The 288358-nt window shown below is 38.2% G+C and overlaps 2 protein-coding genes and 2 long non-coding RNA genes across 6 annotated transcripts; 1 reads left to right on the top strand and 3 right to left on the bottom strand.

Annotated features, from left to right (window-relative positions):
* The first annotated feature begins 49034 nt into the window (after positions 1-49034).
* LOC102970913 (cytochrome P450 7B1) lies at positions 49035-221458 on the top strand. Its single transcript, XM_042973284.1, has 6 exons — positions 49035-49195; positions 190190-190326; positions 198370-198957; positions 199420-199626; positions 211416-211591; positions 218573-221458. The coding sequence occupies exons 1-6, from the start codon at positions 49083-49085 to the stop codon at positions 218858-218860; spliced, it is 1509 nt and encodes a 502-aa protein (XP_042829218.1). The 5' UTR covers positions 49035-49082; the 3' UTR covers positions 218861-221458.
* On the bottom strand, positions 126296-148370 carry LOC122235000. The gene is made up of 3 exons (XR_006213039.1): positions 148246-148370; positions 127017-127109; positions 126296-126568 (listed from the first exon to the last, which is right to left on the bottom strand). It is a non-coding gene; the product is annotated as an uncharacterized LOC122235000 (long non-coding RNA).
* LOC122234999 lies at positions 157441-166947 on the bottom strand. 3 transcript variants are annotated; one of them, XR_006213036.1, is made up of 5 exons: positions 166836-166947; positions 164148-164267; positions 162016-162228; positions 161812-161930; positions 161279-161577 (listed from the first exon to the last, which is right to left on the bottom strand). It is a non-coding gene; the product is annotated as an uncharacterized LOC122234999 (long non-coding RNA). The 3 variants fall into 3 exon arrangements; XR_006213038.1 differs by lacking the exons at positions 161279-161577; positions 161812-161930; positions 162016-162228 and adding exons at positions 157441-157622; positions 157955-157978; XR_006213037.1 differs by lacking the exons at positions 161812-161930; positions 162016-162228.
* Positions 221459-233102: 11644 nt separating the features above from the next.
* BHLHE22 (basic helix-loop-helix family member e22) lies at positions 233103-234236 on the bottom strand. Its single transcript, XM_042973649.1, has one exon. It carries the CDS (start codon positions 234234-234236, stop codon positions 233103-233105), a length of 1134 nt encoding a protein of 377 aa, XP_042829583.1.
* Positions 234237-288358: the final 54122 nt, after the last annotated feature.

Genomic DNA, 288358 nt, shown 5'->3' with positions numbered 1-288358 from the left:
AGGGTGGCTGTAAGTCTGAAACGGTATTAAACTTCAAACACTGTTGTATCTTTTTCCTGGGTGCAGTGGGGTTTACAGGGCAGTGGTTGCCTTCCACCACAATAGCTGGTTAGAGATTACCCCTTTTCCTATCACAGATACTCTTTGACGAAGGCCATTTATACAGTGACATATTAATACACCTTCCCTAAAATGCTGAAACTGCTGCGTATCTCTTCTGACAGCTCATGTCCAATGTCCCTCGAACGCTTCCATCTGCGAGGGCATTATTGTGTGGTCATTGGTCATTTGCCATTAAGCTGATGTTCAACACCAGTTCAGTGAGGGTGTTGATCAGCTTTTTTCTTAAGTCCGTGAAACCAGTTCCTACAAAGCAGCATAGGAAAAGGGAAGGAAAAATAAAATAAGATAAAAACAGAGAGGGAGGCAAACCATAAGAGACTCTTAAATATAGAGAACAAACTGAGGGTTGATGGAGGGGAGGTGGGTGGATGGGCTCAATGAGTGATGGGTATTAAGGAGGGCACTTGGGATGAGCACTGGGTGTTGTATGCAAATGATGAATCACTAAATTCTACTCCTGAAACCAATACTACACTATATGTTAACTAACTTGAATCTAAATAATAAAAAATTCAAAGCAACCACCTCACTTTAAAAACAAAACAAACAAACAAAAAAGCATCAGAGATAAGTGATAACCGTGTACCAGACTAAATGTTTGGTTTAGGTTTTTTGTGTTTTTTTTTTTCTTAATGCTAGTTATTGATTTCTCTTGGTGGCACAAGGGCCAATTATACATGATACATATAGATGATTATAAGAGTGGATTAATATTCCTGAATTAACTCTGAGAGTACAGTCATCATTTTTTCTTGCTTCCTCTGTTCATACCAGATGTTTAATATAGAGTAAAATATGACTGTAACATTATCTGTTGTACATGTGGTTAGAAAACACAAAAAGTACATGCTATCATTGTGAATATAAAGACATATAAAACATATAAGACAAACCATGTCTTCTTCAAGATTTTCAAAGTGCAGAGGAGTTCATTCACTTTGCTGATCTGTAAACCTCCTTTCCTCACTCACAGACCATTTACTCTTATGCAGCACTTGATTTTAGCAAGTTCTTTGTATTGTTTAAAAGTCCACTTCATTTAAAGTAGGTGAATTCCCCGTAGAAAGTATGGGTAAAAGGGAATTTTCTATGACAAATTGGATTGCATTTCATTTCTTGGATAATAAAATGTGTCACTTTTGTTAATTGGTATTATTAGTTGCAGAGGTGACAGGATGTGATGTATCAGACTGCCCACATAAACAGAAATTTCAGTTGGTACCAACCCTGATTAGTGAAATTTCTTGATGATAATAGTCAAATAATACATAAAATATGGTAAGTATACTACATTATTATTTAGCTCTTAAAATACACTCAGTATTACTACATGTATCAACTTAATCTTCATAATACCTCTGTGAGGTGGGAACTATCATTGTCCTCCTATTACAGCTAAAGAATAGTATGAGCAGGTTGAGCAAGTTGTCCAGGATCATACAGATGTTAAGTGGCAGAACTGAGATTTGAACCCAGGGGATCTGGTTTCTGGGGCAGCTGGTGGCTCAGTTGGCTAAGCATCTGACTTTTGCTCAGGTTATGATCTCATAGTTTCTAAGTTTGAGCCCCACACTGTGCTCACTGCTATCAGCTCAGAGCCCACTTCAGATCCTCTGTACCCCTCTCTCTGCCCCTCCTCTTCTCTCTCTCTCTCTATCACAGGAGTACATTTTTGTACACTCTAATTCTTTAACAATGGTTTATTCTTCCATGCATAAATGAGCTCTTTCTGGTAAAACAGGATCTCTTATTTACCAGGCCACTCAATTCTACCATCATTCATAAGCTAGAAGCTTACTTACTCAACCATCAAATTTCAATTTTAAAAGAACCTGAGCAATCATGGAAACAGAAAACACTGAGATCAGAGATATCTGTAACTGGTGCCAGGTCATAGTAGTTAGTCTTACACAAATGGCAACAGTGATTGTATCAAAATTTGTTTACCTTGAAATAAAAAACTATAAAATTCCAAAGACTTCTAGGTTGTTTATATAGAAGGTGGTCAAATTCCACATTTGTTTGGGTTTTTTTGCCACTTATTATTCTAGTTTCAAATTCTGAAAGGTATTTTTAGACAGAGAAGATTTTGTCTTAGCAAAAAAATTTTTAATGTTTATTTATTTATTTTGAGAGAAAGAAAGAGAGCAGGGGAGGGGCAGAGAGAGAGGGAAAATCCCAAGCAGGCTCTGTGCTGTCAGCCCAGAGTCCAACACAGGGCTCTATTTCAAGAACTACAAGATCATGACCTGAGTCCAAACCAACTGTCAGACACGTAACCAACTGAGCCACCAAGATGCCCCACAACAAAATATTTTAAAGAGAATAATTGTTTGATACCTATAAGGGGATAATAATTCTTCCTCAAATTTATTTTTATGTAGTTTATATTCTTACAGCAACTGTCATCAGATTTTTTTTTTTTTTTTTTTTTTTTTTTTTTAGGAATAGAAATGTCCTTCCAAACAAAGACATTCTTTATGGGGGAAGTGAGTGGTAAATTACCAAAAGGAAGGAAAGGAGTGATACTCCTTGCTCTCTCCTTTTGTTACCAAAATGGTCAGTAAGGTATACACTCCATGCAAGGGATTGTAGTGAATGTGAGCACTAAAGAAAGACTGAATTTCAGGTCACAATCCACATAGTTCAGGCAGAGGCCACAGAAGCCAAGAAGCTGAAGAGCCTAGAAGAATGAATGCATCTGAGAATTTGCAGAAAACTTGAAGGTGGCTTTGGATTATACAGGCCAGGCAATTGAGATGTTGGAGGTATTCCTCCAGCTAGATGGAGTCTGGGTCCCATTATTCACATTTGGAAGATATTGCACTTTGCATGGATAGGAGTTTTTAGATTTGGAAGTTTTAGGGCATCCTGAGGAAAAAAACAAGAAAAGCAAACAAATTATTAAAGTTTTATGAAGAGGGGTACCTGGGTGGCTCAGCCAATTAAGCATCCAGCTTCAGCTCAGGTCATGATCTCACGGTTCGTGAGATCGAGCCCAGAGTTGAACTCTGTTGTCAGCGCAGATCCTCTGTCCCCCTCTCTCTCTGCCCCTTCCCTGTTTGCACTCTCTCTCTCTCTCTCTCTCAAAAAATAAACATTAAAAAAATTAAAGTTTTATGCAGAAAGACAAAGAAGTAAAAACTAGGGATATTTGAGAATTACCTCTCTGTGAGAACCATTTTATTTCCAATATTTCTAATAACATAGTACACTGGGCAGCAAACACTGGATTTGGGGAGTGGTATTTTGGAATTCAATAGAGTAGTGGTTCTCAGTCCTGGTAGAACTTTATATCCACCTACAGCACTTAAAAAAAAAACAAACCAATTTTGGAATCAGAATTTCAAGGACTAGGGTCTGAACATTAGTATTCTTTGTGCTATATTCCAAGCATTGAATACCCCTAATGTTAGTATTGAGAACAGTTCTCTGTCAGTACCACATGTTTCAGTGAAGCATATTAATTAGGCTTTCTACTGATCATACTCTAGTAGTTTGAGCATTAATTATTCTTTATTGATTATGTGTAATTGTAGTCTGGAGAACTAAAAAACTTACTTAGATTGAGAAAATAATTTAGGAAATCCAAACAAACCTTGGTTGGCTGAAATGTTGCTTGCAACAACTTGAACATTATTTTAATTACCCTTATTGTATAAAAAAGGGAAGGTATATTATATAACAGAAGTTTGTGCATTTGGTTCTTTAATAAAGTAAAGATTTTTCCTGCTAATACAAGTGTTATCTTGTAAATTCAGATGTTTAAGTCTCTGGTAAAGCTAAAGGAGAGTATAATTGGAAATTTGCACAAATGAAAAACACAGTTTGAAAGTGGATACTTTCTAGAAGCTGATTGTACCAGTCATAGAATTTGCAAAAATTTCCTTAAGTTTTCTTTAGAGAATGTTTTCTTCAGTTAGAAAAAAATTAAATTATAATTTCTCCATATTTTATAAACTTTATTACCTAGTGCATTATCTTATCAGTTGACAACTTTGACAGAAGGTAAATTATTTAGATATTTAATCTGTTCTTTTATCTAAGGATATTCAAGCATGTTGTGACCTGGTTATATTATGTTGAAGTGTAGAGTTGGGTAGGATGAGGTGTATGCAGTGTACTGAAAGTGAATAAAAGGTACTCTCAATACTTGTGGATAAAATTGTTCTCAAACAAGATAAACTAATAAAAGCTTGGTTATTTAGAAAAATATCTTACAAATCAAAGTCCCAGAAAATCTTGTTAACTTTATCTTAAAAATGTATCCAGAATTGACCATTTCTCACCTCAACCTGCCTGGCAACCCATCTGAGAGTCTCTGTATAACTTACCTAGTCTGCCAAGAATGTAAGGCCCTGAGCACTCCTCACTAGAGTCATTTTTTAGGGTTGTATTTGGAGTGAGCAACCTAAAGGGAAGGGACAGTGTCACCCTCCAGGACAAAGAGCAGGTTTGCTTACTGCCTACTAGTATAAAAGATACGGATTTCCTAAGCTCAATGGTTCTCAGCTGCAACACATGCCCACCAATTATGTAGCATTCATCTGGGCCCATCCATAATGCCTTCAAGGGACTTGGCAGGACAAGGCAAACCAACACAAACATGAAGCTCATGCTGCTTGTTATGCCATGAGTAATAAAGTCCTTTGTCTCTGACCCAAGAGTCTCATGTCTTCTGCCAGGATCTATGAAACAGTTGCAGTTTAGTATATTTCTGTATAAGTAGTGTAAAATCAAATCCCAGGCCCCTAACATTCATCAAATACCTAACCCAAGACACCATCAGCTCTTACCTGGATGATTGCAAGAGTTTCCTCATTGGTCTCCCTGCTTGTGCCCTTTTGTTGTCTATTCTCAACACAATACTCAGAATGATTCTATTAACCATAATTCTAACTATGTCATTCCTCCATGTAAAACTCTTCAGTGGATTCTTATCTCACTCAGAATGAAAGGCAAAATCTTTCTATGAGCCAAAAGGCCCAACATTAGCTCTCCCTTGACTTCATCTCTTTTTAATTTCATCTGTGTTCTAGAGTTTTAAAACTGACTGAGCCACCCAGGTGCCCCTTAAGTATCATTTTTCTTATAAAGCAGAGGAAAATTCTATGGAAAACTGCCCATTTAAACTACCAAAAAATCTTACTGCTCTAAGTTGTCTATTCAATATAGGATGTAGTCATTGTCTCCTTATATTCCACATACTGGTATGGATTTGATTTATTTATTTGATTTATTTGATTTATTAAAAATTTACATTTATTGAGTTCTTACTGTTGCTAGGCATTGTGTTAAATGCTTCATATGCATATTTCACAAGTACATGGGTTCTATTATTTTCAATCTTTTACAGATAAAAAACCAAAACTATAGAAAACCTGAAGAACTTGTTATAAGCTATTTGGCTGGTGGTAGATGCTAAGTGGCCCTATTTATTTAATTATTTCTCCACAGACTACCACATTTTATATTTTTTCTTATTTGCAAACCATATGCACATCTTAAGAAAATAAGAATTTTTCTACAAAATTATTTTATGTCTACAGTGCCAATGTCAGCATTTAGTGTGGTTTCTATTTTATATGCATATTAAATGTAACTACATAATTTATATATAAATATATATTCTGCATACCATATTATATAGAAAATATTTAATGACTTACAAAGAACCTATAAATCATAATATATTTGAAAACTTAAAAAGAGTCTGTAAAACCCCAAAGTAAATTTAGCTAATTAGAAATTTAGCTTTATTTGTTGATGTTTACAAAAAAAGATTGAAAACAAAAATTCTGTTATCCCTTCATCAGAGGTAACCTATGGTCTTAGGAAGGTTAGACTCCTTAATATAATGATTTATGTCATGCTAATTTGAGAAGAAAAAGCAGCCATTTTATAGCAGTTCAATTTAGCAGAACATCTGATTAAACTAGTTACTTCTTCATAGTAAATAAATAAAATCTATTGGAAATAATGTTCTCAGTGCTCTTATAAATCTTAACCTCTACATGTTTGAATGAAACCTGAGAAGCAGATCTGTCTGATATTTGTAAGTTCTTAGAATTCTTCACTTGGTCAAGATGGTTGGAATTAGGTTGATATTAGTTTGGTGGAAGGTAGGGGATATCCCTGGGTCTAATGTACCCAATAATAAAAAATTCATTATTCATAATCTATTCAGGGTTATGTCTTTCTTTTTAAAAAAAATGAAAATTTTAGCAAGTTACTACAATGTCAATGTGCAGTGACACAACTTTCATTAAAACTAAGTAGAAAATCACAAGAAATCCTAATGATATGCTGAAGATCTACACAGTTATCTCCTACTGCCAATTCTTTGTTGGGCATCTCACTTAAACTTATAGGAACACTCTAGTTGCCCATTTTACCTCTCAATTTTGAATGAGGCTCATTATTTCTGATGCATTTCCATAGATAAAACTGCTTGAAACAGAATTGTTTTAGTAGGATTTCTGCCTCCATATGGCTGAGATTCAAAATGAATACAACTACACATCTGTCAGATGCAACTCATTTTTTAATGAGGCCTCAGAATGTTAAGTTACATTTCTGTTTGCTTGGTTTTGCGTATGTCATCACTTCTCATATGGGTTCAGTAAACTGACCATTTTTTATTATTCTTCCTTATTTTCTTTCATTTTTTTCCATTAATCTGTCAAAAATCTAATACATTCTTCATGTCCTGAGGCATGTGACGTGTATAAATGCACATCGTCATTTGCCACCTTTCCCCTTTCCATTCCCTGAAAGTAACCACTGCTTATAAAAACTGACCACTTTTCACTTATTAGGTGAAAAATTTATTTGAAGATGCTTATAAGACAAATATAAAAATAAGAATCCTTATATCTCAGTGTATTTCATTTTATCTACAAATGTACAAAGTATGTATAAACAACAAGTGATTCTATAAGCAGTTTAAATACGCAGTACATAAAGGCATGTAAAAACATCACATTTGATCAAATCTATATAGAATGAGTGTGATTCAAAAATCATGTTGGAAAGGATTTAAATTTCTTTGTTCAAAAATGTCTTCCTCTACTGATTATCCAGTGCTTTGTGGAAATCCAAGAAAACCCAAGGAAGAAATACATGAAAAATCACATGAAGTCTTTGAATGATCATCAACAGCATGATATAAACAAACAGTCTTCATATCTTCCTCTCCTCAATATTACCTGGCAGGGATCTACATTCTAATTGATGAAGCTGAAAGAAATATGCTCATTTTATTCCCCCAATGACCACCACTGCAGACTTGTTTGGAGATGACTTTTATCACTTTCATGATTGCTAGTCATGCCCTAGAAGACTGAAAGAATGACTGTTTTGAGAATTCATAAAAGATGTGCTATGTGATGTTTATTTAAATTCAGGTAACTTCCCATGTTCCAGAGAATTTACTGTGGCTCTTTTACCTCACCATTTTAGGTCAGGGGCAATCTTCTCCTTAGTCACACTGACCATGCTCCTTGCTTCTTAACTTCTTACCGTGTTTAATTTGTAAATTTACTTTATCACAAATAGCAAGAGAAGGCGTCAGAGTTATCCTAATAATTTTTCTTAGTGAATTCTCTTGAATTTTGGTGCTTCATATACATATCAGCAAAATTTGGGGCAGAGCAGAAAGATTTTAGTTGTTTTTTTGTGGCAGAGACAGAGCCACACAGAGCCCCACCCAGAGCATCCCTTCAAGGAGCATCCGGTGCCTAGCTGTGGGGAATGTGGTCGGTGACAGCCTCCAGGTCTCAGCTGCCTTAAGGTCTGTCTCAGCTTCAGAGAGGGTCTTACCAAAGAGCACACTTTTGGCAACTTCCACAGTTGTTCACACTCAGTGACTATGTGAAATAGGGATATAAAGGCCTGGATAATTTGACCCAACAAGGGACACACTGATTGGCGATTTGTAATTCACAGTTCCCAGTGGGATGACCAAGACTCTGTTGGTCTTACATTGCAGTTGGACTTCTGCCCAAATTTGCTCCCTCCCCCTTTCTTTCATAGATGTTGATCTCTAATAAATATCTTGTATCCCAAACTGTATCCCAGCATCTGCTTCTAGAGAGCTCAACCTATCACAATTATTTTAGCTCTTTCTGTCATTGTAACAGGACGTCGAGGGGACTTTTCCTGTGACCCTGAGACTGGGGATTGGCAACCAAAGCTGAAGGCAAAGATCTCAACCCAATTATCAAAGAATTGGGGGCCTAGGCTTCCTTCTTCACAGTCTTGCTTGAAGTGACTAAACTGGCTTTGTTATACTTATCTATGTTACCCCAGGACTCACTCTTCACGCAGCTTTATAAGCTGAAGGCCAACAAGACAGGGAGGAAGTATTTGGCAAGACTGCTTCTTTGTTTCCATTCCCAGTATTGTGGGACAGTGCAGGGAAATGTGACCCCTTACCCCAAAACAAGACACCAAAAAATCAATCATGGAAATATGTGATACTTGCAAAAAAAAAAAAAAGAGTCATAGTTCATGCCCAACTGATCTGCTTTTGTGCTTTTTCCAGAGGACAGGGACATGGGAAGACAGAGAACTGGAAACTGAGCAAGATGAAACAGGCTGCACTAACATCTTTGTGTGACAAGGGTATATGAGTTTCTTGTTAGTTAAATGGACACAGCTCAGGTGTCATGCTTGGGCCATCTTACGAGTCCTCTATTCCATCTAAGAGGGCCAGTCACCCAGAGAAGACCTACAGGAGCAAAATCTGTGAGGTAGACTACTAGAAAAGGGGTCAGAGAGGCCAGAGGTCTTTTTAGAATATATTTCCTGCCCCAGGAGCTAAGCGGAAGGGAGACCTTGGCCACCTGCCCTCCTCCCCCCACCCCCATAGAGAGACACACATAAGAACCCCACAGAAGGAACAGATCAGCACTGTTTTCCACATAGAGGGTACTGATGGCACTTCTATGCCATGCTTAATTGAATGCAAGCGTATAATACCAGAGTCTCATGATACTTGTGTGCTTTCCACTGGTTCTGCCCTTTTCCTGCCTAAACATGAGGGAGAAGTAAGGAACTTGGTGGGGAGGGGTAGGAGAAAAGAAGAGGTGTTTCAGGAGCAGAGCTTGCCCATCGTGCTGATTTCCCTCAGTGGAAGTGTAGTGGGCCCTGGGGAGAGGGGAGGAAGGGAGCATAAAATTGAATATAAGACCAAAGGTTTAAACTGGATTAAACTGGTTTAGAACTTTTATGCTTTAAAGTGACACACAAACTATAAAATTTGTGTCAGATGCCATTAAAAGACCTGAAAGAGTTTCACAACAGCACTACTGAAGGCAGTGATTGGAGAAAAATGAAACCATTTACTGTTTGCACCTCATTGAGTTACCACTCTTCAATAAGCTGGGTATATTTGCTTCCAAATGGCTATTTCAGATATTTGCATGCCAGATGGAGATAAGTTGTCTTTATACCAATCTACTTTCAAAGGATTGGATTTCCTATCTTATTCTTATAACCTCCCTATTATATGAAGATAGGCAATGGTGAGAAATGAGAAGAAATACCTTGGGACAAAATCACAATACACTCTAGGCATTAGAGTCATTGAAATAATTTCATGCAACTGACTAAGAACTGTGCAAAAGCTGTCATCACAAATTGGCTAAAATCAAATGGAATTATCTTTCAATATATGGATTATCACCCATGGATTCTGTTTCCCAGCAGCCTCGAACGTCAGAACTCTGGCAGCCTTCATTACTCTTTCACACAACTTTCCCCCCCATTGGCCACACCTGCCACCTGAATATCACTCAAACTACTTAACCTTTGAGAACTCAAATTTGTAAAGTATCTTCTCTGTTTATTCCTTCTTTGCCCACCACCTTCCAGACCCTCATTTCTTTTCTACCTATTCTTCACAAGGGTTCGAATCTCCCAACATCCCTTCTTCTGGCTCAAAAGTCTTCCTGACCAGCTTGAACTTGAGGGCCATTTCAGTAACTGCCCAGGTTCATGTGTGAAGGCAATGACAGAATGGAGACTAAAATGCAGCTGTCTTGATTAACAAATGTAATACCCTAAAGGAAATCCAGATGTGGTTAAGGTCTGACTCTTCAAGTATGAGTCTCCCCCAAGAAATTCAGCTGTTATGTCAGGAGGAAAGGAAGGTCCAAGATGAATAAGACACACCTACACAGAGCATCAGTTCTACTCTAAAGGGCAGATGGGGACAAACAATCATATGGGCTAAGATAGTCAAAACATTATTTACATATAATATTAAATTTTTTCTGGACTTTGAAGTTAAAGCATGAAAAAGAGCTATCATTGTTTCAGCAGGGAGGTTCAGGGCCAGCAGCAGACTACAAACATAGTAAACTTTCTTTTCTGTGTTAGGTACAGGTGCTTTGGTAGGAAAGGCTATGAATCATATGTTAGAGAGAAGACAAGGACAGATCATGTGTAGAAGAGAGAAGAGAAGAGGAACTTGTGCATGGAGGATCCATAGGGCAGTGTAGGAAGCATTCCCCCTGGAATCTGGGTCTAAGGAATTTGGATCTAAGGTAAACAGAATCTGTGATCAAGAGAAAAGAAGAAAAGCTACAGAGTGAATGACACAGCCCTTATCAGTTTCCTATTCCTGCTTTAACCAAGGAACACAAATTCAATGACTTAAAACAATACAAGTATATTATCCTACCCGTATCTCACTGAGCACAATCAGGCTCTCAGCAGCACAGAGCTCCTTCTGGAGACTCTCCAAGAGAATGTATTCTTTATCTTTTCCAGCTTCTAGAGGCTGCTACTTTCCTTGGCTTGCAGCCCTCTTCCATTTTCAAATCCAGTAATGACATTACCCTGACCTAGGCTTCCATTGTCACGTCTCTTCTCTGACTCTCCTGTGCCCCTCCTTCCCTTATAAGGATCTTTGTGGTTACATTGGGCCTATCTGAATAATGCAGGATAATCTCTCATTCTCAAGATTCTTAATTTAATTGCATCTTCAAGGTCTCTTTTGCCATGTAAGAACATATTCACAGGTTACAGGGAATAGGATATGGACATCTTTGGGCCATTTTTTGGTCTACCACATACAGGAAGTTGGAAGGTGGTCTGAAAATACATGAGCAGCTCCCCTTCAACTCAATTTATATATGTAAATAATCTATAATTGAACAGCTCGTTCCCAGAGGAATGTAGAATGCACCATCTCATGCAACCTTCAGAATAATCCAGTAAGGTAAACATCATTAGTTCCACTGTATAGGTGGGAAAACAGCCTCTGCATGGCTCCTGACTAGCCCAAGATGAAACATCTGGGAAGTAACAGAGGTGAATTAAACAGCAGGTTTTTTTTCTTGCTTTCCCACAATTGGTTAATCCTGTAAGTTTTCATAGCATCTCAAATTAGGAAAACAATTTTTGAGATTTAGAATTAAAGTATATGGAAATGCACACAAGGCAAGAAAAAGAAATAATCAAATTTGTGGGTAATGATTCTGGAGGAACTCTTTTTGTTGCCATATCAAAAACTCCAACAAAACCACACATACACCAAAAACAACATATATTTCCTCATGTTCCAAGCCTTCTAGTTCAAATATGTAGATAAATGTGATGTGACACAGAATATTAAGACAGATTTATACATATTAATTTGATGTGACTGGCAAAGTTCTTCAAAGAACAGTTATGAAATCCTAATTGCTATATTTCCATAGCAGTTAAAACAGAAAGGAAAAGTTTGGAGAGAAGGCATTGCCATAGACAATACTTAAATACACACACACACACACACACTCATACATTTATACCCACTAAGGATATTATTTTTTATATTTTAATGCAAAGAAAGGTAGACAAAATAGCTTTTTCTTTGAAAGGACTATAGAAACTGGAGAAGGTCAAACTTGGAGAAGTCATTTTGAGATCATATATGAGGAGAAAAATCGTGGAAGGGATAGTAAGTGGTTAATTTAGGAGCCAACATGAGGATATTGGCTCCAACATTCTAAATAACTGGCTAAAAAAGGAAAAGACTCTGGTACATTCGTAAAGTGACAGTTGGCATATGAGTTAGCTTTTTGTCCCCTTCATCATTGGAACAAGATTATTAAAGAAGATTGTGACAGTTTGTATAAACACTGAGCAAACAGTGATCCCTCTCACTTCCCATTGTGTGTGAGGTACACCTCTCTGTCTCAGTGGTACTGAACTTGGCAAATGGAATGTTAGTAAACAACACGCAAGCAGAGGCTTTGAATGTCTTATGGGGTTTGGTGACCCAGTGATCCCCCATGAAAAGAATGTGCCTAAGATAGTTCCTGTCGTCTCAGCCTGAACTTTAGAATGAGAAACATGAGCAATTCACATGCCCTAGGAGCTGCTGGTTCAAGGAGGATGAGAGACGCATGCGTCTGGCAGGAAAACAAAGAGCAGCCTGGGACCCGAAATCTGGAGCCAGCCCAGCCCACTTGCAGCCCACCTGAAGATCTATGAACATGAGAATGTTTTAAGTCACTAAATTTTGGGGTGGAGTTTTTATGTAGTATTATGGTAGCAAAGCAAATTAAGATATAATTGAATAGGTGTTTCATTTATTAAAGAATACTTGCACACATTCAGTAATCTATCATTATATATGTGTTGAAGCAAGTTTGATGCAATGTATTGATGCATTTTTAAGAAGTCTATAGGGTTGGTATGTTTTGAAGGACTTATCTTTAACAAGAAAAATATGAAGAAAAGTAAGTGTGTTTTATAAAGTAAAAAACAAAAATACAAACAACAAAAAATACCCCCAAACAATATATTCAAAGACTTCCACTTGCAGAAAGATGGAGTAGACATACTTTTTCCTCTTCCTATTTCTATGTACAAGGAAGGTAAAAGAAAGTAGCCTGGCTAAGCACTCAAAGAACAACATAGTGATGAATTTCCTAAGTTTTCTTCTTGAGAGCAATCTGGAAATGTCAATAGGCACAGACCAAAAAAAAAAAACACCAAAATAAATCTGCTCTTTCTAGCCAAGGGACCAGGAAAGGGGCAGTCTAGCAAGACAGAACAATTTAACACAATAACTATTCTATTATAGGCAAGTAACACAGGAAAAATGATAGCTCTACTACATCCATGTCACTAAAGGTTGAGTTAAAAGCCAGGATTTAAACCTTTTCCAGGTTCCCGTGAGGTACCTCAATGTTATCACCAGGATAGTGCCAAAAAATTGAGTAGGTGCACAGGATTTCCCCCTCCATTAGGGAATGGAATCAGGAGATAACACTGAGAATCAGGAGATACCACTGAGTATCCTAGACTTCTGTTTCCCCTTCTTATTAGGATAGTGTCAGTAGATATCTTGGGGCACCTGGGTGGCTCAGTCGGTTGAGCATCCGACTTTGGCTCAGGTCATGATCTCACGTTCCTGAGTTCGAGCCCCGTGTCGGGCTCTGTGCTGACAGCTCAGAGCCTGGAGCCTGTTTCAGATTCTGTGTCCCCCTCTCTCTCCGCCCCATCCCTGCTTGTGCTCTGTCTCTCTCTGTCTTTCAAAAATGAATAAACATTAAAAAAATTAAAAAAACATGTATTATCAAAAGCAAAACTACTTATATAAAAAAAAAAAGAAGACTTGGAGGAAGCAGTAACAAAACACTCCTACTCCTTCTAGTCAGGAAGTTTTCAGTACAAGGGAACCAGTACTCTCATCCCAGACCAGAAGTAATAAGAAGCCATTACTCCTCAAGTGTCAATGGAGGCCAGGTAGGAAATTTGAACTTCTGGTCTCAAGTGGCAGTAATAAAGCAGAACCTTCTTCTTCCTCCACAGGAGCAGTGAGAAAGGAAACAAGCTAAAACAGAAAGTTTAAATGAAATCCAGAGTCTCATAGCATAATACCCCAAATGACCAGGCATCCATTGGAAATAAATAATTATAACAAGATCCAAGATGATCTTAAACTAAATAAAAAACACAGTCAATAAATACCAACATCAACATGACAGAGGTGTTAGAATTATCAGCCATCATGTAAATATATCAAGTACTTAAAAACACACTTGAAATAAATGAAAAAAACAGAATCTCAGCAAAGAAACTGAAGATTTAAAGGAGAACCAAATGAAAATTTTAGAATTGAAAAACACAATGGCAAAAATTTAAAAAACCTAGTGGATGGGCTCAACAGCAAATTAGAGGAAAAAGAGAAATTTAGAGAACTGGAAGCAAAAACTATAGAAATTATCCAATTTGAACAACAGAGGGGGAGAAAAGATAGAAGGAATAAATAAGCATTACTTACTAAACCTGTGAGCCTATAACAAAAGATCTAACGTTCATGTCACCAAATCCCCAGGAGAGAGGAAAGAGTGTGGAACTGAAAAATACTTGAAGAAATCATGCCTGAAAACTTTCCAAGTTTGGCAAGAGACATAAACCTAGAGATTCAAGAAGCTGAATGACACTCACAGAGTGAACCTAAAGAAATTCACACTAGGCAAATATCACATCAAAGCGATACATCTGAAAAACTAAAAAATAAAGAAAAAAATTTTAAATGCGTCAAGAGAGAAAAGACACTTTCTTATAAGGGAAAACAATTTGATGGCAGGTTTCTCATTAGAAAATATGGAGATGAAAAGGAAGTGGCAAACATTTTTAAAATATTGAAAGAACTTTTAGAGTTAGCATGATAGCAAGAGTTTTCTGCTATCTTTTATCAAAGAACACTGATATTGGCAATCATCCACAAACAAGAGTGACTTTGTAGACATCTAGGAGTCCAGCAGAGAAGTGCCAGCACACTCTTGGAACAATATCTGAGAGCAGATGCACTGAAGAGGGTAGAAGGAATAATTTCATTTACCTGCATTACTCCTCCTTCAAGGCAGCACAGCTCAGTGTGAAGAGACATTCTTAGCCCCTGATTTCTTCCATACAGGATAGTGAGTGGGTGAATGCCCAGCTGCTCCAGCTGTGCAGAATACTGCCACAGAGGCCCACTTCTTTCTCACCCTATTCAGAATACTGAGCTGTGCTGCATGACTGGGGGGTAGGAACGAGCTGGAAAAACACTACCAGGGTTCTTGGATGATCAAATGTACGGGGATTCTAATGACTTCACAGACTCCATCAGGAAGCCCAACCACGAGCCAGTGGGGGTACCTTGCCTGCAGGTCCCCAAAACTGGCCCATAGTCACCCCCCAATAATCTGTGTGCCTTAGCCAGTCAACACCCCCACCACATACACACACACCATAGCTGGCTAGCTCCCTGTATATGCCCTTGAAGGCGCCGGTATGATGAACATTTGCAGATGATTAGTAAGCTCATGCAGAAACTTGGCCTGTCTATGCAGGATTGGGAGAAAGCACACAAACTTGAGCATTCAGCATTACCCTGGGAAAGCAAATGGGAAGTGGTCAGCACCTGTCCTGGATTTGCAGGATCAAAAGAAGCCATACCATCTTAAGAATTCCCTCCCAAGACAGAACAAGAAGTATGGAGCAGCCACATCCTTAGAAAAAGTTTAAGAAGGTTAAATGGAATCACATAGTATGTAATCTTTTGGAATTGGCTTTTTATACGCAGCCTAATTCTCCAGAGTTCATTCAGATCATGTATATTGAGTTCATTCATTTTTATTGCTGAATAGTTTTTCATAGTATGGTTGTACCAGTTTGCTTATCTGTTCAGCCATTAAAAGGCATCTGAATTGTTTCCAGTTTAGGGATCTGTACAAACTTTTGTGTGAACTTAAGTTTTAATTTTTCTATGAAAAATGCTCAGGAGCACAATTTCTGAGTCATAAGGTAGTTACATTTTTTTTTAAAGAAAGTGCCAAACTGTTTTCCAGGTTGGCTATACCATTTTACATTCCCACAAGAAATATGAGTGTTCCATTTATTCCATATCTTTGTTAGCATTTGGCTTTGTCCCTATTTTTTATTTTATTCATTCTGATAAGTGTGCAATGATATCTTACTGTAGTTTTAATGTATGTTTCCCTGAGAGCTAGTGAAGTTGAACCTCTTTTCATGTGCTTATTTGTTTTCTGCATGTCTATTTTGGCGAAATAAGCCCCAACCTTAAAAAGGTCTTGAGAAAGCTAGATTTTCTCTGCTTTCAGATTAATGGTTGTTCAGAATTAGGAAAGGTAGGGGCTCCTGGGTGGCTCAGTTGGTTAAGCGTCCGACTTCAGCTCAGGTCGTGGTCTCGCGGTCTGTGGGTTCGAGCCCCTGTCGAGTTCTGTGCTGACAGCTCAGAGCCTGGAGCCTGTTTCAGATTCTGTGTCTCCCTCTCTCTGACCCTCCCCTGTTCATGCTCTGTCTCTCTCTGTCTCAAAAATAAATAAACGTTAAAAAAAATTAAAAAAAAAAGAATTAGGAAACGTTGGGGGTAGGAGGGAAGTGGGTAAGGCTATAAAAGGGTGACAGATCCTTGTGGCAATGTAATTGTTCTATATCTTGACTGTATCAATGCCAAAGTCTTGGCTGTAATACTGTACTATGGTATGCAATACGTTATCATTGAGAGAACTGGGTAAAGGATATAGAGGATCTCTTTATACTATTTTTCATAACTCCATGTGAAATGATAATTATCACAAAATAAAAAGGTTAACTTTTGAAAAATCCTTGAATTTATTTAGCTAGTTTTAGTCATATTTGGAACAAGTATTTCAGAGCCTCAAAATAGCTTCTGTTTATTTCTGCTGCTGTCCATAATGAATTAATGAGAGACAGCATCAAATACTTATCTTATACCAACTATGTGCCAAGAATTGTCTTAAGCAACATCAGAATTCTTCCTTTTACATAAGTATATACACACATACTCACAAATATAAACAAACCTTTCACTTTATGTTTATGTTTATTTAAAATGTATATACAATTGTTTTCAAAATAATCTTCCTCAAATACACTAGTGTTGTTAATTTACTCATAAATTAAGTTGGAGCTTTTTACATTTTCAAGCTATATGTTTGAGTTGATGCTTTAAAAGCTGAAGACAAAGTCAGTGACCTTGAAAATACATAAAAAGTAAGACTTTAGCTTCTAAGGAGACTAAAAAGTCATCACAAAGAGCATTAGCATGGCAAGCCTTTTAGCTGCCACAGTAGTCGCCAAATTTTATAGTTGACATGATAGGATTCTAGAGCCATTACTGCTCAGGGCCATTAGGTACTATACTGGTAAGGAATTTTGTGCAAAAGACTCAGGAAGATAAATGAAGATGGAGAAAAGTGAATGTTAAAATTAATAAAAATATACACTCCACCTACTTCAAATCTATTATTTAATATTTGAGATGTCTGTTTTATTTTATAAAACATAAGCATGTCTTAAACTTTTTATAAGTAATAGATTAAAAACCTTGTATTTTCTTATTTAAACAATTAAATCTTGGAAAAAGATACAGTCAATTGCTCATGTGATTAAAAAACAGCACGGCGATAAGTAAAATTCCTACAACAAAAACATTAAATAGAGAAAAAATCAGCAAAAATTAAGTGTTATTTATTCAGAAATAATACAAACTTTCAGAAAACAAAGGAAAATTCCTACAATTACTAGCTCCTAATCAGAACATTAACTCTATGAAGGAATAAATCAAATATATGAAATGATAAAATAGCACATTGACGCAAAATGAAATTCCAGAGCTAAATAAACATAAAGAATTAAGAACCAAAACACAATAAAACCTTGGATTGCAAGTAACTTGTTCTGCAAGTGTTCCACAAGACGAGCAAACATATCTAATAAATTTTAACTTGATAAGCAAGCGATGTCTTGCAATAAGAGAAGTACATGATCCCGAATGTCACATGATCACCACTGAGCCAATGGTTCTCTCTCTCTCTCTCTCTCTCTGTATGTGTGTGTGTGTGTGTGTGTGTGTGTGTGTGTGTGTATGTCACTGTGGGATTGTGGATGATGGTCTCCCATGCTTAGATACTTGGTCTTAGGCCACAGTGTTTGGCAGAAATCAGTGATTTTTCAGAACACTGGAAGGTGCCCACAGCTGGCACTAGTGTATGTTTTGTCACTTCACACCTGTGGACAGTCCTTTGATTTTCCATACAAGAGTAAGCTTAGGAATACTCTGCTTCATTCTAGGCCAGGCTGCCTGCAGATATAGACCCTTTCCCCTGCTGCCTTATTGCCAGTTACGTTAAATACAGTATATGACAAGAATTTATTAATACTGTACTGTAGTCAACATTCATGAGAGCATATACAATGGCTCCCATGCAAAAACAAGGTTGAAAAGAAAGGTGGTAAGAAGGAGATGATTACAGTGTAAGTTAAGAAGGAAATCATTGAGAAGTACGAAAGAGGGATGTGAGTGGCTGAAATTGCAAGATTTTGTAAGAAATCTAAGTCTGCATCTCATCTGCAGAGGAGGAGGAGGAAAAGGCGGAGGAATCCCTGCCTTCAAACGCGATGGGGAGATGTGTAAAAAGTGGGAAACAGTGCAGAATTTTGTAGAAAAGCACCACCTGAATAAAGTTGTAGTAGTGTGAGTGATGAATCTGTTTAATGACAATGCAATGTCACATTTCTTCAAAAGCCTCAAAAGAAGGCAAAAGCAAGAGTCATTGGAGAGGTTCCTTGTTAGAGCTGCAGAAAAGAAAAAGATTCCATTGAGCCAAAAGATAACAGCGATTCCTTTAGTGATAGTGAAAATCGTCCTACACAATAACCCTCCTCTCTCTTATCTCCCTCACACTAGCCACATAGGTTTTCAAAGGTAAGTTCAGGTTAAATGTATTTTTCTTTATATTTTGTATTTTCTTTATTATTTTGTATTATATTAAAGAATTGTAATAATTTTATATGAATATTTTTGGGTTGTAGAATGAAATCATCTGAGTTTCCGTTATTTCCTATGGGGAAATTCACTTTGACATATAAGTGCTTTGGATTACAAGCATATTTTTGGAACAAATTATGCTTACAAACCAAGGTTTACTGTATCTCCATTTGAAACTAAAATATTATCAAATAAAACTAAAATAGTAACAAAAAAGAAGAAAATAGATGGCTAAAAATTTCATTAGTGCTATAGTGAAAGGCTTGAGAGCATCTTAGTGAACCCAGGTGCTGCTGATTGGGAGGAGGGTTGGCAAACAAGAGACTGAGGTATACAGAAATGGAGGACAATGATGGACCAAGGGGTAATTGGCACCTCAAGAACAAAAAACCAACAAATAGAAAAATAAAGGAGGACCAAATAAAGGCATATTCTGTTCCAATAAACGTTGTATGTGGAACAATAGGAATTAAAAAAAAAAAAACCTTGAAATCTCTAAGGGATAAAAAAAGAATGTTTAACCTTAACATAATAGGAAAAAATCATCACCATTTACCATCTGGATATGACTGGCCCTTTTTATATATAATTTACAAAAGTAAGAATAAAGGGCTAGTGAAAAACAACTTTATTTGAAATTTTAATAATAATTTAAACATAGCAGCTCCAAATATTCCATTTTATCTTAGTTTTAAAGGAATATAAATATACCATGTATTGTGTGTATGTGTGTGTGTGTGTATATATATATATGTATATGTGTATATATATATATGTATATATATATACACATATACATATATATACATATACATATATATATATACGTATATGTATATATATATATATTGCTACATCAGTAAGCACAGAAAGAGTTAGTCATTAGGAGGTAAAGAAAAACACCATCAATGAGTTAAAAAAGATCTGTAAGATGAAAGTTAGTTATCTGGAGTCCTTTTCCAATCATGAATAAACTTCCCAATTAACAATTAATCACTTAGGCAATAGATGTAATGGGCTCTTGGATGCATCGCTTATCTTATAGGATGTTAGAAGAGGTCTGTGGACCTCCTGTGTCCAGCAAACAAGGGAAAAATGGGAACGGAGTCAAGCAGAAAGGGGGCAGCACCTGGTGTAGAGATCCTATGCTTCTACTTTCTAGAGCCAACAGGAATGAAAGGGCCCCTCTAGAACACTAGGAAGAAACTGTGACCATCACAAGCAGTCTCAAAGAAGTGAAGAGCAAAGTCATAGAGGCAAGGAGCCAGGGCAGAGAAACCAAAGGTCAAAGCAGTTGGGAGTAAGAGTGACAGAGAAATCACCTAGACCTGTGGGCAGCAGAAGGAGTAGTGTTGACCTGAAGTCACAGTATTGGCAACCCAAGATCTTTGAAACAGCAACAGTCTGGGACTCTTTTCTGAGAGAGCTAAGTGTTTCTAGGATGGGGGCTGTACCAGTCTGTCTTTGAAGAAAAGCCTCCCACGTTGGGACTATTGGACTACCAGAAATTAAAAGCAAATATGACCTCATAAACAAAATTTGCCAAACACATGAACAGGCAAGTTATGAATCGCAGTCAAGAAAAAACAAGAAACAACAATTTCAGACACAAGGACAACAGATGTGGAGATTGTCATGTGCAACACGTAATTAAAACCAGATGAATAATAAATCAAAGACAATGGAATAATATCTACAATGTGTTGAGAGAAAACAACTATTGATCTAGAATTGTATACTCAGCAAAAGTGTGATTTAAAATAAGGTAACAAATATAAGGGTAGAAATAACAAAAAATGCTAAAAGAAATGCATGATGAAATTGCAAAGATGAGTTTACATACCCCAGGGAAAAACCTGAAAAAGTGAACAGACATTTAAAGAAATGGAATATTTGGAAATGAAAAATAATCATTGAAAGAAATAACTTAATGCTTGGTTAAATAGTAGATCAGACTTAATTGAAAAGAAAATTAATGAACTGTAAAATATATCTGAAAAATTTATCCAGAGTGTAGGTAAGATAATTAAGGTGATGAAAAATATAAAAGGAAAGTGAGACATACATTAGACAGAATAGAAAAACTAATACCTACCTACTCAAAGTCTCAGAAGGATAAAACCTGGAGAACAGAGGAGAAAATATATTTAAATAAAATTTTCCAAAATGAAATAAACATGATTCCAGATACCAACAGGTTAAGTAAAAAGAAACTCACATCTTTATGTATCCCACTGAAACCCTAGAACATCAAAGATTAAAAGAAGATCTTTTAAGCTGCCTGAAAGCAAAGATAGATTATAAAAACTACAATAGTTAAATGACCTCAAACTTTTTAACACCACTGGAAACTGGAAGACAGTAAAGTGTAACTACAAACTTTTGAGAGAAAACCATTGTCAATCTATCGTGTACCTAGCAAGATTATTGCTCAAAAATCAGATAATCATCATAAGGGCAAAATTTTAAAGAAATTAGATATGTACAAAACTGAAGCATTTTTCCACCAAGAAACCTGCTCTAGGTAAACTGTGAAAGAATCTGCTTTACAAAAATAATCATGCTAGAAGTATGGTCTGCAACTTAAGAAGTGATGGTAAAAATAGAATGATAAACATGTATGTAAATTCAAATAAACATTTCTAATACAAAACAATAATGTCTAATGTATGGGGTTAAACAAAAAACAAATGAAATATTCAACCAGGTATAATATAATATAATATAATATAATATAATATAATATAATATAATATAATAACAATATTATATAAGACCTAAGGGGGAAGATGTAAACTAAATATTCCCCATGGGGACAGCTTGGACACAGAGTGTTAAAACCCTAGGGAAATGAAGTGTGTAACCAAATGAAGCATTGGAGACAGGAGGGCTCCTACTCTGTAGCGTGGTCCTGCAGGTGGTGTCTAGAGCATGAACAAAGGGAGAAAGGTGTTGTCGTGGGGCAATATAGTAGCTCGACACAGGAAGCTCAGGTGGTGGCAAAGAAAACATCTGTGGATGTTGTGGCAGCAGCAATGAGAAATTGGTTGCACGCAGGAGAATTGATCAAATAAGTAAACATATTAAGGATAATGGGAGCCATGTTCCTCAGAGTTCCAAGATGGGGATAGAAATATAGAAAGGCAGAAAGGTCGACAGAATTCTGCAGTACTGGATTGGAATGATATTGGTGTGAACTCAAGGTGTTCAATATTCATACCTAGTGCGGTTCTTTCAGATGTTCTGAGAACAGCAACTTCCCAACAGCAATGGGCCCTTAGCAATCACAATTTGGCTCCCAAATACTATCCTCCCCTCAAAAGAGACTATAGCTTCTTGGAGGACTGAGGCAGAGAATGGCCTGGAACGAGATAGGCCTGGAACATCTTGTGTGCTAGAAAGCAAAGAAATGTTCAAAAAATGATAAGAAGCTATCAAAAGAACAAGGGATCCATCATGATTTAGCTTCCACTGGCCAAATATTGGATAATTTGGGGATCAAAACAAAGAATGCTAGTAATGGAGTGTACCTTCCAACAAAATAGAAATCATGAGTCTACACTGATATAAATAAATGAATGAATAGATGAAAACATGATATTTACATGATTTTCAAGTTCCTCTCAGCAATGTACTCCTTATTACAAAACTAAAAGGATTACTTTTACAGAGAGAAGCCTGTATTAATCAACTGAACGTTATAAATACCATCTGTAAAATGAACACTAACTGGAAAACAACATCTAAAAAATAATAAAAATCATGCACCACCCGAGAGGATGCAATGAGAATAGTGCAGCATCATTTCTGCAATATTCCTGCCAAAGAATAACCTGAATCTAATCACAAGACTGTCAGTAATGTATCAATGTTAATTTCCTAATTTCAATACTTGTATGAGATTACATGGGAAAATGTTATTGTTGGAGATAGACACTCAAGGTTTGGGTATGATGAAACATAAAGTTTTAAAGTTTTTCTCAAATTATTCAGGAACAAAACATGTTTTTTTGTAGTGTACTTGCAATTTTCTATAAATTTGAGATTGTTTTAAAAATACTATATATATAAATATGTATATATATACATATGTGTGTATACACACACATATATATATACACACATATGCATACACATACATATACATACACACATACACACACACAAACATCAGGAAATAAAGCATTAAGATTGCCAGGGTGCTTCTAAAAGAAAAGACTATACTCACCTGCTAGGTAACAGGAGATATTATGCAGCAGTAGAAATTAGTACACTTTATAGTAGCTCAGGGATAGACATACTAACCAATGAAATAGAAATGAGTGCCCAGAAAAGGACCTTTGCATATATGGAACTTTGATATGTGGCAGAATTGCCTAACAGATCATAGGGGAAGGAAGGTTTATTCAATAAATGGTGCTGGGACAATTGGACGTTCAGGTAGGAACTCTGGAAATGTTCCTCTGGTCTTCAAATCATCCTCTCAATTCCTCAACCAGTCCAGGTGCTTAACTCCAGGGTTGGGAACACCTGCATGTGACCTTTCCAGAATTCCCAGCCAAGTGTTTTTTGACTTCATTTTTTAAATTTTTTCCATTTTTAATTGTTTCCCAAAATTCAAATATAAGATGATGTGACATAAAACTCTAGATGGCCACTTGTTTTCTTGAAAAATCTGCAATAAAAATGAGCCTGCACTCTCACATGGTGATAATAATTTACAGCTCAGCAGTGCTGCCCCCATTTACAGGGCACATACCCCAGTTCACCACAGAACTTCTACACACAGTTACACTGCTTGCCGGGGCTATCTAGCCCCTGGAGTTTTCCATCACAGGTCTAGTCAAGAGTGTTCCGTTGCCCCACATGGCAACTACCATGTCCTTCTCCGCTTTGCCAGGGTGGGTGGAAGTCAAGTGTCAGTCATCACTGCTTTCTAGTTAGTTTCAACTTTGCCCCTTGAGGAGTCTCCTTTCTGTCTTCTAATCAGATGATCAAATTGCTTTGTTTCCTGAACTCTGGTATTAATTTATTTATTCTTCATTAAAACTTAAAATGACTGCTTGCATCATTTTGGAGGGAGAAGGGAAGGACATTTTTAATAACAGTTTCACTCAGGCTTAACTCATACATCAAAAATTCACCCTTACAATTCAGTGGTTTTTAGTATACTCACAGTGTTGTGCAAACACCACCACTATCTAATTTTAGGACATTTGTGTCACCCCAAAAAGAAACTTCATACCCCTTAGCAGTCACTCCTCATTCCTTGCTTTTATCTTTAAAGGCATTACTTCTACTGAAGGTATTTTACTTTGGTTAAGTATTAAAGTCAATTCAATGGTCAGACAACAGAATCTAAAGGATTTTAAAGGGGAAGGTGTTTGTTTATTTGGACTCTCTTGGTATTTCTGAAATAAGACCCTATACACTCACACAATATTATCTATTGTGTCCCCAAGTTTGTATCACCTGGCAAATTAACTATAAAATCAGTGAGGTTTGTTTCTTTGTGCCCTCTTCATTCTACAAATCTTTTGTACTTTCTCAGGCTTTCCTCTTCACTTCTAGGCGCCCACAGCACAATCACAAACCCCCAGCCACCCAGCAGGGCTCCATTCAGATTTAGCTTCCTCCATTGGAATATTCCACGTTCCAGAATGATCATACCGTCCCCAGCCCATACCCATGTCACTAGTGTTTCGGTGAACTGAAATAATTTAAGTGGTAGGAGAAAAGCAACAATGATTAGCCATATTCAGATAAAGAAATGACAGCTAGTTGCATTTTTAAAGTAACAGTTTGAAATGTGAGATTGCAGGCTGTAGGGGCAGAATTTTATTTCCAGTGAAAGAGGCATGAATAGGCAGGTTGGCAAGTGACTTGACACAAGTGGTTTTTCTACATTCTTAAGTACCGTCTGTAAAGCTAAAAATTTTTCTGCATTTTGCTCTAGTATAGCAACACGGTTTAGTGAGAGTGCCAAGCTTTTTATTTATTTCTGTGGTGCAAACAGGAAGGCATCATAGGGTTGATGAAAGCAGAACTGAAGACCTATGGAATGCAGACGGTCCTCAGTGGTGCTTTAAGGACCTCTTTCTCTAATATAAAAGTATTACATGCTAACGAGAAATTTTGGAGAATACAGACAAGTATAAAAAACATTTTAACCACTTTAAACGCCACTAGTCACTGTTCATCTTTTGTATATTTTTTTCTAATCTTTCTTACTCTGAATATGCTAATTCCTAAAATATTTTCTCCTCCTTAACTCATATGAGTTAAATTAAGCTATTAACCCTTGACATATAGACCACTAACCTTAGAAATTATTATCTTAATTTTTAAATTACTTTTTTATGACTTAAAAAAATTCAAACTCATTGAGGACATTTACAAAATGCAAAAAAATTATAAAGAAGAAAATAATAGTCACTTTTAATTCTACTCTCAAGTAATAACTACCAACTCTCATAATTTAAATAAGTTTAGCAAAGAAAACTAGTCACCACACTGTTGCCTAAAACAATGTAGGTTACTGACGCTAGTATTCTGGCTGGACTGCTATGTCAGCCTGTCCTAGATCATATGTGATGAGGGCCACTCCACCCACCCAAGCTACTGATAAGCTCCTACCAATTACTTTTCTCTTAACAGAATATTGGTAAATTTCCTCAAAGGCTCTAACAAAAGAGTAAAGGGAAAAATGAAGGCACACAGAAGGCAAACGAAATACCTTCCTGACAACAAGAAAGCCATAGTCACAATGAATGAGACTTACTTCGTGAATTCATCTTGCAGGTTGCATAATGGTATCCTATCAGTAATTCTTTAAAATAACATCTCTTAAATCAATTAGAGTCTATGAATATGACACTGTGAGAACCAATGATCTGGAGACAACAGTTACATGTCATGTTTACCTTTTATTTATTTATATTTAATTGGCAGTGCAGAATTTCACAAAAAATGAGGGAAAAAAGCAAAACATCCTTTAAGAATGACTGTTTTTACAAAGTCTTTAAAAAAAGTTGGCGCTATATGCAGAAAAGCCAAGCCATTTCCTTGGCATATCTCACTTTTCACACTCCTTTCCACAGTAATCAAGCATTCCCTCCGTTGTGCTGTGCTCTTAAAACAGAATAACTTCCAAGTATTCCTTTGTCACTCTAACCATATTAACAGTTTTGCTCTAAACCTGTAGGTACCCTGGGCTCCTCTGGGAATGTTGGGTAATAGAGAGTTGGGGAGAGAAGCCAGCTTTACCAAGGAAATATCCAGCAACACACTATCAGTTCCCGTGTACAGAGAACTCATCGTGGATTTCAGCAAGAAACTGGTTTTGTCTTCTGTGTCATCAGTGCGGTGTTAATTTCTATAAATAAATGTGCTGTTTGACTCTTTTAAACCATATCCTACAAAAATAAATAGATGGATTTTTCACCAGACTTTGAGAATATGTTTGGAATCGTTCTGATTTAAAATATAGACTATATACTATGCACAATTATGCAACTTACATATGGGGGGTAAGAGCATAATTTTAAAGACTTCAATTAGCTACATACTCTATATTTTGAAAAAAATGCTTTACATTATAAATGCAGAGGGCTTCAAATGTTCTTTAATTTGCTAATATGATTAATTTCAATGTTCCTTTGGCCACAGCCATGAGAAATTATACCAAACAAAAGGCAACCTCAAAAATTAGCAAATCTTAGTTTCACATCATCAAAAGGCTAGAAACAAAAAATGAGAATTTTAAGTGAGTCCAAAGGTTGCCTGAAAAGGATAACCTCTTGAGGACACCCAGAGGAGGCATGTTCTGTCAAGGACACCTGAGACTGATGCACAATGTGAGGAATGGCTGACAACCAACAAACAGGCATCTATTCTAGAACAGCTGAAACTGAGGCATGACCAGATGCCCATGTGACTGCAAATCCGGACAGGCTTGCCACCGATAGTTAAAAGTCCAGCCTGAGGGAAATTTGGCCGCCACTCAGGAGAAACATGCCATGCATATTAAGATCCCATGGACAGAGAAAACAAACAATGGTTTTAAATGTGAGCCTAAAACCAAGGAATGTAATATCTAATCAATATCCAAAATTCATCATTATGGGTAAACAGTAAAAGTAAAAGATCGGTGAAAGGCTCCAAGTTAAGGTCAATTAATTAGCCTCCATAGCCACTGGAATGGTTATTAACAGGGCACAATCAAAATCCACCAAAATTTTTTTTATGACATCGAGGTAAAAAAAATACTTTATGGCCACAGGGTGCAGTGAAAGGAAACTAGTATTTTGCATGAGGGATCCCACTCCTTCCCTTGGACCATCCTCATGTTTTTAAACCTCTACAGTTCCCATGGAGCATTTCTTTCACCGTAGACATTAACAGGCCACAAGTGTACATGTTACAAAGTGCAGGCACTGGTTGGTGATTGAGCTGCTTCTCTATGTAATGTACTTCACAAAGAGAATCACATTCATATGTGCATTGTACAGCAAATGTATGTGCATCGATGAAAAAGATTTTTTTACAAAGCTGTAAATTATTATAACTCTATTTTATTATAGTTGTAGACAAATACTACAATCTTGACTTTTAAATAAGATTTATAAAAAGGTAAAGCTCTAAGGAAAGCTGGACAATATGGCTATATAAAGACAGAAACAGAAAGAAACAGGAGAGAAGAAAAGAAGAGGAAGGGGGAGGGGAGAAGAACAGCACTGTAGATGCTGAATCAGATTTTAAGATTTTAAGCTAATAGAAACTAATAAGGTGACTTTTATAAAGGAAGATTAATCAGATTTTGGTTCATGATGGAAAACTGGAGTGGACATTCCTACCTTCAATGTACTTTCTCCCTCTCCTGGTAGACCCCAAACATTTCCTTTTTTTTTTTTTTTTACGGTTTTTACTTATTTATTCTTTTAGGTTTATTTATTTATTTTGAGAGAGAGAACAAGCAGAGGAGGGGCATAAAGAGAGAGAGAGAGAGAGAGAGAGAGAGAGAGAGAGAGAATCCCAAGCAGGTTCCATGTCGTCAGCATGGAGGATGATCTCATGAACCATGAGATCACGACGTGAGCTGAAACTGAAAGTCAGATACTTAACTGACTGAGCCACCCAGGTACTCCTCTATTTGTTTGTTTTGAGAGAGAGAGAGAGAGAGAGAGAGAAAGCACATGCATGTATGCAAGCAGAGAAGGGGCACAGAAAGGGAAAAAGAGAATCCCAAGCAGGCTCCATACTGTCATACTGTCAGCATGGAGCCTGACTTGGGGCTAGAACCCACAAATTGAACTGTGAGATCATGACCTAAGCCAAAATCAAGAGTCAGTAGCTTACCCGACTGAGCCACCCTGGTACCCTCCCCCCCATTATTTTTTAACCTTTAAGAAACTTCATTCTTTGTGATTATGGCATAGCTACCAATTACAGTTACACAACTATTCCCAGAAGTGGAAACTGCAAGCTACGTCAACCAACCATATTCACCTCCTGAGGGATTTAAATTAGAGCAAAGATCTACAGGTGCAGATGTTTATGGCTGGATGATTCAATGGAGTCATCTCAAAAAGAGGGCTCTCAAGTTCCTGGAGCTGAAACCCACAGAGAAACTCTAGATCCCATCTTCTATTTTGGCAAGTTAATGTATATTCTGCAGAAAGATCTATGGTTGCTTTTGCTTTAGTCAAAGGGTTTTAGACTATATTTCCATGGATACAGGGGCCATATCTAATGTCACTAATTATTACATGTTCTGTGCTTGGCTCTGCATTGAGTTCTTGGTAGGCATTTAACTACTCGCTAAATGTTGAAACAGCATAAGTGAATAAGCATATCTCAACTCCTAAAAATACTTCCTGCTTTTAAAATTTAAAGAGTAATTTACATTTTAAATATAAATAGTTGAGATAATTTTCATTAAATATCCCAAATAGTAACAGAAATGAGCAGAGTATTAATATAAAAAGTTGAATTTTAAAAGGCAAAAATATTAGACAAAAATTTTAAAAAATGACTTTTGCAGTTTCCATTACATGTTCTATTTTATATAAGTGTAATTTATGCCCAATTCCTACTTATTCGCATTGATGAATAACATTGTAACACACTTTTCATCCTCACCTGTGCACATTATTAGATTATTTGCATGACTTATTTTGTTTTCACAAAGCCATCAATTCTCTAAAATTAACTGCTACTTTAAATTTTTTTCAGTACTGTTGTGAACTGAATGTTTGATTCCGCCCCCCCCCCATTCATATGTTGAAATCAAATTCCCAATATGATAGTATTTGGAAGTGGGGCATTTGGGAGGTAATTAGGTCATGAGAACACAGCCTTAATGAATGGGATTTGTGCTTTTATAAGAAGAGGACAGAGAACCTCTTTTCCATCACATGAGAATACAGCAAAGTTTGGCAGTCTGTGACATCAGAATCCAACAACACTGGCACCCTGATCTTGGACTTTCAGCCTCCAGAACTGTGATATATACATTTTGGTTGTTTAAAAGCTACCCAGACTGTTGTACTTTGTTACAACAACCCAAACTAAGGCAAAATATATATGTCTCTCAGGATCCACGAAGTTTTTCCAAGAACTTTGTAGGCAGTGAAAACTTAAGAAAATCTATTTTCATATTCTCAACTTCTGCTTTTTGCTAAAATTGATCTGCCTGAGAATAGGGCTGTGGTCAAGGCATCAATTTAGTTTATATTTTCCATCTTCCCTTTTCACAAACTTCCTTCATATTACAATAGAAACATTCCAACTCTTATCAAAAAGTGTCTGAAATCTTTTTTAACCAAGTCACCATCAGCTTTTGATAAGGTGTTTTTTTCTCATTTTTCTGTTCTAGACAAAGTGGGGCATTAGAAATGGGGTATTTTGCCTGTATTGGAATATTCTAATATTAGATATATCTGTAGAGTTAGGTTAAATATTCTAATATCAGATATATTTGTAGAGTTGGTTAAAGTGACCATTTTCTTCCAAATATCTATCTTCTTCTGTCTCCCTAATTCTGTCTCCTTAATTCTTGCCAAAAAAATTGTTGATGCTGAGGAAAATGCTGAGAAAAAGGCAACAAAATTGTGTCACTGGTAAATATTGAAAGGCATTGTAGGTTATTTCACCTAGGTGAAAAGCTCATAGACAGACTGTCCTTCCTATCTATCTATCTATCTATCTACCCATCATCTATCATCTCAGAATAAAAAGATTTGTAAAAATGCAACCTCTCTTTCCCTACCCTATCTTTCCTTTCAGAATGATTTAGTACAAAAACCCATAGGTATGACAGAGCAAAATAACACAAATAGGGCAAGTAGGAGTACCATCCCAGCAATGAGTGTCCAAGCAAGGTAAAGAAGTCATCTGTGCAATGGCCATGTGTGGGTTGTCAGAGCTAAGAGGTATGTGAGAAGGTTGTGGGAGTGGGGCAATGTTGCTGTTGGTAATTGGAGTTTATTTGCATATAGGTGGGATCGATCAAAGGAGTAAATAGATTGAGGATGATGGTATCCAAGTTTCTCATTATCAGACTTATATATGCATATACATTCATATGTATTATACATATTAAAATGTGCATTTCTAATTAAACTTTACTTTTTAGGTTTCACTATCAATTTCTATAATATGTTTACGTTTATTTGAACAATGATCCAATAATAATTGTAATGATAACTTAATCCAGATGAAGGGAAAATAACACTTAAGTCTTCTGGTCACAGAGAACATAAAAAATTATTTTAAATTTATATACATATTTTTATAGCAGAAAGATATAAATTGTGATCAATAAAAGACCTCCAAGCATAAAAATATATTATGTTAGGATAAAATTCTGTGGGAGAAATGGAATGGAAATATGAGTTCAAGGAGAAAATGGAACCATGTAAAATTTCTGGTTGTTAAAGAAAAGCTTATTCATGGATTTTTAAAAATTGATGATGGTGGGTATAAAGTATACTATTTAAATTATATTGGAGAGATATACTATATCACTACAGTACTTAAATTATATTGAATAGATATGTTGAAAAGAATATTACAATTTTTGTATCAAATGTCAATAATTAAGGTATGCCAAAAGTCACATATTTTGAAATTAATTTAACTTATGATGAAAAAAATTTCACTGTCATTTTAAAAATGGACAAGAAAGCAAAACTAGTTTCCAAAAAATGCTAGAGGCATGTAAACAATCCCTAAAGGTAAATATTTCATATATGCTTACAACTAGAAAAACAGAAATTCACAAAAATTAATTAATGTTAACAAGGTCACAATAGTAAGTGATTAAACCAGAAGGGTCTGTGACTCTGATCCTCTAAATTTCTCACTGCACCTTCACTTTCCCAGATTTTCCTCACTCCACTTCACTTCTTGTCCAGCTCACTGGCTGGACTGATCCACAAGGGCCTCAAGATCACCACAAGCTGCTTGGCTACCGATTCACAAAGGCAATAACTACAGAGAGGCCACAGCTTCCCATATACTTCTGCATTAACTCTCCCTTCTCAGTCCATTTCGTTACATGTGTGTGGCTTCGTGATTTCTCTGCAAGCTCCAACATGTCCACCTGCCACAGTGTTTCAGGAGGGGGGTTAGTGCTTCCTTCTCTGGTCCTCCAAATTTCCTTCTGTACTTTCACTTCCCTACCTCTTCCCACAATTGTGTAAAGTTTAATACCTATAATAAATCTTTTATTCTTGTAATATGCATGATGGCTCTGCTTCTTAACTGACACAATTATTGTCAGCACTGCTGATCTTCCTTAGGACCAACTCCCATTACCTCTCATTACTTCGAGTTCTATAAACAGATTCAAATTCCCAAGTGGCTCCAAGGGTCCACCTACAAAGTATGACCCATGAGGATGAACCATACACACCAAGGGATGTCAGAGAGAATTAAGATTATTTTATTATAAACCATGTACACTACTTTTGAAGTGGTATAGTGTTACTTGAATGTAGACTTGAATTGTTGTAAATGTATATCGCAAATTCTAGGGTAACTGCTGAATAAAGTAAGAAAAGAGGTATAACTGCTATGTTAAGAGAGAAGAGAAAAATGGGATCATATAAAATGCTCAACTAAAACCTCAAAATGTGGACAGAGAATGGAGAACAAAACAGCATCAAGGAACAAAGGCAACAAATAGAAAACAGTGAAAAATATGGTAGAAATTCATCCATCTATGTAAATAATCACTTTAGACAATTATAAATAATTATCTAAACACACCAATTGAAAGACAGATATTGTCAGGGTGGATCAGAAAACAAGACTCAAATGTATGTTGGTTATGACAAACTCACTTTAAATACAAAGACACATATTAATTAAAAGTGATATAATTAAAATATACCTTAACAATTAAAAAATATTAAGAAATATTACAATGTCAGCACTCAGATCACAGTGGAATTAAACTAGACCAATAACAGAATGATAGCTGGAAAATGCCCAAATATTTGGAGATTAAACAAAACACTTCTAAATAACACATGGTTCAAAAAAGAAATCTCAAGAGAAATTTTAAAATATTTTGAAGTAAATGAAAATGGAAACACAGATATCAAAATTGCATGATGTGGCAAAAACATTGTTTAGAGGGGAACTTACAGAATTGAATGCATATATTAGAAAAGAAGAAAGATCTAAAATCAATAATCTAAGCTTCCACCTTAGGAAAGTAGACAAAGAAGAGCAAATTAAATCCAAAGTAAGCAGAAGAAATTAAGTAAAATTTAGAGTAGAAATTAATGAAATTGAAAATAGAAAATCAATAGAGAAAATCAATGAAATCACATCTGGTGCTTTGAAGAAATCAATAAAATTGATAAGCCTCTAGCCAGGTTAACTAAATCAAAAAGAAAGAGGATAAAAATTACTAATACCAAAAGTGACAGAGAAGACATTAATACAGACCTCATGAATTTAACTCTATGCCCACAATTTCAATAACCTTAATGGAACGTACCAAATCTTTGCAGGACAGAATCTATCAAAACTTAAACAGATGAAACAGAAAATCTGAGAGGCCTATACCAATTAAAGAAATTGAATCAATAATTAATAATCTTCCAAAACAGATAGCACCAGGCCCTGATGGGTTTATTGGTGAAGTCTCTGAAACATTTAAGGAAGAAATTATGCCAATTTTCTATAATTTCTTTTAAAATATAGCAGAGGGAATGCTTTCTAATTCATTCTATGAAGTCAGAATTATCCTAATATCAAACCAGAATATTTTAATGCACAGAGATCTTTGGTGTCAGGTAAGTACTTATGGTATTCCTACAAAATATAGATGGGTAACCTATTAAAAGTCTTAGTTGATTTTTGTAAGCAGAAAAGTTCTAAATCTAAAAGTTTCACTTGATTCACCACAAATTATGTTTCCTCAACCAATTATTTTACTTGAACCAGTTCACAGATCCAAACCCATTTAATGATGAATAGGCCAAATCCCCTGAAGGAAAGGCCTTGTACACTGCCAAAAGTTTATATTTTAAATCTTCTTCCAAGCCTTTTTTCAAAAAGACATACAGCCATTGTGCTTGGTGAGAAAGAAATTACTAGACAATCACAGAAATCAAAAGATTAATGAAGTTTTGGCTTAGATCCCTAAATAAATGAACCCAGTGGTTGTTTCCTCACTTACCGAATGCACAATTAGAATAAACATATTCAGTAATTGGCAGAATACTACACATTGTCTCCTTGATCTGGAGACTGAGGGTTATTATGGTAGGAAAGGTTAAATGAAAATTTCTAGCACTGCCTCTATCTAACAACTACTGCCACATTTATAGGGGAATGTTAGCAGATATTAATACTTAATCAAGAAAATAAGAAATGCAAGAGTACGGTGTTCCTACAATAACTCCATTTAATTTGCCTATACGGACTGTGCAGAGGGCAGATAAATATTAAAGAACAAAAAATACGTATTGCAAGCTTAATTCGGTGATGATTTAAATTACAGCTGTTGTTCTACATGTGGTTTAATTATTGCAGCACATCAACACATCCCCTGGCACAGTAGCTATTAATCTGACAAATGCAGTTTGCTTTCACCTAGAAGGGCCAGCAATAAATATTAACTGTATTAGCTATACCAAATCTCCAGCCCTTGTCATAATCATAATCCAGTCAAAGAGACCTTCACTGTTTCTTCATTCATAAGATAACATATTGGTCCACTACAATGATGTTACCATGCTGACTGAATCTTGTAAAGAGGAAATAAAGCCTCTCTAGACATCATTAGACACATGTATACCACCTTGATGGAATTTTTAGGGGTCTGCCTCCTCCCACCTTTTGGGCCTTTTTGGCTCACTCTTTATCCATTTCACCTACCTCCTACCCATGCCTCTGCAACCACCAATCTGTTCTTACCAATATGTTTTTTGTATCTATGAGCTTGGTTTCGTTTTTATTTTTTTTAAGATTCCACATATTAGTGAGATTATATTGTACCTATCTTTCTCTGTCTGACTTACTTCACTTAGCGTAATGTCCTCAAGGTCCATCCACATTGTCACAAATGACAAGATTTTATTGTGCATGTATATGATTTTCTTTTCTTTTCTCTCTCTCTCTCTTTTTTTTGGGGGGGGGGGGAGAGAAAGAGAAAGAGAGAGAGAGAGAGAGAGAGAGAGAGAGAGAGAATCTTAAGCAGGCTCCATACCCATTACAGAGCCTGACGTGGGGCTCAATCTCATGAGCATGAGATCATGACCTGAGCTAAAATCAAGAGTAGGATGCTTAACTGACTGAGCCACCCAGGTGCCCCTGTATATACAATTTTCTATTGTATATATATGATACATTTTCTTTATCCATTCATCCATTGATGGACACTTGTTGTTTTTATATCTTGGCTATTGTAAATAACAATTAAATGAACATGGGAGTGCATATGTCTTTTCAAACTAGTATTTTCATTTTCTTCAGATAAATGCCCAGAAGTGGAATTGCTGAATCATATGGTAGATCGACTGATTGATTTTAGAGGAACCCCTATACTGTCTTCCACAGTGGCCCCACCAGTTCACATTCCCACCAGTAGTACACAGAGCTTCCCTTTTACCCACTTCCTTGCCAACATTTGTCTGATAATAGCCATTCTGACAGGTATAAGCTAGTATCTCCTTGTGGTTTTGATTTACATTGCACTGATGATTAGTGATGTTGAATATCTTTTTAGGTACCTATTGGCCATCTGTCTGTCTTCCTTGAAAAAATGTTTATTAAGATCTTTTGCTGATTTTTAAATTGGATTGTGTGTTTGTTTTGTTATTAAATTGTATGAGTTTTTATATATGGATATTAACTCCTTATCAGATAGGCAAATATTTTTACCATTCAGTTAGTAGGTTGCCTTTTCATTTTGTTAATGGTTTCCTTTGCTGTGCAGAACCTTTTTAGTTTGATGTGGCCCCACTTGTTTATTTTTGTTTTTCTTGCCTTTGCTTTTGATGTCAGATCCAAAAAAACATCACTAAGACTAATGTCAAGGAGTTTATCACCTATGTTTTCTTCCAGGGGTTTAATGGTTTCGGGTCTTACGTTCAAGTCTTTAATCCATTTTGAGTTTATTTTTGTGTATGGTATAATATAATGGTACAGTTTCATTCTTTTACATATAACTCTTTTCCTAATATTTATTGAAGAAACTATCCATTTCCCATTCTACATTTTTGGTTCCTTTATCATAAATTAATTGGTCACATATGTGCGGCTTTATTTCTGAGCTTTATTCTGTTCAGTTGATCTCTGCATCTGTTTTTATGGTAATATCATACTATTTTTTTTAAGGAACAATGTAAAATGTTTTACTAGAAAAGCTTTTTAGCAAATGGATTGTGGTGGATATCAAATCACTGTGGTATTTAAATTCCACTAGATACACTTTAAAGTGAAAGAACAGTTTCATGTTTAAAGTTATATGTTTATAATATATACTTACAGTTATCTTTTTGCAACCACTTAAGTTAGTAATACAAAACCTTAATTTTCAACTTAAAAATTCTTTACAAATATCAAATCATTATGTTGTACACCTGAAACTAATATTGTATATCAATTATATCTCATAATAAAGTTCTTTTTTCTTCCAAGATTTTATTTAAATTCATTTGTTAATATACAGTGTAGTATTAGTTTCAGGAGTAGAATTTAGGGATTCATCACATACATATAACTCCCGGTGCTCATCACAAGTGCCCTCCTTAATGCCCATCACACTTTTAACCAATCCCCTCCTACCTCTCCTCCAACAACCCTCACTTTGCTCTTCTCTATAGTTATAGTCTCTTATGGTTCACCTCCCTCTCTGTTTTTATCTTATTTTATTTTTCCTTCTCTCACTTATGTTCATTTGTTTTGTTTATTTTTCTTTTCTTTTTTTTAAAGAGAGAAACAGAGGGAGAGCACAAGCGGGGAAGAGGGAGAGAGAGGAGAGAGAGAGAGAGAGAGAGAGAGAGAGAGAGAGAGAGAGAGAGAGAGAATGGGAGGGAGTCTTAAGCAGGCTCCATGCTCAGTGTGGAGAGCAATGTGGGTCTTGATCCCAAGACTCTGGGATCATGACCTGAGCTGAAATCAAGAGTTGGACACTCAACTGATTGAGCCACCCAGGAGCCCTTGTTTTGTTTCTTAAATTCCACATATGAGTGAAATCATATGGTATTTGTCTTTCTCTGACTGACTTATTTTGCTTAGCATAATACACTCTAGTTTCATCCATGTCATTGCAAATGGCAAGATTTCATTTTTTGATGGCTGAGTTATATTCCTGAGTGTGTGTGTGTGTGTGTGTGTGTGTGTGTGTGTGTGTTTGTGTATACCACATCTTCTTGATCCATTCATCAGTTTTTGGACATTTGGGCTCTTTCCATAATTTGGTTATAAACATTGGGGTGCATGTACCCCTTTGAATCAATATTTTTGTATCTTTGGATAAATACCTATTCATGCAATTAATGGGTCACACAGTAGTTCTATCTTTAAATTTGAAGAAACTCCATACTGTTTTCCAGAGTAGCTGCAACCAGTTTGCATTCCCACCAAAGTGTTTCCCTTTCTCCACATCCTCACCAACATCTGCTGTTTCTTGGGTTGTTAATTTTAGCCATTCTGATTGGTGTGAGATAGTATCTCATTGTGGTTTTGATTTGTACTTCCCTGATCTTTCCTGATCAGAGCAAATATTTGAGCCGACCTCCTAGAGGCTTTCCTTGTTGCAACATTGTACTAAAACTGTCTCATAAATAGCATACAGGTTTTTTTTTCAAGATTAGAATCATTTAATAAACATGGTTGCTGTAGCATCTCAGAAGCTGAGAGGCTGGTTCTGCTAGTAAAAAAGAAACAACTCCAAAATGAATGAATCCAGGAATGATCACCATCTATGTGCTATCTGCCCCTGAAATATTTCTTTCTTTTTAAAGATTTTATTTTTAAGTAATCTCTACACCCAGTGTGGGGCTCTAACTCACACCCCTAAGATCAAGAGTAGAGTGCTCTACCAACTGAGCCCATTAGGCACCCTTGCCCCTGATATATTTCTGTGGCACCATAGTAGACTCTGTGTATTTAGTGGGCACTGTGTTGTATTGCTCAGGTTCTCTGTCAGTGTGACAAGAGCTGTGCTCCCAGCCTTCTGGGAGTGTGTCACCAGCTGCTTCAGAAACTGTCTTCAGCTAAAGAGAACAACACCCTTGTCTAAGGTCACTCTTCCCACCTTCCTGAGGGCAGTCCACAAGCAATGGCATGTTGCAATTGTGCTCTAAAGTTCTAAACCTTCACATAATTTTGGGACAGTTCTGAAGGGCCATCTGGGTTCTAGATATCCTTAGGGGCTGAGTCTTGTTGAAACTGTATTCCAGCCCAAACTCTCCTTCTGTCTACATATTTGCTTCACTCTCCCACTTCCCATGATGATTCTGAGAGCCTGCCCTAATAAACTCCTGCACTGGCCTCCTTCTCTGTCTGTTTCCCAGGACCTCTCTTGTAACAGGTAGAAATAGTAGAACCTGGTAGGAGAGAGGTAGCATGGGTAGATTTTATTTCATACCAGGACTCTTTGTTGCTTCTCCAAGAACTAAACTGGCTCAATCCCTGCCACCACCACCCCCTGCCACCAAGAAACAAAGTTTTTGAATCTATAAAACTTTCCATTAGTAAACAGAGCTCTGTAGTTGGGGAGTGAGGGCAGGGGGTATGGTTCTTGTGTAAAGGAATGCTCAGAGACATCCTTATGCTTTTTTTTCCGCAGGAATCGGATTTCAAGGGCTAATTGGGAAACAAAATGTTGGAAAAGCCAGTAAGTGAGTCAGAGACCGAGAGACAATGAGTCTTAAATCCTGGCACAGGAGGTAGGGTCAGATCATGAGAATGAACTAAAGTTTAACATGGGATTATGAATTTGTAAGCCAGAATATTCAAAGCTCAAGTGTATAAAAGTAATGCCAAGACTATTAAACAAGAAATGATGAAACTATCGAATCTATTCCTTGCCTCTTGGAGATAATCAGAGCCATCTGCTCCACCATTTTTAAAGCTGTTTCAAAATAATTACATTTAGGTCTTACCTAAAATTGTACTTTATAAGAAAGTTTTCAGTGTGATAACACTGTCTATGGTTGGGTCACTCTGTTCACTCAAATAGCATTTTATTTAATAACATTTTTTCCTGCCATGCCTACATGTGCAACCTGAGTGCTAGGTTAACTCTATAAACTGGCTTTTCAGGAGAAAGGAAAACTAAAGAGAAAATAAATGCAATTGTTTAAATTGTAAAGAAAGCCAGAATAAGAGGAAGGAGTTGTAATTGAAGATGTTTGTAGTCAGGTCAGGACTGGTATCTAAGTTGCCTCACTATTTACAATGTGCCAATTAAACAATAACTTTCAGGCTTATAGCTGTTTCAGGTCTCAGTGTATACCATTATTGCTATCTCAGCCACAATCAGAATAGCCACATTAAGGAAACAGGAAAGTGGCACATTTTATATTCCAATTGGGCAGAGGTTATATAGCAACAAGCTAACACCTCAGCTGGGCTGAATTTGCCTAACAGACTCATTTCTACTTAAACCCTATGTCAGTGGAGCAGAAGGTGCTCAAATGTAAAAAAGGGAGAAGCCCCAGGCATTTCTATTGTCATATATTTAGTCCTCATAATTTAAGCCTCATAAACATATAGGAAAGGTAGTCTTGTATCATTTTACAGATGGGAAAACTGAGGTTAGCTTCAGAGCTAAACAAGGGCTGCAGGAGGCCAAGGTACAAAGCAGAGGCCCGTTTGTCGCAATGGGCCATCTTGGTTACGGGCAGCTTGAGGTAAAAACAGGATCCATAAAAACGGAGGCAAGGACGACTGAACAGATATGGTAAAAAGTTTGTGAAAGAAAACTCTAAGGAAGGCAAGATGATACAGCGACAGGAAGGGCAACTTCACAGTGGAACGAAGGAGCAGAGTAATCACAGATGCTCTGAAACTCTTTGAGTCTTGTCTTTATGTTATGTAAAAGGAAATAATACCTGTATCTGAGATTGGTTTTGAAGATTAGATGAAACAATGCATGTAGAACCTTGAAGCAGTACCTGGAACACGGCAGGCCTTCTCAATCCATGTTCCTTTCTTCTTCCCTTTTCTTTCCTTCCTTTGCTTCACTATTTTGCCCAGAGTTGGTCTTAATTCTACAGAAGGGGATAGGAAATCAAAGTCAAGACAAAGAAGGGGGAAAAAAATAACCACAGTCATTATTTAGTTATAGATATGACTCAAAACCCAATCTATGTTTTATGTCAAAAGTTGACAGGACTTTTCAAGCTTGAGTAATCAAATAGATTTTAGGAGCTTTCTGATATTGGGGGGGAAATATGTGGATACCACTTTGACATTTTCACAGTGGTACTTTCAAATGTTTCCCAACAACTGAAGCCAGAACGTAATTTACTCTTTCCCTAGCACATTATTTGCCTCCCAGGAATTCACAAAATTGAAGCCATATGAGTGCGTGTGCTTAAATCTCCCTATTGTCACTCCACAATCTTATGTGGACTGGCCTTTTTTTTGTTCTCCTTTCTGATGTCAATCCTTTTTGATCTCTTAGTCCCAGCTCTTTGAAGGAAGGGTCATGTCATTCATTTTGTAGCTACAGCAGACTAAGCATAGAGCCATGGACAAAATTTGCACTTAACAAAAAGTTGTTGACTAAGTAGGAGGACTTGGAGGTCTCTATCCAGTGTATTAGTATTATCAAAGTCAGAGCAGGAGAATGTATTGAAAGCAGAGAGATATATCAAAATTCAAGTTTTGCTGACTTCCAACAGGCTCTTTAAAATGAAAAAAGTCGTCAAGGGAAATAGATTAGATTAGAAAGAGAACAGAAAAAGAGGCTGGCAGCTCTGACCACCAGGAAATGAGGGTCACCCAGGCAGGTGGGGGGAAATTTTGGAGGATGACCCTTCATCTCAATTTTCATGGCTCTTACTTTAAAGACTCAAATGTATCACCTTCTCCCTTTTCTCCCTCTGTTTTTTCCCTTGTATTTCTCTCTCCATGTGTCTGGCAATGAATTATTGTCTGAAGAAAGATGACAAGGCCAGATGTTCTCTATACTTAACATACTTCCACATCTGCATATCTCAAAGGCTAAGGGCCACCCCATGACTCTTTTAGATCTGTTAACCCTGGTCTACTTAGCGCAGCCATGGTACACAAGACACTAACGTTGGTAACCAATGTTGAAGGAACAATTTGTGGCTGGTTTCCAAAGGGGACTGCCGGGCAGACAGAACTTTACAGTTGCCTCTCCTATATACCTTATGACAACGTACTTTGGAATTAAGCTACTTACCAGATTTAGTAATAAAAACATAGGATCCCCAGTTAAATTTGAATTTCATATAAGCAACAAATAATATTGAATGCAGTATTTGGAACATGCTTATATGTGCTATGATGGCTGCTTGAATTCCAGCCATAGTATCCACGTTCAAACCAGTGTAAAAGCGAAGGAGGGAAGCAACAGGGTCTGTCCATGCCTGTTAAGGGCACTTTCCTGAACTAATACCTTATAGCTTAGTCGTGAGAATTTAGTCACATGTCACATCTAACTACAAGAAAAACTGGGAAAGCAGTCTTTTAAATGGACACTTCAGTTAAAAATTGGACATGTTCATCATAACAAGCTATTAAAAGACATAAGGTACAGGAATCTAGCCAATATTATGAAATGGAAGAATTCTCCTCAAAAGAAGTTCCAGAAAGAAATGACAGCTAGAGAATTGCAAAAAACAGGTATAAAAAATATAACTGAGCAAGAATTTAGAATAATCATCATAAGATTAATAGCTAGGCTTGAAAAAAGCATAGAAGACAGCAGAGAATCTATTGCTGGAGAGATCAAGGAACTAAGAAACAGTCACGACAAATTAAGAAATGCTGTAAATGAGATGCAAAATAAACTAGATGCAGTGACAGCAAAGATGGAGGAGACAAAGAAGAGATTAAGTGAAATAAAAGATAAAATTATGGAAAATGATGAGGCTGAGAAAAAGAGAGACAAGAAAATACTAGACCACGAGGGGAGAATTAGAGAACTAAGTGATTCAATGAAACATAATATCTGTATTATAGGAGTTCCAAAAGAAGAAGAGAGAGAGAAAGGGGGCAGAAGGTTTACTTGAACAAATTACAGCTGAGAACTTCCCTAATCTGGGAAGAAAACAGACATCCAAATACAGGAGGCACAGAGAACTCCCTTCAGATTTAATAAGAATAGATATTCTTCACGACACATCATAGTGAAACTGGCAAAATACAAAGATAAAGAGAGAATTCTGAAAGCTACTAGGGACAAATGGGCCTTAACCTACAAGGACAGACACATAAAAGTAGTAGAAGACCTGTCCACTGAAACTTGGCAAGCCAGAAGGGAGCAGCAGGAAATATTCAATGTGTTGAATAGGAAAAATATGCAGCCAAGAATCCTTTATCCAGCCAGGCTCTCACTGAGAATAGAAGGAGAGATAAAGGCTTTCCCAAACAAAAACTGAAGGAGTTCATGACCACTAAACCAGCCCAGCAAGAGATCCTAAGGGGGACTTTGTGAGTGGAATGCTGCAAAGACTACAAAGGACCAGAGACATCACCACAAGCATGAAACCTCCAGATAACACAATGACACTAAATCTATATCTAATGACTCTGAAGGTAAATGTACTAAATGCTCCAATCAAAAGACATAGGGTATCAGAACAATAAAAACACAAGATTCATCTATATGCTATCTACAAGAGACCCATTTTAGACCTGAGGACACTTTCAGATTGAAAGTGAGGGGATGGAGAACCATCTATCATGTTACTGGAAGTCAAAAGAATGCTGGAGTAAAGATACTTATATAAGACAAACTAGATTTTAAGCTAAAGGCTGTAACAAGATATGAAGAAGGGCATTATATCATAATTACGGGGTCTATACCTCAAGAAGAGCTAACAATTATAAATGTTTATGCTCCCAACTTGTAGCGCCCAAATATATAAATCAATTAATCACAAACATAAGCAATCTTATTGATAGGAATAGTGTAATTACAGGGGACTTAAATACCCCACTTATAGCAATGGACAGATCATCTAGGCAAAAAAATCAATAAAGAAACAATGGCCTTGAATGATACACTGGACTAGATGGACTTGACAGATCTATTCAGAACTTTTCATCCAAAAGCAGCAGAATACACATACTTTTTGAGCACACATGAAACATTCTCTGAGATCACATACTGGGTCACCAAACAGCCCTCAATAATTATAAAAGAATTGAGATCATACCATGCATATTTTTGTGATCACAATGCTATGAAACTTGAACTGCAAGAAAATGTTTGGAAAACCTCCAAATACATGAAGGTTAAAGAACATCCTACTAAGGAATGAATGGGTCAACCAGGCAATTAAGGAAGAAATTAAAAAATATATGGAAGCAAATTAAAATGAAAACATGACTGTCCAAACCCTTTGGGATACAGCAAAGGCAGACCCTAAGAGGAAAATACATTGCAATCCAGGCCTATCTCAAAAAACAAGAAAAATCCCAAAAGAAAACCTAACAGTACACCTGAAGAAACTAGAAGCAGAACAGCAAAGAAACCCCAAAGCCAGTAGAAGAGAAATAATAAAGATTAGAGCAGAAACAAACAATATAGAATCCAAAAAAAAAGTAGAACAGATCAAATGAATCTAAGAGCTGGTTTTTTGAAAAAATAAGCAAAATTGATAACCTCCTAGCCAGACTTCTCAAGAGGAAAAGAGATAAGACCTAAATAGATAAAATCACAAATGGAAGAGGACAGATCACAACCAATACCACAGAAATACAATTATCAGAGAATACTATGAAAAATTATACGCCAACAAACTGGACAACCTGGAAGAAATGGACAAATTCCTAGACACCCACACATTACCAAAACTCAAACGGGAAAAAATAGAAAATTTGAGCAGACCCATAACCAGCGAAGAAAATCCATTTTCAAAAATCTCCCAATAAATCAGAGTTCTGGGCCAGATGGCTTCCCAGGGGAATTCTACTAGACATTTAAAGCAGAGTTAATACCTATCCTTCTCAAGCTGTTCCAAAAAATAGAAACAGAAGGAAAGCTTCTGGACTGATTCTATGAAGCCAGCATTACCTTGATCCCAAACCAGACAGAGACCCCATTAAAAAGGAGAATTACAGGCCAAAATCTCTGATAAACATGGATGCAAAAAATTCTCAACAAGATACTAGCAAATCGAATTCAATAGTATATCAAAAGAATTATTCACCACAATCAAGTGGGATTCATTCCTGAGCTTCAGGGCTGGTTCAATACTTGAAAATCAATCAATGTAAAAAAATCACATTAATAGAATAAAGGATAAGAACCATATGATCCTGTCAATAGATGCAGAAAAAGCATTTGACAAAATACAGCATCCTTTCTTAATAAAATCCCTCAAGAAAGTTGGGAAAGAGGGAACATAGCTTAATATCATAAAAGCCATTTATGAAAAGCCCACAGCTAATATCATCCTCAATGTAGAAAAACTGAGAGCTTTCCCCCTAAGGTCAGGAACACTACAGGGATTTCCACTTTCACCACTGTTGTTCAACATAGTATTGAAATTTTAGTCTCAGCACTCAAACAACAAAATGAAATAAAAAGCATCCACATCAGCAAGAAAGAAGTCAAACTTTCACTCCTCACGGCCCACATGATACTGTATGTGGAGAACATGAAAGACTCCACCAAAAAATTACTAGAACTAATATATGAATTCAGCAAAGTTATTGTTACAGAAATGTACAGAAATATGTTGCATTTTTATACACCAATAATGAAGCACCAGAAAGAGAAATCAAGAAATCGATCCTATTTACAATTGCACCCAAAACCGTGAGATACCTAGAAATAAACCTAACCAAAGAGGTAAAAGATCTGTACACTGAAAACTCCAGAAAGCTTATGAAAGAAATTGAAGTCACAAAGAAATGGAAAAACATTCCAGGCTCATGGATTGGACAAATAAATACTGTTAAAATGTCTATACTACCCAAAGTAATCTACACATTCAAAGCAATCCCTATCAAAATAACATGTGCATTTTTTACAGAGATCAAACAAACAATTCTAAAATTTGTATAGAACCAGGAAAGATCCCAGATAACCAAAGTAATGTTGAAAAAGAAAAACAAAGTTGGAGGCATCACAGTTCCAGACTTCAAGCTGTAATACAAAGTTGTAGTCATCAAGACAGTATAGTACTGGCACAAAAACAGATACATAGATAAATGGAACAGAATAGAGAACCCAGAAATAGACCCACAGCTGTATGGTCAGCTCATCTTTGACAAAGCAGGGAAGAATAGCCAATGGAAAAAAGATAGTCTCTTTAGTAAGTGGTGCTGGGAGAACTGGACAGCAGCATGCAGAAGAATGAAACTGGACCACTTTCTTACACCATACACATTCACACACACACACACACACACACACACACACACACACACACACACACTTAAAATGAATGAAAGACCGGGGCGCCTGGGTGGCACAGTCGGTTAAGCGTCCGACTTCAGCCAGGTCACGATCTCACGGTCCGTGAGTTCGAGCCCCGCGTCAGGCTCTGGGCTGATGGCTCGGAACCTGGAGCCTGTTTCCGATTCTGTGTCTCCTTCTCTCTCTGCCCCTCCCCCGTTCATGCTCTGTCTCTCTCTGTCCCAAAAATAAAAAAAAATAAAAAAAATAAAATGAATGAAAGACCTAAATGTGAGACAGGAAACCACCAAAACCCTAGAGGAGAACACAGGCAATAACCTCTTTAACCTCAGCCGCAGCAATTTCTTGCTCGACATGTCTCCAAAGGCAAGGGAAATAAAAGCAAAAATGAACTATTGGGAGCTCATCAAGATAAAAAGCTTCTGCACTGCAAAGGAAACAATAAACAAAACTAAAAGGCAACTGATGGAATGGGAGAAGATATTTGCAAATGACATATCAGATAAAGGGTTAGTATCCAAAATCTATAAAGAACTTACCAAACTCAACATCAGAAAAAAAAATAATACAGTGAAAAAATGAGCAGAAGACATGAATAGACACTTTTCCAAAGAAGACATCCAGATGGCCAACAGACACATGAAAAGATATTCATCATCAGGGAAATAGAAATCAGAACCACATTGAGATGCCACCTCACACCAGTCAGAGTGGCTCCAATTAACTCAAGAAACAACAGATGTTGGCGAGGATGTAGAGAAATGGGAACCCTCTTGCACTGCTGGTGGGAATGCAAACTGGTGCAGTCACTCTGGAACACAGTGTGGATATTCTTCAAAAAATTAAAAATAGAACTACCCCACGACCCAGCAGTTCTACTAGGAATTTATCCAAAGGATACAGGAGTACTGATTCACAGGGGCACATGAACCCCAATGTTTACAGCAGCTCTTTCAACAATAGCCAAATTATGGAAAAAGCCCAAATGTCCATCAACTGATAAATGGATAAAGAAGATGTGGTTTATATATACAATGGAATACTGCTTAGCAATGAGAATGAATGAAATCCTACCATTTGCAACAGCGTGGATGGAACTGGAGGGTATTATGCTAAGTGAAATAAGTCAGTCAGAGAAAGACAGATAGTATATGTTTTTACTTATATGTGGAACTTGAGAAACTTAACAGAAGACCATGAGGGAAGGGGAAAAATAGTTTTAAACAGAGAGGGAGACAAACCATAAGAGACTCTTAAATACAGAGAATAAACTGAGGATTTATGGTGGGGGCAGGAGAAGGGGGAAATGGTGATGAGCATTGAGGAAGGCACTTGTTGGGATGAGCACTGGGTGTTGTATGTAAGTGATGAATCACGGGGATCTTTCCCCAAAACCAAGAGCACACTGTATACCCTGTATGTTAGCTAACTTGATAATAAATTATATATATATATATGGTTTTTTAAAAAATTGGACACGTTCAGTTAAAAATCAAGGACTGTTACTGAGGAACAAGAGGAAAGTTGATATAGAGTGTCAACTTGTCATCTCTGTTAGAGAAGTGATTGGGATACAGGCATATTTTGGAGGTAAAATAACTTGAACTAGAGTGAATATAATGATGCTGATGATGGGTTACAAAGCAAAAGAATAAAAAAAATGTCTTTCAATTTTATTTCAAGCAGGTCAGTTTATAGAATAGAGGTCCTTTTTAACACCAATGGAAAACACAAGAGAAACATACACTCTAAATTTATTAAGTGTACACCATAAAGTGTTCTAAGTAAAATACTATACAGATACCACAGGAATATGACACAATTGCTAAACAAATCTAGGAGGTGACAATGCAGTCTTCTTTCTTTCACTTCCCTAAGACAGTGTGATTAACTGCAGGTGCTTGCTATTACTGTTATGAAATAAAATGTTTAGCATGGTGCCTGGTACATAGTGAATGTTCAATAGATTGATTAATGCTTAATATTTTTACTTATATTTTCAAACAGAAGAGTCATCCAGGAGATCAAATGGAAAATGAAGGTATAAAAGTAGAGAATGCTTGTGAAAATTAGTGAGAGGGGCTTTCTGTAGCGTTTATAGAAATGCACAGCATGGATACTGCCCTGTAAACTGGCTCTGTTGGCCAGGCAGGGATGGAAACCAATTTGTTTTCCCTTAGAGGAGACAGAGTAGCTATTGGCTCACTGTATCCTATTGGATTTCCTAGAAATTTGAATTTACAATAGAAGGAAGGAGAGGCAGTAGTAAGACCCTGGAATAAAAGTCAAAGCTGAAGATATTCAAAAGCATTGGAGTTCTAATACTAGCCCAGCCATTTACAGCTTCAAGGTCAAGGACAACAACACAGTAGTAATTCAGTAACAGAGCACCAAGAGCCAGGCACCTGCAAAGTACTTACAGCTATGTTATCTCAACTCTGGGTGGGGGATCAGTAGGTGGGGCTAGAGAGGGTGAAGACAAGGTTGTCTGAGAGATGGTTACCCACCTTCTATAGCAGGAAAGACAGACTTAGAAAGAACTTAGATATGGTAGAAAACGTAATGAGGTGGAAAATTGAGATAGTGTTGAAAGTATGGAGGACCAAGAGGTTAATTACAAAAGAAGAGGTAGGGATAATTTCTAGAAGGAAGTAGGATTTGAGCTGGGCCTTGAAAGGTAGGTAGAATTTTAGCATCTAGGGGAGAGAGGAAAACTTCAGGCAGAGCAAATATCATAGACAAAGGTGTTAAAGGTCTGACTGTGAGGGAAGCAGTGGCTCCAGACTTAGTTATACGGAACTGTACCAGCTGTCCTAGTAATACAATGGAGACAAACCCAGAAGGGCATCTCCCTGGAGGTCCAAGATTTATGACTTTATCAGAAAGGCAATCAGTAAGAGTTCTGAAAAAGCAGGATAGGTCTGTGTAGTAGGGAGGTGCCATGGTTGGGGGAAGGGCTGGAAAGGTCAAAGGTCAGAGGCCTGGGGATCAGTTCCTAAGCTGTTGTAGTAGTCCAAAGAACTGTGGAAATAAAAATCTTGCATAACGTAAAGAACACCGTGGTCTTGCACTAGTTAGGCTAATAGTTACTAAAATGGTTAACAGTTACTTAACTGAGCAGGGAGGGTAAATTACTTAACCTGAGTTTCGTTATATGTTCTCCAAAATACCGCTAAAAATTACATCTCAAGTTTGGTGTGGAGAGTAAATAAATACATGTGAAGTCCCTGGTGAATGGACCTCACTCAGGGAAAGACGTTTAAAAAACTTCTCCCTTATCTTTTGTTAAGACCACCTGTGGGGCTTGTACCGTTTCTATTTCGGCCCTCAGCGTTGTTCTGCAATAGACTAGTCTCTTCTCTCTTCCTGGATCGTGTGCCTCAACGGCCCTGGTCTCTCGGACAAGCCTTCGCACACAGTAGGCTCTCAACAAAAGCGTGTAAGCAAACAGGATGTGCAGGGCCAAAGAGGCTGCAAGGACCAGGTCGGAGGCGGCGCGCAGCACGGGTATCTGTCGCTCGCCAGGTTCTCTGGGTCGTGCCTAAGAGATCAGCGGTGCCGCTGAGCAGCGGGCACAGTCCCAGCCCTTTTCAGGGGCACGCAGGGTCCCTCTGCTTGAGAGGCGCGGGCTACGGAATGAGGAACCCAAGCGACTCACTTCCAGAACTGAACAGAAATCTCCCTCCTCCAGGCCTTCAGAGGTTCCTCGCCAGGAAATCCTAACCCCTTCCCCCTCTTCTCTGGCCCTCCTTCCGGCCCCTAGGAACCCGGGCGCCGTTTTCCAGAAGCCACCGGGCCGGAGGCGGTCGCGGAGCTGGGCGGTACGCGTGGGTGGGGGCTGGGCCGGGGGAGGGGAGTGCAGGAACTTTGAAACTCAGCCTCGGGGGCCCGCGGTGACATTCCTGGCAGCGCCGCGAGCAGGCCAGCCTCTGGCGGCCGGACCGAGGGAGAGCCGCGCAGAGACGCCGCGGGAGGCAGCAGTGTCGCCGTCCCGAGAGAGACCCCTGGCTGGCCGCTGCGGCGCGCGGGAACCAGACGGCGGAAGACTTGTCCTCGGGCATGGGCCTCTTCTCGCTGGAGCCCTTGCTGCCGCAGCTACTCAGCTTCCAGGGCCTGGCCCTCGCCGCGGCCCTGCTGCTCGGGGTCTTGTGCCTGAGCGCCAGGCGCACCAGGTAAGCGCCCCCGCGACCTCACCGAGCGGCCGGGCAGCCAGGGCCACGCATGCGCTCTGGGCCCCGCGGACCGCGCGCGACCCGGACTGTGGAGTGCCCCGCGATTTCAAGTGCGGAGAGTCACAAGTTGTTGCGGGCGGCGGCGCCTTGGGGTATTGTGTGTACTGACAAAGGCTTCTTCTGCCTCTTCCCCATACATACGCATACGTATTAAAGCGTTGGGACTGAATTCGATTTGCTGCTCCTGTATAGGTTGTAATAAGCCCTGGATTTGCATTATTCATTATGCATCACGCATGGCTTCCAAACAGACACATTTTGGTGCCGACTTACAATGAGTTGATGCTTTATGACCTAGAATTCGTAGAGCATTTCGGGAGGGGAATTTTCTTACATTACATTAAGTTAAAAGTGAAATGTTTCAGGAGAATGTCAGTGTCTAGTATGAAGAATAACTCTGGGTGCTTCTCTGTGCCTCAGTTTACTACCCTGTACCTCATGCGGAAAAACGCAGTAATAACACCTCATGGGAGTTTGCTGAATACGAAATAAGTTTACAGTGTGTATTTTGTGCATTTACTGTATTATTTTTATTAGAAAAAAACCAATAACACAATACCTAGAAGTGTGTCACTTCTTTATCTGATTTGAAATGTGAAAGTAGAAACAGATTCAAAATAAAAGCATTCACTCGAAATCACTCTATTTTCTCTTTGTGATTAGATCTCACATACACACGTGTGATATATATATATATATATATATATATATATATACATACCTACACACGTGTGAGATCTAATAGATATTAGATCTCTATTAGATCTCTATTATATATCTATATATACAGATATCTATTATGTATCTACCGATCTATCTATATAGATAGATGGATGGATTGATATACCTACACATAGATATGTTTATAGGGGTGTGTGTGTGTGTGTGTGTGTGTGTGTGTGTGTGTGTGTGATATAGGTTGTTTCTCAGTAGTTTTGGGAAAATGGCACCATTGTACCACATTCAAATACCTGTGGACATTTCTAGAATGCACATGGGTGAATACTCTAGAAGGGAACTTTCGCTTTTTTCCCCAGGCAGGTTTTCAGTGATCGTCCTGGAATGTGTCATGCCCTCTCCCAGGCTGCCTTTTCCAATGGCTGTGCTTTAGAGCCCCAAATGAGGACTTAGGATGCTTTAATTTCAGTGTTATGTGATTCTGTGTAGATTCAGTGTCAGTCAATGCCACATTTGAAATAAAACTGAGAAATTCAAGATATGCTTTGGATGGTGCTAGGAAACAGTTTATTTCCAGAAAGTCATTAATATGATATAAATTTTTGTCCAACAATTTTATATATATATATATGTGTGTGTGTGTGTGTGTGTGTGTGTGTGTGTGTTTAAAAATCACCATCTTTTACTAATAATAGACTTGAACATAGATATGGGCTTTCTAAATTATTACCAAGACAACATATAAAAACAGAGTGTGTGTAGCAAGGCAGACATGAAAGCAAACATGTCTCTATTATTCTTTCTCTACCTCCTATTCCCTGCAAAAATGATGAAGGTTAGTCTGACCAAAACAATAAAAAATAAATATAAAATGGTTAAATTCTTCTAAGTGAAATACAGAGTGGCACTAAATTATGTATGTGTTAAAGGGGACACTTAGAATGGAAACATTTATAATAATGAATATGGGAAAGTGTTCACAGAAAATATGGTAGGGAAGAGGCAGTAACACAGATTTTTAAATGTTGCAGTTCTGGACAGCAGAAGTCTGAAACAGGCCTTACTGGCCTCAATCAAGGTGTTGGCAGGGCTGCGTTCCTTTTGATGGAACCAGGGGAGAATCCATTTCCTTGTTTCTTCCACTTTCTGAAGGTCACTAGAATTCAGATTTCTTTTTCATACTCTGATACTCCTACCTCTAGCTTATAAGGATCCTAGTGATTGTGTTGAACTCACCCAAATAATCCAGGATAATCTTCCCATCTCAAAGTCCTTAATTTAGTCACATCTGTAAAGTCCTTTTTGTAATGTAAGGTAACACATTCACACATTTGGGAAACATCTTCCTACCACAGTACTCCCTCTGACCTCCAAAGATTTCTGTCCATCTTACATGCAAAATATATTCACTCATCCCAACATTCACAAAAATCTCAACCTAGTAGAATACCAACACAAAGTCCAAGATCTCATATAAATCTCATTGAGCTCAAAAGTCCCAAATCTCACCATTTAAATCATCTAAATCAAGTGTAGGAATCTGGGTATGATTGATCCTGGGACAAAAATTCCCAAGAACATCATGGGACTTCCATGCATGTCACAGGGATTGACTCCATCAATAAGAGGCTCCTCCACAGATTTTTCCTGGATCATTCCCTTTACATTCCAGGCTTCTTTTGACAGGGCTGAGGGGAACATTAGTCACATGCCTAATCTTTTCAGTGTTCACTAATACTTTGATCATGAATGTGTATGACTGAACTGTCAAAAGTTCAAAATAGCCAACGTGAAACCAATGAATCACTGAAGTAGTAATTAGTAAGAAATTATTGTGCATATACCAAAAAGATAGTTCGCAAACCAGGAGTGCTCAAACCAGAACATGGGATGAGTTTCAGTGGTATATTTTTATAAAGCAGCTTATATTAAGGTGAGAAATCAGTGACTGTTTATTCCTCACAGTGATGGGTTACATTATTACAATTTTCAGTGGTTACCTCATATAAACCTTGAGAAACAGTTCAAGTTGTTTTTTTTTTTGTTGTTTTTTTTTTTTTTTGGCATTTCCAGAGTTACAGGTAAGAAATGATCCAGATCAAGTTAACCTTGCAAAATAAGCTAAATCAAGCTTTACCTGAATGACTAAACTGGTTCTGTCTGCTGAGGGAACCTCAAGGCTGTCTCCATCTATCCTTGAATTTAACAGAATACTCCAACCTTTTGATTTTCCCAGGCACTAGCAAAATTTGTTCAGCCACATCTTTGGCTTTCTTTCCAGAGCACTCTTTCTTGACAGTGAATCTCCTAGTTTTACAGCCTGAATAGGCTGAGAACTTCCCAAAGTATCAGTTCCTGGTTCCTCTAGGCCCAAGGATTCTTCCCTTCATATCTTTCCTCTCACATTTTGCTATAAGCAGCAAGTCAAACTGGGCTACCCCTTCAACACTTTGCTTAGAAATCTCCTTGGGTAAATACCCATGTTCATCCTGTACAAATTCAGCTTTCCACATTATGGCAGGACACAACGTAGCTGAGCTTTCTGTAACTGTGGGATAAAGATCTCTTTTGTCCAGTTTCCAGTGGCATACTTCTCATTTAATCTGAGCCCTCACCAGCAGTACCTTTAATGTTAATATTTTTACTTATCGTCTCTTTAGGATGGTGTAAATATTCTTTAAGATGATATGTATGTTCTCTCCTGTAGCCTTCACTTTCTTCTGAGTCCTCAGTAGGGGTGTTGTTAACATCTGTATTTCTACTAACCATATGTCCAAGGCAATCTGGATTTTTTTTCAATCATCTTCCTCAGAATTCATCAGCCATTGCCCAGTCAAGTCATGTCTACATTTTTACGTATTTGTCACAGCAGCATTACACTTCCAGGGACCAGAATTGTGCTAGTTTCCTACTGCTTCTTTAACGAATTATTACAGATTCACTGGTGTTAAACAACAGACACTTATTCTTTTACATTTCTAGAGGTCACAGTCTTACTGGTCTAGTATTAAGGTTTTGACAGAGCTGAGACCCTTCTGAAGGTGTTAATAGGTTCTGAGAACATCACTGAACTTGCACTATATGAGGAAAGTCATCAACTAGAAAAACACCTGAAAGATTGAGCCCAGAGAAGGTCGCTTCACCAAGTGACATTTTCCAGACTGCCTCAGAGAGAATCCCGTTCCTCAGCAGGAGATTCAAAGGGTCCATGAACTCCGTGACCATTGACTTTGACTAACTTGAATCATCTTCCTTAACTAGAAAGTGGAAATAACAGTTGCCACACAAGGTAGATGTGAGAAGCAAAGTGGTGAGAAGTGATTTGTTTTTGATTTTTTTTAAATAAATTTTTTTAACGTTTATTTATTTTTGAGACAGAGAGAGACAGAGCATGAATGGGGGAGGGGCAGAGAGAGAGGGAGACACAGAGTGGGAAGCAGGCTCCAGCCTCTGAGCCATCAGCCCAGAGCCCGACGCGGGGCTCGAACTCACGGACCACGAGATCGTGACCTGAGCTGAAGTTGGCCGCTTAACCGACTGAGCCACCCAGGCGCCCCTCTTTTTGATTTTTAAGATGTCAAGGTTATGTAGATAATGAGTTATTTTGAAATGTTGATGTGTTAGCCAAAGCATAAGAGACTGTTAAAAACTGAGAACAAACTGAGGGTTGATGGGGTGTGGGAGGGAGGGGAAAGTGGGTGATGGGCATCGAGGAGGGCACCTTTTGGGATGAGCACTGGGTGTTGTATGGAAACCAATTTGACAATAAATTTCATATATTGAAAAAAAAAAAGAAATGTTGATGTGTTGACATCACTGCATCACATAAGTCCATTATTTCCTCTTTCTAATTGATTAATTACTCCCAAACAAGACCCATGGTGCTCTAGATCCCTCACATTGTTACCACTGCCTAGACAATGAGAAGAGCTAGGTTATTATAGTAGATTTGTTTCTCGTTTCTTCTTCTTTATAGGAAAAGGATGTGGGTAGCTGAAAGCAAAGTAATTTTCTTCTCAAGAGTATGCCGAATTTAACAGGCTGATTTTTATGTTTTACATAGGAGGTGCTAGAGAGATCTCCAGGCACATTTCTGGCAACAAGTAATCAGTTACTCCATGGTACTGCACTTTCCCTTATTAAACTGCAGAGTTTGAATTAGTCTTGTTACCATTTGAGACAGATTTCAGGCATGCTTTGCTGTTTTATTTTGTAACTTAAAAAAAGAAGATCTCAAAGGTAGAGAATATTCCTATTGTGTAATTAGAGGAACATTTGAGCTCTGAAAACACTTTGCTGTTTATTTGTGTACCCTTCAAAGTGACCATTTGATGGGTTGTGGGAAGTTCAGAATTGTTCATTGGGTCACGATTAAGGGTGATTCAATGCTGTAATCATATTTGCTGATTATCTGTTTGCAGAAGAGAAATAATTTCAGAAGTTACACAAGATCCACATGAATCTTATCTCTATAAGAAAAAAAATCTTGGAGTGCTTACCTTAGAAATGTAGGGCCATTTATATATGTAAAGTCACTCGTGGCTTAGTGTTTCCCAACAATGGGACCTTCTTATAGAAGGCAATGTAGTGTAAGGCAAAGAGCATGGCTGTGAAGCCAGATGGACCTAGATCCAACATCCAGCTCCACCCCACTATGATGCTGAGTTTTGAGAAGAAGGTAAGGGAAGATAGAAATGAACAATGTTGAGGCCCTACTTTATCCACACTTCGTGCTGAGATGTTTTGCGTATATTATCTCATTTAATCTTCACTGTGGTTCATGAGATAACTGTTTTTAAGCTATTTTTCAGAAGAAGAGATTAACACAATAAGTAATTAGCTCATTTGCCTAAGTTTGCAGATTTACTCAGAAGTGGAACTGGGTTTTTGATTCCAGGTCCATAGCTATGGTAGACAGAATAAAACCCCCTTAACCCCAAAGTTGTTCTCACCTCAATTCTCAGAACCTATGAATATGTTAGGTTACTTGGCAAAAAGAAGATTAAGGTTGCAGATGGAATGAAGGTTGTTAATCTGCTAAATTTAAAATGAGGGATTATCCTGTACTATTTGCATGGGCCAAATGTAACCACAAGTAAACCCTGGAAGAAGGAGGTAGGAGAGGAAGTCTACCAACGATTGGTGGCTTTGGAGATGGATTAAGGAGTCCAAATGACATAGAATGCGGGCAGCTTATTGAAGCTGGGAAGACAAGGAAATAGATTCCCCTCTAGAACCTCCAGCAAAGAACCTAGTCCTGCTAACATCTTGATTTTAGCCCAACGAGACCCGCTTTGGACTTCTGGGCCACAGAGCTGTAAGATAATACATTTGTGTTGTATAGGCTACAAATTAGTGGTAATTAGTTATAGCAGCTGTAGAAAACTAACACAGTACCCGTATCTTCCATGCCCTTTACCTTAACTACACTGCCTTTTGTAAGAAGTTTCAAAGAGTGGGAAAGACTGGGCCTTGGGTGACTTTCCTTATTGCCTATGAGAAGCAGGACGGAAAGTAAGCATTTCTAAGTACTCAGTGGCTTCATGACTATACTAATGCTTGACAATTTGAGAATTTTTGGTCCTACACTTCACAGATCATCATAGGCTAGTCATCAGTCTCTCTTCCTTACCTATCAGTATACAAGTAAGTTTTGAATGTTTGTTATGTATCTTGCATCTCTGAATGTTTAAAATCATTTTGAAAATAAGTCATAGACTTGTAGGCATTTAGACCCAGATGTGAACTGGTCAGATTTCTTATTTCTCAGACTTGGTGCATCCCTACATCCTGCTGCCCACAGCCCGGAGGATAAAGCAGGAGAGGACTCTGAGGATTTGAGGGGACCTACGGGGGTGGGATGCTGTACTTTACTGACTTCCAAAAAAGGAGTAGAGCAGAGAGAACCATCAGCTGTAGAGCAAAGATAACAGCCTCTTGTAGGAGAATATTTCTGTATTTTATCCAAAGTAAAATCCCACTGAAACTACTTCAGGTTACTCTTCTGTGAAAGGCAAAGGACAAAATTATAGAAAGCTACTTTGCTGAATAAGAGAAGGTGACATCTATTATATTGTGCATTTTTATAGCCAGAGTGCTCATTTTTATGGCTTTGGCATTTTTTTCGACACAGAAGTATTTGGGATAGGATCTTTTTTTTTTTTTTTTTTTTGTCCATAGGAAAGTGGAAAGGATTAATTAAGTCTATAATTGCTTAACGCAGAAATTAATAGACATTTTAATAAAAGCGCAACCATAACAGGATTTAAATCCATTGTCATTTCTCCTCATAACTTTATCCTAAATAGTTGATAATAATGAAGAAGAAACTGTAGGTGCTTTACTGACTAGTTTCTCAGTGAATATTTGTCATAAGAAATGAAGGGTGAATGAATGAATGAACAGTTTGGTGCATTAATTATCTATTTCTAATCTGAATATTTTAGAGTTGTAGATATTGATATAAAAATATACAAACTTCATACAAAAATTATACATCAAATGTCATACATGTCAAGTTTTCTGCTGCTTTAATTAAAAAGGGAAGATAGCATAAGCAAGTGTTTACCTATCATGAATATTTATAAATGGAGAACATATTAGTGCAATGGTTATTCTTTAGTGTAAACCTAACTGAAAACATAGCAATTGGAGTGCAGTCAATTCCTAAAATTCCTGCTTTTGCAAATTCAGAATTTAAACATAGGTACTGTTAAGTTTCAGTTCTAGGTACTGGATTTTGTAACTGTGCTTATGATTCCCCTCCCTGGCATAGGTGGACAGTGTGTTTTGTTTAACAGATCAGAGCTCCTTTGAGATAGGGCTGAGCCTGGTTTCATTAATAACATAGAATCACACACATTTTGGTCCTTAGTACACTTAAATAATGGTAGGATCATTACTCATAAACTATTTTTTTTTTAACGTTTATTTATTTTTGAGACAGAGAGAGACAGAGCATGAACGGGGGAGGGTCAGAGAGAGGGAGACACAGAATCTGAAACAGGCTCCAGGCTCTGAGCTGTCAGCACAGAGCCCGACGCAGGGCTTGAACTCACGGACCGTGAGATCATGACCTGAGCCGAAGTCGGCTTAACCGACTGAGCCACCCAGGCGCCCCACTCATAAACTATTAACGACACCATAGTTTCTGTCTGAAAATCAGAATCGTCCTGGTGAAAGCATTGTCTGTCTGAAAGTCAAAATCATCCTGGTGAAAGCATTGCTTTATATTATCTATACCTTGGAACTCTGAACGTCCAAACTGCTTTATCTCAGGAAGACAAATGGCTTGTAGCTCAGTCATGTCTAGTGAGGATTTAGTGTCATGATACTGTATTTTGCTGCTTTGGTCCTTTTCAGGCACGATGTGAGGGGATTACCTTCTATGGATGATGGACAATTACCACTTTAGGGGTAGCTACTCCAGTATTGTTGACTCTTATCTATTTTTGTGTATTGAATATATAGTACTATGAAGTTGGTTTTCACTTGTTGTAATAATAACAATGGACACTTTTGAGCATTTCCTATGTGTCTACTAGATAAGAGAGGCAAGTATTTTATATTCATTATTGTTTTAAATTTATTGAATCTTCCCTCACAATGACGTTTTGCATTTTATAGAGATATGAAGTCTCATTTAAATAATGTTCCCAAAGTTATACAACCAGAATGTAGTGCAGTCTAGAATTCAGACCCATGATGTCTGGCTTCAAGTCCAATCATCTAACACTATTTTAACTTTTTTTCTTACTCTTTTAATCTTTGTCATAATTTTCTGACATATACATTTAACCTTTCCTGAAAACTTAAGTATTAAGATCTAATACAACTTTTAAGCATTGCTAGTAGAAATTTAATTAAGATAGGAACATATGCATTAGGACTTTAAAAGAAGAATGTGTTAAATCTTAAAAAAAAAAAAAGCAGATAATGATCATCTGCTATCTCCCTCTTGCACTAGATTGTGTGAAAGTCACATTTGATGGACAATGTTAGAAAATACATCTTTTTCCTTTTCTCATATATTTACTTTTGCATCCATTCATTTAATGACTTAGCAGAGGATTTGAGATTCACTCCATGCCCAGACTGCCCTTTGTTCAGGTACAATAGAAAACAGGACAAACAATAAAGGACCCTGCCCCCCCCCTTTTTTTCCTTTGGACATGCACAAATCTGCACGTAATTAATTTGATGAGTTTGTAGATAAGTATACATCCATGAAACTGTCACCACAATCTGTCATAAACATATCCATCACATGCATCTTTTTTATTTATGATGATGATGATAAGAACACTTGACATAATATCTACCCTCTTAGCAAATTTTGAAGTATACAATACAGTATTTTAACTATAGGCATGGTGCTGTGGCAGATCTCTAGGACTTATTCATCTTGATAACTGAAACTTTGTACCCTTTGACTAATATTTCTCTGATTCCCCCTCCCCACTAGTTTCTGTTATTCATTCTACTCTCTTCTTTGAGTTTGACTATTTTAGATTCCTTAGATAAGTGGTATCATGTAGTATTTGTCCTATGTCTGGCTTATTTTACTTAGCATAATGTCTTTCAGGTTCATCCAAGTTATCACAAATGGTGGGAATTCCTACCTTTTTAAAGGCTTAATAATATTCCACCATATATATATACACCACATTTTCTTTAATCATTTATCTGTAGATGGATATTTAGGTTACTTAGGATATCTTGGCTATTGTGAATAATGCTTTAATGGACATGGGAGTGTAGATCATGATTTCGATTTCAATTTTTTTTTGTATATATACCCAGAAGGGTGATTGCTGGATTATTCAGTAGTTAAATTTTTAATTTTTTGAAGAAATGCTGTACTGATTTCTGTACTGGCTACACCAATTTACATTCCCACCAATAGTGTACCAGGGTTCCATTTTCTCCACATATTTTCCAACACTTGTTATCTTTTGTTTTTTTGATAATAGCCATCCTGACTGGTGCGAGGTAACATCTTTGTGATTTTTTATTTGCATTTCCCTGATTAGTTTTGTTGAACACCTTTTCGTATACCTATTGTCCATTAATGTCTTCTTTAGAAAAATGTCTGTTTAGTTCCTTTGCCCATTTTTTAAATTAGTTTTATTTTGTTTTGTTTTTTTATAATTGAGTTTTAGGAGTTACCTATAGATTTTGGAGATTAAAGCTTTATCAAATATATGGTTTGTAAATATTTTCTCCCATTCTGTAGGTTGCTTTTTCATTTTATTAATTGTTTCATTTGCTGTGCAGAGGCTTTTTAGTTAGATATAGTCCCACTTGTTTATTTTTGCTTTTGTTTCCTGTGCTTTTGGTGTCATGTCCAAGAAATCATTGTCAAGGAGCTTTTCCCCTTCTAGAGGAACATGCCGCTTGACACAAAGAATAGTAAGCAGGCTGAGAGTTGCACCTTAATCTCTCTGAAAACTTATAAAATTTGATTCCAGACCCCTGTTTTCAAAGGGAAAACAATGTTGAAGAACCCAGAATCAACGGGGAAGGATATTTCACTGTTTGGGAATCAATTAAAGACAGTTCAGTGTGTTTTCCATTTTAACAATCCTTCATAAGCGGATTGTACAAGCTGTTATACGTGTCATTGATGCAGTTACTATTGCGCTTCTAGAAGCAGCATTAAATATTGTGTGAGAAAGTGTTACAGACAGTTCAAATATTACTTGATGTAGCAAAGCGTACTGGTTCTTGATATGTCTCTTGAATGCTCTCAGGTCTATAGTGAACTTTCAGCCTTGCTTTGGATTTTGAATGGTCTTTTTCACATGGACAAAGAATCTCAGTACTATATGCAGAATGTGTAACTTTGCCCTTATATTTCTTTGCAGGCCTACATGCAAATTCTTTCACTATACATTCAGTGTGTGTGTGTGTGTGAATATATAAATGTATAAATATATGTGTGTATATATGTGTATATATTTCAAACTAGTTCTACCCTTTTTGCTTGTCAGTGTGTTGTGCCATATGGTATAGAGCATCATGCCAAAAGATAAAAATATTTCTAGAACATATGAAATCACCAGTCAACTGAAGAAGGGTAAAGACTTTTGACCACAGCATTTGTGACTCTGATGCATTTGTGGGTAATAGTACATAGCTTAATACCCCCATTCTAAAAACAGGACATATTTTGAAGTTAAAATGGCTCTTACTTTTTAGGGGAAGGAATCCAAAAGTAAAGGCTTCGAAAATTTTATTTTTCTAAAGGAATTGATTCAAATTAGTGTTTTCTTTCTATACTGAAATTCTCCATATTTATTTATAGAACTTTCCCCCTCTCATTTTAATCTCAAGAGTTACCATAGAGAGAGGCCTTGAAGATAGAATCCACCCTATTGCAGGTGGATAGAGTCTTTTGGCTTTGGATCACATGGCCACTACACGGTTTTTCTAACTTAATTCCATAGATGGGATGTTTTAACCAAAAAAAGAAAGGTACAGAAAATCAAATCCCACAGCATTCTCAGGGACCATGGAATAAAGTCATAAGAACAGTTTGATTCAAAGGTATTTACTGTCCAACAATAAGCAATAAGTGATCTGCAGGTGGTCTACAATATGTGTTACTGTGCTACTCGGATTTTACTCATTTTAGGCCTCATTTTACTCATTTTAGACGTGGATTCCTTTGTGCCACATTGAATATTGTTTTCAACTACTTAACTAATAAAAACAAGAGGGAAAAAACTTAAGTAGGTGATTTATTACCCAAGGATTGAGTTGAATGCATTTTTTACTAGAGAGAGAAACTGTTACGTAAGTAAGAGTAAGTGCCATTGCCATGACCTTTCTGGGTAACAGTTCTGTAAATAGGACTCATGTTATTTGACAAAGATCCAGTCTTAACTTTTCATCTCTTCACTAATTGATTCTTCTTTTGTATTGATTCACTTATCCTAATTGTCCTCTTTTTCTTTTTTCTTTTCTTTTCTTTTCTTTTCTTTTCTTTTCTTTTCTTTTCTTTTCTTTTCTTTTCTTTTCTTTTCTTTTCTTTCTTTTCTTTTTTAACAAAATGACCCAACTTGGATTTGGTTTTTACAGGATAGATCTGTAATATGATAGTCTTATTAAAGTGTGTCTTAGCAATGCTGCTTCTCCTTTTGTGACTTATGTTTAAACTCTGCTATATTGCAATTTACTTCATAGGCAGTAGTTGCCTTACCTTGACACAAACCTAGATCTCAAAAATATTCAAGTGAAAGCCTTATTCTAGAAGCATCTATATATTTTATTTGTTCTTGTGCTTTTCCCTTCGTTCACTGGAGATCTACTATAGAGAAGTTTCTTTGATTCCAAATATGAATTAATGAAGTTTAGTAGGTACGTAAAAATGTTCTTAATTACACTGCATTGGAAGATATATTCAAATTATGCTTCACTTTATAGGCAACTATAATATTTTTAAAGGGCTAGTCTTTCTTTTTTTAGGAGCCAAAGTGACTGATTCATGTCAGTTTCCTCAATCTGCTTTAGTGGGACTAAGATAACTCACTCCCTCTTTGAAACTCTGTATTTGTACTCTTTTAAAACAGTCATGTTTGAGAAGAAATGCTGGCCAAATAGAACCAAAAACTGAAATAGTGTCTATTTTTGGACTTTAAAAATTGTTCATGTCTTAGAAAAAGGAACACATAACCAAAGAGTCTCAAGCACTGTTTATATGATAGGGTAAGAGGGTCTTTAAGTATTTTAAGATGCCTCAGATTTGTAGAACATCTCATGACCTGTGTAGCAAATTTAGAATAATGCTAGGTTATTTAATCACTTAAAATAGATCAATCTTTATTTGTCAACAACTTTGAACAATGACAGTTTTATTACTGTAGTTATGATATGCATAGATTTATCTTCAAATCCCCCTCCTTTTTTAGAATTTATTTTCAATAAAAGGAAAATAAGGGAAGAAACATGCAGGGACATTGGATATTGTTTCTGTCTGTCACAGGTTGACTTTAGAAACATGTCTAGGGGCACCTGGGTGGCTCAATGAGTTAAGTGTCTGACTTTTGGTTTCAGCTTAGATGGTGATCTTCATGGTTCATGGGATCGAGCCCCGTGTTGGACTCCATGCTGTCAACACAGAGGATTCTATCTCTCTCTCCCTTTCTGCCCCTCCCCCCTCAAAATAAATAAACTTAAAAAAATGTCTAAAATTTTGGCTACATCTAGAGCTTCCTTTTCATAGGTCTCTAAAGCCTTGGTAAGATCAAGTAAAGAAGAATCCACAGCAGTGAGTGCTTTTATTTTCCAATTACTGTCTCCAGGCTTTCATCGGAATGCTACAATTACAATCAGATTAAGAAAATAACTTAGAATACTTATCTTTATTAAAAGAGAACAACTAGGGTCATGATATTTATGAAATCAGAAATAAGGGAACTCCCACAGCAGAGGAAATGGCATGATAATATTTCTTCCTAACTCTCTCTGAGCCTCAGTTCTCTCATGTGTAAATAAGGAAGTCAGACTAGATAATCACTATGTAAATAATTTGATTCTACAGGGACATTGCCATTCTCAAATTAACCCCTCAGACTACACATATTTCAGTTATATAGAATGTACCTGTCCTCAAACACAGTATATATAGTATGTTTCCTGACTCTGCTGCAATACCCTTCTTTCTGCCCTTTTAGATCCAACATAAAAGCTGCAATCCCTATCTCTTAAATCCATTAGTTTTCCCTTTTGTATGTTCTCTTCAATTCAATTCAACAAATATTTATTGGTTACCTACAGAGATGAAAGTCAAGTTGTGTCCTCAAGGAACCAAATCTATACAGCACATAAATAACCAAGCAATTCCATTATGCAGTCTAATAGATGGAGATAAATCACAAAAAAGCAAGTGTTGATGGTGGGGCTAGATTAGAGAAATTCTTAGGAGTAAGAACTACTAGACTTGGCATTGGATTACATGTGAATAGAAGGAAAGGGAAGGGAATGGTGTAAGGATGACTCTTAGGCTTCTGGTCTAAGTGACTGGAACTGAATCTTTTGATAAGATAGAGACTATTTAGGAGGATTGGATTTGGGGCTAAGAGGATGAGTCTACTTTGTTGGATGTCTGTGCAGTGTCTATGGGATGCCTTGTTGTAGTATTATCCTTGTAGAATTATCTTTGCAGTTGTATACATAGATGTTGTTTTTCCTTCAATTCTACCTTCATAGTCTTTATTGGGAAAAGGAAAAGACTGATGCATAGGTTAGTAGAAAGAAATTTGTAGTAACTTGCCAGCTCAGGACAATTCTCCCAGATATCACATCTTCATCAGCATCTTATGTTACGTATTAATGTTATCCACCATCCTTTCACAAGATATGTCTTCTAAGCCAAAGTAATTAAAGAGTAGACATATGATCTGAGTCTTCCACTTGAATTTTTCAAACTGCAGTTGATAGGGAAGATCCCACTCATTTATGGTCCTAGAGTTGTAAAGATGTGAGTCTGGAAATGGCTAGCAGCCATTTGCCCTATCTTGAGAGAAGCAGGTCTACATTAGGAGGAAATTTAGCTAATAAACAAACAAACAAAAACATCAGAGAGGATAGCTGAATATCATCCTTCTTCATTCACTCTACAAATGTTTCTTGGGTGTCAAATATGTGCCAGGCATTGATTTAGATGCTTGGAAAATACCTGTGAACAAAACACACACACACACACACACACACACACACACACACACACACACACACAATCTGCACTTGTGGAACTTGGAGACAGACAGACATTAAATAACAAACATAATAAGTAAGTAAATTATATATCATGTGAATACATTCTATGGAAAAAGGAGAGCAAGAGGAATCTGAAAGTGGGACTAGGTGTAATTTTAATAGGGTCAAAGGTTAGTCATCACGGAGGAGGCAAAGCAAAGAATTGAAGGGCTTGAGGAGAGAAGGAGGCTGTGGACATCAGTGGGAAGAACAGTCCAGTCATAGGCAACAACCAGTGCTAGGATGGTGCAGTGAGGCATGCCTGGTGTCTTTGGGGAATGGTGAGCTGATCAGAATTGTGAGAGGGGAGTGACAGTGCATAATGTTTTTGAAAATTAGGTCAGGGATGCCTGGGTGGCTCAGTAGGTTAAGTGTCCAACTTCGAGTCAAGTCATGACCTCACGGTTCATGAGTTCGAGACCCACACAGGGCTCTGCACTAATGGTATGGAGCCTGCTTGGGATTCTTCTCTCTCTGTATCTGTCTCTCTCTCTGTCTCTCTCTCTGTCTCTCTCTCTCTCTCTCTCAAAATAAATAAGTAAACTTAAAAAAAAAAGAAAGAAAGAAAATCAAGTCAGAGGAGCAACAAATAGGATTGTGAATGGCCTTGAAGATCATTGTAAAGCTTTGGCTTTATTTCCTAGGGAAATGAGGAGCCATTAAAGAATTGGGTAGAGTGGAGTCAGGTAGTCTGATTCATAATTTACAATGATCACTCTGGCTGCAGCATAGAGAGCAGAGTAGAAGCCAGACACCAACAGGAGGTTAAGAAATGACAGTGGCCTGGGTCAGATGGGTGTTGGCAGTGGAAATGGTGAAAATAATCAGAAGCTGAATACATTTTGAAGGCAGAGTTGTCAGGATTTCATGGAAGAGACAAGTTAAGTGAGACTCTAAGATTTCCTGACAACTGAAGGATGGAATTGCCCTGAGTTCATGTGGAAAACTGCAAATCAGGTGCATTTGGGAGGGAAGATCAATAGCTCAGCTTTGGACAGTTAAATGAACATGCCCGAGGAACAGTTGGATATTTGAATCTCAAGGTCAGGAGAGAGGTCTGGATTGGAGATATAAATTTGTGGGTCATTGGTATATAGATAGAGAAGTAAAGCAATGAGAAGAGATAAGGTAAGAGGGTAGTATAGGTGTGAAAGAGCAGAAGGACCAAGGGCTGAGCCTTGCTACACCCACATGCAGAATTTAGACAAAAGAGAACTGGGAAGGAGCAACCAGTGGGGTAGGAGAAAACCCTGAGAGTGTGGTGTCCAAGTGAAGAAAGCATGTCAAGGAAGAGAGATTAATGAACCATATTGAATGCTGCTGTCAGGTCAAGTGAAATGAGGACCAAGTGACTTTTGACTTCAGCGAGATAGAGACCATTGTTGATCTCAAGAGAAGCTTCTGTGGCAGAAGCTGAAAGCCTTTTTGAGGGAGCCTGGAAGAAGAGAGGAGTGATATTGAAGGCAATGACGACAGATAAGTCTTTCAACAAGGACTTGTTCAAAAGTTTTGTTGCAGAGAGAATCAGAGAAATGGGAACAGAAGATGGTGGGGGGCATTTAATGAAGGAAAGGTTTTTATTTTTCTTTAGATATATATAAGAGAAATGAGAGTATATTTGAATGCAAATAGAAAGGATCATATAGAAAGAAAAAATGATGATATAGACCAGAGAGGTAAGAATTTCCAGACAAAATTTCTTGCACTAATGAGGACAGTGTATTAGGGTTCTCCAGAAAAATAGAACCAATAAGGGTGTGTATGTGTGTATGTAATGTATATGTGTATTATAAAGAATTGGCTCACTCACGTGGTTTTGGAGGTTAGCAAGTCCAAAATTTGCAGGGTGGGCCATCAGGCTGAAGAACTAGGAAAGAGCTAATGTTGCAATTCAAGTCCAGAGGCTATCTGCTGCAGAATTGCTTCTTGCTAGTGGGAGGTCAGCCTTTTTGTCCTAGTCAGGCCTTTAACTGACTGACTAAGGCTGCTCTCTTATGGACAGCAATCTGATATATTGAGAATCCACTAATTTAAATGTTAATCTGATCCAAAAGCACCCTCACAGAAATAGCTAGAATAATGTTTGACCACATATCTGGGCACCAAGGCCCAATCAAGTTGACACAAAATTAACCATCCCAAGCAGGATCTCATGTGCAAGAGGAGGGTTGGGTTAGATAGGGGCCTGGATTATTCCTTCATAGAACAAGGTAGGAGGGGAGAGGGTGAAAGCCTGTGAAAGTTCCCTTCAGATTACTTCATTTCTCTTGTAAAGTAGGAAGCAAGATCATTGGAGGAGAGTGAAATGGGGGGCAAGGTGTTGGAAGTTGAGGAACAGAGGAAAAGGAAGCTATGAATTAGTTGTCCAGCAACATAGGAGAGTGACTGGAGTAGGGAAATGTGTCAGGATTGCTAGACAGAATTCAAGGTCACTCAAGACTTGAAGTCATTGATTGATTTTTTAATTTTATTTTATTTTATTTCATTTTTTTAAACGTTTTATTTATTTTTGAGACAGGGAGAGACAGAGCATGAACAGGGGAGGGTCAGAGAGAGGGAGACACAGAATCCAAAACAGGCTCCAGGCTCTGAGCTGTCAGCACAGAGCCTGACGCGGGGCTCGAACTCACCGCGAGATCACGACCTGAGCCAAAGTCGGCCCGCCTAACCGACTGAGCCACCCAGGCGCCCCTGGAATCATTGATTTAAAGTGACCTTTCAACAGGATTGTGTTTTTCCCTGGCCGTGTTTGCTGCACAGGCTACATGAGAAGGCAGAACTTTATGCTAACAGAGTTATGGCTTTGCCTGTGAGCTACCTGTTGTGTGAGAGACATAATAATTGAGGGAGTAAGCCAGGGAGTGACTGAGATGACTGACCATAGAATTGAAGCTGGCAAACAGGCACCAGAGGATATCAAGTGGGAGAGGGACTCAAAAGATGGATGTTCTGAGGGCACTAAGCCCCTGGTGCCTGTCACTCCTGGGGCCAGCTTCACTCCTGACTTTGGTTACTGAGCCGATTTTCTTTTGAGCCTAAGTAGGCTGGGTTTCTGTCACTCAAAGCTGAAAAGATTCTGCTAGTCCGGGCAAGAAATAAAAGAAAAAAAAGAAGGAAGGAAGGAAGGAAGGAAGGAAGGAAGGAAGGAAGAAGGAAGAAAGGAAGGAAGGAAGGAAGGAAGGAAGGAAGGAAGGAAGGAAGGAAGGAAGGGAGGGAGGGAGACAGACCTAACTGACAAAACTTCTGTCTCTATAAACAAGTGGTTCTTAGCTCTCACAGTGTATCACAGTTGAAGTGTGTCATTGAAAAATAAACCGATGCTCAGATCCCACCCCTGAAATTCTGATGCAATTGATGAGGACTGAGGAAATTGTTTTCAAAATTCCCCACATAAACCAGTGTTCACCCTGGGTTCAGAGTGATAGTTCTAAATCCTCTCAACTAAGGTCTTTAGTGACAGCCTCAAATTATTTAGATGCTGCAAATTAATCTTTGAATTAAATGATCAATTAATTTTTGGATTATCTCTGTATGCTACTGGGAGATTTATGGGGGAACGAAAAGGTGTTCAGATTTCCCCTGGATAGTTTTTATAGCTCTAGTGACCAGCCACGTGTAAAGCCTAAGGAGGCCAGTGATGGACTGTGGGTCCATCCACAGCATACATGTGGCCCTGGTGTGCCGGACATCGTGGGAACATAGGCATGGCTGTGCTCTCCAGGAGCTCGCTGGGGGTTTTATTTGTGTTATTGTTTGTTTAATGTTTATTATGGGGAGTATATTGGTTTTAGATTTATGGTTCAGTAGTTTTATTCTTTATGGTAGATGAACACTTAACTGCAAATTAAGCCTCCTTAAATAATCAGTGTGTAAAGTATGCATGCCCCTTTTAATAGGCATTTATAGCAGGGCAGTAGAGTATACTAGAAAGGGCTTTGGTCTGTATGTCATCAGAGCCGTGCTGGAGTTCCATCCCCCTCACCCCACCCCAGCTCTGAAATTCAGGGCAAATTTCTCACTCTCTTTGTGCCTTAGGGTCCCCACCTGTGAAATGAGGGGCTTGTACTGGAGATCTCAGATCCATTTAAGCCCTAAAACACCTATGACTTAAGCCATAGTTTTATTTTCCCCCAAAATTATTTTTGAGATACGAAGGTATTGTTTTTTTTTTGTTTTTGTTTTTTTTTTGGTTTTATGACACACTGTTTGTCTCACCTCTGGTCTATGCGTCACCCCTCATTGTTGGAATAATGCATGGTGCCAGGTGGGAAACATGAATCAAAGTCTGCTTTCCAGTATGGCTTTTAGGGATGCATTGTGGGGAAAGGCAAGGATGTCTATTCACAAAACAGTGTTGTTGAGAATGCTAAGCAATAAAGGTGAGGTAAAGAAGAATGGTAAGAACACTGGTTCTCACTAGACATCAGAAAGGAAGGAGGGAGAGCTGTTCTCGTGTTGTTCCGGGAAGACTTCAGGAAAAAGGTGGAAACGCACCTAGTGTTTGCAGGATGAACAGGATCTCAGTTTTCAGGGAGAAGAAGACTACCCCTTGTGTGAGTGGCTGGGGTGGTAGAATGAAGGTAGGGGCATGGGCCGAGGCCTGCGGAGAGGGCTGGGGGGAAGCAAACATTCTATTTGGAAGATGGAGGGAGCAATCAATTTGCCTTGGAGAAGCAGAAGACTGGAAATACAGAAACGTAGATGTTGAACCGAATACCAGCAGTTGACAGTGCTGAGAAATTTAATGGATAGAGCACATTCAAGTATTCATGTTTAATTCCATTTATTGAAGGTTGAACAAATTTTTTTAAGTTTATTTTGAGGCAGAGAGCATGAGTGGGGAGGGGCAGAGAGAGAGAGGGAGAGAGAGAGAATCCCAAGCAGGCTCCACGGTGCAAGTGCAGAGCCTGATGTGGGGCTGGATCTCACAAACCGTGAGATCATGACCTGAGTGGAAATCAAGAGTCAGACGCTCAACCGACTGAGCCACCCAAGCGACCCTGAAGGTTGAACAGTTAAAATGGGGAAGGGGGATTTAGATAGAGGTAAAAGTATTTAGGAAAGCAGAATACAGAATGAGGTTTGTACATCCTGGGAGGACACAGAGAGGATAATGTGAAGGTAGCTTTGGGCTCTCAACTTTCATATACTTTACAAACTTTTAATCTAACATTGATATGCCCAAGAGCATGCTTGAATGCCAAGGAGACTATTCTACTTCCTCTTTCACAGTCTTCCAGCTCTTATTGAATCATTGTCTCAAAATAGAAAAGTCTCTTGGGTAGGGAAAAAAAGTAAAGATTCAAAGTGTTTGTGTTTGGCAAGACCCATTTAATTAGGGCACTGTACCATCTTTCCCATGCATTTCATTAAAAGATTAGATTCCAACAAATTTTGCTTTTTAGTTTGAGTAATAATGTGTCAAAATGTGTAATACATTTGATATGTTTTGTTCAATTGTGTGCTGCTAATGATTGAAATATTTTAATGATCGTTTAACCCAGAAGAACATTTCTAACAGAGTATGATACCCCATGAGCATTAAAAACAATATTTAATTTTTTTTTAGAATGAGAGAGTGTGCAAGTGGGGTAAAGGGGAAGAGGGAGAGAGAGAGAATCTTAAGCAGGTTCCACTCTCAGTGCAGAGCCTGACATGGGGCTCGATCTCACAACCTGGGATCATAACCTGAGGTGAAATCAAGAGTCAGATGCTCAACCAACTGAGCCACCCGGGTGCCCCACAATATTTTAGTTTTTAATACACATATTTTTTGCAGAGATGTGTAATGGGGTGACCTAAAAAAAAAAAAAAGCTAATGTGTAGCTGATAATCCTGTGCAACTAATCTTATATAGTTTGTAATCTGTTTGAAAATCTGTCATGAATTGGAACCACTCAAAGGTAGGTGATTCTCTTTTTCTAAAGAGATTGGTTTTGATTTGGTTTGGTTTTTCAAATGGCCAACTCAGGCATTTGGTTATCCCTAACATCAAAGAAACCTTTGAAATGAAACATAGCCACCTACCAACTGTATAATCTTAGACAAATTGTTTAACTTCTCTGGCCTCAGTTTTCCCCTAAGTAAATTGGAGATAAAAGACATATCTCATAGTTTTGTTTTGAAGAGTAAATGAGATAGTGATGTGAAGTACTCAGTACAGTTTCAGGTACACGGAAAGCTCTGAGTCAATGGTCTGTCTCTCTCCCTCTCATTATATAGAAATAACTCAAGTTGACTGTAGATCAATCATTAAGTTAAAAAGTAACTTGACTTGCAAAATTATCATAGAAGAAGTGAGTAAATTAGTTTTTTTGAAAAATAAACTAAATATTGGAAAGGCATTAAAAGAGCAAGTTACAAAATAATTGCTCCTTGAAACATGAGTTCATCTCATCCTTTAGATTTTTGTACATTGGTCATGTCTATCTACCTACCTGACTGCCTCCCTACCTGTTTATTAATGCATGAAATATCTGAAAAACATTTGTTATTCACCAGTAGATATAACAATAATAAAATAGGGAGACAACATGTTTGGGGGGGAAGAATACTACAGAGTCTTTTAGTTAATTTTGGTTTATAAGATTAGTGCATATAGCAGTTATCTGAAAGCTGATTGGAGGCATTTGAACTCTTAGGTGAATAATGGCTACCCAAAATGGTTTCTTCTCAAAAAGGATATGAGCTATTAGAACATATCCCTTTAATACTGTGCAAATTTGTGCAATGGCAAACAGTTGGTAGCCTTGACCATTGCATCCTTTAACCAAGGTTTCAATGAATTAGGTAAACTTAGTGAAATAACCTATTTTCTTACCTATTTGTATTATCCTCTCAAACTAATTCCACCCAAGAGTTGATAGTTCATGGTCTTAATTTCCTTGCGTGTAAATTATTACCAGAGATTCTAGATTTGCTGGTTGTTTGGTTAATATTAGTGAAGTTGATCATTAAACCTGTAATTGAAGAGGAGTCCAAAAAGAAAATCAGTGTGATCACTCATGAACAGGTAGGTTTATTCTCATGTCATATCAAAGTAATTTTAATACATCCCCAATGACCCTTTTCAGACTTGTATGTAACTTATATGTAGCTTTACAATCAATTCCTTTAGATAAGATAAAATTGCAACTATAAGATTCTTATTGATGCACTAAAAATATCTACCATAGTAGGTTTTTGAGCTGTAATTAGGGTAACCACCATACTGTGTGACTCTCCATAAGCTGAATGTGTATGTTCTGTGCTATCATTTATAACAGTTTTTGCAAACTAAAGAAATTTTCACATTTGAAAATTTGGAAAGCAATTTCAGAATCTCAACTTTGGAACATGCCTGTCTTTCTCATTTCCTGCCTCTCTCATAATCCCTGCATTTCTCCTCACCATGGAATATGCATAGGAGCGAATGGTTTGAAGACAGTACTGTACACAGTTCACACAAGGTCTTGTTAAGAAGATGGGACTGAATCTTCAACCATATGGAGTGCTGAAATTTTTGGGAACAAACCAAAATGGTAATCCGAAGTCTTATTTAGGAAACAAAACTTGTGTAACTAGAAATAGACCAACTCCTAAATATATTCTGCTTTATGTGCATTCTGGTATAAACCACATGTCACTAAGTAGGGTGTTAGGGGGTCAGTAGAGGGCAGGCATACTTTTTACCTAAAAAAGGTGTTTGCCAGTCCAGGAGCTGATTATATTCTTTTCTAGTTTGATAATTTCAAGTCTTCTCTACCCTACTGACAAATCTATACTTTATGTACAGAATTTTTAATATTGTCAATCCCTTTGAGGAAATGAGTGTTCATTTTAAGACAATTTTGATTATGCATTCTGACTTCAGAAATCTTACATCCACATTTCAATTTTTAAATTATCATATAAAATATTATCTGAAATATTGGTTTTCTTTTGAACTTAAACAACTGAAAATAAAATTGAAAACTCCTCTTAGAATTTTTTTTCTCCAAATCTCTGTTACCTGTGATATGCAGTTATGATAAAGTGGGTTCAAATCGCTAGATTTTGAAGCATCAGTATCTTTCTCACCAATTAGCTACTTTATCTTAATGCAAATGATTTAACCCCGGTGAGCTTCAGTGTGCTTTTTCATAAAATAAAAACTTTTTATTTTATGATCTAAGACCCACTCCAGGCCTCAGTTTTCATTTTCATAGAAATCTAACATCCCATCTTCATAGTTTGATCATTTTCCGTATTTTTTCTTATAAATCATATGCCTATCAGGTTCTTTGTTTGCTAGTTCTCATGATTTGGCATATGGCTATATTCTATGTTGCTGGCTGTTCTTTTCATCTTCTGGTATATTTCTTGTGCGGTTAATAGAGGGGAACCCACCAAAATTCATTGTTGTGAAATAATGGAAGTATAGATATTTAGAGATGTAAGTGATTGTAAACAACATTAAGCCCATCCATTAAAAATGAAAAAAGTTCTGGCAGAATTATTAAAGGACTTGATTTTTGTTTAGAGGATGGATCTATGAACTCAGATTAACACACTGATGACCTTTCATATTTCTTTGAGTATACTCCCTTTTAGCTGTGTTCTCAGCCATAATGTTTCTACCCTGATGTAATCAATGGTTGGTGACATTTATGAATAGATCTTTGGTTCTGGTGAGTTACAACAGTTCCAGATTTCTGTATCCAGGGCTCCAGCTTCTAACCTCCATCATTGAGTTCAGAGCTGACCAGGCTATGAAGGCCACCCTAAGAATTATTTAACTTCCTCTTCCTCCCACTTCCCACAGTATAGCAGGACCCCATGATGCTTGGTGAAGTCCTTGGTCAGCATTTGTTTATTAACAGACTGTCCCTTGGGCTTGTCATCCGGTAGGTGGTGGTTGGGATTGTGTGATACCCCAGATGGGAGAGAGCATTGTGTGATAGAATGAGGAGGAGCTTAAGCTTTGCCCTTAATTAGGTAGGTGACATTGAACTCTTAGCCCCACTGTTTTAAAAAGTAGCTTTTATTATGATTCAGACATAGTGAATAATGCCACATTGGTGGCAGTGCAGAGAGACAACACAGAGAAGCACCAGAACTGGTCAGGTGGCAGAGAGAGCAAGAGAAAAACATGGGGAAGAAACAGGTGAGGCAAGGTGAGCAGGTTTAGGAACTTGGCTCCAGGGCATAGCTGCTATCCCTAGCTTTCTGGTACTTAGCCCAGGGGTATAGTCACTTAAATTGTGAGAGCCCAAGATAAAGGAGGTGGTTGGGCTTTGGGCTCTGGATTGTTTGGTCTGCATATGAAAGATATGCTAGCAGATGAGTCATTTATTATGATTCGGAGTTGTCTAACCCTGGGAGGAGCAGTCCCTTCACTGTCTGCAAGGCTCCAAGATGTGTAAGTGTCAAAAAATATGGAATAAAGAGACATGCTTAATACACTTACAAGGCCTTAGAATTTTTCATTTGAACTTTTTTTTTTTTTGAGAGAGAGAGAGACAGAGGGCGCACGTGAGAGAGGGCCAGAGAGAGAGAGAGAGAGAAAGAAAGAGCGAGAGCGAGAGCGAGAGAGAGAGAGAGAGAGAAGCTGGGCTCACCCGAAGCGGGGCTCGAGCTCACCTCACGTGGGACTTGAACTCCTGAACCGTGAGATCATGACCTGAGCCGAAGTCAGATGCTTAATGACTGAGCCACTCAGGCACCCCTAGAATTTTTCATTTGAAGTAATATAAGTAATTATGTTATTACTAATTTGATATTACTAATAATCTTCATACTATGGCTGAAAACTAAGGTCCATTTCATTTGCTCCCTCACCACAATGAGGGATCAGGTATGAATTATGTACTTTATACAGATGTAAAATATGAAGACAGGGCTTCGCCTGACAATTTTACACAATAAATAACTGGATCGCTCTTGATCTGTTCGTTGCATTGAAACTAAAAAGAAAGGAGAACAGAATTAGATTTATTGAGTATTTCCTATGTGTCTAATATCTTCTTAGGTGCTTTAGCATATTATATTATTAAATATTAAATAATTAAAAATATTTAAATAATATTAAATGTTTCATAACAATATGAAACAGAAATTATGCCCATTTTATAGATGAGAAAAGCAAGTTTCATAAATGAACGTTGTTTTAGGATTACATACCTAGTAAGTGACATAACTGAAATTTGAACCAGCTTGATCTCTGGGACCCAAGATAGCAAATGAATTTCATTTCCAGCATCAGCTTCAGTTAGTTGACAGAGTTGTCTAAAGCAGTGCAGAAAAGGATTCTGGGACTGTCTGGGCTCATTGGAAAAGAATGTCACCATTAGTTGTGACCTTTGTCATAGGAGCAAGAGGAAAGAAGCAGCACCTAGCCATTTATTTCTCATCCTTGAAGTAGACTCTCTTTACTGTCCTTTCCACTCCACAAACCTGTTATTCTAGCTAAGTATCAAAATGAGTAATGACTTGGCCTGCATTTCCATGAGAGCAGAGCATGAGACAGAGACTAGTGTGCAGGTAATTTCTTTGAGAATGTGACCCAGGGAACAGGAGCAAAGGGTGGGGAAGGTGGGAAAGCCAAGGATGTATTATGGAGGTGACCACCACTTGTGCTCAATCTAGTATGACCTCCTGAAGCTTCATGAAATGTATTTGAGAATATCCATGTGGGAGGATCACAGGGGTAAGAACTATTTATGCATAGACTCCTATGCCATATTGGACTAGGGCAGTTCTACGAGTGTTAACTCCTCTATACTGCCAGGTGGCCCATGTGTGAGTATTCAGGAAGGTTTTGGGGTGTCCTTTGCCTATAGAATCAAGGTAGCCCAGGGATAGAAATCAAGAAATGGGCATTGCAGATCAGGGATGTACTGTTAAGTTGCACTAGAGTAAAGCTGATAATGCCTATGCTGAAGTTGGTCAGCTCAGTAGTGGCTGGTGTAGACAGAGGGCTAAGAGGATGTTGAACTAGCGCAAAAGAAGACACCGTCCATTGTTGATCTCTATAACTCCCATAGGCCTGGGAGACTTCTTGACCTTGGAAAGGCTATGTTTATGCTAAGAAAGTACTGACATCTAGTCTTCAGTACTTCTGAACTTTCCCTCTCTTTTTCCGTCTCCTTTTCCTAGCCGATAGACAGTTGAGCTCACAAATATCAGTCTGCTTATAAAAGAGTAAGAATGTTGCACATTAGGGACGCCTGGGTGGCTCAGTCAGTTAGCGTCTGACTTCAGCTCAGGTCATGATCTCATGGTTCGTGAGTTTGAGCCCAGCATTGGGCTCTCTGCTGTCAGCATGGAGCCTGTTTCGGATCCTCTGTCCCCTTCTCTCTCCGCCCCTCTGCTGCTCATGCTCTCTGTCAAAAATAAATAAACATTTAAAACAAACAAACAAACAAACAAAGTGTTGTGCATTTAATAATCCTGTCTTATTAGTATCTATTATGGGCCAATCTCTGTGCTAGACTCCGTAAACTCTTGATCTCACTCAGTCGTAGCCACACTGTTGTGAAGCAGGTATCGTTCCCCTGCCTGGCTTGGGAGGAAACAGTATAGGAGCTGAACAGAATTATGGAATTGGAATTGCATAAGGCCACCCCCACAGAGCATTGAGCTGAAATTCAAACACGCCTCCAGCTGATCCTAAACCCACATTTATTTCACTCTGTAGGTTTACTGATGGGGAAGGCCTTGGCTCTCGTTTAGCCAGCGCTTGAACTCTTACCGTGGGACTCTACAAAATGAACTCACTTCGGGGACTCAGGCTTGTCAGTATTCTGCAAGTGAGTCAACTGGAGACCTGGCCTGTCTCCACTGTAAGTGCTGGAAATCCCCACTGCATCTCTGACTCAGAGATGTGTTTCTTAGCCCATAAATCTTGAAACTGCCTGGGTAAGCATTAACTGAAGTTGAAAGTTCCTAGAAACTGCACCTTTTTTTCCTCCAGAAGTTCTATAAGGTCACATTTTTCTCTAGCACTGAGAAATGTAAATTGAAACAGCACGTCCAAAGTTACAAAGAAAAATTAGCATCAACCTCCTTGAATCTCAGTTTTGCCATTATGAAATGAAAGTGTGTATTTCATGATCTCTAAGCTTCCTTCCAAGCTAAATTTTATGAGACTGGGGCTGAACCAAAACAGATTCCAAGGAGCTGGAGGGCAGGCTAGCTGGAATGTTGAGTGGCTGCAACACCTCTCCTTCCTTGGTATTTAGCACAGAGCAGATTTGCCAGACACAGCGAAATGCAAAACTGACAGGTCCCCTTTCCACATTCCTTTTTCTCCACTCTGGGAATAGTTCTTCATCCTATCCCAGCACCTGTAAATTCTTCCAACACAAACCCTGTACTAAAAAATGGCTGGACCTTAGTGTGAAGGATCTCAAATCAGTGTATTCTCTTCCTCAGGTATATTTGCATATTGAGATTTGTATCTAATTGTGAAATTAAAAGATGTACTCCTCCCCGCCCCCCCCCCCCCAAATTAAAGAAATTTTACACATCAGCCAATTTCACTTTTGAAGGACAGGACTTTTCTGAGGCGCTAAAATCATTCCGTTGGACATAAAACCCAAATTTCCCATTTGGCCCATATTAGATCCTAGTAAAGAGTGCTTTCCATGAAGGACAAGTGAGGGAAAGGAGGAAAAGGAGTGAAGAGTGGGACAGGAAATCGCCGTGGGCATTACTATGGAAACCAGAGTCTCCATTCCTTGTCGTCTGCTGCAGACCCACCGAATATAAAGCATGCAAGGAAGGTGAATGGCATGACTGTTCAAACCGGAGGCCAGCAAACTATGACCCAAGTCCAGCCCAGCCCCTGTGCCTCTTTTTGTACCGTTTGCAAGCTACGAGTTGTTTCTACAATTGTTTTCCAACTGATTTGATGATTGAGAACACTAACTTTGAACTTGAATTGAGTGAAAAGAATTCCATTCCTTTTATTGATAGGCCTATATTATAAAAATCATATTCAATTATAATTATTATATTTTAAATTTCATCAGTGAGAAATAGGAGGAAATTTTTGTCCCCCTCTTGTTATATAAATACCTATATAATATAATTGATTTTGACTCTTGGCCCACAATGCTTGAAATATTTATTATCCAGCTCTTTACAGAAAAAAAATTTGCCAGCCCCCTGTTAAGAGGAAAAGTAACCAGACAATAAAAGTAGAATAGGCTATGGGAGAGGATAAAGGGAACAGAGAGGCAAATGAAATGATGTTACAAAAAAAATGGAAGAAGTGAAATGTTCTTTCCCTAATCATGTGAAGCACTTACACAGGATCTTTAAGGACTGGCTGTCTTCTCCCTACTGCAGCGAAAAATTATCTTCCCTGTTAAAACACACAGATGCACGCGCACACTTCCGGCATACACACGTGCACACACATGCGGGCACGCGCCCACAGTTGGCCTGCTGTGAGGGAAAAGTGATCCTGAACCGAAATCTCAGCTCTGCCATGAACTCGTCATGCGATCTGGGGAGACATTTCCCCTCTGGCCTCACCGCAATTCCCTAAAGTTGCCAGTGGAACTTGTAATCATCAAACAGTGGGTTTTCCCACTTCCTGATCTTAAAACCTCATCCCTGACGCTGCTGTCCCAATCTTTTACTGTTGTTCTCTACACAAATATAGGTCTTGCCCAGATTTGTCCTCAGAACCCTGCCCTCCTTTCTTCACACTTTCCCTCAGAGAGCTCATTCCTTCTTGAGTCGGATTACATCACTCCTTTTCATTACCCCAGCAAAGGTTAGACAGCTGTCTGGTATATGAGGCATTTCCAGCCTCACCTCCATCCCCGCCAACCCTAACAGATGCACACTCTGGCCATGCCTTCTTCCCGCCATGCTTTGGCCTTGCCACACAGCTGGCCTTTGGAGTCTAGGGCTCACCCCTGCTTGCCGACTTTGTCTGTCCAGATCCTCTGCCTGCTTTCCTCTCTCACTTGTGCTAGACCGACTACTAGCCTCAGGTCCCCGCCTGCCTAGACCTTTGCTGTAAGAGAAGTTCCGTTGAGCGTTTAAACGTCATTTTAAATTCAACATATTGGATTGTCTTTTTGACCACTTCCAGTTACTGTCAGGGCACTCACAGCTCCAGCGCTAAAACCTTCTCAGATACGGAGACCTTGCACATCTCAAAAATTAGACTGACCAACGTATTACATCAAGTTTGCACAAATATTCCAGTACTGAAAAAAAAAGACCCTGCACTTTTTGGACAGGCTTTTAAAAACTTCTTCAGATCCTCTGTGCCACCCCTATGCCTCAGACTCTCCACGGCCTCCTGCTCCTCCCAGACTCGGTGGAGAGGGCACATCCCGGCTGAGGTGGCAGGGCCCTGACAGAAGCCCCTCCCATCTTCTGCCCTCCCCTTCCCTCCCTGCACAGGGCACCAGTCACACTGACCTCTTTGTTCCTTGATGTGTCAGACTGTTTCCCCTCTGCACTCCTGCTCTTTTGACTCTAGCTCAGCCCCCACGTTCCCAAGACGGGCTTGAGACTTTCATCTAAAGCACAGCTCAAATGTCATCTTCCCAGAAAGGCTTTTACTTAGCCACCAACTCTAAAAGCTATCCTCTCATTCTGTCAGATGAATCCATTTCATTTTCTTTATAATATTTATCAAGATCTAAAACTATCCCACTCGTGTGTGTGTAGCCTTATTCTTGTCTGTCTGCAGAGACCAGAATGTAAGCTTCATGAGGGGAGGAATCTCATCTGTTTTTTGTTACAAGGCCCCTCAGTTTTCCTGCCACATACTTATTCCTTTAGGATGAACGAGCAAAAGTCAGTCTGAAAAGTCTGACTCATTCTCTGCAAGGAATGGGTTGCTTTTCCTTAAAGTGAATGTTAATCTTTGGGGTGACAGGGTTTGGGTTTCATGGTTGGGTTTCAGAGAAATTTTGTGTGTAGCTAATATATGGAGAGGAACCAGGGATGTTTGCAAAGCAATGGGAGCTGATACAATTGCTAAATGTTTGCATGATACTTCATATTTTAACAAAGCAAAACAAATATTTTGTAGGCTATAAGTAAGTTAAAATCAAGAACAGCTGGATAGTATTTGGCTGGATGTATAGTATTGTTTTTGTTTTGAAAAATTATTATAAAATTTTCACAAGAAATTCCTGTCAGTCTTTCCAAAATCTGAGTCCGTCATCTTCATTTTTAAAAGTGTTAACCCTTTAAAGAGAACCACTGAATTCTGGTACATTCTAAGAAAATGTCTTCTCTTTAAATCTCCAGTGGGAAATAACATTTCATTGAATCATTGAATTCTTGTACATTCTAAGAAAAACTCTTCTCTTTAATTCTTCAGTGAAAAATAACATTTCAAGCACTGGACAATCTTAGTGGTTCATTGACCTTTACTTTTTATACACTCTGTTAACTTTTCCAGATTATTAATCCTGTGTGTGCATGGGAAGGAGGGGTTCTCCCAAATTTCTTCTCACCCTTTTAACATATAACAGGAGTAGTAGCATATGCATAGTGAATTTATTATAGCTATCATAATTCATGACTACAAAACCTAAATGAAGATATTTAATAAGAAGATATAGATAGGTACCATTAAAGTATAGAAATTTCTCATATTTTACTTTCTTCATACAAGAGAAATTGTAATAAAATTATATATATATGTATATATATGGTATATAAATATATAATGTTTGTATATAGGGTCAAAGTTTCAGATATATATATTATATATAAATATGGACTTACATATATAGAAAAAGACATAAGGTTTTGCAGTTTTTCTTCAAATACTGTGGTGTATAATTTCACACAGAGAACATTGGAAAAAAATTATTCTATCCTTGAGTCCCATTCTGTATCCCTTACCACCTACCTCAGCTCTACATAATATCCCATATGTCTTTCCTCATTACTAGCATATTTTAAAGTCATTAGAACTCTGTGGGTGGCAGAGATACATTGGAGAACAGCTCATAATTAATATAAACCTCTTGAGGGAACTTTAGAATTTATCTTGATATATACATATGCATGTACATGTACATATACATATGCAGACACACACACGTACACACACACACACACACACACACACACGTACACACACACACATGCCCAACACCCTATTTTAACAGAAAGTTGGACATGATGTTTAGTTATGAAAATATATTTCAAAGTATATAGCCCTGCTTGTAAGTAAACTTCCTTTACATAATTTTTACATAGTCTCAGCTGTGTACCAATCATGATTTAGTAGAACTCTGATTTGCTTACAGGATCTGGAACCTCACACTAGAGATTTTTTTCTGGTATACATCATGGATCAGGTAGTGGCATCTGCTGGCAATGAGTGATATTGCTTTTTCTAATTCTATAGGTAGCCTGGCTTTTCATCACAATGCATCCTTGGAAAGCAGATCACGGTATTGGTGTTTTTAGAACAAACATACACATGAAAAGATAAATAACAAAACAGAGTGGTGATGATAATTTACATATTGGCTGGTGTGTGACATATGGAAGGAAGAAGTGAACTTTTATTGTGAATTTACTGTGTGTCTATGTGGTGGTGTCTTCTTTCACATTATGTCAGAGAGGTAAGAGATCAGAGAGGTTAAGAAACACTCCAGGTTCACAGGCTAGGGAAGACACACAGCAATGAACACTGTCAGTGGTAGTGTGTACTGTTTTAGTTTCCCTGAAGGATGACTTTTCCATATGCCTTGAAAACCTTAAAAACCTGCGTGCCATTTGACTAAGCAATTCTTATTGTGGTAATTTATCTTCAGCAAGTAATTATAGAGGTGCTTGAATATCTATTAATATATATGATTGTTGCATGCATATGTATGGATACTATATGTTATAGCATTTACTATAATAGTGAAAAATAAATGACCTAAATAGGGGCGCCTGGGTGGCTCAGTCAGTTGAGCAACTGACTTCAGCTCAGGTCATGATCTTACTGTTTGTGGGTTCGAGCCCCGCAAACTGTCTGTGCTGACAGCTCAGAGCCTGGAGCCTGTTTCGGATTCTGTGTCTCCCTCTCTCTCTGTTCCTCCCCTGCTCATTTTCTGTCTCTCTCTGTCTCTCAAAAATAAATAAATATTAAAAATAAATAACTAAATAACTAACTAACTAACTAACTAAATAAATAAATAAATAACTGACCTAAATAATAACCAATAACAAAGTGTTGTTAGCAAAGATTATTGTATATCCCTAAAAGGAATTATATTAATTTATTAAAAATATGTTGTAATAGGAATATTAAGCGACATGAGAAAATGTTTATTCCATGTTATTAAGTAAAAAAAGTAGTCTATGATGTTGTATGATGCCATTTTTTCAAGTAAAGCTCTATATATGTGCATATGAGTTGTGTGGGTTTATGAAGAAGATATGCCCAAATGCCAGCCGTGGTTACCTCTGTTATCTCTGAGATAAGATGATGGATCACATTTATTTTCTTCTTTTCTTCATCTTTATTTTATAAATTTTCTACAGTGGGAACACATCAATTTTTAAAATTTAAAACCTTTTATATTTTAAGAAATGAATTAAGAATATGGTCACAGGAAACCACAAGGGGACCTAGAATACAGAGAGACTCAATAGGGACAGAACTGGGGGATGGGGGGTTGGGATCCTGCAGCAAGAAGTTAATGGGAAGTTGATGCTAAACAGCAGGAAGATCCAGGATAAGGCTGGTATCCTGGCATGTAATCAAGGGCAGAGCAAGAAGAGTATGGGCTCACAGATAGCATCAGAGATGTTTAAATGGCAGCCATGGTGCCTGGAGAGTGGCCCTACGATAGAAATCAGTTTCGTCCTAGAGCAATTGAGGAGAGCAAAAGTTAGGAATTAGGGTTGGCTCTGGGAAGTGGGTGTAAAAGCCAGGGTAGAGGGAGAAACAAGCCCAACTCTGTATTAGATTGAACAACAGTCCCAGGACTCTCTACATTTCCACTTGATAATGTGCCAGACAAGCCTTGCTCCGTCCTTGTCCTCACTGAATATCTAGGGAATGATTTGTCTGCAGAGAAACGAAGCATAACATCTAGTGTACTAAAGGTTGCTGAAGACTATTAGTGTATTTGGAATGAGTTGGGAAACAGAAATAAAACTAAACCAACAGATGGAACCAAAATCTTTTTTCCCCCCACTTAATTTTTCCCTAGGAAGCAAAAGTGATTAAATTCATTTCTTTGACTTGAGACATGCCCTTAGATCATTTGCAACATCTACATGTTTTAAACCTTGTGAAGTTTTCAATTATAAACTTTTGGAGAGAAAAAGACTATCGGACTCGGGTCAGTAGATCTAGAATACTTTGTGCTGCCATGCCTGACTGGGAAAGTCACTTCAACTTTTTAGATCTCAATTCCTTCATCTGTAAAATGAGATCAAGTGAGATAAAGGTGGAGAATCCTTTCAGCCCTGAAGCTTCAGAATTCTCTGGGCCTGAAACTTTGCTCTCATTTTCATATCCATATCTTCTTTCTTACCTACCCACCCCCAGCCCCAAATAAAAGAGCCACAAAAGGGAAAAAATCGCAGAAAGTCAGACTGAAGGGAGGGCTGGCTCTTTTCTCATTTTTTGGACACTCCTTATAGACTAACTGCATTGCTAAAAACCTAGGAACATTTTTGCATTTGTTTATTCATCCACTCATTCATTCAAGAAACATTGGACACTTAGTTTTGTCCCAGATATTGTGCTAGGTCTTAGGTAAACAAAATTTGGAAAGATAGATGGCTTTTCTGCTATCAAGAAACTTTCTACACAGTAGAGGATTTTCAGCTCTCTAACTCTCCATTCCCTTAGAGATTTTGAACTTCCCTCCTCTTCTCCTCCCACTTTTACCCACACTGCTTTTAATGAGAATTGGTATGATGGAAATTGATTGAATATATGGATAGTATGGAGGTAGAAAAATAGTGAAAACACTCTCCTGTGCAAGAGAGGCTTACAAATTGCCATCATACAATCTATAACAGGGTCATATTCTTGGGGTCATCAAAACATAGCCATGTGAACAGACCTGACCCCGTGTTTTCTACCTTGTTTCCAAGAGTTTCTTACATATCCAGATTCAGGGTTCAGTTAACAAGTATTATAAATCTATTTAATAAATTGCTCTAAAATCCATCTATTTCTTTCTGTCTCCACTGCTTCTCCTTTAATACAGTTTTTCATCATAGTTTTCCTAGATTAGCATCTCCTAACTCATCTCCCTACCCGCTTCGAATCCATTTTCCACATTATAGCAAGAGTGATCTTTCTAAAACACAAATTCGATGTCTCTCTCCTGCTGTTAAAGATGTAAAGTCTAAACCCTCAGTGCAAGTTAGGTTAACCTTCTCTGTGCATCTATCTCTGTGCATCCTTCAATATTGTAATTACCTACATAGTTATCTTTTTCCTAGACAGCTACAGAAAGTTCTCTGAAGATGGGGACTAGTTTATTCATCAGCAAATGAATGAACCTTACACTGTGTCTGGCACAGAGTAAGTCCTTACCAGTATTTGTTAGATTAATGTAGGATGCCAGTTTAGGGGTCATATTTAATTGAAGTTATAGGCATAGATAAAATTTGGATATGGGAGGTATGCAGTAAGGGATTTGCTGAAGAAATAGATAGATAATGAAGATTGGTAAACTGAGAACATAGACAGTAGAACCCTGAGGAGCACTAACATTGTACTGGGTAGTAGAGGAAGGTAAATCTGGGAGAGTGATGAAGAAGATGGGGAAAGGTAGGAGAGAATGTGGGAGGTGCCATGAAGCAGAGGATCTCAGTAAATGCTTCTTTGTATCCCCAAGGCCCAGCACAGGGGGCAGGTAAATGAATGAGTTGAATGAATGATGGTCCCAGATTCAGATTCTGCAGCCACAGAGACTAAGAAGTGTCCGTTGGATTTGGCAGTTAGGGGACTTTTGGTAATCAAATGGATAATGACAGTCTTAGTGGAGCATTTGATGCAGAAGTCCAGGGTGGGACTGGAGGCGAGGAAGGAGAGCTGACGAGTGGATGACTCCCAGAAGGAAAGGGAAGGAGGCATACTGGCAATAACAGAAGGGTAACTCTGGAGTAAAGGAGGGGCTACTGTTTGTTTGTATTTAAAGGTGGGAGATCTGTGATGATATATGCACACTGAAGTTGAAATTCCACCTCCTGCCTCATTGCTTACCTGGAGCCATAGCCCCTCAGCAGATGCTGGATGGGTGGATGCGTTGTGAGTTCAGGGGGTGCAGGTGTTTACCAGGCAACACTGAGGAGTGGGGCAGGTTGAAGTGAGAACTGCCTCACAGTGACTGTGCTTGGAAGGTCTGAGAACCATCTCATAGTCTCCATAAGTTGTGGAGGCACTGCTACTTTCAGACCAAAGCACAGAGGGACACAGACCAGGTCATGACCTTAAGTTTTCCCTTTCGAGTGTTCAGCTTTGCCCATTGGGTAATTTGATACTTCTCTCTACTCTATATTTTCTTTATATTTTTCTAGTAATTACAATGATGATGATGGTAATAATAATAATAGCAGTCATAAGCCAGGTACTGTCTTAAGTGCTTTTATAAGAACTAACTAATTTAATCGAGCCAGTAACTCAATGATAAAGATAAAATTATTAGCCCCATTTTACGGAACAGTAAAATTAGTTGAATAATTGAATATTTGCCATTAATTTATAATAAAGTCAATGACAAAACAGAGTTATTTATATAAACTTATCTTGCACTCAAATTGTAGGAATAAAATCTTTCATAAAGTGAGGGTGTATATAGTATAGATTTGTAAATGCTGATTAGGCTAAATATCTTCCACAGAAGGCAGTTGGTGACAACAGTAGGTCAAATGTCCTTTTAATCTCTTTCGTGTCCTTAGAGAGTTATGACATAAACAAATGGTATTTAAAAAAAACAAAGTATTGGGTTAGGTACCTTTTCCAAAATTTTGTATCTTAGGTAATGAAAAAACTTGATTTTAAATTATTATTCTGTTTCTAATAATTTATTTTTGAAATTAAAATATTTCTCCTGGCTAATGGGTAAAAATTGCTTACTATAAAAATGAAGAGGTAAAGTAGTTTAGGGATGAGAGCTTACATATAAAACACAGTTATTGTTTCTTTTAGAGGATCAAAAATTGAATGCACTTAGGATTACTACTTGAGTCCTCATAGCCATTGCAACCAACTGAATACAAAGTATATTTTTAATATATTTTATAAATGAGTGATGATGACACACAGGAATAACAGTGTTTCTTGTATTATTTCCCATACAGTTCTCAGAACTAATTTGTGTGTGTGTGTGTGTGTGTGTGTGTGTGTGTGTGTGTGTGTGTGTGTTAACAGAAAACCAGGGGGAAATGCATTGCTTTTAAAGTAATCCTAAAGACCTGCCTTTAAATAGACAACAGCAGCTAGGAGATCAACGCTGGGAGATCTTGGCTGCATTATTAATCTACCTTTTTGTGTTGCAGAATTACTGCACATAACATACATGAGGGTCTACACTACAGTTTTAACAAAAGATCTTGGCTGTACTGACTTAAGAAAAGGATTTTATTCTCACCTCCTACATACCTACTTCTTTCTTTTTAATTCAGCATAGATTCAGCAGGAGAATTTAAATATCTTTGAAATTTTTAGTGGAGAGAAATACCCCTTAATATGAAATAGATTAAAAAACATGCGTTGAATGGTTGACTCAGGGGCTTTCACTAAACTGGCCATGAATGCTGAAACCATCTGTTTTTCTGGACGTTGTCAGGGTGAGTGTGGCAGAGGCAGCTGTTTGAAAAGGGACGCTTTGGATGATGAACCAGCCCATTGTTTCTAAGCAATTCACGTGCATTCAGAGGCTCTACCCAAGCGTACTATAGAGCAATCAAAATCAAACTATTGTTTGTACCAATCATATTGATCTGAAAAGAACGTGGTGGGATGACCCCATTGTAGATGCAAATAGTTGTTCTGAGCAGCTGTATGCTGGCCAATATGTACCTCGGTAGGAAACAGGCTTGGAAGCTAGAGGGCTCTCTGCACCCTACTGGGGGAGGAAAAAAGATTATACCAGATTGAACTGCAGTTTAAGAGGACTGAAGGGAATGAACAGGTCTGTTGGTATTAGTGGTAATTTTCTCACCCCCCCCCCAAAATTGCCAACTTTAACTCTGTGGTGGTGAAGCTATTTTTGTATTGAAGCTTTCTGCAAACTCGAAATCTAGAATCTCCATAAAATTAGTTAATGACTTAAAACTACAGCACAAAAAGTGATTTGCTTTGGTTGCAAATGTCAAGTCCTAACTAGCTCTGCAAATTAGAAAATGCACAATCTTGCCCTATCTGGAATTATTCATACACTGTTTAAAGTTTTATAATTTATTTACAACTCAGAAAAATGTAGAAACAATCTTGATATTGCAATATTTGCATGACTATTAGAAAGGACATTTTTGTCTGCAGAGAGCAATTGAAAGCACACAAAATGAAAATTATACTGTTTCACTTTTTTTAAATAACCTGAACGCTATCTTTTATCCATTAACATTTAAGCTTTTTGGTTGTCCTTGTCACTTCATTGCATGCATGCTAATATCTTCTCATATAAAATTTAATCTGTTGAACTACATGAAGGAATTAGTATCTGAAAGACATCTTTCATTAAGCAATTAACGAATCTCTCCAACAAATCTACAAAAGCATATGTGTTTATATTTAATAATTATTTGTATGATCAGCCAGTTATAACACATGCATACATTTCATTTTAGTCATGATATTTATTACTACACCTAACGTATTGCCGTTGTACTATAGAGCCCTACTAAAAATGTGGTTAAAACGGGTTATTTGGTAAAGAAGATATACATCTATAGTTTATGGACTTTCAGAATATGCACTGTGTTCAGTGCAGAGCAAAGGCAATTCCCCCAGGAAGAACCGTTTGGCTGTGGATGAAATTTTGCTTTATATGTCAGTGAAAACCAGAAAGAACAGGGTAAAGTCAAAATAATTCATAGATTTGTGGAAAATGTATAAAAGAAGTTTCAATACCAAAGTGCCAACCAAACTTGATTGTCAAATGTAGAGGCCATGATAAGAGTTTAGTCTGAGTCTTCCTTAAGAAAATAAAAGAAACTGTCTTATGAGTTCTCCACAATTTTCATTGCTTAAATAAAATCACCCCTGAGCAGCACTTTACTTAATTACATAATTATTAATTAATTAATTAATTAAATTAGCTACAGCTAATTAGCAGCCTACCCTGCTTCTTCCTGAATATGTTTAGTTGTCTTGGTGTCACTCTATGGCATGGGGTAGAGCCTATGGAATATTATGTCCTGCCAAATTCAGTCCATCACTAAGTTGGTAGGCCTATGTAATGTGAAAGGAAAATACTAAATGCTGTTTTTCAATTAAATATCTGAGTTTTGCTTGAATTGACTTATATGTGTGGATGGAATGGCTGTGACAAACTCCATTGGTTCAAACTTCTTAAATATTTTATGTATACAATCTGTAGACATAGACAGTGTTTCACTATCCTAATACTTGGTTGATTGTGTTTCCCCTCTACTTTTAGGAGAATGAGACCAATTACAATTTTTTAAGCCAGTATAAAGGATTTATTCCAAAAGGCAATTCCCAGGGTGATATTCCTCGTATGAGTAAACATTTGGCCAGATTTCCCATGCCTGTATGTAGAAATAACTATAGCTGTGGTAAGTAATATTTTGAATGATGACCTGAGGTGCCATAATGACATGGCACCAAAGAATAATTAGATAATGTTTATAATACTTTACTTAACAATAGCTACTTATTATTGGATTTTATTATGTGCCTATGGGGAAGTTCAGTTTCGTTAGACGGAAAGAAACTATACACTACTCTAAACTAATAAAATGAAAAATATATTAGTATGTGTTATGGGCTGAATTGCGTTCTCTCCCCAAATTCATATCTTGAAGCCCTTAAGACTAAGTACCTCAGAATGTGATTATATTTGAAGACAGAACCTTTAAAGAGGCAATAAATTTAGATGAGGTCGTATGAGTGAGCCCTAATTCAGTCTGAATGGTGTCCTCATAAGAAAAGGAATTTGGACACACAAAGACACGACGCCAGGGATGCGCATGCACAGAGTAAAATCCAAGTGAAGGCGTAAGGAGAAGCCAGCGATCTGCAGGCCAAGGAGAGAGGCCCCAGAAGAAGCCAAACATGCCAACACCTTTACGGTAGGTTTTGTATTTTGGTATGGATAAGGAAGCAGAGGCTTAAGGAGTTTCAGATTGGCCAAGGGTTCTGCAAGTAGTAACTGGGAAACTTGGTTTTGAACCCATATTTTTGTGACTCCAAAGCCTTTCTCTTGACCACTGCCCTCTGTTTCAAGCAAGTAAAGAAAAGTATCAATGTCTTAGAGAAAGAATTTCAGCAATACATGTAGAACTATAAAGCCTCTCAATATTTTTAACCTTCATTAATAGAACAACTAGCTAACAAAAATGATTGTAATAACGTTACCAAAGTTTTTGTTAATACAGGTCAGTATTACATATTCAATCTCTCTCCTTTGGTAACTTTATTTCTGTTAGTGAATTCATTGAAAAACCTCGGCTTGTGTTGATTCTGTGATACATAATCTTAACAAGACAAAATTTCTCCAGGAGATGCTAACAGAGTTTAGGTTTATGAGAAAAAATGTGTTAGAGATAGAAAGAATATTGTAAAATAAGTAACTTAGGAAATTAGTAACATTTTTTAATGTACCAAATGTGTTCATAAGGAAAGTTTGACTTATTTCTATGGAAAGAAACAATTTACTGCTCCAAGCTAATAAAATGAAAAGTGTGTTAGTATTTGAAGGCCATGTCACTTACTCCATTTTTTTTTTTAATTTCGCTGAACTGTATGATTCAGGGAGTGGCTAGAAGATGAAGCCAAGAAAACAATAAAATAATCTACTCGATATTTGCTCATATATCCTGGGGGTTGGAAGGGGCGTTATAATTTATCAAAAAAGCTATGGACATAATTTTTTTTTGTCTTCTGTCATCACCTGATATCTTAAATACTTGTCAAGAAGAAAAACATTCAGAAAGCCTATAGACCTACTTTTTACTTTTTAAGTATGTAATGAATGCTTACTTTAAAGTTGTTCAAAAGTAGTTTATTAAAGGCTTGAGACAGATCAAGGAAATACGAAAGGCTACACCATGCACTCATCAGCAAATAGGACGTTACGAATAATACTAACAATAGTCCAAAACAAGTAGCCAAAATTGGATTTCCTCATCTGTTCCCATGAAATTCTTATCTCCTTGATAATGGGTTGGCAGTTGGCTGTTATTGAATAGTCTGTTTCTGGACTAAAAGGAGTTCCGGAAATCTAACCCAGTATAGTATATTACGCCAGTTGTCTTGGCTACGTGAACTTGGTAGCCTGAGCCTATATTCTAATAATGGAAATGTCAGTAATTAAGAGTATCTTGTACTTTCCATCATGGTTCGGAGTCTGCCCTTTGTTGAGACACAATTTTGAGTCTGGAGTTTATAGCAGAGCCTTCAGGCACACATGAGAAGAAAACAGAAACCACTTGCTACTGACAGTATTGAATGGCTGTATTAATGATTACAGTAACCAGTATAAGGTTAGGAGATAGGAGAGTAAAATTTTCCATTAAAGTATAAAACATAACTGTTTTACAAGAATTTGATTGTGTTTCTCCTGAGGGAAAAAATAGCGGTAATGACACTGAGAAAAGGTATCCCTGAGATGTATTTATAGTAAGAACATTTTACCATGTAAAATTAACTCATGAAAAGCTGTTTTCCCCTTTGATTTGACTGTTCTTTCCTACAGCTCTTACAACCAAGTAGTCTTGAACCAAATAAGAAATAGAGAGGTGACTAAACAAACCTAATTCTTTCTAGTATCCTTTTTTTTTTTATAAAGTGCAAGAACAAATCTCTGTGACTGGCTAGGAGCCATCTGAAAAACTTCAGAGAGAGTTTAGGTATAAAAAATAAGTTCAAAAAAAGCTTTTTGGTTAATCTCGAGTCTAATCTTGGGAAGGCAGAATCAAGAGTTGTTAGCGGAAATTGGCCAGTTGATTAACAGGATCATAGATGCCTGGGAAGAAGGAGTTGTGTCAGCATGGCTACTTATTAATCAAGGTGGCAATACAATATTTTAAGGTAAACATAGAAGAGGGAAACAGAATTACAATGAGCTTTAGCATTCTTGGAAACGAGAAACATTTTTAATAATCAAGGATATTATGAAGTAAGCAAAAAGCATAGAAAATTATTCTGATGACATATAGGATCCAAAACAAATAACCCTTTGATAGAGTATACTGAACTCTCCAAGACCACCTTGACATTTTAACAGAGAACAAAATTCTAATATTGTATTGTCCACTAAAGTATTCATGAGTTCTTTTTTCTCATGAATAAACCCATCAAAACTGAGAAAGTTTTGCCAAAATTTCAACATATTTCAGTGCTTCTTTTCAGTCTTATTATTTACAGTTATTATCAACGAAGGCAAATGAATTTTGCAAAGTTCCTACAGTTTCCTATGTCCATTCAAATTATGTATTCACTATCTTCTTTTGTACTCTAGAAAAGCCAGATATTTTACTTGAGGGCAAAACTACTCTTTTTCCTTTGATAAACAAAACACATCTCATTACCTTGTACAGACAACCTATTTCTCTGCTACTACTTCTAATGTATTATTTATAGTATATAACTTCTAATTTATTATATATAACTTATAATTAATATAACTCTATTAACTATATAAATTATAAATTTTATCGAAAGTAGCTTCTGTTTTTCAGAATGAATTGAGAGGTAGGTAATAAAGAAAGATATGTTTCATGCACACATTTTAGCAGACTAGCAAAGTTCATGAGCACACACAATATGACCCCTGCAGTCATAAATATTCACTTTACTACTTAAAGTGGTAAATATGAACACATTCACTAATATAACTGAGAGGTAAAACCACTTTATAAATATAAAATAGGAAGCAAAAATATATAATTAAAACCATTAAGGGGCGCCTGGGTGGCTCAGTTGGTTGAGCGTCCGACTTCGGCTCAGGTCATGATCTCACAGTCTGTGGGTTCGAGCCCCGCATCAGGCTCTGTGCTGACAGCTCAGAGCCTGGAGCCTGTTTCGGATTCTGTGTCTCCCTCTTTCTCTGACCCTCCCCTGTTCATGCTCTCTCTCTGTCTCAAAAATAAATAAATGTTAAAACCATTAAAGCTAATGTTTTACAGTATTCTATTGTACTTAAAAATATCTAAGTATTTGGAGGTTATTTATTAACTCAAAGTAATATTTGTCCAGGGATAAGGATATTGGAAATTAGATTTTAATTGATGTAGTATAGAACATAATTTTTGTTGTTATAAAATATTTGTCAGAATTACAATTCAATTTAGTTGAATACATAATTTTCTAGTTCTCATCATCATAGTTCTTACATGGGAATAATGGTCACCTACATGATAAGTAAATCAGTGTTAGAAGTTTAGGGAGTTTATGTTAATTTATCCCTTTGTTGATACCTACAAAATAGATTGCTACGATTTTAAATGGGGCTGAATTGAATCTATACATTAAGTTGGAAAGAATTAATATCTTAACATTGAATCTTCCAATCCATGAACATGGAATATCTCTCCATTTATTAAAATATTTAATTTCTCTTATCACAATGTTATTGTCTACATACATTTTATACATATTTTATTAGATTTACACCTAAATATTTTTTTTTTTTGGTATATGTACTGTTGGAAATGGTCTTATGTTTTTTGTTTTAAATTCCAATTTTCATTGCTGGTGTATAGAAAACGATTTTCTTTTTGCACATTTATCTTGTATCATGTAATCTTTTTCTTAATTATTAGATGAAGGATTTTGTTTGTTTATTTGATTCTCTGGAATTTGTACATAGAAAATCATGTCTTCTACAAGTAAAGACAATTTTAGTTCTTCCTTTTTCTCTGATTCTCCCAATATGTATACTTTTTATTTTCTTTTGTGTTCTTATTATCTTAGCTAAGATTTCCCTCATGATGTTATATAGGAGTGGGGAGAGAGGATCCTTTCCTTGTTCTCTGTCTTAGGGGGAAAGTGTCCAATCTTTCACCATTAAGCATTATGTTTTTTGCCTGTATCCTTCATCAAGTGGAAGAAGTTCCCCTTTATCCCTAGTTTCCTGAGAGTTTTTGTCATGATGGATGTTCGATTTTTGTCAAATGCTTTTCTCCATTATTTAATATTATCAACTAATCAGTTAAAATTATGACTTTTCTTTTTTAGCAGTTGATGTGGTGGATTACATTAACTGATTTCCCAGTGTGAACTAGACTTGCAAATCTGGGATAAATCCTGCTTGGTTATGGCATATAATTCTATCCATACATTGCATACTTGATTTGCTAATATTTTTTTGAGCATTTTTGCATAGATATTCATAAGACATATTGGTCTGTAATTTTTCTTTCTCATAGTGTATTTTCTGATTTTAGTATTAGAGTGAGACTGGCCTTATAGGATGAGTTAGACAGGGTTCTGAAAGGTTTGTAGAGAGTTGGTATCATTTCTTCTTAAAATGTTTGGAAGAATTCACCAATGATACCATCTGGGCCTAGTTCTTTTTTAAAAAATGGTTGTTAATTATTGATTGGATTTCACTAATAGATAATAGGCCTATTCAAATTATCTATTTCTCCTTTTATAAGTTTTGGTAGTATCTGTCTTTCGGCATTGGTCTGTTTCATCTAAGTTATTAAATTTGTGGGCACAGTGCTATTCTTGGTATTCCTATATTATCTTTTTATGTCTGTGGGATCTCTAGTGATGCCTCTTTCATTTCTGATATTGGTAAATTATGTCTTTTCTTTCTCTCTCTCTCTCTCTCTTTTTATAGCTAGCCTGGATAGAAGCTTATATATTTTATGGATATTTTCAATGTACCAGATTTTGGTTTAGTTGATTTTTTTCTCTTTTTTTTTTCTATTTTTAATTTAATTCATTTCTGTGTTATTTTTTAATGCTTGTTTTATGTTGAAATTGCTCTTCTTTCTCTGATTTCTTGAGATAGAATGTTAGATTATTGATCTTTCTACCTTTATGATATGTGCATTTAATGCTATAGATTGCCCTCTCAGCATGACTTTTGCTGCATCCCACAAGTTTTGGTTAGGTGTATTTTCATTTTTACTTAGTTCAAAATATTTGTAATTTATCTCAGGACTTCTTTGATCCGTATGTTATGTATGACCCACGTAGTACAGAGATGTGTTAATTCCCAAACATGTGGGGACTTTCCAGCTATCTTTCTGTTACTCATTTCTTATTTAATTCTACGGTGGTCTGAGAATACACTTTGTATGTTTCTTACCTTTTTGGTAAGGTACGTCTCATGGCCCAGATTGTGGTCTGTGTTGGTGAATATTCTGTCAGCATGAGAAGAATGCTTATTGTGCTGTTGTTCCTTCTCCAATGCTCTTCATTACTTTATGCAGAGCCAAGCTTTTGACCTCTATCATTTTCCTTCTCCCTCAAGAAATTCTTTTAACATTTCTTGAGGGCAGGTATGTTGATGATGAATTCCCTCAATGTTTGTTTCTCTGAGAAAATCTTTATATCTTTTTATTTTATATCTTTATATCTTTTTATTCTCTTTGAAGGAGAATTTTGGTGCAGATGGAATTCTAATTTTTTAAAAGTTCAGCACTAAATTTTTCAACTCACCTTCTTCCTTCTTGAAGAAGTCTGCTGTAGTTCTTACCCTTGTTCCTCTTTAAAAGCAAGAGTTTTTTTCCCCCTTCTGATTTGTTTCCAGACTTTGTCTTTGATTTTCTGCAGTTTGAATATGATATGCCTAGATTTGGATTGTCAGGATAAACTGCTTGATACTCTTTGAGTTTCCTGCATATGTGGTTTGGTGTCTGTCATTAGTTTTGAAAATTATTAGTCATCATTACATCAAATATTTTTCTGTTTGTTCTCTTTTTTCCTCTGGTATTTCAATTATGTATATGTTACATATTTTAAAATTGACCCATAGTTTGTAGATGTTCTGGTTGTGTGTGGCTTTTTAAATTCTTCTTTTCTTTTGCTTTTTTTTTTTTTAATTTTTTTTTAACGTTTATTTATTTTTGAGACAGAGAGAGACAGAGCATGAACGGGGGAGGGGCAGAGAGAGAGGGAGACACAGAATCTGAAACAGGCTCCAGGCTCTGAGCGGTCAGCACAGAGCCCGACGCGGGGCTCAAACTCACGGACCGTGAGATCATGACCTGAGCCGAAGTCGGCCGCTCAACCGACTGAGCCACCCAGGCGCCCCTCTTTTCTTTTGCTTTTTAGTTTGGTAAGTTCCATTTTGAACTATCTTTAAGCTCACTGATTCTTTGGCTGTGTTCAGTCTATAGAGGAGCCCATCAAAAGCACTCTTTGTCTTTTACACTGTATTATTATTCCTAGTATTTCCCTCTGATCCTTTTTTAGAATTTTTATCCCTCTGTCTACATTATGCATCTGTTCTTTCATGTTGTGTACTTTTTCCATTAAAGCCACTAATATATTCATCACAGATATTTTAAATCCTCTGTCTTACAAAACCGCAGTCCATGTTAAATTGGAATCTGGTTCTGGTGATTGCTTTGTCTGTTCAGACTGTTTTTTACCCATTGATTATTAAGATCATTTTGTTCAGTTTCAGCGTACATCGTTAATATTATGGTTCTGCACTGCTGTGCAAAGTCAAGACTGCCTGTGTGTGTGTGTGTGTGTGTGTGTGTGTGTGTATGTGTGTGCATGCACGCACAAGTACTTTGGCCAAGTAATGGAGTACTTAGGGTAAGAAGTCCTGGGCTAATGTTTTCACTTTGCTTTGATATACCAAATAACATAAAACCATCTGAACATATATCTTTACATAAGCTGCTATCTTTTAGTTCCTCTTTGACTTAGTTGTGGAGCTTTCTTTCATCAGTCTCGGGTTGTTATTGAGTAGAAATACTTCTGTGAAATTTTCTTTCTTAACAGATCTTTCTATAATTGCATTATGAAGAACTCAGAAAATAGCAGAAATTCCTTAAACATCTTGAAATTGAATTTCAGTTGTTTTTCTGATTTTTAGAAGCATGTGATAACTCCCTACAGTTTTTCTTAATGATAGTAATAATTATAATAATAGCATCTAACACTTACTGAACGTTTAGCATGTGTCAGCTTCTTTGCAAAGAACTTCATATGTGTTATGAGAGAATATGATGCTTGTATTCTACCCAACAGATATAATAACTTAAAATTTGAATACATCCAGAAAAAAATATTTTACCTATCAGTATCATAGATGTAAATTATACCGTAGACTTTTTCCCACCTGAGTCAGGGGACTGACAGAGTGTGAGGAAGGATCTCTTTAAGATCCAGGCATTTTCTGTTCACTGCATGGGACCACGTGGCTCTAATGGCCTGAGACTTGCCCTCCAGAGAAGGGATGCAGATGCTGGTCACTTAAAGCACCAAGGGGATCTAAATTTTGATTTTATGTTACACTTAGTAACAACATACTTGGTAACTTGGCTGTCTGATATAAAAACTTACACACGGCCTTAGTTTAGAAAAGGAACCAGCCTACTGCCTGGAGATACTGGCAATGCATGATAATTATACTCTCCAAATCCTCCCATAGAAAACTCAATGAGCTGTATTTACTTCTTTCTGGCATTATAAAAATTATGTATCCTTTTATGTGCAGAGACAGTTCCTTGGGGATGAAGAGTTATGCATGCTCATTAACAGAAGAATATGTACCACAGCAGGTACTGCATGCTAAACCCAAGACTTATGACCCTATTGTCCACATGAGTGGCAAGCATAACTTCTCCATTGTGGTGGTGATTGAGAGGATGAAGAGATAATGATGATAATGAAAGAAGATAATTTAAATGTTCTTGCTCCATACTTGGGCTAAATATTCAGATATATTTCAAATGAACCAGGCTTCTTCAAAGGTTGGAACTGCAAGTGTGATTAAAACATGACTTTTTTTTTTGCTTAATTTCCTGGGTTTTGAAATGAAAGATACCTTTAGAATTGGCAAAGCACTTTGCCCTGGCTGTGAACCTCAAGTATTGGTTTTAAGTCTTGCGGTCTGAAAAGATTGTTCTCATTGGTCTCTCTAGACCCACTCTCCCTGACTCAGTTGGCAAGGATATTAGCATAATCTTTCCTTAAAGATTTCTACTTGGTCAACTGTGCCTTATAGTCCTTTTCAGTTTAGAGGAACAAAGTAGTGGGACAGATGCTGTCACTTTGATGTTGGAATCTTCGGGATAATTATTCTTTTCAAGAATTCAGGTTCTTTGTCTCATTTACTATCATCATCAATGTGTATATTGTGTGAAGGCCTGATGCATGACAATTGTGAAAATTGGTTCATTGGTAACATATACATTGAAAAATCTCAAATGAGCAAAAAATAATTTGTGAAGAAAAAATAATTTAAGGAAAGCAATTAATGATCAAAATGATGTCATTATGAAACCTAGTCAGCAAAGAAAAATGATGAGTTATTACACATATTGTTTAAAAGAAATAAGTGGTATGAAAATTTAAGCTCCAAAGTTAAGTAAAATAATTACAGGAGACTTTGTAATAGCGTATTTTATTAGATGGGGTTTTTAGAAGCAGAACTTCTGAGAAGGAGCTCCCAAGGGAAACTGTAGGGGAAACAGAGAACACAGGACAGTAGGGGAGGAAGCCAAGGAAGGGAAGAGGGTTCTCAGGCAGAATCTCCTAGAGGTTGGGCTTCAGCCTCATCCTGCAGAAGTCTGGAATATGAATTGTATTTATATGTATTGAATGAATACATGCGTGAATGTGACCGCATAGTCGCAGGGTGTGGGAAGGTCATAGACCCTCAGGCCCTTCCCACACTGCATCTGTAGCAAAGTGGCCTCAGCAGCCTGAGCATTGTCTCCTGAGGAGTTGCAGGCCTGGCCATTGGAAACCCTAGATTACAAATTCAAGGGGTAAGGTGCATGGTTCTGCATGGCAAAAAAGAATGAGAGGGGGTTCACCGTTGTCTGCTAAACAGATGACCCTAAGTTATATGTCTATATGAAAAAGACATATTCAGTGAGGATAATTCAAATCCATATAATTTCTCAGATTAAGGAAAAATCATCAAGTCAGCCATATCAAGACTCCTAGTTTGTTGCTTTGTTCTTAATCGTATAACAAACAAGCCCTACTATTTATTGAGCACCTACTGTAGGTCAGGAACTCTACCAGGCACTGTAAGCACAGTAACTCTTGGATCCTCAGGGCAGTGAGTGTGGGTGTTATTTCAATCGTTTGGGGAGGGGAGGGACTCTGCCAGATGTGGTGGCATGCCAGAAATGATTGTTGAATGAACAAAGGAATGAATATGCCATGTTGAATCAAGCATAGGTTGGCTATATACTTTTACCATGTTTATCTCATTAAAATATAGCTAGTGAAATATATACATATACAGCTAGTAAGTGGTTCACTCAAGACACATGTGTATGTCTGTCTGATTCTAAAGCTCCAGGTGTAATCTGCCCTTATATACTGCTTTTCCAAAAGAAAATTCTTTTTTAAATACTTTAATCTCTATTTCCCAAATAATAGTAACTTCCTACAGTTGTATAGTGCCACACAGTTCACACAGTTCATTGGACCTTTAAAAGTCCAATATAGCATTCATTATCCCATTCAATCTTCCCCAATATCCAGTAAGGTATAACATCCTCCTTACAAATTAGGCAGCTGATGTTCAGAGAGGTTAGGTAATTTACTGGCGGTCACAGAGCCAGAAAGCAGTAGGGCTAAAGCCAAAAGCCAGTTCTGCAGACACTAAGTCCAATGCTTTTTCCAAAATAGGAAGTTATTTTGATTATGTACTTTTTTTTTAACATTGTGAGTTTCCCCGTGAGATTCAAAGTATTTTGCAGAATTTGTGTCATTATAGGATCATTAGTCAATACATATTTTCTAAGGTGGTTTCTATGAAATTGCATTAAAATGAAGGACTTTCTGATTCCCACCCTCAAGGTATATATTCAGTTTCTTAGATACATGTAGCTTTAGTGGGAATGGCCTATGGTTTATTTTAAATCACTTCTGAAACAATTTTGCCATTTAAAACATGAAAAGCTTAGGGAATAAGGGAAACAATGGAATTTTTTTTCTTTTAAAGGTCAGAGGGCTGAGAAAAGGAGGTTTCTTATCCTACAAACTTGTTCCATAAAAGGGATATATTTTTCCTTTAGTTTCATCTCAAGAAGACAACACCTTAATTAAACTCCAGTGGGCCAGTTTAATTAAAAAATGTCAGTTAGCTCCTCATAAGGGGACCAGATACCCATGAAACACACCGTCTGCTTCCTTTGTGATTACTCAGAAACTCTGACCCCGCGGTAGGCCGAATGCGTGAGTTTCTCCTGCCGAAGGCAGAGCAGGGCTTTGGTGGGCCAGTGAGGCAGTTCAGGACATGATAAAGAACGGATGCCATATAGCTCATTAGGGCCCAGATTTTGGACATTTAGACACTTGTCTATCACTGTAAACTAAGAGATTCATAGGCATATGTTCTTTTCTCATCACCAGGAAGATAAGGAAGGAGATAGCCACTCTCCCATTCCTCCTCAACTTCTTCATCTCTCTCTCTCTCTCCCTGCTTTCCTTTCTCTGATCTGGTAGGCTCGATCCTGTAGTTGGATATATGTGAGAGTCTTTTAGTAGCTACTTCAGCTTGGACCCAGATCCTCCTGTCAGCAAGGATGCCTCCTCTCCAGTCCCTGGGGCAACCATGTAGTGAAGGGTTTCAGAACTGCAATGCACAGAGGGCCTACTGTGGTCACTCCCTCTTGGAGGCTCTTCAAATACATGATTTCATTTTATGCCCTCTTTAGTATGACCTCACCCTACACAGATGTGGAAGATGGAGGCTGAGAGAAATTTTGTGATTTCCCCCAAATTATAAAGCAAGCATATGGAGAAGATAGGAATTGACCTGGAAAGCTACCCATGACCGGAAAAGTTTCCAACCCGACTTGCTTCTTAGCCATCACTTCTTCTTTGTTTAGGAAGGTGGCTTTGTGGTTTTAATCTGATTATACAAACATTACATGCTTATTTTAAAAGTCCAATATAGCAGAATAATAGCTGTTTTTATTGAGGACCTTGAAAAAATAATTCTCTCTGTTAACAGCCAACCTTCCACTCCCTATCTCCTATCTGTTTCCCCCTGCCCTCCTCCAGCACCCTCCACGCTCCTATCAACAACCTGTTACATAGCCTTTCAAACCTTTCTCCAAGAACATATAATCAGAACAAACCATTGTGTGGGCACACACGTGTAAATAGGGATTTTTATGTTGTTAGTTTTTTTTTAAATGTGTTTTTTAAAGATGTGTTCTCTGATTGCTTTTTCTTCAAGAATACAGCATGGGGAAACATTTCTGGCCAACTGGTATAGCTCTAACATATTCTCTGAGAGGTACGTAATGTTCCATAGGATGGAGAGTCCTCTCTACTTTGTTTCAGGTTGTTTTTTTAAATTTGGTTTTCTTTTTTTCCTTCTTTTTTTCTGCCCTAAGAAACAATTCTTTATTAAATATCTTTGATAACATATGATTTCATATTGGTGCTTTTATTCCTTTGGGATAGATTTCCTAGAGGTGAGGTTTTGGGGTTGAAGAGTATATGCATTTTTTATCTTAACAAGTATCTCCAGATTTCCCAAACAATTTCTAGGACATGTGATTATGACTTTTGTGAAAAACCCATCAGACATACAGAAGAATGGATACTTGTGTTCCCAACTAAAATTTGACTTTCATAAACTCTGACTATCCCTTCTCAAATACATTGTAAAAGTTTCAGCTGGGGATTAGGTACAGACCGGAATCCACAGGATCACATTGAAAACAAATTGCCAGAGGTACTATGCTTACTTGGCTACACCCATACTGAATCTCCGCGTTACTTAAAATTCACAAAAGTTCTACAGATTTTACTCACTGGGCATTTGGACAGCACAATCAATTTGGGAATTTATTTATAGAAACTGTCTCTATGAGGTATCACTAGAATCATGTGAATTTGGGGCTAGAACTGTTACATTGACAGTTTCTCCATATCCTGTAGAGAATCTCTGGGACTCACATCTTGATGGCATGCGCCTTTGGAGCATGCTGCAATCTTATCTCATTTAGTGCTTTGCTGAAAGCCTAGTTCCAAAATGTTTCTCAAAATGTTCAAGTTTTTAAAAAGAATGAGACATTTATTTAAATTTACTTTAAAGACCACTGATTCAGGGCTAATGATTGTATAGTTTATTAATCAAATGTATTTAGCAGGAAAAAAAGCCAACTACAATTCACTTACAATTGAGATTTTACTCTATTTTAACGTTATTTTAATGAGCTACAGATTTGAATGTGGGCTTTGTTCATCTGTTGCTTCCGCTCAATTGCAGCTTCACCCTAAGAAGACACAAGACAGATTGATCAGGCTCCCAGTCATTGTGAGGTTTAAATGAAGTGAACAGGGCCTTATGTTTCTAAACCAAATGAGAGGATTAAGGCAAAAAGAAAAAGAAAGCAAAAAAAATTTAAAGCCCTCCCTCCCCCCCGAAAACACTATACATCCTTTAAATCATCCGTTTGCTATTCTTAAATTTGCTACTACAGTATCCCAGTTTTCCTAGCAGAGCATCAAAAAATACCATAAAAATGAAAATCGCAAACATTCCAGGCAACTTAGCACGTGTAAATAAATGTAAGGGGAAAGCCACTATCCCATTTCATTTTTTTGACACACTACGATTTCCACACAAAAGTAACAGCATTTCAATTACGTTAGATTTTCTTTAGTAGATAATGTCCTATGTCCAAATCTTAAAAAGCTGTTTACCACCATAATACTTGGTTAAAAATTATTCCACGTTTAAATGATGTATTTAAATGCAAATAAAATTTCTTTGAATTAAAAATGATTTTTGTGGTAAATATCTAGGCCCATGTTTTCAACACTGGGTATGTTTTGGGGTAACTTTCCTGATGCGCCATGTGAAGTCCAACAAACACACACTGCACAGGTTTTAGCTCTTCTTGTTTTTAATTTGCCTAGGGTGGCCTGGAGAGGCCGTGGCTTCCAACGTGCAGTTTTCCTTTGTATTTATACACTAGCTATGCTGCCGAAGATGAAAAAGGAACTTCACATCCAGAAAGCAGAACTTAACAGAGTAGTCTTAAAGCTGTGGGAAGCTTTATGGCAGTTGTGGCCAACCGCATTAAACAAGAAATCAGTCATAGTTTCTGCAGGTCCACGATTTAACCTTCTGATAAGAAAGCATCGCATTTTATTTTATTTTTAAATTATGAATGGTCTGTACTTAACATGAGTTTCATAAGTTAACTTTTTACTAAAGAGCAGCTTCTTTTTTTTGGAAGAACAGCTTCTAACAAACAATAATCGTATTTTTATGAACTAACATTCTTGGCAGAGTAACCCAGATTCTGTGGATTTATTTGAATAATAATAATAAACAAAAACATTTGCAATAGATGATACAATATAAATATGAAGTATTATCCTGTGTATTAGCTATACTCTAGAACAGTGTGTATGTTTTTAAAACTACAAATTCCAATAGGAGAGCTCCCTACTGAAGATTCTTGTTGCGAATACCTTGCATTACAAGTATGAATCTTTTAATCATCCTTCACCTATGTTTATATGCTGGTTTTGCTTAAAATGAAGCAGACTTATTTTGGTTTTCCCTGACAGTTTGTTGCTTCTTTTAATTTGTTTCTTTCATATTGAGGATAGGGTAGATGTGGTAAGGCCCCAAGCAATATAAAGTAAAATACAGAAAATAAGATATTAAAAAAAGAGTGGAGAAACACTGTATCTATGTGATCCAGGCTGAGCAGAGCCACAGAATTCATTTAGAGCCTTCTAACAAGGCAGATGTTTATCTTTGTACTTCAGCTAGTTTTGCAACTTGGTGAATGACAGAGTTTGTAATTTCAATGAAGATAGATTTTGGTTAGTTAAAACTAATGTTGAAGTTTTAATACATCCTCTACTAAAAATAAAAACAACCACAAAGCAAAAATAGACAAGAAAGTGGAGATTGACTTTACAGGTAAAGAACTAAGTAAGGATCAAGTGTTTTTCTGCAGTTTGTCATTTGTAATTGAGTGTGACTTTGTAATATTTTAGATTTTAATCTTCTGTTTTGCTTTTAATAACAGATTTTTGTCTAAAGAAAAAATGTTTTATTTATATATTTAATTTTGATAAACTTTTGCATGAAGGAAAAACCTATTTGGAAAGTAATTTACAAATAGATTAAATCCAAAATATAATTGAGAGGCTTTTAGCAAACTGTGCTGAAAAATTTTGCTGAGAAATTACATAACACTTCCATTATACAGAGGCCATTATGCTAGTTATTAATTATGATAAAATTTAAAATGAATCTATATATAGTTTTATAATGACACAATTTTAAGGAATATTTTTATCACAGAAGATTTATCTTTGATTAACTAATATGTCTTTTAAAATATGCACATGACATACGTTTTGGCCTCAAAGATGCATGAATTAAAATTCTATAGTGACATACAACCAATCTTAAGAAGCTTAATTGCCTTTTGATGGCACGTGTATACACCATTGTGTAGATGTTTTTGCATTGCTTTGAGCATTAACATTTTTTCTGAATATCCTGTGTATCTAAATAACCATGATTGTGGTCCATTTCACTTAATGGTCATTCACATAAAATTAAAGCTTTGAGAATATTATTATTTGCTTCAGGTAATACCAGTTATATTACTCTTTTATAGGATGGTTGATATTTTCACATAACAGATTTCCCCAGTCCCTTGAGTTTTTCATTTTATTGTGTTGTTCCTTTCACTGAGAAAATACGCTCACAGTAAGTTCAAGGTGAAGTTTTCAGGCTCAAAGCTGAAAGTCAGTTTTCATGTAACATTGGCAACAGTCGTCTTTGACATCATCCTTTTATTCATTCAGCTTTGCATTCTGTTATGTAAATGACCATACCTGTGTGTTTTTAAAAACCACAATTTCTAGTGGACACATTAAAAAATCCTTCGGTATTCAGTGCTTTTCTGCAAATGAATGTAAAGTGGGTATATTGCACCTTAGATTAAAGGCCAGGAAGGCAGACAAAAGGGACACCATTGCAAATTAAACCATAAAAGTCTGAAGTATTATTAAGAAGTTCACAGATACTATGTTCCAATCAGGCTCAATAAGGACTGAATTCCTATTATGTTTCTAAAAGCCTCCAAAAAAACATGGGAAGGGACCCACAGTTAAAGTTGTCAAATAGAAAGCAGTTAGGCCAAGAGCACATGAATGTATGACTGCGTAATGGGCCTTTCATCTTTGAAATAAAAACAGTCCAGTTCAATTGGAACCAAAGTTTCCCTCTTTGAGAAAGTTTATTTTAATGAGTTTCCATTTTATGCGTGGGCTGCTCTTTAATCCAGGCTGTTCCATTGAAGTCTTCCCCAATGAAGACGCAAGACAGATTGTCCTAGCTTGCAGCTATTGTTAGGGGTTGATGAAGTGTATGGGCCCTTATGGTTGATAACAGAAGTAGATGGTCAAAGCCAATAAATAAAACTTTAACTCTGATTGTTGGGTACTTTATGCTGAAAAGGTTTCCATTAGCATGGATCTTTGGTTTTGAAGGACTTGTGAACCCAAAGGCAGCTTGTAGCCCTGTCACACAAACTAAGTCACTTAGACAAGCAGCAATCTGTCCTAGCTGATCAACTCAGTTTGGCTTTTAAAATTCTAGACTTCGTTTTAGAAATCAACACTGTTAATATCTTGACAGACAATTAACTTAGCAATATGTGAATCTGCTGCACTATTGATTTATCACAAAAGTGGTTTAAGGAGGAGGTAGTTTGTGCTTTGCTCCGTGGGATCTTTCTTCATAATGTAAGTTTTAGAGTGAACAATTCAGTATATTTTAACTGGTTGATTTTTGAGTGATATTTTATAACAGTGTCAGTTATGAAACTATCTCAAGTATAGTATATTGATTGGTTGCTCATCCAAACAACATTCATATGCTGTCTCTAAATTTTTATCCTTCTAAATCCCATATAATTTAATTTTTGGGGTGATGGATATGGTCAGTTTTGTATCCATAACTGTCCTAAAACCTACCAAAATCATTTGCCGTGAGTTGAAGTTCCTTAAAAGTTTTCCCCGTAAACTCAAAATTATACAATATCAACTTAGCTCGTTAGAAGCCACTATATCCCATGACTGTTTAAATCGTGGTCGTTGTAGCTCAACAGATGGAGCCTTGAAGACCTTGAAGGAATAAGTTCGCTCATTGTTGCCTTGCCATTGGAATGTTAGTTAGGCCCTTGAGGAAATCTGCCTCCCATTCACCTTTCCAATTACCCTGTGGGAAATCCCCCTCTGATAATTTGAGGCATGGATACAAATAGCAGTCTTTTGCCTGCATTCTGCATCCGCCATTCTACAAGGGACCTGCGTACCTGGAGTGGACCACTTTGCCCACAGGAAGCAACCATCAAATTTTGCCCACTGCAAGCAACTGCCACCTGGAGGCTAACTGCAGACCTGGAGGTGAACATTACTGCATTATGGAAGAATAGAAGCAGGATCTTGGGATTGCTGCTGAATGGGATAATTCTCTTTCCTTCTTTGTATTTTGTAGTAAAATCTGCAAGAGTGAATAAAGTGAGTAGCAAGGATAACTATAAGAGAGATCAGAGCCAGTGAAGAAATGAAATAAGTTGGGTTAGTGAGGAGAGGGCAGTATAAGTGCTGTTTGCTTACTTATGTAAATGATCCAACGGGCGTTGTTTTCCATTTACCTTCCCCTTTGAAGAATACAGCAGATAGTTTATAACCATGTTCACAGTTAGTGATTTCCCACTCTTTCTCAAGAAGACTACAGTTATTTTACAGCCTCTTAACATATTTCAAAGGTGTCAGACTTTTTTAATGTATCATCAAAATTTTCTAGCCTTTTTCTCTTCCAGAAAGGACAATTATGTATTAAGATGCCCACTGTTTTTCAAATAATGGTCTTTGAAAAGTAACAACAGTCCTAATCTCTACCAAATTTCCAGGCAGACATCTTAGAAAGCAACAAAGGTGCTTCCAGAATTCTAGCTTATAATTCATTGCTTGAAAGCCTGGGGAGACTTCAGGGTCTTGGTTCTTTTACCAAAGTCCCCATCGCCCTTATTTGGTTGTTTACTGGTTTGAATTCCCAAACATGGAACACGGCCACCTTTATTCATACATAGGGAGGAAGGATTTTTCATCTTTCTATAAGACACCCCTTCTCTCTGAATAATTAGATTAAATATTTTTTAAAAAAATATGATTAAATGTCGAGTTTATCGTGTTGGTTTTTTTTTAACCTTTAACAATCTCATCATCATTGTACACAGCTATTTATTCTGAGTAGAGTGATGGAGACATCAGTTTTCATACGGTATGTGACACTGAACTAGAAATGGGATGCTGTCATGTCCAGATCTGTCCATCACTGAGGAATGACCTTAGACTTCCTGATCAATTCTGACAAGTCACTGACAGTTTGCAGGGGAACTACATATGTGACAAAGGACAAGCAGAGGCTACATGTGTCAGCAAGAACACTGTGATTCTGAAGAGGAGTCAAGTTGCTGACAGTTCTGGTATTTGGATGCTCTTGGTTTTCTTTTTAAATATGGCTTCAGAAAATTACAGGTGTTCATTCTTCCTGATACACAGAGTTTTCCTGCTGATTTAGTCAATGGCTAAATGGCCACAGGTCCCATTGATTTGAAGCTAACATGTTCTTGGTCTTTTTGCCAGTTTGTTGATAGCTTTGCATACCCTCATTGACTTAATTCTGGATCCTGGGTGGTAGGGAGTAAATTAATGTTATTTATAAAAACTGCAATTGAACTTAATTGTTTTAAAGTCATGTTTCACATAAAAACGGACACTTCTGACTCAAGTTTGAGTCTTAAAGTGTTAATGTCTATCCCTTGCACAGATGAAACAGAAGTTGTATAGCCTAGTGGTTAAGAGCTTGGATGCTGAAGCATTCATTCATGCATTTGAGACGTGGATGAGTGTAAGATTTGGGCTACGTTGAGCACACCACCTAATATTTCTGGGAGTCAGTGTCTTATCTGTAAAGTGGAGATAATGAGCTTCTACCTCCTCAAGTTGTAAGGATTGTGTGGGCTACTATCTCAGAAGCTTTTAAAACAGGCTCTGGCGCATGGTAGGTACCATTATAAGTGTTTGCAATTATTAAACTCTGTTAATGAATTTTTACATATCCAATATGCAATATCTGTGATACAGAATAATATAAAAATAGAGGCTCCATGAATTTATAATTTTGATCAAACTTGAAAAATTTGGGCTATTACTCTTTGGAAATGTTCTTGTCTTCCCCCTCTCTTCTCTCCTTCTAGAATTCCAAGTGGTCCTAATGCTTAGATTGCTTTATATTGTCCCACAGGTCATTACAACTCTTATTTCTTCTGTCATTTCTCTTATTTTCTTTCTTTTGGATAGTTTCTATTGCCATATCTTCAGGCTGACTGATCTTTTCTTTTACAGTATCTAATCTAATCTGTTGTTGATCTCATCCAATGTAGTTTCATTTCAGATATTTCATTTTTCATCTCTAAAATTTCCTTTTTCATATCTCTCATTTCTTTTTATTCGAGTTCATGTTTTCTTCTACAGTCTTGAAGAAATGGAACATGTTGATATTTTCTATTTTTACATCCTTGTCTGCCAGTTTTATCCTTTTTCCCTCTCTTTCACTTTTGGAGGCAGCTTTTAATTGATTGATTTTATTTTCTGTATTTTCCTGCCTCTTTGCATGCCTGATGGCTTTTATTGCATACCAAACATTGAAGATTTTGTTTTGGGATGCTGAATTTTGTTGTATTTCTTCTAACAGTGTTGGGCTTTGTTCTGGCATGCATTTGAGCTTCTTTGTATCAGTGTGATTAATTCAAAACTAGCTTTTAAACTTTGTAAGGTTGGGTCCTGAAACAGATCATTTGACAGGTCTCATACAATATCTTGATAATTTTTGTTTGATGGTACCACTTATTAAATTAATAATTAGCTCTTTACTTATCCATTCATCCAACTAATGTTTTATTGAATTTTTCTGATATGAGTAAGGATGAATAAGGAATCCTCAAGGAGCTTGTAGTTTAGGAGAGAAGATCAGTGATATGCTCTGATAGAATTATATGCGAAGTGCTGTAGAATCTGCTGGTATCTTGCTTTTCCCAGGTATATATGTGATATATTTATGAAAACATATCTACTTTTATAAAACGGTAAACATTTGTTCAACAAATATATCTTGATCAGCTGTAATGTGCCAGTTCACAGCTGGAGCGACAACCATGAAAAAAACGAAGTCCTTTCAAAATTCAGATTCAAAGTGCACAAATCAGGTAGTGGTAATATACACCATTTTATGAAATTGTGACTCTGTATTTATCTTACTGCTGAAAGTGACATGATGATTCTAGCCCTGAGTTAATAGTAGAAAAATTGCCCTTGGGCGGGCCAGCTTGTTCCCTGTTCTGAGCTCCAGATTATAAACGCTGCTGAAAATGGCTAGTTCCAGAGAAGTGTTTTAAAAAAGGATTGCTGATGTATCTATACTTTTGTCTGTGGGAGTGCTATTTTTGTAGATACAAATTGGATTCCTTTTTTTAGAGTTTTAGGGTATGAATTTCAAGAAGATTCTTAATTGCAAACGGAAAGCCAGGCTAGGAGCTACTACTACAAATGTTACTACTACCGTCATTGCTCCTGCTGCTGTTCACTATGATTTCCTGAATTGTCAACATCTGCCAGTGTTCTGTGATGTTCTCTACTTAATCTCTTTCATCCTCAAAAGAATCCTATGAGATGCAGGATATTCATAGTATGGAAGAAAAAAGTGAGAATGGCCATGGAATCATTTCTTAATGTTTTTATGGAAATAAGACATAGTCACTGTCAACCTTAAAAATAAAGTACCCAGTTATTTTACTAGCAAAATGAGTTTATTTGGGGATAGCAGAGGAATTGCAGTTCGGAACATGCAAGCTATGGCAAACCATAAGCAAGTCTGAAAAGACAAAGGGAAGATCAGCTGTTAATAGGTTTTAGGAAGAAATTGGGGAGAGTTGTTTACAATAGTTCATTGGAGAACAAGAGTTTGAGGTTGTGGTGTTTCTCATTGGCTGCAAACAGCGGTCAGTGTGTTGTTGCTGGGGCAGAGAGGGATTTTCCTTCTTTTTTTTTTTTTAAAGCAGATGAAATTCCTGTGTGAAAAATGCCCTCCCTTGTCAAGTTAATTCTTCTCTTTCTTTTTCCTGCTGGTTATGCAAGCGGTGACGAGTGGTTCATGCGTGAGAGCTCCCCCTTCAGGGCGTCCCGACTCCACTTTAAATGAGGTTTCCTTTATTTCCATGGTCATAAAGACAGAAATCGCTTTAAATCTGCATTATTGAAAGTACCATAATAAGACTATTAGCACATGCTACATTGCATATTGTAAATTGCAATTAGCATTATTGATTTGATGACTGAGAGTAGATGGCTTTCTGAGCAAGCCTTATTTGGAAGATTCAAATCAAACTCTACATTATTTTCTAGAAGGAAGGCATATTATAAGAATATTTGGAATTTAAAATAGCCTCCACGAGAGTGCCTTCGTAGTATCTCTGCCTCACTTAATGGCAAATGTCCCACTTAGCTTGCTTTCCAAAGAAGTAACTGAAAGTTGAGTAGGAGACAAGATTAGAATGGTCAATGGAGATGCTCACAGTATTCTTTTCTGCAGACCTCCACTTCCCTCTCTAAGGAAGGAGCTCCTTTCAGATAGTGAACGATGACAAGATCAACACTGGGCAGATGATCTTCCCTTGTTAATCTACCCTCTTGTGGCAAGCGCCACCATTTGCCCCTTCTTAGGGAATGGGGATGGGGGTTGCTCTGTAACAACTGGACCCGGAGAGGTAAAGTTGCCGATCTGGAGAGACACCAGTAGGTTTACTTTGCAGATGTGAAATTATTTCCACTCAGTAGTGAATTGTATTAAAGAAGGGAGCCGGTTTGCAGTGGTACTCCTGTTCAAGGTGTTGTATAGCAGATCTCTTTACAGATCTGTGCTGAGGTGACAGAAAACGTGACCGATATTATTACAGCTAAAGTTTCCTAATACCTCTAGCATTGTCTTCTTCTGGCTAATTAAACTTTAAAAGATTTGCAAAAGGAACTTTGACTCTACCCCTCCACCCAGCCCTAATATCCCCACTCTCTCTTCTAAAATTACGGAATGGAAATGGGCAGTCTTCAGTGTACTTACTGCTATCAGTGTGGTTTGTTATAATGGGAGAGAAGGTATTTTGAAGCTGAAACAGTTACGTGACTTTTATTCTTTAAGATCTTGCACACGTATTCCTGTTTCAAACTGCAACAAAGAAGTTATTTCCTTTTAAAATTAGGTTGCTTGAATATTTTATGTCATTTTAAATATTAAGGTTAATTTAAAAGTAAGATCTTTTGTCTTTTTATAAGGTGCTTTATGCTTCTGTGTTTATATTTACATAACTTTAGTGTAGATAAATGTAAATAAAAACATATTATCTATATTTTACGAGGTGCCTTGTATTTATATATTCATCTGTAATTCCACCATTGATGACCCATGCATAAAATTTATTGAGTTCCTATCATGTGCCAAGTACTGTGGGCCTACAGTAATATGTGAAACAGTTTTCTGAACCTAAATATGGTAAGTGTCCTGTGGTGCAAAGTACAGAATTGAAAAGCAAGATTTCTTCCAACTAAGATTAGAGGAACTGGTAATGTAGGTTAGTTTAAGAGAGAAAGTGCTTAACACAGTGCCTGGCATATAGGAACAGTTTACACAGAATTTGCTCCATGAATGAATGATGAATGAACAAATGAGAGAGAAGTGGCATTTGACCTTGCAAAATGGGTCAGTTGAACTTGAAACAATGCCAGAGCAAAGGCAACCATGTGAGCAAAGAAAGAGAAGAGAAAATCCAAGGCAGGTTTAGGGACTGGTGAACACTTTGGTCTAAGTGGACTTTAGGGATGAGTGATGTGTTTGAAAAGTAGGCTAAAGCCAGATAGTAGAGGCATCAGACTCTACTTTCATGATTCTGGCTTTTATCTGTACCGTGGGAAGCCTCTGAGAGTTTCAGAAAGAAATGGTGACCAGGCAGATTCTGTGCTTTAAAAAGACTTAGCTGGCGACACTGGTAGGCTAGGAGGGATGGAGAGATGCCAGAATCGCTGGATTCTGAGCTATTAGCTGGTTCTGAGACTATTGCCATCAGTGAGATTAAATCTGCTGTGATTGCTGCTTAAGCAACACCCTCAGAATGAACTGAGCCCCATTGTTGTTATCTGATAGAACTGTGTTTGATATGGCCCAGAGAAAAATGTCAACCAAATGCTGTGGCATGACACAATCAGTCATGAAATCAGACTGAAATACATTGTGCCCAAATGGTGAAATGTGAGGTGAAATAGCTCATGAGAAATAAAAATCGGCATAGTGAAACTAACTCAGAAATCAAATCCTTTGCTATCTCTTGGGCTTAATTTCTGACAGTCTTAAGTTTCTGAGGACAGCACTTTGTAAATTGGTATTTTCTTTCTTCTTCTTTGAAAAGGCCACCCAATGTTTACGCCATTTATCCTTTCTCTTGTGCTTATAACATAAATTATGGTTCCACCCAGACCAGCCATAAGCAGTCTTAATATCCTTGAGAACGACTTCATTATTTCTAAAAAAAAAAACACAATCAAAATAATGAACATAGAAAATAATCCAGTTTTTCATGAACAGTCTTATAAGTTCCAGAATTCCAGTTTCTTAATAATTTTCACCATTACAGTCATACATTTACACACATTGTGAGTAATAATGAAGGTATTACTTGAATACACACACACGCATGCACACACACCATACAGTTAGTTTGGCAGGAAGAAGCAACAAGTCAATGCACAACACTCCGTTATTCGCCTTCTAGTCCATGTACTCAGGAACAACTGAGAAATAAGACAGGAGACAGAAAAATGGGAATAAAAATAATATGGAATTTATTGTTTATTTGTTCATCACGCTGGTTGGAAAAATGAGGCTTAACATTTGTAGCTAAAAGAGTTTGCATAACATTCTCTATTCTGACTCTTGCTCCCAACACATGTAAGTGATGGCCCACCTGAGGAAATCATTGTGTCTTCAGAGCTCACACATTTTACCAGGAGGATCACTGTCCCCCTTGGTCTGGAGCCAATAGGGAAGAAGGAAAGAATCTCCCACTGTTTCTACTTTTTCAAGGTTAGCTCTACCCATTGGAGTAACACACACCATTGCCTGTCAGATCATTGTCACCCATGCTTAAACAAGTTAGCATTCCTTCTTTGGAGGAGGCAAAGGGAGAGATGAGTACAGGATTGATCAAGAGAGCCATTGTGTTAACTATGGGAAATCCCTGCACCTAGCTACACAAAATCAGGGGAAGGGACATTGCCCTCACTCTCTCTCTCTCTCTCTCTCTCTCACACACACACACACACACACACACACACACACACACATACATTCATAAATATCCTTTATTTGGAGGAAAAGTTTTTGGAAATATTTTTGACTGTGATTTCGCTTTGTGTGTTGTGACTTTAACTAATAGCTTTAATGTTGGATACTTAATAGATCAGGATGCATGTGTTATGTATATGCTTATATAAATTCAAGAATGACGGGGGCGCCTGGATGGCTCAGTCAGTTGAGCAACCGACCTTGACTCAGGTCATGATCTCACAGTTTGTGAGTTCAAGCCCCACGTCGGGCTCAGTGCTGACAACTCAGAGCCTGGAGCCTGCTTCTGATTCTGTCTGCCTCTCTCTCTGCCCCTCCCCCACTCAAGCTCTGTCTCTCTCTGTCTCAGAAATAAATAAACATTTAACAAAATTCTTTAGTAAAAAAATAAAGAATGAAAAATACATTTGGGGCACCTGGGTGGCTCAGTTGGTTAAGTGTCCGACTTCAGCTCAGGTCATGATCTCACAGTTTGTGGGTTCAAGTCCTGGGTCAGGCTGTGTGCTGACAGCTCGGAGCCTGGAGCCTACTTCAGATTCTGTGTCTCTTCTCTCTCTGCCCCAACCCAGCTCACATTCTATCTCTCTCTCAAAAAATAAACTTAAAAAATTTTTTTAAAAAGAATGAAAAATACACTTAAGCCACATATCAAAAAATAATGAATTTTTAATAAAGAATTAATTTGGAAAACTAAGTTAAATTTCAAAAGTCATCATTTAAATATTAAATATGAAAAATTATGGTATTGTTTCAGAAATCCTGGTTTAGCTTATGATGATCAATAATGACAAAACAGCTGTTCTAAACTTTGTTTACACATCTTGTTCTTAGTTCTTCTCTTATTATCTTTTCTGGAAGGTTTTCATGTGCCTTTTAATTTTATTAAATGTTTTATTTTTTTATTTATTCATTTTTATGTATTCATTGTTTATGCATTATTTATTTTATTACATGTGCCTTTTAATTTTCTCTCCAGCCTCCTTTTAGGAACTCTTGGTTACTCAGCATCAAATGGTTAAATGGGAACTCACATACAGTGCATAAAACAACAAACTGAAATGTTCAGACTGCGTGATAGGCCTGAAATTAATATTGTACTTTTAAAAAATGTTTTATTCATACCTTTGTGGTTTTTCATGGAAGACTTCTTTCCCTAAAGATTTCATGTACAAAAAAGTAGTGATAAATAAGTTTAAAAAATACAAAGCACAGTGGGACATTGACTGTTAGGAATGGAGTAAGGATGAGTTGGTGTTGAGTAAGGTGAAATGGTAGCCACAATGCAGGCAAAGTGGAGAGAAGATGATCTCACAGCACCACCAAATCCAGTAAATTTAAGGGAGTAAAGCTAAGATTTCATTAAAATATTTTATAATCTTATATGAAATATATAGATTAGATAAAATTAATACTCAAGAATCAATATTGCATTTAGATAAGATTTATGCGCTGTTCTCCAACATCGTTGCTCAGTGTAGATGACTTGGTGTTGAGATGGACTGACATACAATCAGACAAGGAAGGACAGAGCAGTTCCTTTGTCTCTTTCTGCACGTAGCCAGTGCTCTCAAAGGCCATTGTACGTTTGTGGATATTTCAAAAGAAACAACAGTGAACCTGAGGGGATTTGAATTATGTAATTAGCACATTTGACCCCAGTGTAGTTCCCATCTCTTTCCCCCCACCGCCTCATTGCTCACTCTACGCCAGTGTATGTCTCTCTCTTTCCAGATATACTTTGGTAGTGAATATGAAAAATAGCTTCACCTCCTTCCCTATGTGTATTTACCAGTAAAATCTTCTTCAGAAGTCCAGAGTTTATGGTTGGTGAGAATAGAGAGAATTTTATATTTGATTTGGAATAGAAAAATAACTTAGAGTCCAAAAAAATGGAAAAAACCCAAGTTGATAAAATGTTAACATTTTGGTGAAATGGTTTACTAGTATAGCTTTGGGATAACAGACTATCCAGTAGAACCCTGCCAAGTTAGTGACTAGGGAGATTCCTCATTTCAAATGGCAGTGAATTCCATTCCCAGTGATTAGCTTTTGATTGCCAGTCATGTCTGCAATAGGATCTATTGAGTTTCTAAACAGCTATGGTCTGATTGAACTTGTGGGGTCTCTGTTCACTCAAAAGAGAAGAAGAAGCTACTCTTTGGTACCAAATAAGCCCCGTTGGTTTACACTTTTGCTTCGAAAAGAACCTTCACCTGGAGATGACATCCGAAAGCTGATTGACTAGTTAGTTACCAGGGGAATGTGGCCTTGAATCAGAATAGATAATAGACTCTGGAATTTGGGAAATAATGTTGGTTCAGATATTCATTTTGTTGGCCTCTAGGGACCCTCAAAACTAAATGAAAATGAACTCCATTAAAGATGAAAGTATTATCTTAGTAGAACTCTCAGACTTTCATTTTCTTTCTTGCAGGCTTGTTTGGTACACACATATGTTGCAGAACATATGCATTTTGAGTTATTCAGGTGTAGATTCTAAATGCATACTAATTTGTTATTGTTTAACGCTGAATCATTCAGGGTTTCTAATACAAATTCTAATTCTGTGAGGTACTAGATGGCATTAAGTAGATGAATTTCTCAATTCCATTTTTGATAGCAATTTAAATACCTTCTTTAAGAAAACATTTTTCTGATAATAATCTTTGCTATCATTTCTAGAAGACTTACTATGTGCCAGTGAGGCATTACTATCACTGTGCTACTTTAGAGATGCAATTCAAAGCAGTAAGACGTATGTAGAATGTGAACAGCTGAGACAGGTGCAACCCAGGTCTTCCCTGAAACTTGTTTTTGGTAGTGATGCTCGACAGCCTGTCAGGCAACATCATTGCTTATTGGGGTTATTTTCGTATTTTTAATATGGAATGAAATGGACCTAATGAAATCCAATTGATAAGAATACTAGAGGTGTTATTTAGGACAATAACTTATTTCCATTATCCTGAAGCAACCAAAAAAATTTTTGCTGAAACTTGCTTATCAGGAACCAAATAAATGAAGGAAGCTTTCCTATTTGCTAAACTTTTGACAACTATTGCCATTCCATTAAAATTGTGGTGACCTGATTACCAAAGTTAGAAAGATGGGAAGTTCCTATTTAAATGCTAACAATTTCTCTGTATGTGGGAAGAATGATTGTTTTGAAAACTATCTTCCTAGGCTAAGTGCACCTGAATTAGAACTTTTTCCTTATACATACTTGTTAGTAGCCCATTTTACTCAAGAGTCTTGTCAATTTTACCCGGAACTCTTACTTCAGCTTCACTTTTGCAGCTCTAAAGTTTCCTTGAGTTAGGATCCCATTTACAGATAAATAGGGTATACATTTGTTCCAAAGACAATTCTACTGGATATAATTTCAGGAATTGTTATCATAAGCTTGAAATCTACTAGCATTGAATTAGAGAAGTTCTAAATACTGTTTTCCTTTTTCTAACAAAGTATTTTCCAATAGATATTTAGCAAAAATAGTTCTTATATAAATAAAAAAAACTAAGGTTGATTTTAGGCATCCAGGGTTCATGACCTGTTGGAGTTCAGAAGTCTTAAATATACAACACAATGTTAAATGCTCCAAATATCAGAGTGCCATGTTTCTGAATTTTATTGTTCTCATTGAATCACTGTATTATCTTGATACTTTCTAGCATTTTCAGTACAATTATTAAAACAGTTATAGTGGCTCTAAAGGAATGTAATTGGGAAAGAAAGATGGCCTGTACTGGATGAAATTCTTAATTAATCTTTCACTGTTAAATTGTTCAAAATTAATCAAGTATATTGCCTATAAGAAGGCAACTACACTTTACATACCTCAGTATTACCATCACCAAGCCATATATTAAAAGTTAATTTCTGATTTAAAAGTGTACTTTAACTGCAAAACCATCAATCCTAAATAATTCTATTACCAAAAAGAAAAAAATCTTATAACACCAAAGAACAGGATAGAGAGAGTAGTTTGTGCTTATTATTTTGAGATTTCTTTATGGTGTGAGCTTTGCAACATCAAATTAGGATATACATTTTTATAAAATAACTAAGTTGATTTGAAGAATACCATTCACTCACTCACTGACTCATTCATTCATTCACCATTCATTTCGTCAACATATATTCATTGGACAGTTAGGTTTCAGGCATTGAAGATAATGACTGTGAAATGCAATAGCAATCTTCTGGTATATAAGGAGAAAATAAACAACTTGAATTTTAATCATTAATCACATTTTTAGATAAATATCCTTGGGGCTATTTGAGAATATTATGGAAAGGTGGTCTTCCCCCCCCCCCCGCCCCCCCGCCAACTTGTTTTGAATTATGACGATTATACTCTCCACTGGGTCTCAATATTTTTACCACCATAATACACCAGTGTGATAAGACACACCCCACCAGATACACTTAGCCCTTAGGAGAGTGCTTCACAGCAGGAGGGGAGAAGTCACTTGTTCCTTTTCCGGGAGCTGGAGATAAGTGAAAGAGTCCCTTGGCTGTCTGACCCATTCCTAGTTTGAGAATCACTGCTAAATATGAGCATGCTCAATTATTGAGCAGGCCACAGAAATAAATGCCTCAATAGATCCAATGCAAGGTCCATATGGTCCTAATGCAGACAGTAAAATGAGTTACATTTAGTTGGTTTTTTCCCCCATTAAAGTCGACTAGTTGTTCAATTTAATCCATTAACTTAACCAGATGTTTTGGTGTCACGCAGACATCATCAACATAAAATCAATACAATATTTGGTTGGATATTTTGTTAAGATGTGATTGTAATCAGGGCCATTTTATTTTATTATTATTATTTTTTAACGTTTATTTATTTATTTTTGAGACAGAGAGACAGAGCATGAACGGGGGAGGGTCAGAGAGAGGGAGACACAGAATCTGAAACAGGCTCCAGGCTCTGAGCTGTCAGCACAGAGCCCGACGCAGGGCTTGAACTCACGGACCGCGAGATCGTGACCTGAGCCGAAGTCGGCCGCTCAACCGACTGAGCCACCCAGGCGCCCCAGGGCCATTTTATGATAAACACGTAAGAGATGCTCCTCAAAGCCAGAATAGCATGAAATACTGGATTTCACTGAATACAGAAATCAAGAGTCAAGTCTAAGGGGCTTTGATGCTAGAGTGCTCTTCATCTTTCCAAAGGCGTCAACAGCTGCCACCTGACTGACAGAGACTATAGGAAGCTATTTCAAAGAGGTAAGATGTAAAAAAAGTGCTGCTCTTATCAATGAAATAGGGCAATACCTTTTCCTGAGAATTTGTCTGTCTCCGCCTTCTTTAAAATAGAAGGGCTTCTCTGAGAGCTAACGCATCATTCCCCTAACAACTTAGTATGAGTTAGTTTGTTTGGTGGCTTTCTTTATTGACTAGGAATGCAGAAAGAAAAATGCAAAAAACAGAAGGATAGTAACACTGAAGAAAAACTTGAGCTATTTCTGTGGTTTGCTTAATCTCCTATCAAGACTTCATTTATCACCTACAGTATTAGTTTTAGAAAACTACTTTAAGAGACCAGCAAACAAAAAGTTAAAGAATGAAGATGAGGTCCTTCTATAGTTACAATCACTTGTGTGATTTGAAATGTGACATTGGATGATCAATTAAAATTCTTTTAAAAGGCTTCTTTTAAAAAGGTGGACTATTGCATTAATTATGAGTTCAAAAATACACGTTCTTGCTATAAAGGTAAGACTAGATTCAAACAATCAAATATGCCAATGTGTTTTCTAAATATTCATCTATTCTCTTCCCTTTTTGGACGACAGAACTGTGGCTTTCTAATGCTTCATCCTTGAGACAAGGGGTTTGTCCTGATGGCCTAGCGGCTACTTAGATTTTCCTGGTTCCTTTTGTATGGTCTTAAATATGATTTAGAGGTGTCATCAAATTGCACTTGCATTAAAGGAAAAAAATAAACAAGCGTGCAAGAGTTGGAGAGTTTTATAAGAATAGTGGGGTATCACGGTGCACAAGATTATTCTGTGCTTCTGTTATAGAGTTAGGCAATTCATGCAAATCAAGATAGTTTGTCTTAGATATTGGATGATTACTTGCCTCCTATTGAATAGGGGCTATCTTTCATTTTGTTCAAAAATGCATTCTTACCTTATATGTTGGAACACAACAGAAACATTTAAAAAGATAGAATTTTGTGTTGTTGAAAGAAATGGAAGACAAAGCCCCCAAACCTTTTCATAAACCCCTTTCAGCCCATCTCCAACATGGTGACATTGGTACAGACAGGGTTTGTCACCCATAAATTTACAGCTTATTCCAGTCTCTTCATAAATTGACTAATTTTTTTGAAAGAAAAAAAATATATAGGTGTATAAAATACCCAGTTACAGGTTGTGTTCTATTTAGCCCTTGATTGAAACGTATTGCTCCTCAGTATCTTTTAGCTATGAAAATTATAATATGGAACAGAGATTAGAATGAAATTATCATGGCTAGAAGGCATTTACTCAGTGGTGGCAGCCACATAAACCTGGGTCCTGAGAATGATGATAATACATTAGGTTCTGCATGCCCGATATTATTGCCGTACATTATGTATGTTTCATTTATACTATTTCGCACACACCAGCAACGCTGACAGATAGGTAATTACTCTCTGCGCCAATGAACAGTTATCAGCACCACCGCTGTTTATTGCTGGAATGAAGTGCGTTTGTCAGTCAAGGTCACTTGTTTGTGTGTCCTCTTTAATAGTTCCTTCACAGTTGTTGAACTTTGCACGCAGTTCTTATTGCGGGGTTCCTGGAGGTTACTTTACCGCATAATGCATTTCTTGTGTTATCAAATCCACTTGTATTTATCACTTTAATTGATAAACAACTAAGTTGCAGGGAGCAGAACTGAAGATGTGAAAGAACATATTTTGCTAGTCAGCTGATTCCACTAGGTATTCCGTAATGAATGCTCTCAAGAAGATGCATTCAGCACAAACCCTCTTAGGTTGCGATACACCGTCAGCCTGAGCTAGTGAAATTTCATTTTATAACGTTAACCTTAATTTCAGCCACTGATGGATACCGACACAATTTCATAACTACTATAGATTTCACATTTGTACCCTCTAGAAGTATTTTTTTCATTGTTCATTTCTTGGGTAGTGCAGAGGTTATTTTCATATTTAGTATACTTATATAATGGGCTAAATCCATTTGGTTTGACTTTTAACCAGTCATGTTTATTTTTTAGATATGTGCCATTAAGCCTCCCCCTCCCATAAAAAATGTTATCAGTCTAATGCTGGTTATCATCGTTGCGTTCAAGCACCGGTCTTGTTCCAAAATGAACCTTGTATGGTGCCTTTTTGAGAGTAAAAATAAATTCAATGCCATTGTGTCTTATCCTATGCAGCCCGTAATTTCATCTGTTATAAAATAAAGAAAATGGTTGATCTTTTTATTTTTGTTTGTTAGCCACCGTGCTTTATTAGAAACTGGAATAACCTCTAGGATATAATAATTTATCCAGTCAAGATAACTGGAGCTATTTCCTTAAGCCTGTGATCAGCTTGAGTTTGTGTGTTGGGAGATTTATACTGCCGTTGCTTATTACCAAAGAAACAGTTAAAAAGGATTTATGGTAGTGCACATTATGTGTGTGTCTGGAATTTTTGTGTATTTAACTTCTTTCCTTGCCTATCTCTGTTTTTCCTCTCTCGACATTATTGTCGAAGAGAGAGACTATCTATACCTACTATTAAATGCAAATTTTATTCAGGCATTTAAGCAGAATAGCATTCATTCATTAAACTAAATGATTCTTTTATTTGAAAAAATATATCAGCACATGGTACTATCACACCCTGTTTACAGGGGACTCTAGTTTTCTGTCAGTGCAAAAGTTTACTATTTCATTATTAAAGGATTAAACTATGGCAAAAGGTGCCTGGTGACCGTGAATGTTTTAGTTAATTTGATTATACCCATAAAAAAAGAATTTAATTCCATAGCAGCCACTGGGTCGTATGCCTGGCCGTGTGGTTCCAATGCATCACGGTTCTGATCTTGTCCTGGGAGGGACGGAAATTGCCATTTGGGTGAGGCGTGGAGGAAGAGGTGAGCAATTCGGTTCACTCGTGAACCCAGGTTAACACCATGCCTCGACGTTTTCAAAACGCTTCCTTTTCTTAGTTCTTAGTTACCAGAGTGTTACAAAGAAAGGGTTTTGATCTCATGTAGATAGCATAGCATTAATTACCCTGACACTAATTAAACTGCATCAAACAAATACCACCGTGTTCCTCAGGGGGACAACAGAAGGCAGTTTAAAATAATTACTGGAGCTTCATGCATGTGTGAAGTTTTCATTACTCTTAGGACACAAGCAAAAGAGATTTGATAGCATTAAAATAGCCACCCTTTAGTGATTGCAACAACAACAAAAAAAGTGACTAAATTTTCCTTGGAGCATATTGATGTCTAAATAGTAGTGGCTTCAATCCTTGAGAATGGTAACTTTTCCTTAAGAATTGCAAGTCTGTGAAGCAGGAACAGGTGTTCCAGTTCACATTCTGGTATGATTATGTATTAGCTTATGTTTGTCAGACCATTTCATTAACCACCCACTGCTATCACATATACATATACTTTGTTCTTTCTGAACCATGAAATGAAATGCATATATCTTCACTAATGCTTGCTATCAATGTAAATGAGAAAAAGAGGCTTATTACCAATCATGGCTGCTCTGAAGCCCACACCTCTGTACACTTACAGGTAATAAACATCTTTTTGTAAATAGGACACAAGATATATTGAGTTCTGCCTGTAATAAGAAATGGTGATCTTGTCCCACTTTCGTATTAATGGATGGTACTTCCCACACACATTTAGACACAATACAGTGGTACCGTTTTGGAGGAAGCTTCTTTTCTCAAAACTGGAAGTGGTCATTATTTTTTGAGATCTTTTGTCATCCTGGAGGTAAGCAAACCTTTCTGGTCACAGGTAATGGAGTTTTTCTGTAACCGACAAGGGCACTGAGTCAGTAGCCACCACCGGAGGGATTGTAGACGGTCTCTGTAGGGGAGCTACAGGAAAGACTGATGTAAAAATTGCTAAATCCTAGCTCAGCGAAGTAGTGTAAGTGAACAGCAGTATCGTGGACAGTTAACGGTGCTTGTGGAGGTTGTGCATTTGGGTCCTCTTTCAGGAGCATGTATGCCTGTGAGTGTGTGCATGCACGTGTCCCTGCACATGTGTGCATGCATGTGTGTGTATAGTGTATTATCCCTTCCTGTCTGCTCTGTATATATACACGTTGCATCGTTCATGGTCTTTACTTCACAAGGTCATTTATCTGTTTGTTTTGGTGACATATGAGCAGTGGGAATCAAGTTGCCTGGGTTCTAGCACCAGGTGCCAGCCATCCTCCCTAAAAGGTATTGGGAATTAAAGCGAGAGAGTGGTCATTTCCAGATTTATGCAACTCATATTTCATTCGGTGAATGACTCTTTGAATGTGATTATGCAGTGTTCCTGCGTATGCAGTACTGCATATTATAAGCCATTTATTTTTTACTTCCTTCTGAAAGCAATAATTTAAGGGAATTATGCATTATGAGGGTTTTCCAGTGATTTTTTGAAAATTAAAAGAATACCAGATATTTTAGGAAACCTGTTTAAGAAAATAACACTGAATTAGTGTTTTATAATTGTCACACTAAGCAAGAAATGGATCAAAACTGATTGTAGAAGAATAAAATTTAATCCAGTTGTAGAAATTTGATGGGTCCAAAAAATATGCAAAAAATATACTTTTGTTCCTTTATAAGCCAGATGGTTTGTCCTATTTTAAGCCGATAGTATCTTCATACATCTCTCTTGAATGTCATTGGTTTTAACTGGCAGACAGTGTCTACTATTAGAATTTTCCTTATTCCTGGATGATCTAAAGTGTATTTTTGGAACATTTGGATGATCATACTGTACACCAAGAAAATTTTTTCATTACACTTAGCTCATACTCAAAAAAGTGTTTATATAATTAAAAAAAAACCCTCTAAAAATGAACAGTTCTTTTGACATGATGTTGACAGAAGTCGCTTTGATATAGTTTAGAGTCATGAATTTTCTATCTGTTCCATTTTTCCTGGGGCTCCATCAACTCAGACATCCTGATCTGTCATTTTGCAACTCTTTGTGAAGGCCTTGACAGATAGAGGTTTTGACAAGTGCTGGACATCAGCAGCAATGCAGAATAAGCAGTGTATATTTCTCCAGGTAAAGTGACAAAATGTCTAAAAGCGTCAGAAGAACTGTGTGGTCTTCAATCATATCTAATAATATAAAGTAAAACTCTATTTCTGTTCTGTGTTTTAGCATTGTATCGTGGCTAAGATTTAAAATAATGTCAGAATCTAAGATTAGAGATCTTTTGCCTTATTTACCAGTGTTTACAGTAATAAGAACATTTCAGTCACAGGAAGAATTCTTTACATTCCTACTGAGTGAACGATGGGAGGAATCACATAACTGTGACGGGAGCTTTTAAAACTGTAATGTGTCACTATGTATTCTTTTTTGGTATCTGCAGTACTGATTTGAGTAATACTGCTGGATCAAAGGATACTTTCTCATCCTTCTCCAGAGTTGACAGTTCAGAGTTCAAGTTAAGAGAACTTCCATTGAGCACTAATTAGAACTGTCGAAGGGCATTCACTTTTTAGACATGTCAGCATCTTTCTTTGTTAATGTCCTCTACTAATAGCTCTGTAATAGTTGTAAACATTGTCCCATATATTGAATATGTTGTTCTTTTCGTATAATTATTTTGCATCTGTATTCACTCAAGAAACAGCTGTTGGAAGTTGAGTGGGATGCAAAATGGCACAGCCTGAAGATGTTCTTGTTCATGCAGCTAACTCCTTTTTGATGTGATACCTACTGGCAGGGTTGTGTGGGGACTTCAACTTCTTTGACAGCCATCAGCACTACTGACCAGTGGTTTCGGGTTTTCTAGTGATGGGAAAAAGTGAGAAAGGATTCCATAGTTTAGGTTTTTTCCCCCTGCTGCTGGATCTAAAGCTTCTGCCAACAACCATCTAAATCAACACCATGCCAATGAGCTCTGCAGACCGAAGGTCACCCCAACATCTGGCCCCACTGTCTGCTTCTTTCAGGTTTGTCACTGGGCAGCATCTGCTTGTGGATTCTTTCTCAACCTCTCTTTGATCTCTCTGACAGTAAAAAGAAGCTTCTATCACCCATCATGTGTTAAGATTTTTAAAACATAAAAAAAAACATTCAAAAGCATGGAACATTGGAAAGCTGGTGGGATTTTATAGGTTTTCAGCTCTCTTTATTTTTTAAGTTGGGGATTTGTTTGACACAGACACATGGAGTGAGGTGATTCTACTCTTGGTTTTCAAAAATATTGTCACAATCAATAAGTCTAATATGTGAAGACGTCTAATTGAAGTGAGCCCTGTTTTGTCCCTCTTGGTCAGCCTTTAAAGAGTAAAAAGTGAATCGCGTGAACTGGTTTTGTTTTTGCATGCATTTGTTTTGTATTAACTCTGAAGAATCAATGTTGATATCTATCGTCTGCTTTTCTGACATTTCAGTCAGTGGTTAAGAGTTCATGCATTTTTTTATCTACCAACTTGGAAGATAGAGGACACTTTGGGGAGGCTCCATAATGTGTGGATAATTATTAGCAAATGTGGTCGATATTCAACCATCTGAAAAGTAAAGCCTAACTGAGGTCCTCCCCCAGGTTAGGTAGCATGCTGTTGGCAAAGGTGCGTATCTCCTGGGCAAGACACTAAAACATCTCCATCCTCCTCTAGCTCAGTTCCTCTTTCAAACCTTCAACGCTTCACCCTCCAGATGAACTCTTCTGATTTCCAGTCTGGAGTTCAAATGCAGCAAATATGTAATGAATGCTTACTCTGCACCTGGTGCTATCCTAGGTGCTGGGCACATGGACGTGGACAAGACAGACACACCCCTTAGTCTCTCAGAGTTTACAGTTTGGATTGATAAGGGGGTCTCCTAAACTTTCAAAACATGAAAAAAACTCAATGATTCAAAATGTGTTTGGCCTTCCCCAAGAATTGAAAATCCATTACTGTATTTTAAGGGAGTATAATTATGATAGTTCACAGCTATGATAATGACAAGATTTTAATTCTCTTCCAAATCAAATGCCAAAACTTTCAGGAGGCAGTTATAATGTGTTCTTCAGCACCTAGCACAGAACCTGCCACTCGATACGTATTTGTGGAGATAATGGGTGATTTTCTTCTAGTTTCATTCATTCTCCTTAAAAAATAAGTGATTTCCTTCTCTTCCTTTCATCTTTCAGGAAACTAAAGCAATAGATAAAATCTTTTTTGTGTGTGTGATTTAACTTTGGGTAACTAAAACAAGAATTTGTTCTTATAGCATTTGCCGTAATTTTCAAAGCACTTTTACTAACTTGTTCTTCACAAAAATCATAGAAATTTATAAGAAATTTGGAGTTTAAGTTTCAAATCCATGATAGCCAGGAAAGCACTGGAACCAGGAATCTGCATATGCTATTGATATTAGTAATTAGCAATTTCTTATTTCCATTCCATAAAAGGAATTTCCTAGGAGTTTGTTCTGTCAGGTAACAAATGCTTCTGAAAGTCCTTAAATAATCAATACAGTGTAAAAAGATATTAGCGATAGGTCTAAAGAAATAGTCCTTTTCATGTGGGAATCGTTCTAAAAATGTTATAGTCACAAGTCTGTGCTAAGATGCAAGCTTAAGGGAACAATGCAACTTGGGGACTATTTCCCCTCGGTCATCTGTAGTCCAAAAAGATGGAGAAAGAGTCAGGGGACTCAGATTCCAGCTTCCTCTTCTTCTAACTAGTTCAGTGCCTTAGAGCAAGTCATCTGAGCTCTCTGATTCTCAGGTTTTATTTTCATCTGTACAAACAAATTTCAGGATTAAGTGAAAAAAATAATTATATCCATTTTTTTTGGCCTTGCAGGTTATAGAATTTCCACATATGTTATCTCCTTTATCCAGAACTAGTAGTTCTAACATTTAAGGAATGTGTCATTTCACCTTAAAGGGTAAATGTTTATTATGTTTAATAAAGCCTTCATCTCAGGCATCAGATTGTAATGATTCTGCTTAATGACCTGATACCTGCTTTGGAAATAATCTGTGGAAATACAGTCACCTAAATGGTAGGCACTAGTATTGGTAAAGAATAATCATGGTACTACTCATAAATTTAATGAATCTTCTTTGTTCTGAACATTTAACATTACAAAGTCAGAAGATGAATTTCTGTCTAATCAATTATAAGAATTATAACTAAATATATATCATATACACTTAAGAATAAAATCTACATTTTGCTCTTTCTTTGATTTGTATATAATTACCTCATGTGAAGTACTCTAAAAAGAAATTGTACGTCAAAGAAAATTATTTTCGTTTGAAAACAGCCAAATCACGAAAGATAACCCTTTTTGTTAACAAACCTGTGAATTTACATATATTACTTTGGCCACTAGAGGGAGTCCACATTGTCATGAAGGCCAAGAAACCTGAGAACAGGAAACGGGGCTGTTTTAGAATGTTGATAACACATCCATTGTCTTTTCACAAAATTATATGCATAGAAAATGTCATGGTAATCAGCCTTAATTTTATCAGGTCCGTTATCTTCCCCCCCCCAAGAGGAATTTTCCACCATATTTTATTTTGTTCTTAGAAGGATATACAACTTTCAGAAAGTGGTCATTGAAAATGCTTCCTCAAAATGACAGATTTAGCAATCTGAAAGATGAGGGATTAAAGAGCATCTCTTCATGATAGCCTGATCACTAATTTTGTTAAGTCCATTTTAGTACTGGTGAAAGAAGTGATCTGGAAATGAAAATCTTCTCTTTCTCCCTCAGGCCCTTACCACATAGGCAGCAGCTGTGCTGGTGTTTTTCATTCTGACCTGCTGATATACATCACCCCTAACCTGCAGGGACTTCCTTCTAGGGTGAGAGGGTAATTGTGTCTCATGTCCGGTCAGTCCTCAGCCCCTCTTCTGAGACCACCAAACAAGTGGCTTTGTGCGTGTATTTTCACAGAGCCAGTTAATAAATGAGGAACTGAACAGAAACCACCTGCTTATTTCACCTCAGCTACCCAAAATCAGAGGGAGGGCATGGACAGCCATTCCTTTCTCAGCGTGGTTGGTTTCAGTCAGCAGCATATAATGGAAGAGTTCAAGTTTTTAAAATTTCAGGTTTCCAACAGGACCCCTTGGGTTTATACTTAAATATCTTACCTTACACATGACTGGCATTTGATTTGATTTCCTTTCTGGGTTGTTTGCTCCTCGTTACCCATGTATACGGAAGTCACCCAGAGGGTCACGACACAATGGATAATCAAAAGTGTAGGCAATTATTATTACAGATATAGATATATATACATACATACATATATGTATATATATACACGTATATGTATATATATATATATACAAATATATATATATATATATATATATATATATATATATATATTTTGCTGTGTAACTTATGTGCTCACCGTGAGATACAGGTATCCTTGATATTCTGACAACCACTGTCTTCCCCCACATAAAACCTGACCCAGAAGGCCTGGTGGGGTTTGCTAGCAAAGTTCTCCCGTCTATGTGCTGTCAGTGGTGACAGACCAGTTCTTTTATTTCCTTTCCAATTTGTTGTGGATCAATACTTCTGTAAAATACAATAAAAATAAATGACTAGAAAAGTGAAATAAAAAGCAGTTGAAATACTACCTCATTTTTTATTATTCTATTCAACAGACATAAAACGGCTCTGTGTCGTTGCTGTAGGAGTGTCTAAACACTTCCTCTCCTTTTCTGTGTCTGACGGTGGACGTAGCTCACACGGGCCGTGGGTGGGGAGCAGCTGAGTTGCGGTAGCCCGGTCGTGTTCATTGCTGCCCCACACCTTCTGACGATCCACTCAGAGAACAAGCAGGCGGCTTTGCTGCAGAACAGCGACGGGGACAGAACTCCCTTATTCTCCCTCATCTGGAGCAAGGGAGGGGCTAGAAGGTCTTGCTTCCCAGCCGAATGCAGGGTAGGGGTAAATAGAAAAGAAACTGTGTGAAAAACTAAAAAGCAGGTTTGATGGAAATAAGGTTTCAAATGTTTGACCCTGGGCATATAATTAAAAGTTTGTTGCAGATGATATTTTCTAATCACCTCACACTACAAAAGGTTCGAAATTAAATTATTTTTGTCTTATGACTTTGGGCCAGGAATGAAGCAATTAAAGGGGGTCTTCATGTTCATGAAATATTCAATAGGTAAAGAATCTGGAGAGCTTAGTAAAATAATAGACTGAACACATTGCCTTATTTTTCTCTTTCTTTTTAGTTGCCCTTTTGAAATGGAGCTGATGGTAATTTTGTCTCCCAAGCCTCACCACATATTGAGGATAGATTATCTAAACAAACATACTGGTCTGGGAATCAAGAGACCCAGTTATGATCTTGTCACTACTTACTAGCCATCTGGCCTCCAGCAGATCACTTTAGACCTCAGTTTTCACTTCTTAAGATGGGAAGACGATCACTTCTCTGTCTTCCGCACAGGATTACTAGGAGGACCAGGTTAATTAGTTAGCAGGCTTTGGAGACCGTCAGGCATGTTACACACATACAGACACGTGTATGTATATACGTGTATATACCTATGTATGTGTGTGTGGCATTACTCTTCATTTTTCTTAATCAAACATTTATTTTCTTAAACTCTCTTGAAAACTACATCCTGAGTTTATTGCTAACCCACTCCATGTATATTTTATGGTCCTTTTGATCCTACCCCCAGTCTACCCATGACTTTAAGCATAACATTGTTTTATTCTTATTTTAAAAGGTAGAGGAAAACATCATTTAAATATCATCTCCAAGATTAGCCTCACTTGACCGGTGATGCTAAGCATTGCTGTGGTGCTGAGCTTGCTGGACTGGATGAAAAGGAGTCCTGCCTCTGAAGGCTCAGTGCCAACGCACATACACACACACACACACACACACACACACCCTTGATACTGGGCTGTCTCCCTCTAGCCATGGTCAGGCCTTGGATTTTTGCTAATACTTTATTATCCTGTTTATGCTTCACAAATGGTCATAATGGGGCTTCCTTTGGAGAACAGTGATTGCAGGTGAGAACCCAAGATCATTGCCCTAAGAGCAAAGAAGCAGGTGGTCTCAAGTCTTTGACACTTGGTAGAACCAGGCCCTAATCAGCCTCTTCAGATGGTGGGGAGACAGGTCTGAACAACTTAAATCTAAATATGAAGTTCTGGAAATGGAAAAGTACTTTTTACCCTAGTAGACTAGAAACATCTGCATTAGCCTCCAGAAAGTTACTTATGAGTCGAGAACAAATTGGAAGAATATGGAAGTTCAGCCGGCCAGCCAGCCAGCCAAATATTTATTGAGCACCTATCATGAAACAAAGGCAGTGCTTGGTGCCGGGTACATAGAAGCAATGAAAAAATAATCTGGGTCCTGCTCATGATAAATACAGATTATTGTAATATTAGATATAGGAATGGTTTCAGGAGACTTGTTTTCCTTCTCTGCTTTGAAGGTGTATGCAGTGTGATAAAGTCAGAGAAAGTTGCACCACACCATCTTGAGTTTAATTTACCCATACACAATTATAGCTGTGATTTGCTTCGGCCACTGATCCAGCTTTTACTGTCTCTGTTTGCTCCACTAAGACATTCTTCAAAATGTCTCTGCCCAATTTCTGTTGTTTTTAGTGCTGATCTAGCAATGTCAAGGGAAGCATTTGGCGGGCCCGAGTGAGGTCCTGGCTCCATCCTTCTGTTCCAGGGTGTGGTTCCCTGCTCTGTAGTCCAAACACCTGACTTTGTCAGTAAATACAGATTAACCATTCTCTTGGGGATTGATGTACACTTACTGTCTAACAAGAGACATGAGTAAATGAGAATGATCATTTATTAATTTACAGTTGGGGATGGACCCTTTCTGAGACATAAATGCTTGAATATTCTAATCAGGACAACTCCTTGCTGACATCTAGGTAACTTGAGGTCACATTGATCCTCCAGAAGCTGCTTCATGAGAATGGAATCAGAAGCAATGGAAGGTAGCTAGTCTTGGGACTATTTTGGGCAGGCATCTATTGTCAGTGTATCATGTATTTATTTCTGTGATCCTTTCTCTTTATTTCATCTGTAAATTGGTTTTCTGATCATGTTTCGCCCACAGAGGACACTTGGTTAATGCTGACTGATTGCAATCCTTTGAGAATCTAGAATCTAGAAATCTACACTCTGTACTTTCCAGGACAAATAATTTGAATTATGTTATAAGACAGCCCTTTGGATATTCTCAGTAACTCTGTGACAAACCTGGTCAGTATCGAAGAGTCATGAGTGGGGAAGGCACCCTGATCTAGGAGTTATGATGCCAGCTGGCTCTGGCTCCTTCCCTTAGTGCGATAGCAACTGAACTCCTCAGTTTTGGTGGGGGGTGGTAAGACTGGGTGACTAGTAAGGGCCTATAATGTCCCAGTGATCCCAAGCTGCTGGTGCTAGACAAAAACTTGCTAGTTCCTCAGGCTACATTGAAGTGGAAAGTACTTTTTGTGCCATTGCCATTTTGTTGAATGTATTCCTTTATGAATTATGTCTCAGGCACTTGGGAGTCAATGGTGAGCAGAAACAAGACTATTGCAGGTAGACTTGAAAATGACTCTGGAGGCCATCCACGTTCCACCTCTAACCCCTGAGATATCCACACTCCCATGGCCATCACAGCCATATGTTTGTATTGGTGCCTACTTTTACACACGCTGGATGCATGTGCCAGTGGGATTCCTACTTTTCTGGCAGTCTCTATCCTTCCACAGTGGATAGAAGTTAAAATAGGGAGAGGTGAATATCCTTTAGCCTCTCTTGTCTTTCATTTTAGAGCTTTTGGGAGTGCTATTATACGTCATTTTCTGTCGTGATCACTAAGCCAACTTAATTTCCCTAGACTCTATTACCTATAATGGTTGAATTTGTGTTGATAAATGAGGACATTTATACTTTTTGATAAAGAAAACCATTTTGATAAATGTTTATGTCAATTTAGGCTTTTGGAAACTGTTTAGAAGCTGTGAATGTTGATGTAGAATGTTCAAATTATTCTTAAGCTATTTATATGACTCCTCTTGCTTTCATTGTTAAACTGCCCCCACCCCCAGCCCCAAGCAGCATTTACCCCAGGAGCTTCTCTGTCCCAAAGCACTGAATTGTTATAAAACCAGCAGGGGGAATGGAGTGTTGAATTCCGGGCACAGTGACACGGGTGCAATCCCTTCCTACCATGAGTATTCGGTTCCATTTCTTACTGGAAGGCATAAAACTAATTGCTATGTGCATTTTTAAACCACAAAAATGTCCTGGCAGAAAATGAATGCCTGGGGATATTTGTATCCACATCCCACAGTGGAGAGAGCAGGAGAAGTAGTTCCAGTGAAGGGAGAAGCATAAGTCTGCCTTGAAACATCTCTTCAATTTCCAAAATTCATTTTACATATTCTCTTTTGAATAGAACAAGTCTCAAATATTTCTTCAACCACAGAGAAACAGATAGATGTTATTGAAAATGCATGTTATCCCTTCAAATTTGGGAATGAATAATACATAAATTTTCTGTGTGTGTGTGTGTGTGTGTGTGTTTAACCAGCATTTTCTAAGCAGGAAAAGGAGATTGCAAATTACAAGGATCTGAGAGCTACTTGACTTCAATGTAGACTGCAAATAAAAGTAGCTCTCTATGCCCCCAATACACAACATCTGGGTTTGTTCATTACTTTCTGTTTGTTTATTTATTTGTTTTTTCTAATTTTTTAATGTTTATTTATTTTTGAGAGAGAGAGAGAGAGAGAGAGCATGAGCAGGGGAGGGGCAAAGAGGGAGGGAGACACAGAATCTAAAGCACACTCTAGGCTCTGAGCAGTCAGCCCAGAGCCCGACGTGGGGCTCGAACTCATGAGCTGTGAGATCATGACCTGAGCCAAAGTCGGACACTTACCTGACTGAGCCACCCAGGTGCTCCTGTTCATTACTTTTTAAATAGAATGTTTTATCACAAAGCTGAGAAAGGTGATGACATTGAATAGTTGGTTATATTTTAAAGGCTATGTAGTGATGGGATATTCTTCTAGAATATCTTTTTAGAAAAAAAAAGTATCACATCAAGATGTACTTCTCCTTATTTATAAGGGGAATATGTATTTTAATGTAGGAAACACATAGCTGCAATTTATTTGACACATTTTCCGAGAGTGGAGATGCCAGTTGAAACCAAGAATCAAATAGAATTTTTTGCTAGACTATTAGCTAGTGAGGGATTGTGTATAATCAATACAGACAATGGGTATTTTAACATTCATTAATTTGATTAATAAATCATAGTGCAGAAGAGGAAATGTATTATGCTTTTCATGATTTGGGGGATAATAATACCTCTAGATATGTGTCTATAGGTGTCAGCGTATAAGATAGGTCCTTGTGTTTTCTGACGATAGACTAGGGGTTATGTGTGTTGGTGCATTGTGAGGAAATTCACTTGTTAATATGCCCCCTCTCCTTTTTCAGGAAATCCTAGAAATAATGTAGAACTTATCATTCAGTTGTGAGGATTTTGAATTTATACCAAGTAGTCACTTCATTATTTCTTGTAATATTGAGCTCTAGTAGGACATTGTAAATACAACTTCTATTTTAAAGTTTGATGTTTTCAACCAAGAAGTTAGGAAGAAAATTAAAAAGTATATGGAAGCCAATGAAAATGATAACGCTCTGTGATGTAGCAAAGGCAGTCATAAAAGGCAAGTGTATAGCAATCCAGGCCTTCCTAAAGAAGGAAGAAAGATCTCAGATACACAACCTAACCTTACGCCTTAAAGATCTGGAAAAAGAACAGCAAATAAAACCCAAAACCAGCAGAGGACAGGAAATAATAAAGATTAGAGCAGAAATTAATGCTATCAAAACCAAAAAAACAGTACAACAGATCAATGAAACCAGAAGCTGGTTCTTTGAAAGAATTAACAAAATTGATAAACCACTAGCCAGTTTGATGAAAAAGAAAAAGGAAAGGACCCAAATAAATAAAATCAAGAATGAAAGAGGAGGGATCACAACCAACACAGCAGAAATAAAAACAATAATAAGAGAATATTGTGAGCAATTAAATGCCAATAAAAAGGGGAATCTGGAAGAAATGGGCAAATTCCTAGAAACATATACACTACCAAAACTGAAACAGGAAGAAATAGAAAATTTGAACAGACCCATAACCAGTAAGAAAACCAGTAACAAACCCAAAACCAGTAAGAATTAGTAATCAAAAATCTCCCAAAAAACAAGAGTCCAGGGCCAGATGGCTTTCCAGGGGAATTCTACCAAACATTTAAGGAAGAGCTAACACCTATTCTCTTGAAGCTGTTCCAAAAAATAGAAATGGAAGGAAAACTTCCAAACTCTTTCTATGAGGCCAGCATTACCTTGATTCCAAAACCAGACAGAGACTCCACTAAAAAGGAGAACTATAGACCAATTTCCCTGATGAACATGGATACAAAAATCCTAAACAAGATATTAGCCAACCGGATCCAACAATACATTAAAAAAATTATTCACCATGACCAAGTGGGATTTATACCTGGGATGCAGGGCTGGTTCAATATCCACAAAACAATTAACCTGTTTCATCACATCAATAAAAGAAAGGACAAGAACCATATGATCCTCTCAATAGATGCAGAGAAAGCATTTGACAAAATACAGCATCCTTTCTTGATAAAAACCCTCAAGAAAGTAGGGATATAAGGAGAATACCTCGAGATCATAAAAGCCATATACGAATGACCCAACGCTAATATCATCCTCAATGGGGAAAAACTGAGAACAAGACAGGGATGTCAAGGTCAGGAACAAGACAGGGATGTCCACTCTCAACACTGTTATTCAACATAGTGTTGGAAGTCTTTGCCTCTGCAATCAGATAACACAAAGAAATAAAAGGCATCCAAATCAGCCAGGAGGAGGTCAAACTTTCACTCTTCGCAGATGACATGATACACTATATGGAAAACCCAAAAGATACCACCAAAAAACTGCTAGAATAGATTCATGAATTCAGCAAAGTTGCAGGATATAAAATCAATGCACAGAAATCAGTTGCATTCCTATTCACCAACAATGAAGCAACAGAAAGAGAAATCAAGGAATCGATCCCATTTATAATTGCACCACAAACCATAAAATATCTAGGAATAAATCTAACCAAAGAGGTGAAAAATCTATACACTGAAAACTATAGAAAGCTTATGAAAGAAATTGAAGAAGACACAAAAAAAATGGAAAAAGATTCCATGCTCCTGGATAGGAAGAACAAATATTGTTACAGTGTTGATACTACCCAAAGCAATCTACGTATTCAGTGCAATCCCTATCAAGATAGCGCCAGCTTTCTTCACAGAGCTAGAACAAATAATCCTAAAATTTGTGTGGAACCAGAAGAGACCCTGAATAGCCAAAGCAATCTTGAAAAGAAAACCAAAGCTGGAAGCATCACAATCCCGGACTTCAAGCTATACTACAAAGCTGTAATCATCAAGACAGTATGGTACTGGCACAAGAGCAGACACTCAGATCAATGGAACAGAATAGAGAACCCAGAAATGGACCCACAAACGTATGGCCAACTAATCTTTGACAAAGCAGGAAAGAATATCCAATGGAATAGAGACAGTCTCTTCAACAAGTGGTGCTGGGAAAACTGGACAGCGACATGCAGAAGAATGAACCTGGACCACTTTCTTACACCATACACAAAAATAAGCTCAAAAATGGATGAAAGACCTCAGTGTAAGACAGGAAGCCATCAAAATCCTCGAGGAGAAAGCAGGCAAAAACCTCTCTGATCTTGGCTGCAGCAACTTCTTACTCAACACATCTCTGGAGGCAAGGGAAACAAAAGCAAAAAATGAACTACTGGGACCTCATCAAAATAAAAAGCTTCTGCACAGCAAAGGAAACAATCAGCAAAACTAAAAGGTAACCAACAGAATGAGAGAAGATATTTGCAAGTGACATATCAGATAAAGGGTTAGTATCCAAAATCTATAAAGAACTTCTCAAAGTCAACACCCAAAAAACAAATAATCCAGTGTAGAAATAGGCAAAAAACATGAATAGACACTTCTACAAAGAAGACATCCAGATGGCCAACTGACACATGAAAAAATGCTCAACATCACTCATCATCCGGGAAATACAAATCAAAACCACAATGAGATACCACCTGACACCTGTCAGAATGGCTAACATTAACAACTCAGGCAACAACAGATGTAGGCGAGGATGTGGAGAAAGAGGATCTCTTTTGCACTGTTGGTGGCAGTGCAAGCTGGTGCAGCCACTCTGGAAAACAGTATGGAGGTTCATCAAAAAATTAAAAATAGAACTACCCTACGACCCAGCAATTGCAGTACTAGGTATTTATCCCAGGGATACAGGTGTGCTGTTTCAAAGGGACACATGCATCGCAATGTTTATAACAGCACTATCAACAATAGCCAAAGTATGGAAAGAACCCAAATGTCCATCTATGGATGAATGGATAAAGAAGAAGTGGTATATATATACACAACGGAGTATTACTCGGCAATCAAAAAGAATGAAGTCTTGCCATTTGCAACTACATGGATGGAACTGGAGGGTAGTATGCTAAGCGAAATTAGTCAGAGAAAGACAAATATCATAAGACTTCACTCATATGAGGACTTTAAGAGACAAAAGAGATGAACATAAGGGAAAGGAAACAAAAATAATATAAAATGGGGAAGGGAACAAAACATAAGAGACTCTTAAATACAGAGAACAAACAGAGGGTTCCTGGAGGGGTTGTGGGAGGGGGAATAGGCTAAATGGGTAAGGGGCATTAAGGAATCTATTCCTGAAATCAATGTTGCACTATATGCTAACTAATTTAGATGTAAATTTAAAAAAATTTTTAATTAAAGTTAAAAAAATGTTTGATGGTCATATGTATTTTAAGGAATTTATCTCAAAAAGTATGCAATATATTTCAAAATAAAGAGTATTTTTAAAGGTTAAAAAAATAGCAATTTTATAAAAACTAACACTAGGAAAGAAATGAAAGGCTATGTAAACTTAATGAGAAACATCTCAAGAATTTATTTTTAAATCAAAAAATGTGTAGCTCCCAGTGCCTAGAAACAGAACCCCAGAAACTTGCACCAAAGTTTAAATGAAAGCTTACTGTAGAGGTGCGTCTTGTAATGAGATGTAGGGACCTCCCATGTATGTCTTTTTTCATGCAGTGTATCCTTTTTTTCATCCAGAGTATCCTCAACTGTTTTCATTCCGTGCCTAGCACATAATCCATATGTATTAAATAGTTATGCTAAACTAATAGGTGAATTTTTAAAAGGAAAGAAAGAAGGAAGAAGAGGCCTAGAAAATGGGAAACACAGAAAGTGTTTTAGATGCCTTTTGCATATAAATTGTAGCCACTGGGCCTCTAAAGCTTTGCTAAAGGAGGTGATGGAGATGAAGGGTAGACTGCACTTGCAGGAGCTGTCCAGAGCTGTCACAGGTACAATGATCCAGCTTGAATTTGCAGTTTTCTGTGCAGACATCTATATTATTGCCATGGCTCTCACTGAGGCAAAAAGTGAGTTTTATGCTGACGACAGGAGCCCAGAGTATAGGCAACAATAGTTGAGTGTTATTATTTGATACTAAGTGTTTTTGTCTGGATTGTGATATGGGGTGAATGAACTCTGCAAACCCAGGAGAAGGCTTGGGGAGGGAAATGTGACTGGCAGGGTGTTACCTACGCTCCTTGAACTGGGGTGTCCGATCTCCCTTCCCAACGCCCAAACCAATCGTTAAGCCAAATGCCTCTTACTGAAGAGAGCCTTGCAGATAACCTGAGGTAAATCCACTGGAGTGTGCAAAATATTTTATCTAGAGAAAAGACCTATAATGAAGGAGTGAGGCTTTTATGATTTATTACAACTTTCACAATACTAAAAGCAGGTGGAGTTATTTTCCCAGCAATACAAAGTAACACACCCTTGGAAAATACTTAGAAAAACTTTGAATTATCCAAGGAGTAATTTTTTAAAAGAAGTTTATGTTTCTTTTTTTTTTTTTAATTTACATCCTTGAACATCTGTTGTATGCCACACACTTGTAGCTGCTTTGCTTTGAGTTTTTTCTTTGCATTTTCTTATTTTCTTAATTGAGGTGTAATTCACTTGCTGCAAAATTCAACTTATAAAAGTGTACAATTAAGGGCACCTGGGTGGCTCAGTCGGTTGAGTGTCCGACTCTTGGTTTCGGCTCAGATCTGATCTCACAATTTGTGGAATCAGGTCCACGCTGCCAGTGAGAAGCCTGCTTGGAATTCTCTCCCTCTCTCTCTGCCCCTTCCCCACTTGCCCTCTCTCTCTGTCTCTCCCTCTCTCTCTCTGCCCCTCCCCCACTTGCCCTCTCTGTCTCTTCCTCTCCCTCTCTCTCTCAAAATAAGTAAACTTTATAAAGAAGTGTACAATTAATCCCCCCATTTTAGTATATCAGTGAGGCTGTACAACCACCGCCACTATCTAATTCTGGAACATTTTCATTACCCCACGAAAATACCCCATTAGCAATGGCTCCCCATTTCTCCCCCTCCTCATCTTCAGATAATCACTCATCTACTGTCTCTCTCTATGGACTTACCTATTCTGGACATTTCATATCAGATCATGACCTGAGCCAAAGTCAGATGCTTAAGATGCTTAACCCACTGAGCCACCCAGGCGCCCCATAATGTTTATTTATATTTGAGGTGGGGGAAGAGAGAGAGAGAGAGAGAGGTAGAGAGAGAGGGAGACACAGAATCTGAAGCAGGATCCAGGCTCTGAGGCCGACACGGGGCTCAAACCCACAAACCGTGAGATCATGACCTGAGCCGAAGTTAGATGCTTAACTGACTGAGCTACCCAGGCGCCCTGGGAATTTTTTTTTTTTTTTGGTGGGGTGGATGTTGGGTGATGCCTGGGTCCACAAGGGAGGTCATTTTGGAATGGACCCCGTTACCTAGGGTGGACCTGGGTGATACTGGTTGCAACAGTACAAACTTTAAAGTGGCGTGAGTGCATTGGGTACTGAGATTCTTCTGCAAAATGGGAACAGAAGGATGCTTAAGAAAACCTTACTTTCTCACGAATATAGCATAGCATTGTTAAATGTTGCTTCACATTTTAATTTCAACTTTAAAAGCTAGGCAAAAGTGAAAGCATGTAATGGTCAGGATCATCTGGGTCTTTTTACTGCTCTGTAATGTGCTTCACTGAAACCATATTTCTGGCTAAAATTTTGGAAATTTGTGTCACTGGCAACTGTTGCCACCTTTCTTTATTTTGTTTTCAATTTTCTAAGCCCCCATGAACTGGTTTATTATGACTTTTTATTTTTGAAATGAAACAATGCCACAGTGCTGCAGGACACATAAGTTTTGATTTCATATTTTTAATTTAAATAAAGTAGAAACTTTGGGACTTTTCTCCTCCAATCACAGACCTGGGTGTGGCAGGGACTGTCACTTTTTCCTCTAATAAGAAGATGAGGAACTAGTCTGGCTTATCAGTAGGGAACAGCCATAAGGTAAATGTCAGGGAAATAAGAGTGTATTTGAAAGAGGAAGGCTCAGCTGGTTAGACAGAGCACAGTAGTGTGTACAACATTGCAGAGGAAAATGAAGGTGTGATACAAGAAAAAGCTTAAGAGAAAAAAGTCACAGAATGGCTGGGAGAGGAAGAGCTGGTTTACCTAATAGAGGATATAATCTACTATACCTTACAAGAAAGGAAGGAAGGAAGAGAGAGGGGGAGAAAGAGAAAGAGGAAGGAAAGGAGGGAGAGAGAGGGGGAAAACAAGAGAGGGGAAGGAAGGAAGGAAGGAAGGAAGGAAGGAAGGAAGGAAGGAAGAAAAACAAGAATGGATAGTCAAGGGTCGGGGGGGAAGTCTTGTGTTCTCTTTAAAATAAAATAAAAAAGAAATGGGAAAGTTAGGGAAAAGTTGAAGAACTCATGACAATTTCTATTAAAAAGGACTTGAGGTATCTCTGCTAGCATTCACCAAGTTGAGACTTTTGCCCAAAATGTTTTTTTTATGAATCCTATTTAACGATAGCAACAAAATATTTTTAAAAGCAAAGAAATATGTTAAAGGTTGTTGTCATCTATCTACATAACAGAAATTGCAAGAAAAGGCTCTTGCTTAGTTTGTGGGGCTCAGAAAGCCACATGAGAGGTGGTCAAAGCCAATAGATACTTGCTTAAGGTGTCGCACGTATTTATAGACTCACAGCATCTTACTTTTACAAAGGACTTCCTCATTCATTGTTCCCCGCTCATCAGCCCTAGCCACTGGCCAATGAAATAATGATGATAGAAATTCCCATCCTGACACAAGTCCATAAACTCTTGTCAAAGTAGAGTCTGTTTTTGATCAATGCTTTATCTTTCAGGCTGACTGTTTTGAATAAATGAATGTGGAGAAATAAGCCATAGAGTTTGGCTATTTTAATGAAATTGAATTCCAACAAAAAGATTAGGAAAGTTTTCTAGGTTATCAATCATCAACTCTATACTTTTCGTGCCCCCTAGAAACTCACAACATAGAAAGCCTGTTCTAGATAGATATGCAGCCAAATACATTTTTAAGAGTCTCCTGCCCAATTGCCATTATGCTGTCTTTCTTTTCAGAAACTGGTTCCACAATCTCTACTTCTCTGTCTCTCTGATGATAGATAGGTAGATAGAGAAATATAGAGACATACATAGAAACACACACACACACACACACACATGATGATCTTGCATATATATGGCATTTCTGTTTACCAAAAGCAGTTTCCTTAAGTTCTATAAGAGCTCCAATTTCTCAGCATATGAAAGGACTAGATAGTCTTCATCACATATGGGTAGGACCCCTTCAGAAACATGAGTTTATTTTGCACACTGGGTTGTCACTGTATATACTCTCTACCTCAGAGCATAGACTCTTTGTTGCTCCGTGGATAGAACAGTTCCTAGCAGCGGTTGTGTGACCACATATTGACTGTACACGTTGTTTTGCTCTGCTCTGAAAAACACGTGTATCCGCTTGTTCTCTTGGCCAAAATATTCCAGAAAAAAGGCTCACCTTGGCTCAGCATAGGTGAGATACCTCTCCTGAACCAGTCAGCTGAAACCAAGACTGGGTCACCTTGCACATGTTGGCTCTGGTGAGGATGGTGGAAGGAGTGGTTACTGATCATGGGAGTCCACTGCAACGTAAAAGTTGAGCCAGCATTTGATTTGTAACTAATGAGGTGGTTTTGTTGTCACAGAAGTTTTTTGATCAGGATAAGATACCTGCTTTTCTCTTAATGACTTTTCTAGGGTTAAAGAATCAATGATACATAAATCCAGCTAGACTGTGACCTTTTAACGTCCTGTGGGTGGAAGACCAAGGTCTAACCCTTAGGGGCTTAGGGCAAGGCTGCTGGTGGACCCTTACTCTTGGCACATGCAGGTAACAGGCTTAATGAAATGATCGTCACTCCTAAGCAACATACCCAAACTCCGCTTCTCAGCAAGCAGGAATCAGCCCTGGGCTTCATGTGAGGGAGTTTGCTCATAGTCCCAAGAGTGATACAAAAGACAAAGTGGGGGTAATGGGAGCATTAAAAGCAAGACATACAGATCAGAGTCGCAGTCCTAAGCATGGAGGCGGAGAGGATGAATTTATGTAAAAGACAAGAACTTGGAACCAGTGTGTCAAACCAGAGCAAAAATATCTAGAAAGAAGGATAGAAACAGAATTAGCTGAACTTATTTTATGGTTTAGCCACAAGAAATTCTTGCGGGGGTTCTTTTAAACCTTGGGAAGGAACCATGAAAAGCAATGAGCTGATTCTGACACCACAATAATAATAACAATAATAAGAGCAGCTAACATTATCAGACACTTTCTGTGTGCCAAAATGTATGCTAACTGCTTTATAACAATGATCTCATTTGGCAGACCAGATTTTATATTTAGTTTATTTTAAAATGTAGATCCTACGATATATTTCTGTATAAAGAAATCAAAGAGTGTGGCTCCTTCTTATGCATTCCTTTCAGCACATAACCTTTGGGAATATTTTGATGAATCCTTAATTTTCTGACATGCAATGATTTTAGATTAGATTTTTAATGTGATGGTGATAGAGCTTTTATGGCTTGTCCTCCTCAGTTGCTTGAGAACGTTCTGGTGAGCTGTTAGTCCTATACTTGTATGTAATTGTCATTTCTCTGGCAATTGGCTAATATAATCATCAGGAAATCATTGCTTTTTTAGCCTTTAAAAATGTGCTATTTACCTCATTTCTATCGTTTTTCTGTAAGAACTCTTAGTTCTGATTTAGCTGTTATTTAAACATTACTATTATCTCTCTGACAGCTTACCATTTTGGTCAGCTTTTCAAGGTTTAATTTTTTTTCCTTAGGATGTTTGATTGTCCGGAGAGCACATGAGACTGCTTTGTTCTGAATTTTAATGGCCAGTTAGGGTAGGAAGCACCACTTTTTGTTTTGAATATATTTTGCCACGAGTGTATATTTTTTCCCCTCTAACTCAAAATATTGTATGTGCATTAGGCTTATAACAAGCTTAATTCAAATCGTACATGTAAATATATTTTGTCTAGTGGGCTTTTCTGTTAACATTCCTGAGTTTTTGTTTTAGCACCCTAATGTGCTGCCTTTTACGTTAGAACAAAAGCCCCCAAATGTCGGTTCATCAGCTGACAATACCAGTTTTGTCTCTTAATTAGAAAAGAGAATAAAGCTGTTTAGGGGTGTCAATAAAATGACAGATGCATCATTAGCAGACGGCTATGGTGGATCAGTTCTGTGCAAATACTTGGAATGGAATTAATAGGAATTTCTGCTAGCATATTTAAATCACAAGCTGGGGGAAGGAAGCAGTGTTTTAATGCAGTGCAGTAGTAAAAGCAAACGGGAGTGAACGGCCATTTAAGACTGAATTAAGAGTGTAAGGGAAATCAGGTTGCAATAGATAATAAATTACTGAGAATTTTATATATTATTAATATATCACAAATGAGCCATTATGGGTATGATATGATTAATTCATTTAATAAATATTTATTGAGGGTCTACTACATGCCAGGTGGTAAATTTAATGAGAGAGTACAAGCCCTGAGTCCAAACCCAATGTGACTGTCCCTTGTAATTAGTAGGACAAAATTTCAGTTCAATGATAAATCTCTCAAGAGGTTCTTTGAAGTTTTTGCATTGGATGGTCTCACACTGTGTAAAACCCAGGTCACTCAGTGTGATTCAAAAGAGAATTCCATTTAGTTCCTATTTTCTAAATGGTTGGCAAGGTTGCTTTAGCAAGTATAGGCAGGTGCACATGGGTGTATCACGCATGTGATATTGTATCATGTTGTATCATGTTTTTCAGTGATCAAGAAGCAGTTTACTCACAAGGGGCACCTGGGTTGTGGCTCCGTCAGTTAAGCATCCACCTTCAGCTCAGGTCATGATCCCATGGTTCATTAAGTTCGAGCCCCGTGTGGGGCTCTGTGCTGACAGCTCAGAGCCTGGAGCCTGCTTCGGATTCTGAGTCTCCCTCTCTCTCTCTGCCCCTTTCTCTCTCTCTCTCTCTCTCTCTCTCTCTCTCTCTCTCTCTCTCTCTCTCAAAAATAAATACACTTTAAAAAGAAAGAATCATTTTACTCACAAGACTAATCACTGTGCTTAGTCATGCACATATTTATTAATAAATGAGAAAAGAGTCCATATAAAACTGAAAGCAGGCAATAGACTAATTGGATAAATTTCAAGAAAGATATGAATGATCATGCTAGAAGACCTTCATTTTATTTGAAATCTATTCAGTGTCTGTTCATTCTGTCAGCACTTAGAACACCTGAGTTATTCCATGTACTGTGATTGTCCTGAGGGTTGAAAATGAAACATATAGTCCCTGCCCTCAAGGAGTTCCCAGTTTAGCCTTTGTTTGTGGGCTGATTCTGATAAATTAGACACCCTCCCTATGATATATGACCCCATGAAGTAGAAGAATACAAAATGTCATAGACTCTATGGGTTGGCCTTGGAGCAGTGTAAAAATGCCATTTTTTGCTAAATTTCTGCAGGAAGACTATATCCACCCTTAGTCAAGACCTACGTACGTAACCTTGTGGGTGACCCTGAGTTTATGCCTGGAAATTTCAAGCGTGTCCTCTCAGGAACTGCCATGTTCTCACTTCTTGTCCTCACAGTCCCCATTTCAATCACTTTTGTCCCAGTGTTGTATCTAGTGTGTTTAATACCCAGAGGGGATTTTTAACACTCCTTTCTCTATATGACAATATCGTTTACTGGTAAATGATAGGGAATCAGTAATAAGTCTTTTTTTTTAATATTTTAGTTTTTAAATTAATAAAGAAACTCAATTTAATAAGTATTATCCAAAATCAGTAAAATACTTCATGTGTGAACTAAAATTCACATTTCGCAAACAAACATACTACTACATCTTGCAGTTTGCATTGTTTCGTTAAGATTTTAAGCAGAAATAAAAATTCCGAAGGGTTATAAAGAATGACGGAATTGTGACTGGCTGTCTTTCTTCATCATTACAGTCATTGTGCCATTATATTTATTTAGAATCTACTTATCCTTATTTCAATAAAGGACTATGGAGAACCACCAAGGTCAGTTAGCAAACATGAATTACATTCAGAATGAGTTTATATACTTTCAAGCAGTTCAGAATTGTACTCTTGAAATAAATGCATGTAGCTGAGTCTGGGTGTGTCAGGAGAGACGGCTGTATAACTCGTTCTTCTAATTTAACTTTCTTACAGAATACCATGTTCGTAAAAGGACATGTAAGAAAATTTGCTAGCTTGCATAATAAGCCCAGCAATTGCTTAGACCTTAGATCAACAAAAGGAATACTTTATCACTAATATTGTTAAAAATGTTGGCACTTGGTGAAAATAAAAACAGACTTACTTTTAACAGTTTCATCATTGTTTTTGAATTCTCTGTGAAGGGACCCACCTTATTGCCGGTGCCCAGAGTGGATAGCTCCACCATTCTGCCCTTGATCTGCCATTGCACTTGACTACCTGCTTTCACCTGTGGGCCGAGGCCCACCTGAGCCCAAAACCAGGGTTATCCTCAAGCAGACCCTGGGAGTGCTTGGTGGCCTGAACTTACACTTCTGTCTAGACCCTGATCTGTGTGGGATCACTTGACAACTCCCTGGGTATGAATCTCTGTTATTACTCTACCCTGGTGCAATCCCTTTACTTAAATGACATTCTAGACTTTGTAACTTGTCTGCCTGGACCTACCTTGCTTACCTGCCCCTTTGCCTTTTTAAAAAATTGTTATTTATTTGTTTTGAGAGAGAGAGAGAGAGAGAGAGAGAGCGAGAGCAGGGCAGGGGCCGACAGAGGAAGAGAGAATCCCAAGCAGTCTCCACACTGTCAGCACCAGAGGCCCATGAAGAGCTCTGTCTCACGAACGGAGAGATCGTGACCTGAGCTGTAATCAAGAGTTGGACGACTAACCAACTAAGCCACCCAGGCACCCCCCTCTTTGCCTTTAATGACGGTGGTCTTCCTATCTTATGTTACTAATCAGCCCACCCCTTTACCTTTGTCTGCACTCTGTCCCTGGTGCACCTGCCCTCCTGGCTTCTTTACTGGCCCAGCTTCATCACTTTACAACCTATCTATCTCCTTGGTTTTGGTGGCCAGCAATTAGGGAGTAGCAAATTGATAAGTCAAAGTATGGTTTGTATAGGTTTCTTCCAGGGCTGCCGGTAGAGATGGGACACAGTATTGCTTTGACCAGATGAGAGCTTTGGGAAATGCCAACTGACTGAGGCAAAGGGCAATGAAAGCACCTGCCTGCCCACTGTCCCCTGTTGCCCATGTACTTACTGTTTCACTAACGTGAGCTGGGAGAGGATTTTCAGGGTTTCTCTGCCTTTTTAAGTCTTTTCTCACTCTTGCTTGTTTTTTTCACAGCGGTGCCATGACTTTTAAAATAATCCATCCTACACCTAATGAAATACCTTTAATGGCTTTACCTTTCCAGTCTATTCCAGATCTTTCTAGCTGTTTTCCAGACACCAGACTGCCCTGTCTGCCCCAAACATCATCCTCCACCTTCCCCCAGCCAGTTTCTGCCCCTGCGCTTGGTTTGTATTGATTCCGTCTCATCCCCTACTCCATCTGCTACAATTAATTTTGCTTAGCCTCCAATGTACCACTGCCCTGTGACTCCACCTCCACCCCCTTCCTCCCCCAAGCAGGTGCCTGCTGTCTTCTCTCTGCCCTGTGGTCCATCTGAGGACACCCCTTTATAGCAGTTATTCCTTTGTAACCTTCCTGTCTCAGCTTCAGATCTTCCAGGGGAGGGACTGTATTTTGTTCATCGTATATGTGGTCATGTCTGCCACTGTTGGTGATAGAATGTAGATAATTTTTTAAAAAATGGTTAAAGAATAAAAGTGATAAACAAAAACAATGTTATAGAGATTTTGTGTATTACTGCTCTTATTTACTTACTTAGAGCTATGTTTGTCCCAGAGTTTGGAGTGAAGATAGAAACTGCCAAATTTAAAGGAATCAAAAAGAATGCAGACAAGGAGCCCTGTGAAACTCAGGGGACCGAAACTATCACTGTTGTACAGAACCTCATCTAATAGTTACTATTTTAAGAACTCCAGTCATAACAAAAATCTTTAGATTATGATCATTGTGCAATGATATCGAGTCAGGGAAATTTGTGATGAAATTTATAAGTATTGCTATCCTGAACATTTTGTAATAATAGACTCTATACGAGGCTGACTCGTCAAAAATATTTCATTCCTCTATGATCCAAAACAAAGGAATTGCTTTATTTTCACCAATAGCACTTCCAATGTACATGGTTTTTAATTGGTTGTGGGTCTACTCAGAGGTAGGCCACTATGAAAGATTCTTCCATGTACTACATAACGTTACATCCATCAACTTCGTTTCTGCGAGGAAAAGAAGGCTCAGTTCACTTTATCTTTGCTTTTTTTTTTTCACGTAATAACCACAAGGTGAGGAGGACAGAAGCTGGACCATCAATGCCATCACTTATTACCACTGATTATTTTTAAAGTTATAATTACTTACTCACTCACACGTTCATTCTTTCCACAAACATGTATCAAACAAACACTTGCCGTATGTCAGACACCTTGCCGGGTTCCAGGCAAACTAGGTCCAAGAAGGTCGAGGGTTTATGGTGTGGACAGACAAGGGGTCTCCTCTGTAGTATGGCATACCCTGTATCGATGGCAAAGATGGGCACTCTTTGCTTTGGGGAAATAGGCTCTTTCGAAAATGGAGACATGAAAGCACACAAGAGAAAAATGGAAGTGAATTTAAGATATCTGTCTCGGTGTGCATTATAGCTATAGTCAGTACTCAGCTGTTAAATCCAGCAAAAATTCCGTTGCTTTAATTAATTTCTTTGTGCTGATTCTTCCTAGTAAGCCTTAATTTTAACAAAGTTAATTAGGTTGAAGATTAAAAATCCCATTAGTGTCGATCATTCACTTCTTGGCTCTGTCAACAAGGTGCTAAAACCTTGTTCAGTTCCAGAGGGGGCAAAAAGGAGGTGCTCCAGCTAGCCATTTGGCATTCTTTCAGTCTAATGCTGTTTTTGAGGCTTTAAATGGATATCTGATACCAGTGTCATTTTAAAGCATATTTTTGTACTTTTCCAAGCATCGCTTATCTGAAGTTCTTTAGACCTGTGGCTCTTTATTTTCTGAGAGGTTTATGGCAATTGTATGTTTGCTGAGAAACTCCATTCCATCTCCTCTGATTATCTAATTTGCAGGTTTGCAGGGCATAGATTTTTAATCAGGAACCTGTTCCCACTGTCACCTTGTCTGTCAGTTTATTATGGTTAAAGACGCAGTGGTGGCTAATATCTCACCCAGAGCAGGAGAAAACAAACAACTAATAAACTCATGAATTACCTACAAGCCATAATTCTGTTCACAATACTGGCTTGAGTTGTACTTTCTGCCTTGGCTCCCTCACCTGACATACAGTGGCAAGAACTGCAGAAATCCAAACGCTACTGTTAACACTCGCTCCCAAGTGGTGGCTATCCTGCAGCAGCCTCACAGCCAGAAGGGGGACCAAGACCAGAGGAAGGAAGGACAAGCCGCAGGCCTGTACGTATTATCTCATTCACAATGGAAAGTCTTCAGTGGCAAAGAACCCAGGGAGGGTGGCGGGGGTGGGAAGCCATCTGCAATCAAATTCAAACTGGGGCTGGGGCGCCTGGGTGGCTCAGTTGGTTAAGTGTGCGGCTTTTGGTTTCACCTGAGGTCATGATCTCACAGTTTGTGAATTCAAGCCCCTCATGGGGCTCTGTCTCAGTGCTGACAGCAGGGAGCCTGCTTGGAATTCTGTCTCCCTCTCTCTGTCCCTTCCCCTCTCTCTCTCTCTTTCTCTCTCTCTCTCTCCCCCCCTCTCTCAAATAAATAAAGAAACTTAAAAAAACCTTTAAAGAAATTCAGACAGGGGCATGGCAAGGGCATTTCATTTTCTGAACAAAGTAGAAGGCCATGGGAAATTTGATCAAGGGTCAAGATTTGAAAAACAAAGTAAACATTATTCAGAACATTATTCTCCAAGCAGATTCACCTAAAAATGAGGGAGAATCAGAACAGGGCATAAACATTTATCTGGGACATGAGGGCCCAGAAAAGATGGAGAAACTCCAAAAGACTAGATAGAGCAAATGGGAGGGCAGGTAGGTAGTTGAGCCTTCAAGGGCGTGTGTGTGTGTGTGTGTGTGTGTGCGTGCGTGCGTGTGGGCGTTTGGGTTGAAAGGGGTGTGTAGTGATGCATAGAATGTTCTGCACATAGAGCATCATCAGAAGCGTGTTCACATGGGAAAGCAGAACATCTTTCCTTGAACCACCATTCATAAATCCCGACCATTGGCATTATTATTATGTAGACACCTTAAATCAGTGTGAATAGGTGGGACGATGACAGACTGACACACGAAATGCAAAAACGCAGGGTTTCATTTATAAATGGTCTCTTGCTATAATACCATTGAAAACTAGGGCCCAGGGCAAACTCTGTAGAGCTGGTTTCCTGTCAAGAACCTATTGATAGACTTGGGTTACCTCTACCTGGAGAATAGAAGCATCTATTCATGGAGAAGCAAGGCGGGATTTCTTCAGGGAAAATGTGTTCTCTTTGCACTTCAAGTTCATCATTTAAATAATGATGAGAACTGTTATTTCTGTGGTCCACTTTAATTCTAAAAATCTATGATACTTGGCTTTATGAGTGTTATTATTTCTGCTTATCATTCCCTCTCCTCTCTTCTTTGCTGAAAAAAAACTCTTTGAATCTGTCACCTATGAACCCACCCCAAAACGTAGCTCTGCTACTGGGGAAATCCTGTTCAAGCCTGTTGGGCACAGTATTTTGTCTGTTTCTCAGAGCTTAGGTGTTAATTGAGTCTTTAGCACCGCCTCTTATCTCTTCACACACTCCCTGTTCTGGTCAACCTCTACTGCCTATGAGAGTCTGCTTGAATAGGCTCCAATGTACCTTCTCTGTTCAGAGCCTCAGCCTTAGCTCATGCATTTTGCATCACAGCTCAAGACAGGAAGGCAAGAAATCTTATTGACATCCTGCAAAGGGACGGACAGCATGGTCCTAGCTCACTCAGTTAATCCCTCTCAATAGGTAGAATTATTGTTTTAAGACATGGTTTCTCCACTAGAAACTTGTTGAACATTTAAAGAAGCCCACACCTTACCTGGCCCATGTATATATTCACTTAGCATATTCTTTTTTAAAATTTTTTAACATTTATTCATTTGTGAGAGACAGAGAGACACAGAGCATGAGTGGGCGAGGGAGGAGGCAGAGAGAGAGGGAAGCAGAATCCGAAGCAGGCTCCAGGCTCTGAGGTGTCAAGACAAAGCCTGATGTGGGGCTTGAACCCACAGACTGTGAGATCATGACCTGAGCCAAAGTTCGACGCTTAGCCAACTGAGCCACTCAGACACCCCTCAGCATATTCTTATGTGCCAAGAACATAAACTTCAAGTCTGCATTCCTTGAGAGGCAGAACTGGGCCTTGCTGCCCCATCTGAAATGGTCATCTGGCCATTAGATCTCTCCTAATTAATATGAAGTGCAGCTCTGGGATGATAAAAACATCTCTTGGGTTAAGGTTTCAAGGAATCTCAACTTTCTCTCTATCTACCCCCCTCCCCTTACACACAGGCGCGCACACATGCACACACACACATACACACATAACCATTCAATAAAAAGATAGTAAGTGTGATTGGTCAGATAGTAGGAATCATGGACAAGAAAGACGAAACATGGGATCTTTTCTCCCTGACAAATAATAGGGCAGGTATGTGTTGATGTACTTTGAAGAAAAGGAGGGGAAGAAGGAGGTAAGAAGAGGCAGAATAGGGTCTGTTTTGTACTTTGTACTTTATCTACCAACTGCGTTATATCTATATTGTTTTCCAATTAGTGCAGGTAAAAGGCATTGCATACCCAGAACGACTTAATCAGTCATCTCCATTCATTAATCAACTCAGAAACCGGAGCCTCCAGCTTCAAGTTGATGTAATTTCAGCCTGCAGGAAAGACTTTCTTCTCATTAAGGTCCTAAACTTGGCTTGTTTCTTAGTTACCTAAAATTAGAATGGCCAATCTTCCATAAGTACATATTATTAATCTGCTCATTATTATTCAAAATAATTTATTGAGTGCATACTATGTAAATCACTTTATACAAGCTCTATGAAAGGAACAAAAAAAGTAATGAGAGTATCAGCTCCTGTTTCAGTTTAAATGTCACTGTTTCAGTGAAGCCTTCCCACACCGTGCAGTCTCAATGCAGCATTCCTGCCCCTTGCAATCGGATCTTCTTGCTTTAGTTTCTATGCAGCTTTGCCACTCACTGTGTTTCTTTCGATTAGTGGTATGTTTAAGTGATTATTAGTTTTCCCCAAGAAGGATGTAAGTTCCATGATAACAGAATCTTGAATTTTGTGCAGTTCTTGTGTTAGCCCAGGTTCTCCAGAGAAACAGAACCAGTAGGATGCATATGTATAGGTATATGCATGTGTGTGTGGTATGTATACAATAGATGGCATGTATATATGATACTTACACGTGTACGTATATAATGTGTATATATGATTTATTTTAAGGAATTGGCTTCCAGGAGCTGTCAATGTAAAATCAATCGGGCAGGATGGCAGGATGGAGACTTTCAAGCAGGAGTTGATACTATAGTCTTGAGGCAGAATTTACACTTTCTCAGGGAAAACTCGGTTTTGCTTTTTAGACCTTTCGACTGATTGGGTAAGATTGACCTCCATTATTGACGGCACTCTTCCTTTACTTAAAGTCAACAGATTGTAGACATTCACCACACCTACAAAATACCTTCACAGCAACATCTAGATGAATGTTTGATCCAGTAACTTAGTACTGTAACCTGGCCAAGTTGACACAGAAAACTAGCCATCACACCTGTATATCTCTACCGTTTAGCACAGTGCCTGGCACATGGTGGATAGTCAGTAATATCCATTGGTACCTACTAATTAATTCATTTTATAGGCTTGACAAGATACCCTATATGATGCGACCCTGCCCTCCTGGGATTATAATCTAGATGGGAAGACACATCCCACACAAGGAAATAATTAAGCCACAGCACTGGGAGTGTGTGATTCAGAGCTAACGTGAGTGATACTAGGACCAATTAAAAAAAGAAAAGAAAAGAAAAAAGACTAGGCATTCAGAGAAGGGAAGATCCTTGTTAGTAGGAGGAATGTGAAAAGATCTGTTTGGGGGTCTGGTATTCTATGTCAGGTTGTTATTTCATTGCCATTTTTCAGTGTGTGACAATAACTAACAACCCAGTGGGGTGGCTTTCCCTTTGCCCTCTCTGGGTCTGTAGCTGTCTGTCTTCAATTCATCTCTGCAGGTGAGAATGGCAGTGAACTGTTTTCTTGGGGGGATGTGCCTCTGTGGTTGGGTTCCTACGGAATGAGTGGCCCTTCTGCCTCCTTTGAACTACCATCCTCTTGGATCTTGTGGGTCAGCTCTTAATTGGGTGGGTGAGGTGACTCATTTAAGCTATTTTGTACTTAGTGACTTTAGTGTTATACTTTACTGACTGTAATAAATGTCATTTTGTTAATTAGTTTGGGAATCTTTTAATCTTGAGGAAAATAGCAGAAACTATCTTACGTATTTATTCAGATAATTTCCTACAAAAGTTATCCTTCTTAAGGAAGCTAGAAGACTTTATGTTATTACACCTGTATATGGTATTAAAAGGTAAATACAAACATTTAAGTGGAAATGAATAAGAAAGTTGGTGTAGGGTGAAGTGTGTTCCTCTCGTTGCCTCTGTTGCTGGCTGCTTATGACTTCCAAGTGAGGGGATATGTGATATGTGTACAAGATGGGGGGACCCCTGGGGTCTTAAAGGGGCCATGTGGTACAGGGCAAGAGACCTAATGTTTTCTGGGATCTGCTACTGAAGTATGGCCTCTGGCAAGTTTCATGTCATTGTGGGGGCAAATTCAAAATGGAGTTGGAATAGCCTTTAAACATTTTAAGTCCTGAAACACTGCTCAAAATCTTACATTTAATTCTAATTTGTGAAACAGAGAAAGCCAATGCCGGAAGCCAAAGTTGGCAGGGAGGTGTCTGGATGTGTGTGTGTGTGTGTGTGTGTGTGTGTGTGTGTGTGTGTTAGTAGCTGAAGGCCACCAGCTGCAGCCTTCATTCCCTGTCCCCCAGAGGACTTTAGAAAATCCCTAAGGTTTCAGAGTACAGTACTGTTTGCAAGGCGTAAATTCAATGAAATGGAATGATGCCTTTGCCTGCTTTGAAATTCTGTGAAAAAAATTGTGAATGAGATAATTCATAAACAAGTTTTTAAAAAGAAGTGTTTTCTTTTGGGGCACCTGGGTGGCTCAGTCAGTTAAGCATCTGACTTCAGCTCAGGTCATGATCTTGCAGTTCACGAGTTCGAGCCCCAGGTCAGACTCTGTGCTGACAGCTCGGACCCTGGAGCCTGCTTCAGATTCTGTGTCTCCCTCTCTCTCTGCCCCTCCCCTGCTCAAAAATAAATAAAAATAAAAATATTTTTATTAAAAAAATAGAAGTGTTTTCTTTAATAATTACATAAGAAACATGAGGACATATCTTGCTACACGTGGTTGAATTGATCCAGGAGTATCTAGAGTAACAATGTGAAAAGCCCTTTTACTTGGCTTCTCTTTCCTGTCCCCCACCCCCACCCCAAGCTCTATTGGGAGTTTTGTTTGAAACCTCCCAGATCTTTATTTTTGCATTTATTTTATAAATACATGAGAGGAGGGGCACCTGGGTGGCTCAGTCGGTTGAGTGCCCAACTTCGGCTCAGGTCATGATCTCGCGGTCCATGAGTTCAAGTCCAACATCAGGCTCACAGCTCTCAGCGCAGAGCCTGCCTCAGATCCTCTGTTCCCCTCTCTCTGTTTCTCCTTCCTCGCATGCCAGGAGGAGGCATTTATATAAATTGGTTCATATTGGACTTATTATTCTATAGTTCACCTCATTCACTTAACAGCATGCCTTAAAAGTCTTTTAGCATCAGTAAGATACACCTCATTCTTGCTAAGGCATGTGAGAGAATTCCCACTATTAACAGCCCTGGAAATTATCAATCTTTGAAATATTTCCTATCAGGAAAGCAAATTTGAAATATTCCTGATGTTTTATTTTCTTTGATTGTCCATTCATCTGAGCACTCTCTATATATTGGCAAGGTGGCTTTTCCATATCTATTATGTTGAAAGTTGCCTAAGGTCTAAAAAGAGATTCTAACCATGGAATCTGTTTAACAGAGCTGTTGACTGCTATGCTTTATGTCCCTCAAAAGAAGTTGAGGCCCTGAAACCTGTAAAGCAATTTTCTTCTGGGATTCAAACATATTTTCATGGACCCATAGTCATTAGTGGCCTTGAATAGAGAACATTTTACTAATTAGCAGAAACTCATTGTTCTCATGATGAAATGTAAATAGAATTTAAATTAATAAATGCAATAATTACCATTCCCATCTTGACTTAAAATGCCAGATCCAGCAATTTTAAAGTCCTAGTATTCTCTTTTTAACTGTTTTTGGGTCAGTTTACTTGTTAGTTTGATAGAGATTTTTTAAATAGGTATTTAATAGATTTTTTTCCTTTAAAAACAAAACAAAGCAAAACTGAGTATCAAACTCCAGCTTCTTATTTCATACACTAGTACATCAAGTAAGTTGCCAAACCAATCCATCATAAGGAGGCACAGATCTCCTAAGTAAATGCCAGTAAAAAGGAATGGATTTAGTAAGATTAATAATCATTTTAATTTATAGCACTCTCTCCCCCAAAGACACTTAGGTAGCTTTGCACACATTCGTACCAAAATGTACTTTAAGCCACTGGGAAACAGATATGTAAACTTGCTTAAAAAAATAAAATATGAGCCTCTTATAGTGGTCCTTCATATTCAGAGATGACACATTCATATTATATAGTTATCAGTTCAACAAGTTTTTACTGCATTTTATTTGTTCTCCCCGAAGCCTTATTTTTGATAGATGATGCCTAAGATATACTGGGAGCGTCCTTTCAATAGCGTGTGACTGATGAAAGGCAAAACAAAACAATTTATCAAATCACACTGCATACATCCCTATAAATTTGGAGAGTGATGAATCTGTAGACCCATAGAACTTGGCATGTCATGTATTCATCAAAGGTAAAGCCCCAAACATCTCAAACACTCTGGTGACAGGAAGGCTGATCTTACTTGGGAGAAAAAAAGAAAGTAATTACTCTCTGAAACTATTCCTATACTATAAGAATTCTTTAGGAGATTGAGTGGTTGTCTGTGGAGTTTGAGTTCAGAGATGTACAGAGAATTTAATATGAATATTTGAACAGAGGATGATGTCATCATATTCTTATTTAGCAAAGTTAAGTGAGTTTAGAAAAACAGTCAAAAACACCTACTATGCATTATGCTCTGTCTAGTATTGGTAGCTGCTAATGAAGATCCAAAAAAAACACTTCTTTAGATTTTCCCCCACTCTGCTCCAAGGAACCAAAAGACAGGTATTTCACCCATTACAGATATCTTGCAATTACAGTAAGAAACATATTGACCTAACTTCATTCTCTAATGGCAAGGTTCCCACCTGATACCTAATTAGAAGTGAGTCTTATCCCTTGTAACTTAGTGAGTAGACTAATTAATTTTTGCAGTGTGCTTTAGTACAAGAGGATCAGATAATAATTATCCTTCTCATCTACTTCAAGAGTTCAAGATTTTTAAAGGTCACTATTGTCACCAACTCCTAAAACGCTTAAAATATTTCCTGAGAGCTTTAGGAAAATAGAGGCAACACCTGTGTGTTGGTGTTCAAAATAGGCAAGAATTAATCTTCCCCAGCTCCAGGCCTGGCCATCTTGTGCCAGCACACTCTGAGGAACCATACGCTGTACTAACAAGGGGTTAATATGATGGCTTCTGAGGTAATGTGTAATTCTGCTGAATTTTAGATTACTTAGTCATGAGACGCTCACTTCAAAAGCCTTTGTTTGTTTCAAGCCTTTAATTCCACAAGCACAACTTAGCATATAGTGATGGGGTATGGGTTCTTTTCCTTCTATTTTCCCCATTCAGAGCTTCCCACAACGTCTTTGAGAATATATAGCTATATTTAAATAAGGAAAATATCTTCCAAATTTACCAGAAACTTTACTTTGGTAGATAACCCCTGATCCCGTGAGAACCCTGGCTTCTTTCTGTAGCATCCCGGTAATTTTGAAGTTGTTTGAATAAAAAGCTGGATGACAATAAGAGCAGTTGAGTGAACATATCCCCTTGGAGGGTTGTAAAGACATTAGAACTAGAACAAATGAACATTTCAGGGTAGATGCGTTTTCACCTGAATTTCCAGATTAAATAATAATACTGGCTTAAAACAACTTTTTTTTTTTTTTAAGTCAGCTTCATGCCCAGAATGGAGCCAAACACAGGGCTTGAACTCACAACCTGAGATCAAGACCTGAGCTGAGATCAGGAATTGGGCGCTTAACCAACTGAGCCACCCCACACCCCAACACAACTTAAAAAAAATTTTTTTAATGTTTTTATTTTTGAGAGAGAGAGAGAGACAGAGCATGAGTGGGGGAAGAGCGGGGGTGGGGGGATGGACACAGAATCTGAAGCAGGCTCCAGGCTCTGAGTTGTCAGCACAGAGCTTGACCCGGGACTCAAACCCACGAACCATGAGATCATGACCTGAGCTGAAGTTGGGCACTTAACTGACTAAACCACCCAGGCGCCCCAACTTTTTTTTTTAAAGAGCCAACAGGGTTTGTTATTGGTGGTGTGTGCACTTTTTTAAGGCAGATAATTAGTCTAGCAAACTAATCACGATGTTAAATAATAGGAATAATCAATACTGTTGAAGGGGAAAAATCCAAACAAATAATTGGATACTAGACTATTTTTCTCTGGTTTTGTTTTTCTTTTGGTAAGTTCTACTCACTCTCCTTCACTAAAACAGCTATAAGGTGGTGTCATCAGAACTAACTATTCTGGGGGCGCCTGGGTGGCTCCATCAGTTAAGCATCTGGCTCTTGATCTGGGCTCAGATCTTGATTTCAGGGTCATGAGTTCAAGCCCCCCCCCCCATTGGGCTACACCTTTTCTCCTTCCGTTTGTATTTCTTCTTTTGAGTTATATCCTATAAAATGCATTTGTGATAGCATGTAAAACTAGACTTGCCTGGCAGTGTACAATATATTTATTTAGTCTAAGCTCAGTTAAATTTAATGATGCAAACCTCAAACAATGTTTTAAAAAATAGTGTATATATGTGTGTGTGTGTGTGTGTGTGTGTGTGTGTGTGTTCGGGTATATATATGATTATATTTATACAAGCTTGTTTCTTTTGCATAAAAACTGATACCCTAAAAACAGGCTCTTTAATTCTAGATCTCTCTTAGTCATATAAAGAAGAGCTTTTTGGGAAAGAAAAACTAATACATGTTACTTTGGGTTTTATCTCTAAAAAGAAGTAATGGAGGGGTGGCTGGCTGGCTTAGCCGGTAGAGCGTGCAACTTGATCTCTGGGTTGTGAGTTCAAGTCCCACGTTGGGTATGGAGCCTACTTCAAAAAAAAAGGAAGTAATGGAAGGATTTTTTGATACTCAAGATGCTATGCTGCTTGTTAGTTTTTAAATTGATTACTCTGTTCTAGGCGCCGTTCTTCAAATGTATTCTCTCTCTTAACTCTAACAACCACCTTACTCTCATGATGGTGGGCTTAGTTCCTTTTTACAGATGAATAAGGTGGGGCTTAGGAAGGCTGGATAGGAGCATCTTCAAGGGAAATTGGGGGTTCATGTCAGCTGACTCAAGCATCAGAACTCTTTGCCCCTGTCTCTCATTGTCTTGAGTTTTTACTGCTCACACTTGAGGACAGGTTTAGTTATTGGCAGAAGATGGCCTGCAAGTACCCGTGAGATCTAGACCCTCCTCATCTCAACAAATTCCTCTCCACCAGTCCATCCTCCCCTCAAGGTGCTCCAGCCCAGTGTCAGTAGTCCTGCCGCGATGCCCATCTGTTTTCCACCCCAGGGCAGAGACGTGCTTGCTGCTCAATGCAGCTGGACGCTTCTCCCCAGCCCACCTGTACTCACCTTCTGATCTGGCCCCAGATGCCATCAGCTCTACCCTACCCTTTCCCTCCCACCAACTTTGTCATGTTTGTTCTCATGACTCCCTTTCACACAAGACCCTGTTCCTTTCTTTCCTTCAAGTCATAATGATATATTAGTAATTTGTCTAAGTCATTTAGTTTCTTTTCCCTCAGTAGACTGCAAACTCTGTAAGGGGACTTTGACTCACCTTTGTGCCCATCACAGGGACATTGCCTGCCATGTGAGTGGGACTTACATATTTGTTAAACACATGAACTTATTAGCTCTGACTCTCTATCAAGACTAACACATTTAAAGGACCATTTAGAGTAACTTTTGTGCTTCTACTGGTTACAGAAGAAATATATCTTTATTATTGGAAATTTGGGAAACCCAGAAAAACACAAAGAAGAAAACAAAAATTAATCATAGTCCCAATACCCAGAAATAATCAGTTAATTTAACATTGTGCCTTATATCCTTCAAGTCTTATTTTGTTTGTTTTTATCTAAATTCCAGTTAGTTTACATACAGTGTAATATTAGTTTCAGGTGTAGAAATTAGTGATTCATCACTTACATACAACACCCAGTGCTCATCCCAACAAGTGCCCTCCTTAATGCCCCTCACCCCTTAACCCACCCAGCCCCCCTCCAGTAACTCTCAGTTTGTTCTCTATAGTTAAAGAGTCTGTTTCCTGGTTTGCCTCTCTTTTTCCCCCCTATTTTCACCTGTTTGGTTTCTTAAATTCCACATATGAGTAAAATTATATGGTATTTGTCTTTCTCTGTCAGACTTATTTCGCTTAGCATTAATACACTCTATCTCCATCCATGTCGTTGCCAATTGCAAGATTTCATTCTTTTTGATGGATGAGTAATATTCCACTGTGTGTGTGTGTGTGTGTGTGTGTGTGTGTGTGTGTGTGTGTATCCCCAGCATCTTCTTTATCCATTCATCAGTTGGTGGACATTTGGGCTCTCTCCATAATTTGGCTGTTGTTGATAGTGCTGCTATAAACATCAGGATGCATGTATCTCTTCAAGTCAGTATTTTTGTGTCCCTTTGGGTAAATACCTAGCAATACAATTTCTGGGGTATAGAGTAGCTCTATTTTTAACTTTTTGAGGAAACTCCATGCTGTGTTCCAGAATGGCTGCAGCAGTTTGCATTCCCACCAACAGTGCAAGAGGGTTCAGTTCCCTTTTCCTCGGCATCCTCGCCAACATCTGTTGTTGCTTGAGTTGTTGATTTTAGCCATTCTGACAGGTTTGAGATGATGTCTTATCAAGTCTTTTTTCTGTCAGCAATAGACTTATAAAATAAATCATTTTAAACAAAGCATTAACATTTACTTACTGAAAGTGTACCTCAAGCTTTCAAATACTTAAAGTGTATCTTCTGTTTGTTAGTGAAAGCTAATATTTTCAGATTGGGCAGTTATCTAAAAATTTGAGGAAATTGCTTTCATTTCTTTAAGTTGCCCTGAAGGTGAAGTAATTTGTGTAAGCTAAAGTCATTTGCCCAAATCAGTTCACCTAGTCTAGTTTATGTAGCTTGTTAAATGTTGACATTCTCTTTTCTTAGAATGTCTTCTTCCAGCATTTCTGCTTTTTGATGTAAAATGCCCCCTCCTATTTGAAGACTTTCCAGATCATTGGATAGGAACATGATCCTGATCTCCAAAACTTGAGAGTACTTGATACTCCATGTTTAATCTCCCCCACAATTGTCTGATTTTATCCCCCTCTTCTTGATGATGAACTCTTAGGGGAGGGCAAAAGTCCTAGATTTTCTTCTTAGCCATTGTGCACAGAGCCTGTCACGTACCTATACACAGTAGGCATTCAATAAATGTCTGCTGAATTAATAAATATTAATATGTATCCTGCTGACAGTAATGAGTAGCCTCATTTTCATATATGACACATAGGAAATAATTGTATAAGTTGCCAGGGTCCAATTCACTGGCCAGCCGTGGTGGTCTGGGTTCCTTTTTTAAGATGATGCCAATGTGATTGGCAGAGACAAATTTTAATTCCATGCATAATCAAGCCAAATTGCAGTTGGCTTGTGTTCCTTTGGACAAACTAATTATTCCATTGTTCTGTCGGTATTTCAACTCTATATTCTGTCTCAGTGTTTCTCATGCTTCAGTGCCTTTAGGACAGACAAGAATTTATAGGTAAAGGACAGGTGCAACCACGGTAACTCCCTCATGGAGATTACTGCTCAGCTCACAGCCTTGTCCTCATTACAGGGTCTCAGACATTTGCACATGTACCCCTTAAGTCGGCACTCATCAAGTGAAAGTCCATGAAACTTGGGGAGAGTACATCAGCTTAGTTAAGTAACAGTCCTGGGGTACCTTTCATGTTTCATTCAGCCTACAGACTAGGAGCCAAAGTCAAGCTTCTTGCTCTAGAGTATGGTGGCCAAGCCCCACTCAAATGCGAGCTTCCCTGCTGTGCAATGTGGGACCAATTTCTTACCTCTCCAGGTCTTGGTTTCTTTCTCTGTAAAAAAGGATAATGATAAAATCTGCTTCAGAGAATGAGTGTAAAAATTAAATTAGATAATCCATTCAAACAAAGCATTTAGCATGGAGTCTAATATAAACAGGTTCTATAAATAATAGCTATTATTATTAAAATTGGGCCAGAAACAATAGCAGTGTGTGTGTGTGTGTGTGTGTGTGTGTGTGTGTGTAAATACATGCCCAGCTGCAATCTGTATTTCCAGCCCTTCTGAAATGGACAGTGTGTGACCAGGTAGAGCCGTGGCAGGGACAGTGCTGCTGAGAACCAGGGAGCGTTGGACACCTTAGGAAGAAAGCCTGGGTGGGGGGAGGTGGGCAAGAAGGAGGCATGATGCTGCCAGATCAGAGTGGACAGAAATTCTTGGTCCTCAGGATCTGGGGATGAAGCTGAGCTCAACCTGGTGTTTTGTAGTGAAACAATCACTGAAAAGAAAACACATGGACGGGCACCTGGTGGCTTAGTTGGTTAAGCATCTCTGACTTGATTTGGGCTCAGGTCGTGATCTCATGGTTGGTGAGATTGGCCGCACATCGGGCTCTGCGCTGACCGCGCGGAACCATGCTTGGGATTCTCTCTCTCCCTGTCTCTTTGCCTCGCACCCTCCTCTCTCAAAATAAATACATAAACTTAAAAAAAAGAAGAAGAAAACACATGGAACTTAGCAGAGAAAAGATGAAGAGGGCAGTTGTCCCACCCTGCCCCTGTTCTGTCTATGAGACATGCCTTGGGATTGTGAATGGTTTGGATGCTGGTTGACACAGGACAGATGAGAAAGCTGGAGAACCCAGGATGAAAGGGGTCACTCTGTTGCAATTAGCTGATACAAAGTTTCCTTTGTATTTGGAACTTTCAGGAGTTAGAAGGCTTCCTTGGCTATTTAAAGCATCTTTTAAAACATTGTATTTAATCAAGGAGGCCCCGCCCACAAAAGGAGAAGGCAAGTGAATCATGGCTAACCATATTTCAGGAGCTTTTTAGTCTGATTCAGAAATGACTGCTGTTGATTTAGCTCCTGCACGTTCCTGAGCGAAGCCTCCATTTATTTAGTCATTCATTCATACAGCCGTTTTTCTTTTTCTTTTTTTTTTTTTACTATTTAAGTGGCAAGCACTGCACTAAAAGCTGGGAAAACAGAGATACATATAAGACACATCGGTAGGCATTCAGGAATAATTAGTTGCACAAAATGAATCAATATATGATACCCCATCGCTGTCTATTATAAACGAACATTTGTAATAAAATAAGATGGCAGTCTTCTCACAACTATTTACAAAATATCCTTGAAAATAAAATAATCAGGGGTGCCTGCGTGGTTAAGTGCCCAACTCCTGGCTTTAGCTCAGGTCCTGATCTCATGGTTTCGAGAGTTCAAGCCCTGCATCAGGCTCTGTGCTGGTAGTGCAGAGCCTGCCTGAGAGTCTCTATCTCCCTTTCTCTCTCTGCCCCTCCCCCACTTGCACTCTTTCTGCCTCTCTCAAAATAAATAAGCTTAAATTTTTTTTTAAAAGTCTTCCAGCAAGGAAAAGGTGGTGAAGGAAAATTTGAAAAGAAAAGAAAAAGGCCCAGAAGAAGCTTCGTCTTAAATGATATCTAGAAGCTTGCCAGATAAACAGAAAAATAAATAAACTCTGGGTATAGGGAAGAGTATGTTTCAAAAATTGCCTGTGTTCCAAAAATTACTTTGAGCATAGGAGTAGAGTGAAGGGAGAAGGAAAGGGGGGAAGATAAAGTGATACAGATTGGTAGAAGTTGGGTATTAAGAAAAGCCTAGTTGGTGGGGCACCTGGGTGGCTCAGTCAGTTAAGCATCTGACTCTTGATTTCGGCTCAGGTCATCGTCTCATGGTCTGTGAGTTTGAGCCCCATGTTGCGCTCTGCTAACAGCACAGCGCCTACTTGGGATTCTCTCTCTCCCTCTGTCATTCACCCACTCATTCTCTTTCTCTCTCTCTCAAAATAAATAATAAGCATTTAAAAAAATCTTTTATGTATATAATCATATATAGTAAGGCAGACATACTGGCACAAGGAGATTACAGAACCTCGCCTGGTTTAAATCCCATCTATGCCCATCAACAATTGTTTTGTAACCTTGGAAATCCCTCCAAGATTTCATTTTTTCATCTACCACAATGAAAAGCACACATATCTTACAGGGTTGAGGTAAGGATTTGCAGCCATGTAGAAACACAGAAAGTACTCAGTGTTTGAACGCGATCATTCTTATTTAAGTGCCATGCTAAGGAATTTGTGCCTCAGTTGTTTCCGAAGAGCCAAGATTTTAATTGGTGAAGTGGCACAGTTTGTATTCATGTTCGGGGTGAATGGGAAGAATAGAATTGACTTAGTATTTGAGCAAGCTTCTTAACTCTCTAAATCTGAGTTTTTGCATCTGTAAAATGGACAGCAATAGAACTTACCTTCTCAGCTTATAAAGGTTCAATGAGAGCACGAACAGCACTGAGCACTAACCCAGCAGCAATCTATCAGTGCATATTAGTTATTATTTTTGTTCTCTTGATAGGGGTGAGTTTGAAAGCAAAGAGACCACCCAGCTGGGAGACCTTTGTTAGGGTCTAGTTGGGAAGCAAGGTAGGTCCATACCTTGTGGGATGGGCTGCAGAGCTAGATGTTAATTTAAGAATGAAAATCAAGAAGCCTATGATTCATTGACTGTGGAAGATAATCTGTCTGTTGTATTCTTTCCTTCACAACATGCTTTTTCCTCTATGGAATAAAAACTGTAGTTACATTTAGGTTTTTAAAGTATGCATTTCATATTAAAGGCATACATTTCCCAAGCAGTCAGGTCCACATTGCCTGAATGTCCCTGCTAATGAACCATTGCAGTTGAATGTCACAGCTTAAAGGAAGGGGTTACTTTAAGTTCAACAAAATTGGAACAAGTGCTAGAGACCACAGTTGGATTCAACAAATCAACAGAAGTCCAGCAGACGCTGTGACTTCCAATCTGTACCATATCTGCCCCCCTTTACCCTGCACACAAATTTAAATATATTAAAAGGATTATTAACAACATTACACAGTTTAACAGAAATCAGCCTAAGCGACGAAACCATCTGGATATAGCTAAGATCAACTACTCTGGCTCCACTATAATAGAAAAACAGTTTAAATCATCTCTGGTCCTCCAAAAGAAAAGGACACAAAATAAAAACTGACATCCTTGCAAACAAACGACAGTAAATCACATCAGAGTTCTTAAGGTGGCAGAGCCTAACTTTCAAGAACACTATCATGGCCTTACATGGAAGGTTTGGCTGCTGTCTTCCAAACTTTTACAGAGTCCTTTTTAATTCTTGCCAGAACTTTAATCTAGAAGAAACCTACAACGTTTGGTCTAACGCCTCACGTTCATGAAGGGTCACCGTCGTAATACTCAGACTCAGGAGAACATGTGTGACCCTCCAACTCTATTTTTGCCCTTAGCAGTCTCTGTGAAGGCTTTGCTCTTCATGCTTCTGCAAGATCCTGCATGTTGCTGCAAAGGTCACCAGGTTTCATTCTCGTGTAAGTTGTGAGCTGCAGGTGGTCACACGCCCTTTTTCACATCTGTAGGACACCAGGGAGTTTATTCTTTATTTTCTGAAAGTTTTAAAGTGTCTTTCCAACCTCTCAACTGTTAGCTTTGTGAGCGTTCTCACTATATTTTCTGGGTTAGGTTCTTCCCTCATAACAGCTCAAAGAACAAAAATGTAGCCTAGATTCTAGAGTATTGCTCAGTAAAATGTAAGCACCCACTCCTTGATTCCTGGGTCCTTCCTATTAGCCTGGTATGATACTCACAGAACAGTATGATAAATGACTCCTAGCTGGAAGGCCCCTGGTGATCCTTGACTCCTGGTAGTTATGCCTTTGTACGTTCCCTTCCCCCTTGAGTGTGGGGTGGACTGAGTGGCTTGCTTCTAACAAATAGAATACACAGAAATAATGGGATGCCACTTCTAGCATTTGGCAGCAAAAAGATTAGCTTCCACTTTAGGCACTCACTCATTCAGTCTTGCTTTCTTGGGTCATTCCCCCGGAGAAGCTAGCTCCTGTGGCACAAAGCAGTCCTGGGAAGAGGCCCATGTGACAAGGGACAAAGGCCTGCAAAGGTCCTGCTCCATCAAGCCTTCAAGTGGGACCATAGCCCCAGCCAGCACTTGAGTACAGTTTCGTCAGAGTCCTTGGGTCAGAGGCACCCTAAACTTTGCCTGGATTCTAGACTCACAGAAATAGTGAAATAATAAATGTTTATTGTTTTAAGCCTCTCAGTTTGGGGGAAATGTTTTTACACTTTTATTCTTATTTTATTTACTTATTTATTTTTAGGTTTTTTTTAATGTTTATTTATTTTTGAGAGAGAGAGAGACAGAGCATGAGCTTGGGAGGGGCAGAGAGAGAGGAAGACACAGAATCTGAAGCAGGCTCCAAGCCATCAGCACAGAGCCTGAAGCAGGGCTTGAACTCACGAACTGCGAGATCATGACCTGAGCCGAAATCAGACACTTAACCGACTGAGCCACCCAAGTGCCCCTATTTAAAAAATTTTTTTTAATGTTAAGCTTTTACTCTTTTTTTAAAGGTTATTTATTTTGAGAGAGAGAGAGACAGAGAGAGAGAGAGAGAGAGAGAGAGAGAGCACATGCATGAGTGGGGAGGGGCAGAGGGAGAGGGAGTCCCAAGGAGGCTCCACGCTATCAGCTCAGAACCCAACACAGAGTTCAGTCCCACAAACTGAGATCATGACCTGAGCCAAAGTCAAGAATCTGACGCTCAACCGACTAAGCCACCCAGGCTCCCCTGGTGGCAATTTATTATACATCAATGATAATGAATACAAAGGCTAAGACAGTAGATTCTGGAAACATAATATATGCATGAAAATCTTGCCTGAATCATGTTTCTAGTAAGTGGCCATGGACTAGTTATCTAATTTTTGTAAGCCTCAGTTTTATGATCTATAGAAAAGCTACACTAATAATGGTACCTTCTTCATAAAGATGATTATTTGGGCATTAATTGAGATAATATGCCTAAAGTGCTTGGCAAGACCACCCGGCTCATAGTAAGTACTTGTTGAATGTTGTTTTATTTTCATTGTTATATTTAGTGCTTGTCACTCTTACATAATGATTTTTGCCGAGGGTTCTGTCCTTTATCTTCCCATTAGCTCTCCCTCGGTGGGTCTCATATACTCCAGAACTGGACTTCTCACTATGTACCCATAACCACCAAGCCTCTACATGTCTTAGGAACTAAGATGTATGTTTATTGCCTATTGAGTAATTCTACCAAACTGTCCCACTCACAGGCATATCACCTCAGAAATCCGTCTACTTTCCCTCCCAACATCACACCAAGTGTTTGTTGCTCCCCTAGTCTCTTATGTGAGAGGAGCCATCATCTGAGAACCGTGTTCTGAGTATGAATAGCCAAGATTGTCATCATCTTCTAAAACAATTATTGCAAACACACAGTGCTCACTGTACAAGGATATTCATCATAATGTGCTAAGAATTAGGAACGGTCCAGGGAGTCAGGGGTGACTCAGTCGATCAAGTGTTCAACTCTTGGTTTTGACTCAGGTCATGACCTCATGATCTGGGGGTTTTGTGGGTTCGAGCCCTGCATCTGGCTCCTCCATGCTGATGGTGTAGAGCCTGCTTGGCATTCTCTGTCTCCCTCTCTCTCTCTCTGTCCCTCCCCCACTCGTATTCTCTCTGTCTCTCTCAAAATAAATAAATAAACTTAAAAAAAATTTTTTTTAAATTAGGAACTGTCCAAGCATCCATCAATAGAAAATCAATTAAGTCATTTAATTATAACTTAAATTTCTTGTTTTGCGGCAGGCCCAGTGCTAAGAGCATTGTATGTATTGTGTCGCTTAAGTCATAGCAACCCTGTTTGTATTCATTCAGTGGAATTCACACAGCACATTTTCACGGATGCTGTAGGTATCAATTTACCAGTATAGATTCTCACGAAATATTATAAAATGAGAAAAGAAAACTATGAAAGCTGCACATAATAGCACAATATTAAAATATGCATCTATGCATAGATGTGAACATACATAATAAAGAGTTTTTCATTACAGGTACTTTGCACAGTTTCAATATGCACAAAGTTTCACTTACCATGATTTGGTGAAGTTACGCCGGTTCCCCAACACTACAGTTCAAAAGTCAGTTGCTACAGTCCGTGACTGTGAAAAATAAAGTACGGAGTTCATCTCTAGTTCTTCAGTCCACAAGTCACTATATAAACCAGAGATGCACATCATGATCAGTGACACGATCACATCAGTTCTTCCCAAGTCGGTCAGTGGTCTGTTGCTGAGTATCTGTCGTTCAGGTCATGCCAGGGCGTAGCTGTGGTGCCACCTTTCTTCAGGTGGAAACTCAGATGCTTGAGAAAGAATTGACCAAGAAAGATGAAGGGCAGCAAAGAGACAAAAGTAGCAGCAATGCAAGCGAGATGTGAATTTAACGTGAATGGAGACAGAGAAGAAACCACGGAGCTGGGGAATGCACAGCCACCATCCAGAGGCTCTGGATGGGCAGCAGAAGGGCTCAGGGAAGGAAGCTTATGAGCATAAAGGAGAAAAGTGGCTTCTCCCCAGGGAAGCAACCACAGCGAATAATTTACTTCACGTGAAAGGAACTCTCAGAGATAGTGCACAGCACTGAAAGCTCAAAGGATCAAATGTTAGGAGCCAACATGACCTCACAGTTCATGAGATCGAGCCCTCCTTGGGCTCTGCACTGACGAGATGGAGCCTACCTGGTATTTTCCCTCTCTCTCTCTCTCTCTCTCTCTGTCTCTCTCTCTGCCCCTCCCCCACTCGTGCCCAGACACACACTCTTCCCCCCACCCCACAATAAATAAATAAACCTTAAAAAAAAAGGAGCTGATCCAAATGGAGAAAGGGGTGTGACAATTGGCCAGGGCACAGAGAAGATACACCATATCTCAGTTATGTGACAAGAAGAAGGCAACCACCACTGCTCAAACTGCTCAAGCTTTTTCAGTAAAAGAAGTTACTTTTCAGTGTTTCTAATGTGGGTTTTGTGTGTGTGTGGGTTTTTTGTTTTTTTGGGTTTTTTTTGAAAGAAAGTACAAGCTGGGAGGGGCAGAGAGAAAGAGGGACAGAGGATCTGAAGCAGACTCTGCACTGACAACAGTGAGCCCAGCATGGGGCTTGAACCCACAAACTGTGAGATCACGACCAGAGCTGAAGTTGGACGCTTAGCCAACTGAGCCACTCAGGCGCCCCAGTGTTTCTAATGTTTTAAATTAGTTTGGACTAAATAAATGTTAATTTTACTATTATTTTCACATTCCTATACATTTGTGGCCAACAATAGGAGAGATTCTAGTGCTTTGACAAAAACTTCAAAGGACCACAGAATAATAATTTTATATTTACGGTCACTTGGCATGGTTTCATCTTACACAGTTTTATGGTCCTGCACTACTGTGTAAAGCAAGGGCTGTCTGTGTATATTACCCTTAAGATGTACGTTAATATGCTAATGATACTGTTTTGGAGTGGCTGGATTACAGGTGACTTTGGATTACCTCCTTTTTATAATGTCTCTACAATGAGTATAGATTTCTAAGATCTAATTTAATTATTCTGGCATCTCTTTGACATACATTTTGAGCCCCTACTAATTAAAGGAATTTGGCCGGCGCTGGAAGAAAAAGGAAGAGAAAGACGTGGTTCTTCCCAACAAGAAGGTCATGGAGTAGTGCCAGTGCCTGCCACATCACAACAAAATTTTCACACCACATGCCAAGTATAATAGAAGTATCAAAAACAATTAGAACTGGGGCGCCTGGGTGGCTCAGTCAGTTAAGCAACTGACTCTTGATTTCAGATCATGATCTCACGGTTCATGAGCTTGAGCCCCGCACTGGGCTCTGTGCTGACAGCATGGAGCCTGCTTGGGACTCTCTCTCTCTCTCTCTCTCTCTCTGCTCCTCCCCTGCTAACGCACATACTCTCTCTCTCAAAATAAATAAATGGACTTAAAAAAACAAAACAAACAGAACACCAAAGAGAGCAAAAGTTGGAGAGGGCCTCAGCCTTTTTACCCTCCAATGTTAAAGTTTTCCCCCTAAGGAAAAATGGATCCTAATTGGCCACAGCATTTCATACCAGAGATTACTGACACCCACAGGCCACTTTCTAGAGAACCCGTTTTAGTTATAGGCTTCTCAAGTGAAAAAGCCAAAGTAACAAGGTGGTGTGAAAGTCCACTGAATTCGGGTGCCAAACATTATTCAGATACTTGTTTTACCTGCTTCCTTCAGTCAATTGAAATGCGACCCAAAGCGTCTCACTTTGATTTGTTTTTGTTTTTGCTTTACACACTGCTTTTTATAAACGCCAAACCTTTGTAATCAAAACTTTAGAGAGCCCTGAGGCAGGGTGGCTGTGCTCTGGGCCCAGGGATGGGACCATCACAGACAGCTCCAGTGCCACAAGGATGCATTGTCACTGTTTGCTTTGCCTTCAGTTTTGAGAGTCCTTAAAGTTTAATGTGTTTGTGGTGGCTTAAAATTCAGTGATTTCCCCAATCACACGGCAGTTGTGAGACCACCTTATTATAAAGCTGACAGCACCACATAGGAATACTGCTTAACATCAATACACGGGATTCAGAAACCAAAACCTCCGAGTCCTGTGTGAAAATCTTGCAAGATTGGGCTTCCCCCCCACCCCCCGCCCCACCCCGGTGTCTTCAACGAGTGAATTCTTGTTGGTTAAAATGGTTTTATCTTTGGTTTTGTGACTTCATTAGAGCACTTCTTCTTACCTTGTATGTTGAGTTACGGTGGTGAATGAGAAACTTCACTGGTGTCTTAGCAAATGAGGCCTGGCTATGTTTCTGGTGTTTGCTCCCCAGGGCCTTTCTCCAGGACACAGCATGGCCTAGACAGCTTTTCCCAAAGAGCAGTGAGCCTACCAAGGTCAGGAGGCAATTGTGATTGTGACATCAATGTCAAATCATCCTGTGAAAAAGTTAGCCCCTTTGTAGTTTGCTTTAAACCTTATGAAGTCAAAGACCAAAGAACCAAGTATTCTCTGCTCATAACACTTGCTAATCTTCCTTGTAGACCAAGAACAGGTTCTGGGCTTGGAGCTTTGAGCAGACTAGAATATCTAGCTAGAATTTAATTGCAATGTTTTATTTTTCTGTATGGTGTTGATTTATTTACCCAAAAGAAGTGAGCCCATTTAAAAAAGGGTACTAAGAAAATAGTATGAGCAGGTGTTTCGTGGATGTGGCTAAAATTTTTGACAATGGTTTTTGAAGAACTAAAGGTTGGGGATATTAGTAATTTGGAAAAAAATGTAGGCTAGGAGTCAAGAGGCCACAATTTATATTTTGGGTCTTTTTATTTTAGGATGTTTGCAAGTCATAGCCTGTCTACATCTCCATAATCTCATCAATCAATTTTCAGGATAGGTTATATGTGATTCACAGTAATAGCTGTCATTGATAGAACCTTTCTTTTCAGCTTGAGTGTTCTTAAATATTTTATATATTCCGTTGAATCTTCACAACCACCCAGTAAGGGAGGAAGTATCATTAGCCCTACCTTGCAGAAAATGGAGCCAAGTTACAGAGAGAGTTTGCCTCAAGAGTATCCATTGAGTGGGTGGAAATCAGGAGTCAAATCCAGACAGGCTCCAAATCTTGTGCTCTTAGCCACCAAGATTACCAACCTTGGAAGCATTGCAATATTTGTTTTGGATTCCAGAGTCTCAATATGTTCATCCACTTTCCCCAGATCATCTTCCAACCACAGTGTTTTATTTTATGGAAATAGCTTCAGCCTATTATGGAAACAGCTTCACCAATCAGAGCCTTGTGGGTGAAGCAGTGCAGCAGGCAAGGCTGGGAGGCAAAGGTCTCAGTCTGTGGCTGCTAAATGGAAGAATGAGCCGTATCTTCCTGGTGCCATCAGAGGGAAGAGAAACCACCTCGGAAGAATCACCACAGACACTCTCCAAGTGTCATTTCCTCAAAGCTCAGATGATCAGTGTACATTACGGATGGTCTCAGCTGCTCTTCTGCCCTCACCTCAAATCCACCTTTATATATTTTTATAATCTAAGAAATCAGTATTTGTAATTACCTTTTATGCCCCTAGTGCAAACTGTAAAGATTCCTCAGGTCATTGACTTCCTCCAGACCCAGCCCCACAGTGTGCTATAGAGGAAATTCCCAAGCACTCTCTATTTTAACTTGGATGAAAGGCCCTGTGAAGGCCAAACAAACTTTTCTGTTGCTGTTAGTTTACATTTTGAATTGCAAATTTCTCAGAAGATTCAAATTAAAAAATAAATGTCAAAGCTGTTACAATTTAAAGTTTAAAAAATCTTTGCCAGGCTATGTTAGAAAATGATTTTACCTGTGGCTTAAGAATTAAGGATTTCTGTATATGAGTGATCTGTGACTTTGTTTCTAATTATTTTTAGAACAGTAAGGCAGTTTATAGTAACACATCTAGTTATACCTATTTGCTTTATTTTATTATTAGGGGCTGGTATACAGTTTGAATAAACTTGACCCATATTTAGCATCCAACATATATCTTTCTTCTGGGAGTGGTAGTATTAGAGAGAAGCTTCTGTTGACTTATGTCCTTGTTTATTTTGAAATTAAATACACTGAGGAGTAATTTTATTTGAAACATATGCACAGATTCTAGAGCATGTGGGCATGGAAAGCTGATGCTAATGCTTATTGGCATCAAGGTATCATTCATATCATATTTTTAAATCTCAGATTACTCTGGAAGGCTGACAGTTGATTGCTTCAGAGCATGGAGTCTACCAATCACTTGACTCTCCCAAATTTCGTTCAGCAGAAATTGCAGTATGCGTTTTAGAAATTTAAATTTTGAGAAAAGGGATACAGTGTCTTCTAATTCAAACATAGGTAAAGTATTCCAACACCTTTCACTAAACTACTTTCAACATTACCTTCTTATGATATGGTTATTATTACATTACAAAAAATAATTATTAAAGAGTTGCCATTGCCTTGCAAAGGCTGGAACAAAATAGAATGAATGAAATATTCGAAGTTCCCACTTCACAGGTACAGAGATAACAATGAGAAAAGGCCCATGGAAACACCACTTAACAAGCACAGAAGTTAAATAATGTGTTAATGACATGTGTTGAGAAAAGATGCGAGTACGTCCTGCAGGACTGTGAATAAGTAATTTTGGGAGTTGCATGTTGATTTGGGGATTTGAGCGTGATTTTACGTGGCCAGGACAGGTTCAATCATCACTGTATTTCTGTTGAGCAACAGTATTCCTTTGGTGAGGGTATATGGACACCAGATACACAGCAAAGAGAAACAGATGCGTGAACCAGGGTGCTAAATTCAATACAGACTAACGATAAGGAACAATGAGTTACAGAAGCTTCTGACAATCTGAAATCGAAATAAGAAGTGAACTACAAGTAGAGTATGTAATCCAAAATAACCCCTATCATCACAGTCACTACAGGGTACTTCGGTATCTTTGTGTACGTAGTTAGCACCTACCTCCATCAACACTGAGCTCTCACAGGGAGGATCCTGTGTCTCTTATCCTTCCTGGTGCCCTTGTCATATAGAGTAGAGTCTGACACAGATTGAGTACAGAATAATTGTTTGAATTGATGAATTGATCGATCCATTGATTATGGATGACCCAACTAATTGAGATTGCTATGAGTAGCCAAAATTTATTTGAAATCATTGGCATCTAAGAGGAGCCATGTGATCAGATAAGAGACAATTTCAGGACCTTCTGTGACTGGGAGGCCAAATTAAGGTGGCACATTTTCAGGAACAGAAGCATGCATATTAGTATAAAACAAATATATGGCCAAATGATCTATATGAAAACTGATAACTGAAGATAAGTTACAGCAATTCATTTTAAAATGTTCTGCAGCTAGGTATAATTTGGATACAAAACAAAAAGGTTAAAATTTTGCTGATTATCCCAGGTACAAGTCATTTGACATGCATCATCGCCAGGCCTTAGCCATACTGTGATGGTGGCTCTTTCTCTTACCTTCCTCTGAGGAAAGAATTGAGGAAATCTCAAATGTTAAAAATAATGGTTTCTAGACCATACCAAAAAAAAAAAAATCACCATCTCTTGTTGGGGAGCAGTATATTTAAAAAATCTTCCTGGTGGTTCTATGGTAAATTCAGGGTCAAGTACTATTGGATTAAAATTTGGGAGGAAAAATAATAGGAAGACACATTGAAGGATCATTCAACAAGAGAGACAATGGGTAGAAAGTAGGGTAATGGTTTGTGACCCAATAGTGGGACTTGAAATGGATTTAGTGAGTTCCAGCACACATTAAAAAATGTAAAATAGAAGAGAAAATATCAGAGTACATCACACATAATAAGCGAACGTTTTGGGCATCTGGGTGGCTCAGTTGGTTAAGCATCCGACTTCGGCTCAGGTCATGATCTCACAGTTTGTGAGTTCAAGCCCCGCGTCGAGCTCTGTGCTCACAACTCAGAGCCTGAAGCCTGTTTCAAATTCTGTGTTTCCCTCTCTCTCTGCCCCTCCCCTACTCATACTCTGTATCTCTCTCTCTCTCTCTCAAAAGTAAATAAACATTAAAAAAAATTTTTTAAATAATGAGAGGAAGTTTTGTTTTCTGACTTGTAGGTATATCTACATAGCCATGTACATATACATGTATTTGCATATCATAAAGTACACGTTGGATCAAAAGTTTTGGAGAACATTGGTCTAGGAAATGGGAGTGTATATCAACATTTTCATTTTGCAAAGTACCATGTAGTCCATTAATCAGAACATTCTTTTTTGTTTAACTGTTGTTTCAGTCACATTTGGCTAGGTTATAGTACAGTGACAAATAGCTGAGTGGCTTACAACTGAAAGATTTATTTCTTGTTCAATCTTTATGCTCACTGTGAGTCATAGTCTCCATCCCAGGTTCCAAATTTAAGGAGAATCTTCACGTGGGATATTTTTAAACTTGTGTCAATAGGAAGAGAACATAGTGGAACCATGTGATGGCTCATAAAGCTTCTGCTGGGAAGCGGCATGTATCACTGTTCACAGTTCACTGGCCAAGGAAGTCACATGGTTAAGTCTGGCATCAATAAGACATCAGTGAATAGTGCTTCTACAGGAAGGAACTGGGTATTTTAAACACTACTGCAATTTACCACAGCCCTTAAGCAAGTTCCTTAAAAATTTAAGAGATATCGAGTTCTCATATTCATTTTTTGCAGGGGTTAACTGAGATTTTGGTTAAGAATTAGTTTGCCTGAAAAAATTTTTTTAAAAACAGGGGCAGCACCTGGGTGGCTCAGTCAGTTAAGCGTCCAACTTTGGCTCAGGTCATGATCTCATAGTTTGTGAGTTCAAGCCCCATGTCAGGCTCTGTGTGGACAGCCCAGAGCCTGGAGCCTACTTCAGATTTTGTGTCTCCCTCTCTTGGATTTTGTGACCTCCCCTGCTCATGCTCTGTCTCCCTCTCTCTCAAAAATAAATAAACATTAAAAAAAAAAAAGAATTAGTTTGCCTGAATCCTTTGGGGTAAATACTGCTGGTTCTAGTCCCTGAGAACTTTGGTGCCACAAATTCTTCAGTCTCTGTCATTTTGCTACAAACAATGCAGCTCTCTGAGTTAATGGTATTGAAAGATGAAAACTTTCTGAGACTCAGATGTCCTCATCTTTTCTTTTGTTTCAGATGCCTAATTTTTGACCTTGTATTATACTTTAATCAGTTGGAGGTGTTTTTAAAACACAGACATTAAACTAGACTAAGATTTAGGTTAAGAAGTTTCTAGAGATACCTCTCAGAATCTGGAGATGCAGAATAGGAATGTATAGGTTGTAGAATCTGAAACCATGAGCTACCAAACTCTGGCTTGTATCAAGTGGCTTATTTTGTTTCCAGAGAATTAATGCTGTTTCCAAAAATTTGCTCTTATATGGCTCATTCAGGTAACCAGTGTTGAATATGGAAATTAGATTTTTGTTCATACAAGTTTATTACATTATAGTTTATGAATCATAGTGGCTATGTGCCAGACTCCCTTTCAAGCTAAGCAACCTCTTCTCTAGGTTATTCCAGCTGAGTCTTTTATTTGAAGTGTTTCTTCATCTTGGCTCATTTAGCCACAAACAGAAGTTGCCCTATGGGAGATAACATCTTATGTTTATTTACTTTATAGGATTATCACCTCTGGGCTCATTGCAAGTGCAGAACATACCGGAAAAGAGAAAAATCTGATTTCAGAAAGTCAGGACCCCCTTAACCCTGACATGTGCCTATCTTTCTTCGGATAATGTGGTACAGAGAACAAATCATTGGACTGGGAGCCAGGAGACCTGGACTCTGATCTTTTTGGCTGGTTTGTTGCTGCGTGACTGGACAAATTAATTTACTTCTCTGATTCTGTTTTCTTATTTGTAAGACACATGATGAGTCTCCCAAAACTCTTCCAATTTCAGGACCCTGTTCTACTTATGGAATTCTGCAGAAGCCATATAGATGGCTCAGCAAAATCATTAAAGAAGAGATTTTTCAGGGTGCCTGGGTGGCTCAGTCAGTTAAGTGTCTGACTTCGGCTCAGGTCATGATCTCACGCTTTGTGAGTTGGAGCCCCGCGCTGGGCTCTGTGCACAGCTCAGAGCCTGGAGCCTGCTTTGGATTCTGTGTCTCATTCGCTCTCTACCCCTCCCCCACTTGTGCTCTGTCTCTCTCTGCTCTCAATAAATAAACATAAAAAAACTGAAGTACAAAACAATCATACAATGTACCACATTTTTTTTCCAGCTGGCTCATTGCGATATTCTTTATATACCATGAAATTCATTCACTTTAAGTGTACAGCTTGATGAGTTTTCAGAAATTGACACAGTTGTGCGACCATCATCCCAATCCAGTTTAGAACACTTCCGACATCCAAAAAGTTTCCTTATGACTGTTTGCATTTAATTGCTGCTCATACCCTCAATCCCAAGGGAGAACTGATCTACCTTCCACCACAGTTTTTTTTATCTTTTCTAGAAACTTCATATAATTAAACTTATGTGCCTGGCTTCTTTGTCTTAGCATAATGCTCTTAAGGTTTATCGGTGTTGTTGCATACAGCAGTGGTTTGTTCCTTTCTTATTGCTGATATACCACTTTTTATCTACTTAATAGTTGATAGACATTTGAATTGTTTCTAATTTTTGGCTATGATTAATGCACCTGTGAACATTCACATACAAGTCTTTGTGTGGCCGTATGTTTTTATTTCTCTTGGGTAAAGAGACACCTAGAATTGGAATTGCTGGGTTGTACTATTAGTGTATGTTTTACATTATAAGAAATTTCTTGCCTTTTTTCCAAAGTGAATGTATTGTTTCATATTCTTACCAGCAGTATATGACAGTTCCAATTTCTTCTCATCTTTGCCAACACTGGCACAGTCATTCTTTTTGATTTTTGCCATTTTAGCAACTGAATAGTAATATCTCATTTTAGTTTGTAATTTGCATTTCACTAAAGATTAATGTTGAGCATCTTTCATGTGCTTATTGGCCATTTGTGTATCTTCTTTGTTGAGCTATTTATTCATATATTTTGCCTGTTTTTTTATTGGATTGTCTCCTTATTATAGAATTATAAGACTTCTTAATATATTTGTCCCTAGTTTTTAATGGTCTTGCCCTGCCGTAAGCATATTATATATATTATATATTATTATATGTTATATAATATATATTATATATAATATTAATATAATTATACATTATACATATATAATATATACATAATATATATAATATGCTTATATAAAATACCATAATTTTTATATATTGATAGATACACACACATAGAGATAGGTAGATGGATAGATAGATAGATAGATGTTAGATACAGAGAGATAGATACACACACACACTTTACATAAAATTCATTGGAAATAAGAAGATAGAATTTTGTTGTTGATTACCATTTTGGTATTACTTATTTTTTAGTTAATTCATTTATTTTTTAATTTACATCCAAGTTAGCATATAGTGCAACAATGACTTCAGGAGTAGATTCCTTAATGCCCCTTACCCATCTAGCCCATCCCCCCCTTCCACAACCCCCTTCTACAACCCCTCCCCTCTGTTGTTCTCTATATTTAAGGGTCTTTTATATTTTGTCCCCTTCCCTGTTTTTATATTATTTTTGCTTCCCTTCCCTTATGTTCATATGTTTTGTACCTTAAGTTCCTTACATGAGTGAAGTCATATGATATTTGCCTTTCTCTGAATAAGTTCACTTAGCACAATACCTTCTAGTTCCATCCACATAGTTGCAAATGGCAAGATTTGATTGATTTGGCAAGATTTGATTACCGAGTAATACTCCACTGTATAATATATACCACATCTTCTTTATCCATTCATCCATCAATGGACATTTGCGCTCTTTCCATACTTTAGCTATTGTTGATAGCACTGCTATAAACATTGGGATTCATGTGTCCCTTCGAAACAGCACACCTGTATCCCTTGGATAAATACCTAGTAGTGCAGTTGCTGGGTTGTAGGGTAGTTCTATTTTTAATTTTTTGAGAAATCTCCATATTGTTTTCCAGAGTGCTGCACCAGTTTGCATTCCCACCAGCAGTGCAAAAGAGATCCTCTTTCTCCACATCCTCGCCAACATCTGTTGTTGCCTGAGTTGTTAATGTGAGCCATTCTGACAGGTTTGAGGTGGTATCTCATTTTGGTTTTGATTTGTATTTCCCTGATGATGAGTGATGTTGAGCGTTTCTTCATGTGTCAGTTGGCCATCTGGATGTCTTTGGAGAAGTATCTATTCATGTCTTTTGCCCATTTCTACACTGGATTATTTGCTTTTCGGGTGTTGCGTATGATAAGTTGTTTATAAATTTTGGATACTAACCCTTTATCTGATATGTCATTTGCAAATATCTTCTCCCATTCTGTCAATTGCCTTTTAGTTTTGCTGATTGTTTCCTTCGCTGTGCAGAAGCTATTTTTTTTTTTTTTAATGAGGTCCCAGTAGTTCATTTTTGCTCTTATTTCCCTTGCCTCTGGAGACGTGTTGAGTAAGAAGTTGCTGCGGCTGAGGTCAAAGAGGTTTTTGCCTGCTTTCTCGTCTGGGATTTTGATGGCTTCCTGTCTTACATTTAGGTCTTTTATCCATTTAGAGTTTATTTTTGTGTATGGTGTAAGTGGTCCAGGTTGATTCTTCTGCATGTCGCTGTCCAGTTTTCCCAGCACCACTTGCTGAAGAGACTGTCTTTATTCCATTGGATATTCTTTCCTGCTTTGTCAAAGATTAGTTGGCCATATGTTTGTAGGTCCATTTCTGGATTCTCTATTCTGTTCCATTGATCTGAGTGCCTGTTTTTGTGCCAGTACCATACTGTCTTGGTGATTACAGCTTTGTAATTTATTTTGAAGTCCGGGATTGTGATGCCTCCAGCTTTGATGTCCTTTTTCAAGAGTGCTTTGGCTCTTCGGGGTCTTTTCTGTTTCCACACAAACCAGGGTTTGTTTAGGGTTGTTTGTTCTAGCTCTGTGAAGAATTCTGGTGTTATTTTGATAAGGATTGCGAGGATAGAATTTTTAATTCTAGGAAAGGAGCAGAATGAATTTTAAATGCTCATTAACAGTCATTAAACACTTATGAGGAATTATCTGTAAGCTCTCAAGATGGTAGAATGGTCATTTACAGATCATATGGTGGCTTCTGTTTTTATAGGTCATACCCTATTTATAGAGGAGAGAAAAAACACCTTCTATACGTGCATGAGTCTTGTCAAAACTCACGTATTTCTGAGAAGGGATGAAGAAGTATCTGAGGAACTAGGAGAAAGATATGAATCTTTGCTTTTTTACTCTATTGGGAATTAAAAAATTTGCCATTTGGAGGGTGGTCTGTGGAAAGAATTCATGTTTTACTGACTTTGGCATCACTTTGTTTAAGTCACAATTCAAAACATAGTTACATGTACATGCATGAGCATGCACGTGCACACACACACACACACACACCCTTCCCCAATGAGAAAAAAGAATATATCTGCACTTCAATTTTTTCTGCCAGTCTTCCCTAATCCCTCCAGCCCTAAAACAAGATAATATCACTTACAGGAGTGTTGGACTAATTTTGGGAACAGTGAAATAATAAAATCCCTTACTCTAACCTGTAGTTTTAACTGACAAACTTGCATAACTGTAGAACCCATCATTTGCCCCTCTTTTCTGACTTCTAATGCCAGCCTTTCATATTGTGAAATATTCTATCTATTCTCACCACTGTAAATAGAAATGGACTCTAAATTTTTTATCTACAAACATGACTACAAATGACTTTAACAGTAATCTCCAAAAAACTATAGTTAAGACAAATTCAAAATTAATTAAAGTTAACTCTTTATATGAAGTGTATTTATTTATATTTGTATATTATGTTTTATTCCCAGAGTCCCTGAAAGCAAAATTAAAATTCATGATAGGTGATGGCTTCATCCATTTAACTAGCAAAGATAGGTAGTTCATTAAAATGACTAGGTCCCCTTCTAATCACAATATGGTGAAGTCCATCAGCCCTACCAACACACACACAGCCTTGTTTTTAAATCTTAAAAAAAGCTAAGGATCATGAGATACTGAAGAAAGCTTCCATCATGAAAGACAGAAAGCATTAAATAAATAAATAAATAAATAAATAAATAAATAAATAAAAAGAGGGACTTCAAGGAAATAGACAATTCAGGGACAGAAGAAAATTCTCGCCCCCCCAAATTATATTTATCAGTCTTAGAGAGATAAGAGAAGAAATTGCATTCATAAAACAAGAACAGAATTTAATTTGTATAATGTGTAATCAGCACAAAAGAAGTCTGTGAAATTAGAAATCTAAGATTAGAAATAAAATAATCTGTGAAAGGGATTAAGTCCAGAAAGTTATTAAATGGAGCAAAAGAAAAATTGATGGAAAATAGGAGAGGCACTATATGAAAATTACAGGACCATATGTCTGACCATATTGAGAAAGATTTTAGAGAGTACTGAAAGAGATTGATAAAAATTAGTGATGGGTACACAGAAAACAAGGCAAACACAAAAACAAAGCAATTGAGCATTACCTCAATAATGATTCTGCTATAAATACTGAAAATTTATTTCACAAAACAGTGAAAGGGTGCACATAGGAGAGGATAGCGTGAGCAAAGGATGCTGCAAGCATTATGTTTAAAATAAAAAAGAGGCTATCTTTAATTTTAGAATTTGCAAACCTTATGATTTCTGTATACAAATATGATGCCGGGTCTTCCACGTTCCATGTTGTAATATTAATGATGATGGATTTCTTGAGGTAGTCATACATTCTTTTTATACAGTGACCTAAAATAAATCATAAGCCAAAGTTAGGAACCAGTCTTTGAAGAATATTTTTTTCCTGTTGAAAAGTCCTTTAATTCACGACAAAGTCAAAACATTGCCTTTCTAGGTGCCACGCACTGTGTTACAAATATAGAGATAGTATTAGCGTTTGCTATGCTAATAGTTTACTCAATATAAAGTATGGCTATGACTTCTTGCATTATGAAGCAGATGTGGCATATGGTCCTTAGGCTTTTTTATGAGCCTCCACCTAAGCAAACAAGTACCCTTGTATTGCTTTTCCTATGGTTCTGATAAGTTGTGCTTGATTATTTTAGTGTTGACCTTCAACATTTGAAACTATTTCTTCATTGGTTTTGGTTATTGAAATGTCACCTGATAACTTGACTGTGCATTTATTTTTATTTTTTTAATGTTTATTTATTTTTGAGAGAGAGAGAGCATGCACGAGTCAGGGAGGGGCAGAGAGAGGAGACAGAGGATCTGAAGAGGACTGTGCGCTGACAACAGAGAGCCCAGTGCGGGGCTCAAACTCATGAACTGTGAGATTGTGACCTGAGCTAAAGTCAGATGCTTAACCTACTGAGCCACTCAGGCACCCTTGACTATGCATTCATATATTGTGGGCATTGATCTTTATATTGTTATTACCAAGGCTTTCTGGGTTAGCCCTCTAGTATAATTCAGTTTCACAAAACTGTGGGTTCTGATTTTCTATTAAACATTTCAAAATCAAACAATTTAATCAAATGTAAGAAATGATGAGTTAATGGAATTGATATCTCTTCCATGAAGTCCAATCAAATCGTATCTGTAAAATAAATTAGCAACTGATCATCTCAGAAATTACAAAATCAGTTGCATGGTTTTCTATTTTAATTAAGGAATTGAAATAACTTTCAATTATGAATCGATTTCCCTCTTTCAGAATTGTCTAAGCTGTTTAAACATTCTTGACTGGCTTTCTCCTAAGATACAGTGCTCTTCTTTGCCTCTTTTGTCCCTGTAAGTGGATTTGCTCAGAGAATGCAAAGCCTGAAAAGTTGTCATTTCTCCTCAAGTGGGTAGATGATTCTGGTGCCCCATCCTCTGACCAGCAAACCAAATACGGTAACCCTAAACTAATACCTAAATTAGGCAAGTAAAGAAAGTATGAAAGCAAATGAAAAAAAATATCTTAAAAGTTAGTATTCTTGAAAACTTTTTGGAAAGAGAAATCGGGAAAGAGCCACAATTAGATTTGTATTTTAGATGATCCCTGCTAGTGATCTGGAGATCAATAACAATAATACAGTAATAACAGCAGCTAACATTCTGAGGGCTTGCTATATGCCAGTCATTGCCTTTAGTTCTTATTTGTCACATGAAGAAATTTCAACGGTGTATCCGTTTTACAGGTGAGAAATCCAAGGCACAGATAGGTTAAGTAAATTGGCCAAAGTCAGCAAACTGATGGTAGTTGGTAGAGCCTGGAACCTGAACTATCAATAGCCATCAGGAGGCTATTGCAACAGTGTACATGAGAATGGATGAGGGCTTGAACTAGGGTCAAGTTCATAAACGTCTTCCAGTGCTGTAGTTATTGTGGGGCATGCTTGAGACTTGTTTTTTGTTTTGGTTTGGTTTTGGTTTTTGGCTTTTGTTTTGTTGTTTTTTGCTTTGGGTTTTTTTTTTTTTAATATGCCTTGACATTATTTTACTGGTGCCAAACTGGGCATCCGTCCCAGTTTAAAAAAAAAAAAAAGCTCAATCATAGACTTCTCTGAGTAAAATCCTACATGGATGTGGTTTGGCTTCTTATCCAAAGAAGCACTTACAAATCACTCACTTGATCAAGGCATTAGTATAAATCTGCTAATGGAATTGAGTTTACAAGGCACATTCCACAGACAAAAGCTTTATTCGGATGACACAATCACAGAGAGGAACTGACAGCTAAAGGTTCAACTGGAATATGGCTTCAAAAGTTACTCTCTATGGGTGTGAAGATATAGTCATGTTCATTTTGGTTTTGCTATGATTCCATGCCAATAATGGGGAAATTTGTGACCATTCAGCATTGCTGGCTTTTACATTGCGTTACTTTTAATACTTTGATCAAAAGTGCTTGAACAGTGATACCTTCGCTACTGCCAATTGCCATCCTGAACAGAGGGTAATCATTTATAGACTGAAAAATGGCATTTTTATGTAGAGATTTTTCATTGATTCTTTGTGAGGCAGGTTTATGAACACCAGATGCCAATCACACAGCACCAGTGGATTTGCAAGATTATAAAACTGGGGAGAAAGTGAAGGTTAATCACAGGGTACAATAGAGATTACTTATGGTAATGAATTGCATAATTTTTCTAGACAGAGTTGGATTAATGTTCATCCTGAAAAGAGATTACGATAGTTGCGATTCTTGCAGTAAACAAATATTAAGCAGATCATTTTTGTTCAACATGTGAATCAAGAGTCCTAAAGAAACTATGAATCATCATACACAAGGAGGAAAAAATTAACCGACTCCCTGACTGTAAGCGTGAGATGCGCTGGGGTTTTGTGAGGGAACGGAGGCAGTGAGCTCTGCGCCACAGTTTCTTTGTCCGAGTGCAGCCTTGAAAAGACGCTCAGGGGCCCCAGTTGTCATAGTCCACTAGCTGCAACTCCATTTATAAAGAACACCCTGCCCTTTCATGGGTATCACAGAAACCAACTCTGCCCGCCTCATTAGTACATCACCTGGAAGTGATGAGGTATCTCAGGTGGCACTGTGTGTCCGTATTTTGTACAGTTAACAGAGTCCGACCCTGGTGTCTGCTCTTCTCTTTTGGAGTATGAGTGGGAAGGGTGCTCCTTGTCCTTGTGGGGAATCCCAGCCTTTTTCTCTGCTCACCCAATGAGGAATGTGGAGCTCATTTTTAGAATCAATCCTTGATTAATTTGTAGAGTGTACTTTTTTGCCATCACCTACATGTTACAAGACATTGCCTTCTATACATGGCTTTAATTTTAACACTAATATAGCATTTGTTTTTAAACTTCAAAAACAATACACTGAGAAAGGCACATTGCTTCTGTGAGATTCTTTCCCAAAATGTTACAACCTCAATCTGATCATGAGAAAACATCAAACACCCCAAATTGAGGGACATTCTACAAGTAAATGCCAAATACTGTTCAAAGAAGTATGTTTGTATCATGCAAATTAGAAGACACTAGCTTCCAAACTCCCATAATCTCACCACCAAGCATAATGACCATTAACATCTTAAAGTATCCCCGCCCTTTCTCTTTGTATTATATCCCTTACCACATTTTTTTGAGGAAAATGCTGTTGTGCCTATGGTTACTTAACTGCTTTATTAACTTACAGATATATACATATGTGTGTGTATATATATATAGTATATATTGTATATATATGTATGTATATACAATATATACTATATATATATACACGTATATGTATATATCTGTAAGTTAATAAAGCAGTTAAGTATAATATTCAGTATATTAAGTGCATATAATATATAGTATATAATTATAATTATAATATATACTATATATAATATACACTTAATATATACCTATATTATATAAGTATATATATAATATAATATATATTATATATGTAATAATATATATAATAATATATACTTATATTATACTTATATTATACTTATATTATTATATAATATATAATAATATATACTTATATAATATAGGTATATTATATATAGGTATATATACCTATATAATTAATATAGGTATATATTATTTATATATATATACCTATATAATTAATATATACCTATATATAATATATATATACCTATATATATACCTATATATATACCTATATATACCTATACCTATACCTATACCTATACCTATACCTATATATATACCTATATATATACCTATAGCTATATATACCTGTATAATTAATAGGTATATTATACCTATTAATATAGGTATATTATATTATATATATAATATAATATATATTATATATATATTAATATATATAATATATTATATATATTACCTATATATATAGGTATATAATATAGGTATATTATATATATACTTATATAATATAGGTATATATATTATTATATATATAATTATATATACTTATATAATATTAAGTATAATATGTATATAATAATTGCATATCTATAATTGCATATATATAATATTTGCATATATTGCAAATATATATAATATTGCAATATAAAATTGCAATATTTATAATAATTGCATATATGTATATATATATACATATAAAGAGAGAGAGAACAAATTTCTCCAAAAAGTCAATACTGATGGATTCTGTGAGTGTCTTATAGTGGCCTATGGTGTCTCTGTGTGTCGATAAAGACTCAAGGCAAGATAATCTTCACAGCCTTCACATCACGTCATTGCTTCTACCTGCCCCTCTTTGCACTGTGAAGCCACTGGACATCATCAACTCAGTCCACCAGGGTCTTTGTACTCAGGAAGTGACTCCATATGAGGCTTCAGTTCCTCATCTTCATGAGCCACATGGAATTTTCATGATTTGCCCTAATGCACCTCTTGCAGACATGGAGGATGAGAAGTGTCTTGATAGGTTTTCACATTCTATGGACAAGTACAAGTGAATATGGTGAATTCACTACTGCTTTCTCTGATCCTTAAAAAGTTGTCCATCAAAATGCAGGCAGATGATGACCAGAATACATACGATGACTCTTAGGCTCCACACATCCACCATGGAGCCATGTCACTTTTGGCCCTGGAAAGAGTTCCAAGGCATTATAAGGAAGCTGCCACACAAGGCATCCAACTTATTGCCAAAGGGGAATTCATTGCTGAAGCAAAAGTCTGCAGCCTTGATGTTTATGTCAGTTTCCAATAGTTGGTTTTCTGCCTTTAGATCTATGGACAGTACCCTTTTGGAGGCAATACTATACAGCAGACACTCTCTGGCAGAATTTTCCTGGGGCCCCTTTCTCTTTCATACTGCCATGATCCACTAGGTAATTGAACAGCCCTTCCTCACTAGCGTCTCCATGACTAGGTAGACTGTTCCTGTCTCCATCATTTCAAATAATTTCATAATGTTGGGGTGATCCAAGGCCCTCAATATTTTGACTTTATAGGATACTTAACAGGATTGACTCCTGTTAATGACCTTCATGACCATCTCTTTTCCAATCAGCATGTGTCAGGTTAACTTCACCTCGGCAAAGATATCCTTGCCAATGGTAGTTGCCAACCTGGGTCTTCCCCTCAGCAGAGATGACTGAGAGACCCGGCGGTGTGTTACACTTACTTGGAGGCAGCATGTCCCAATGTCAGCTTAAAACCGGGAAAAGCTAGGGAGAAACTTGACCCAAATTACTTCAAAAGAAAATCACTTTCAAAGCATACCTGAAAAACTGATCTTTATGATGGAATCAACATAGTGCCAGACAAAAATAAAGGTAAACAAAAACATTAACAAACTAAATTTTAAAAATGCAAAAAAACAAGAATAAAAAATAAGAAAAAGATTTAAAAAGAATTTCTTTTAGGATTAAATTTTTCACTTTTTCTTTAAAGTGAAAATAATTAATAGACAAAGTAGACAAAAACCCTACAATGCCAAGGAAGAAACTAACTTTAGTCAAAGTCCCCACAGGTCATTGAAAACCAGCTTCCCGAGCTAGAAGGTACAAAATCCTCTGCCCAGCCAACATCTTAAATAGGTGCTTGGGATTCCCTAACAATGGCTTCTTATGAGGACATAGCAAGAAACTGGCTTATCATGGCCAGAGATAAGGCACAGCAATTTTCTCATTTTTTGGATTCTAGAACCCTTTACTCTTTTTTAATGTTTTTATTTCAATTCCAGTTAGTTAACATATAGTTTCAGGTGTAAAATACAGTGATTCAACGCTTCTGCACATCACCCAATGCTCATCACAACAAGTGCACTCTTTAATTCCCATCATCTATTTAACCCATCCTCCCACCCCTTTTCCTCTGGGAACCATCAGTTTAGAGCTCTTTACTCTTAAAAAATACTGCATTCTGTATCAGTTTACACACTGCCCAATACTAATACTTTAGAGTTGTCTATATTTTTAAAAAATATTAATTAAAAAAATGTGAACTTACATAACAATTTCTTGCTTAAAGTTTATTATATATAGAGAGATATCTATATCTATAGAGATACATATGCTCTATTTTATAGGGCAATTTGAGGTTTACAGAAGAATTGAGAGGAAACTGCAGAGTTCCCATATAACCCCCCCACCTTCCTATCTCCATAATTTCCGCAAATATTAACATCTTGCATTAGTATAGTATATTTGTTACAATTGACCCAATATTAATACATTAATATTAACTAAAGTGCTAGTTTGCATCAGGGATCATTTTTGTGTTGTACAATATGTGGGTTTTGACAAATGTATGACATATGTGCATGGTTACAGTAACATACAGAACAGTTTCGCTCTAGTAAAAATCCTATGTGCTACACCTGTTCATCCCTCTCTCCCCCAAACCTTTGGCAACTACTGATCTTTTAATAGTTATAGTTTTGTCTTTTCCAGAGTGTCATAGAGTTGTCATTATACAGTATGTAGCCTTTTCAGATTGGCTTAGTTCACTTGGCAATATGTGATTAAGGTTCTTCCATGTCTTTTTGTGGCATGATAGTTCATTGCTTTTTATCACTGAATAATATTCGACCAACCAGATTTACCACAGTTTGTTTATCTGTTCACCAATTGAAGGATATCTTGATTGTTCCCAGGTTTTGGCAATTGTGACTAAAGTTGCTATAAACATTTGTGTGCAGGTTTTTGTGTGGACACAAGTTTTCAACTCATTTGGGTAAATACCAAGGATCACAGTTGCTGGGTCATATGGTTAGAGTATGTTTAGTTTTATAAGAAACTGCCAAACTGGCTTCCAAAGTAGCTGTACCATTTTGTATTCCCACCAACGAGAGTTTCTGTTGTTCCACATTTTTGTCAGCATTTGGGGCAGTCAATGTTTTGAGTTTGGCCCTTCTAATAGTTGTGTACTAGTAGCTCACTGTTGTTGTAATTTGAAATTCTCTGATAATATGTGATGTGGGGCATCTTTTTATGTTTATTTGCCATCTGTATGTCTTCCTCAATAAGATGTCTGTTCAGATCTTTTGTCCATTTTTAATTGTTTTTTTTTTCTTATTGTTGAGTTTTAAGAGTTCTTTGTATATGTTGGTTGTTAGTCCTTTATCAGGTATGTGTTTTGCAAAAATTTCTCTTCAAGTTTGAAACATGGGTTTTCATTCTCTTAACAGTGTATTTTGCAGAGCAAAAGTTTTTAATTCTAATGAAGCTGTTTGTTTTTTTTTCATGGATCATACTTTTGATGTTGTATCTAAAAAGTCATTGCCAGCCCCAAAGTTATCTAGATTTTTCTTATGTTATCTGCTAGGACTTCTGTAGTTTTGCATTTTACAATTAGGTCTCTGATCTATCTTGAGTTAATTTTTGTGAAAAGTATAAGAATTGTGTCTAGATTTCTAGTTTTGTGAGAGGATGCCATTATTCTACCCCCATTTGTTGAAAAGGATATCCATTCTCCATTGAATTACTGTGCTCCCTTGTCAAAGATTGGTTGACTATATTTGTGTTGGTCTAATTTTGGGCTTTCTCTTCTGTTCCACTGACCTGTTTGTCTATTTGTTTACCAATAACACACTGTCTTGATTACTATTGCTTTATAATAAGTATTGAAGTGGAGTAGTATCACTCCTTCCACTTTGTTCTTGTCCTTCAATATTATATTGGCTCTTCTGGGTCTTTTCCCTTCCCATATAAGCTTTAGAATCTGTTTTGTCAATATCCACAAAATAATTTTCTGGCGTTCTGGTCAGGATTGCATTGAATGTGTAGATAAAGCTGAGAAGAACGAACATCTTGAGAGTATTGAGTCTCCCTATTGATGTGCATGGGATATCTCTCCATTTATTTAACTTTTATTTGATTTATTTCCTTAAAGTTTTGTAGTTTTTCTTATGTAGATTTTGTACATGTTTTTTTAGATTTATACCAAAGTATTTCATTTTTATGGGTACCAATGTAAATGGTCTTTTATTTCAAAGTCCACTTATTCACTGCTGGTAAATAGGAAAGCAATTTATTTTTGTGTATTAATGTTGTATTCTGCTACCTGGCCATAATTGCTTATTAGTTCCAGGAGGGGTTTTTTTTGTTGTTGTTGATTCTTGGAGATTTTCTGTATAGACAATCATGTCATCTGCAATAAAAACAGTTTTAATTCTTCTACCTTGTATTTTCTGTTCTTGTGTTATTGCATTTCAGTATAATGTCAAACAGGAGTTGTGAAAGGGGTATCTTTGCCTTGTTTTAGATCTTAGCAGGGAAGTATTTAGTTTCTCACTATTAAGTATGATGTTAGTTGTAAGGTTTTTTGTAGATGTTCTTTATCAAGTTGAATTTTGCTCTCATCCTGGTTTTCTGAGAATTTTTTCATGAATAGGTGTTACATTTTGTAAAATGATATTTCTGTATCTATTGATATGATCAGATGATTTCTCTTCTTTATCCCTTTGAATTAATGGATTACATTAATTACATTTAATTGATTTTTGAATATTGAAGCAGCCTTAAATACCTAGAATATATTTCACTTGCTCCTAATGTATAATAATCCTTTCTATACTCTGTTGAGTTCAATTTACTATTATTTTGTTGAGGATTTTTAAATCTATGTTATTTTTATTGATCCATAATTTTCCTTTTTGTCATGTTTTTGTCTGGTTTTGTATTAGAGTAATGCTGTCCTTATAGGATGAGTTAGGAAGTGTTTTCTCTGCTTCTCTTTTCTAGAAGAGATTAGAGAGAATTGGTAACATTTCCTCAAATGTCTGATAAAATTCACCAGTGAGCTCTAGACCTGGCGCCTTCTGCTTTGGAAGACTATAAATTATTGATTCAGGGGCACCTAGGTGGCTCATCGGTTAAGCACCTGACTCTTGGTTTCAGCTCAGGTCATGATCTCATGGCTTTGTGGGTTCAAGCCCCACATGGGGCTCCATGCTGGCAATGTGGAGCCTGCTTGGGATCTTTCCCCCTCCCTCTCTCTCTGCTCCTACCCTACTTGTGCTGTTTCTCTCTCTCTCAAAATAAATAAACTTCAAAAGATATATATTGATTCAATTTATTTGATAGATGCATACTAATTCAGATTACCTATTTCTCCTTGTGCGAGCCCTGTGGAGCCCTCGTAAGTCTGGCCCCTTAGGAGATCTTTATATCATAAGTTAGTCCTTGCTCAGTCTCCAGCAATTGGTCAATTACCCTTTTCAGTGTCTCTCTTAAAGACTCCAGCAGCAGCCTCTGTTCCCAGTAAGCTATGATTTTCTGTATTCACCTGTCTCTATAGCTTTCAGGGCAGTGGTTTTCCCGGTGGCATCAATTCTGTAACGAATCTAAGAGGAGTTATTGATACTCAGTTTGTTCAGCTTTTTTCTTGTGGTGAAGATGGGAGTGATGCCTTCCAAGCTCCTTATATAGATAGCAGGGAGAGTTGATGAAGAAAACAGTTCATACAGAGAATAAAAGAGAAAAACCATGTATGTGCAGCTGCTTACAATGTATGTGAATAGCCCAGAAAACTAATCCTGTTCTGTATAGCACAACTACTTTCATATATGAATGGTAAACATTTAAGGTTAATATTATCATTCTCAAGTTAAAATTTCTTTTTTTATTTTTTAATGTTTATTAATTTTTGACAGAGAGAGAGAGAGACAGAGCATGAGCAGGAGAGTGGCAGAGAGAGAGGGAAACACAGAATCCACATAAGTTCCAGGCTCTGAGCTGTCAGCACAGAGTCCGACTCGGGACTCAAACTCACAGGCCACGAGATCATGACCTGAGCCAAAGTCGGACGCTCAACCAACTGAGCCACCCAGGCGCCCCTATCATTCTTAAGTTAAAAAACAACTGGGTGTCTACATAGCTAGTGTATTAGACTTAAAATCCCAGTATTAAGGGTGCCTGGGTGGCTCAGTCACTTAAGTGACCGACTTTTTTTTTTTTTTTTTGCTAAGTTTTTTTTTACTATAATTTATTGTCAAATTGGCTAACATACAGTGTGTACAGCATGCTCTTGGTTTTGGGGGTAGATTCCCGTGTTCTATTGCTTACATACAATACCCAGCGCTCATCCCAACAAGGGCCCTCCTCAATGTGACTGACTCTTGAGTTCAGTTCAGGTCATGATCTCATGGTTCGTGAGACCAAGCCCCATGTCAGGCTCTGCACTGACAGTATGGAGCCTGCTTGGAATTTTCTCCCTCCCTCTCCCTCTGCACCCACCCTGCCTCCCCCACTTGTGCACATGCATGCACAAGAACTCTCTAAAAAAAATCAAGAACTTGGGTTTAATCATTGAGAACCTTTTATAAGCTCTAATTTGTAAAATTTACAAGATGTGTCCTTGTAGTGTCTTAAATAGTAAAGAGGATATTTGAGGAAATATATACCATCAGAGTGGGATTAAGAGGGGGTATGGACCACAGTTTTTGTTTTTTGTTTTTTGTTTTTTGCATTTTTTTTAATTTATTTTTTTATTTTTTAAATTACCCACTGTTGCTTCAGAACCTGTTCTTTTTAAGCTTTGGGACCTGATCATTCCCAAGAAACATTAGGCATCTATTCTCTCATTCAGCAGTGGGCAGTGGGTATTTCATTTTCAAAGTCACAGAGCATGAGAGAGACAAATAGCAGTATTTACACTGTGCCATATGTCAGCAGGCCTTTCCGGATCATTATGGTGATGTCTTTCCTCTCTAAATAATTTTTACAAATGTACTGATGAAGACAGATTTTTGTGGTCTGTCTTTGATGGGTCATAAGATGAACCAGCACTATATTTTTTGCTGAAAATATGCATAGTTGTGACATGGTATTTCATACTTTTGAGCTTATTGCTGCCAAAATGAACATAGCTGTAAGAAATGATGATCCTCTCATCTTTGTAACAGTAAAATGGCTTCCTAATGTGTTTCCCTAACTCTGAACATTAACTTAATATTCCCTGGATTTCTGAGCTCAATCCTTTCCCCCCGCGGAAATCCCGTGAAGAATACAGCTTTTGACCAAATGACAGAGCATAGAGGATGAAATTAGTTGCATTAAATTACGATATGACAAAAAGCCTTTCAAAATCTTTGTCACAATGCAACATTCAAGCAACATTAAACAAACCAGAGTAAAAATAGACCAAGGAAGAGAGTTAATATTTTTAAAGGAAATCTTGTGAACTAAGATCACTTATGAATTTTGAAAGCCATTGATTTATAGCCAGTATGCTATGGCAGTTTCTAATTTGGAGATCCTAACTTACAATCATATATGTTGTCTCCTCTTGTTTAATCTATGGATATAGAATTAACTGTTAAAATACTTTTTTGGTACACTTTTAAATTTCTCAAAAACACAAGTCTCCATTGGGAAAGTTAGCATTTAAGAAAGTAACAGAGAAAGGGAGGAAGCATAAGATATACATTTTTATGCAATGTTTATTGTCTTTCTAAGTATATGTATTTAAATAACAGCATACACTTTATAAATTATTATAAAAATCAATTTTATTCTAAAAACAGAAAGAAGAGTTTTGATACCTTTTTCCTTTATTTCTACCATACTTTGGGTTTATTTTGTATTAGTTTATTTCCTTTTTCCCCTGAAAGATCTGATGTTTATGTTTTAAGTTTAATTCTACCATGTTGGGATGTGGGAAAATAAAAGCTTTTGATAGGGTTAATCTAGCTACATAAAAGTCCATGTTGAATATGATCATAATCTTGAACTTTGATTAGGTCTGAGCTAGTAATATCTTGTGATTAATCAAAATGGGTTGTACTGCCTGTAGTATAAGTCATCTTCACAGATGGGATAGAGAATTATCAGAGTTCTCTTGAATATTTGTTTTAATCCCTTCTAGGATAAAATGGCTTTGGATTTTTTTTTTTAACTTTAAACCAGATTGAGTTCACCAAATAAATGAAGAAGAAGAAATTCTGAAGTCTAGTTTTGCTAGGATTATAGGTCAAAAAAGAAGGAACTTGTTTTTTAATTCACAATATTTCAATGTTTCGTTGAATGTGTTTCATATGTTGTCTTGTAAAATTTAATAAATATTCCTATTCATTTTGTAGTTGAATAAAAACTTTATGAAAGGATATAACAAGATATACTTCATGGAAACAATGTTGAAGTTTTTACTGTTCCCAACAGCATAAAAGATTTTTCGAGATTATTAATTGTCCCTCTTCTAATGATATAATCCTAGCCTAAAGTGATATCTGATAACAAAGAACTTTACTTTGGCAAGTGAACTACATGACATCTAACACTCAGAACAGTACAGACAGAGCTCGTACATAAAATGGTTACTAAGTGTAGCTGTCATTTCAGTCAGCCATTTGAGTCTTACAAGATAACAAAGTTCTTCAAAAAGTTGCTCACCAAAAGCTATGAATTGAACTGTATACCCCAAAACCCACACATACTGGTGGGGCTCAATAAATCCATGTCTTTGATTATATAAGAATCATTGAATAAAATAACTGGAATTAGCTGTGCAATTCATCCATTCACTTCTAGAGTGGATTCATAACTCACATGTATTAAAATAGGGACTTAATTTTTTCTTGTGTTTGTTTGTTTTTCTCATAGGAGACCTGGTGAGCCTCCATTGATAAAAGGCTGGCTTCCTTACCTTGGAGAGGCCCTGAACTTCCAAAAGAATCCTTTAGGGTTCATGAAAACACTTCAAAAGCAACATGGTGACACTTTCACTGTTCTCCTTGGGGGTAAGCAGCACTTCTATAAGTACCTTCCATAAGTCATAAGTTCTTGGGGTGTCTGGCTGGCTCAGTTGGTAGAGTGTGCAACTCTTGATCTCAGGGTCATGAGTTCAAGCCCCGCACTGAGTGTGGAGCCTACTTAAAATTTAAAAGAAACAAAAAACAGAAAAGAAAAATGCTTAAAAAAATAATAAATTCTCAGTTGGTTTTTTTCTCAGTTGTTCTTAAGCTGTATTTTTCTCTAGGCAAAATATGGAATGGTTATATATTATTGTTTCATTTGTAGGCCAGTACAAAAGAAAACTATTTCTTTGAGTACAGTAATTTTCACATTAAAAACAAAGTTTTTACACAAAGTGTAAAAGTCTTGAGGGTACCTAGGGAACCCTGCTGTCCTCCCATCACCTGCCATTTTGGCTTCATTTGGCTTGGTTTTAGGAATTGTTCGGGGCGCCTGGGTGGCTCAGTCGGTTCAGCATCTGACTTCGGCTCAGGTCATGATCTCGCACTCCGTGGGTTCAGGCCCCACGTCAGGCTCTGTGCTGGCTGCTCAGAGCCTGGAGGCTGCTTCAAATTCTGAGTCTCCCTCTCTCTCTGCCCCTCCCCCACTTATTCTCTCTCTCTCTCTCTCTCTCTCTCTCTCTCTCTGTCAAAAATAAATAAACATAAAAAAATTAAAGAATAAAAAGAATGGTTCAAGGGGGAAAAAGGCTAAAATGTATTAACAGACTTTATTTTATAGAGCAGTTTTAGGTTTAAAGAAAATTGATCAGAGATTACCCATATATCCTGTTTCCCTGGATCATAGTTTTACTTATTATTTCCTACTATAGTATATCCCATAATTTGTCACAGCTGATGAGCTGATGTTGATACATTATTAAAGGTCTGTGGTTTACATTGGGGTCCACCCTTTGTGTTGTAAAGTTCTTTGAGTTTTGACAAATGTATGTCATGGATCCACCATCCCCTGGATATTATTCACTATCATAGAGGATAGTGTAACTGCCCCCCAAATACTCTGTGTTCCACATACTCATTCTGCTTTCCTCCCGACCTGATCCCCTAGCAACCACTGATCTAGAATGTATTTTTTTACAATGTATTTTTAATTTTGAAGTGTTTGTTATGCTTCTCACTTGAATAAAATGCTTACAAAAGAAAAAAAGAAAACTACAGCAAGATTACTAAACATCCCAGTATCATAGGGCTGAGAGGAAAAGTTGGAATGCTTCTCTCATCCTCCTTTAAGGCCCATGTTGTCCAGCTGTATGAGCTAAATAGCTAAATAGCTGCTGTGTAACAAACCTCCCCCAAATTTAATGCCTTAAAGCAACCAATCTTGCCTGAATCACTTTTGTGGCTTGAGTCATCTGGCTGCTTAACTGGGAACTGGATGTTCCAAGATGGCTTCATCACGTGCCTGGCTGGGCCTCTGTGTCCACACGATGTTTCATTCTCAAGAAGTTGTCCTTACATGGCAGCTAGTGTTTCAGGTGGGTGAGAGGAAAATCAGGTGGGCTGAGTTATTACAAAATCTCTCTTCCACCACATTTTATTAGTCAGAGCAGTCGTAGCCCAGCCCCAACTCAAGGGTAGGGAAATAAACTTCACCACTCTCTGGGAAAAATGGCAGAGTCCCATTGCAAAGGAGCATGTGTAGAGAGATAGAAAGAGTTTACTGTAGCCATCTTTGCACAGTCTTTTATATCAGCTTTTCACTGGACTAGCTATTTCTTTTCTTCACCTTTCATGTCCTATGTCCCAGAAATCTGATCTCTACAGATTAGATTATCTGCACTTCTTTGCCCTCTGACTTCTAGTGGAGCGTGCTGGAGGGAGGGCAGGAAAGGCCTTTCCAGGCTGTTCTAGCTCCCCATCTCTCACTGGGCTGTGGCAACACAGTTCACTCGCCTTCCTTTCCTTCCCAAGAAGAATTAAGCCATCAGGTATGATCTCAGACCCTCACCTATCTTCCGGATATCCTTGTGTCTCACAGCTATCCTCCCTACATTTTCCGTAATTTCAAAGAATGTTTAAGACAATTACCTGTCCTCGTGACCATAACGTCCTGCCTCCAAAGGTCCGGTTTCATTATTTATTCTTCCCAAACATATATCTTCATTTTTCTTTCCCTCTTAGGCCCTTACATAAAGCTTAAAATAGCCATACTTAAGCTTCTCCTATATTCTCCTTCTAGGTACCTTTCATTTCTTTTTTTTTTTTCTCTTTTGCATCCAGATTTTTTAAGTTACCTACATTTGCTCCCATGCTTGCTTATCTCCTAGATACCTCCTACTTGGAACAAGCCATCTGCCTTGCTGAGGACATTAATGGGCCCTCACCTGACTAGACCTCTCTACTTTGCTTGACCATACAAATCCCTCATTCCTTCTCAGAACGCCCTATTCTTTCACCCTGGTGACACTGCACCTCTGGTTCTTTCACTGACTCTGAGCATTCCTTAAACTGGGTCATCTTTACTTAAACACCTTTCTTTGCTCAACCCTTTTACCTTCCTCTAACCAGTCTTGGAATTTTATGTTCTGTTCCTAAAGAATTTAGGTAATTTCTTCTTACTGCAATTACTCTGTTGAGTATCAGAAGCCACCTTTTGTACATAGAGCAACTTCATTTCAGTGCTGCCATTTTAATGTAATTGGGAGAAAAACAACGACCCAACTGGATGAAATTATCAGCACGGCTTGCCTTCTTGCATGAACAGGCAGTATCCATTTCATCACAACCTAGTGGCAAGTCTCTCCCTACACTCTGATTTCAGAAAAACTGAAATGGAAAAAAACATCATGCATCTGGGGCAACTGCGCTATCTAATGGAATCCTCACAAGGCTCCCCAAGACTGGGCTCCCCCACCTCTCTGGCCTCGGCTCTTGCTACTGCTTGCCTTGTGCTTAATGCACTATTAATACGCCAAATTGTTTGAAATTTCTCTCACACACGATGCCCTTTTGTGCCTGTGTTTTGTCTTGCTTTTTTTTCTGCCTGAGTGCCGTTCTTCTGTTTGTGAGTCATCCTGAAAAGATGACTGACACGGGTTCATCTTTTGAGGTCATAGTCACATTACACTTCCTCCCCAAAGCATCATTGACCATCTCTTCTCCCCTGTTATGTTTAACGCCTCTTCTCCAGGCTCCCATTACGCTCAGTATCACTCTGTCATGGCATTTAATAAATTGTGAATTTATTGTTAATTCATTTGTCTATTTACCTTCATTATTCTTTATCTCCTCTATTGCCAGCATTTAGACCAGAGCTCAGCACTGATTGATTCACAATAAATATTTGATAAGGATATTCCCAATACCTTAGGGCTGATGAAACACTTACTATAATACAAATAAGGGCCATACCTGGTGCTTCTATTCTAAGTGATCTTTTGGCTTCATAATAACAAAACTATATTCTTCACTTAAAAAAAAAAGAAATCACTCTTACTTAAAAACTTAAACTTTATGTTCTAATGAGTAGACACAAATTATTGATCGTCTCAGTTTTCCCTTTTAATACATTATACAAAAATAACCTGAGATGATTAAGATGATTAAACAGAAACTTGTGGTAGAGTTGGATAATGTTATTCACTGTTCAAAAAAGAACCAATTTCCACTGACACTTGATATCTTAATCTTAGACGCTAAGAAGCTTGTTGAATTTCTGATGTCTAAATAATTTGGCCATGGTTATGCTTTTGAACTCAACAGTACACAACCACAGTTGAATATGTACCACTACTCCCCTTTGGCTCCTTACCAGAGTTTGTATTAATTCCTGTCAAGATACCCTGTTAACGTATTTGCTTCTAATGATCAGTTTGCAAAATAGCTCCTTTGGAAAATGTGAAATGAGGAACGGGGCCTTCCACCCTTGTCCCGTAATGTGATTTCAGTTACTGTATGCTCTTGCATGATGAACAAATGATTGTCATCCCCAAAAGTCTCAAGGGACACGGATGTCATCTTAATAAAGAAATTAAAAGGTACATCTTTTCATGAGAAACCACGTAAATTCGTGCCCTGTCGCAGAAAATAGTTCTCTAATTGGTTTTGTGTGGTGGTGCAGAGGAACAGTTTTCCCTAGATGTCACCCCAGCGAAGCACCACTGTACATCATTGTCAGCAGCTAGTGAAATCTCCCTAATAAGAGGGAGAGTATAAAATGTGGTCATCCTCATAAACTAAAAAGTTCATTCATATTTCACTTTTAAACTAATATTTTCAGCTTGATGTTTTAAAAAATTCTATTGAAAAACTAAGCATGGAGATTAAAAGCTCATAATTAAGGAAAATCTCTTTAAAATCCAAATTTATCTCATATTTGTTGACTAGGCATTTCTATATCTAAAGGCTCAAATAGTTGTCCTGAATTCCCATGGATATATCTCTGGATAGCACCAAATACCTGAAATGAAAACATCAAAATTCAATTTATAACGATCCAGTTGTCAGACGTTTTGTGTACAAGACAACTGGGTGAATAATCTAATTTTTCTTATATTTACTGACGTACTTTGCGTTATGTAGCTTCACCTTCCTAAAAGAAGTGATTTCGAAAGAAGTGAAAAGGCTGCCGAGTTAGTAAAGGATCATGCACAGGTTATACAGGAATGCTAGAATTAATATCTTTACTCAGTCAGCTCTGAAAAGGGACAAGAATGAAATTATTGTTAAAGAAGACATTAAAAATTTTGAGCCCATTTCAAATTTATTGCTCTAAAAGATAATTATATATGATATATATTAAATAGTGCATATAATATTACATTATATATATATATATATATATATATATACATATATGTAGCAGAAGTGAGCCCCATTTTGACATTTCTATTTTAGACAAATGCAAACTCTGAAATTCTTTAAATCAATATTTCATATCAACTGCTGACAGCATTCTTTTCTCTTTTGGAAACATGGCAATGGATATTGTTTCTACCTTGTGATCTTTGTAAACTAGGCAACTTGCCTATCAACACTTGATATTCATTTACATAAAATCACACTGGAGCAAAAGTTAATTTTGCTCCAAGAATACATGGCCTTCAGAATAACTTTTCAGATTTCCTTTGTTAAAAAATTTAAATTCATTTTATGAATGTATATGTGTTTTCCTAACTGTCTGATTAAAGATTACAAAGAAACTCTGGTTTTGCATCTCACATTAGCAGATGGTGGACAGATGGTTTAAATTAATATTAATTTTGGAAAACTTAGCTTAAATTGTTTATACTGAAGATTAAAAGTTGGAAAAGCCAACTAACATCTCCAGGGTTATTAGTACTTCCAAACCCACTTGAAAAGTAAAATCCAGAAAATCAAAACGTCTACTTTTAAAGCAATCAACATCTTACTCAGAAAGAGAGTTGGGAAAACACAATGCCTTGATGTTGAAGAAAATTAAAATAAGAATGAGAAAGAGAAAATACAGATCCTGGAGTATAAAGAGGCTTGACAGGAGTGAGAATTTCATTTACAAATAAATTGATTTTAACTAATCAGGAAAGATTTTTATAAAGAACCTATATGCAATAATTGCTTATTTTAAAAAACAATTTATCAATAATTGGTTGCTAATTAGCTTTTATTCCTTTTATTTGAAATTAATCTCATTGTTTTCTTCCCATATCCTAACCAGCAAGGAGAGAGAGGGGCTATATGTGTATTTGTGATGAATCGTAGACAAAAACTCTTGCATGCACACAGGCTCGATCTACTTCAGTAGGCCAATGGCCAGTAGCTCATGCTGTCATGGCTGAATATAGTTTTGTCTTTCCACTTAGATTTTAATGAATGTAGACAATTGGTAAGAAAAATTCAAACTATTCTCTAAAAATTGTGTGTTTTACAAACTGAATCTTTTATACATTCTCTGAATTTTAGTGGCTAATTTAAAATAACCCTAAAGATATTTAAGAAAATCTTCTCATTTAGTGAAAGGAGGAAAGTATGAATCACCACCTGTGAAAATACATAGCTTTGCCTAAAATTATATCTTTTGCAAAATAAGAGAATTCACTCTTTTTTTTCAATTATTTGTCAGGCAGATGCTGGCAATTTTATTTAATTAAGATGCTATGGTAAAGCAGGTGTCATAAAATATGCTCAAATCCAGTTGAGTCCTTTTTGCTCTCCCTAGGGGAAAAAATCCAGTTTACTTTATAGACGCAGCTTTGGGATCTGACCAGAATGAATAGACACTTCTAGCTTTACCCTCATTCCTATATTGGCCCACCTTATTAAATAAGTGAAGGAGAAATACAATATATAAAATTCAAGACGTATGATATATTTTTAGAAAAACATCATAACACATGTACATTAATGTATACTTAAAAATTACGTTTTAAAATTGTAAGACAAAAACATATTATCCTGTTTCAAGAATTAGGTTGCAGATTATTCAAAACTTTGTCCTAATCATGTACCACATTGAATTTAATATCTGTGATGCTGCTTGAATTACCAATAAATAACAAGTGAGGCATTGTTGGTCTAAGAAAGCTACACACACATACACACTCACACAAAGAGGAATGATAAAGTGAAGAGGAAAATGTGTATGATCTTACAAATGTTAATGTCTATGAACTGTTTTCTAGAAGACAATATAATTAATAGATATTAAAATTTGTAGGATTATCTAAACTTCATGTCTGTTCTTGGAAAAAAAGGACATTAAATGCCCATTTTAAATACTCTTTGCATAATACTTCGAATTAGGAATCTTAAAACAGCACTCTAGTGAGAGGAAGTCAGCACTGCGTAAGGAACAGAACAACGAATGGAGAGTGACTTCTTGTCCAGGCTCTGCCACTAAAAATGGCAGTGGGATCTTGGCCCTTAACCTCTCTTGACTTTCTTTAGCTTTTTCAACTGATTGATTTAGAGTTGATAGTTGAACTATCAATGATCACCTGGGAACTGGGAACTCTCCCAACTCCAAGAGTTCCCAAGAGCTGGGAACTCTCCGAGTTTCCTGCCAGTTTTGAGAGACCAACCATAGAACGGCCATGTTCCTCAGTGTGCTGCCTTAAATCACTTCAGGCCCCTGTCAAAAATAGAGACTTGTAGGTCCCACATCTAAACCTTATGAATCAGAATCAGGCAGGAATCTGTATTGTTAACCAGCACCCTAAGTCTTTTAATTGGGTGAGCGTGGACAACACTGATCTATGAAAAGACCAAATGTCAGCACCTCAAGGAACTATCTTGATGATAGATAACTCCAGGCAGACTGAAGCAGATTTCCCTTTCTCTTTCTGCTACATTGCGTTCACATCTCTGCTACAACACCATCCACAATGATACAATGATTTCTTTGCATCTTTTTATCTTAAGAGGAGAGAGATCCAAATAAATATCTGGATCTCAATAAATGTTGAAGGTAAGGATGAATGCATGAATGGACAGGTTCTAGTTTGGAATTCTGTTTTAATCACAAATCAGTAGGTAACCTTGGACATGTTACTAAATCTCCATGAACCACTATTTTCTCATGTATAAAAATGAAAATGCTGACATTTTGATTCGGTATTAGTGTTGCACCGAACATTACCTTGTGAGTACTGGCCTCATACCACATACTCATTTATCTGAGTTAAAGGTATTGTATCCAACCAAAGCTAAGAAGATACCAAGTATGAAATAGCTCTTTATGAAGTGTAAATAATAATTTGTTTGTTTGATGTTTGTTTTCTGTTTGTATTATTGTATGAGAAATGTTTAAGTCAAGAGATTCTGAGGATATTTCAAGGGTAGTTTAAATACTTGGGTACTTAATTAAAATAAGACAGTATCTTTTTAAAAGTCATTCAGAATTTAAGAATATTTAACTTAAAGCCTTTCCTACTATCTCCCGTTTTTAAAGGAAACAGGTATGGAATCTGAACAAAATGGATTTTTATTAAACTTTGCACCTTTCTAGATGTTGTTAAGGTCTTCCTAATTTTGATTAAAATATTTTCAAATTTCAGGTATATTGTGTGTTTTGCTACCAAAAGAGCTCATATTCTCATTTATTTCTTTTAGGAAAGTATATAACATTTATCCTGGATCCTTTTCAGTACCAGTCAGTGATGAAAAACCGCAAATTAAGCTTTCGAACATTTACTAATAAACTCTTAAGGAAAGCATTTTCCATCAAAAAGCTGGAAACCAATGATGACCTGAACGATGAACTTCACATCTGCTATCAACTTTTACAAGGGAAATCTTTGGACATACTCACAGAAAACATGATGCAGAATTTAAGACAAGTGCTTGAACTCCACCTACTAAAAGCCACAGATTGGGTCATGACACCGCTGTTGGCATTCTGCAACTCAGTGATGTTTGAGATCACATTTACAACCATATATGGAAAAAGTCTTGCTGGTGGTACGAAGAAATTTACTACTGAGCTAAGAGATGATTATTTAAAATTTGATGACAAATTCCCGTATTTAGTATCAGACATACCCATAGAGCTTCTAGGAAATGTCAAGTCTATTAGAAGGAAACTTATAAAAAACTTGACATCAGAACACTTAGCTAAGATACAAGGATGGTCAGAAGTTGTTCAAATGAGGCAAGATATCCTGGAGAAATACTATACGCTCGAGGACCTTGAAATAGGAGGTAAGAAACTTCTGGATGATTACTTGTCTAAAATAAAATAATTTACAATAGACCTTTGAAATAAAAAGACAAAATGGTGACCTTGAAAATTTTTATGCTCTTTCTAATTGGCTAATGATAAAATGTTTTACTCTGAAACAACCCTCTGTGATAATTGATTTTTTTTTTTTTTTTTGCTGAGGTGGTAAAACAAGATACTTAATGGTGATAATGAGAAAGAGTATAACTAAGCTGCATTTACTCCTCTTATCTCATCCCCCACCTCCCCACCCCCCACACGCACATTACATTTTAAACTATTCTCATTAAGCAGAAAATTAGACTTCAGAAGCCTATTGGTCCTCATTAGCATGCACTGATCCTTGGCTGGGTCTGTGTCCTAACATCTTTTAATTAGCACACTGCAAATCTAATCAGTGTAATAAACGCTATTAATCTTCCTTTTCACTTATTTTCTCCCAGCACATCATTTAGGCTTTCTCTGGGCCTCTGTGACAAACACTATTCCAACTATGTTCTGGGCGATGTATTACCTCCTACAGCACCCAGAAGCTATGGCAGTGCTGCGTGACGAAATTGACCATTTGCTGCAGTCAACAGGTCAAAAGAAAGGGTCTGGATTTCCCATCCACCTCACCAGAGAACAATTGGACAGCCTGGTCTACCTAGGTAATTTATTTTTATCTGTTATGAAGAAAAGAAGGTACCTCTCTGCAAACTCAGTTTATCACTCAAAGCTGTTTACCAAGAGGTGGAGGACACAGCTGCCTAATTGACATAATAACACCCATTTACATCAATTATAAATTATGTAGTTTATAGCTGTAGATACTCTCATTACATGTAAACATTAAGGCCTAGGTAATTAACTATGCAAGGTATGCAAAAGGCTAAACCAAAGCTTTGCAATTATTTGAAAAAAAAAGTTTATGCCTATTAAGTCATTTGATTCTGAGCATCTGTTGGTGTGCTAACGCTTTCTAAACACTGCTGCACTATCTTGACAAGAAAGGTATTTGGGGATTGAAAAAGAAAGTATTTCAGAAGGCAACTTGTGTACCAAATGTATTTATTCTTCCCTAAAATGGTATCTATATTTTAAGGCAGAGGTTAGGATGTTTTACACAGCTTGCAGTGTATGATTCTCAAGAACGTAGTAAAAGTGATTTCCACTGGAACTTCTTGACTTAAACATACTTGGGGGAGAGAAAAAGGAAGGAGGGAAGAAAAGGAAAGGGAGCCAGGAGGAAAAGAAGCAGCAGCAACTACTAATTACTCCATGTGAAATGTCAGTAGTTTATAAAATAATCACTGACTCATGAGATATGCATAGCCACTATTTCAAATATATTGGAGGTCAGGAGTGACTAGGTTCGTTTTCTATTTCTACATAGACGTGTACACCAGTGACATGAGCTTTCGATGACAATGGATTGCATTTTCCTTGACCGGTTTTGATAAGACACATCATATGTTTATGTGAATAAACTTTAACTCCCGAAGTTAAATTCCGTATCAATGAGTTATTCTCTGTCCCTTCTGTATTGATATTTCATCCTGTGGTATCCTTTACTGTACAATAACCCAAGTCCCTTTGGGCACAGGTAGGAATATGTCTTTATATGTATCCGTTGTTCCACTCCTGACAATGTAAGCAAGTATTTTAGCCTGTGTTGGCCTCAGTTTTTTATCTTTTAAATATGTTCCAGGTTCACATTTTTAAAAAGGTGGGGTGGCTCAGTCTGTTAAGCAACCAACTTCAGCTCCGGTCACGATCCCAACTGTTCATGAGTTCGAGCCCCGCGTCAGGCTCTATGCTGACAGCTCAGAGCCTGGAGCTGGCTTCCGATTCTGTCTCCCCCTCTCTCTGCCCCTCCCCTGCTTGCCCTCGGTCTCTCTTTCTCTCAAAAAATGAATATACATTAAAAAATAATAATAAAATAAATATGTTCCAGTTCTTTGATGGGAACTTCCGAGCGCAAAGAACTCACAGATCTTGAGTTGTGTTGACTTTTGGGCGATATTAAAAAGAATGGCCCTTGTGTTCTAAGAGACTGTTCCCACGGACTAGGTTCAGACCCATCAGAAGCAGTAGCGGGAAGCTTGTCTTGTACTGGCACTTGGTTATCTTGTTCGATCAATTGGGAAAAATGTATCACCGTATAGTCTTTAGCATACATTATCCAAGTAATTTAGCATACATTATCCAAGTATTTTATATTTGCCTGGAGAAAGAAAGTAATCCCAACATTACCAAAATACAAATATTATTTTGGTCTTTGCAGAATTATTGGTGAACAAATCCAAAAAACAATGTGCATAAAATTCTGGGTAGTCACCTTCACATGGCTACACAGTATTTTCTGGGTAGATTTATAGATCTATGAAACTCAAGGTTGCTTTCCTATGTATTCCAGTAATTTCAGCGGCATTTTCTGAATCAGATGATGGATACTGAGAAGTAAAGCAAATAAACTTAAAGGAATATGTGTTTATATTCTGTACACAGTTATTACTCTTAAATATTTAGTTGAAATTCATCAACTCTCTTTTACTCTCGGCATCTTGTTATTGAAAGAAAAGATAATTTTTTTCCCATTTTTATTTTTTAATTTATTTTTAATATGAAATTTATTGTCAAATTGGTTTCCATACAACACCCAGTGCTCATCCCAACAGGTGCCCTCCTCAGTGCCCATCACCCACCCTCCCCTCCCTTCCACCCCCCATCAACCTTCAGTTTATTCTCAGTTTTTAAGATTCTCTTATGGTTTGGCTCTCTCCCTCTCTAACTTTTTTTTTCCTTCCCCCCCCCCCATGGTTTTCTGATAAGTTTCTCAGGATCCACATAAAAGTGAAAACATATGTTATCTGTCTTTCTCTGTATGGCTTATTTCACTTAGCATCACACTCTCCAATTCCATCCACGTTGCTACAAAAGGCCACATAGTTCATTCTTTCTCATTACCCCGTAGTATTCCATTGTGTATATAAACCATAATTTCTTTATCCATTCATCAGTTGATGGACATTTAGGCTCTTTCCATAATTTGGCTGCTGTTGAAAGTGCTGCTATAAACATTCAGGTACGTGTGCCCCTATGCATCAGCACTTCTGGATCCCTTGGGTAAATTCCTAGCAGTGCTATTGCTGGGTCATAGGGTAGGTCTATTTTTAATTTTCTGAGGAACCTCCACACTGTTTTCCATAGTGGCTGCACCAGTTTGCATTCCCACCAACAGTGCAAGAGGGTTCCCGTTTCTCCACAACCTCTCCAACATCTATAGTCTCCTGATTTGTTCATTTTGGCCACTCTGACTGGCGTGAGGTGATATCTGAGTGTGGTTTTGATTTGTATTTCCCTGATGAGGACTGATGTGAAAGAAAAGGTCATTTTAAAATTGTGACATTAAAGCAGAAATGTTTCAATTTATTTCATCAGAAGAAATGGCAAGTTCCAGATCTACAGTCTGGGTCCATTTAGGTCCATGGCTAGTGCTAGAGATTTTCATCCTTGGAGCCCTCATTAATTTACAGCTCACTTATCATCAACAGGTGAAACACAGTTATTCTAAGAGAGTGTAGATCTACCTGGATAAAGGCAGAGCCTTCAGCAATCTAGAAAAGGTGGATCTCTGTTCATCGTGACCTCGGTTACCAGCAGAGGCCAGTGTTGTTCATTGCGAGAATTTAATCTTCTAGAAAATAGTGTGCATTTTTTCTTGCACGGGATAGACAGTTTGATGCAGATTGAAGCAAATTTTTACATGAATTAGTAACACAACAGATAACCTCTGCGTCTGGTCATAGTTCAATTGTGAATATTTCTCGATATGAGTAGAGCATGAACTGTACATGCAAAAGGAAGATTTACAGAATTAAATATTTACAATGTACCCCCTGATATGGGGTATATGTGTCTCCCCTTTCTCATGTGCTTAAGGACAGAGTTCTATATATTCTAAGTATATTTCTTTAAAAATAAATACATCTTGAATTTCTATTATTATAAGGAAAAAGATCACAAGGATGAAATGAATGCTACTATTTTTTTTTAACCAGGAAGAAGAAATCTCTTTTAACAGAGATTTTGCATGTCAGCATACATTGATTATAAAGTAAGGTTGAAAAGAAAGTTAGAATGCCATAGAAATGAGTGCTTTATTCCTGAACAAAAATGATGTCTCTTGTTTAGAGTGATTATAGAAGACAGAGCCCAATGGGGCATGGGTTTATCATAATGCGAATCATTGTGCATGTATTGACATTTGTGGCTCAATCCTCTAGGCCTTCCATGTATCAAATTTCCTCTGACATCGATATACACTTAATGTCAGCAAAAGTTAAAATATGTACCATAGATTTGGCTTTTAAGTACCAAGCCTGTTTAAGTAATTCAAAGCAATCATCTGTTGTAAGAGGTTGTGAGGGATTCATGCTTTTTTTCCAATGCTCTTGAGAATCTTTCTCTGAAACCATTCCACCTTTTTTTTAGATAAAGAAAAACACAACTTTATGTTTTTGTATACTTATATAACTTATTATGAGGACTCTGCTTATCATGACTTCACCAAAATTTTATATCGATTGATGTTTAGTAAAGGTCTCTACAACAAAAGTTAAATATAAATTTAAAATAAGATAGTAAATGCAATGAGGCTCAAATAACAGCCAGTTGGGCCGAATCTCAATAGGAAGAATTGGTGATAGAATGGAAGTTTGAGAAACTCTGAGAGAAAAGTAAGAATTTTTCAGTTTTCCCAGAAAGAGAAACCTGGAGTGGAGGTAGGATTTAGACAGAGAAAGAAAAAAGAGAAAAGATGAGTCAGAGAGAAGAAAAAAGGTAATGCAAGGAGGGGAAAGATGCTCTCAAAATTGGAATTTTGACAAACGGAGAGCAAATAATCTCGCTGAATATTACCTCTTACTTCTACATTTGCCTAAATAATGTATATAAATAACTTTAAAAGTATGGGTTCAATAAATGTTATCTATTGCTATCCCCAAAATGATATTTAACCTCAATGCCATCCCTGCAATGTTTATGTTGTTCTCTTCATTTTCAATTATTTGTGAATCAAACTGGTATCTAACTCACATCTACCTTACCCCGCAGGAGTGCTCTTTCTGTGCATCACACATGAAAGAACAAACATACTCTAGGTAAGAAGAACCTAAGTCAAAGTGGATTATAAGTTCTGGCCTGAATAAGTGAATAACTCAGGTGTATTGCAGGCACCTAATTTTGTTCAATTACGTGTTCTGAAAATGAGAAAAGTTGCACCTGCAGCTGAAGTGAGGGTTATTGGAATAAAAGGAGGTGCTGTAAAACTAAAGCTCAGCAAAATGTCTAACAGTTTTTTAAAAGGAGACTGTATATTATAAAACCCCTAGAATTATGAGCCTGCAGTGAGTGATTCTCCAACAAAATTCTATCAAAACTTGCTAAACCCAATTAGTGAGGAGAAAGAAGCAGAAACAAAGAAATGATCAGTTGAAAAAAAATAAAGATCCTTTAGTAACACATAATGATCATTAGACATAGTCCATGTTAAATGTATTAATGACTTCATAATTTCAAGGCAATTTTATGGACTCCTACATTTTCTCAGGTGATCTTTGCCAAAATACTGGGGGACTAGGGCAGCTCTTATGTTGCCATTATTTTTACAGAGGAGAAAATGTTCAAGGTGCTAAATAACCTGCCTAAGGTCACGGAGGTAAAGGGTTTTCTGGCCACATCCAACCTTTTTCCCTCAGACTTGTCTCATAGCAGAGCCCTCGGAGCCCTTTCTCATTGTCCGAACTGAGAGGGGAGAGGGATTCTTTGTGTCTTGATTCAGCAAAGCTAGCCATGATAAGCACATGTACAAGATCAGAAAATGTGAGCAAGATAATGATAGAGTTAACTATATTTTTAATTTCCAGATGGAACAGTATGAATGGCAGTATTAACAACTATCATTTTCTTATGTGGTAGGCACTGTGCTACCTGCTTTACATATATTAGCTTTTTTAATTTAAAAGTACTATTATCTTCATTTAATTATTAGGTAATAAGATTCAGAAAGATTAGTTAACCAGCTCAACTCCTACAGCTAGGTATGTGGCAGAGCCAGAAATCGATGCCAGCTCTGACTTAAATGCTAACCCATAAATACTGTCGCTTCTGGGGGAAAATGCTCTACAACTTTACCAGAGAACTTGACCACTCTTTTACAAGGATATGTATCACTAATTCTCAGATGCAGTTGGGTTTGAGGGTAATAATGGGGCTAGAGGTTCACATCAGAATTTGGGGGGTGTTTTCTTAAATAAAAATAGATATTTCATTTTAAAATAAATTTGCATTTACAGAAAAATTACAAAGGTGATAGCGTTCCCATACACCTCCCCCCCCCCACACACACACACATACAGTTCTCCTTATCATTAACATCTTAGTGTGGTTATTTGTCACAATTGTGGGTGTTGTTTTGAAAACATTCATTCAGTATTAAAGATAATTGTGTATTTGAAAAATAATACATAATTTAAATTTTTATTTTTATTTATTTTTGAGAGAGAGACAGAGTGCCAGCGGGGGAGGGGCAGAGAGAGAGGGAGACAAAGAATCTGAAGCTGTCAACACAAAGCCTGACTCAGGGCTTGAACTCACAAGCCTTGAGATCATGACCTGAGCTGAAGTCGGATGCTTAACCGACTGAGCCACCGAGGCGTCCCCAAAATCATAAACAATTTAGACAATAATAGTAAGGTTTAATAAAATCCTCTCTTCCAGTGGGGATAGTCTTCTTATTTAGAAACTTCTAACTGGAGAAGGAAGGTAAGGTATCTTCCACAAAGGGTTACACCAGAAATCAGATAGTGAGATTTTCATAGGTAATATAAGGAAACATTGGTCAAAAAGTGAAAAAGACTGATCTGGATGTATATCAAATTTTCAGTTCAGCACAAAGCTAAGAGGGTTAGACAATATAATGAATACTGGAAACAGGAATTGAAAGGGAAACAATGAGAAGGCAAAATACTATACTTAGGTCAAAAATCAACCACATAACAACAGGATGAGGAAACGTGTGGCTTAGCAGCATAGTTGAAAGCAGCCGTTCTTAAACTTAATTGTTCATTGGAATCATCTGGGGAGCTTTAAAAACTACTCATACCTGGTCCCACCCCCAGAGGTTCTGATTCCATTGGTCTGGAGTGCAGGCTGATGGCTTTAAAAGCTCCCCATGGGGGTTCTAAATGTGCAACCAAGGTAGAGGGTTCTAAATGTGCAACCAAGGTTCAAAACCACTCATTTAAAGGTTTAGTTAATGCAGTGGTTCTGATTCCATTGGTCTGGAATGGAACATTTATTTTTTTAATACCATTTCAGGTGGTTCTGATGGGCAGCCAGAGCTGATAACCTGTAGGGTATCACAAAGCTTAAGACAAGTCAGTGGTGATATGATTTCAAAAATCTGTTGCTCCTCTGCTTCCGACAAAACATGAATAGAAGTCTGGTATGCAAGGTAAAGAAAGTAGTTCCTTTCCACGTTCCTAATTGAAACACCACACCCAATTCTGCCACACTTTTAGAGGCACATTGATTAATTGAATTCATCTAGGATGCCAAGAGACTGAGGCCATGTCATCCCTGACACACAATTTAAAAACATGATTGGGGCGCCTGGGTGGCTCAGTCGGTTGAGCGTCCGACTTTGGCTCAGGTCATGATCTCACGGTTCTTGTGGGTTCGAGCCCCGCATCAGGCTCTGTGGTGACAGATCAGAGCTGGAGCCTGCTTCAGATTCTGTGTCCCCCTCTCTCTCTGCCCCTCCCCTGCTTGTGCTCTGTCTCTTTCTGTCTCTCAGAAATAAATAAATGTAAAAAAAATAATATAAAAATAAAAAGAACACGATGGTTGTCTTTTTTTTTTAATGTTTGTTTATTTTTGAGAGCGAGAGAGAGCCCAAGCAGAGGAGGGTCAGAGAGAGAGGGAGACACACAGGCTCTGAGCTGTCAGCACAGAGCCTGACGTGGGGCTCATTTGAGAACTCGGAAACGGTGAGATCATGACCTGAGCCACCAGGTACCCCATTTGTCTTTAAATATTTTTAAAGAGCTAATGTGTGGAAGAGGAATTTGATTTTTTTTTTTTGCCTTTATGTTTCCAGGACTTTATGAATGCCATCTTTAGAGGTGTCTGCTCAGAAATTGTGCAGAATCTTCTCTAGAATCTTGCCCCACATTCCTGTTTATACGCACTTCCCAACTTTGAACTACCCAGATTGCAGTGTCCATGAAGGCCAAACCATGAAGGCCAAGAAAACCGTGTTTCCTTTTTTTTTTTTTCCTGGCAGCAGTGGTCCACTGCCCTGAGCAGAGTAGGACCTTCGTAAACATTTATTGAACAAATGAATGAATTTACATTTCCACATTTTAGCAGAAAACCAAATGTTGTGTCTTCAGTGCAGAGTGAAAGTAGACATTTGTACCAATTCAGACATACTGCTAACTTGATTTAAAATATATTAAGCAGTTGTTGAGCCCAAAATTAGCTATCTGCTTCAAGTGATCTGATTACTGCAATGTCTAATTTACCTTCTTACCTGTCTTGAAGGCAGTTATGTAAAAATGGACACACACACACACACACACCCGGAGCCTCACTCCATTTCTTCATACCTTCCGGAACACTGCCTGCAGATCCTCCTGTCCCCCCTTCTCATACACCTTTGTAAGACCGCCCAAGTGTTCAGCCCCAGTGGACTGTGGCAGGGGCTGGCTGTCCATTTCACTCCAGCCATCACTGCTATCCACGGATCACCATGGCTAATCAGACTGTGTGACAGTCTGCACCGATCATTAAGATGACCCAAATTAACAGCCTGGCCATGTCACAGTACATTCATTCCACATATACAGACATGGCCTAAGTGTGAGGCAGAAACTTGGATGTGCTTATTTGTGTTTGCATCGTTACATGCATTATTGATTGTCATGAGCTGCTTCAGCACTTTAAATCTGCAAATGAGAATCATCTGTCAATTATTACAGCCAGAATTGAGATCTGAGGGCAAAAGAGAAAGTGTGTATGCCTCTTCCTACCAGCAGTTCCTCTCGTTTGCCATTTTCCTTCACAGTTACGTGGTAAAGCATCTTAGCTCAACACATTCCCCAGCTTCTGCTTAGGAGGGATACTTAATCAGAATATTTTTAGCTCCTGAAAAGAGAAACAAATCTCTCCTAGCCAGGTGAAGGAGGTGGTTCAGGCTCTGCACTGTAAGTTCATGGTGGGAATTCTGTAATCCAATTTCGTGGCGTGAACTGGTCAGTAAAGCTCAGTTCTTAATAAAACACAGGCAGCCTGATCTTAATCACAATCGAATCGTTGGCACCTTGTGGTGCCTGGTGTAAATTATCCCCCAAATATTTGCATTCTCGATAGCCATTTCTCCACAATGCATTTCAGAAGTAGAGGGTCCTATTACCTGCTAAATGTTAGTATAAATTAACAATCCATTATGCACAATAAGTTTTATAAAACATTTACAGATAGAGATCATGTTTAATTAAAATTAACTTGCGTAAGAAAGCCAAGTGCACTAATGATCACAATGACCTTTTATTACCTACAGTCCCTTGTTTTGGCTGGATGATTGACAGCTTGCTGTTTGGCTACCATGTTGAATTTCAGCTGACAAGACTTTTCATTTTAACTCAATTTGCCCGCCGATCACAAGCTGGTGGCAGGCCAGACCCAAGTCACCCAGCTTTGCCTCAGCAGCTTGCTCTACTTCTCATTAGTACGCATTTATTCAGTGGAAATTGGAAGACAAATGCTTGAAGGCATGTGAACTAAGTATAGCAAATTAGGTTTAAAGACTGAATATTTATAAGTATATGGAAAGTTTTTTTTTTTTTAATTCTAGAGCGAATTGAGAACTGAGTGCTAGCTTTGGTATAAAAGAAATGACGATAGAAGGGGGGAAGGAAGATTCTAAGAATAACAATACTATAAGCTTTTTCTTTCCATTTTGGAAATCTGCAAAATCTCTCTGACAACACCTTATCAAATACCAACCTGGCCTCTCTTTCGTGGAGTGCTTGCACAATGAAGTTTAACACCTCGTGTGTGAGAAGGAGGAAAAAAATGAGGGTCATGTTCATTTGTTGCTTGGTTATCCCTTGGTATGTTTTAAATTGCCTTGTTTGTTCGGCACTAGCACAGAAACAGATGTTGCTCTACCGTGCAGGATAATTTACTGTACCTCCTGGTGCAGCATGGAAGTCCTCCCAGGGCCCAGCTGGTCCGTCAGTGGCACTGGCTGGTGTCTGCTCAACTATGACAACTACAAGTCAAGGCTGCAATTTTTTTATTGTGCAGTTGTCATTCTTCTCAACATATAGCTCTGCCTGCATTCTTACGGGGGCTGGTGGGAAAGCTGCTGGCTTTTGTGTCTGTGTGTTGTGACACAGAGCCACGGAAGCTCTCCTCTCCATTGTTGATAATAATGCAACTCATTACTTTTGTCATCTAATGATTATCAGCATGATCGCTCAGAGCGATGGCCAACCTCGTCTTGCGCACATAACTGGTACTGGAAGGTAAAACAGATTTGTCATTTACGATCTGACCGCTAAGCCACACTTTGTGCTCCATTATTGTGATTAACTTCTGCATAAGATATGCTTGCCCAATTGTCATTTGTGATACTGCAGTGGGCGCAAGCTGCCATGCTTCCCTCGAGCACATCGGCCAATCGGATGTGACCGTGTCGTTTGGACTGGTAAATGCCTGCCCTGTTACAGAGCCGCCCCACAATTATTTTTGCTTTTGTCTTTCTTCTTCCCACACCCCTACTGGACTTGTTGGGTGAACCTCACTGCTACATATGTCAGCTACCGTTTCACACCACAAGCCAAAATGATGCTACTCTGCTCTTGAGCCAATGGAGCCAGCAGCAGTACATGGGAAGCCGACCCTTGCTTTTCAGCACAGAAATGTTGGTCAGTGGTGTCCTGCCGGCTGAAATCCACCGTGTCAGGTGCCTTGTGGCTATCTGCGGTAGAGTCCATGTTCCAAAACCAAAGTTCTTTTCTGGCCTCATCACCAACAAACCGATTTGACTCTGCCTGATTATAATAACGAAGGCAGTCCAAAAGAATATGCACTGCCTCACTGTATGTCACATTGAATCACCACACTGGCCACACAGAGCTGACCGCAGCCTCATTTCTTCAGACAAATGCATGCTTAGGGAAAAACATCCTGGGAGAAGGCACCCAAAGCTACTTGATATCCTTGTGCAAGCTGTGTGTAGATTTCAGTTTTAGTGAAATAGCATTTATTTTTATTTTTTAGCGGATACAAGCCCTCACTGACCAGTGCATTGCTATAATCTCATAACAGAGTACTCTATGTTGCAGAGCTTTGTTGAACACTGAGAAATTGGGATGTGTGTGTGTGTGTGTGTGTGTGATTCTAAATTGCAAACCATAAACACAACCATTTGTTACCATGTGAAAGGGGACAAATGCTCAATTTGGAGCTCTTTTTCACATTGCTGATTAGAAAGAATCAAGCTTTATATTCTAGGACCCATTCACGCTGGTGAAAACATAGTCAGTTTTGATTATGAAGGCAGAGATGCAGACCTAGACAGGAGCTACATGCTGATATGCATGCTATCAGAATGATTTATGCAAATTATGCATATTATTCCCAAAGGAATTCCTCCTCAAACTGCCAGGATAAATTGCCGGAAATTAGCCATAAAATCTGTCGTGCTAGGAGCAAAAGGTGAAGGCCACTGGGAAAGCAAGGACATTCAGCTTCTGGAATCTTCCAGGTTAGGATGGTGACTGTTATTTTCCCTGGATGCTGAGGGAAATACGGTTTTCTTCTGAATCCTATAAAAGTCTTTTTACTTTAAAATTTTTCCAACAAATGCTGACCCACATTTTATTTACAGCTAGCATAAAAGATATTAAGTGTTAAGCCATCGCAGAAAGCACTACTACAATTACTTTACTATGAACTACCTAAGTGGTTGTTAACTGTCCAAGCCTGGTTTTAAAGAGGTAGCTGTTCTAAAGGTTGGTGAAATAACCCACCAGCACCATACTTGAACGGGCATATGGTTTTAATGTCCAAAGGATATACCTATAACACAGCATTCCTCTCTTACAAACCTTTCCTTCCTACAAAAAGCCTAGTTAATGGCTCTCTGCCCAAGTACACCACTGTTGCCTTCTGTGATTAGGGCCAGGTCACAGCTATCTCCCCTGCCTCTTCCTCACTCTGGCCATGAAAGGCCACCATGGCTACCTCTTGGTGCTCAACAGATCTGATTACGAAAGGGCTTTGTTTTCAATCAAAGCTATTGGTAATGAGCTTAATGGCAATTGAGTGCACTGTTCAGGAGCAGTTGTATTTTAATAAGCTGTTGCTTGCTTGTGTCCTTCAGAAAGCACCATTCTCGAGGTTTTACGACTATGCTCATTCTCAAGCATCTTCCGTTTTGTTCAAGAAGATTTGACTATACATTCAGAGCCGCAGGACTACTGTCTGCGAAAGGGGGACTTGGTCGCCATCTTTCCTCCAGCCTTACACTATGACCCGGAAATCTTTGAAGCTCCAGAGGTAAACATGCATCATTGCTACTTCTTAGATAACTGCAAGCACATTCCTCTTCCTCTTCCTTATACTCTTTTTTTTTTTTTTTTTTGAGAGCGAGAGCGTGAACAGGGAAAGGGGCAGAGGGATAGGGGCCTCATACTCTCTTTCTGTAGCTTGCTTCTTCCACCTTGTCCCAGAAGGAATTTGAGATGGATTGATGACTTCTTTTCTTCTAACAATGGGAAAGTTTTCCTGTTTACTGAAGTGTTTCCTAAGTATCTCTCTTTCAAAGGTTTTGTGATCTACAAATAGAAATAGAATGATGAGACTAAATGCTACCTTCTTCAAACAAAATAGGCATGGTACCTTGCCTATCGTTACCTGTAGGCCAAAAAAATATGTTTTGCTTGGCAGAGAATTATTGAAAACCGTAGAGGGCTAACTGTTGACAGGTGGCTTAGAGAATAAACGATAATGACTGTTTTGCTAAGTGTTTCCAGAGTGGGGTTGACTGTCCCAGAATCAAATACCATCACTGCCATAGTTAAGCCCATATACTTTTTCACCTCTTACCAAAGGTGTATGCCCCTTTTTGATAAATCAGGATGGCATTACGAACTTCAGATTGTAAAGCTGCTGCTCACGGGTGAAGCTCTGAGGGTAATTGTGTCATCTCCTTGTATTTTTTTCTGAAGCTGGAGTTAATGAATATCAAAGACTGGAAATTAATCCACCCTGGCTCATCCCTTAATACCACTTCAGAGGTTCACCACCTGCATGCAAATTGAATGCAGTCATATTCTGCCTGTGTGTCTCATGAAGTAATGGTGTTGCCATAGTGGTTTTTGTATATAAAGTACTATTTTTGAAAGGTGAACTTCTGTGCTTTTTTTGGGCAGTTTATAGCTGGACCACTTTAAAACCCAGTTTCTAAGTTAGAGGTTTGCAGCCAGGCTAGATTAAAGTATTGTTGAGTTTTGGAAATTAATAAGAAGAGGATAGACTCCAACTAAGATGCAAAAAGTGCATCTATTTAATCAGCAAAGGCAAAATGTTTTAAGTGAGAGGGAAAGTGTGCATATGATTTCTACGTGTTTCAGAAGAAGAGGCAATATATAAATGGTGACAGCAAATCAGAAGTAGGGTATTAGTGAGTGAGTGAGCATTCTGCAGACAACTAGCTTTGTCTCCACATGTGTAAATATCAAAAAAAGAATATCAACACATAGATATTCAGTAAATAGGGCAAATAATAACTAATCTCGGAAAAATATTTTTAAATTTTGTTTCTGTCTGTAGTTTCTTTTCTTTATTTAAATTGTGTTTATTATATTCATTATGTGACTGTTCTACTAGTCATTAAGTTTACCATTCATATCATGATAATAAAATCAACATTAAAGTTATCAACAAATATTAAATGTTTACCAAATTACCACCATTAACTAGCTATTTTTTTTTTTGCCAACATTATTTTCTTGAAATTAGTTGTGGAATGCTGGTCATTATTGACACAGAAAAATGTATGGTTCAGAACCATTTTTATATTATTCGGCAAGGTCTTAATCATTCATTCTGTAAACACTTACTGAGCACCTACCACTATCAGGCATATAGATTTATTCCTGTCATTTTTATCAACTTAGAATGACAGTAAGAGATGCTGTAGATGCTCATAGAACAGATATTCGTATGAAACTACCATCCACTGACAGTAAAAAAAGAGAAGAAAATCCTGGGAAATTCTGTCCCTGGCCATTTGTCACTAAGAGCACTGGCCCAGAAGCTCTTCAGAGGCTCATATTCCTTACTGCCTTTTGTGCCCTGTAGATCTTGAATGGGAAGACCTGGCCTTAGATATAGAAAACAGACAATAGCTGTTAGGCCAGAAACTTGAAGAAGACTCGCTCCAAATATAAGTATAGTTATTTTTTGAGGACACAGAGACTGAAGAGTCTTAGCAGAGCATAGGTTTTCCTACCCAATGAGGCATGGTTTCAGGATGTTCAAGCCCAAGAGACTCGAGAATATTACATTCCAAAAACAGTCCATTGTCTTCCTTCATACACCTCTCTACTCCTGGAATGTTCCTCCTTACTTGTCCACTCAAGAGGTTCCAGATTACTCCACAAGAATCACCCTTAATCACCTCTTCTTTGGCAGTGTTCCTGATTCCCACCTCATTCCTCGGGGAATTTGCTATTGCCCACTGTGGGGTCTGTTGTACTTTGTTATAGTGCATACCACCTGCTGCTTTCCAATTACTTGTTTATTTGTCTGTGCTCCCATATGCTGTAAGCTCCAGAAGGGGAAAGACCACATCATTGCCTTCTGTGCATTCTCAGTACCTTGCACATGAGGGTGTCCACAGGGTGAATAAATAAGGGGATGCTGGGATGGATGAATATTCTGAAAGTGAAAACATACTTAAGTTAAAATATTAAATCAGAATCAATATTACATATTCAAATATGCATCTAACTAGAACAAATGGATGCAGTGTCTTGTGTATAAATGTAGCAAGACTATCAGGGGTGGTAAGAACTATGGAGAATGGAGATCCCAAGAGGCATCTAAATAAAACCATTTGTTTACTTCTGAACTAACATTCAGCTCTTACAAGCATGTAGACCTGGCATGGCTGAGGCCTTTAAAAAAGTAATAATTTTTTTTTTTTAACTCAGAAAATAGACTTTCGGGTAAAGTTAAGAATTTTTAAATTTTTGGAAAAATAATGTTTAAAAACACAACACGGACTAAACAAAAAGTGTTTGGTACCTAACTGGGTCTACAAGCTACCAATGTGTAACTTCTGTGTGAAGAATTATTCTTTTCCTGAATATTGGTTGCTTAGTTTATTGGAGCAAAGTCTGTTGGTTGGTTTTTTTGTGGCCAGAGGTGGTGAGGTACAAAAGGAAGCCTGGGGACACAACTGAGTGATAGGGAAGAAACAGCAAACACTTAAGGTAGTAGTAACACTTTATCGCAACCACGTCGCCTCCTAAAGTAAGGTAACAGTGAAGAAAAACAAAGTAATTACAAAGCCATTGGAGCACACCCAAAGCTCTGAGGCTGAAAGACCTTATTTGACCTCATTCTCAGAGGTGTAGGGATTATACAGTGATAAACGAATTTGAAAGCCCTTGTATAAATTCTGAATCACTGTTAAAACTGTTGTATTGATTATTCTGATTATTGTCATTATTCTACAAATATACTGGCCATAACAGATGAAGACGTACTCTAATATTTTGTCTGTATCTCACGTTGGTATAGAGATGATGCCATCCGTATACTTCAAGGAAACACATGTATACTGAGCATGTGTGATGCCAAAAGCACTGCAATGGGCGTAATGAGTGACCGAGAAATTTAAAAGCCTCTTGTCTTTAAGAGCGCAGAGTGTAGGGAATTGGCCTTATCGTATGGCTGTGTTCTCAGAGCTAGGTGCCTCATGTTGAGAGGGTTTCTGCTATACCAGTACATTGGCCTTCATACCTACTGTGTTGGAACCAGGGTGTGCTGCCAGCACGGCACTCTGAAAAGCCCTAATTTTGTCAATTATTGCGATACAAATACTCCCACATGGCTGATTTCACGTTGCTAATATGAAGACCCTAAACACAAAGCTGGGAAGAGATATGCACACTCTCTCAACCTAGTATAAATTAATTGGAACCCAAGTTATGGGGATAAAAAGAACTCTGTCGTCTTGCTCCCAGGAGTACTGACTATGAAGCTGGGGCAAGAGTCCAGGCCCTTAGTCATCCACTCAAAGCACTGGCAGTTTTTATTTTAAGAAATCATATCTTTTCTCTAATCTGGATTCCTATACCCAAAATGATTGAGTGAATACAAAATCTGATTGTATTGTATGTCACCTACCTCAACAAGACTACATTTTATTTTCAACTTCAATGTTTCACATACGGGGAAGTGCTCAAAAAAATCTCTTAAACTCAACTGAACACAATATTTGGAGAATACCAATGAGGGAGTTCAATGGTCCTCAGTCACTTGCACCAAAACTGTTTTCTGTCTAGAAAATTGTATCGTCTATCCATTATTGATTTCTAGTGCTATTATACCATTCTCTATTTGTGAACACTGAATATTCATCTATGCTTCATTCTCTACATGTTTATTTACTCTTTCAATATCTGTGTTTTCTTCAAAAGCTTGAAGATTGATTTTAAAATATACTTTAATCATGTATTTATTCGTTAATTCAACAAACATATATGGAACCTCTACTATGTGCATAGCACTATGTTGGGTGCTTCGAAAATACAGAGATCAATAAGACAGCGTAACAACTCCAATCTCCTGAGATTTCTTGGCTCTACCATTCCTGTGGGTTAGCTCCATTTTCAGCCTGGTGGCCACAGCAGTTATAACTATTCACATATAGGTGGGTCCAGAAGGGAAGCGGTGAGTAAACATTTGTTTTTTTTTTTTTCTTCACAAGAAAGGCACTTCTATCAGATGTCCTCACAGTTGTTACCCCTGTAGCACTTGTCCACACACCCTATCCTAAATCTGTCAGTGGCCACAGCCATGTGATTACCATGATGGATGCCTAGACAAACCTCAGAAGAAAGATGTTCAGAAGTCAACCACAGAATGATTAGAGAAGTAAGGGGAATTACAGTGTCATACCTTTTTAAAAATGATTTCTCTATTCTCATCCACTTAATTATTATTGCATTTAATTAACCTTCTTTAGTTGTGAAGTGCTGACCTATTATGGTTACTGCAAAGAGTTTAAGTCAACATGATGAATCCTGTATTTAAGTTGTTCCAAATGAATGTGTGTATCTTGAGTTCTTCACACTTTGTTCTTTGTCACTGTGACCCCAGAATATTACAGGTGAGACTATTATACCCCTTCTCGTTTTGGTAAAAACCAGACCATCTCTCTAGTATCTGCTATGGGCCTTTCCTAATATTGGTTTCTGCTCTAGTTCCCCATGCCCTGACAATGGAAAACAAACTGAAAATAAATTTTAACTCAAAAATATACCTATGCCCATGTGTTCTTTGAGCTTGGTGGTAGTAACAGAACAACAGAAGTTGGCCTTTTCTCTTCTTGTTTAATAATATAAACAACTAAATAAGAATTCCTATGATGTTTATTATAAGGAAATTTAATAGAAGGTGGTAGAAAACTAGAAGAGTATCATTGCTGATTGACTAGAAATTTGAGGGAATTGAATGTGAACACCACCTGCAGGTCACAGGGCTGGGCAGCACATTATATGTTTGCCCCTCTGGCCTCTCGGAGGGGAGCACATTCACTTTCACAAGGAAGAACAGAACAGCCATGAAGTAAAGCAATTATTGGCTTATTTATATAATCAGGACACTATGAAGTTGTAACCCAAGCTAACTGTTCCTTTTGTATTTCCTGCCTTAGATAGTGCAGGTACAGTGAGACCTTTTCCAACAAATCATCTCATGAGTAAATTAACTTGAACTGACTTGGCTATGTGAGAAGCTCTTGTGGAGGGTTCTCTCCTCAGATTGGTCAGTGAGAAGGAAGAAGCGGCAGTCCTAAACTCAGGCAAGCAGGCTTGGGCGCCAGTAATGGAAAAAGTCGTCGGGAGAGAGTACCATATTGTAACTCTTTCTCCAGGAACAAAATGCATGTCAACAAGAGTGTCCTTGGTCATTAATACAAGGATGCACAGATATTTTTAGCTCAGCTCTGGTTAGATCCTATTCAGATACATCCGAGAACTGTCTAGGGGCCAGGAATACTTGTGTTGTAATGCAGATTAATTTTGCCATTGTGATTGCATCAGCTTGCAAGTTGAAATGGAATTGAAACCACCCAAAGTGTGTTTTCTAAGATTGAGTATTTATCACAAAAGGTATCTAGGTGAGTAAGGACAAACCCAGTACTTTTAAAAGAAATTATTTTGATGACATTAATATTGAGTGAGAAAATTAGATGATTTGTGATGGATTCAGAATCCATCCACATATTGTAGGGTTTTCACTGCAATGTGAAATGCTTTCAATCTGACCTGCTGCTTTACCTCTGACTTCATATAGTTCATATCAAAGTTGTGTGCTGAGCAGGTCTAATGCTAATGAACACCAAGTATAGGAAATACTTGGTCGTTTTCATGCATGCCACGTGCTGTAATTTAATCAATGGCTTAATTTGCCATGGGCTGAAATAAGGTCACTCAGTTTCCTCTCAGAAACTCAAGCGAGAGTAAATTAATGCCAGGCTAACCACCATAGATAAACCAGGCCTACAATTTTCTGTGACAAGTAATGTAACTTCTGTATGAAAACATATCAGAAATACCTACAACCCTAGAGTTAACCCAGAGAGAGTCCATTGTAATAGAAGTGTGATAAGAGAAATTCAGTACAACGTCCAAAAGCAAGCAAGACCAATTTTGTGGCTTAGTTCCTCTCTAGTGCCTTATATAGATTTCACATTTCATTTTATGTCCATTTAATCCAGACATAAGCACTGGATCCTAAGCTCACAGCCCTCGTCCGTCAGTAGCAAACTGGGAAGGAGCAGAGAAAGCATATTAGGCAGCTCCTGTGGCCAATAAGAGCCATTATTCCAGAGTAACAATGGTGGCCAGTGCAGGAGCCCTTACCTTGTACCGAACATCAGTCCACCAAGAGCCCATCAGTCAGAACCCATCTTAGAGAACAAAAACTAAGAGATGACCTCTACACTGAGTTTCCTAAGTGTATCTATTTCCTAAGAGAGAAATACGAATTAGGAAGAAAAGTCCTATCAGTGTGTGCATTTCACTATGATAGAGGAGAAGTAATTCCCTAGCAGCATTTGAGATTTTTGAAAGTTCATACGTGATTTGCACTTGGTCACGCTTTGCTTTCTGGCATTTGCTGGATGCAGAGAGGCCTTGTAAGAAGGGCAACTTGTAAGAAGAGCTGGAAACTTTGTGGAACGGAGGTCAAACTATTTCATGTAAATGTTTAATTTTCATACTCCTTATTTCTTCTTTACAGGAGTTCAGATTTAATCGTTTTGTAGAAGATGGTAAGAAGAAAACCACCTTTTTCAAAAAAGGAAAAAAACTGAAGTGTTACCTAATGCCATTTGGAACTGGAGCCAGCAAATGTCCGGGCCGATTTTTGGCAATTATTGAAATAAAGCAATTGTTGGTTGTACTTTTAACTTATTTTGATTTAGAAATAATTGATGATAAACCTATAGAAGCAAACTGCAGCCGTTTTCTGTTTGGTATTCGGCATCCAGCCTCTGATGTTTTATTTAGGTACAAGGTAAAATCTTAAAGAAGCTGAAAAGAAAGAAAAGAACTATCAAAACTAACCTAAATGTCCTTGGCTTATCAATTTGTTTTGAATTTCTGCAAATGTAATTGCTTTGTTTGTTTGTTTGTTTGTTTGTTTAAGAAGTGTCAATTTATGTTTGATCTGTGATCAGTCCAGTCTGCACAAAACCTATCATAAAATAAAATAGAATGTCGACATGAAAATGGACATCAAAATAAGCATAATGATAAACTCAAAATAGCTTTTTTATGTTTTTCTACATACTGTGATTTTCACCTGTCATAGTAAATGTACCGCAATAAATTTGGCACTGTGGGATTTTGTAAGTCATTCATGTTCTTTTCTAATATGTAAAACCACACTTTATGTACAACTGGAAATTTGTGCTAGAAATGGACACAGTCTAACAAATGCAAAATTCTCAGAGAAGAAGGAAATTAAATTTTCATGAGATAAACCGGATGAAAATGTTCCCTTCAAGTGTAATATCAATAATATCTATAGCGCCTGAGTACGTTTGCATTAAATGAGTTTTGCAGTAGACTAAATGCTTCAACTTCACTTCAATATTTAATCATCCATAAATGTTCTTTATTACTTTGTATACTATGGCTCAATGCAACAAAATTTCTTGTTAGGTAAGACCACTCATGTTAAGTTAGATACTGATAAGATGTATAAGAACACACAAAACCTATTCATATTCAGCACTTGCCCGAGACATTAGTATTAGGTCTGTCGTTAGGAGCAAATGTTGAAATCATTACATGGTAGTGTTTGGTTTCAGTGTAAACTGGAAGGGTTGTATCAGCATATTTGCAATGAACTCTTTCCCAGACGCTTCCATTTATGTAAACTGAGAAACTAGATAGCAGGATTTGTTCTTGACACATCATCTTTTGGACTTGGAGCTTATTTGGATTGATCACATAATGCAATATAATTTTATATGCCATAACGCAGCATTGTGTCCATGATTCAAAGCTTTCTAATTTCAGGGTACCAAGTGATTATTTGCCATCTGACATAAACGATGATACTGTGTATAATCAGGAAAAGCAGGTAATAAAATTCGGTTAATTTGTATGGCATGATTGGAACTTCTACTATTTCAGCATTGTGCTATTGGTTTTAAAAGGCGATTGATTTTTAAAATAACATTATAAAGTACAATACTTAATAGTAAATACATGTTCTAGCATTCGTATTCTCCTTCTTAAAGTACATGCTCTACACATTTCTTAGTGAGGTTCTGCTGGTCTAAACTCTGATTTTTGCTTGATTGGAAATGTCTTTATTTTTGCCCTCATCCTTAAAAGATGACTTTGCTATGCGCACAAGTCTGTTTCCTCACGGCACTCTGAAGATACTGCATAGTCTTCAGGCTTCTGTTGCTGCTGTCAAGAGGTTAGCCTTCCGTCAGTTTAATTATTCAAAGGGTAGTCTGCCTCTTCTCTCTGATGGTGTTAACATGTTCTTTTTGTCTTTGATGTTCTTGGTCTTTCTGTATCATGCTTGCATGTCACAGTGCCTCTTGAGTCTGAGAATATGTGTCTTTTATCAGGTGGGAAAAATTCTCAGCCATAATGTCAGAATAATACCTCTCCCAGAGTCTGTATTAGAGCATCCCACTCGATAGTCCATGTTGGTTGACCTTTTCTCCCCATGTTTTCTAGCTCTAATTTATATTCTAGGTAATTGGTATAGATCTCACTCTCACAGTGTACCTAATCTGCTCTTTAACTCATCCATGGAGTTTGTTTCTTGCTTCTTATTTCACCTCAGAGGATTGAGTAATCCTACTCCTTATCCTTCTTATTCATGGTACACACTTATGATTTGTCCAAGCAACACCTCTCTGGCTTTATCTACTTACTCTATCTTATTATCCCTAATCTTCACCATTATACGCCTCCCCATCATAAACGTTCTGATGTGTTTGATGCTTATCTTTTTATTAGTATGTATTTTTATAAAACATATTACCTATGTGCAGGTTAATTTACATAAGTGCTTTTTCTATACATGAGATCCGTCTTTTTTATTAAGCCCTATGTTTTTAAAGATCTATCCATATTACTATACACACACACACATACATGCACACACACAGATATATACGTATATTTAATATGTTTCTTCTAACTGCTGTTTAGTATTCCATAACATGCACCCACAGTGTTTTAATGACCTCTTCACCCCACGATGGAAATTGTATCCATGGGAAACTTAATTTGGGGGAGAGGCCAAAGCAGGAACTCTACCCCCACCTGTCTTCCCACTGCTGTGTGCAGCCATCCTTCACCCTGGGCTGCCACAGACTCTGTCCCCAACCATGGTACCACACCACACCACACACACACACACACACACACACACACAGTTTGTGACTGCCTTCATTCTCCCCAAGATGTTCTAGAGTTGTTATGTTCCATCCTTAGATCCTTATGATCCTCTCCTTTCTGTGGGTTGATTTTGAGTCAGGTGCCAGCTGCCAACTTAGCTTTCAGTTTTTCTTCTGATCCCACTGAGTTTGCTAAGTTCAATGATTAATTTTGTTCTTCCTATCTGCCTGGTCCTTTTCTATGTCTTTTTCCTTTGTCATACAGTCAATATCCTCTTTCATTTCTTTAAGTATATGAAGAAACCTATTTTATGTTATGTATCTGAAATTTCTAAATCATTAGTATTTTGTGGGTCTGATTCTGTGTCTGTTAGTTTAACTCTTACTCAGTATGGCTTGTTTATTGAGCCCGTATTCCTTGGAATTTTATCTCTGGAAAATTTTTAAGACCTGAGTTTTAAGGTTCATTCCTTTGGGGAGAAGTTGAGTTTCTTTTGTGTGAGTACTGATGTTATTATCAAACTCAGATCACTTTAAGTTTTCAGCTTGAGTACTTTGAGAGGAGATGAGGGATGGGAAATATATGGGTAATGTGGGTTATAACCCTAAATCAGCTACAAAGCAGTTCTGTGATAAGGAATAGACAGGATAGACTTTCTGCTTTAGGGATTTTTTTTCTTTTCCCAGAGCCACCACCGAGAGAGGCAAATCTAGTCAGTCTTGCCTAGTCAGGCAAATCTAGAGCAAGGTTTCTTTCTAGTTCACCAACCAAGGATGTTCCCTTTGCAAGTTTTTGGCTTGGTGCAGCAGTCTTGGATTTCACACACACTCCCAACTGAGGCCCTAGGTTTTATCTTCTGCCTGCCACAAAGCGTAGCCCATTCTTTTTGTACTACGAGGACAACTAGTCCACCATATTCCCTGAAGGAGAAGCTACCATATTCTTCCATTTGTCTCCGCAGTATACTCTGTCTTACAGCAGAGAGAGCATGGGAAATTATTCACTTCTAATTTCTGCTTAACTTCAAAGTGTGTCCAGGAATTTAGAATAGAAAGTAAGAATAAACAAAAGGGTTGAGAAAATATTATATAAAAGGAATGGGCAGTAGAACCAAACCAGAATCATGTCACAGGCTTACATGTAGGAATTAAAGAGTGTTTATGAATCGGAAAAAAAAATGTCATGTAGAAATAAGCTAAAAGACATGGATTCTAGCTGTGATATGACTAGTTTGTTATCATCGACCAGTCATTTTGCTTCTCATTGCTTCGGTTCCTTAATTGCAAAATAAAAATAATAAGGCCTTTTTGAAATGAGGGTTCATGATGAGGATTAAACATAATGAGACGTGTGAATTTATTTTGAAAAGTGTAATGCAATATGCGAACATAAAGTTGTAAAGGAGGTACTTTAACAAGGTTGCACCTTTTAAAAACTGTTCTTATGTATTTGTTAAAGGGAATATTTTTTTAGTCATCATATAGTTCATTATTCAGTCAAACATTTATTGAGCATTGCCTCTATTCTAGACATGAGACTGTGCACTGGATTACCCTTCTTCAAGAACACACAATTTATTAGGGAAAACCACACACACAACCAATTTATTATAAGTGTCGTTGGAAGTAATAAATTCATCTCTTTAAAAAGGTTCTAAAATTCTGATTTACCACTAGTTCTAACTAACCTTCCATCAGTCATTCCAGAGTCGTGTTCTGTAATGAGAAATTACCATGTGCATAATTATGCACAATAAAACATATACATCAGGTATTGTGATTACATGATAAAAATAGCAAACCAAACACAGTCATTGAGGCTCCAGAATCTTTTTACAAACTATATTTTATATATCATAAGAACTCTTTTTTTTTCATTTTTACAGCCCCTCCCTTAGTTTCAAATTAAAGGAAATGAATAATAATATTGTTTTATATATCATTGGCTAACAGTAACGAAGCATTCAGTTGGCAAAAACTTAATGCTCTGAAGATATTAAGAAAAAAAGCTATTTACTACTAAAATAAGGCACACTGCTAAGCAACCCATGTGGGGACATCTGTCTGCCTTGTTCTGGCTTTCCTGGAACACTTAATTATATTTTCTCCATTTTATCATTAAGTTTGGGGTCACAAGTCTAAGGTAAAAGAGTTTCTATACTCAAAATCTGCATGATTACTTCTGTTTATTTTCTCACAAAAAAAATAATTTGGGTAACACTTCCTGTAAATGACTTCTAATTTAACAGTGGAACCTTAAAACCAATTTCAAAGATCAAAGCACAAAAATTATTTAAGTTTTGATCTTAGTATAAAATAATGTCAATAATGATAAAATAAGAACTCTATGCCTTTAGAATATGCACTGTTCTTAACCTATTAAATTCACCCATATTGCAAACTATTATTTACTTGAACTGCATTATTAGGTATTCATATTCACATACTCAATTAAGAAAAAGTTAGCAAGCCAAGATTACATTCCCTGTAGCATTATTTTAAATTATAATGAGTAATCACATAAAACTCTCTACTATTTCTCTAACGCAATTATTACTTACTTTGCTTCATAGTGTTAATCTAAATCAGTGATCATTGATGTTTGGACTTTTTAGCTGAAGCCTTTATTTTGTTTATAATACTTTCTTGAGTAAGATGAATTTAATTTGTGAAAAAAACTACTGCACAATTTTAAAAAGGAGATAATTTGGCAATGCTTATGTTTAACAATATTTTTTAGTCAAAGGGAAGTGCTGTATGTTATAAAAAAACTGTTGTTCTGAATTGTTCGTTTAATATCTTTTGATTTTAAAATGGTATATATGTGGATTTATGAGGAAGTAAATCTTAAAAAGGCATTAGATTAGAAATGCAAATGCTTTGTAATTCTACTTATCTTTTATTTACAACAATAATTCAATAAATTAACTTTTAAAACACAGATGAATTACTGTGTCTCCTTATTTCCCTACTAGGAGCATGTTGGGTGACAGAAGATTTGGTTGCAAATAGCGAGTTATTTGGAAAATACTTTTGCTGTCTGAATATCCTCACATTCTTGTCTTCCCCCACCCCAAACACACACACACACACACACACACACACACACACACACATTGTTATTTTCTGATACTCTTCCTAAAAGTGCATTCATTGTTATATTCAGAGTATTTTTCAAATATTTTAACTTAGCTGTTTATGTGGGAAATAATAAAAACAGACCCAAGAAATATCAGGGACTAATACGTTTTTTAATAAGTTTATTTTAACCAGGCTGACCTTGCTAGTCTCTAGCTCTGAATAATTGTAGTCATTCTGTGGAGAGATGTAAAAGAACAACAAAAAATAGAAAAGAGATCCCATTAGACAAGGTCTTTGTCTTCTGAAGGTCGCTTAACACAGATCATGAATGAAGATGAATAATACTTGGCCAGTGTTCTATTTATTCATAAAGCTGAAATCCAAATTGTAGATAAAGCAAGTAATATGGGATGGTGTTGAAGATGAAATGTGGCTCCTTCAGTAACTATACATACAGCTTTTTCCTGGACACTTGACTTCTCTAAGAAACACTCCTGTGAGTCATTAACGTTTTTACAGGAACTTGCCTTAGCTCTAAAGGTGTTCCTGTGTATTTGAACTAGTCAGTTCAGTATTGTTTAAAAATTAAGATAAATTATGTCATTAAATGGGCAGTCTATGAAATAATTATCTATGATTTCAATTTTACTATAAAAACCATTTATCAAGTAAATAAAAATTTTATTTTTTTAACTGTCTGGAAGCAGCCATGACCATGTGAATAATAATATACATTTTCTATTCAGGATAGAAAAAATAGTCAGTGGTTATGCTGGATAATTTTAACTGGGTTTGATATAGTTTGTTGTCAATTATTTGAGGAAAAGTAGGATACATTGCTAAATATACAGGAAGTAAGTGTTTAGTGATACACTCATGAAGCATTTTATTTCCCTTACAACATTTGGTGCTTATAGAAGAAACTAGAGGTAAAGAGAACTATAATCTAATAATAAATAATAGGTAAAGGTACTAATATCTAATGATTCATCCATGAGTCACTCCTCAATATAAAGCATGTGTTAATTTAAGATTTTCATTTGTTTACAAGAGAACATTTACTCCATATAACATTTATTTCTAAGAACTTATGTCATTATTACGTGATAAATACCCCAGATTTTTAGTAAATTCTTTCATCTTTTATGTTTAGTGTTTAAATGAAATATACTTTTATTTCACAACTTCTAAGAACTGTCCAGTATATTAAAGTTTTACAAATGTCTTGTTTTGTTAAATGGAATTTTTTTAAGTATTTTAAATCAGTTTTGAATTTTTTTAATGAGTCTCGAAGTCTACAGAAAGTACTGTCTCTGTGTTTTCAAGTTAGGTATCCATTTTTTAAGTTTTTATTTTGAATTAATTTTAGATTTACACGAAATCTGTAAAATAGTATTCATTTCTACAGAAGAAAGTCCTCAGACTAAACAATGTTTGCAAAATGTTAAACTAAAGAGTGGTCCCAACACTTAGCCAGTTGGAGACCTTAGTTAATCCTTGAACTTTGGAGATGTTTATCCATAATAACTACCCTCTAGGACAACCTGCTATAAATAACAGAGTGGCAGAGAGAATTTGAGTATGTATTGTGAACAGATCCTCTATTGTCCAATTAAGTATGGTTTTCATAAAACACCATTTTTTCTAAATTTTAAAAAGATCTTACTTCAATAATTCTAGATTTTACTTAATTTCGCTTTCTTAAAAAATGTACACTTCAAAGATCTATACGCCTGATGCTTCTCCAAAAGAAAATTAAAGTAAGTTACTCCCTGACCCTGCTTCCTGATATGTGGAGCATTCAATAGATAGATTTCCTTTCTCCCTCCAGGCGCTGTATGTTTCTGTGGAGGCCTGGTTTGGAAAATCATTTCCTTTCGTGGACGTCTCATGGCTCAGCCTGACACCAGGATTGTGACCATAGCTCTGCAGGGAAACTGTACATGGCAAAGGTAGCTGTACTTACTTGAACAGACAGTGCATGATTTAATGTCTTAACCAGTTAGGTATATAATCCAGGTGTCTCCCATTATAATAAGGTATTATTTGTCTTCTCTTCTCAAAGAGTAGGTGAGGATATTTAACAAAGAAATCCTTATACCAAGTTCTTCAGTAATTGCCAGAGCAGAATAAATGCATAAAATGAGCTTAGGCCATGAAGCATTTTTATGTTTAAATCTAAATTCTCATCTCTAAACATCTCTATTAACACAGCAGATTTGAGTTGCAACCATCCTCCTAATAAAATGTGAAATCTTTAAGATTGTGAAGCATTTGTAAATAATGGATCCTTTAAATATCCCTGAACTTTATTCTAAAACTTATAAGGAGAAATAATAATTGCTTTATATAACCACTGATACCATTTTAGCATTTGATGAAGATGTTAATTTATGGTTGGTTAGCAGTTTATGGCTGTCATTAGTTTTTCAGTTTGGTCCACATTAGAAATCTATTTTTCTTTTTTATTTTAATCTGAGACAATTATATAAAGATATGGTTATGTTTTATCTAAAATGTATCATTCTACTATAGCATTTCAAATTATTCACAGATCATAGTTCTTATATGTGCATATATGAATTTAAAAATACAGCAATAAAATGCTTGAAACAGATCATAAATTTGCTTCATATTTTATTGCATCTCTGAATCAGGTTGAGAAGACAAGGGCAACTATGGTCTTTGGGAAAGAATTAACTCTTTCTCAAGCCGGAAAGGAGAATGATATCACAGGGTGCATAATTAAAGGTAACTCCCTATCGAAGCATCCTGGTGACTTACTTGTAAGATAGGCTTGTCTATTTTATTATATATGGTTGGGGCGGGGGTTGGAAACTGCAAAATCCTCTTTCCCCTTTGCAATGTAACCTTCCCAGCCCAGTCATTTCTCTTAAAGTTTCTAATCTGTATTTCTATATTGCTCGAATTAGAGAACATAGGGGAAGGAAAAGAAAGAAAAGTCACACACATACACATCCACACGCATTCAGGGGTACTTGATAATTTTGCAATTATCCAGAAATCTCCTGGATCCTGTTAAGACGAGTAAAAAGTGGTAGAATTTAACCCAAATTAAACCTCAGAAAAAGCGAGCAAAGAGTTTCCCCTGCCTTGCTAGGGAGCAAAGAGCTCTTTGAGGTTTAAAACTGGGGCGCTTCCACAGAATTCCTGGGGTTAGCAAGGCTGTGGGGTGTTCCTGAGAAGTCTGGGATCTGCCCGTGAACCCACCTGCCAGGGGACACAGGGGACAACTGGATCCAAGTGCCAACTCTGAAAAAAGAGTTTGAGGCAGAACCCTGAACTTCGCTTTTTGTGCCAAGAAACTTGGAGGCTGGTTGGTTGTTTTTGAGGGATCGGGAGGGGCTGCGGACCCAGTCCATGGGGAACACTGGGAGAAGGGGTGCCCTGCGGCTGCGGACAATAGAGTCCCTCCCAGGGCGCAGCGCGAGCAGAGCGGCGCGGTGGGCACGTGTATTGTGGACTTTCGGTCTACAACCTTGGGCTGCCTGGAAAACTGACTCTCCCCCCTCCCCCCCTTCTTCTGCCCTCTAGGGTCCCCAGTACAAACATTTGCCCTGGCTTGGGGTGAAACAGACACCTGGTTATGCAGCACAAACTACAGTATCCTGGTTCTAGTAACCACACATCAGAAGAGCCAGAGATCCAGCAGGAAGAAAAGGGCTCTTACCCTGAGAGTTGTTTTTGCTCTTAAACTTAAGTTATTGTCTCCTGTTTTCCCCCCGCTCCCCTCCTTCCATCTACCGTGCCCAATGTCTGATTTAAAAGGCCAAATTGAAATCAACCTGCACCACATTGGCAAAGCCGGGAGCATCCGAGTTGTGAGTGCCAACGCGGAGCGCGCAGGAGCGGGGCTCATTTATTTTGCCCACACAACAAAAAACTGTTAATTGATGTAAAGTTGCTTGGCACGAGGATAATTTAATCGGACCTGCATTTTAATTAAAAGAAAACTTATTTATGTTTCCGATGTTTACGTTGAGCAATTTAATTTTGTTTGGAGGCACTGTTGTGCACTTGGTAACCTCCCCCTACCACCACTTGCCCAACTGAATCACAGTTTCATTAAAGGTTTTGCTAAGGAGCCTCGCCTGACCAGGATTCATTACCTCCTGCCTTCTATGAGCACACTTTCGGGTCTCCTCTCGCTCTGTCGCTCCACGCGGCAGAGCCGCCACAGTGTGCTGCGAGCCGGGAAGTGAACTCTCATCATTATTTTTCAAAGTCTGGGAAGTGTATTATCCTTTTTCCTAGTGGTAATTAGTTACCATAGCATCTAATACGTAAATGTGCCCAGAGCACACCATTAACAGTTAAACGGAGGATTCAATTTAACACATGATTATATCTTTCATAAGTCATTATATTGGAAAGTCAATGCCACTCATGCTGGGGCAATCTCAGGGTCTAGGGCGCGTGGAAAGGTTCGGTTCCAGCGTCCGGGTCCCAGAGTTCGTGGAGAAGGGAAACCTGTGAGCCTGGGCTCTCCTGGGTGAGCTGTAGACAGTAAGGATGGGTGGTGGGTGGGATAGGAGGGAGTAGAATTTAAGCTCAACACAGGATCTTGGGGGGATGCCCAGCTGCGGAGAGTGGAGAAGGCAGCACAGAATGCGCGCGCGCGCACACGCACACACACTCACACACACTCACACACAAGACGGGGAGGGGAAGGAGGGGTACTAGCAAGCTCTTCGAAGATGATCATTTGCTGGTCCTGTAGGAGCCCACGAATAACCCCGACGCTTCTGTAGGTGCCTAGTGTCAAGCTGGAGATGAGATTAAGTAGGAATTAGAATTTAGAGAAGACAATTGAAATTAGAAATTAGAGAAGGAAACCGGTGGAATAGAAAGCCAAGTGGGACCCAGGGTCCTCGCTCAACCTCATTTGCCTACTGTCTGTGCTCTAACAAACAAGTAGCAGGATCCATGCTGCGGGGTTTCTCTGAAGAAGCGCCCTACCTAAGGCGCGGTTCGGGTGGAGGAGGCTCAGAGGCGGGCGAGGTGCTCTGGCCGTCTGGTGAGCCACAGCCTCAGGGGCCAGCCTGTCTGCTCCGGCCAGAGAACACTTCCCCAAGACCACACTGATGCCCCTGGTGCTCAGCCACTCGGTCCCGACGTGGATGGTACATACTGGAAATACATCTGCGGCCCACAAGCGTGTGGGCCAACTTTCCAGACTGGGTCGCGCAGTTCAGGACTCAAACCTCAGAAAGGAAGCAGCCCCCGGGGGCGGGGGGCGGGGGGGGGGTGGTGCTGGTTGCCGGGATGGAGAAGAATTGCTCCTCCGGCAATCAGTTTCCTTCTTGGAAAGTTGCTGCTGAAGAAACTGAAAAGTTTCAGGCCATCTGGAGAGCCACCTAAGAAATCACGGGAAACCCCTCTCCTGGTCCTTTCAGGTGTCCTGCCTTTACTCCTAGAACCAAACGCTGGCCAACTCCTGGATTTGGAAAGAGAATTGATCTGTCTGTAATTACCAACATGAAAATAAATATTATTAACCTCGCCATTTTTAATAATTGTACATATTCGTCTGACATTTCAACTTATCCTCAACATCCTCTCCTTTCCCCATCCGTTTCAAGTCTCTTCCAAGAGTAAGACTGGAGATTGAATGAGTGATCAAAGAATAAAAGAAGTATGAGCATTTCTTTTTCTCCTGAAGTTCAAGATTTGTTATTTGTACAATTTCTAATAATAGCTAAACAACACAGAGGTTACAGAGTATTTCAAGGAGGCCTTCTTAATAATGAGAAATATCAAGCAGTAAATCTTGCAGCAAATGTATGTCCTATAATGTTAATATGCAAAAAGAAAAAAAACCTACTGATGGTGGCTGTGGTTAATTCCTAATCAGAATGATGGACAGCAGGGCCAGAACAATACAAACTAATGGCTGTGTTGCTGATCACTTTACCCCTTGATTAAAGACACCCAATTATGGCGCAGAACAGTGTCGTAATTATGTTTCTTAATCACATCCAGGAGGTTTAATTGCCTTAACGATGTGTTTCATTAAATGAATTTAGGTATTATAGTCGACAGTTTTCATACACAGTTGTTTTCAAATTAACATAATATTAGACATCGTCATGGAAATTGTTTTAATAATCATAATTAGACGCACCCAGGCTTTGTCTGGTAAATGCTGAGAGACGGTCTCTTCCTGCCTGGGGGCTGCCCTGGTCTGTTCCCTCCCTCTACCCCCACTCCCTGACTGGGAGGGCTCCAGCTTCAAGGCCTTTTGCTGTTATGTTTTCTGAAAAGTTACAGGTTCTGATTAATCTTTTTTGATGGCAAGTGGAGCAGAAAATATCCTCCCTCACCCCCCACTAAGTTTGATGTCATTTAGGGATATCATTATGAGCAGAGGCTATGCAGACAAAAATGCATGTAGCCTACTGCCTACAGAGGAAACACTCTAACAACCCATCACCACCACCACCATCTCCATAACCTCCACCACAGCAAAAATCAAGCCTTCTACATTTGAGGACATTATTAAGATCCAAATACAAGCCTACACAGACATTCTTTAAAAGAATCAATTCTCAACCCGATCCCAATATAAAGTCCCTAAAAATCTCATTAACAAGCAACACTAGTAAGTTTTGAAAATCTCTATGGGCTTTGTTTACACTTATAATTAAGCCTGGTTGATTTTCCTGTTACAAAAGAAAAACAAGTGGAAAGCCACAACAAAATCCATTCTCAGAGAATCCAAATCCATCTCTTTTCCTGGGCTTTCAGGCAGTTGGAGATAGAAATTTTGATTAAATTCTTTAAGAAACTTTACCCTCTTTGATGGGCCTTGGCATGGTTAACAGTGCCATACAAGTGGGAAGAGCTCCAGAGGCAGCATGGCCTTCAAAGTTCATGCCAGCAGATAGGAACTCTGGATCTCCTCTGGGTCTCACCAGTGACCCCACTGCTCTCTCCTCCCATGACCAGGCCCAGCCATCATCCTACAGACAAGTAAACAAGTGAAGTGGGGCTACTCCTAAGTGGGTATCCCTGCCCAAACCCTAGTTCCACCTTCTCTGAAACTCCTTTCTTTTTTGTTACCTTTCAAGCAAAGTAACACAGAAGAGAGGTGACTGCTCCTTCCACAAAGCACAGCATAATAAAATGTTTGATCAAAATATTTTAATAAAGATTCTTTCTGACATAGATACACATACAAATGGTCGTACATAGCTGTCATAGTCTGATTGACCTATTTGATATATATATCGTTCTTTACACATCCAAAACCCGCCAGTAAATCCATCATAGCTCCCAACTCGCCGTCCAACCTGACAAGCTGAATTTGTATTATCTGCAAGGAGTGGAAAATAGCAGGACTCCATTTTTAAAAAAGGTTTTCTTGATTTTCATAGGATAGAAAGGCAGGCAAACAGCCATGCAAACTAAAACTGAAAGCTCACTTTGGGTAAATAGCTTCTTGCTCTTCCTTAGTTTTATTTTATTTCTTTTTAAATTTTATTTTTTTTTAGAAAAATAACAAAGGATTTCACACCATAGGCAAATCAAACCAGTCTTTTAACTTAAATAATTCTCCACAGTTAAAATAACTTATATATGTACATATATATTAAAAGCAATTAAATTAGACCTTTTAAAAATGCACAGCACAGCCTGGAAAAATATTTGCTTAGCATGTTCTTACTTATAGGATCTATTGCTGTGATGTCCTTCCCTTTTAGAATGCAAAGGAGTCCCCTTTCAAAAAAAGAGATCAATTCATTCATCAATTAAGAATACACCTTCCTGTAATTTTTGGACTGAAGCAATTTATTAAAGCTCAATTTAAATACAGGGATGATGCAACTGAAAATATCCAGGTGACCTTTGATAAACCTAAGCAGCTCAGATACATCAATATGTCTCTTCATACTTGTTGGCAAATAAACCTTTTAAACACTTGGCACACAGTATAAGTTAATCTATAAAACAGAATTTTAGAGGCATTAAAAAAAATCTGCACAAAAGACCCATGACCTTAACACATGATAAATATTGTTGATGTGGAAGGGTCATTGAAGAATAACAAATAAATACCATGAATTGTTAATACATCATTGCAGAGTGAAAAGTAACAAGGTGCACATAAATATTTTTAAATGCAATTCTTTCAGCCACAGTTTTTTTTTTTTTTTTATATCACTCTTGCCAAAACTTTTGAGCATTTTCACAGGATTAAAGTTCAGAGACAATAAAAAATACAAGTCTTTCATAGCAATGTGTCTCTTTCTGGTTTTCTTCCCCCACTTAAATAAGTCTACATTTCAAGTTTTTCTCCTGGCTCAGAATCAAAATTTATTTTCAAGTGCCCTTTCTGATTTGTCTGAATGAATATTCATCCCACAAGCCACCCAACCCCGGACTCCTCCTCTGCCCCTCAGCACTAGCCAAATTCACAATTATTAGTAGGATTAGTATTTTGCCATTTAAGAAATACTCTCCACGCTTAATAACCAAGCGACTACTTCCCAACTTATATTTTAAGCTTCCTTGCGGTCTAGGCTGCCACCACAGTTGCCACTTTTCTGAGAAAAAAAAACATCCATACTTCATCCCAACTCCACCTCCCTCCTCCCTCCCTCCCCACCCCAAAGACCGAGATTCTGGGGATGTCGAGGCTAAAAGTCCCGTTTGTCTCTGATACTTCTCAGTTTTCGCCTCTGTTTTGTTTGCAAGTGTTTCACAACTACGAGAGGACCAAAGTAAAAGGGGTGGGGGGCAGCTTTTCACTTTCCTCTAGCTTTGGGGTCGGTCTAGTGTTTTCCGGGGGTGTGTTTAAGGCTTCTCCGTGCACTGTTTGCAGAGGCTGGAGGAGACGCTGTTAAACAGGGCGCACTTCTCCGGACAGGAGGCGGCCGGGGGCAGCCCGGCGCTGAACGGGTAGCCGGCAGCCTGCTCGTAGGCGCCGAGCGCCGGGTGCAGGGCAGCGGCGGCCGCCGCCGCCGCCGCGGAGCTGGGCAGCGAGGCGGCCGAGATGGCCTGGCCCTGGTTGAGGTAGGCGACGAGGCGCCGCATCTCCTCCAGGGCCTGCGCCTGCATGAGGATGTAGTTCTTGGCGAGCAGCAGCGTGGCGATCTTGGAGAGCTTCCGCACCGAGGGGCTGTGCGCGTAGGGGATGACCGCGCGCAGCTCGTCCAGCGCGTCGTTCAGGTCGTGCATCCGCCGGCGCTCCCGGGCGTTGATGTTGAGCCGCAGCGCCTTTTGCTCTTTGGATTTCTTGCTGCTGCTGCTGCCGCCGCTGCCGCCGCCACTGCCGCTGCTACCCCCGCCGCTGCCGCCGCCGCCGCCGCCGCCGCCGCCGCCGGGGCCCCCCGAGGGGGCGCTGGCGCCGCCGTGGAGGTGGGCGTTGGAGCAGCCCTCGGCCGCCTTGGCGCCGCCGCCTCCCGCGCCCGGGGAGGCCCGCGGGTCGGCGCCTCCGGCCCGCAGCACCAGCTCGCAGCGGCCGTCGCTGTCGTCGTCGGGGCTCTGCTCGCCGCCGCTGCTCTCGGCCACCGAGCCGCGGCTCGCACTCTCGCCGTATTTGAGGCACAGGGCGGCCCCAGCCGGCAGACTGCTCAGGCTAGGGTCGCCCCCAACGCCGGCAGAGCCCACGAGCAGCCCGGGGACACCCACCCCGCCGCCGCCGCCGCCGCCGCCGCCGCCGCCTCCCGCGCCGCCGCCGCCTCCCCCAGGCGGTGGCAGCAGCAGCCCTGCCCCCTCGGGGTCAGCCGGCTCGAAGCAGCCCAGGGGCGAGGAGGAGGACGACGCCGGGCGCTCCCGGGGCGGCGGCGCCAGGGACAGGTCCATGCCCGGGGGCGTGGAGCGGAAAGCCGCCTCCAAGCGCTTTGCGGTGGAGGCGCTCAGGCTCTTGTGCAGAAAGAGGTCGTCTTCGCCCGAGGCGGCTGCGCCGAGGTGCAGCCCGCGCTCCATGGTCCGGCGCCGGCGCACAGCCCCGGCCCGCCGCGCCGGCCGCCGCCGCCTCGGCTGGGGAGTCAGGCGGCGCCGCAGACGCGCCCGAGCCGGGCTCCTGGGCTGGTGCGCGCGTCGGTCCCGGTGCTGCTGGCAGCCCTCTCCCCTTCTTTTTCTTTTTCGCCTTCCCCCGCGCTCTCCGCCTCCTCTTCTTCTTCTTCTTCGTCTCCAGCCGATGGTGCTGGCTGCTGGGGCTCACCATGGGCCGCGGCCCCGCATGGTGGGAGGGTGGGCGCGGAGGGAGTGGAGCCGCCGCCGCTGCCGCCGCCGCTCTGAGCCCAGCCCCGCGCCGCCTCTCCGCACCGTTTATCTTGCTTGGATTCACCTTCAAGAGATTTCCGGACCCATCAACCAGCCGCCGCCACAGACGGGGGAGTCTTTTACATCATTATCTCTGAGTAGGTTATTATGAAGAAGACTCGCCTGTTGGGACAGCGCTTTCTACCCAATCAGGTTAACGTTTTAATTAATAGGATTAAAACGGTAACAAACAATCGCAGGCGCTATCTGGCCGCGAGTCTGAATAGTTTCATTTCCCAGGTCTGAAGACAGGCAGCAGCTAGAGCTTTATAAAAGGCGCCTGCTCCATTATTCTGCGTGCCATCTGTATACACAGCTTAGCGCATATGTTTGCAAGGCGCTGGGCCCTGTTAGTAACCCAACAACTGCCTTTAGCTTGACATGTGTGGCGACTTTCACTCATCAATGAGCACACTAAAAGCCCTACTTAGAGCCGAGGATGTTCTTTGCTCCTTCAGCAAATTGTGGCTCGGCGGCAAAGCCTGGGAGTCCCGGGGAGAGCAAACGCCCCCATCCGCCGCACCCCACCCCCACTGCCCTTCCCTCGCCACTGCTGTCTCATCTTGTGCTAAATTACCCTTCCGGGAGAGAATTATACTCCACCCCTGTTCGTGGAATGATCTGGATTTGGTGACGGGACTTTCCGGGGGGAGGGGGCGAAGTAGTGTCCCGCTGGCTTGCCGAAAATTCACCCAAGATTCTCAGCTAGTAAGGGAGCAAAGCAGTCGTACCCCTGGAACACACTGCCTTATTTCCACCCCGCACGCCCATTGCCCATTTCCTATCTGGATGACAAAAAAAAAAAAAAAAAAAGAAAAGAAAAGAAAAGAAAAAAAAAAAAGAAAATGGAGAACAACTTGATTATGCAGCCCATTAGATTAAAAAATAAAAAAGGAAGAAAAGAAAGAAGGAAGGGGTGCTTTTTCAGCGGTCTCCAAATGACTGTGACAGTGATGGTGATCACGAAGCATATGATTTCCTACGCGGGAGAAAACTGGTTTCTCAAACTTTCCTCAAGATTAAAATCCAGTTGTTTCAGAATAGTCAACTCCACCAGGAGTCAAATCCTCTCACACACCAAGTGGGGCACTTGAGCGTATTTATTTACCCGGAGACATAACCGACAGCCAGGAAGCCATTCAGGGACATCTGGATGTGCCTCGGTTGTTCTTGGAGGGCTGGGAAGGGAGAGCTGTGAAAACGAGTGCTCCTTTCCGGATGGGAAATGGTACACGCGGTCCTCTAGCTCCTGAGTTCGATCTGGGAGCACATGGTATTTAGCGGCTGGTTTTCATCCTTATGACATAAGTAAAAACAATATTTCCCAACGCCTCCAATAAATCTTTCTTATGTGGCAGAATTACTGAAGCCTATGAAATTTTTGGTTTCTCTGGTTTCATTAAAAACCTTTTAATTGTGGCTTTCAGAGTTGGCCCCAGGTGTTGGACTCTTTTCATTACATTTTGCTCTAATGTGATGAAATTCTAATTCTCTCCTTACCATATGGTTAAATTTCCCCACTGAGAATTAGTTGAAAAAGGAGAAATAATCTATTAATCTCTGTAATAGATTCACAAATGAGGTTCGCCACAGAACCTGTTTTTGAATGGTAATATCAGAACAGTTGGGCGCCTTATTTCATAAAGGAGGGGTGAGGACGACACCGAGGAGTCTGCATTTTCACCTGGAAAGAATGAAAAGGGGCTCTGCGGCATCTTTCCAAAATAATTGCCTGAGAGTCAGTCTCAAGGGGACAGAACTACTACGCTGTCGTCGGTTACTTTCGCGCCTTCGGATTTACTGGAATCCGAAGACTGAGAAAATGCTATCGGGCTGTGGGAAGCTATCCAGCCGAGGACCCAGGCCGGGGGTTCTGGAAGGCTTGAGCCGGCCCACGTGTCTCGCTGGGGGCTTAAGAGCACGTTTACGTGCAGGGCGGCCTCTCGCTCCCCGCTTCCCTCCCACTTTCCCTCCCCCGGCGCTTGCAGCTGTTAACCTCTCCCTTTAGGAAGCTGAAGACACGCTCCTGGTGCTGCTTCTCAATTAGCAGCTTTGTTTTCACTGGGATCATAAACAAAGGTTCTCTGTAAACATAGGTGAGCCTGGTGTGTGCGTGACAGCAACTCCCCAAAGTCCTCTGGCCACTTACCGAAGGACTGAGACTGGCACCGTCGCGTCTCTGGCCGGAGTGGCGACACGTCCCCGGATGTCTGACGTGGTTCTCCATCCAGCCTGCCCATCTTGTGGGCCCGCACTGTCCGCGCTACGCCTGCGTTCCTGATGGCCCCTCTGTGGGCACTAGACGGGCGAAGGATCGACCATGCCCCAGTCCGGTAGAGTTCGTGTTTGGCTGCTGGCCGCCACACAGGGCCATGCCCCGCAGGGCCGAAATGGCCGAGCTGGAGCACCACGCAAGGTGGCAAAGGCACCGCCCGTCCTGGCTAGACCTGGGGCCCTCGCCGGACCCCGGTCCATGGGCGCTATTGTATAACTCAGCACCGAGGAGAGCACCTCGTGGCCCTTCCCAGACCTCACCTCCATTCCTTCCCCTCTTCCACCTCCCTACTCTTCCCTGGCCACCCAAACTTCTGGAACAAACTTTTGCGCAACTTTATTTCACTTAGTAGGAGCCAAAAACCTCTCTCTTAGACGGTTCAAGAAAATCCCCCCGGTCTCCCCGGAGGAGGTGTTTGCTTAATAGTTACTGGAAACTTAGCTTTGGGAAACTGCCGGAGAATTTATAGAAGCTCTGAATGTGGGCCTTATAACAACCGTTGGGGAATGCTCTTTGAGGTTTATGCACTCGTAAACTTTTGCTGATTGCTTCTGGGAAGTTGTCAGGCACTTAACACTGCATTTATCTTACAAGGCAATGAAAACACATCTGCCTGGTGTCTCGTTACCTGGTTTAATCGTCACCTCCCTCAGTCATGGCCTAGACTCCCTCTCCTCACTTGAGTGGGATCCCGCCCCTGGTTTCTACCCGTGGAGGACTGGCGTCAGCTGCTCTGGCCGCAGGAACTCTGGATAACTGTGCTTGAACTTTATTCTGCCAAGAAGCTGAGAAAGGACCCGGGCTCCCGATGCAACTAGAAAATTAGGAAGGTAGCAGTGAACAAACCAAAATAAACCCCTCCAGTGGCTGCCCGGGAAGAAAGGGTAGGAAATGAGACCGCGGCGAAAACTCCTGACCCACAGATGACCCCTTGAGAATGATGCATAGGAAGTTAAATACTCGGACTCAGCAGTTTCAGAGAAGGTCACTGTGAGTTACCTAAGCAATTGGGGGACAAGAAACACGGGGGACGTCTCCTCTGTCCCCAGCAGGGTGGAGGCGTATCAAGCCCCTCCGAGGGCCGCAAGGGCGGGTGGACATCAGGCACCAACGTCCAGCAGGGTGCCCTTGGTGCTACCCGGGTTGATGCCGCCAGGCTCATAGCCTGACACACATCCGGCCAGGGAGCTTTCTCTGCTGCGTGTTGAACACCAAATGTACAGACGCCGGAGCATGTTGTGCAAAGATGGATACAGTTTTGTTACAGCAGGAGGGAACATACCTACGGCTCTGAAAGGATTCTAAAATATTCAGCAACCAGCACCCCAGTGAAATTACAGCACTGAACTTCAAACTAATTTTTTAGGTCATAATTAAATTTCTTAGTGGTCTTCTTTATGAATATTTGCTTGAAATTTTAAATAGGAACCTAAATAAAGTAAGAACAGAACACAACCCAACGTACTTTGAAAGAGCAAACCCAGGAGCTGTTCTTTGTTGTTTCTATAGCTCTACTGAACAGTTTACTTATCTAGATTAAAAAAGTTAGGAGGACCCCCAACACTGGGATTTGGGTGTCAGTCTGTGTTTTCTGAAAGGGAAAATTGTCTTGTGTGTGTGTGAGAGAGAACATTCTAAAAAGGAAAAGCAAACTTTGCCAAAAATGACATGAACTTTCGCTTGGGAGCTGTTCTGAAAGAGCAAATTTCCTGAGAGTGATGGGAACCCTCTCCGGGTTGCCCCTTCCTGGAGGAGCCCAGCCTGGAGGGTCGCAGGTGGCCAGAACCGCGGAGAACCCAGCGCGGCTCCATCCGGGGAAACCGCCCCCGGAGTGCGGTCTCCGAGCCCTCCCGGGCCGTGCCCGAAGCGCGCAAGCAGGGCGTGCCCCCAGCGCCTATCAGAGGCGCGCTGACCTTGAAGTTTCATTTGCCCCTCGCCAGCCCAGTGCTGTCTGGTGGCACTTGGGTCAGCTTGAAGCCTGTACCGCTGGGGTTCATCGTCCCGAACCTCGCTGCGTTTGGGAAAGCACGATCCATTCGGTGGCGGAAAGACTCAAGCCCATCAAGCGCCTGAAGTCAAGCCTTCCTGTGTCATTCTGTCATCAGTATTTTCTCACCCTCTTCGCCAGGTGCTTCCTACACAGCTCACTTGCAGAGACGTACCGTGGTTCCACGTGTGTCCTGGGATTGGCGGGGCTAATGAAGAGGGCAGCGAGAGTGCTGGGGCTACCGGAGCTGCAACATTCCTGGCAGCGCGCCAAGGGCCCCAGCACTGCAATTGCTCAGAAGCGCTTGGCAATTCCAAGGACTTCGCCCAGGAAAAAGTTGAAACCTGTTGATCTAAAAATAAAGTTCTTTCAGGAAGATCTTCCTTTATTTTAAAGAAAAGAGGGTCATCCTCAAGACTGAACAGACATAGAAGGGAAACCCTCGGCCCCGGAGAAACAGCTTTTTCAGCACGACTGTGCGACCCACAGGGGCGCGCTGGTGGGTTTCCTAGCTCGCCACCAAGGGCCACTTGGCTTCCGCGAGGGCTTTCCGATTGTGGGGACTCTTAAGGGGAGGGGCGCAGGAAGGCAAGCAGAAAAACTTCACGCTTGCCTGTCACTTCAGAGACCCCAGAGAACGAGATGGAGATAGAGGAAGACTAGTGAAGTTTCTGGAAGAGTTCATTCCCTCCTTGGTTAGCTGCATTCCTGCATTCGGTTGCACTCCCTTAGGGCTGATACACTTATTTGTTTCCTCCCTGGAACCTTATCTTCACCGAATGTTGGGAAGCATTTTTAAAAGACAAATTGTTCGCACGAAAAAAGGTGAACAATTTTAAGGCTTGCCTTGTGTCCATCAATTAAGAAACACTGCTGAGAGTTCAGTTTGGCTGTGGGATTTTAGCGCCGCGATTTAAAACCCACAGCGCCATCTCCTGGCAATGAGGAGAATAAAGAGGTGGATGACAATAATATTTAAACGCTGAATATGAAATATTCAAATATGAGTCACTTGATTTTACGCCTCCAAAATTATTTCTGTGATAAATTGATTACGATTGCAAGGCGTGAGCTGGAAATTTGTGATCATTTAAACAATCCTGGAAGCTAATTATTTGTAAATAGAAGTTTGCATGTTATATTTACATATACGTAGTTTTTATAGGTGCAGATATAGTTCTTATTCTGAGGATTGGTAATAAAGTATGATTCCTTATCATATATACATAATTTGAAGGAAGAAGAAAATATCCACAGATTAATTTCTAAATCAGGATTTTAATTAGTCATTTTATGCAAAAGATACTGTAACTTTATAAATACCTCAGTGCTCTCAGGAATTAATTAACTAGTGAAAACCAAGTGCTGAGTACTATTTAGATACTTTAATCACCAAAAGATTTCTTTTTGAAGTGTAGGTATTTTCAGTAAAAATAGTTCCCTTCCTTTGCTTTCCATATATGGTAGAAATACTTAGCATTTATGGTAGAAAGGAGACTAATGTGAGATGGTGGTGTGTTGAAATATTAATTCTCCTAATTATTCATCAATTTTTACCAATCAACATTAGTAAATAATCTTCCCCATTCTCCTCAGTAGCCCTTTGCTTTCTTTATTTAATAAATCTTCTCATCACATAATCTTTCAGAATGTCTTATTTAGGCTTTCTGAGCTTGCAATATTGTCTGTAGCCAAATCATTCCCCTAAATTTAATGCATATAATAGAATTATGGATACCTAACACTTTTATGAATTAAAATGTTTCTGAAGTATATTTTCACAAGCTTTGATCCTTTTTATAAATACAGTTAAAATCCAGTAAAACTTTGAGATGATATCCTAATTAAAAACATTTCTCATCTTTGATTATATACACAGGCCAGCTGCTTGTAATACAAATAAAAGTAGATATGCTTTCGATAGTGTACAAAATATTATGAATATCCTTCAAAAATATTGTAGATCAAACAGACAAATGTAAACTTTACTTCAGTTGAAAGATTAATTTTATTTGATTCATTAAAGTGAAAATCTATTAAGCCAAATATTTGGACTCATTTACTCTGTCAATGTAAGAGTTCCTGTTAGAAAGAAATTTGATTATATATAGGAGGAACTAGATAAACAGATGGTTAGCTAGAGAGCTTTTCACAGTTAAGTTTTGAAATTTAAATGGAGAAGTTTGACACCTTCTCAAACATCTTTGATGAGGTCATTTGATCTACTCTAGCAATGCAGTATTGTTGTACATAATCATTTTAACTTATGTTTAAGAGACATTAACTGGGCTTTTCTATTAATGTGTTTGGCAGAAAACTATACTGATTGAGTTGTCCACTTGGAAAAATACGCTCACACGCACACACATACGCACATGCACATTTGTGCTATATTTACACCTTGGTAAGCAAGTATTATAAAAAGGAAGCCAACAGCTGCAAGGCATCATGACAAAAGTGCCTTAACATAAAAATAACATTCTTCTGATGAAATGTTTCATTCAGACTACCTGAAAGGGGCCATCATTTGCAAACAATCGTGTTGGCAGACTAACCAGGCTGTATGTCTGTGTATGGTAGAGCAATGCCCCAGTGGAGAATGGATGTTACTATGTGGGTGGCATGGAGACATTAAAGTTAACGCCAAAAGTGATTTGAGGGCGCATCTGGGTGGCTCAGTCAGTTGAGCGACCCACTCTTGATTTCATCTCAGGTTACGATTCTGGGGTCGTGGGATCCAGCCCTGCATAGGGCTCTGCGCTAACAGTTAGGAGCCTGCTTGGGAATCTCTCTCTCTGCCCCTCCCCTGCTCTCTCTCTCTCTCTCTCTCTCTCAAAAAAAATAAATAAATAAATAAATAAAATAAATAGGTGATTTAAGAGCCTCCTGGCCTTAGAGACTTCTGAAATTTTTTTTTAAAAAGCTTCCATTGCTTTTATGGATGAGAACTTGAGATTTCCCCAGAAAGATTGTTTTGTAATCCGTGTACCTAAACATTTTTACTCCCTTGAGTTGCTTCCCATATTCCCGTTGTTTTTGAGAACAAGTATTAAAAAAAAAAAAAAAGGAAGAAAAAGGCAAGGAAAAAAGGTATGCAGATTTGGGGCCAAAGAATACATTTAGTATATTCAGTGTTTGTGGAAAGTCCTTGTCTTATGAAGATACAATCTGCTTTTCTTTTAAAAAGAAGTTTTTGAGTTATGATTTTTATCTGTGTCCAAACCTGGTTGCACTTCTCTGTGAGTTGCTTTAAAAGGTATGAGTAGGTATAGTAGAAAAAGCAGATCCTCTCTTTGGCAATTTGCTTGATCCTACTTAGGTTCAGGAGGAATATGGATCTATTAATCATGCTTTTCCTGACTGTCTCAGGGTATTAATCAAATGAAACCATGTGGAAGCATTTTGTAAACATTAAAATGCAATGTGAATTTAATGTTAACACTTTATTATGCTTCTTTAACTGTTCCATTTAAACCAGTTCAGTCACCTTTGATTATCATTATTGGTTTGTATTTTGTGTACCTTTTCCATCACAACATTCAGATGCTGGCAGATTTTAGAACATCTCTCACTGCTTGGGCCACGCTGGAGGGTCAACGAGAGTAGGAGCCATAGCGGTTGGATTCTTTATATTCACTTCAATGGCTTCAATGTCCATATCTCTGCTCTCTCTCCCTTTTCCCGAATATCCCTAACTGCTCTGCTTGTGGTGTGCTGGCTATTATCTTGAACTGAATGAATTTGTCTCTAGTCAGTTACAAAGTGGTCACCATAGTGTGATTTGACTCAACTAACTGGTATATGGATAGAGAAATGGCTGTGGATTTGGCTCGAAGTCAATTCTCACTCAGATAGCGACTGTGTTTCTATCCTTCACAATCTTCTATTATAATGCTTCCAGATGTGTGAAGCATACTTTTCAGTTTAGTAACATTTGTTAAATTAATGATTATATCATTTTTCTTTCTTCCTTCTAGATCATTAACATAAAAGCTTTGTGAATCCAAATCTATCACTGATCCTAGCGTGGTCTTTGTTTCTTCCTCCCTTTGGGTGGATACATCAATGCTATTATTATTTCTGTTGTTTATGGTCCATCAGACAGTTTTCAATTCAATTGACAGTGTTCATCTCAAAGCCAATTTGAATTAATTTTTTATGAAAGATTTATGGAGACAATGTATATCAAAGGTCTAAATTTATTGCACACCTTGCCTCCCCTTTCCCACTAATTTAGTTGTTTTTATCAAGAAAGGAAATCAGGTTTGTCTCAATTATTTTTTCTTTTTAAACCTCAGCTTTTTATTGCCCCCATGTTTCAATATTGTGTAAGTACCTGAGGAAAATTTCTTCTTAAAATTTGTTTTATTATTTTATTAGAATCAGAGTAAAATCAATTACATGTGGATTGAGAAATACATTTAAGGTAATGCAATGATAACATACTACATTTATAGAGATGGATGGTTTTTATAGACTTAGAGTAGAAAGGCTTTCCTAGGCAAGGCAAAAATCCAAGGACTCACACAGGAAAAGTTTGACACATTTAATTACACATGAAAAACTTAAAATTCCTGTTCTGCAAAGAAAGAGACCGTAAACAAAGTTAAAAGACAAATGGCAGACTAGGAAGAGAAAATAAACACATACAATATACAAAGAGCTTCTACAAAACAATAAGAAGCTTATCTAATGGAAAAATAGGAAAGTAATTTAATCTGGCAATTAGAAGAAATATAAATGTCCAAAGCATGATATAAAAAATGTTCAGGATCATTAATAAAAAGAAAATATAAATTAAAACAAATTTTAAAATAGGCCCAAAAATTTTAAAATTAACAATGTTCAGAATTGTAAAGAGTACAGTTGTAGTCAAAATCAGTACAATCTTTTTGGGAAGGAGATTTGGAGTCTACACCTAAGAATCTGTCCTACAGAAATAATGGAGTGTGCATTATACATATACGTATAAAGATTTTCTAAAATGGCAGAAAATTTTGAAATAACCTAAATGTTCTTCAGTAAACAAATGATTATGAAAATGATGATGCCTCTATTCCATAAAATAGTAGGCTATTATAAAAAGTAAATGAACTGACTTGGAGTGACATTTCTGATACATAATTATGTTCAAAAAAAATGATGTAGAATATAATGTGGTCATTTTTGGTATCAAAAAACATATGTGGATAGATACATGCAGGAAAAAAATCTGTATGAAGTTTACTGACGGTTAATCCTGGTTCCCCCTGGGAGCTCAAATTGGAGACCCAGGGGTGAGGTTTCTTATGAGTTACTTTAAATCCTTTGATAAAGATTATGGGTGACAGATATTTGTTATGTGTATAGTTTTTTTTTTTTTACAATTAAAAAAAATCTTAAGAATAAAAGATTAAATAAAGTGCTAATATTTTCTCTAGGTTCTTTGCATTGTTATTTATTCTCCTTTTAAAAAATATTAACAATAGTTTTCTTAATTTTAACCACTCGCTCTCCATATTTTTTGCCCTCCAAGTTTCATTACCTAAAACCATTTTCTTTTATGTTCTTTGGATCAAGAATGTATTTTGAAATAATAGTGATATTGTGAACAATATGTATTTTCACTTGCCCACAGTCATCTGCCCTTTTTTACTCATAATTAAATTTTTGAAGAAAATTGATGGCATTATAAATACACAGTGATTGTACTGCAACATCAGTGACTTTACTGCATTTCAGTAAAGAATAACTCCAGTTTACTTTGTAAATTGAGCCATTTTATGATTTTAGCATGATCACAGAACTGGTTTTTAAGTGCCAAAAGAAATATAGATTTTTCTGGAACAGAATTCTCACTTTCAGCTCTGACTAAGGGATTCTGGGGTACAGGTTTACTCTTTTGATCTCTTCACACGTGTTTGTCTCATCATTTGCTCATTCTGTCTACTGGTTCAAGAGGGAAAGAACAATGGTCTTTGCCTTCGAGGTTACTAAAATTCACACTCTCATCTTTCAGGGACTGCTATTTTCCAGCCCCACTCAGATGTCTGATTGTCAGCTTTATGTCTCAGAAAGTATTCCTTGCAATTCAGGTACAGTAAAGTATCTAGCTCCAGCTAGCCTCTGTGTACTATATAACTTTTATAGTCATTATAAAAAATAATTTATTGAAAAAACTTAAACCTTATCCAACTCAGGTGACTTTTGATTTAAATGTCTGTGAGCCTGGCTATGGTAATCAGTGATGGCAGATTTTTTTTTTCTGAATTAAGTTTGCTGTTTATATCACAAAGTTAGAAGGTATGAAAATAAAGTCATCGCAAAGATAACCAGTTAGAAGAAATGAAGAGTCCATAGTCCCCATTTTACCATGACTTGCTTTGGAATCACATTTCATACAAGGCCTGGAGAAATTTCCTATTCTTTGTGTCATGTTTTTTCTCTTCTATATATTTTTGCTTTATTTGGGCTGCTACATAGTAAAGTCTAAAATACAGCAAGCCTCACTCCCTATGACTATTTATTGGAAATACTTTGTTAGATAAAATTATGAGCAGCAATGTGAGCTATTAACAGGGATATTAGACATTCAGAATAATAATTAATTATTAAAAGATTTTTAGGAGGTTATTTAAAGGTGATGGGATAGGCAACAAATCTCTATGAATGCTTAACTGCTTAACCTCTAAAGACATAAACTCTCAATATATTGTGATCTGAATTTAAAGGTGCTGTGCTGACAGCAGTATTTCCTATGCACGCGGATGTGGCTGACAAGATCAATGTGTCCTCTGCACCCCTTACACTCTCTGGTTAGGGATTGTATCCATTGTTTGCTGAGGTGTGTTTAGCTACCTGTGGGTTGCTTTGTTACTTAGACTATAAACGTTAAAATAAAATCACTCCTTACTCAAATGCAAATGCAAATAGCACCAAGCTATTTTTATATTTGCCAACTGAGCTCTTCTGACTCGGACTGTGGTCAAAGCAATTAAGTCATCTTTCATCTGTGGGTAGTTTGATGTGCCAAGACCCAGAAATATCATTTGTGTTGATCATGCTACCATTTAAAAGAAAGCCATTTGCATACTACTTAAGGTCAGAACGGCTCTTCACCGTGCGGGTTTTTTTGGTACTCTCAAACTCCTTACATTTTCTAGTTACCCAGGCTGATGTTACAGCTTGTTTTCTTTCAAATGTATGGGCTTCTTTGTTAATTTAAAAAAGATACTATGATACAGAAATAGACATGTTGAAAACAATCTCCGCCTACAGTCAAGAGAATATATAATGAATACAGGCATCTTTGGTAGAACCTGATGCAGGGTAGGGTATGAAGACATCATTGTGATCTACAGGGGCTTTAACATCAGTCTCTTTCATCTACTTCAAATTACATTGAGAAGTAATGACAGACAGGAGAACCAAATTTTAAGGAGTGACAGAGAGATCTGAAAACTGCTAACTTACTTAATAGAATAACTTAAATGAATGTTCAGAAAAAAAAGAACTTCTCACATGATAAGAAGCTTCAGAAGAGGAAATGTATCAGAGAAGCTTACCGATGACAATATATCCAAGAAAGCATTGATTCTTAGTGAGTGTGACTCATAACAGAGGTGACAGTTTTGAACCATGGGTAGGAGTGAGATGTAAGAGAAAATGCAGAGGGCTCCAGGAAGAATTTCTTCAGCCTATTTTTGAAGAGTAACTGTCCTGTGAGGAGAAACTATGCTTCAAAACTCATTAGCAGGATAAAATGTGATCTTCATCTTGAGGAGAGTAAGCAGCCAGTTTAAAACTCACCTGAAGGAGCAGAATCAGGAGAGCTCCTGCCTCTACGAAGCATGTCACAGTAATTTTGTAACCTAAATTAAGGTAAGTGGTGACAAAACCTATTTAAACACTCCAGCAATGCGTCTATCTGTATGAACTTGATATAGTTCGTGCAGTGCACTTCAACTCAACTGGAGGCAGAGGGCAAGGCAGCAAATATCCACCCGTTATGTACAGAGCTTTTTTAAAATCTTGATTCTACGATTTCTGCTTTTGGAGGCAGACATCTAATTAATCTTTTATTTATTAGTGTCGTTGTATGTTAGTAACAACGAAAATATTCCAATGTGTTAACCGTTGGGAAGCTCCAGGTGCTGTAGAGGAGAGAAGGTGTTGCACAATTAAGGCGAAGCTGTTTTGGGGGTGCCGGGGTGGCTCAGTCAGTTAAGCTTCCGATCTGATCTCGGCTCAGATCATGATCTCACAGGTCATGAATTCGAGCCTGATATTGGGCTCTACACTGACTGACAGTGCAGAGCCTGCTTCGGATTCTGTGTCTCCCTCTCTCTCTGCCCCTCCTCCGTCCTCTCTCTCTCTCTCTCAAAAAAGAAAATATGTGTGTGTGTGTGTGTGTGTGTGTATAAAGATGAAGCTATTTCATGAGGTCATTGCTACCCTAGATGGTACCACTGCCACCTAGTGGCATGAATCTATATACATGATACAGGCAGTACACGAAGTATCTTGTTAGTTAATTCAATATAATTTCAATAGCACAACCATTATACTAGAGATCATAAAAAGAAATTTCTACTAGTGATTCAAAATATCAAATTGTAGCTTTTTCTTTACCTCCAGGAAAGACACCCCCTTTTATCACAATCTCCCCTTCTTCTTAACTCCATATACACTCCATTGCCCTTATAATTGCATATACAGTTTACTTCAGGAAAGAGATAGAAAATAATCACAGTCTGCAAGGCTTGTAAATTTATTTGGAGGTTACAAAGGCACTTATTGCAAAATGGACCATTAGATAGACAAACAGATACTTCTTAAAATCTCATTTTATAATATAAAAATGGATTTTATGGATTTTACATTTGCTCAAATGCACAACATAATTTCAACACTTCACATGCTTGTAATTATTTAAGGTTTTTAAGAGTGGCTGGTGAATGCCTTCATATATCTTCGCTGTCTCTCTTTCACTGATTCTCATCTTTATTTGTTTTCAACACATCTGTAAACACATATTTGATATTTTATATTCATCATATTCAGGCTTCATCTTATTTTTATTATGATTTTACTTTAATTTGTGACTGTGAATAATTACACACTTTATTTTATGTCTTCGGGAAAAAAATGCTTGCAGCCATATTCTATAGCTTTTATATACAGGAATGCAGATGGCTTCGTTACTTCCTCTTTCACATCCCACAGCCCCGGGGAAATATGTAGGGAACAGCCGTATTCTGAAACACATTCAAATCTGATGTTCATGGGGGAGAAAGAAAACAAGGTGCTTACTTAGCTAACAAGCATTTCCTTGACTCCGTATTATGAACTTTAGGAAGTCTTGGGACCTGGAGTTTTTTTGTTAATTAGATTGTATGACCATTAATAAGTCTTTTTTACCTGATCCTCAGTGTCTTAGTCTATATAATGAGTGTAGTGTTTTCCTATTTGGCATCTATCAGGGGGAAGATTGGGCCAGCTTCGGATTTCCTCATAGCAATATTCAATGCCCGAAGACAATGGAGTAAAGGTGAAGTCTGAGGCAAGGTATGGCCCAAGAATGGTACCTCCATCAAAGCTGTCAATAAGTCTGAAGGCAAGTTGGCAACTATTCCCAAACAGGAACAAACTCAACATTGTTGAGTCCATCCTGGAAGAACCACTTGATGCGGAAATTCAGCCAGACATGCAATTAATTAAAGAACTCAGGAATTCAGAGGGCTTGAGAAAAGGAATGGAGGTGAGCATTTTATTCCAATTAAAATGAAGACAAAGCATCTATGGGGATTATTAGAATTAGGACAGAATGTACACCTTGATGGCCCAAAGGAAATATTTAATGAACAAAAAATGAAATGAAAGGTAGGAGAAGTGTTAGTGTCGCAATATCCTCATCTCTCGGTATTATCAATCGATACTGTTTAAAACTGAAATATAGTTTAAAAATAGCCTTAATAAGTCTAACTACTCAATTTTTCTGTGACTTTGATTAATTTTAGTGGCAAGAATTCATCTGAAATTAGAATGTTTGATGTTTCTCTTCTGTTTTTCTGTTAAGTGCAAAAAAGTTGAATAATTTTGAAATATGCACAGAGCAATCCCTATTTTATAACCATTCATGTATCTGTCTATGTATCATTTATCAATATATGCATATGGAGATGTCCAGGTGTATGCTCACTTATGTTTAAGAAGAAAAACTTCTGGCTACTTGCATTTAAAGTCATTAATTTCTTTGGTTTTTGGCTTGAATCTCATAAAAATACATGTATCATTTATGAAAGTCAGTTTTTTTTTAACGTTTTATTTATTTTTGAGACAGGGAGAGACAGAGCATGAACAGGGGAGGGTCAGAGAGAGGGAGACACAGAATCTGAAACAGGCTCCAGGCTATGAGCTGTCAGCACAGAGCCCGACATGGGGCTCGAACTCACGGACCGCGAGATCATGACCTGAGCCGAAGTCGGACACCTAACCAACTGAGCCACCCAGGCGCCCCTGAAAGTCAGTTTTAAATAAAAGAATATAATCCAGTGTCTTACCTTTAGCTCCTACCATTCCTTTTTCCTATGATTTTTGTTTTTTGGGCTTTTTTGGCCATAGACTTGGAATGAAGCATCTAAATGTTTTCTTAATTTAAGTGACTGAAATAACTGCTACTATTTGACATGCTGAGTGCGTAACACAAAGATAGTATTCAAATTAAATATTATACCAGATGTACCCACGCTCCGTACGGGTAGTTGGCAAATGTTGCTTATTGTGCATTATGCATATCATGATTTCCTTCGATACCTAAAACTGTGAAGTTTTGTTAGAATATGCATTATTTTGCTTTCAAACTCTTAACTCTATGTTGTTAAAATTGTATATGTTAAAATGTGATTTGTAAAAGAAGGCCTCTTTGGGCTTCTCCAATGGAGTCTGAAAAAGGGTTAAAAACCAAGTAACGCAAAAGTCATTATTTGTGGTGTGAACATGAAAATGTATTTTAAAATTCAATATAGGTTTTGAGAAAAAACAAAGCATTTTTGACATATTTGATAGTGATTAATTGACAATACGATGTTTAGACTTTCTGAGTGCACCCACATGAAAATAAGAGGATGTGGCCCAGAGCAGGAATGTTCTGTCCTTGTCCACTGACAGTGACATGACTCCACCATCATCAGCATATGCAAATCACTCAGATAACCCTTGCAATGATCATATGCAATCTACACCATCGATTGCTCCTCCATCTTGGTTATTTCTTGATTATCTCCTCATAAGTTGTCCTTTACAGTTACGTTCTTTCTTTCATTTGTCTTCGTTTGTAATATTTTCATCTCATCCTGCTGTGAATATTGAAACAGCCATAAGGAAATTAGATAGTACTACAATCACTGATGGACACCTTTGATACACTTAAACACTGTGCAATGCCTAACTGATCCTAAGGTAAAAAAGACATGGATCCTGTTATCAGAAAGTTGACCATATAGCAAGTAAGATGTGGAAATAAGATAGTGACTGTGGTTTATTTGTTGCCAAAGGGGATATTCTTTCATTCCATAAAGCAATCACAGTCTTGAAGTATAATGAGAACATGAGTTTTTAAGTCGCACCAACTGACACAAGTTTGAACCCTAGCTCTGTACTTAGTAACTGTGGATTGAACTCCAGTTTACTCATGAGGGGTGCCTGGGTGGCTCAGTCAGTTGAGCGTCCGACTTCAGCTCAGGTCATGATCTCACGGCTCATGAGTTCGAGCCCCACGTCAGTCTCTCTGCTGACAGCTCAGAGCCTGGAGTCTGCTTCAGATTCTGTGTCCCTCTCTCACTGTGCCCCTCCCTTACTCATGCTCTGTCTCTCTTTCTCTCAAGAATAAATAAAATATTTAAAATTTTTTTTAAAAAAGGAAATGATACCTCATGCAGTTATAATGTGGAATAAATGAAAAAAAAATATTTGTAAAACTAGTCCACTTTGGGGCGCCTGAATGGCTCCGTTGGTTACGTGTCCAACTCTTGATTTCAACTCAATTCATAATCTCTTGGTTTGTGGGTTTGAGCCCGGCATTGGGTTCCATGCTGACAACACAGAATCTGCCTGGGATTCTCTCCCTCTCCTCTCTCTTTCCTTCCTCCAGCCCCCAAAATAAATAAACTTAAAAAAATAAAAAAAACTAATCCACTCTGTGGCACATTGTGGTCCCTTGATAATAATTTTTTCTTTCTCACTTAATTCAAATTGCAGTGTAACTATCAACTATATTCCCAATATCTATGAAAAAGCTATCTTTTCCTTCTATGTTTTGTTTTACTATATTTTACACCTGTGTCCTTATATGTGAATCTATCCCTGTGTCTATCTCTATCTCTATATCCTTGCAATTGTCCACCTTGCTTGGTTTTATGTTTTCATTCTTATTTGATTGTATATTGTCTTGACATTATTCCCATTTTTTTCATTGTTATTGATCAAAACATTGCCCATATCTCTCAATTCTTTGCAATCCCCATAGTGAAAGCAGACAACCATTCCTCCTGTAACCATGTCTGAGCCTGTTCTGTTCTCCCTACCACAGGCCAATAAGTCATGAAGCAAGAAGTCGGGGTAAGGAAAGCGACTTTATTCAGAAAGCCAGCACACCCAGAAGATGAGGGACTATTTTCCTAAAGAATCATCTTCACCCAACTTGAAATTTGAGCTTCTTTTATGTTAGGAAAAGGGGAAAGCAGGAGGGGGTTGGAATCCAGAAGTGACTGAAGTCTGTAGACATCTGTAGACTCTCGGGCACCTGCAAAGATCGGAGGAAGGTTATGATACTTTCCTGACTTTGGTGGGCTGATCTTTGCGTACAGTATTCCAGTCACGATGCTCCTAGAAATCTAACCGTGGCAAATGTTATTCCTGTACATACTGCCTTATCTCCTCAGTGGTGTATGGCTTCCTATAGGGGCGGTTTGCATAAATGTTACCATGTCTATGCACAAAGAAGAGGTTTCTAAGCTGTACGTCAGACCAGCAAGGGAGATCAAAGCAATATGGAGTCAGATATGCCAAATCTCTCCGTTATACTCCCCGAATATGCAGCAGCACCTGTCCTTGCCTCTTGCTCTTAGACGAAGAGGCACCTCTCCTTCCACGTAGGGCACGTCCCTCCCCAAGGACTTGGTATCACACTCTTCCATTTTCTCAAAGAATGCTTCTGTATCTCACACCACCTCCTTTCTGCTGTAGTATTTCTAGTAGTAGCCACCTGTCACTCCAATCTGAAAACAAAACAAGATTGTCCTCATCCTTACAGCTTCCTCTAGCTACCTTCTCTCCTTTCCTTTCCCTTCAATGTCAAGTTTCTTGAAAAAGCATTTTGCATTCCTTTTCTCTACTTATGTTCTCCCCCAGTGCTCAGTCCACTACAGTCTGACTTGTCCTATCCATACTCAGCAAAAATTGCTTTCACTCAAGGCATTTTTTTAATGTTTATTTTTGATTTTGAGAGAGAGAGAGAGAGAGAGAGAGGCAGAGAAAGAGGGAGACACATAATCCAAGGCAGACTCCAGGCTCCAAGCTGTCAGCACAGAGACCAAAGCAGAGCTCGAACCCATGAACCGTGAGATCTTGACCTGAACTGAAGTTGGAAGCTTAACCGACTGAGCCACCCAGGCACCCCCACTCAAAGTGTTTTTGATATCATGTTTCTGATCTCTAATTCATTTTAAAGAAAATTTTCTTATCTTACATGACTTCTGCATTGTATGTAAGAGTGGACAATGCCCAGCTCTTGGTTCCAGCCATGCTGACGCACTTGCTTCAGTGTCCTGTGCTTCTCTACGTGGAGTGGGTATTATTCCAAGCAGATCCTTTGTTTGCTTCCTTGCCTTTTCGCTCCATTCTTGGTCTACTCTGTGATGTGTCTCTTCCAATACGTAGGTCTTTACATAAAATATCCAACTTTAGAAATAAAAATTTATTACCAGAACTGGTGATATATGGTAACAGATGACTGCAAAATACCAGTAGTTTAGCAAATACAACTTTATTTCTGATCCATTCTTGGCCCAAGGTGTCTGTTCTTATTTGGGGAACTCTCTTAAGTTGCTTTCCCACAAGTGGGGATTCTGGGATTCTGGATCTTTCCATTTTTTTTTGCTGCTATTATCTTCAACATATAGGCTCCCAGGGTACTGTGGGAAGGAAAACAAGAATGGCAAGAGCACAACTACTAATTATCTGTATCTGTCTGGAAACGACACACATCATTTGCATTCACACTGCCAGACTAGCCACATGGCTTCCCTTAGACTCGAGGCAACCCAGTGGCAACTCAAGCTATAGAAGTGAGCACAGATCTTCAATGTTAGCCAGCCACAATTTATTACATTTTTCAACTTTTATATGACTTGGACAATTCTCAGTAATGATTGCATTTACTCTCCCGAAGGGTAATTAAGTGCTCTTTTGTGTCTCACCAATGATCGCCATTAACATTCACTGTTATTTGAGATGCTGATGCATTTAATGTTATAACGAGGTCCCAGGGAATGTAGCAGATTGTCTAAGGCGAGACCTTGTCTGTATCTTCTCTCAAGTAAAACAGCTTTCTAGTGTCTCTCTGCCTCATTGATTCACCCTCTCTTTTCAAAACTCGTCTGGAAACATGCCCTTCTCCCTGGACTATGCCTCTTGATTTATTTCTTCCTCTGCTCTTTATTATTTAACTCTGTATAGTTTAATTAAGTTAGGTTACATTATTGAGTATTGAAGATGCTATTCAAAGAAAGCTGTTATACGATATTTAGCATTTTTATTTCACTTGATGTTTCCAGAGCTCTTTATAATATTAATTAGAAAATTGTCACAACATTCCAGGGAGCTAAATTAAATATGTCTTTTTTTTTCTTTTGAGAAATAGCCCACCTCCGTAAAGGAGTATACTTAGCTTCATGGATATATCTATAGCAAATAGCTTTCCTTGGTCTAATTCCAGTGGAAATGTATAGTGATAGAAATGCTAGCAAAGGTTTCTAGAGGTCTTGAATGCATCAGAATCCTTGGTAAATACTGTCTGCAGGTGAAATCCTCACATCTCCACAGTATCCCAATTAGGTACTTGAGGTTATTATGCCTTAGATGCCCCACCTCACAACCTGCGTTGCCCCATTCACATTGTCTGATGCTGATAATCTAGTGTAGCACCTGGGGAGTACCTAAGGTACTCTGACAGTAGTGACTATGATGTCACAGTATTGAGATCTGAGACATCATAAAACATGACAACATGTTTTATAACTCTTCATCAGTTACCCAAAACTTCCTTACCAGGATTTTCTGTGGAAAAGACCTCTCTGTTGATAAGTTTCTCAGTGGCATAAGGACAACTTCAGTAGAATTTAATCCTAACTGCATTTTCTATTCCCAAGAATAATTAGGGTTTAGAACTTGGCAAGCTAGCCGGTTAGACTATCCAAGGGGCAGTGTCAAACTGGATCATAGACTATTTGCTTTGGGTATCTTAAGGAAACTTTAGTAAGAAATCCCTAATTAATGAAGTCAAACTTGTGCAAAAGTTTGACATTTAATGCCATCTTTCTGCTCGTTTTTTTTATGTGCTCTTTTCCCCTGATGGTGAGCCCATCCCACTGAGTGCGTCCCTTTTCTGAATGTGTTCACTGTTCTTGTCCTATTGGACTAGAGACGGGATTAAACAACTTCCAGCCAAGTAAGGTGACTTCCAATTATACCAATGCCTTCTGAGAACTTTGGGGGACTTGCCACACACATAGACCCATTCAGAGGGGCTCCTCCCTTAAATCTTGCCTTGCTTGATCCTACTTGTTTTTTTAGCTAATTTTTTTAAATCTTTTTTTTTAATGTTTATTTATTTTTGAGAGAGAGAGACAGACAGACAGACAGAGCATGGCAGGGGAAGGGCAGACAGAGAGGGGAAGAGAGAGAATCCTAAGTAGACACTGCACTGTCAGTGTGGAACCTGATGCTGGGTTTGAATTCACAAACCTGAGGTCATGACCTGAGGTGAAACTAATAGTAGGATGCTTAACTGACTGAGTCACCCAGGCACCCCTCCAATTTTTTTATTATGTAAATATGACATTCATTTCAAACTGATGATTGCACAAATAGTAAATTAATGAACCGATCACACTTATTTTAAAATCACACTTATTATTGATTAAAAAATCTCAAAATAGTAGCAAATGATATCCACCAGCATATTAAAAAGCAACATAATATTTAAGTGGAGTTCATCAAAGAAATAATGAAAAGATGTTCAATATAATCATCTCTATGGATACTAAAAAGACAACATTGAAAACTCATTCCTCAAAATAAAATGGGAATGGATGAATCCTTAATATGAAATATATATTCCTCACTGTGAAAGCTTCTCACTAAATGAATTAAGTTCCACTAAAGTCAGGTATTGTCATGGCATTACAGTTCAAGAAGAAAAAATAAATGAATAATTTCATAATCTGGAAGTGGGAAAAACTTGAACTCTGATTCAAAATTCATAAGCAATACAAGAAAAATTTTAAATATATGATATGACATGTTAAAAATCCTTTGCATGGCAAAAAAATCAAAGACAAATAACAGAAAAGAAATACATATTTATAATTTTTATAACAATGATGTATAAATATAAAAACGTTCCCTAAAACAGAAAAAAAATCAACCATCTTATAACCAAGGGAGAAAAAGATATGAACAAATATTACAGAAGTAGGAAAGTCATTCCTAAACACACAAAAAAATGGGCTCAAATATTCCCAATATAAAAGCAAAGCACATTAAAATTATCCTAGATACACTCCTCCATTACAGAATGACAAAATCCAAAGTTCAGTAAATTCTCCTTTAACGAGGGTGTCAGGAAATGAACACTCTCACGAATCTCTGGTGGGAATCCAAAATGAAACAACTTATAAGGAAAGGAATTAAAATCATGACATATACATTTACCGTTGACTCAGCAATTCCACTTCTAAGCGTCTAACTCAACACACATAGGTAAAAATATGGACTGATTTATGCATAATATTATTCACCCTGGCTTTATTTGAAATAACAAAATATGAGAAACAATCCTAATGTCTACCAAGAAGGGACAGGTTGAATACATTATTGTCCATCTGTACAGTTGAATACTATGCAGATGTAAAAGGCAAATCAATAAAGGTAAAAAGTGGATACTAAACCCCAGGTGGTTACCTAGGGTTGGGGATAGCAATGTGGATTAACTGTAAAAGGGATTTTATTGGACTGATGAAAATATCCCCAAACCGGGTTATGGCGATGGCTGCACAACTCAGTAAATTTACTGAAAATCACTCAATAATATACTAAAAGCTGGCTAAAGTCACTGGCATGCAAATTATATCTTAATAATATATTCATGGGCTAAGATACAATGACTTCTTGCATACATTGTTAAGTGAAAAAAGAAAGATATAGAAGCGTATATAAAGTACATAAGTTTTCGTTGCTTCAGATATTTTTAGTGAACAAAGCCAGGAAATACATATTTTTGAAATAGGAAAACAATCCTGAATTCACAATGATATTTATTTCCTTAAACGTTTATTTAGTTATTTTTGAGAAACAGAGAGGGCATGAGTAGAGAGGGGCAGAAAGAGAGGGAGAGAGAGAATCCCAAGCAGGCTCCATGCTGTCAGCACAGAGCCCAACGCAGGGCTTGATCCCACTAACCATGAGATCATGACCTGAACTGAAATTGAGAGTCAGACACTTAACCAACTGAGCCACCCAGGCACCCCCACAATGATATTTCTAATGTAACTTTAATGTTACAGAATTTATTTCATTAAACAGTTAATAAAATATTATTTTATTTTGCACTTTTATCTCTTTTACTGTACACTAAAGTTTTTCATTTTTTTAAATGTTTATTTATTTTTGAGAGACAGAGAGAGAGTGAGTGGGGGAGGTGCAGAGAGAGAAGGGGACAGAGGATGAAAAGTGGGCTCTGAGCTGACAGTAGTGAGCCTGAGGTGGGGTTCAAACTCACGAACCCTGAGATCACAACCTGAGCCGAAGTTGGGCACTCATCAGACTGAGCCTCCCAGGCTCCCCAAAAGTTCTTCATTCTTATCACTACCATAGACTTATTTATATTAGCCTGCAATATATATTCATATTATCTTGCTATATATTATCCTGCAATATACACATGTATGTATATATGTATACATACATGCACAAAAATACACACACAAATATACATCGTTTATATTGGCTAAAAGGATCACCTAGAATAATTAACAAAATTAAGTTTAAATAGTTTCCTGAGGTGGGGGAGAAATGAATAGAGTAGAGGGAGCAGTAAGGGGCATGAGACTCTTCTGAATAACATCTTTTATCTATTAATAAATATAGAAAATATTCTGCATTCGATGTATTTAAATATATATTTACCTATAAATATTTTAAAATAATTAAACATAGATTTTGCAAATGGCTTTGGAAACATAAATGTTTTACATAATCAAAAATGAACTTATATATAAAACCAGCAATCCATGAAAACAGGGAGTAAAAGGAAATAAATGTACCTAACTACATCAGATTACAGAGAGAGAGGCATTATTTCAAATGAGTTTGCAATAAAGTATTTTGATTATACATCTTCAAAGGATAAAAAATCTCCCAGGAAATCTTAAACTGTATTTAGTAGTCTAATTATCAGTAAAGTTATTGGTATTATTATTTTGACACTATTTTTTATACACTGTTTAAACATTACTAATAAGTAACTATGACTTTGGTTTAAGAGTCAAGATTTTCAGTGTAAGAAAAGAGATGAAAGTATAAAATAACATAATTCAAGTAAAAATCCTATAATGTTAACTTTTGGGGGGGAAATAGCCATATGAATTTACTTTTCTCCAAAAAAATATGTATTTTCTAGCTGTATTTAATGAAAAAGCCTAAGGGCCATGACAATGTGATAGCACTGAGCATACCCACTCCTCAGTTTGTGATCTTTTATGGTTTTTTAAAATTTTTTAATGTTTTATTTTTTATATTTGAGAGAGAGAGACAGACAGAGCACGAGCAGGGGAGGGGCAGAGAGAGAGGGAGACACAGAATCTGAAGCAGGCTCCAGGCTCCGTCCCAGCTGTTAGCATAGAGCCCAACGCGAAGCCCCGACTCACTAGCAGTGAGATCATGACCGGAGCTGAAGTAGGACGCCTAACCAACTGAGCCACCCAGGCACTCCTAGTTTGTGATCTTTAAACATGATTCCCCCTTCTGGGAAACAAAGTACTTTGAGGCAGGGGTGATTACAGATCTGGGACAGGAAATGTACGAGATGACCTCAGATATTAAAACTATTAATAGTCAAGACAAGTCTGAGAAACTGCCTTAAGTTCTTGGCCAAGAGGAATTTAAGGGCCCATGATGACTAAATGTAATATGGTATACTGGATACATAGAAGCCAACATAAAAGGGCTCCCATTGGTGAAAATGAGGTAATTTGTAACTACAGATGACTGGCACACATTGAATACACAAAAACTCATAGGTCCGTGATGAATTTACAAGAACAGAATTCAGGGCAACTACACAGCTCTAGTTGATGAGAAAAGGAAATTAATCCATTGGTCAAACTTAACATCAGTGAGGCAATTAGATTTGTGTGTGTTGTATGAAGCTTATAGTAACCATCCATTAAATATTCCTGAAAAAAAAAGCCAACCCCAAGTTTAATGAAGTCTCTAGAGTTAACTTCTATTTACAGAAATTATAGGAATAAAGGAATTAGTTACATAAATTGAATTATGAATTAAGAATTAAAGGAATAAGTTAAATGACACCATGAGAAAGTAGCCAACTACTGAAAAGTGGAAACTTAATTTAGGATGATCGATCTGGTGTCTGCCACAATTCAGTGGCATCCACTTTTTTTCAGCAAGAAAAAAGAAAGAAAAAAAAATAGGCAAAAACTCCCTAGGTTAAAAGAGATCTAAAAGATGAGAAATCCAAAGTAGTGTTGGGCCTTATTTAGGGACAGTGTAAACCAACCAGCTATAAAAAGATACTTTTTGGTCAATTGGGGAAATATGATAATGGTTGAAATATATGATTCCAAAGGAATCATTGTTAATTTTGTTAGATAGGAAATCTTACTGTGAACATGTAACAAAAATGTTTTTAGAGATGTGTAGTGAATGATAGAGGGGTGATAGACTGACTACCAGAAATCAGTTTTGCAATACTATGGCAAAAAAAAAAAAAAAAAAGGAAAAAAGAAAAAAAACACACACAAAAACCTGGTAAAACAGAAATAAGGATGAATACAGCAAGAATTGCCAAGGCTTGATAATTGTTGACTTTATGATGCATCTATGTGGTATTCTCTCCATTTTTATATATGTTTGAAATTTTTCATAATGAATCATTTTTTAAAAAGTAAATGTAATGAACACTTACATTACTTGTGCCAGGTGGGAAGGACTTTTTGAAAATGACATGAACTATAGAAACTATAATTTATAAGGTATAACCATGGTACATGGCATAAAGGTATAACCATGTAGAAATTAAAAATTTTTTAATGAAAAAATTAACATAAAAAAGGTCAAAACAACTATATTTGGAGAAACTATTTGCAACACATATGCAAACAAAGTTAATATTTTTTAATATAACAAAGCTTTTTTTTTAAATAGAAGAGTAAAAAATAGAAAAATTAGAATAGAAAAATAGGCAAATTTATGTTCCATATGTTAAAAAAGAATTATCAAATACAGCAATGAGACATATTTTTTTTTTACCTATAAGAAACACAGTGTTAAAGATTTTTGACATTCTCTTAAGCAAGGGTATAGAAAAAATAGCACCTATAAATTACTGGTGGGAATAAATTGCTACAGCTTTTTAAATGGGTACACTTTGACTTAGTAATTCTACATGTGGGAATCCATCTTAAGGAAATAGTTGGAGACATGTACAAAGATGTAATTCGTAGTATGCTCTCTGAAACATATTTAATGAAAACAAAATCTTGAAATATACTCAATGTCTATCAGCATGGAATGGATGCATAAGTTATACCCTCACACAATGCAATATTATGAAGCCATTTAAATCTATTATGTAGATCTACATTTATTGACAGAAATAGTCTATACGGGAGGTGGGATAGAGGTGAATGAGCCAATCTGCCTTGTGATTATCAGAATTTTTAATTCAGTTGCCATTTGCGCTTACTACTGAAGGAATATTTCCCGGAGTTAAGAGACTTGGGACAAGGCGCAAGAACAATTTTAGGTCTTTTCATACATATTTCTTGACTGACTTCAGAAGATGTATATTAATTTATCCTTCTCAGAAGGACCATGTTTCCAAACACTCGCAAATTCCCTGAATTTTAGCTTTAAAAAATCTTTGGCAATTGGGTGGATGAAAAATAGCGTCTCCTTATTGTTTCAATGTGCGTTCCCTTGATTACTAGTGCTTTGTACATTTCTTCATATGCTTACAAACTGGTTGATTTCATCCTGTAAAGAGCTTTTTCATTTCATCTGTAATTTTTTTCTATTGGGTTTTCATTTTTCTGATTTGTGAGAAACTTTTAATACATCAATTCTTTTCTCATTATATGTTGCAAATATTTTTTCTGAACTGTTCATGTTGCTTTGATTTTTTTCTTATCTTTATGTATACGTAAGTCCTAATTTTTATAGGATCAAATTTAATGATATCCTTTTTTTAAAGGATATCTTTTTTTAAGTCATTAAAAAATGATTTTTGCTTTTGGCACAATCCTTATAGAGCCTTCTCCACACCATGGTTATATAAATCATAACTCCTACTTTCTTTAATATTTTATGGTTTTATTTTTATATTTAAATCTGTAATCCATGTGGAGTTTATTTTGGTGTTGTATAATATATGAACTACTGTAATTTGTCATACAAATGACTGGTAATGTGTTTCAACATCATTTAGTGAATAATACATCATTTCCTCAGTGACTGAAAGTTCCGGCTTTATCAGAAAGTATTATTTTTTAATGCAGTGTTTATACTCAATAGTTGATAATTTATAAAAATGTGGCCTTCCTATCCCCACATTTAGTCCCATAATTTTTGGCAACATGAGATGGAAAAACAGGATATTAATTGGGAGTGGGGGGGTGTTACGTCAAGGCTCTGAAGAAGAGTTGTATAACTAATACTGTATGCCACACATAGAGCCGTGAAAGACACTACTGTAGACATAATCTAACTCTACCTAGAGTTATAGAATTGCTGAAAATCTTGGACCCACTTAAGCTTGAATGCTACCTTGAGTTTTAGTAATGAATGCTTTTCTTTTGGAGGGAGAGGGAGTTATTTGTATTAGATTCCTTTGGCAGTAACTTGGAGCTCTCACGTTGTTTGTCCTTTAGTTGTGAGACATGTACAGTTGATCTCTAACTGAGCTCATCTTTCCTTGAAGGAAGGAAATATTTGCATAATCTAAGAAAGGCAAATGAATAACGTTTGCAAAGTACTAGTGGAGAGGTTTGAGGATCACCCAAGGAGAAATGATAAATAAAAATTTGGAGGCATACAGAATCTTGTAGCAATATAATTTCTCTTCATAATTTTGCCAGAGTAGAACTATGTCCAGTCTTGGAAAGTTCTGCTTTTGAGGTACCAGAGGGCATTTTATTTTCCTGCTGTAAGCGAAGCAAGTTTCTACCACCCATCTCTTTCGCTTAATCAAGAAAGTTCACAAGGATGATTCATTCCATGATGCTGAGCCCAGAGCTGGCTCTGGAAGATGCTTTCTCAGCTGAAACTAAATGATACTTTATGTGTCTATCCTAAATAGAGAGATTAGAAAGTTATATATATATAAAAAAGTGGTAGGAGAGCACATTAAATATGTGATAAAGTAAGTGGTTTTGTAACTGATTTTATTACTTAAGTTCAAACACTTTTTTCTTACTAGTCTTTGTCAACTACAAATTAAGACAGAAGAAGTTGGACAAGGGACAACTAGAGCAGCACAGAATGCTTCACAGATCACGTCTGTAAGGGTTATTAAACACAATTTGTTTTTGTCAGATTCCAATTTATCTGTATCTTAGCAAATCCGGGGAATGTGAGTTCTGACATCTTGTACATCCTTATTAATTATTCATGCTTGAGACTCTGTACTTGCTTGACCTTAAGGAATATGTGCTGTTTACTCCAATGAGAATAGAATAGAATACTCTGCCTATTCTGAATGAACATAGCTGACCCCCTCCCCATCCCCTTTTGTGGTTTCAGATACATTGAGTATCTGGTACCCACCTCCCCTCACCCCAGTCCTTCCTTTGGAGGAAAAACAGATACCAATAAGTGTGAGTAGCCTTAAGGGAATGATAAAAACATCCAGGGAATTTTTAAAGTTATAAAGATCTGAAAATTCAATGTTACAAGTCCCGAAGAGTTTTGTTGTAGGAAATAATCACTACGCACCTGAGTTCTGCAATGATGTTTTTTAAACCCCCAATTATTTCAAAGAATTCCTCTTCCTTTTTTAAAATTTTATTTTATTTTTTTAAATTTTCAATATTTATTGAGAGAGAGAGAGAGAGAGAGCACAAGTGGGAGAGTGGGGGAGGGGCAGAAAGAGGGAGACAGAATCTAAAGCAGGCTCCAGGCTCTGAGCTGTCATCACAGAGCCCGATGTGGGGCTTAAATTCATGAGCCGTGAGATCATGACTTGAGCTGAAGTCAGACACTTAACTGATGGAGCCACCCAGGAGCCCCTCTTCTTTAAAAAAAAAAAAAAAACTTAAAAAAAAACGTTTTCTTAAGTTTACTTATTTATTTTGAGAGAAAGAGAGCGAGCGAGCATGGGGCAAGGCAGAGAAAGAGAGGGAGAGAGCAAATCCCAAGCAGGCACCACACTGACAGTGCATAGCCCGATGTAGGGTTCAAACTCACAAACTGTGAGGTCATGACCTGAGTCTAAACCAAGAGCCAGGCTCTTAAACGACTGAGCCACCCAGGAGCCCCTCTAAGAATTCTTCTCATGTGCAAAGATGATGTAACTTCCTTTGTGGTTTGTAACTGATGTTATCTGGTATCAGAGCTTTCCTTCTCTTTGATGAAGTAGGGAGAGGGGAGGGGTAAGCTAAAATTTCCTATAAAAATGTAACTCATTGTCCTCTAGTTTACAATATACCTCTTGGTAAATATTTAACCAACTAAAAGATCCATTCCCTTTTGGGAGTGAGTCCTTTTTCTTACATACTCCTTTCTTCCTCTTCACTTTCCCAAGTTGGTATCTGTGTGCGGAGAAAATCATAGCTAATTTGTTGGGGGTGGGAGGGTGATTGGGGATGGTGGCTCTGGTCTGTGTGCTATTTTCCAAGTTTTGGCTGACTTCCTTTGAAATCTCCTCATTCCTCATTCCCAGTGGGTATTCGGTGCTAGTGTCTATTGAGGTCTGGTCCTATCCTGGTCTTTCTGCTGACAGCCCCAGATGCAGGCGATTGCCTCTGCCATAGCTCAGCTATCAATGTCCTGTGTCATTGCACATTCTTATCTCCAAGAATCTGGATTCTCCCCATCCTCTCAGAATTCTTCACCTCTCCACTCGCACATCTGCTCCCTGCCCTCCACCCCTGCTAATGCTGGTGCTTCTGGATTCCTGGCCTAACACAGGCAAGCCATGTGGAGCCAGCACATTGCATCTCACTTCTCTCTCCACCAGTACCGTGCTCACCCGCTGGAGCCACATTGTGCATGGGGCTGAACTGAGTGCTTCTTGGAGAGGCTTTCAACTTACCTGTACCTCCAGGAATTGGGGCACTGGCCCTGATATCTTAGATCCCCTTCAAACTCATGTGGCCCATTCCATTTTGGGGCTATACCACCTCCCCAAACCCCAGTCCCCCATTACTTCATTCGATGGGGGTCAGAGTTAAGAAGGCTGGCAGCTACCACTTTGTTTTTCTTTTTCCCCTTCTTCCTCATTCTCCCAGCACCAATGTGGCCTTACAATGATGGTGATGGCTGCTTATACTAATATAGACCTTACCATGTATCTGGCATGTTCTATTATTAACTCATTTAGTCCTCACCTTACCCTGAGGCAAGTTCCATTTATTATTGCTCCGGTTCTACAGATCAGGAATGTGTGCATTAAGAGCTGAAAAACTTGCCCAAGGTCACATGGCTAGTAAACAGTGGAGCCAGAATTTGAATCCAGGAAGGTTGGCTCAGAATCCATGATTTCATCATTTGGTTTTCTCTTTCATTTCTCCTTCCCATCTGGCCAGATCTCTTAGTTGGTCTCCTCCTTCCTAGGATGGACTTTTGGGGTTACTGTATCAGTCTAGTCTTCCCAGAAAGCAGAGCCTGAGACCAGACTGATGTTAGAAATGGCATCCCAAAGAAGCAGAAGTAAGGGAAGGGCAAGTAAAGCAGGGTAAGAAGGGGAGAAAATACAAGGGAATGTGTTATTGAACTTTGTGGCAAGTCCATTTCTTGGTCTCCCAGGATATTTTTAGGGAAGATACATGAAGGGATCGTATATCTAATAGTCTGTCTAGGGGAGAGGAAGTGAGAAATTTTTGAACACTGGCTCCCACACTGTATGGGTCACAGTCAACCCCATGGAGCTCTAATGGGGAGACATGGTTGCCAAGAAGTCCTAGGGTGACCCCCACCCCAGTGCAACAGGAGGGAGAAGGAGAGGCATTGTCTGTAGTCACAGAGACAACTGGCTCCATGACCTATGGAAGAGGGTAAATCCTACCAAGAACTGGATAGGCCGGAAAGCCGAGCCTGCATGGATCTGGGCTGGTGCATAAACAGAATCTGGCATGTACTGCTTTTCCTTTTTCTGTAGTGATAAATGCCATCGCAGAAAGGAAGCAGGGAAGAAAAACTATTAGTAAAAAGAAAGTTACATAAGGAGGTTTAAAACTCTTATTCCCAACACATAAGGAAAATATAACAGAGAGGAAACTGCAACAGGTCAGAGCCCATGCCCTAGAGGTCCAGGTGAGTTAGTTCTGCCTTGTCCCAGCTCACCTTCCTATAGGCAACAGCAGCAGTGACCTGCCCACCTCCTCTACATGTGTCAGGTGTCTCCACACCACACGGCTCAGGCCCAGCTAAAACTTTGCAACCCCTAAGCTAATACCTCTCCCCAGAGCCTTCATTTCCTGACCCAGAATTCATCATTTCCTAGGACCATTGACCTTAGAAAAGCTAATTCTCTCTAGGGAAACCTTTCTCCATGCCAGGGAGACACTGGTACTATAAAACCAAGGAGGTAGTTGTATGAATGTCTGACATTACAAGCTTCTGAAAGCTAAGGTTTTGGGGCTCAAGAAGAACATGTAGAGGGGCACCTTGGTGGTTTAGTAGGTTAAGCGTCCAACTTCAGCTGAGGTCATGATCTCACAGAGCGTGAGTTTGAGCCCCATATCGGGCTCTGTGCTGGTAGCACAGAGGCCACTTCAGATCCTCTCTGTCCCTCCTCTGCTCATTCACTCTCTCTCTCAAAAATAAATAAAACTTAAAAAAAGAACATGTAGAATGCCCATAGCATAGCTCAATCACAGTCCAGTTTTTTTTTAACTTTCTATGGAGGGTAAGAAAAAAATCTTGAAATTCAGCTTTACCTTAGGACATTCTGTTAAGTTTTTTTTAAGTAAACATTTAGAAAAGAGACCTTACCAAAAAGTTTGGACTTTGAAATGTTCATACATTAGGGAAAACTGTCACCAAATGTCGTCTTCTTCTTCTTCTTCTTCTTCTTCTTCTTCTTCTTTTCTTTTGAAATAAGGAGCCTTATGGGCTTAATTCACATCTTGGTAAAGCATAAACATGTTAATTCTATTATACTCCAGTAAGTGGTAACCATCCGTCAAATCAGGTTTATTAATCCACTTATTAGGTGAAGGCAAGGAGTTGACCCTTGAACAGGACAGTGGTTTGGATGCCAACCCCTCCATACAGTTGAAAATCGAGGTATAACTTTTGACTTTCCAAAAACTTAGCTACTAATAGCCTACTGTTGACCAGAAGCCTTCCCAATTAAACAGTTGATGAGTCCATATTGTGTATGTTACATGTACTTTATTCTGTATTCTTACAATAAAGCAAGCTGGAGAGAAGAAAATGTTACTAAGAAAATCACAAGGAAGCAAAATGCATTTACAGTACTGTACCATATTGATGGAAAAAAAAATCCCCACATAAGTGGGCCCATGCAATGCAAACTTGTGTTATTCAAGAGTCAACTGTGCTCAGACATTCTGTTTCCTGGGTTTTATTTCTATGGAGATGGTGAAAATACAGCCCTCAACCCTATAGCTGCCCACCTGTGCATGTCCACACTCCCTGTCCCTCTGTCATCCCCTACTTTGGAGGACAAACTATACATAGTTATGTGCCACCAGCCAGGAGAAGAAATGTTGGGTACTGTCTGCAAATGGCCCTTCATTCTCCCTGAACTCCAGTAGCTCTCTGTACATCTTGCCTTCAATACATAGTTGGAAAATTATTTATAGTCTCTCTTCCCACTAGACCAGGAGGGTAGGGACTGGCTGTTCGTCAGTTTTGAATCCCTTCATCATAACACAGTTCCTGGTACATAGCGATGCTCCATAATAGTTGCTAAATGAATGACTAGAACAGTTGCAGTGCTGTTATATTCCTCTATAAAGTGGACCCTCTGCTCTCTTCTTTTTTCTTTCTCTCTCTACTGCATTTGTTCCTGACATCTTCTCTTTCCCCTTCTGCATAGGCTCTCCCCGGGGCACAATCCTTTTGCCTGGAGAGAGAATTCTTCACTGACTGAGGGTGGGCTTTTTATCTGACTTATTCCCCAGGGCTAGATTTCTCTGCAACTTGGAATTCTTCCTATCCCTAAAGATCATTATTTCTCTCATATTATTAGAAGGCATAGAAAGTCCTTTATACCTGTTTTTCCGGAAATTATCTATAACCATCCTCAGGCTCTGTGTCATGTGACTGGCTTTCACATTTTTTTGAGACCTCTATTCATGTATGACTACCTGTTAGTTTGGTGAATTATATCCCCCTAAATAATGGGTATGATGGTAAACGATCCAGGAGGAGACAGTAGTTCCAAAATAATGCATGGCTACAAACTCTGCCTGTGGTTGATCACCACTGGGAAGGCTGTGTTTTACTCAATCTAAGACATCACTGATTGCAAGATTTTTTTTGCCATTATTTTGGCACTAAATACAGAAGAAAAACTGCTGCCAAATAAACCGTAGCATAATAACTCCTTATCGCTTAGAATATTCATTTTATACTTGTTGAAAAGAATTCTTTTAGCCTTGATTAGACTTTGATTAGATATCTTTTATCATGTCTCACTTTCTATGCATACATAAAAAGGAAACCATAAGCAGGATAAATTGGCCAAGTATCGCTAAAATATTGTCACACTGTAGAGTCTAACTGTTCTGTATTACTAAGTCCAAGTCATCCATGATTGTTGACGACGCAGCAGTTTGAGGGTACTTTTGCTGTTGTTTCTGGAATTTTCCTCAAGCTACTGAACTCTGTTCTGCAAGTTTCAGGGAATAGAGGGGCCTTGCCAATTGCAGCATGACTGCTAACAGACTCGATTTCAGAGCTCAGTAAAGTGTGCCTAAGTGCTCATTTAAAAATTGATGGAGTTTTAAATGGATGTATATTTTCATATTTTTATGAGTAATTTAACCACGTTACAAAAAGTTTTGAAGACAGAGAAAAGGAAAAGAAAATATGCCAAGTCTAGCTGGACTATTGGCAGTTTCACATGTGTCTTAACATACACACAGACATGGTCACTGACTGGATGAGGTGGCGTGCACGGATTTCCTCGTGTATGTGACATTGAGTCATAAATTATCTAATAATAGTTTTACTATTTTTTTGAGTTGCTGTAATATGTTTAAAGCCATCATTTAAAATTTTACTAAAGAAATTCTCAAATGGGATTCAGTCTTTTCCATCCAACGTACGTAAAAGCACTGATGCATTTTCTTGGGCTTTGTGTTTCCTCCTTCCCCTAGCATTGATGTAATCATCACCATGCACCCCAACTTAGCATTATTTATAGAGCTCTTAGTCATCTTTTTCCCCCAAACTGGTTAGAAATTGATCCCGTTTTCAAGTCATCTCAGTCTTAGTTATTTTTTTAATTTTTTTTAACGTTTATTTATTATTGAGAGACAGAGAGAGACAGAGCATGAACGGGGGAGGGTCAGAGAGAGGGAGACACAGAATCTGAAACAGGCTCCGGGCTCTGAGCTGTCAGCACAGAGCCCGACGCGGGGCTCGAACCCACATACCGCGAGATCATGACCTGAGCCAAAGTCTGACGCTTAACCGACTGAGCCACCCAGGTACCCCAGTTATTTTTTTAATCTGGCCATCTCAGTCATTAATTCAAAACTTAAATCTATCAGCCAGAAGTAAAAATATAATCAGTCCAACTACTTGTCAATGTGCAGCTGATAGATGTTGGAGAGGTGGAAAGTTCTGGCCGTTTCAGCATCACATAGCTTGTACCAGGAAGTAGGCTGGGCTGTACCATGATTTTGTTATCTGCAAGGCCCCAGAGTTGCTTCTTTTGCTGGTAGAAAAATGACTGTGCTGTCTTACTCTAGGTACTTGGGTTTGAAATCCTGGGCCAAGAAGGACATCTGTCAACATAGAGATCATTTGATATTTGAAAGATGACTAAACCATTCAGATTCAATTCATTAGAACAGCAAAAAACATAAACACATTCCTTCTAAATATATAATATGAAGCAGTTGGGAACATTCATTTTAGGATCACTGTGTCAATGCTTTCCCTAAAATAGTTTCTTCCAGCTATTTTGGGCCTATAGATACTCAGGCAGAAGGATGCACTGACTCTAAGAGTTCAGATTTTTATTTAGGTTTTTCCCTACTGTGGCTTGGATATATAAGCCAAACTGAAATAGCCATATTGTGAAAAAGATTTGTGCAAAAAATTAGTCTTCCTAGTGTTTAGAGATTTTGTTTTTCATCTAGAAAATTCAGATTTCACTTCCCTCACACCCTACCACTCCTGTCCAACCCATGATATGAGAGTCAAAGAGAAGGATCAAGTATCATGAGAATCAAATATCTAGCCCCTATTTGCTACTCAAAAGAGAATAGGAGCGGACAAATGAGACAAGCAGCAGAAGTGGCTTTTGGGAATCTTCATTCCCAAAATGTTGGCCAGTGAGAACAAGGGGACAAAGCAAACTAGCAATAGGCAAAAACTAAAAAGTCAGTTTGACATTGAGTAGTACGGTAAAGTAATATATTGGAAATGTTCATTAGGATCACCCCCATCAATTTCTCCTCTTTTCCCCTTCCTCCCATTTGAGCCGCTATTTCATTCGTTGCCTCGGGGAAGAAATGTGGAAAGGTACCAAGCAAATGGTCCACTGTCTACCCCTGGCCTGCCTCTACCGGCAACATCCCCAATGCCTAGGGCCTTTTAATCAATGAAAAGGCAGGGATGAAAGCATTGAAGAGCAGGTTGAGAGTCTAGAACCTTCACAACCTCCAACTAGAAAGTGACACAGCTTGGGTAGAAGGAAAGATGAAGGGAAGCCATGAGCGTGTCCATGTTGGTGGGTCGTGAACAGAGGGGCACCGTTCTTAGACTTTGGGGAAAAAACTCAGAGTTTAGATTCTTCAGGAGCAGATTTTAAGTGGAAGATTATTGTGCAAGTACTTTATTAAGGAAAGGTTCCTGGGAGAGACCAGTAGGGAAGTGAGCAGGATGGGGTAGAAAAGGGCAGAAAGCTATGCAAAAGTGCAATCTCAGGCTAAAGTCTAGAGTCCTGATCCTGCAGGGATGCTCTGCGTGGTAAGTTACGCCTCAGTTGCTCTGACCTGTGCCAGTGAGCTGTCCTTTCTCACTTCCACACAGTGTCAGCCTTTGGACCAGGGCCTCCCTTCATGCACATAAATGTCTGAGGGAAAGGCAGCCTCAGCCTTCCCAGGGCAGGCCTCCGAAGGGCTACAGGTACTGGTTGTTGGTATGGGGAGTGAGGTTTGCAGAAATAGAAAAAACAGGATCTAAGTTATTCTCAATAGAGCGTTGAAGTCTGTTTCAGCAAGGGAATAAGAAATATAATACTATAGCAATAAATGTACGATATGTGTGTACATAGCACTCGCCTTGCCTCATTCTCTTTTCTGATCTCCATTACAACCCTGGAAGAGACTAGAATATATCAGGGTATGTAATGACACCTGTCTCAGATATGCAAAGTTGACGTATACCATCAATCAAGCAACGTACTCAAATGATAAAAACTCCAAACCACCAGTATTTCTGTCTTCCGTAACCGCAATCTACAGGGCATTTCTGTAATCTTCTGATACAACTTTAGAATGCTGGGGTCATTACAGAGTAGAGGCTAAGCTGTGGTCCTATTGGAATTCCTCGGCTCACATCTGAGACCCTCTGCATCACGTCTCTCAGCCGATAGTTTTTCACAAGCTCCTCAGGGGATGTTTGTGTAACTCTAGTGCCATGGTCCGGCCCTAGGTTGGAGGACGACCGCTTCAGAGCATAGTTTTGGGGTTTAGGCAGGACAGGGTTTGAATCCTGGTTCTGCCATTGACCATGTGTGTGAGTTGGGATACGTCATTGAAGTCCTCTAAGTCTTACTCTTGTCACCTGCAAAACCGAGCAATGTTAGTAATCACCTTAAAGGGTTGAACTGATTCAACATGGTATTGGTAAAGCGCTAAGCCCGGGGTTTAGGGAAGAGTAAGTTCCCAACAAGCATTATCTACGATGATTTCATTATTATTAATCCTTATACTTTCCTTCAAATGTCTCACTCAGGTGATCCTTTTTCTAAAATGATGTTTCTCTCCCTATGCCACACTGAATTGTCAGCATGGACCACTTTTCGGGAGTTGAAATTGATTCAGCAAAGTGAACCTTTTGGTTAATGTTGTTTACTGAAGAGGGATTTGAGCTGTAGCAATTTAGACACTTGGCTGGCAGATGGTGGATGGCCTTGGGAGGCTATACCATTTGCTTAGAATACAGGGTTTGCAGTCTGTCTTCACCAGTCATTTCAGAAATGAGTCTCACTTAGTATTTCACAGAAGCAAATGAGCCTGTAGTTAAAATCCTGGTGAAAGAGCTCCTAGTTTAGTATTTATTTACAGCCCAGAAACCCTGCAGGTACAGCTCCAGGTGTACTTAATCTTAAAAGCAAACTCTATAGTTCCCTTAGAATTCCTGTTTTCTGGGCACTCAGAAAGATACATTTGAAAACCAACTTCCTTTCAGCCCCCCAGTCCCATGACAGTGATAAAAAAAAAAAACAAAAAACAAACAAACAAAAAAAAACAAGGAAAGAATTTTTCTCCCTAATTTGTAAAGCAAACAAGAGAAAGAAAAAGAGCAGGAACAAGCCAGATGCTGGAACGACACCCAAACAGTTTTGAATAGGTGAGAAATCACAGCATGAATGAAGCCAGAACAAGGGTGGTCTCCAGGCTTTCAGAACTTTCATCACATACATAAGAGGAAGGAAGCACCAAGTGATGACCGAGGGACGCTGATGACAGAACTGAGATGAAAAATAGTGGTTCACCTGCATAAACCGATCACAAGAGCAAAGCCTGCTGTGAAGTCCCTTCCATCAATCATGGACACCCAACGGGATAATCCCAGGACTGCAGGAAGTAGAGGGGATTCAGGGCAGCCCTACATCCAGATCATGGCCAGAGCCACAAGGGAGTTGTATCTGCCCTGCCAGAAAGACCAGTGAGCACTGGGCACACATTTCCACATTGCCACTGGCCCCCTTTCCCAAAGTGCTAGCTGGTATGACAGAGCCTGCTGAACACTTTAGTAGTAAAGGTGGGATAGTGCTAATAGAGAATGTAGCTAGTAAAAGAGATCTTATTTTTTTTTAATATTTATTTATTTTTGAGGCAGGGAGGGGCAGAGAGAGAAGACGACACAGAATCTGAAGCAGGCTCCAGGCTCTGAGCTGTCAGCACAGAGCCCGACGTGGGACTCGAACTCATGAACCATGCGATCCTGACCTGGGCTGAAGTCAGACGCTTAACTGACTGAGCCACCCAGGTGCCCCAAAAGAGATCTTATTTTTACTGTGCTTTTCTCTATGCTTGGAGCTGTGCCAGGATCTTTACATACCTTATCTCTGCGGTCCTCAAAATGACCGGATCAGAACCGCTCTTTCCCCACTTTACTGGGAAAGATACTAACTTTCCAAAACCTGTGAGTGTAAGTAACTTACTACTAACTAGTAAGTGGCAGAACTCACCTCTAATCTCAACAGTTCTGTTTTTAGAGTCAGTGATCTATATTGTCTAGCTATGCTATTTCACAGCAGAGCAAACTCCTTCACTACAGATAATTTAATGAAGCCCTCCAATGTCAAGAGAGGCAAAGAAGAGAGAAATGTGTACAACTCAAATGCTTCTCTGGTGAGATTTGCTGTATTCTTCTAGGGTTATGCCACAAGACATTGAAAAACAGGGATTTATCTTATATAGTAAAGAGGAATGAACAGGCAGGCCTGCATTCACACCGTGGCAGTGGGGCGGAGGGCCAGGTAGGAATAGGGCCCAGCTGTCCAGACCCCTATCATTCATTTATATACCGAAGATCCCCTTCTCAAGCCCCTATCATGTGCCCACTCTAGAGATGGGAACAATGGAAGATGAATAGAAAATAGTTTGTTCTCATGAGAATCTCACCGTTATCAGGGGAAAGTCAGACAAACAGATCATTACAAAGCAGTATGTAAATGTTACAATAGAAATAACAGTGGTAACTGTGTAATTTGAACATTTGAACCCAGTCCTTAAAGATCACAAAAGAAAACAAGAAGGAGGAACTCAAGTACTTTTAACTCAAGTATCTGGATCAAGATGGCTTTCTGAGTTAAAAGCAGTGATAGAGGAAAAAGTGGATTTCAACTTTGTAAGTCTCAGAGAATTTCAAGGAAATTAGATAACTAGGAAAAAATAATAAATTTAAGAGATTCTCTAATCTCTATAATACAAAAAATAACATAAAAAAGATGAAAAAATAAAAACTATGTAAAAAAAGCCATGTATCTATTCTTATGACACCATTTATAATAGTTAATTATTAGAAACTACTGACATGTCCAACAATAGGAAAATGATTAAATTACACAAGACAAATTTTTATGGTAAAATATTATGCGTATTTTAGGAGAGACTTTTCTTTCTTTTTTTTTTAATTTTTTTTTAACGTTTATTTATTTTTGAAACAGAGAGAGACAGAGCATGAACAGGGGAGGGGCAGAGAGAGAGAGAGACACAGAATCCGAAACAGGCTCCAGGCTCTGAGCTGTCAGCACAGAGCCCGACGCGGGGCTCGAACTCACGGACTGTGAGATCATGACCTGAGCCGAAGTCAGATGCTTAACCGACCAAGCCACCCAGGCGCCCCAAGACTTTTCTTTTCAAGTTATTAGCATTTATTAAGTACACCATGCTAGGCCTACAGAACTTAGGCAATAGTTTCTATCCTTGAACATCTTACTTGAATATGTGATTAAGTCTCATGTATGATTGTTTAATTTCTTTTATCAGAATATGTATTTTGTCATATTTCCCATAGATTGATTTTAGGCCCAAAAGATGCTTTTGGTTTTGGCAAATTATACATTTATGTAATAATTACCCCCAATTTCCTTCATTCCCCTTTGCAATCTCCCCTCTTTCAATCCAGCCCCCAGCAACCACTGATCTGATTTCTGTCTGTATAGTTTTGCTTTTAACCAAATAGTCACATAAGCTGAGTCATATGAGTATGTAGTTTTCTGTGTCTTGCTCCTTTCACCAAATATAATGTGTTTGAGATTTATCCATGTTGTTGCATATATTGGTAATTTGTTCCTTTTTATCGCTATATTCTATATTCTATGTAGACTATATGTTCTATATTCTATTTTATGTATGTTCTACAATCTGTTTATCCATCTACCAGGCATTGAACATTTGAAATTTTTGGCTACTATGGATAAAGCTGACAAAAACATTGGCATGCATGTCTTTGTGTGGACATATACTTTCATGTCTTTGTTATATATCCAGGAACGGGATTGCTGAGTCATATGATAAGTGTATTTATCTTTATAAAAAAAAAAAACTGCCAAACTGTTTCTGAAGAAGCTGTCTGTAACATTTTGCATCCCCACCAACAATCTAGAAAGTTCCAGGGGCTTTCAATCCTTGCCAAAATGGCAATTGTCAATTGGCATGTCAATCTTTTTAATTTTAGTCATTCAAGTTGGTGTGTAATAAATATTATTTCATTGTATTGGGGGACCCCAATACCATCCTCAGGTTCAGTGTTTTGCAAGAGGAACTCATAGGACTCAAAAAAGCTGTTATATTTATGGTTATAATGTATCACTTTGAAAGAACATACACTAAAATTAGCAAATGGAAAAAGTACGTTGGATACCTGAAGTCCGGGGGGGAATACCAAGTGCAAGCTTCCAAGTGCATATTCCAGGGAATATGCTTAATTTTCCCAGCAATGATGTATGACATGTGCAAAATGTTGCCAACTAAGGAAGCTTACTGGAAACCCAGTGCCTAGAGTTTTACCAGGGGTCAATAATGTAGGCATGCAGCACCTGTGTGACTGACCTCAGCTACCTTCACCCAGGTCCCCCTCTGCCTCAAGCAAAACCAAGTGTTCCCTACAAATCACTTTGTCAGGATAAACTTACTGGGTCAAATTGGTATAGCATGTTCCAAGGCCTCAGGCATACAAAAACAGGTTTTCAACATAAATGTAGCATGACTCAAGGGCTCAGACATACAAAAACACTCTTACTAGTAAGGCAGAATATCCCATGGAATATTCCAAAAGTCAGTTCTAAACACAGGCCTTTCTTTGGAATATGCAGGGTTTAGGCAACCCAGACCTAGAGAGTCAACCCTTTCCTGACTACTTGTGATCTTAATTTGCTTTCCAAAATGACTATTTTTTTTAATGTTTATTTATTTTTGAGAGAGAGAGAGCACAAGCAGGGGAGGAGCAGAGAGAGAGGGAGACACAGAATCTGAAGTAGACTCCAGGCTCTGAGCTGTCAGCACAGAGCCCGCTGTGGGGCTCAAACTCATGAACCTTGAGACCATGACTTGAGCTGAAGTTGGGCACTTAACAGACTGAGCCACCAGGCGGCCCTCCCAGATGACTATTAATGTTGAGCTTCTTAGATGTGCTTATTTGTCATTCATATATTTTCTTCTGTAAAGTGTCCATATTTGTTGTCACTTTTTTCACAATTTGGTTGTTTTCTTTTTGTTGAGTTGTAAGGGTTCTTTGTATATTCTGGATAAAAATAACTTACCAGATATTTAGCAAATGGATTCTCCCAGTCTGTGATTTGTCTTTTATGTTACTTAACAGTGCTTTAAAAAAGCAAAAGTTCTTAATTTTGATAAAGTTCAAATTATTTATATTTTCTTTTATGATTTGTGCTTTTTGTATCTTATTAAAGAAATCTTTCCTATGCCAAGGTCACAGACTTTCTCTTACATATTTTTTCCTAGAAGTGTTATAGTTTTAACATTTTATGTAGGTCTATGATCCATTTTAAGTTAATTTAGATATATAATGCAGTGGAGGAGTTGAAGTTTTTTTCTGTTTTTAGTATAATGGACAGTTCTTTCAGAACTATTTCTTAAAAAGATGATCTTTTTCCCCATTAAATTATCTTGGTACATTTGTCAAAAGTCCTTTGGTAAATCACATGTGAGTCTACTTTTAAACTCTGTATTCTATCCCATTGATCTATATGCCTATCTTTATACCAATGCCATAATTGTTTGATTACTGTAGCTTTATACTAAGTCCTGAAATCAAGTGATATCACTCCTCCAATGTTATCTTTTTCAAAATAGTTTTGTCTATTCTAGGTCCTTTGCTTTTCCATATAACTTTTAAAATTAGCGGGGTGCCTGGGTGGCTCAGTTGGTTAAGTGTCTGACGCTTAATTTCGGCTCAGGTCATGATCTCATGGTTTGTGGGATGGAGTACCACGTTGGGCTCTGCTCTGATAGGATGGAGCCTGCTTGGGATTCTGTTGCTCCCTCTCTCTCTACCCCCTCCCCCGCTTGCTCTCTATCTCTCAAAACAAATAAATTAAAAAAATTTTTTAATTAGCATGTCAAGGGGAAAACTGGCATCTTAGCAACATCTGATCTGTGAGTACAGAATATTTCTCCGTTTGTTTAGATCTTTAGTTTCCTTCAATAATGTTTTATTATTTTTAGCATACAAACTTTGAACATATTCTGCTAGGTTTATTCCTGAATATTTTATGTTTTTTGACTCTTTTGGAAAATGACAGATTTTTTTCACTTTCCAATTGTTTACTGCTAATATATAGAAATACAATTTTTTTGTGTATTGACTTTTTGTGTCTTGCAGCATTTGCTAAATTTACTTATTAGGTCTAGTCTGTTTTTTTCTTTTTTTTAGATTCTTTGGGATTGTTTCTGTAGATGATGAAGTTATATGCAAATAAAGGCAGCTTTATTCCTTCATTTCCATTCTCTATGTGTTTTACTTATTTTTTTCTGCAAGTGGTCAGAACCGCAGTCCACTATTAGATAGAAGTTTTGTCCTTGTCTTCTTTCTGATCTTCGTAGGGAGGCATTCAGTTGTTCACCATGAGTGTGATGTCAGGTATTTTTGTTGTAGCTGTTGTTTTTATAGCTACCTGCCTGTCTTAGCCTCCTAGGCTGCTATAACAACGGACCACAGACTGGGTGGCTTCAAATGAAACTTATGGTCTCACTGCTCTGAAGAGTAGAAGTCTGAAATCAAGGTGTAGGTAAGGTTCTTTCTGAGAACGGTGAATGAGAATCTGTTGCATGACCCTCTCTTAGCCTCTGATGGTCTCCAAGCAATCTTTGGTATCTCTTGGGTTGTAAATACATTTTTTCAGCCCTCCACCTTCCTGCAGCATCTTTTTTCTCTTCACACAGTCTTCTCTCTGTGTATGTCTGTCTTTGTGTCTAAATTTTCCAGTTTCATGAAGATACCAGTCTTACTGGATTAGGGCCACTCTAAAGACCTCATCGTAACTTGACGACTTGTACAAAGACCCTGTTTTCAAATGAGGTCGCGTTCTGAGGTACTAGGGGTTAAGACTTCAACATATTTTGGGGGGGAGTGGGTTCATATTTCAACCCATAATTATGCCTTTTATCAAGTTGAAAAAGTTCTCTTCTGTTACTAGTTTGCTAAAAGGTTTTTTCGTGAATGTTTTGGCAAATACTCTTTCTGCATATATTGAGATGATCATGTTTTTGATCTTAGTCTTTTGACATAGTGAGTTATATTGATTGGCTTCCAAATGTTAAACAAACTTTAGTTCCAGGATAAATTATGGTTGTGCTATATTATACTTCGTGTGTGTGTGTGTGTGTGTGTGTGTGTGCATTACTAAATTAAGTTTGCTAATGTTTTGTTAAGGATTTTTGTATCTGTGTTCATTAAGGATTTTCATCTGAGCTTTTCGTTTGTTGTGTTTGTTTTTAATGTTTATTCATTTTTGAGAGAGAGAGAACGAGTGGGGAGGGGTAGAGAGAGGGAGACACAGAATCCAAGGCGGGCTCCAGGCTCTGAGCTGTAGGTGCAGAGCTGGAACTCACAAACTGGGAGACTATGACCTGAGCCAAAGTCAGATGCTTAACTGACTGAGCCACCCAGGTGCCCGTTTTTGTTTTTTAATTTTTAAGTAGCCCCCACATCCAATGTGGGCTTGAACTCACTACCCTGAGGTCAAGACTCTTATGTTCTACCGACTGAGCCAGTCAGGCACCCCCCCTTTTTTTGTTTTCTTTTGTTTTGCGGTTTCTGTTTTTGCTACAAAAAGCTTTATTGTTTCCATGTGGTCCACAGCTTGGGAGGGCTCCAGGTGGTTAAACAGCTGCCCAGCCGCAGCAGGGAGAGGCTCGGGCAGAACCTGGCACCAGGGGGATCCCAGAGGGGCCGCTCAAAGGCTGCTGGACTTCAGAGGCTCCTAGTTGTGCTTCGGGGTGAGCCTTTCCAAGAGATGCTCGCCCTGCGCGGACCTCGGGGAGATGAGTTAGATGATCCGTCTTCTTGATGAGTTTCACCTCCTCATCCAGGAAGTGGATCTCCAGGAAGTCTCAGAGCTGGCGGTCTGCGAGACAGAACCCAGAGCCTGCCCATCCCAAAGGGGCGGGTTTAGATTCTTCTCCAGAGCGCGGCAGCTGTCATGGCGTCCAGGGTTTTATTCCAGTCATCCCGGGAGGCCTTCTGCACGTCCCGAAAAGGGTGCCAACGCTGCGCGGGTCTTGCATCTTCAAGAGATGCTCAGGGCCCTTGTGCTTCTCCTCGGCCGACTCCGGGAAGAAGCGGCCCACGCACTCCAGAGCCACATCCTTGCGGTAGAAATAGAAGCCTAGACAGGTAGGAGCCCCGCAGATGCTGTGGACCAGGTTGCTGACGGCAATCTCCACCTCGGTGGATTAATTCTGACGAATCTGGGAGGTCATGATTAACTGCTAATAAGGAGTTAAACTGAGAACAGGGCGTTGGCTGGCCCTGGAGGCAGAGGGTGGCCGGGATGATGGCTCCCAAGGTTGTCACTGTTAAAAAGTTTGGAGGGTGGTCAGAGGCTGGTAGAAGGGACGTCCCTGGGCCTGTTCTGTCCACTGTTGAACAAGATAGAGATCTGCCGGACCGCCCAGGGCACCGCCTGAGCTTTGTTTCTATAATGTATTTATTTGATTTTGAAGTCAAAGTATAAATGCTTCATAAGTTGAGTTGAGACGTATTTCTCCTCACCTAATTTCTGTAAAAACTTGGTATGATTGGTAGTATTTCTTCCTTAAATGTTTGGTAGAATTCACCAGTCAAGTCAAATTGTCTTGGCATTTATTTGTGGGAAAGTTTTGAACTACCAATCCAATTTCTTTAATAGATATAGAACTCTTCAGTTTATTTCTTATTGAAAAAGCTTTGCTTATTTGTGTATCTTTTGGAACTTGTCCATTTCATCTAAATTATTAAAGTTCCTGGCATAGCATTAATTGTGATATTCCTTATCCTTTAAAATGTAGGTTATATAGTGATGTCCCCCTTTTTCTTTCTGATATTGGTAATTCAAATCTCCTCCCCAGCCCAACAACCCAGTCTTCCCCCGTTTTCCAATATTCTTTCTTTCTGATCCAGTCTGCTTGGAGATTTCTCAATTTTATTGATCTTTTCAAAGAATTAGCCTTTGAATACATTGATCTTTATTGTTTTTTCAGCTTTCCATTGCATTAGAACTTTATCATTTTTTTCTATCTGCTTGCTGTAGGTTTCATTGTAATTTTTTTCTTCTTTTTCTAATTTCTTAAGGTGGAACCTCAGACCATTGATTTCCTTCTTTTTTAATGCACATATTTAATGATATAATTTTTCCTCTAAGCACTAATTTACCTGCATCCAATAAATATTGTTATGTTCTGTTTTCCTTGCATTCAAGTCAAAATATTTTACAATTTTATTTTGCTTTTTTTTCCCTTAAGCTGTGGTTTATTTAGAAATGCATTGTTTACTTTTTAAATATATGAGGAGATTTCTCAGCTGTATCTGTTACAGATTTCTAGTGAATTCCATTGTGGTCAGAGAACACATCTTTTATGATTTCATTCCTTTTATATTATTGAGGTTTGTTTTTTCTGAGAACATGGTCTGTCTAGATAAATGTTTCATGTGCCCTTGAAAAGAATGTATGTATTGTTTGGGGATGAATAGAGTATTCCATAAATGTGAATTAGATCAATTTGTTTGGTAATGTTCTGGTCTCCAATATCTTTACTGATTTTTTGCTTGTTCTATTTGTTGATTACAGAGAGGGAAGTATTGAAATCTCAAATTTTTAATTATAGATTTGTCTATTTCTCTTTTCAATTCTATCAGTTTTTTCTGTACGTATGCCAAAATTCTCTTGTAGGATAATCTTGATTTCTAGCAATTCCTTTGGACTTAATTGTTTCCATCTCCTTGTTCAATTCCCCTGGCGTTCATACATGTCATCCGTATTTTCCATTTGACCCTTGAACACATCATAGTTACATAAAAATCCATGTATGATATCTGGGGCATCTCTGGGTTTGGTTCTTCTATTTGTTTTATCTTCTGACAGTGCACTGATTTTTCCCCCTTGGTTTTATGTGTATCTCATAAACTTTTATGGAATGCTGGACACTGCATATCGAAGAAAAGAGTGTAAACTAAACACTGTTCTTGCCTGGAAAGGGGAAAGCCTCTTCTTCTCCCAAGTTGTTAGTGTGGGTATGTGAGTCACTTAGTTTGTATTTGAGTTGGATTTGAGGTATGCCGTTGCTACCGCTGTGCTCAGCGTGGCACAGTCTTTCATTTCTTCCATCAGTGGGCTACAGCTATGTTGTGCGTGGTGTGGGTTTGGTGTTTTTTTTCAGTATTCCTACCTTACCCTTAACGTTCAGCAGACGGTGTATGTCTGGAGCACACAGGGGCTCTCTTTTCATGTTTTTGCTCTTCCTTCATGGAAACTGAATGCTGGTAACCCAGTGTGAGGCTCGTGGTAAGCATCCCGGAGGAGGGTCTTGCATCACTCTTAACCAATTGTAGCACAGCTTTGTCTCAGAGCAAGGCCCTGTGCTCAGGTGTATTTCTTCCCCTTCTGATGGTTCTCTTGTGTCTTTCTACATCCTGCACCGAAATGGGACTCCTGAGAATAATGGTGTAAAATGTGAGAAAAATGATAGGATTTTAACAACAGGTTCCCAAACTGGAAAATACTGAATATACAAAGCTCTATATGCAATGTAATTCCAACATTAATTCACCTCCTAATATGTGTTAGGCCTTTTGGTAAATACTGATAAGCAAGATTGATATGGTCCCTTCTTTGCAAAGAAATTATAATTAAAATTCTTCTCCATAAACACAGAAAAGATGTGTACATCAGAAAATAACCAGAATTAAAAATCCAACAGTGATCTCGGGAAAATATATTCAATGAGTATGACACAAGTTAATATCATTAACGTATAAAGAACACATGCAGTAATTTATAGCAAACACCATCAGTGTTTCACTCATATTCCCGAGGATCCTTTACTATTTCTGTCACACTGGCTTCTGGTATGTTTCCCTTCTAAATACTGGTACTTGCATCTCTTGTTTGGAGAGTTCTCTTAGCCCACCTGCCTTCTTCCCCCCACCCCCAAGATAGTCCTTAACCAAGGAGAGTAAGATTTCTCCTGTCCCCTGATCAGAACAATTTAGAGGCATGACCTCTGTTGTCTCCAGAGCTTCCCTGGAGGCTTATGCCGAAGTTATCCTCCGTGAGACTTTGATACCACAGAATTCTTTGCCCCCCCCCCTTCCTGTCCCACCTCTCCGTTCCCAACTACTTTTTCCTAGGAACAATCTCTAAGAAGTCACTTTGGTACAACTCCTCATCATAGAGACCTCTAGGGAACTGAACCATGGCATAAATCGAAGTAAAAATACTAAGAGTAAAATAGGAAAAAAAATGAACTACATAGACTATAACATAGACTAGGAATTCACACACAAAATGAAAACACATCTGTTTCAAGGGTAATTTTTCTTTCGTGTATTTGGGGGAAAAGCAGAGTTTTGCCTCATTTGCTCCCTAGTCCATCCATGGTTCCTTAATATGTCTACAACGCTTCCAACCCCTCCGCCCCCGTTCCCCAGTTCCTCTCCGCTCTGCTGTGAACGTCCTTTTACTTTGCTGCTGCCCCTGAAAACCCTGGGCCTACTTTTGTCCTTCAATTTGATGCTTATGCTGTGACATTGGCCGCTGTGGTTGGGGGATGGTGTACTTGGGGTTCAGGGGTAGGTAGAAAATATTTCACTGTGGAAAAAAATCATTAAACCAAAAGACTAAAAATGACTGTTTCCGAAATCTAAGAGGGAAAAGTTAAAAATCTTTATTAGTCATCATAGTCAATTACTTCATGGTATTGAAGTTCACCTTACACTCTGCCCTTTCTCCTTGAGAGGATCTCTCCTTCAGATCCTATTGTGAACCTCCACCCAGTGTAGGAAAATTCTGTTCTCTGTCATAGGGTTTAGTTATTTTCTGATTCAGACTCTTCATATCAGGGAAGCTCCTGGGATGAAAGTTCCCAAAGTCTAATTTATCAGTCTGATAATAAATTGTTGTGTATGTAATATATGAAGTGTCTATGGAGTGGGGTTGGAGACTCAGCAGGACAATTCAGATGGGATGTAGTGCTTTTGCTTGAGACTTCTTTTTTGGACCAGCGGCAGAGATGTGAGAGAGCCAACTGTGTGTGCCTCTTCCCACCATTCCTTCAGAGATGTCTTGTGGGTAGCTTGTAACCAGTCGTAGTGGGAGTGTTTACACCATGGAAGGCGAGAATCACTACAAATAGGCTTTTTTTCCTACTCCAGAGAGCCATTTGTTAAACATTTACTAGCACACCACTTTCACAGCATCTTTGGGCGGACCACAGTTCTTCCATTCTTAGCCTCGGTCATTCAGGTGGGGCTGACCCTGTTCTCTAGCTCTAAAGGTAGGCTGGGTATCACATCCTTCCTGGCTTTGATGATCAATGTAAAAATGGGTAAATATTAGGAGATGGGCCAATCAAAGTCTTCTCTGACTTTGCTAAAATGATTGGGGAAAAGGCACCCTTTATTTTTGATATTTTGGATGCTAATTTCCCTTAATGTCTGGAGCTGGTGAAGGTCATGTGGACCAGTATGTAGAAATAGCCTGCTTGAGAAAAAAGCCAGCACAGAGGAAAATAAAGCCTAAACAAGGAGTGAGAAAATCACAGGGCTTGTGCTGGTCATTTTAATTGCTGCACGGAGCCCCTAAGTTTTGGTGACTGATGCCAACAAATGCCTATTATTGTTTAAGCTTTTTTAGTTCAGTTTCTGTCATATGCAACCATGTAAATTTTGACTTATATAATTATGAAGAGAATACACTTTCTCCTTCTCTCTCTTTCTCTCTCTCTCTCTCTCTCTCTCTCTCTCTCTCTCTCTCTCTCACACACACACACACACACACACACACATCCCCCAAAGACAGATAGTACCTGCCAGAAAACAAGAGAGAGGAGATTTTTCCTACAGGCAACATGGAACATTACATTATTATGCAAGAGCAATTCACAGGGACTTACATACCAAACAACAACAACCTTTAGTTATTCCAGCATTAGTCGGAAGAATTAAAGGCCCACCTCCTTCCTCCCACCAGGTCAAAGTGTTAGGCAGTACTCCTACTCCCTAGATTAAGCAGATAAAAGCAATATAGAACTTGATATTCTCCCGGTCAGAGCAACTTTTTCAAAAGAGGAGGGGTGTTACTATACACAGTGAACACGTGATAATTTTGCTTGGGGATGAAATTGTTCAAAGAAATAAAAATTCAAAAAAATGACTCTATTTTACCTCAACTACATTAGCAAGCCTTGATAAAATTAATGCCCCAAAGTGGAAATGGGTGAGAGAAACAAACACTCTCTTACCTAGCTGGATGCAAAGTCAGATGACACAGCCTTTCTGGAAAATAGTTTGTCCATATACATTTAGAAGTTCGTGTGTTTCCATTCCCTTTTGCTGGATATTTCCACTTCTGGAAATATATCTTAAATAAATTATCAAAAAACCAGCTGAAATGATCAGAAATTCATACAATGATATCCTTTGCAGCCTTGTTGGTAATATAGAAAGGTTGGAAGAAAACTAAATGCCCAACAATAAATGAATGGTTAAATAAATTGGGACCTATGTATATAACAAAATACCATTTCCAAAAATAGCCTTTTAAAGGATTTTAAATACAACTCTGATATAACATTTAAGAAAAAGCCCTACACAGACTGGTAAATGGCATGATCTCACATAAAAATGCATGTGTACCTCATGACTCATGTTGGTACAGGCTGAGAACATTCCAATGCCTTAATGTTTTTGCATTTGCTAAGCCCTCACCCACTTTCCCACCTGGTGAATTCTTAGTTTTCCTTAAAAATTCAGCTTACATATTATACCTTTTGTGGAAATGTTTTGGGGGAAGGTGGTGCATAAAAGGGGTTGATCGTTCTGTCCTAAAGAATACTAAAGGACAGATTGTATTTCCTGAGGATCTCTAAGTCCCTCTCCTCCATCGGTGTGTTTTTCTCTGCAGCCTCAACCATCCACTGGCATCGGCACCTGAGGTGAGATCATTTGCCATTCTGCCTCTGTGCTGTCCCAGGGGGCCTCCGTGAGGCCGTGGCCAGCAGGGGCCAATGAAACTATCCTGGTTCCCGTCCGCAACAGGAGCCTACGGATGGGTGCTCTGAGCAAGAATGTTGTAGATGCATATCATTTTTAAAAGACCTTTCTACTCTGGAATGTAATACTTCATAACTGTGAGATGTTGATATATGTTACAAAATGTGGACTTATGCCACTTGTAGTGAGTCAACTATTGGGTGGATTCCATGAATAAAATCAGCCAAGCTTTAAAAATATATATAATTGTCTCTAGAAACCATAAGGGAACCATGGAAATGACTCTTCTGTTACTAACACAAACAGCAACCGAGGGCCTGCTGCCTCAGGCGATATGAAACCACAGCATGGTGTGACAAGTATGCAGAAGGTGAATCCTTTCCTGTACTTAGTAGTCTGCTAAACAAATGAAGAATGCTAGCAATACAGTCCCTGCACTTGCCTTTGACAAAGTGCCTCCTCCATCAAAGATCACTCCTCTTTCTGCCCAGGCTGTCCCATTTTCAGGCACCATGCTGTTATTGTTGTTATTACTACTGTTTTGCCAATAATTGGTTACTAATGACAACAAAACTTACTTTTACTATCATAATATTTTCTTAAAGGTTTGGTAGCTTTCAGATGGGCTTGCCTTGGCCTTTTCTGGTTCTGTATTCTTGGATGTTTACTTAGCACCCTTGAGGGCCAGTGGGAGACTTTTCCAGAAATATTGGGAGTTTAATAGAGAGGCTGTAAAGATTACATGAGTAGTCTGCAAATGTTTGAGTGATAAATCATCAGGTGAAGTGACAAGATTCTGATATACCATAGGAGCAACGACAGGAGTACTTTGATCAGGTATCTGGCTTGTATTCCCATAGCCCTTTATTTATCTGTCCAGTATCACTTACCAAATAGCTGTTGTGTCTTTCTCCTTCATATTATCTATGCTTTTAAGAGCAGGAATAGAATCCATTTTTCACTTATTCAACAAATATTTACTAAGCATCTATTGCATTTCCAATCCCTAGCACAATAGCTGGTACGTAATTGGTTTGCAACTAATGTTCAAAGAGTGAAGTGGAAAATGCATGTAGCTTTACAACATGTGGAGGAGGGGATTGCTATGACCATAGTGGGAGAGCCCAATGTACAGAGAAGGAGGCTAGTTAGAAAATTCCTCCAGAGTGCAGACATAGTATAAGCAAATAAAGTTGTGGTTTAGCAAGTGAATATTGCTTCACTGAACAAAGATAGTGGTAACAGTAGACAAGGAAGGGATAAAAGGAGTAGAAAAAAGAGAATACTAAATTGAGTACTGGCTTCGATAAAACTAAATTTGGGATAGAGTTAGCCTCTTGGCAGAAGCAAAGTGTTGGGTTTTTGGAAGAGCATATAGTGGGCTTTATTTATATTTGTAGCATTTTATTTCTTAAGCTGGGTAGTAAGTGAATGGATACACATTTTCTCTATATTTTTTGTATTTTATTAAAAAAAATAAAAGGGTCATTATAGATGCTTGATTGCTTCGAGGTTTTTTAAAATAATTTTATTACAAATTTGTAGAATTATAACATCAGTCACTAAGTTTAGTCAGGTTGACCTCAGTACCTCCCTTCAACACTTAGACACACCTATTCAGGTCATTGGTAAACTCTTCTCAAGGGCTCAGTGATTATTCTCTAACTGTGCTGGCCTCCAGGCTTGGCTCTCTCCAAGCCATTCCTGACTCTGCTCCAAAGAGGTCTTTGTAAAATGTAGATCATGTCATTTTTCTGCTTCAAAACAGTTTGCAAGGCAAAGTCTAAACTTGCCAACCTAGCACTGAAAGAATCCCACAGCTCAGGTGCTGTTTACCTCTCTGGTTGGTTTCCTGCTATAGGACACTGTGTTTCAGTCACTGCAGGCCACCTGTCCCCAGCCCACGTAGCGTGCTTTCATCATTGTTTACTCTGTCCATTACACTTGTAAAGATGAGTGCAAATCCAGATGACTTTACTTTTCTTGTTCGGTTTGGGAAGATGCCTTGAAATAAATAGAAGCTCTGGGTATCTGAAAGTCTTAGGTAAGTAGGAGACTAATTTTAGACATTTCAGTAACTGGGTATTGGGTGTATATTGGTGTCCACAGTGCCTAGAAAAGTCCATGTCCTTTAAAAACTCATCAGTTTTCTTAAAAAAAATTTTTTTAATGTTTATTTCTGAGAGACAGAGTGAGACAGAGCACAAGTGGGGGAGACTCAGAGAGAGAGAAGGGGGACAAAGAATCTGAAGCAGGCTCCAGGCTCTGAGCTGTCAGCACAGAGCCCGGCGCAGGGCTCGAACTCAGGGACCGTGAGATCTGAAGTTGACCGTCCAACCGACTGAGCCACCCAGGCGCCCCTAAAAACATCATGTTTTCAACATAATGCCTGTTCAGTAAGAATGAGATGTAAAGCACATATTGAGATTGTGACAATAACTCCACACATTAAAAAAAAAAATTAAGTATCGTGCAAGAGGTGAGGATTTGATTTGTGGGTTTCATTTTTGGCGTTTCTTGCATATGGATATGTGCGATTGGTAGGTAGGTTGAAAACAATACTAGTAGGCAAATTTTGATTTCAATCCTAATTTTGCAAGGAATTTATTTTATTCAAATGCTTAAATTCTTGGAGTTTCAATTACCTTCTCTGTTAATTGGAAATAGTCACCCAACTTTAGCTCCAGAATCTGATCTGTCATGTGTTTGCGAGCCTTGTGTCCTATGTTACAGAAACCTAGTAGGAGGTCCTTATCCAGTACCTACTGTAGAACAGCTTGTCCGTGAGGGATGAGTTTGCTTCTAGTGTTTTATGAATCCCTTGTAGTCATACAGGTTCGAGGAAATAGTCTTAATTTGTTACAAAAGCTGTTGACTTAACAATCATGGTTTGAGCAAGTAAGATCACAGCATACTCTACAAACTAAATTAAACTCATTCTTCACCATGCTGTCTTTAATAATACCTGCTGCTGTAGTATAGTCCAAATGGTGGCAGATGTGATAAGAAGAATGACATTGACTACCTCTCTAGTTTGGTTTTAGAGAAACCCCGGAGGTCCCACTGGCTTCTTTATACTCAGATCCAACCCTAAAATGCCATTTTAACAATTTTCTCTTTATTTTTAAGGCATTCGTAAATACTGCCTATATTAAAAACTCCAGCTGGTGTTAAGATCTAAGGAAAGATTTTGGTGGGAAAAGGGGGAAGGAACAAGAAAAATCTTTAAAATTGGGAAGGAGAAGTTATGTGTCCACAAGAATTAGAAAAGGACAAATACTACAGAGGTTAGAGCCATTGACATTTTTACTTGCTTCTTGATCCTTCTAAGACTCAGGACTTGTGTGTTATAATTTTCCCAATAAAATCCACGTATTTGGAATGAGAAGACCTGCTGTTTGATACAATGGTGGACATGGTACATTCAGTTTTATTCAGCAAATATTCACTTCCTACCTTCCCTTCTGCTCCATCTCCATGGGAGAATTATACTGTCCCCCCATTGATTTTGGGCTTGGCTACGTGACTTGCTTTGCTTCTAATGCTCAGGAACCATAAAAAAGTCTGTTATTTTACCTTATTTGCAAGCTAACAAATTATTTTGCCAAGGTTTCATGGATGCTGGCAGGAGACATGAGACTCCGATGTCAGAGACAAAGAACTTTATTATGCCATTAACAGTAACAAGTGTATCAACATTTTGCTGGGTTGGTTCCCCAAGCCCTGTTCCCACAGGATGATATGAAGAGGGCCAGCTGACACCTGCATTCACAGTGGGTTGCACTGCAGGAGAGAAGCCCTGAGCTTAAGGGACCCAAATCTTTTATCCAGGACAGTGAGTATGTCTGCTCATATTCTGGAGGGAGACCCTACTTCTCTTTTTGAAGGTTGCTTGCTATCTACCTTTAAAAGAATAGTGCATGATAAAGGCAGTCCGTGCCTCTGTGCACAAGATGCACAGAAATGTGAGTGATCCATGGAGTATTGTCTCCCAACACCAGCCTCTGCCATTTCCTATAGATCTATTGCCATGTGGGACCAAGCCCAGTCAAGTTACAGCCTGACATAGAGCCACCACTCCAAACTCATCTTGAATCAGTTCAACAGTAGTCAGCTTGAAAATACATAAACATGGGAATAAATGTTTATGGCTGG

The sequence above is a fragment of the Panthera tigris genome, chromosome F2 (assembly GCF_018350195.1).
Source record: "Panthera tigris isolate Pti1 chromosome F2, P.tigris_Pti1_mat1.1, whole genome shotgun sequence".
Classification (NCBI taxonomy): Eukaryota; Metazoa; Chordata; class Mammalia; order Carnivora; family Felidae; genus Panthera; species Panthera tigris.
Note: the sequence above shows the minus strand (reverse complement) of the source record. Positions and strands in the feature narration are given on the sequence as shown.

Coding starts and splice junctions, on each gene's coding strand:
- LOC102970913 (XM_042973284.1), top strand. CDS start 49,083: ATGGGCCTCTTCTCGCTGGAGCCCTTGCTGCCGCAGCTACTCAGCTTC. Junction 198,958..199,419: donor CGAGGACCTTGAAATAGGAG/GTAAGAAACTTC, acceptor ATTTTCTCCCAG/CACATCATTTAGGCTTTCTC. Junction 199,627..211,415: donor GGACAGCCTGGTCTACCTAG/GTAATTTATTTT, acceptor TGTGTCCTTCAG/AAAGCACCATTCTCGAGGTT.
- BHLHE22 (XM_042973649.1), bottom strand. CDS start 234,236: ATGGAGCGCGGGCTGCACCTCGGCGCAGCCGCCTCGGGCGAAGACGAC.